Source organism: Phalacrocorax aristotelis, chromosome 6 (genome assembly GCF_949628215.1).
Source record: "Phalacrocorax aristotelis chromosome 6, bGulAri2.1, whole genome shotgun sequence".
Classification (NCBI taxonomy): domain Eukaryota; kingdom Metazoa; phylum Chordata; class Aves; order Suliformes; family Phalacrocoracidae; genus Phalacrocorax; species Phalacrocorax aristotelis.
The window spans coordinates 45,875,178-46,121,463 of NC_134281.1; the positions used below are offsets into that span (position 1 = coordinate 45,875,178).

Below are 246,286 nucleotides of genomic sequence, written 5' to 3' on the forward strand. Positions count from 1 at the left end.
GACATTATTTTCATGCAGTAAAATTGTGACTTTTCTTCATCCTTTCTTCCATAATTTAGAAACTGCAAAGGCCAAAGCTTTCAGGAATTATACTTAAATAAGGTGATTAATTATGAAAGTCATTAAGTACTTGGTTGATATTTGTGGGACCACTGATTTGGCATTTCCTCCTTGGACACAGAGTCAGATTAAAGATTACAAGCAAATAGCCAGTTATTAATATTGAAATATCTAGAGAACAATAGGGATGAGAAGGGTAGATCACTCTGGATTAAACTGCCACTTCTGCCAGTGTGACTCCAAAGAAAGACGCGGCCAGTCCCAGAACTACCAGTGGGACCCAGCCAGCCTGGTCCCAATGAAATCAAGTCGGGGCTGCTGCTCATGCTGCTCTGCTGGTATCCAGAAATGTACAGAGACAAAGCACGCTTTCTGTATCCCACAGCCCAAGAGGCCTATTGCACACTATTGCACAGCTCTTCTCCCATTTTTATTTTGCCCTTACGATTAGAAAAATTCCTCAACTTTGAAAAATGATATAAAATGCTCATAGCAACACCCATGAGTTTCATTAGCTTCTGTAAGGCTGATAGTAGCAGAACAGCCCTCAGTTTGCTTTATTATGGTCATTTAAACAACTTAAGCTTAAAATGTTCCCAGAGGAAAAATTGGGGCTATGCCTAACAAGTACATTAAGCCTTATTATGTCTATTAAGCACAGGGAGCCACCCTTGTTGTGACTGCACATTATGTCTGAAAGCTGTTATAGGCAGCATACTGAATCCCCTAATCAAACAAGCGTGGAAGGTACTTTTTGTGACATTTAGAAACGCTCAATTACAAAATAACTACCTAAAAGGGCAAAGAAATGGATTTTCCTAACACAGTACAGAAAACATAAACAGGCACTGGATGTAGGCAAAGAACTAGAAACATATTTTTGCATTCTGGTTTTACTTTTCTTCTGTTACTTTGGTATCATCAGATACTCAAAATTAAGAAAAAGCCCAATATCTAAGGGAAAAGTAACCTTATCATTTGAGGAATAATTTAGAAATTGCCAAAGAGACAAAAATCAAAGATATTTTACCTGCACTATTCAAAATAGAGTATCTTTTATTACTTTAAAATTTAAATATTACAAAAGTGCTTTTTCAAGTTTATATGAAGTTGAGATAACTTAAAAACCTCTTTTTTTCCATGTTCTCTAAGTCTTTTATTAGTGGTTTAAAAAGAAGCATACACTTCCAGAATGTGTATCTCAGGGCTGGTTTCCTCAAAGGAAACCAGATGGCAAAAATCATAAATCTCCTTCCCTTCTGCTCTTTGACAGTCCCAATCAAGAAAGTTATGAGGCTGGAAGACCAGGTTTATGTTCTATTGTTATAAAAATATTTTCTTCATGCATCCAATGTGGTTTTAATATTCTATAAGTCCACAGTAGTAAACGTCAGTTTAGTGAGACAGTATGTGCAGTTATAGAAAGAACATATACCACGTTCTCTCTTTTGGAAGCACTGGTATATTATTTCATACAAGTAATGTGACTTAAGAATAGCTTAGACTGGAAACACTTGGGGTTTTTTGATGCATAATACTGGATAGCTGTAAAGAAGTTTAAATTTCAAGCACTATCATGCACAAAGATGTCATTCCCAAACAGCAGACAAGGATCTGGTCTTAAAAAGTTGAAGTATAACCAGAGACCATACTGACATGGTAGTTAAATATTTTAGGCTTCATCTACAAATGGAAGATATAATCTGTCTACTGTCTTCACATGAACAGCATGATTAAATATTTTAGAAATTCTTCCGATCGTTGATCTTAAAGAACCCTCACGAGATAAAAAGAAATCATCGTCATTACTGTTCACAATTTGGAGCCTGAAAGCTTGAAAGACTTGAAAGCTCAAACATGACAGTTAAGACTACGTTGGTTGTTCCTAAGGCTTCTGGGGAAATAAAAATGTGCAATTAGAGCTCTAATTACCTGAAGAAAGTTCAACACTTCACAACTTAGTGCTCCAACCTGGAACACTACTGGAAAACTTTTAAAGTTTGCTTCAATAAATATTCCAACATATTTTGATGTGGAATCTGCAAAACATTTGTGGATTTTTATTTCAATTCATTTCAGCATTTACTGTTTCCTATGAAAACAGCTATTGAAATAAAAACTTCCATACAAAAATTCACTTTTTACTACCTTCACTTTTTTGTTGGAAAACTCTCCCATCAAGGTAATTTTAAGATCTGCAGGAATCTTCTGAGGAAACAAAGGTAGGGGAAAATGACGAATTAAGAAAAATACAACACAAACAAATGACAGATTTTATTGAGGTACTGCATTTACATATGTTTGTGCACTGAACAATCACATTTGGCTAAAGACAACCATATTCATGACGTGAAGACACCACATGAAGACGGCACACAGGGAAAGTTTAAAATAAAGCTTCATCAACATGGTGTGCCAAATTCTACTCTGCTTGACGACTGAGTTATCTCATTGGAACTGCACAGCATGAAGACTACAATTTGCATGAAAATGACTAGCTGGTATGCGTGAATCAAAATATACTACTTCTCAGTACAGTAATCATACACAAATACATAATCCTGGCACAGCTTCAGACTGGCCTCTGGTTATCAACAATGGTTGTAACAGCCAGCAAACACCTCTGGAGGGGTGAGTCGGATTCTTGTGGCTCTCAGTCACAGTTCCTCCTTGTGGCTTAGGAAATCTCTTGAAGCCACTTGGCTCTGTCAACGGCTTGTTTCGGTGGGGGCCTTGTGAAGGATGCAGCTCTATCTACAAAATACCAATCCCAGTGAAGAATTAGACTGAACAGGGAAGGATACATTTCCTCTGCTGCACAGCAGAGTTGATGAGGAGATGCTACAAACAAATCCAGAACAAATCACACAGCTCAATCTGTTTCACCAGGATTACTTCTTTCCAAGTATCTCATTAAATTCCTAACTTTTATCATGTGAAGAATTACACCTCTGAAGGGCATCACTGCAGATATGAAACACTAAATGTCTCCTCTGGGGATGTACGTGGATGGGTAGATCTGCTGTTGCTCCTCTGCTGTGTAAGTGAGGATTTCACTTTGCATGTCATAAATGCTCAAGGCACAATGGTGCTAAAACAAACAAAAAAAGGCTTAGCAGACAGAGTCAGAGTCACTCATCTAACATTTCTGTGCAGCGCTTCTTGGAAAATGCACCACTAATATCTACAATAAACTGCATGTTTCTTTTTTTTTTTGGTAGACATACTCACAATGTGTGCCTTAAATCCCAAAGGATACCAAAATATATTCCAAACTACACCTGAAGAATTTCTATATAAAGAAATCACTCTACTCCTTATTAAAACAGGATTGCTTCTGAGGTGAAGCACAACAGCTGTTGGTACAGCTGGGTTGAGAAGCAGATTTTTGTCTGGATATGCAAAAAACAATGGACATGCACTGAAATCTGGCCAGAAAATCTGAGCTAATTCAGCTACTGACAGAAGTTCTGAAGTGTGAAACCTTGGATTTCAAGGCAGATGGCAACTAGCAGCAAAGTGCATCGTAACCAGCAAAGAACTTCACTTCAAAACTGGTTCATCGAGAGGAATGATTCTTATCTGATTTATCAGTGATACTTTTTGTAGATTCTAGATTTTCTTCTGCTTAAGGCTCTGAGGATGGTTATACATTCCTGACCAACTTAAACCAAAACATATGAGGGATACATATAAACATAGATTTGTACCTTCCCCCAGTATTGCCATCTGGTTGACAGCAGGCTCAATGAGTCAGCAGTAAGCCCTGGCAGCCAAGAGGGCACACACACAGTATAACCAGCCAGTCAAAAGAGGCGATTATCCTGCTGTATTCAGTGATGGTGCAGCCTCATCTGGAGCACTGTGTGCAGTTCTGGGCCCCACAGTTTAAGAAGGCTGTTAAGGTACTCGAAGGCATCCAGAGGAGGGCAACAAAGCTGGTGAAAGGGCTGGAAGGAATGTCCTATGAGAAGCAACTACGGACTTTGGGCTCGTCTAGTTTGGAGAAAAGGAGGCTGAGGGGCAACCTCACTGCTCTCTATAGCCTCTTGAGGAGAGGAAGTCAAGAGGGAGGTGCTGATCTCCTCTCCCTGGTATCCAGTGATAGGACACATGGAAATGGTTCAAAGCTGCACCAGGGAAGATTTAAGTTGGATGTGAGGAAGCATTTCTTTACCAAGAGGGTGGAAACCAAACAGTGGAACAGGCTTCCTAGAGAGGTGGTCAATGCCCTGTTCCTGCCAGTGTTTAAGAGGCCTTTGGACAATGCCCTTAATAATTTGCTTTAACTTTTGGTCAGCCCTGAAGTGGCCAGGCAGTTGGACTAGATATTCGTTGTAGCTCCCTTCCAACTGAAATATTCTATCCTATCTCCACATACAGCATTTCTGATTAAATGCCAGATCAGAAGGGAGCTCAGATGTTCCTATTATGGCCATCACTTCTTCTACACACTAGGGTGCAGACCCACACAGCCTGACACAGCACCCAAGACTGTCTCTACTCAGAGCAGCTTGACAGACATTTCCTTCCCAGACCTGGACACAGTCTAGCAAAAGCCAGGGGCTACTGGTGTGGCGTAAGGGATGCCTGGGGCTAAGACACAGCCCCCACCACACTAAGGTTTAGAGACCCTTCATCTATCTCACTTTGACAAGTGTGAGTCTAGCCTGGTCAAGATGTCCTTGGAAGAAAGTCCCACCAGTTGCCTCCTTGGTTGGATCCAGTACTCCTTCTACCCTTATGGTTTGGAAGATACTCTATTACTAAATCTGGATCTACTTCAATGTGAAATTCAGCATATTACTTACCCTGCCTTGCCATAGACAGGGAAAATAATCGCTGTCCTCTCTTTTACATAACTGAACACTGCCACTCATCTTTTATAGACTTAAGCCAACATAATCCTGTCCTGCTGTTCCAAAATCTTTATAATTTTCTCCGTTTTCTCTTTTCTCCAGTATGTCAACACCTGAGAGCATTACCGTAACAGAGGCACTGCCAGTACTAACTGGAGCAAATTATTACCTTACGTCCTATATACAGTTCCCCTCTTCAGTATGTCAGACTAAAAGAGCACATCAATACTCTGTGTATGGCATACTGTAAATCCCCAGATATTTTTTCCCCAAATTACTTAGTTATTCTCCCTTAGGTATATTTCAGGGCTTGATTTCTCCTTTTGAAGTACAGTACTTTGCTTTTATCTTTATTGTAATATGTCTTTTTGATCTCAGACCATTTTTCCAGGGTACTGAGACAATTCTGAAAGGTAATTTTATCTCCCAGAGTCTTGCAACACTTCCCAGGGTGGTGTCATCCATAATTTTATATATATGCTCTTTACTCTTTCAGGCAAGCTCTTACTACTTAACTGGAATAGAGTACTGAGACATCCTTCCCTCCAAAAATGCATTTGAGAATGAGACACTAAAAACTTCTCTTTGACTACATTTTCATAAAGACCTCTAAGTCATAGCCACTTGTTCCTATTTATCTGACAGGCAAAAGTACCTTGACAAAGAGAGAAATTAGACTGATTTGTTATGATTTGTCTTCGTGGAACCTGTGTCAGACTTTTCTTGTGGATATCTCGATTGTTTAATAATTTGATATATTGTCATCCTAGTTAGAAGTAATGCCTCCAGCTGCCTAGCTCCTCTCCTTTCCCTTTTTAAAGCTAAGAGCTGTGTTTGTACTTGTGCTTGAAAAGAGCATGCAAACAAGCTTGAATTGTATGCTAAACAGTTGCAAGGGCATAGGGAGTCCTGTTCCTAAAGCCCAGTGAATTTGGCAGAAAAAATATGCATGCTAAATTAAACCTAATTGCTGCACGTAGGTTTCTCACAGTGGTGGAAATTTTGCAGCCCCTGATGGACTCTGGCTTATCACAGCACTGTGAAGGGGCTCCCTGTAACAGGAGAAGGCATGAAATCTGCAACAGGCAGGCAACATGAAAAGCAGAGGACAAAAAGCAGTTAGAGACCTGGAATTTCTACCAACACTTAACCAGATTATCTGTTGAAGTTCAGAAAAGAAAACTTAGAAAAGTTCTCCCTTTTCGTTTTCATGGAAAGTTCCCAGCTGCTCCCTTCTGGATCTGGAAGCAAAAAGACCCACAGGCTAAGGGCATAGTTTTTCTGGTTTTAGCCCAAAAAGACATCTCAAGTATTCTGAGTCTTCATGATAATGCCAGACTCATTTTGCCAACAGAAAAGGAGTGGATAACTAATCCACAAAAAAAAGCATCTACGTTTTTTGGTCTTTATATAATGTGTGCATTCAAACCCTACAGAAAAAGTCCTTTGCAGCTGGCCTTTCAATTCTCTCCCTCTGTTTGTCTCTTCCTGTAAGCAGTAGTGGTTAGCAGGCTACACTTCAGGGCACTCCATAAACATTAGTCTCTATAACACGGTGGAAGGCAGGCAAACTGAAGCATGAGGAAATGAGAGGCTCATGGCCTTCAGATAGCAATGCCACATTCACAGACCTGAACTGAGGTCTCATCTCAGTACTTAGTGCCTGCCTCAGATATTTTTGGATTTTCTCACTACAGACGGCTTTCTGACTGCAGGATCCTTTTTAGTCTTCCCATGCCATTTTTCTCCCACAAGCCACTTCACTTGCAACAGCAGAAAAAAAAAATCCAAACCAAAACCAAATGTGTGGAGGTGGTTAGGAGTTTCAAAATTAGTGTTGTTACACTCAACTATTTTCATGAGGACAAGCAGCCCAAACCAACCTGTTACGCTGATAATAAGGAATGACAAGAAAGATGCATTTGCAGTTATGATGCACAGGATGGCTTTTTTTAAGGGTACAAGAGAAAATATAAGAAGCAGGGAACTCTGACACATTTACTTTGCTGCTGATCTAAGAACGACTGCTGAGCAAACAGGTCTACTTTTTTTTCTGTAGCAGAAATTGCTGATCTACGGCTATTCTCACATTCTGTGGCTCTTTAGCCAAGAGATTTCACCCCCTGCACAAAGTGAAATGCACGTTTCATGCCATCTGAAGTTTTTTGCATTATTCATAAATTCTTCTTCAGTCTGAAGTACAATTCATCTGTATTGGCATACATTTTAAATACTATTTTTTGCATCGTGTGTGCCATAGGCACTTTGACATTTAAACATGATTTCTGCCTAAAAATCAAGTCAACATAAGAAACTTCTTTTTTTGCAAGATAATCCTCTTCAATTCTTTATCAGACTCGACTGAGCACTTGTAGGTAGCATCCCCAAGAAGAAGAATATGACTAAACTACCCACCAGATACCTCACAGCTCTTACCCTTTGTCACACAGGAGCCTTTCTAGCACTTCATCACTAAAGAATTTCTTTTGAATGGTAAGTTATGATGGCTGCCTCCTTAGTAAGCTCTGGTGCATCCTGGACAGGATCAGGGAAAGGACAAAGACAGTATAAGGGGAATGTAACCTTATCTGGCACGCCACCGTGAAGGAGTATTCATGTACAAGTAAATCAAGAAGAAATTTCTCTGTGAAAGGACTCTGTTCAAGTGTCTGCAAATATTTCCCTGTGCAAGGGCAGAAAATCAAACAGACAGTTTGCTAGTTCTTTTCAGAAAGCTAAAAAAACATATAAAGAAACATGGCATTTTGAAAAATGCTTATCATATCTGCATCACCAAATATAAAACAAAGCAGAGGGTACACAAATACAATAGAGTAAGGTGAAAAGAAATGTTCTCACTGTACCTGTTTTCATTACAGCATTGGTAGAATCCATACAGTGGCTCTGGTTTTCAACATAATGAATTCCCTCTAGACTCACTGTCTGTAAAACAAAAACATTTTTAGCAAAACTAACAGCATTGTTCTTCCTTTAGCTGCAAGTAGTAATACATAGACGTGCCCACTGCACTAGAAAAAACCACAGTTCCTGGAATCTTCTTCTACAATCTTTAGGGGATGGGATAGACAAGAGCCATTCCAATTTCTATTCCTGAGCCTATGGGAGGCTGCAATTATTAACTTACTTGTATTAAAAAAGAATGAACATAAAGATGAAGAACAGTTTAATGCAGCAGCACTGTGGTATAAGTAGGACTTATAGCAGGAAACTGGAGAGCGTCCTAAGAGAAATGGCAGAAAAAAAATCCCGTATTCAAGAAAACAGATCAGAAATCTCAAACTTTCACCCCCCTCCAAACATGATCAGTCACTACTGCCTTCATCCAGTTATCCCAAAGCACAGCATGGAGGGAGGCTTGCAATACTTCTTTGCATGAAAGAAGTTTCACCCTTGTTTTTCAGAAAGATTGAAGGGATGACAGGAACAAATAAAGCAACTTTTAGTTAGGCATTTCACCAGTTGCCTAGAAAATCCTAAGTTCTGGCATCTCCCATCTTTTGAGTCCTTGGTTTCGAAGCTTAGTAATATTTGAATATTGTTTTTCAGAGCACAGCTTCATAGGTTAAAATAAAAATTAATTAAAAAATCCACCAGGTAACTGATACAGACACCTGCTTGGAGCAGAAGAGCTGGAATCTTTAGATTCAGTGCAGACAGCTTGAGTTTGCCCAACTGGACAGAATAACCAAAGCAAAAGCAGTCTGCAGTGGGTCACTGTCAGGAAGGGAGAAGAGAGGTACTCTGCCAGCAGTATCACTGATACCTGCTGACAGCAGGGAAACAAAGCTCTAGAAGGAGAGACTTTTCTGACCATACTTTGGACTTAATTTCTTTTCTTTCTTACCTTACATTCATTCTTTCATTCCTTTCCTGCTTTCTGCACTCTGATTCCAGTCCTAATTTTCTGCTACTTCACTTCCTACGTTAGTCCCCATCTCCATAAACAAGCTGAGTTCGTACTTTGAGTCCCTCCTATTTCTCTTCTCTGCCCTAAATCTCTGTGCATGCTTCCCATCTTCCGCTTCATATCTCTCCCCAAGCACCCTGTCTCTGCTCTCCAGCTCACCCACAGCCATTGTTTCACTCCCTGGCCCTCTCAGGAGTTTCTCCATCCCCTCCAGCATCATTGCTGGAGTGCTAGTGGACAGAAAGTTGACCATGAGTGAGCAATGTGCCCTTGTGGCCAAGGGAGTCTGGTGGTTTGGGTTTTTTTTTACGATTGAGCCCATTTGGCTGTTTTTTCCTACATACAAATATCTGAGACAGATAGGTGGCAAAGAGAAAAGTAGCCTAACTGGGGAAAATTTAAGGCCAACTGCAGAAAGACCATCATAGTGGAAACTACCGATAAACCTAGAAATCAAAGCTATCAACATATACTCAAAAAACCAAGCACAGCGTCTCTGAATTCAGACAGCAGCTATCTGGTTTTGGAACCAGTAGAGTTAGATAATTCTGCTGAGCTATGGAGGAGAAAGTGTGACAGTTTGGTGCTTTTTCATCAAAAGATCTGAAGGTGTCATTTATTTTAATAGTGCCCCATGAGGAATCTTCAATTAAGGAAAGAAATAGGGCCAGGAAGGAAATCTGACTACTTTTTGATCTGACTTTTTCCTTATTATGAAATTAAACCATGAACTTTTGCATATCATGATGTCACTGCTTTGTAAGAAAAAGGACTTAATCTCTTCTATTAAAACACATTTTTCCCAGCACTTATGAGTAATTTACAAGGCCGCAGTTCTCTTCACACTCCAACCCAAAGGTCCCTGCTGTCTGACTCTGAATGCATTACAGAGGTCTTCCTGTGCTAAGTTTTAAAGGAAAATGTTAGTTACTGTCATAAAATGTAATTTCCTATTCTCACTTTGCAGTAGTATAGGACACCTCACCCCGAAGGTCTTCCCGGACTAACACTGGCAGAAATACAGAGGCAACTCAGAAAATGTGTTTTGCAAAATGTTTGGGTCACCAAGGTGGAGAGTCTCTATCCACCTTTTTTTCTCTGATGGCAAAACCCATTCTAAGGGGCCAGCACAGATGGCCACTCCTCTGCCTTCAGCTGCCTGTTTGAGAGAAGTGTATGTGCACCTTACCTTCTCCCAGTGCTGAGCAGCAGATACACCTCTACATTCCTCCTTTTCTGCCTGTTTACAATTCCTCTCCTGACAATTATGCAATCTTTACTCAGTCCTCACCTTCCCCAGATGATCCAGCATTGTTCACTCAGCCTTAACAAAACACTTGCAATCTTGCGACTCCCTAGGTCCCTACATTTTGAAGGGGATAAGACTTCTGCACGAAGAGAAGTATTTTTTGGTTAGAAGGAGAACAAAGCATATGACCAAATTCCCTTTCATCTTGGGAAAATCTGTAACATTTGCAGTCTCAGGGCTTGGATTTCTTTGGGGCCTTTGTTTACCGAGAAGAAACACTTTTATAGTTCTCCAGCCTTCAAATGGGAGAAACAGAACCACCTACAATAAATTCAATGAAAAATTCTTTCTCTCAGAAAGAGCTTACTGAGCAACCTCTACGATTAAAAAGCAAGTTCACTATGCTAAGAAAAAGGATGCTCCAATGATTTGAATATTCACCTTGGTCTCAAAAAACATGGCTCAATTCTCTGTACCACATAATTCCTGTGTCAAGCTAGTCTTAGAGCTGTGTTTTTAGAGGTATCATAAGCAAAAGGACAAAGGTCTTCTGGTTAGTGATGTCCTTTCAAAATTCCACTGGACACTAATGTCTAAACAGACACACAAAGCATTAAAAATACAACACTTCCCTGCAGTTCTGTCTCTTTGTGAGATGGGGCTAACATCTCCCTACTTCAGAAAGGTAGCCATGAGGATAAATAGAGGAAAAACTGTGAAGCATTTTGACACGTCAGTAAGACAGGCCATTAACCCATGAGCCAAATCCTAGGTGAACCTCGCATTCTGAGGCACAGTGCAAACAATAAGAAAGCAATGTATAAAGAACTGAGATTTTGCCGGTGAGAAGATTTCACTGAAAGAGGCAAATAAAGTACATTGCTGCTTTTTATTGAGAAATACTAGATCTCCTTGAGATATGGGATCTTGTTTGCCTGTGCACACTGTCTTGCATATAAGGGATCTACTCTGCATTCTACACTGTGATACCACAAATAGACATGAGTATAACTCCATTAGCATTTAAGTAGTTACTCCTGGTCTACACCAGTAACAGCTCATTTCTCCTTAAATTCTGTTCTCAGATTAAAATGCCAATTTTTGCTAGGGCTAACAACATGCTTAGGTAACTCAGGAAACTCATACTTAATATCTGTGTTGATGCTATTGAAGACCATTTGTTCAAGACTAAATAGAGGCACATTCCAGCTGATCTGCCTTTTGCAGAATCAAAAACTTTAACAAAGACCACACATCCAGTTTATTGTTAGATTTATGATAGATCTTGAAATTATTTCCATAAAAATTCAACAATTTCAATTCTATATTTAGGACATCTTGGATGAGCCCACAGAACAATGACCAACCTTGACTGTCACATGAGGGAGGAAAGGCATACAATAATCAATTGTATGTTTAATGAAATACAAAACTCCAACTGAGCTGATATACTATGGGTGAAATTGAATATAACAAAAAATACTGCTTTCATAAATAAGTACTCTCTGAATGCTCCAGGGGTACAGATGTTGCACAACACCTAATGTGTGACACAGCCTTCTTTTAAAGGCAAGATTATGCTAGTTCAGAAAAAGCAGGGCCGAAATGACTTCACAGTTTACAACTCATGGTCCTTAGGCCTAAAATTTTCTGAAGCTTCTAAAAACTGTTCTGATTTTTTAAATTCATTTTTATTGCTTATATATGATTATGCTCAAATCTCAGAACTGAAAGAGGAGAGACGTTGCTTTTATTGTTCCGCAGGTCTGAAAGCAGCTAATCAGTCATCTCATACAATACTCAGACCTTGCATGACTTCCAGAAAAAGAATCCCAAGTATGATGAAGATAAGCACCCAGGCTTGTCAACGAAATCCTTCGACATTTTCAAAATGTCTCTCAACCTTCGTAAAGCAACTGGCTTTCAATTTCTGGCAACCCACCTCATCAACAGCTAAAGCTATCAGAATTTAGATGTGAAATAATTGTCATTCAGAGCAGCCAAAGAAGCAGAATAATAAAAGTGAAAAACACAGGATGAGAGCAAAGTCAAAACAGTATTTAAATACAAAGAAATGCAGTCTGGATAAAGCTCAAAACAACATAGGATACAGTCAGAAAAAAGCAAAGATCTCTCCGCTTCCTGAAGTTGTAACACCTGGAATCATGAGAGACCGGATGCCTACATGAATGCTGGGTCATCGATGGGGGAGCCTGGGATGCTGTTTGCCTCATGATAGGAAGAGAGGAATGATCTCTGATGCCAAAGCAGGATGCAGTTTTGCCACAGGGTTCAAGTTGTAGAGAAAGATGGAATCACTTGGCAGCAGCGGTGCAACAACACCTGCCTCCTTCCCAGCTCCCCATATGCCAAACATGTCTGGCACAAAAATACAAAGCATGAGAAAAACAGCACTGCTGTCCTGGCAATGAATTAAGAGCTGATGCCATAGCAGGAAAACCTGAGGGAGGAAGTTAAACAGCAACACATTCAAAAGCATAATGCCAGTTATAATTAGAATACAACCATCTTGTAAAAGATCACCAGGCATTTTGTTCATCCCACCCAAGAGTTTATTTAGGCCATTCTAAGTAGCGGGTCTTATTTCTACCCTCTCTTTCCAGGTGTGAAGTTTTCAATTTGCGGATTAGTAGCAGTTTGCTGAATGTGTGACTTTCACTTCAGCAGCTTGTTCAGCTTATGTAGCTCCAAAGGGAGGCTTTGCATTTCCTGATGGCCCTATAAACCACTTCTAGACCAAAGCCTGCATTCTCTGGAGAACAAAAGAATACATAGTAAGTATGGTATGAAGTAGTCTGTTAACTAGACACTCAAGAGGAGGCATACTGCTGTATAATAGGCTATAATTACAGTAACTCATTGGTCATTTATTGCCATGCAGGTATGGAAGCATTTTAAAAGTTAGTAAAATAAGAAAAAAGAATTTGAGGTGAGGGGACTTTTTTTTCAAGAATTATTCCTCTTTTTCAACTTGTTCAATTTCCAAGGCCTAAATAAGTACAACATTCCCTTTACTTACTACAGCTTTACTGGTTGAACTACTGAAGACACATTTAAGCATGTAGGAAGTGCAAGACAAGGGGTGAAACTTATCACACCCCATCCCGCCAGCAAAACTTGCAGACAGATCTCACAAATGCAGTGAAATGTAGCAACAGCAACAGGTTTTCCCATGCAAGTAGGCTAGCGCTGGCTACATGAGCTGTTCCTGCTAGCATCCAGTGTCACAGTTTGGGCACAAAGGCATGGACTACTGGGACTGAAACAATGAGTCTTAGATTTCAAAGACTGGATCCCATGTCAGGAAGGGAAAAAAAAAAAAGATCTCTCCTTGCCACAAGAAAATACACTTAAAGTCTCTTTTGAGATTCTTATTCCTAGAATGAAATCACTACTATATGCTTATGTACTCTTGACAGGAATTCCAGAGCAACTAACTTACTAAGCCTCTTCTTGATAAATGGACTTACTTATTGCACCTTTACTCAGTATTGCAAAGTTTTACACTCTTCCTACTACTAAATAAATATACTGAGTTTGTGCGAAATGTTTTCATTTGAGTTTGGTACAGATTTCATTCAGAAGGTGAAACAGCAGGATAGCTTGACTACATCTTGAGATCCCCATCAGCAAGAAAACATGCGCTGTCGGATTCCTCCACATCCATTTAAAGACGGAATAAGGCTTTTCCTCTGCAGGAGACAATGTATGTCAATAACAACTGGTCTTACCTGCCATCTGTAAGCTTAAACCAGTATCCAGTTTGCTGTGTGGCTTCGTGCTGATAAACAAATAACAGAGAACACACACAGTGATGATAAAAGCAAAGAGGACCATTGCTGCTATCGACAGGCCCACGAGTGCTCCAACACTGCAAAGAGAGAAAAAACAAAGAAATTAAGTTTACAAACAGCATGGGATACCCTTTAAAACAATGGTCAGAATGGTGTCTGGAGGTTACTTGTACTCAGGCAGGGGAATGACTGTGTACTTTTACTGCACATATAAGTTTAGAGCTCAATACCCAGGTCACATAAGCTGTCATTATTTCATTGCCCTCACTCAGAAGGGTCAGTGTCATCACACAGCAGTTGAACATCTGGTCCTTAGTGACATTTCATGTTACCTATGCATACTACCCATGAGTCTGATTTAATCTGTGTTTATCAAAATCAGAAATAACTTCATGCAGTAATTGGTATCAGAGAGATCAAAAACTTCTCGAAGGTAGTGCATATTCGCAGATAAGCATAATATTGAATAAATATCACATGCTCACACAAAGAGAGATTCCAGAGCTTTAGGCAGCCCATGCAAACTCCTTTTCCTCAAACAACATGACTATTAAAGCTATATTTTCAGTCTGAAATGCTGTTTTTGTTGCAAGAAGAGCCTGTTGGAGCACTTCAGATATATATTTGTCACAGATTTCTCATATGTCCATAAAAACGGGACAAAAAACGTGCAAGCCGTGTTATTCAATTCTCTTAGCAGCTCTGTAGAGCAGGACAGAGCACTGTGACCACTGCTGTGCCTTTGTGTTAATGCAGTAAATCTCAAATCAAGATTGGAGAAGTTCTTCCATGAACTTTTTCAGGTTAAACAAAAACTACAGATGGATTAATTTACACACAATATCAAAGGCATCAAAGGAACAGGAACAGAATATTCAGGAGGCCAAATGTACAGTAGTATATGCAGATTTTATCAAGATATTACCTCTGCAAGATAGAAGTTACTTTATAATTCTATCATAGACATCCAGTGAGATATTATATGTATATACAGAAATCTCTTTAGTAGTTTCCTTATTTCCAACCCTTCTTTCGAAGTCTTTTCCTAATATAAAAGTCTCATGATGAAATAAAGGACCGATTACAATACAGTTGAGCTATCATTTACTATTCTCTTCTGGGCCATTGATACATTCAGTGTTCCATTCCTCTATTCTACAGTCCAAGCCAAAGACACTGACCTCTGATGAAATTAAACAGCAGCCTTTTGGTCACAGATGAAGAGAGCCCGAGGACTGAGAATCCTTATATTACTACTCTGGTATATTTGCAATTTTGGTGGATATATAAAGGACAGAAGAGAGGTGAATGTCTTAAATTCTATGAACTCTATCCTCTAGTGATAAAAATGCCTTTATATATCATTGCTATCAGTAAGAAGTCACTTCTACTGTGGCCTTGCAGGGAGATGAAAAGAATTGTGCCTCGGGATGTTTTTATGAATTTTACATTCAAGCTACTGTAAAGATTCTCTACAAGCTCCCATAACACCAGTAGACAGATATGTCCACAGGAGAAACTCTTACGAACAGCAGGATGAGAACAGCATATATTGGTATGGCTTTAAGATGCAGTTCTCATTAGTTATCTGTCAGATACATTAATGAGGTTTGTGCAACATTTAGCTCCTTGTGCAACTCAAATAATTTGTTACCAGCAAAATTATTAGTTCTGGAAAGAATAGCTTTACTCTTATGAAGATTTTTCATGGTGTCTATCACCTGCATGAACTAGAGTGTCCTTATATGTTTGTGTATATATATATATTAAGCAAAAATTCTCATTTTTTGGCTCAAACAGAACTTACATGCAAGCAATATTCCGCTTAATATGGAAGCTCAATATGTCCTTACAGTCAGAGATCTCACCGGGGTTCTGGCCTCAGTTTTGCATTTTCACTTGGAACACTTTGACTCAAATGGACATAACAGAAGAAATATACTACACTACAGGAGGCTGAGGTGAGCAGCCATCAAATCAAGAATGATCTCCACAGCTGAATCTATTTGAGGAAGTAATACAAACCCAAAGGCTCTTCAGAAACATGTGTTTGTGCTTTTTTTGCCACGTCAACACTAGCCTTATTTTAAGATTCCATTTAAATGACAGTCTGCAGTGCAGGACAAAGGAGGTTCCTCACCATTATCCAAACATTATGCAAAGTCAGCTATCTTAAAGCTTAATAGATCAAGTACATATTAACGAGTATATGTTTTTTCTATTTGGGCATCTATTCTCGGTTCTAGCTCTCCTCCATGCAGTTGTAGAAGATTATGTTAACAACACGGTTGTGTATTGTACAGCACAATGCGTCACTACCTAGGTTGTGTAAGATGCTTTTTGAGTTACAAATGACAAACGGTAGAAAAGCAGTTCCTGAGGAACTCTCCAGTATTTCCTATACAGGTCAAAGTCTTATCATAGGTTACATACTACTAAACGTTTTTGTCATGCTCCAGCAGCAATGTGAAAAAATCTCACCCAAAATATGGAGATCAGCACCACAAACCCAAATAGACACCCTGGATTCCACTTCCTAAATCAATCAGAAATTAAGATTCAGTTTGTACTTACTCTTTTTAAACATCATGTTTCAATACCATATTGTTCTCAACATGCTGAAGACATCAACCCTCTTAGAACATATGATTAATTTCTTTAAGGTTAATTTTGGGTTAAAGTTTGGGGGTGGGGAGTTGTTTCTTAATTTATTGAATTAATTCAGAGGAATTCAGTATGCCTTCTATAGCTCTGAACACTGAAGTTTCTTAACCAGAACACAATCTTTTATTATTTTTTTTATAGTTAAACTGTTGTCAGAAACAAAATACCAAAGTAACTATGATCACGGATCATTTTAGTGATCATGATCTTCTGAAAATAAAGACAGTCCTTCAGCATGTCCTCTAGATTCTACAGCAATTACTGTGGCACTGCATGTCCATCCAGAAAAGCCCTTGCTAAAAACATTTTGCCATCTACCCATCTTTAACTTAAACACCAGGTGTTTATGGTCCACATGATAACAGCCTACAGGCCTCAAGGTGTGTCTTCAAGATAAGTCTTCTGACAGCAGGGATGGTAGAAAAGCAAACTAGAAAGTCACTCTTGCCCAAAGCTGTGGACTCATTAGCAAGCAAACACCTCTGCATTAATAATCCACTCAGCCCCAGAACAATGATCTAGCATAAAAATGGCAATGAATGCCTAGGGGTAACCCTGGCAGCATTTACACAATTCCTCGGATATGAGCAATGCTAAGTTTGGTAGATCTGCAGACCAAACAGAACTCTCCCAAGTTACTTTCTACATATGATAAAGATACAGCCACACCACACATTTGACTGATGCTGCTACTGCTATTACACTGAGCACCACATACACACTTGCAGCACTGCCACACATCTCTACATAGCCAAAGGCTTTACTAAGCAGAGAGGCTCCACTCTGTCAGCAGATTCCCCAGGGCATGTCAGATTCCCGCTGTCAGAAATGCCAGTGGATGCTCAGCATCACACACCTACAGTAATTTTTCATCCATAAAATTAGTCCATCCACACCAACAACAGCTAGGAAAAATTTAAATATTGGCTAAGCAGATGCAGTATGTCCACTGATAGATTAAAAGGAAGCTCATGAGTCATCTGGATCACAGTGAATCAAATGTTCCTAATGCTGTTGCTGCAGTGATGTGTTGTACGTAGTAGTTGCAAAGCAAACAGATAAATATTCCCAGGAGACTGGAAGAATGGGCACATAGGGACAAAAGACTTGCTATTTTAGAAAGACAAAACAGACTTCTAGAGATCTGTACAGCTAAGCAAAGCTTGGCTAAAGCATTAGGTCATGATGGTCCTATGCATATTAACTAATAAAGCATTTTGCATAAAATCTATATCTGGCTTACCAGAGTTTTAATCAAATGTTATATTACATGAAACTTATAAAAGGTACAGATTTGGAATGCATACTGTAATTCTATCTGATACTGAAACAAGCCATTAAATTTGCAAAATACAACTTAATTGAATAGTGACAAAAATAATTCTAAATTTTTTTTAGAACCAATTCTAAAATATTTTTAAAACAAAAAAGGTGCTGACTAAGCCTAACTGCATCACAGTTCAGTACAAATACTACATGCTTAGCATTCCTCCCCTTCTGCTCAGCTTTGTAGGTAAAGTAGATGTCATGATGATTGCATGTACATACACAGCACATGGCTCTGAAGGGCGAGCTGGTCACTCTTTTGCTCACTAGTGTTTTACAGCATCCGTGTTTTGTGGTTTCAAAAGCTGCCTAACCTTCTGGTGAATTTTGTACACCCCTGCGTTTTCCTAATGTTCCCTTCCCTGTTCCATGGGCTCTTGACTGCTGTAAGACGTAGAAAAAACACATCCTCTACTCTTCTTTGCTGAGGTCAGCTTTTCAAGAAATGCAGAAAGGGAACCTAGGCTGTTCTAACAAAACAAAAACTCCAAAAAAACCCTATACTATTTGATTTTGAGTACCAGCAAAAAAAGAAAGGATAAGTGAGAAATTAATAATATTAATTCCAGATAATAAATTCAGGCAACAATATGAAATGTGTCAGAGTTGCTCAAAGATCAGTTATTTATGACTGTCCAGCAGCTCCTAGTATAGCAGGTGTTAGGATGCACTTAAAGAATGCAGTTTTTACAGGAGTGGTAGGTGAAAAGATGGTTCCATTTTGCCAAGGGATAGTGCAGTATATTGCTCTAAACATAGTACAGGAAATAGTGATTTTCAAAAAAAAGAACAGCATAGGACTGCGAGCGCCTATTGCTTCAGGTTGCCTAGGCTGCTGGTTTCTCCATGAAATGCTTCCATCAGAGCTGGCCGCCAAGTGGTCTGGCAACATGTCTCCCACAGCAGGAAAAACACAACAGAAACATGCAATAGCTTCCTGAAAGTCTACCTGGTGTGTCACCAGGCAGAAGTAATCACTGAGATACCACCACTGACTTGATGGTGCATTCAGTCACTGCTTTCAAATTAATGGGGGGAGTCAAGCAAATCAAGATTTAGGATGAGAAACTTAAAGCTCTGGAGTATATTAAAACCTGCAACAATTCCCATGTGTTCCAAAAAGCAGATTTGTTGCCCAGGGTGCAATGAGTCAATAATCACACACTCAGGAGAGACATTGCTAGTTTATTTCAGTGTTGCACAAGCCTGGCTGCTCAGTAGTATTCCACAAATCAAGCACACCAAAGCAGGCTACCTCATTATATTTATACAATAAGTCCATATATATTCTACCTATCTAATACATATACATTCTCTTCTACATAGGTTGCATCACTCCTCTTGGCTCCACTTCAGATTCCTTTGTGCATGCCTTCCTCTCTTCTGGGTTCTTGGTGGTCTTTACAGATGAAGTACCCTAACCCTTTTTACCCCAAAATGACCATGTGTTATGCAAGGACAATTTAAGGCTATTTTCCTTGCCAACTTTCCATAATTTTCTTCTAAAAGGAACGCTGGTCCTTGATTAAATGGATAATTGCTGATAGCCAAGATATCCTGTCCCTAACCTTAGGTTAAATATTAAAGGAGTGTATATTCATGCTAATTAAACATATACAATACCTGTTCTTTCCAAGGGGGCTTTGTTCTCTTACACCCCCATGAAAGCTTCCAGCTCCTTTCCCTTCCTCAGTATGTTCAATCTCCAGACTTACCTTGGCTGGTTTGGCTAACTCTTTGAATAGTTTAAGGGTTTCAAGTCTTAAAAGTGTGTCCTCAAAAGCTGTAAGAAGCATTTGAAGGATTATCTTAACATACGGTTGTTACATACTGATACAAGTAACAGTCTGAGACAAAGACAAGCAAGGCAGCGATCACCAAAACATTCTGAGACCAGAAAATGTTATTTTCACATTTTTCTTAAACATAGTAGAACTATCATGTGCAAATGTATACAGTTTTCAAAGTGCTGTAATACTGTAGGGTTCCCAGTGTGATAGGAGCTAAAAATTCTGATTTGGTTTATTATTGGAAAACACTTCTGAAGACAAAAATTTAAATTCTAACCACTCAGTAACTTTGCTTAGAGGATTATATTTATTCACCTCTTCTCTATGATGGATATAGACAGTCATGGCAGAAGTTAAGCACAACCAAAATCCCACCAATTGCAATTTCCTTGGATCCTTTCAGCAGCTTCAGGCCATAGGGTGGGGGGAACAAAAAAAACCCAACAAAACAAATCCTGAAGTTTCAAAGTTTTGATCCAAATTTCTGGTCTAGGTGGAGGCAAAGCAGTCACACTGCTCAGACTCTAGAAAATCTTTGTAAAGGAAGATCCCTCAGAGATGTGTGTCATTAAAGCCTCTCACGGGACCCGGTTCTTTGAGGTACTTTCTGAAAATACCAAGCTTTAAGTGTCTTCGCTACAACATCTCATCCAGCTGCAGAAGTTTTTTTATCTTAATCTTTCAGTAGTTCTGCCACCTTGAGAAGGCTTCCTGTGACTAAAATAGTCAAAAACTAAGTAAAATAAAATCATATGACATTAAACCAGTATGGGTATCTGCTGAGAAAAGTTTAAAAAAGGACACTTGGGGTTGTCTTCTCACATCAGAGAAGCTGAGTAATTCTGTGTCAGTCACAGTACGGATGGCTGGGAGATTCCCACATGCAACACACTATTTGTGCCAAACTAGATTTTAAATAATTATACACTAAATATTAAACAAGATATTAAATGAGAGTAAGCCCACACTACTGAATAGCATTCACCCAAAAGCCCTGAAGGAATTCATATGTGAACTTGCAAAACTGCTGGCCAAGGCATGCAACCCATCATTACATAAGGCCACTCTGCCAGAGGACTGAGAGCCTGGGACTGTAACTCCAACCTAAAACAGGGCTCTGGAAGGGAATCCAGGAACTACAGACTAGTAAGTCTGACTTCCACCCTGGGCAAGACAGAAAGGTCTGTTAAAAAAAAATTATATTGCTAAGCCAATGTCAGGGTGCTGAGTGCATCTGGGTTGCCAGCAATGCATCTGTCCCTGGCTATTATCCCCAAGCCGCTATGCCCAGTCCTGCCCTGCTCACCTTACTTGGATACAAGTGACAGGTCCTTTGGTGGTGAAGCCACTATCCCCATCTGCCTCCTTACGACACTCTGCCCTCAGGAAGCTGCTGGTATTGCTGCTTCCTGACACAAAATCTTTCACTAAAGAGTCAGCATTACAGTAAGGGGAAAATATTGCCTTGTTAACCTGCTGGAGTCTATGAAGTATCAATAAGCAGACGGATAAAGGAACCCAGCAGACATAGGTAGCTTCTCAAAAAGCCTTTGACAAAGCCCCACACTGAAGGCGGGACTAAAAAGACTGAACTGACACAGGATTAGGGAAAAGGTTCTGCTACAGACTCAAGGCTGCTTAAAAGAATAAGGAGCAAAGGAGAGGGCTAAGTGGTCACTTTTCAGTATAAAGAGAAGTCACCGAGATCAGTGCCAAGACTGATTTTATTCAGTGTCTTCATCTATGACCTGAAGAAGAATGGAAACTGAGTTTCTCATGATCAAATGCTATGAGGTCAAGGAATGCCAGAAGACTTGCAGAAAACTGCATGAGCTGGCAAAAGTGATGTAGATTAGCTTCAGTGTACATAATGTAATGTATAAATAAAGAAAACCAAGCCTACATGACAATGAACTCAGAACTTGTAGTTCTGAACTCAAGAAAAGTTTTCAAGAGTCATCAGTGACATCTCACTGAAATCACAGATTCAGTGTGCACAGGCAGCCAAAGACATCAACAAACTGTTGGCCACCAACAGGAAGTATTTCAAGAGCAAGACTGAAGGTAGCATTTTGCCACTGTGTAAGGCCTTGCCACACCCACATCTTGAGTACACAGCTCCAGATTATGCACAGCATTGTGGAGTGAAAAATGGTACGGATGAGGGGCAACTAAAATGATCAGTGGGACAGAGTACCTACCTCAATGATAATCCAAAAGGACTAAGACTGCTCAGTTTGGTGATGTGAAAGCTGAGAACTGATGCACCAAATGCTTCCAAAATTTTGAATGTTCTTTATAAACCGAGTGTACAACTGCTGTTCACCAAACACCGCGATATTAACATTAGAGGGCGCTCCAGAAAACTAATAGGAAACAGTACACCAGGTAAAAGGATATATCTTAAAACAGCAGGTTTGATACATCTTCAAAACTGCTGCCACCACGGCTACAGAAGCACACAGTAGAAGCAAGTCCAGAAAGGGATTAGACAAAATTAGGGATAGCAAGTCCATAAAACGATAGTGAAAGCACAATACAGAGGTGTACTAACACCCTGACACAGCCAGCATGGATGCTAAAGAGCCTGAGGAGAATCAGGCACAAAAAGCAGCCAGGCTGGCTGCGTGCAGCTGTCACTGCCACTGCTGGAGATCCAGTCTGGACTAGATGGACCCCCTCGCTGACTCAGGAGAGCACAAGTCTGATTATCTGCCATCTTCCAAGTGGAAAGTTATGTAGTGCTCGATCTTGCTACACACGCAGGAAGGTAGCTGAAGTCATTGGGAACTTCATGCACACAGCCTCTTAAGCGCTCAGGCCCCGAGACAGCCGTTCCCCTCACACCGAAAGGACGGAGGGACACTCAGGATGCTCTGTACACAGGCACTGAGCGTTTCCCAGCGCTTCCTTACAAATACCACGCGTTATTTCTTTCAGAAACCACTGTGGCACAAACAGAAGTCTCTCTGGGCAGCAGCTGCAGCTCTACCGCTACTCTCAGTGGGACAAAGATAGCCTGAAAGTACCTCAGAAGCACAAACCCGCAGGCAATCTCGGGCCATCACGGATCTCCCGCCCCCCGGGGCTGCGGAGCCTCGCCCGCCCGGAGCCCCGCACCGCCCCCGATGCGGGACCGGGCCGGGCGGGTGCCGCCGCTGCCCTACCTGAGCCACCACATGTAGCTGTGCTCGTAGGGGAAGAAGCTGTGAGGGTCATCGCAGCAGTACTTGACGTCCTGGAAGCCGCAGCAGTACACAGCGCGGGCGTCGCCGCCCGTCCGCGGGCAGCTGAACCCGCTCACCAGCACCTTGTCGGCGTTGAGGTAGCTGCTACACTCGGCGCTCATGGTGCGGCGGCTGCCCGCCGGGCTGACCGGCGCCTCGGCGGCACCCGGACGGGAGGTGGCGCGGCGAGCGGGCGGAGCTCGGGCGGGAGAGGGGCTGCGCTGGCCGCGGGTGAGGCTGGCCGCGGGTAGGAGCCGCCGCGCACCCCCCGGGGTCGCCGCAAGGCCCGCCCGCGCCCTGAGGCAAGGGAGAGCGCAGAGCTCCTCCCGCCCTTCGGCGGGGAGGGAGAGGGCCGTGCGGGGCCGGTCACCCCTGGGGGAGCGCACCTCAGGGGCGGCACTCCCGCGTCTCTCGCTGGGGCTTGGTTCTCGGTTCTCCCTCAGGTCCCGGGCTGAGGAGACACTTCGGGTGTCCACCCCCACCCATAAGCCTCGCTGGGGCCTCAGGACAGCCAAAGCAAGAACGTAATTAAGAAGGGTCACACCTTGGCAGTTGGGCTCAGGGCCCCTTGGTTTTATGGGGGATAAAAACTCCAGATGCTATTTAATGCCTCTGAGAGATCAGCCTCCTATTCTTTCCAGAGGACATTTCCTTTCAATATCTTAGACCACTTTTTTTAAAAAAAAAAAAAAAAGTGGGGTCCCAGGCAGTCATTGTGTTACCTGTATGAAAGAGCCTCTCCTGAGGGAAAGGTGGGTAGGTCTCAGCTCAAGATAGCATACACACATCATGTGCATCTCTGCATGTGATTTGGCTCCTGGAAACAAGGATAACAAAAAGTCTTTGAGAGAGCAATGGGCAGACGTTGCCCTCTCCAAGGAACTAGTCCTTGACCCTGCTGAGGTCCATCTCCTCTCTAGATTGCAAGAGAGCCTGGATCAAGTGCTTTACCACACAAGTGACCTCCTCAAGGAAAAGTTCAGGTTTTAGAGAGGAATGGAAGCTGTGCAGTATCAATAGAGCTTGACTTGAATTAATAAGACTACATTAATTCAGCTAACACTTTACACCTTAATTTCAGGTCTTGCCTTGAGATGAAATCCAGGCAAATGGTCATTTCATGTCTCCTAGCTGACTGCCAGGAAGCAGCCAGAGCCAGGAGCAATGGCAGCTTAGGGAGGGGCAGTGTCCTCACCAAATACGGTGAAGTCCTGCAGGATTTGAACAAGGCCAGGCTGGTGACAGTGGCAGGTGCCATCAGCAGTCCCCAACTGAATCAAGTCCAGGATCCATCCAGGAGACAGAAGACAAGTTACCTACAACATAGGTCTAAAGTTCATCCAGGAGGGCCAGCCAGCAGAGACAGGACTGAGCACAGGCGTATCTGCAGCATAGCCTAGGGAAGATCAGGCTGCCCTGGCATGAGCTTAAATGGGGTTCCTGGACCAAGGAGCAAAGGGTGTGGGTGTGGTAAGGACCCAGGTGATGACAATCAGGACCTGTTAGTGGTCACCTAGAGCCCTGACTCTAATATCTTCCAGTACTACGTGCAGTCCCCCTACATTAGGGTGTTTGACTTTACTTGGTAAAAAGTATTAATATTCTTCAGTTGCTTGGTTGATTTTGTTTTGTGGAATCAGCCCTGACTTAACACCAATTTAAATGAATGCAGAAATTCAATCACAGTCTGTCTGCTGAATTACAGATTTGCCTTCCTAATATTTAGATGTATATGTGAATAGCCAGGTAAGATTCAAATTATTCAACTGTTCGGTGCCTTAAGCTTGAGTGATTTGAGAATTTAGAGACCTCAAAAACAGGCTCGACACTTGATGTTGCACTACACAAAGTGAGAGAATGAATGACAGTGATGTGGCTGGAGCAAAGACTCCAGAAAGGGAGAGAAAGGGAGAAACCAGGAGGAATCAATGAGTATTGAACAATAAGAAAGGCCAGATTACCATTAGATTTTGTGAGAGTTGTAATTTCATCACCTGTTCTGCTCAGAGGAAATCAGATTTAATCAGATCAATTGTTTTATGATAAAATTGAGGATTAACTTGTTCAGAATATATACAGGAAGTTGGTTACTAAAGACAAGAAGGCAGCATTTTTACCTCATTTATGTCAATAGTGTCACTACGTGTTAGGATTTAATCATGACTCTTGTGATACTTGAGGTCTTTTTTAGAGACCAATCTCCTGGTCATTTGATTCAGAGTGAGTTTCTCTTTAATACAGTAACTTAGTCTTTCAAAGACATGGGGACTGTGTTTCCGTGTTTGAGGAAAGAGCCTCTAGTGAGTGAAAGATGGGTGAATCTCAGCTCAGAAGCCATCAGTTGGTTGGCCAGATAGTGTGTATGCATCAGTCAGCTATTCAACATGTGACATGGTTGAAACCAAGCAATGTATTCAGAATTTATTACTGAAGGACTGACAGAGCCACAGACAGCATAGCTGTATAGGCCTTGTTCTCTAAGTCAGTCATGTTTAAGCAGAAGACATGCAAGAAAAAAACACAAAACAAAACCAAACCAAATACAGTGGTAAATGTCATGGTTTGGAGACTGATTCAAGACTTTGTGAGGTTGTCAATACTGTGTTCAAAAGGGAGACCTCATGCAAGTCCTACAATTTCCCAGGATGAAGGAACATTTAATTCTAGTCTAATAGGTATTTGTCTTTTGAAATGTTTTTATGCACCTTGTTCAGTTGCTCATAGCTATTTTCTTCCAAAACCTGAATTCCCATCCTCACTTTTCTTTCTGACTCTCTTTCATAGAATCATAGAACGGTTTAGGTTGAAAGGGCCCTTCAAAGGTCATCTAGTCCAACCCCCCTCCAGTGAGCAGGGACATCTTCAGCTACATCAGGTTGCTCAGAGCCCCGTCCAACCTGACCTTGAATGTTTCTAAGGATGGGGCATCTACCACCTCTCTGGGCAACCTGTGCCAGTGTTTCACCACCATCATAGTAAAAAATTTTTTCCTTATATCCAGTCTAAAATTGTCCTCCTTTAGTTTAAAACCATTACCCCTTGTCCTGTCACAACAGGCCTTGAAAAAGGTTGTCCCCATCCTTCCTATAGTCCCCCTTTAAGTACTGGAAGGCTGCAATAAGGTTTCCCTGCAGCCTTCTCTTCTCCAGGCTGAACAACCCCAACACTCTCAGCCTGTCCTCGTAGGAGAGGTGCTCCATCCCTCTGATCATTTTTGTGGCCCTCCTCTGGACCCACTCCAATAGACCAATGTCTTTCCTGTACTGAGGACTCCAGAGCTGGACACAGTACTCCAGGTGGGGTCTCACCAGAGTGGAGTAGAGGGGCAGAATCACCTCCCTGGACCTGCTGGCCATGCTGCTTTTGATACGGTTGGTCTTCTGGGCTGCAAGCGCACATTCTTGGCTCATGTACAGCTTTTTGTTCACCAGTACCCCCAAGTCCTTCTCCGCAGGGCTGCTCTCAACCTCTTCACCCCCCAGCCTGTATTGATACCAGGGGTTGTCCTGACCCAGGTGCAGGACCTTGCACCTTTAACCCTCTGGGTTTTAGCTTTTTCTTTTTTTTCCCATCTTATCCTTTCTCTGTCTGTTTCCGTTGAAGTTCTGTTCATACCAGAATCTAACAACCACAGCCACAGCAAAAAGAGTTTTATCAGAGGATTGCATCCAGGAGTGGTTCAGTTCACCTTTTCAACGGAGTATTCCCAAATTAAGTGTTCAAGAGATGTTTAGGAATATAGGACAATCTCAGTTATTTTTGTATTTCATATTGTTACTTTACCTTTGGAGATTTTTCTCTTATTATTCAGAACTCAGATAACAATATTCTACTCAGAATTATTACTACACTGATTTGGAACAAATAAAATTACTTATTACAGTTTTATGCTCAGTCTTACACAATCTTCTTTCTTGAGTGGAAGGTTTGGAGAGTGGATTCTTTCTCCAAACCTAATGAAATTTGCCTTCAAAGAAGGCTGAAATATTATCAAGTGGTAAAATCTTTTTTTTTAATCAAACAGTAAACTCATTTGTATCGTGCAATTAATTTGTACTTGCCATGATTCCTGGGTAATAATAATTAGCATGCTCTTTTGTTCCAGTCTTTTGGAATTATTTATATGAAGGATTAGAAATGAACTTGGAGTTATCTAAGTGACTGAATTAACTATGTAATTGCTGGAGAATTGAAATTTAAAAAATAGTCTCTTTTGATAAGACATTCAGGAACAGGACTTGAAGTGGGAGGAGAGGTCCCTCACAGATCAGTAGATCATATGCATAGTCTTTTATGTCTGAAGAAAATCACATCAACTTGTTTTCCCACTACAAAACAATACATATTACAAAACACAGACCTCTTCTTCCAGTAACAGCTAGTGGTTTGGAACTCATAAAATATATTGCACCCCTATGTATCAGAGGGGTGCATGTATAATTTTATGTAACATAAAATATGTTACACAAGGACAGATAGACCTCTCTGTCTCTCCACTATTGCCAATATCAATTGAAATTACTACACAGATGCCTGCAACGGTTCTCTCCACTGCGTGAGGAGTATGTTTCAACCTAACAATGAGGCCATTCAGCTTTCAGATAAATGAATACAGATCAAAGACCTTTGCAGGACACATGTAAGTAACAGACAAATTATCCAGGTAACTCAGGAGCAGCTTTCAGAACAGTATCTTCTCTGAGTGCTGAACTACTATCTTTGTGAATATGAGCCTCTTCTGCAGTGAAGCTCTAGCTCTACTAAGTCTGATAAAACCTGCCAACTTTCTCAGATGCCTGCAACCCAGTCTGTTCTGCAAATCTTTAACTGACTTACTGGTACTCATATTGGCTTCCAAGAGATTGTTTTGGCTGTACTTAAAGCCTCTTTTAAAAATACTTGGTGCCATGGAACTGCGTCTTTGGCTTTCTATGTCTTATAACTGTTTTCAAGCCTTCCCAATGAAGTCATAAACATAAATATATGTATGCTGTACTATGCAATAATTAGAACAGTAGCAATTCTTGTGACCATTAAAAATAATTGTAATCTTCATCTAAACTACAATTAATATGAAAAGCATGCAGTCTGTTATATACTTATCCTGACTCCACAATATACTGGCCAGCAGAACCAGGCTGGTTTAATTTTGCAGCAAATTAGAAGAGTTCCTCTGACTGAATGCAGCTTAGAATAAATGGCACTTGAGGAAGAAGCTAAACCTTCTGATTCAGCCGTTCGGTTTGGAGACAACTCAAACTGAATTGTACCTCTGCACTGACTGCTACTTAAGAGCTGAGAACAAACATTCATATTAACAGTTGTGGGACACATTTCTACCAGCCAAGCATTTAAGAAACCATAAACTGATTATGAACTACCATTAGAGCTGTCTGGATCAGTATCAATTCTGAGACCTACATGGTATGTTTTTCCTTAAGAGCATAATCTAATTATTAATAGGCAAACAGCTGCATAAATTATGTTCAGAAGTAATCTGGTGGCAAATTATACAATTAAAGAAAATTGTCATGCCAAGATGGTGTAACTAGCCATGATTAGGAGTAACAGCTCAAACTGCCATCAGTGTTACCATAGACAACATGTTTTATCACACATGAGTACTAGGCACTTCAGGAAGGCAGATGACAGCATAAGGTTCAAAACTGAAAGAGGAACAGAAGTTTAAGGGGTGCATACTTGCAGTACAGTGCTGCTACTCAGAAGACAAAAAAGAAGGACTGGTGCCAGGAGCATTATAAAGAGGAGTAACTGCTTTGGCGCTCTGTTATTTGACTCTTACGCATTAGTGAGGGACTGAAATCTGTCAAGAGTACATGACACGTCTTGGATTCTGCTCTCAATTCAACTGATGTACAGCTGTAAGCAAATTGCATTCCCTCTGTGTGCTTCAGTTTAACTCTGCAAATTTATGATAGTGATGGAGTTGTCTGACACTTATTTGCAAAAGTGTTTGTGTTTTGAGATCCCCTCTGTGAAAGTGAACACATGGATAAAGTATCGCTATGATTTTTTCATTTCACTCTAGATCCTACCAATTTTTCTAGTTATTTTAACTTACTTTCATCACATTATTCTTTAATTGATTCCCCCAGTCAATACATAGTATAGATTTTGCCTTTATACTCTCTCTCCTTTGCTTTACAGTGCTGAATAATGAAGGAGAAAGTAATTTTGAGCATCAAGAATTAAGAAGAGGTTTCATTCAAAATTTAAAAGAAGAGGGAGAATCAGTGAAACAGTGAAATTGGAAGATTTATTTTAAGTGTTGACATTGGTGATTTTGAGGTGAGGTTGGAACTCTGATAAGTAGTTTGTGTTTGTATGTGTAATGGCCTCAGTATCTACAGTTTTTTATGTGATGTTATTGGTAAATATTTCAGAATCCTGCTTGTTACCCTTCCTTTTCTGTCAGCAAACATGTTTCAGTGTATGCTTCATTTTGTTCTCTTTCACAGATATAATGACAAACAATGACTGTTATTTATTTCATTAATCCATGTGCCAAAGTTCTGTATGATAATTTGAAATACTTCAGGTGACTCATGTGGTTGCCGATACAAAATTCTGCTCTTGTTTTCTCTATTTGTTTTCAAACATAAGAAATTACATGTACAAAATTACATTCAAAATATTAGGTTACTCAGAATTTAGAAATGGCAGACTTACAGCTAATAATATGATCGCACAATATTTTTAAGAGATTCCATTTCATTTGGCAATGGAGTTTTAAAGGATTTTATTTTCTTACTCTTTTCTAATGCATGGTCGAAAGTTTATCTACTGCATGTTAACCATACATATTGTGAATACAGAATTATTTCAGCCATGTTTTTGTGGTATTAGCTATGACGGCTTCACAGATAATAATTCATTTTTCCAGTGCCCTGTGAGATGAGGAGATGGGATATTTATCCATTTTGCAGATATAATATTTTGTTTCATACCTGTCCCTCACACCTGACTCCAGAGGCACAGATGTCTGTTGCACATCTGAATAGTTTTTCTTATGGTAGGAAAGCTGAGGAGATGTAATTATTATGCATTATTATTGTTATGTAAAACGCATTAGATCCTTCAGCAGAAAATTATGGAAATGTTCAAAGTATTGCTTCTAATTACTACAACAGCACTTTATTAGCATGCAAAAACATTATTACTAACCCTGGAAAGGTGTTTTTCTGTCTCTCAGTTGGCTGACGTCTGGAATGCATTTTTCCTCTGCATTTAAAAATGCATTGTAAAAGTGTTCTCATTTAAAAAAAAATAAGTCAAGATACTGTAAAATTCCATAAGAAATCAGGAACAAAATAAAAGAGTCAGTTCAACCTCATTATTGATGGCAGTGCTCTAAATCTGATGGGGAAGAAGTAACAGTGTATTACTTCTTGGTTCATGTATGACATGTATTTACAGGAAGATGGGAATTTGGACTTTTCACTCCTGATATTGTTGTGTTAGTCACAAGCAATGACATGCCTTTCTTAACAATTGTTTTCTTGACAGAGTTTCAGTTTTATTTTCTAGCTGCAAAAGCTCATTTTTATTCCTCTTTTCTGGTGCTGAAGGTGAGTTTGTTTTCTGCCTTTGGAACACTACTTGATTTGTGGATCCTGTAAAGAGCATCAGTTTGCATAGCCTTTCTGCATTTGGATGAAGTTAGAAGCCTTATTCCTTGTCCAACATAAACTGATAATCCAAAGGAAAGATAAAAAGTATATTCCTATTATGAACACCTAACATAACCTATGATTTGATAAGATGGTTCATGACATTAAACAAATATAGGCTACTAATAACTAGTGCTTAAATGGGTTTGTATGTCTTTGAGACACTACAAGTCTTTCAATTAAATTACATTTGCACAGTAGTTGTTAAAATGCAACTGAGGCATGTGATTGTTATCTCTTATTCTTATGTGTCACTCGTTATCAGAGCACCTGACTACCAGTCTGTAATGGATGGAATTACTTTAGAGATAGACTAGGCCTTTTGAAGCTGGGCCAAGTGAGCTACTGGACAGGTCTCTACCTCATCAGTCCTGGTTTGGCGAAATGGTCACCAGTTACATCTCAGATGAATGAGTCATTTGTTCTGTGCTGGTCTTAGTAGTCAGATGTTCTCTTAGAAATTGGATGAAGCAATAAGATCTATTATCTCTGTTCATTGTAGCTATCTTCTAGATATTGTTGTCCACTTAGAACAGTTGGCAGAACAGCCTGAACATGCTTCAGCGCTGTCTTGGTATACAACTTGCCCTCTTAAATCAAATAGCTGAAGGGGCTTTTTAAAATGTCTGGTGGCTTTGTGTTAGTTTGGATGAGGAATGCTCACGTGCCTTCATAGGGACTGCTTTTCTCTGGGGAAGAAGAGAAATAAGCTGCAACAACTTCTTAAGCTGCTCCAGTTTGACTCATATTTGCTGCCTGACCACACCAAATCACTAAAGAAAAAAATTGGTGACACAGAACAAGCAGTAAATAAATATTAGAGCTTCATAGATTATGTATTCAGCCACACCAGATGCTTCCAAAATGAATTGGTTTTAGTCTGTCACTCGTTGTCTGAGAACCACTTCCCATTTTGGTTCTCTTGGGAGTATTTGTACATAGAGATCAAAAATGTCATGTGCCAAAAGGTTAAAAGTCACCTTAGTTCATTTTCTCCAAGTCTTGGCCAAGGTCTGTTGGTAGGATCATTGGAAGAAACCATTCATACTATCCTGCTCTGAGGATACATTGAACTGCAGATTTCAAAGCTTTTAGGTTGGTGCTTCCTTGTCAAATTTTTCAAGGTACTGATTAAAATGAGCATCCACAGTCCAGATGCCACCACTTACTGAGAAGCATTGTGCGCATGGGAAGCCAGCCCTGATTTCTCTCTTGCCCACCTGGCCCTCTGGGGATCTAGCAACTCCCCGGAATATTTGGCTGTCTGGTGTCCTCTGCTTGTCATCTTCAAGTGGTGTCCTTGTTTTGAACATTTGACCATCAATCTTATTTGTGGTTGTGGTTTTTTTTTTTCTTTAAATGTTTTGCTTCTGAGCTCTATGTCCTGCCTCTAGAGTTGAAAGATGATCTTTTTGCCTCAGTAAGTGTAGTGTAGCCACACAGAATACAAACAGGCTGGCATCCCATTTATCAGCTTTTCTCCAGCACTGATTGAAGTGTCTTCCTCTCAGTCTAAGAAGAAAAGATTTGACAGAGAAGCTGCCTGAAACATGCGGGCGAATTTCCCTCATCCCTCCTGAGTAAAGTACTTCTGTCTACTTTTCTCCACTTCTTGTGGAGAAATAGGATCTCCAATGTCTTCATTCGCACAGTCCTTTTATTTTGTATCTTGTTGTCCCCTAATTCATTCCTGATTGTCTACTTCATGTATCTCAACTATGGCAGATGTGTGGCTCAAGAAGAGACAAGAAATTGGCTTTTCAACAGAATGCTTCTTTATCAAATTTTATCACCTATCTGTTTGGCATCAATTTTGGCCAGCACTTAGAAGTGGATGAGCAAGTGCCAAATTCCAACATAAGCCTCTGCCTTTAGTTGCCCATTTTCCTTCCTGGCCAGCCTAAGATATCAAAGAGATAGGGATCTTCCACGTGAGTTCTTGTCTGCTTTCCTGGAATTAAAAAAATTTAACAATACATACAGGCAGTGTTTTTGCAGGAAGTGATTTCTGCCTTGAGGAAAAAAGACACTTAAACACTTCTGTTTCAGAGGAAGTGGGAAGGTGAATCATTTGGGAAAGTGCCATACTGAAAGGTCCAAAGCCTGAGAAGGAATGTAGGGCATATCTTTATGACACCTTCATTGTAGTTAATTATCACAGAAGATGTGTTTTCCATTAGCAAGGAGTAAGATGCGGTTTAGTGTGTTCAGTAATATGATATCAGATGTAGTTTTTCTTCTGGCCAAGCTTAAGCCAATACACTCTAATGAAGCCTATGATACTCATCATTTTTTCATACCTGGAATTTGCACCAGGGATTTTGACAGAAGTTGTTTCTGTATTGCTACTGAAGTGGAATGTATCAGTGCAGCTCACTGTCACAGACATGATGAACATCTCAATGGAAGTAGTCAAAGCAGAATCAAGCTAAATTATCTTAATTTACAGTAACATTGCTGTTTGTCTTTTGGAAGGCAATATAATTGCTTCATTTGTCTGTTACCTTGTATTTGTTACTTTAACAGCTGCCAAATCAATCAGCTTTTACAAGACATAACTTGCTTTCTCTTCTTTGATTAACTAAAGGTTATAGGTACATCTTTACAAACTTGGAACCAGAAGATTAAGTTCTGTTCTTTGCTTTTCATTTACTTGTTACATGCTTTTGGGAAAATGGTGTCACCCACATGCTTATTTGCTTCATCTGTAAGATCAGTATCAAGCCCTTATTCTTGACACTGTGAGGTTTCTGTGAGTCTCAGTAACAGAATATGGTCACTATCATCCTTGACTAAAAATGTTGCACTTTACTATTCCTTATTATTATTATGGTTCCTCCATCAGTAACAAACATGCTTGTTGTTTTTATCTCCCTACAAATATTCGTGTTATAAACCTCATTATGATTCAGCACAGAATAAATTTATAATTAGGTATTGTCCTGGTTTCAGCTGGGATAGAGTTAAATTTCTTTGTAGTAGCTAGTATGGGGCTGCGTTTTGGATTTGTGCTGGAAACAGTGGTGATAATGTGGAGATGTTTTAGTTGTTGCTAAGTAGCGCTTACACTGGTCAAGGACTTTTTCAGCTCCCCGTGCTCTGCTGGGTGCACAAGAAGCTGGGAGGGGACGCAGCCAGGACAGCTGACCCCAACTGGCCAAAGGGATATTCCATACCATATGACGTCATGCTCAGTATATAAAGCTGGGGGAAGAAGAAGGAAGGGGGGATGTTTGGAGTAATGGCGGTTGTCTTCCCAAGTAACCGTTATGCGTGATGGAGCCCTGGTTTCCTGGAGACGGCTGAGCGCCTGCCTGCCCATGGGAAGTAGTGAATGAATTCCTTGTTTTGCTTTGCTTCTGCGCGCAGCTTTTGCTTTACCTGTTAAACTGTCTTTATCTCAAACCATGAGTTACCTCAATTTCACTCTTCCGATTCTCTCCCCTGTTCCACCGGGGGGAGTGAGCGAGCGGCTGCGTGGTGCTTGGTTGCTGACTGGGGCTAAACCACGACACGTATATATCATTTTTCAAAAAAATTTGAAAAAACTGCATTCTAAAATTAAAAAGAACAACTGTTTGGGTTGCATTTTTTTGTTATGCGCTTGTCATAACTGGGGATGGATTTGAAGTTTAACAAAAACATCTGCTGAGAAATTTATTTTCTACTGGCATAAGAATCCATCTTACTGGTCTAAGAACCAAGTCTTAATTGTTCACAGAATAACCGTCCAAATAGTGTAAATTTATGAAGGCAAGGCAGCCAAGGCCTGGTTGCTGTTAAACCACCAATTACATAATCAGAATTGTAAAGGGCAAGGGACCCTCAGGTGACAACAGGACCGCAAGAGTTGTCTTCAGCTGTCAATTCTGGACTGATTCATAGAAGTTAGAGCCTATGAAGAGAGTTGCATAGAGCCAATTAAGTCATATAGTCAGTGGAAAAATGTTACAAAAAAGACTGACATCACCATATCACTTTCGATCATAGATGTTTGCTAGAACTTCATATTAACAAGTTCTATAAGCAGCACGCAGATGTTTTTCCAAATTAGCTTCAGTCCATGTAGTGCTTCTGGAGTTGAGCTGACAATTCATATTTTCTGGAAAATAAAACAGTAGAGAATATGGTGCAGTGCAGTACTTATTTAGGAGCCAGTTTTGCTGCAGGAGAAGTAATAGCTGTATTATTTACATATGTAGATGTGGTGCTTAGGGACATGGCTTAATGGTGGACTTGGCAGTGCCAGGTTAACAGTTGGTCTCAATGATCTTACAGGTCTTTTTGAACTCAAATGATTCTATGATTTTATGTTTAGTTATCGGAAAATGCTTCCATTGTGCATATTTGCTTCGGAGTCAGTGCAGTAACTGTTAGCCATGAGTACAAGTGTATGAATATGATGAAACCATGCAGTTGGAGTGATTCTGCATGCTTCTTTTTACTGTTGACTTTAAATCAGCATTTGTACTAAGTAAAGAAAGATAAGAAAAAAAGAGGGTGGCATTTCAATTTTATTTTTATTTGCTTCACTGGTTGCTATTTTGTAATTGAATTGCATTTTAAATTTCATATTCAAAAGGTTCAGACTGAGACACAAGCACTGATCTCCCCATTCCAAAGGAAATTTGAATTTTTGTCTCATTAGAGGTCTAAAATACAGAATTCTGATCACACTAGACATTTTTACATCAGAAGCTCCCACTCTAAATTCTAATCTCATTTCTGCTTCAGAATAATGCCTGTAGGAAATTAGTACTGTTTTTATATTACAGCAATTTGTTCTCAAAAGGTCCAAGAACTTTTTGCTTAAAAAAAAAAAAAAGGTCATGCAAGAATTGTGGTTGTATAAACAATTAAAACTAGAATCCTATATAAGGCCAAACATAAATCATAATCCTCCTAACCTTTAAAGCTTTCCACATCATCTCTTGGGTGTGAAAATTTTGAAAGCCTAATTATACTATACTAGTAGCCCTTACCTCTGGAAATTCTCTGGGTTTTGGGGCAGAATGTGAATGAGATCCTATCAGCAGTATGGAAACACATGAAGTGTTAAAGAACTTTGTGGGCTTTCTGTCAAAATAATGCAGTGTCTTTTCATTGCTCGTATTTAAGTCTTGCACCAATTACTATAATGACTTTAGAAGTAGTCATCTTCCACATGAGAATGTAAAAGGAAGAGAAACAAGTGTACTAGTTCACTGCTGCAAGCCTCTGCCAAAAGTGAACCTGGCCTGACAGGCGTCATGAGTGCTGAGCATTCATTACTTTTCTGGAAATAATGGGTGTTTTACTGCTGCCAGTCTGTTCCTTTTAGAAAGTAAACTGCTCAGCTCATAAATCAAGAGCTGAAATTTATTTAGAATAATGGTAACAAAGTCAGTACACCACCAGGAAGACACTTTTTGATGAGTCACCATCTAGTCCCAGAGACATCGTCCTACTATTCACAACAGGTAATTAATGCAAACAGGAAAGGGGACCAGGAAATGGAATCCTACTTATAACTGTTTGTGTGTATATTAAAGTTATTTTAACTTATTTTAGAAGCTACTAAAGGGTACGAACTAAGATTGCTAACCAAACTGTATTGACAAGTGAGGTGCTAGAAGCACAACTGACTGTTTTTTCAAATGTATTTTATGTCATTATTCCCCAGTTTCTGTGGCTTGTGATGATTTTTGTTCCTGAGAGCAGCCGATTTCCTACATTTCTGCCATTCAAGCTGATAGAGAGCTGCATGAAAATGAGTTTATAACTGGCTGTTAGTGATGTAATATGCAAAAAGGGCCAAATCTTTATAAATGCTCGGCACTCAGCCCTTCCAACACATCTACATAGCTGTTGCTAGTATACAGCTTTGTTTGTTTTGTAGTCTATGACTTCTGTTCATATTATACTGTATTTTTTGAGCACCAGCCTCCATGTAGGATGTTATTTCAAGCACTCTTTAATTAACTCTCAAATATTTTACATAGTATTATCATCTTTACTAAATGAGAGGGAAATGAGATTATAGACTGATTAGTTCACATGCTTAGTATCAGAAAGGAGACATTTTACAATGCAAGAAGCAAAGTCCAACACTGATGGTACCTGGTCTGGTCATCACACGATGCAGAAATCTGCAGCAACTTCTTCACATGCAGTGCTTTAATGCATACATAATCCTTTCAGAATGAAGAACAAAATTATGTGCGTCTTTGAGAAAGCATCGAGTCTCCGACAAGGAGTTATTTGGAAGGACCAGGTGCTTTTCAGCCTAGTAGATACTATTTTAAACAAAGATTTTCAATAAATATTAAAGCGCTTAGAAATGATGTTTTAAAGGATATAAAATAAACAGACAAGTATTCACTGTAAGATTGGAATGCATAGTAAACTCGGGTCATTTTTGTTTGTTGATATTGTCATCAGTAGCAGTTACGGAGCTTGCATATCTGGTACAGAACTTGAGGAAGAGCATATCTTAGGTCAGCCTCATGAGAAATTGTTTTACCTTGATCCTGGCCAACTGAATTTCAGCCACATCAGTGGAATGATTTTTCCAGCAGAAGCAGAGGTGGAGGGTGAGTCTCATCTCCTGAGTTTTATGGCACAAAAGCATGGCCGAAGCATTCTGTGAGAGCCCAGTCAGAATGATTCCACCAAGTAAGAGCAGTCCATTGTGCTAAAATCTAATTACCACTTTCCTGGTTTCAGCTGGGATAGAGTTAAATTTCTTTGTAGTAGCTAGTATGGGGCTGCGTTTTGGATTTGTGCTGGAAACAGCGTTGATGATGTGTAGATGTTTTAGTTGTTGCTAAGTAGCGCTTACACTGGTCAAGGACTTTTTCAGCTCCCCGTGCTCTGCCGGGTGCACAAGAAGCTGGGAGGGGACGCAGCCAGGACAGCTGACCCCAACTGGCCAAAGCGATATTCCATACCATATGACGTCATGCTCAGTATATAAAGCTGGGGAAGAAGGAGGAAGGGGGGACATCTGGAGTGATGGCGTTTGTCTTCCCAAGTAACCGTTACGCATGATGGAGCCCTGGTTTCCTGGAGACGGCTGAGCGCCTGCCTGCCCATGGGAAGTAGTGAATGAATTCCTTGTTTTGCTTTGCTTCTGCGCGCAGCTTTTGCTTTACCTATTAAACTGTCTTTATCTCAAACCATGAGTTACCTCAATTTCACTCTTCCGATTCTCTCCCCTGTTCCACCAGGGGGGAGTGAGTGAGCGGCTGCGTGGTGCTTGGTTGCTGACTGGGGCTAAACCACGACAACCACTACTCCTGGAACCAAACTAGAATGATCTTCCATCCTGTATGAAGACAGGATCCCCCCTGCAAAATGTTGCCAACAGAAGCATCTTAAACATCTCTTTTATCCTCTGTTGTCCTACTACTGTCCTATTCTCTTAATACAGAAAGGGAGAAAATCAGCACTAAACCAGAAGAAAGAGAAAATAGAAATGGCTTCAAATTATTACACCTTCCATTGGACCCCTTTTCCTCTTTTCATCTATTGTGTTTTGACCTACTAACAGATGTTTTAAGAATACATTTTAATAGGTATTGTGATACTTTGTAGAGTGAGGCTTCCAACTTAAGTCAGTAAGAGAAATCAGGAAAAGAATCAAAAGAAATAGTCAGAGGTGAAATGCTAGAAAAAGCAATGAACTTTTTTAATTGACAGGTAGAATTGACAGAGAACTATATGAGACCAGATTAAGTAGTCACAGGGCAGAGGAATTTCCTGATAGATGACAAATGATTATATATCCATTTGCCATACTTGCAGTAATATAGCTTTTTATTAGTAATAGATAACAAAAGAATGCTTCTGCTCTGTAATCTTCCTCTGGCATTGCAATCATTTACCCTGAACTTCCCATCTGCACATGCAGTGATACCCTTTCATTGCGTACAACTTCACATCTGAAACTTGGGAAAGGTTTATCCTTAACCAGCTGTCTGTCCATTAGTGTTCTCTTAACTTCTTAGATCTTTAAAAAAATTCTGTATTATGTTCTTTTTTCTATTTAAGTTAATAAAATTATATTAATTACCTGTTTATTGCTTGGATTATTCATATTACATTAATTTTTAAGTCAGTTCTTTGAAATGTTTTGGTTTTCTGAAACTGTTTCAGTGAACTCTTGGTTCCCAGTTTCTTAATCTTGGTCTTGACAAACACATTTACCATGCATGCACTTAATAACCAGAAATGATGTCCTTCAGTTCCCAGTATTCAATGACTAAATGATTCATATAATTCAGAGACTTGATCTTGCAATTTTACTCAGTGATTTATTCTTGTTGACTTCAGTATGGCCATGTGCAGAACAGATTGGCAGCCTCTGAAGCTAGCAAGAATTTTTCAAAAGAACGCTTTGTTATTAGGAACTGTCATTTTTTTTTAACCAAACTGTTCCCTAAGCTGAAACTTGTGGAAAAATATCTGTTTTGACAAAATTCACAGTATTAATTTTTAAGTTTTAATATCTTCAAAGCTTTCTATATTGACATTTAGATTTTATTTCTTGGTTTGAAATTATTTTCACTTTTAATATTTTATTTATATTTTTAAAGTTTGAAAATATGAATATCAACTTTGAAACATTGCTCATCAATTGTATCCAAACAAAATGTTTCAGCTTAACCAAACTGATGGTTTGGGGGTTACTTTTGCTTGAAAACTTAAAATATTTATACTCTGCCTGGTTTTGAAGGAGGAGACTTCAAATGTAAAATGCTTATATGATAGGAAAGCATTTCCCTACATATTTCTAGTGGTTAGTGGTCTCTCCAGAGGACAGTAAAGTACCAGTAATAAAATAACCAGTATTCTGAATACAGAAGTAATGACAAATCGGAATGAGTGGTGTGACTCTCATTAAGGTAGAGAAGCTGATTTATAATTTAAACTGGGAATTCAGCAAGCTCTTTGATTACAAGAACAGTCTGAATATTGTGCCCTTCTTTAACAGATGAACAACCTGTGGGTGATGGATGTTTTCGTCAGCAACTGTTCTTCAGTTATCGTCAGATTTACTTGCTTGCTAAATAAAAATATAATGGTTTATCACATAATTCAGATGAAAGCACTAATTATGTAACAGCAATGCCTTTAGGGAAAGTGGGACAAAAAAAAGACAGAGGACTATTTTATATAATACAATAATAGCTTTCTTACTGTACCTTTCACTTAAGGAAGCAAATGACAGCTCCCTGAAGCTAGGATTTCTGTAATTTCTGTCCAGCGGGGAAGTGTTCCATGGAACTGCATTTATAGATCAGGTGTTAAAAAGTTTGTTCTTCAAGAAATTGTACTTCAGTCTTTTCTGTTGTTCTAGAATAATATTATTTCCTTTTACTATCATTGTTCCATTGATTAGTGCTTAGGAAAGAATCTGTCTCTGACTCAGTGGATGCTGCTATTTCTGTTTGAGTGGGGGAAAAGAACCTATGTCAGCAGAATTGCCTCAAAAACTTTCATGTCTGTGCTTACCTGCTAGAATACAGGTCTGCTTACTTAAAATGCAATGATTCTTCAACTGTTCTCATTTTCTGGAATTAGTTTAGAAGATCTTCTTGTTGAGCAGGTATCTTGCAATGCTTCGAGATAAACCAGCATGCCTTATCTCTTAGGCTTGTAAATTGACAGCTTGGATCAGGTTTTCTAGGCTAAGAATGGAAAGTTACCTGGGACCGACTTCAGCTCGGAAAACATCAGCCATCATCACCAGACAGGCCCCCACTGTTGCCTGTGCCTAGGTGCTGCAGAGTTGGCATGAAAGATGTAGCTGAGTTTTATTGTTCCTCATCCTGTATTGTGGACATCACTGTTTGTGAGCTGGCTAGGTAGATGAGTTAGGCATGTAGCATTAGGTCACAGAATCACCTCTGTGATGATGTTCATGTACAGCTCAGTCATATCCTTCTGCTCTGTCTATCTCTCTGCTATGGAGTTTCAATATGATTCAGAATTAGTTCACAAATCTCAAGGTGCTTTTAGTATCTCAACCACCAAAGGATTTGTAAACTCCATTGTGTTTTGTCAGTGATGTTTTTACTCCAGGATCTGTTAATCATGTAACAGAGAATACCTGATTTCTCTGTTTACTCGACTCTGTCTGTGAATGAGTCAGAAGTAAGCCTGTTAAATTTTGTCTGGCTCTATGAGTAGTGGAAGTATAAATTTACATGTTTATGGAACGTTATTTGCTTGATCCAATAGCTGAAGGTAGCATAAAATTTGTTTCGCTTAATCAAAGGGATGTCCAGTCTTCTGAAAGTACTTACTATGGTCAGATATTTACTGAATGAGGCGCTGATGTGTTTGAAATTATAAACTGAGCACCATCCAGTAGAGAAATTGTGTCTGGTTTGGTAGTGAGGTTTCTGACCAGAATCACAGTAGAAAATTAAGTGAAATGTCCCTAGAAAATGACTAAAATGCCAGATGTCGTTGTAAGGATAACTAGGATATTTGGTTTTGTTCTCCTTATAGTGCCAAAAAAGGGGGTTAAACCCCCTTTCAATTGCTGTATTTCAATGTAGCATATTCCATTCCAAAACAGAGCTTTGGACATATTTAGGTCTGATTTTACATTCTTTATGAGAAAAATTTTGAAAGATTAAAAGTGTCCTGTCTAATTTTAAAGTTATAATTAGGCTTTAAAATTATTTCTTTACCCTCTGGCATGCCACAGGGACCACATGACTCCATATAATCATGTGACTAGGTGCTTAGTTTAGCGTTTAAATCAACATGCCAAGGGTTTACAGCTTCAGAGTTGCAACCTGTATGAGATCAAGTCTTAGATGATCAAGATAATCACTCTCCATGCATAAATACACTCACCTGTTAATGCACATGAATATTTTCTCTGCAAAGTAGACAGGTGGTTTTCAGGACTTGCTGTAGGGAAGATCTCTGTCAGAGTAAAATAGTGTTGGAACTCATGAGCCAAAAAACTAATTTGTGGTCTCCTCATGCCCTCTATACAGTTTCAATAGGCAAAGCCAACCCAGTGCAATTTGCTTTGCAATTTTTCTGAGCAGAAAGTCATGAAGTACTTACAGTATGACTACATAATGAATTAATCTGCAACGGAGAATATTTACTTTTACTCTGTAACTTTGATTAAAAGACCAAAGCATTTATTCTACAAACTGATTCCAATGCAACAAACGATCGAATATGTGTTGCATGCTTAATTTAATAATGAAAATGTTTCTGTTAACTTCAGATAGAGTAGTTATGTGCTTAAAATCATTTGCCTGTTCAAATTTGTTGTTCTTCAAAGCTTGCTTATGTAATACTTACCTTAGTTTTCTTTAAATTGCCAAAGGGTTAAGAGCAACAACTCCAGCAGTCATCTGTATTAAGTTATTCATAGCAATCAGGCATCTGCTCAGACTTCAGACCACAGAACTTCTTAGCTCATACTAAAACAATACCACTAACAATTACAGCCTCATTGCTCTTTGATGGAAACCCTCTGAAAATCCTCTCAGCAAGCACTCTTTTTATCTCAACAAAAACACAATGTACAGGTCCCCTACTCTTAACCCTGGGATGTTTTAAGAAGAGTCTTGTCTTGTCTTGTCCAACTGCAGTATTATTGACAAGTGAAAGCTTTTTTCCTTGCTTTGTAATGCTTTTTAAAGTAGGACAAACAATATTTGTCCATATAATATGAACCTTTTCCAACTGATTGTTGCCGTTATATCTCTTTAGACTTCTAGAATTTTTCTAATAGAGAATGGAAGATCGTATCTATGTAAACCTAGAGTTCTGTTTGAAGTTGGACACGCGCAATTGAAATAGAGAGGGCGTAAAATGTCTTTCAAAGCATGGTCTGGGTTCATCCAGGCTTCCGGTATAAAATAGAAACATACTTTCTAAGGAGAAAATTTTAAGGCCTGCACCACTTGCTAACAGCATGCAGGGTCATTGCCTTAGTATGAACAGAGAAAAAAGAAACAGTCTACAAAATAATAAAAGACCTCCTTTTCTAGTAGTTGGATTATCTGTCCCAGCACAGTTATCAGCTGGGCCTGATTTTCCATCCTTTGTGATATCCTTAGTAACCATTGTCATAGAGTGATTCATTAAGAATAGCCTAAGTGACTGAATGGATCACAAAGCTCAACTTTCTCACCATCAGAAGAGGAAAATACAGACATACTTACTGCCATGAACACCGATTTCCTGCACTCTTAACTCACACTCCAACTGAGAAGGAGCTGATATAGCTTGGAACATACTCGTTAGTATAAATATGACCTGAACATTTCCATGCCCCGTTTGTCCCAAAGGTTCTTTGGCTTCAAACTCTTTTAATTTCCTTCTCATTTCTCCCTTCCTACTTTTTGCTTCTGTACTTCTACTACTTCTTCCCTTTATTCTCTCTTCCACGCCCCCCCCCCTTTTTTTTCACTAAAAACCAAAAAACCTTGGTCTCAGCTTCTTTCAGGCAAATTGAGTTTGCTTTCTGTAGTACAATGTCTGCCCTTCAGGGTCTTTCTGCAAATCCTAAGGTACTTCTAGCTCTTACTTCCTTAGACCATGCAATAGAATGAGTCCAAGAGCTCAGGAGACAGCAGCTGTTCAAGCATGGGAACTATAATGTATTCAGTACTATTCTCTCCCATCTTGTTCTGCAAGCCAGCGCATGCCATAATACTGGCCTTTGATTTCAACTAGAGCCTGTTTGGATACTGAAGAGCTATAATGGCAGTGATGAGTTGGAAAAAATTCTTACCATGGTCAGGTCAGTTAAGGTTTATTTGTACACTTGGGAGCTGACAACTATTCGGACAAATACTGTTTGTGCTACTTTAAAAAGCATTACAAAGCAAGAAAAAAAAAGCTTTCACTCATCAATAATATTGCAATTGGACAAGAAAAGACTCTTCTTAAAACATCCCAGGGTTAAAAGCAGGGGACCTGTACATTGTGTTTTTGTTGAGATGAAAAGAGTTCTTGCTGACAAGATTTTCAAAGGGTTTCCGTCAAAGAACAATGAGGCTGTAATTGTTAGTGTTATTATTTTAGTATGAGCTAAGAAGTTCTGCAGTCTTAAGCCTGAGCAGATGCCAGAGTACTACGTTTGAAAAAGGTGTCATTAAACTTTTGTAACATTAATGTGGTATTAAACAATGTAATATTATGCAAAAATTAAACATCTGAAAAATTATTTCCACGGAAAAATGTTGATTCTCCAATGTTTGTCTGTACATGCAGCAAAATCAGATTATGTTGTAAATTGAAAAATAAATTTAACATCAGTTGTATGAGGTGAGAGTAAATCTAAGGCAAAATGCTAATAGAAGAAAGAAATAGCCATTTTATATAGCCACTGGTCCTACAGATGTTCAAACGGCTATTTAAAGGTCATCTGGTAATCTTCACTGGGTGAAAAAATGCAGAAATTCTTCTCATAGCTTTTGGAGAATTTTTACAGAGCCTTTGTCTTCACATTTCTTTCACTTAAGTTTTATAGATGTCTTTTCCTCATGCCCTTCTTAACTGGCTTTCTAGGCAGATTAAATTAAATATATTTGGCCTTGGTAACTAGAAACGCATATACATATGTAAGTCTGCGTACTTTGAAGATACCTGTTTTGGCCCTCTTCCTAGCACATGGCTTAATTCAATCATGCACTTTTTACTCTTTATTTTTTCATTCAGTTTGCAATCAAAATATGACAACAGAATTTTAGGTGTCAGTGAGATCCCAATCAAGAAATTCTTGTTATTCTGAGCCTTCTTCCACAGGTACATGAACTGACTTCCTATAGTGTTACCAACAATTAATAATTTGAATTGGGAAAGAAACAATTGCTGATGAGTTCTTCCTTCCCAGAAAGGTCAAACTGAATTCAGTTGGAGAAAAATTTAAATTACTTTGACCACCATAACTTGCTGTTTTCTGCATTCTTAGGACAATGAATATAGATTCCACTGGTCATGATTTCTCTTCCCCATATACTCTCTTTTGGAATGTGAAAAGACAAACTCCAGCTCTAATTCTCAATAATGATGTAATTGTCATGCTGGGATTTTTAAAAGTCATAATTCATCTTTCTTCTTCAGGATGATTTTCCTCACAAGTTCTGTAACATAAGGTCTTATTTCTTCAACAGAGACAGTAGAGTCCCAGGCCTTTACTACTTTCCCATTGGGGTCCACCAGGTATTTCCAGAAGTTCCAGGTTGGTTCTTCTCCTGTAGAATCTATAGGAAAAAAAAAAAAGAAAAAAAAAGGCAGAAACTTAGAAAACAAAACCACGTTAGCCAATTCCTGACATTTGTTCATGTCAATTTGATGATTACCCTCTCAGATGAAGAAGGAATGTAAAATTAAGGAGTTCAGTCTGCATAATAAGATTAATTTTCTAACAGACAGGGAGTTTTAACTAGACAGTAGCCCCCTGGAGACTGCTGGAAACAGTCAAGCTCGAGACAGATACTCAGACAGGAGAAAGCACTACAATCGGTGTTAAAGTATATGTGTGCATGTGTGTGTGTGCCTATGCTATATAGATAAATCTGAAACAGTTGAACAGTGATAGGAAAATTGAATTTGGCATAACGATACAGCTGTACCAGGACTGATTATTTGCTTGCTTATCCAGAATTTTTCCTCCAAAAGCACCCAGTATCATGTGCTTCAGAAGAATGTTTCAAGAAATGCTACATGAAGAAATAATGAATTACATATTTGCAGGAGGTTTCCTCCTAATCCTCAGCTACCACAGTTTTTCCCTCCATGACCTCATATTCATTTTACATGAGTCACATTCTTATTCTTTACTATTCTGCTACACGACTAACAAAATTTTCAGGGTTTTCAGTCAGACCAGGAGACTCATCTCACTAATAGCACAAGTACAGACGCTACAGACAAATTAGCATCTTTTTCCATTGATTATATGTTGGGCAAAATCTCATAAGGAATCAGAAGATATTTCAAAGTATCATCAAGACACAGCCAGACCTCCACTGTTGACTATCTTGTCATTATGCTACATAAATATGCTGGCTCCAGCAGCCTCCCTTTGCATGTGGACCAACAGGGAAACGGAAGTTTTGCAAGTTCTATGTGACATGTCTGCACTAACAACCCCACCAGGCAAAACAGAAATAAAGGTTGTGAAGAGGATTAAAGGGAAGTCTGGCTAGCAGAAAGATCCATTACAGACACCTGGAAGGAGCTGTGCTTGCGGAGTCAAAAATAATACTACAAAGACTCCTTTAAATTCAGTGGTATGTGGGAGAACACGGTGGTGCTAGAGAGAAGCATCATCGATTTGGTCCTTGCAGAATGCAGTACAGGTGGTACCATGTCATATTGGGCTGGAAGACATTTCCTTCACATTGGATGAAGACTGACATTTTAGTTTAGTATTTAAATGGTATTTAGAGCATTCGTTCAGTGCAAGAAAAGTAGTGCCTTGATATAGAAAGTAGTGCCTTCACAGAAAATATCCTGCTCTACAGTGCATTTTGTCAGCTGTCTGCTAAGAACCAGCAAAACCTCTTCAGGTCTCAATGCTAGCTTTAATGCAGATGGAGGAACTGTACAGTACAGCTATTCCAATGCTTGGCAAGGAATGAGGAAGGGAGTATTCAAGGACATCTCTTAGTGCCTGGTTTCACTTTTTGATTGTTGAAGTAAATTGTGTAGGTGCTTTTCTTCCACTTATCCTACAGCTCTTGAGATGAACCTTATAAATCCAACCTGCAGCAGTCGTGTCACAGGAGAAGCACTTAGGAGACTGAAAAGTGGAAAAAGGAAGATCAGGTGTTGTATACATACAGGAGAATATGTATTCCATGTAGAGATTTATTAGACTAGCTTTTACAGGGCATCTGTTATCATAGTGTCTTCATCCCTGGAGATCTCTTTAGAAGGTTAGACAAAGCTATCAAGGGTGACACAGAGAGAAATTCTGCCTTGTGCAGGAGGATGGACTACATGACTTCTGACCTCTTTGAGCCTGACAAATCTGTGCTAGGATTCTGTGAAGGTGGTCATAGATATCTTTTTTCTGTTGGATGGTATTTTGTGTCAGAGGAATTCTACACTGGGGAAGCAACCCTCCAATGTTCCAGCTTACTCACCAATTAAGTACTTGAAGGCAGGAATTGCACCAGCTCCGCTGACTGCTATTTTGCTGAACATAGGAAAGGAGGCACCGTAAGTCTTTCGTGCAAAACTCTCAATTTCTTTGTTAGTGTCTGGTTCTTGCTGCCCAAACTGATTGCATGGGAATGCCAGCACATTGAAATGATATGGGCCGAGGTCTCGCTGTAACTGTTGTAAGGCCTTGTAGTGGCTATCTGTATACCCACACTCACTTGCAACGTTGACAACTAGTGACACCTGAAGAACAAGAAAGAACAAAAAATGTGCTGCACATGTCAGTTTTCCAACAGGTAGGCTGGGATGCAGATTATTTTCAAAAGAGGAGAATGTCTAGAGAACTGTGACTGAACGCTTACATTTGCAACTACATCAAGTTCTGTTCACAATAGGAAATTTAATATTTCTTTTATGTTTTCCCATTTGGCAACCATGAAGATAACCAATAAACTGCTAAGCAATCTTAATTCTCAGTTTACCGAGAATCTATGTTTCTATGTTCTGCCTTTTGGATAGTTTCTAAGCATATTTAAAAAAAGAATACCCAGCTAAGATACATCAAGTTGCATGAAGGAAACTTGCAAATTAATGTATTTTTGGTAGTTTATTTATCTGTCGTGAAGCATCTGTTCTGCAGCATATTTCTGTGTACAGAATTTAATACTCATACAGAACTGTATGATCCATTTATCACTGCTAGTGTAGATGTCTCAGTCTGGAAGTTAATAGCGGCAACTACAAGATTTTGGATTGGTCTATGCAGTATGGACTGTAACATTTCTCATGATTTCTAGAGTAAATCTACTCAGTTGTAACAAAATGACAACAGTTTTTGCATAAAGCTTTACTGCCTCAATCAGAGATTCCAATAAGTGAAGACTGTGCCCAATATCCTTTTAAGTCATTCCTGTAGCTGATCATCTTTGACATCGTGCACATCGTGTCATTCAGACACTACCACCAGGCATGGATCTGCCTGCGCAGATTCAGCAGAGAGAAAGATGCCAAACACAGATGAGCACTACAGGAAAATAGAGGCCTATGTAAGGACAATACATGGTGGAACAGATTCTGCCAAGAATTTATTGGGGAAATTAAGTGTCTTAACCCTAAGCTGATACATATTACACAGTTTCTCAAGGTCTTGAAGATCTTTCCATTGTTTTTTGAGATATTGTATCCTTAAATAACTTCTAGAATTTATTTTTTGACATATAGATTTTATTATTCTTGCAAATTTTGTGTGAGTTGCCACTTGTTCTACATAATTGAAGTGATTTAATTATTTAATTATCATTAGATTATTATTTATTTAATTATTGAGTGGATTAAAGCTGAATGTCATAGATGTTAGATACAATGTGATTTTATTAATAAAAATAGCATTATGCACTTTATAGTGATGTTTCTTTTACATACAGATACATCCTATTCCTTTTTTTCAGACCAATTGGTAAGAGTCATAAGGCAATATAAATATTATAATACTAAAAATGTTTCTACCCACCTAGATTAAAGTCAGGCATAGTGCAGAAAAAGCAATATGATTTGGGAACTGAAATTCTGCCTGAGTTACTCTGAATCCAGTGGGTTTCTACAGATTATACATCAGCCCAGAAGCTGGTCCTTCATTCCCAAATTGCAAAAGAAGTTTGAATTCAATCAAAGTAGCCAACATATTCCCCAGTGCTAGTACAACAGTAGCTATTCACATTGGATCTTTCTACACGAGTTTGGAAGCTTAATAGAAAATAGCATGTTGGTTTCATTCTTGTCATGTGAGACAGCAGTGCTAAAGGAGGCAATGCTGCAAGAGGAAAGCCTGAAGCTCGGACACATTAACTGACCTGACCAAGTTACACAGCAAGTAGCTGCAGGGGAGGAAAAGGAAGTAAAAAACTTTGACTCCAGGTCTCACACTTCTGTTTTTGTGACCACTGGCTTTACTCAATTTAAACTTTGGATTCTAATGTTCCGTATTCCTATGTGTATGTTTTTATACAAAATATAAAACTAAATAGGAAATATGAAGTCAGTGCACCCAAGAAATTATATGGAAAATAAATTACTACACATGTTTGAGTTTTTAAATCAGAAAAAACACTGGCATATAAAAGCCCACAGTCTGGGTAAGGTATGGGATAATAAGATTAAATCCCTAGAAGGGGTAGAAATGAGTAAAGAAAAAGCTAAGGGGATATGTTGGTGTTCATATTAAGCACATACTTTGTGTATTTTGTACCTTCTATAGGTATATGGCTATATTTAAAGTCGTTTCAGAGTGGCAATGTTTTCCCCAGAATACAGATAATCTTACAAAGCAGAAGTTGATGTAATCTTCTTTGTGGTGTAGTGTGGCAACAGAATACAATCTAAGCAATCCCAGTACACTTGCATATGAAATATGATCTGGAGCCATCTAGCTAACTTCCAAAGCATCACATTCATTCAGACTATATTTACAAGCTCTACCTGAAATTTTAAATTCAGTCTTGCATAGTGACAACTGTAGTTTAGTATGATTGAAGCAAATATAAATTGTAACACTAAGAGTCGAAGTCACATGTAGTTCTTTCGTATAAAATTCTAGAGGGTTTTTTACATATAGTTTAAGACTGAGCATTCTCATGATGCAGAAGTATTCATATACCTTACTGTGTTCATATCTATTGGTACTTCATGTCAAATACAATGGTAATGTAAGAATTTACCACTGGAGGTTTGGGAGAAATAAGGTTGTGTAGGTATCATGTTCGTATTATAACAGATATGAAAGGTGACTTGCCAATGAAAACAATCAAGCTTTTATAACTTTTACTTGATTTTGAAGTTAGTAGGGCTTGAAAGAATTCACTCAAAAATAAAAATTTTAATTTACAGCTGTTTAAAACTAGTGATTACTCAGCACGGTGGTGAAAGGCATGAGAGCTCGCACTACAAATTGTGCAAACTTCCAAACATTCTCCCACAAAATAGGAGGAAGCACACACAGCATTTCTTAGAATGGCAGGCACTTTCTGCTTCTCTTTTTCCTTAGAAAAATGCATTCTATCACTGAACTTTATACCTTAATAGTGCAGCCCTCCTAAAAGTATAATTAGCATATATAATAAAAAACTTTCAGGATTTATTAGTATTTCATAAGGAATGTTTTAAACGATTGTTTAAAAGTCTTTACCAAGTTATTTTTCAAGTGTCTGGTACCAGAAGTGATTAAATGAGTTTATTTTTCTTGGTCTATATTTTATTTTTAATAAATAACAGGCACTCCTGTTCTCATGAAGAGACTGTACTTTGACTTCTTCTGAACTTAATTTGAACTTAATTGAACTTAATAATTTAAGTTCATTATGCCTCTTCACTGACTTTAGGCTCTGAGAGTGCAAGTAAAGTACACCACCTAGTGTGCAGTGCAAACAATTCATTCTGGACCTTACAAAAATTATTTCATTTAAGCTGAATTCTCTGTTAGCTGTTCTCTGACCTCTTAATACTATCCTTTCCTTCCCTTTGCTTAAAAACCCCATGCATTCTGGTAGCGAACTCATTTATTTAACACTGCAAAAGTATTTCTTGGTTTACCTACTGTTTACACCAGTGTACCTCCTTGAGGAAAAGATCCCTAGAGAGATTTATGAATCTGCTATCAGCTATCCTTTGTGGATCAGTTAGCAGAGACAGTAGATACTTAGGTTTTTAGACCTGGAGATTCTTAACTGGCTCCATCTGACTGATGGAAGAACTAATGACAAGTGTCAGATTACACCAACTCACAGAGTTGTTACCCTCAAGAAAAAAAAACAGGGATACTTTACACAGTAATTAAGTAGCTTTACTCTGTATTTGTGCACATTCAGTAATGTTACATTCTTGGATGGTAGAGAGCTGTGATGCAAAGTCCCTAGCATTACTTTCAACAGTAAAATAACACTTCACATTGTTATAATGCCTAATGCTTTTACATTATTGTAGTACCTTTGGTTCAAGATTTCCAAAGCACTGCGCTGACACTGCTTAATTACACCACAGCACACCATACTTAGCTGTGTGGTAGGTAGGCAGGCAGGTATGTATGTACAATTATACCTAGGTAGGTATAAACACAGCAGGGAACAGTTGATGCTTGGGAGTTCTGACTCCCAAACAGCTACTATTTTTGGTAAGAATACTGCCTCTTACAGCGTATCTGATAGAGATCATAAAATATAATTTTTATTGAATTAGACAGGTAGGTGGATTAGATGATAGAAAACTAATCTTATTTGGATCCTGTTGATTCTTTTCCAACCACACATCACTGCCCTTCATTTTTAATGTAGATGGGTCAACATCAGTATGGTAGCCTGGAAAAAGCATAGGAAGATGGCTGCCTTGCACAAAACAGTAGAACAGGAAGCATTCTGACCTATTTCACTTCTGGTACTCTTTTTTTTTTTTCAGCTGTAATAGCCCCCCCTTTCTCTGCTTTCAGGTAGACATAATATCACACTTGATTTTGTAGCATGTATGCCAAATTTTTTGCATTCTGGCAATATAATTTTTTACACCCACATAGAAAGGGAGAACTACCTCACATGTTTTTGATATTTTTATTAAAGTGGAGGATAGGTTATGTCTGTGCACATTTATTTCAGAAAAAAAAAAGTTCCTTATTTTTTTTAATTTTTGTTATTTCAGAATTGTTAGTACATTTCTTATTTATTATGTAACAGGGGGTACTTGTGATTTGTATCAAGACGCACTTGAATGGAAAATGAAATAATATCAGTCTTACTTTTTTTTACTATGAAAAACTGTCTCAAGGATTTGAATACGCGATACTTTATATTAATAATAGTTATTGAAGAAAGATTCTGCAAGTCATGAGTTGCACTGATTGTTTCTACTTAGCATGGCTCTTGTGTTTTTAGAATTAGCAGGCTTTTTTTTGTAATACTCTGGAAGCTTTTGGATTCTTTCAGTTCCCAGTTAGTTTCTTGACTACAAATTAAGTACTTATTTAACTAAATTAGTTGAGCAACTGAATTGAAGAAAATGTTTTCCTTATATCTGCCAGAAAGCTTAAGGCTGTTAAAAGCAGGTTTAGCAATTAGCGGATTATTGTTCCAGGGGCTAACTAGTGACTCACTTTCTTTGAAACATCAGCAGCACATACATAGTACTTAGATATTGTTTGCTTTCTTTTAATAGCTTTAAAATATTATGATAAGCCTACATCTTAACATTACTTATCTAACTGCAGATTTAAGTGGGTTTATTTTAAGAAATAAATGGAAGTTTTAATTAACCTTTGTCTACCTTGATATTGAGCTCTGACAATGTAATGGCAGAAAGGATGTGGTTTATTGCTATAATTTTCTTTAAAATTGTGCACATGCATTCTCAAACAGGAGCTAGCCTGAACATTAGCAGACTCTCTGAATGCAAATCTTTTTGTTCTGTACAGACGCTGGTCATCAGTTTTTTGGAATAAACTATTCTGTATGGCCTCGCAGAGATCCGGGAGTCCCATTCACCGATGGCATTACCTTTTCCCAGGTATGGCTCTAGAGCTCTCCCTTACAAAACCAGCCATGCCTCGAGAATGGGCTGGTATCATAGCGCCATTGGAGATACAGACACACATCCCTAACCTGGCATGTTCATGAGGTACCAGGGCAGGCTCTGCAGCTTGTTCCAGAGGGGATGAACACCCTCAGCTCTCTGCAGGGTGGCTGCAAGGAATTCCTCTGAGTTCCCCCTTTACTCCTTTCCATGTGGATTCTGGCCCTGAGGTAGAGAAGCTACAGGTGGTATTTGCTTATTTAGACAGATTTGCAGGTGACCTGCAAACAAAACATGCCCCAGTAACAAGATTTATTGACAGAGCCTTTAGAAGGAACTCCTGAAAAAAAGTAAATGTTGCTTAATATTAAATAGGTTCCATGGTTTTTCCAGTATAGATATTTGAGTGTGCATTGGACCAGTTCTGCTCTACCTGAATTGTGAACGGAGGGGGAGGAGGACTTTAGCCACATAAGATTCAGACCTCTCATTTGGTACAAACTTACAGGTATCTCGTTCTACTGAGCTCACAAAAGTGTACACCTGCTTCCATGGGCCTTCTCCGCCTTCCTGCCAATGTTTTAGTGACCTGCTGCTGTGGACTGGTGAGCTCAGACACCTCAATGAAGTACCTGAGGAGGGGGAAAAGTGGAAACACAAAGCTGGAGAATAAGGGTGAAAGTGAGAAGTGGGGCCTGCCTTTCTGTGCAGCAGCTAAGCTGTTGGACTGCCTGGCTGTATCACAGATGATGTGTCACCGGAGTGCTAGAGTGCTAAGGGTGGCAGTTGTGGGTTTCATGTTGATTTTAGCTTCTGTGATTTGTGAATGTGGCTATGAGAGCTTATAGTATGCACCCAGTGTGCTAACTTCCTTTTTCACTCTTCCACAGTTACTGACCATCCTTCCTAGATGGTCAAACCATTAAAAAAATATCAGGTTACACCTCAGGACATTGTTCTTAAAATGGAAAGGGAAGCTCTGCCTAGAACTCCTGAATGTAATATGTAAATGAAATTTAAAAGACATCATAAAAGTATATGTATGTCTAATGCACTTCACGTTGCTCTGTCACACTAAAAAGCAACAACTGGAATAGCACGGTGTTGCCGCAATTTCACTATACATTGATGTTAAAATAGCTACTTTATCATGTCTCTTGCTTTTTTACTAATTATGATGAAATCTGTTAACTCCATTAGCCACTGATTAAATCCCATCTTTTTTTTTTTTTTGTTTATGCAGAACATTAAAAAGGGATGGGACTCAAGTAAAAATAATTTAATAAAAGTCATGCAGTTAAAAAGCAGAAAAAATCTCCAAAAGTAAGTTATACAAAGGTACAAACTTCATGAGCTTCTTCGAATTTAACAGCCACCGGTGCAATTCATCCTGCTGACTGGAAGGCAGGCAGGCAGGCAGGAGGCATTCCCTGCCTGCCACGTCTACAGGCAGCAGCTGCAGCTGCACGAGAAGACGCGGACACACACAGAGGTTAGGCTGCAAGCGTTTTATTTAAAGAGTGCAAAGACCTATGGAGGGGTATCAAAGGAAGCATGCAGGCAACACTCCAAATCAGTTAAAGAAAAGTCGTAAACCCGAATCTTGCATGCGTGCACCAAGTTAATGTACAACCTCTCCACCCCCACTTGCTTTTCGCAGACATGCGAGGACTGGCTGGTTAGTGAGTCAGGGCGGGAGCTGCCCATCTCCGCGCAGACTTACCGAGCCCCTGTATTTCTCCAGAGAGACTAGTTTGCCCCTGATGTTTACAACTTTGAAAGTGTAAAAATCAGGCTCTTTCTGCTGCGTAGCGGAAAATGCTAAGAGCAGGAGTGCTGCAATTGCAAGGAGCATGGCTAGAGGGATGAGAAAAACTTTGGGGAAGGAAGAGGAAGGCTTGTGCTCCACACTGCCCTCAGGATCTAGCATGCTGCACGGCCGCGCTGCACAGACCCTTGCCACGCTAGGAAAGCGCTGCCGCAAAGAAAGGACTGCTGCAAACGGACCTTTTGCAACAGTCCGGCATCTGCAAAGGGTTAGGAGCTGTGTCCGTACCGACCTCAGGGAGGGTATTTATGGAGGGTTCAAACACTCTAAAATGGAGTGTTTCGTGGCGGCAGTGGCGTATTAAGTCAGGCCGTTTATAGGTACCAGACAAATGAAAGTGCAAGTTGGCTCGAGAACACTAATGCTGTATGTGTCTGTGGGATACCAGTCAGATTTAGAGATCTGCTTTTACTATGTCCTAGGAAAATCGGGGGTAGAGTTATTGTGATTTCTAATAGTTTTGCAAGTGCCTTTTTAAAGTATACTAACTATAGCATCTAGTAACTATGGTGTAATGTCAAAGGATAGCAGTGGCTTGGTTGCTGGTTGTTACCGATGCAAGTGCTCTGAACAAGAGTCACCTGTACAGTCAGCAACAACAGAATTACAAACGTGCCATGCTTGTGAAATGGAGCACCATTAGCCAGGCCTTCGGGAAATTCATCTCAGCATGCACCTGGTTGGTGAGAAGCAAGTGGCCAGACCGCTGGTCTCACCAGTGTGATCTGGGAGAAACCACATTACCAAAGGATAATATGGTTTTACCACAGAGGCATTAAGCACCAGGAACGGAATTTGGTACCAAAGCTTTCAGATATACAGAGACAAACAACTGCTTCAGTGCACTGATGCCCTTCTTGGGTCTGCAAGAAAAATAGCCATTTGTACAATTTACTACAAAGCCTGCTGGAAGAAAAGGATTTGTATATATAAAGTAACAATACAAAGCATTTGATGGTCATTGATTTCTTCTTGGACCGAGAAACTGGTCCTCCATGCCTATGATTCTGATAATTCTTGGCAAAGAAAAGCAAAATGTAGTGATTTACAGAAAACAATTAAGTAGCACATCCAAGGCATATTGGAAATCTATCTTTTGAAGAGCAAATTACATTTTGTAATCTCACTTCGTGGGGTTTTTTGTTTTTTTTTTTTTACTGAGTTTTGGTAGATTTTTGACATCTGGATCAAATTTGAACGGGTAATTCAAGCATAAGTGGCATTACTATAAGTGAAAAGGCCATGTATAACTAGTTGAAAAAATTAATTAAGTCTTTAAACATTTCAGTTTTTTAATGTTTTTATGTATTTCAGCTGAAGTAGACATCCAGCATCAGGAAATAACGCAATATGCTGCAAAAATATATAGATGGAAAATCTTCTACCATGTTGTCTATGGGGAAGGTGATACATCGTGCTAAGGATCTGAAGTTCTCATCTTCACAGATAAGCGCTATCTTTCTGTATACTTTCCTGGCTGTAGTATCAACTAAGAACCTTTCGTTTAGATTACAGTCAAGTATGATTTCCTCATTTTAGAAATAATCTAAGAAGCTTTACAGTTTCTTCAGACACAGATGGAGACAGAGAATAGGGCTTTAATATAGTATATACATTTAAATAACTTTTGAAAACCTAGTAAATCCTAAAAATAATTTAAAGAAATAATTCAAACTATGAAAATAATTCAGCATCAGCATTTTTTTTGCCAGAAAATTAAAAATTAATCTACAATACACTTTTAAATTTCTTGAAGTATAATGTTTTGGGTATGGGACTGAAAACGGGGCCTCATACTGCAACATGAGAAAAGGTTTTGCTCTGGAAAGGGACTTTATAAAATCTGCTTCCTACAGCTGTGTCATTGTTGTCCCCGATTTCTAGATAAAATTTAGTGGCTTTCTGAATTATATTTTCTCCTACAAATAGATCCCAGAATCTGAAAGTTTTTTGATCACTGGCACTGAATTGGGAACTCTTTAAATAATGGCCAGCTGGCAGTACAATTCAGCTTCCTCTTTTACTGCCATGTTTGTGTATTGCTCCCTGCAATAAAACATTCTTTAACATTGGCGAAGAAGGAATTATTGTTTCTAAATACACACAGAGACTATGTCAAAGACTGTTGGCTTTATGATTCAAGTTTTCAGAGCCAAGCTGCACTAACGTATCATATTAAAGTCTATCCAACTATTTGAACTAAATTTGATATATTCTAATAAACTGCAGCTTGCAGGAAAAATGTCAGTCAGGTTTGCAAACTGGTGTGTGTTGGCGTCCTAGCATGTCTAAATGTTGATCTAGGAGGACTGTGTCTGGTAGCAAGTGTAATTTAGTTACTTTTGCAGTTTACTCTTTGGTCTACTACACCTAATAAAAACCTTTGTCAAACAGGACTAGACTGAAACCACCACCTAGCTAACCTCAACTGTCCCCCAAACAGCATTGCAGCGCTGCAATTCTTGTCATGCTGACCTGGACTGGATTGGCCCATGTCCCTAAAGGTGAAAGCCCTGCGCTACATCCCATTAGCAATACCCTGAGCCACCCAATCCTCATTTCGTGAAATGTGAACTTCAGGTGAACCACAAAAAGCCAGATTAGCTCTAAAGGTTGCACTGACTTCCCAATACATTCAGAAGTATGCCTTGCCAGTATTTAGAATCCCGTATTACAGACTTTGCAACTTTTGTTTACCTATGTAGACTCTCTGAGGTGGTGTTTCCAGCACTGCTATTTACATTAATACTTTGCCTTGAACCCCTTTAGTGGCTCAACATTAATCTTTTATGCTCCTTGTTTTTCTGGAAGGGCCTCCTTAGCTTGGGCTCGGAAATGCCAACATGGCATTTCACTGCCAAGACGGGGTAGTATTGTACTAGATCACTGAGAGATTTGCCTTATACAGGCACTTGCCAATTTCCTTAGGTCACTCTCCAGCACTGCCAAGAGTCAGGCGGGCTGGCTCTTCTCCCCCGAGACCTGCAGAACTGCCAGCAGACTCGCTGGCCAAGGTGCTGTCCCTAGCTGCAGCGCGGGCCAGCTCCACAGCCAAGGTCAGGGAGCCAGGAGCCATCTGCCCCACCGTCCCTGTTCACCACAGGCTGCTTTGTGTGGAGCACAAGCGCCCTTCTCCACCAAACGGCAGCGTTGGGAGCAGAGAAAGGGGGGGAAAGCCCTGAGGAAGGGGGGAACAAGGCCCAGGCTACGCGTGGGGCAGACCCTCCCGGCGGGCCTCACCCTGCTCCGCAGGGCCTGAGGCCTTGCTTGCGTGCGTGCGTGTGTGTGTGTGTGGGGGAGAACGGCCGGGGATGAAAACGGGAAAAAACCTGGGGTGGCTGTGGGGGGAAGAAGGAAAAAACGGCGCCGCTTCTTCCCACGTCCCCGTTTCCTGCTGCGGCGCTGAAGGAGGGAAGCCCTGAGCGCCGGGGACGATGGGAAGGCGGGCGACCCCCAGCGGAGGGGGAGTTCTGAGGCGCAGGGGGAGCTTCCCCGGCGGCCGGGGCTGATCCGGGCCGGGTCAGACACAGCCGCCCGTCCGCCGCCACTGCCCCGCGCCGCCCGCCCTCGAAGCTCTCCCTCCCGCCCTCGCCCCACAATGCATCGCGCGGCGCGGCTGACATGGCGGCCGGGCCGGATTAAGCGGCTGGCGTCGGGGCCTCCAGCAGCTGGAGCCGGGCATGGCAGGGGCGCAGCCCCGGCACCCCTAGCGCCGCAGCCAGGTACCGGGCCTTCGGGGCCAGGGGGGCGCCGCCCCGCTCCGCGGGCCTCCCCCGGGGGTGGGGGTGGCCGGGCACGCTCTGCTCTCTCTCCCTGAGCGGGGCGGGGGCAGGTGGGCGCGGGGGGCGCTGCCCGCGCCGGCGCCCCCCGCCTCAGCCCGCGGCGCCCCGGCCCCGCCCGACCCCGCTGCCTGCGCCCCGCCTCGGCGGGCCCAGTGCGGCCTCCCGACCCCGCGCCCGCGCGGGCTGGCGCGCCGGGGCTGCCCCGCACGCCCGGCCGGGGGCGTCGGCGGTGGCCCGGGGGGTGGTGGGTGGTGGGGCGGCCCCAAGGTCAGCGGGGAAGTGGGGCCGGCCCCGCGGCCGCATCCGGGCGGGCGGGGGAGCCGAGGGCAGTGCCCAGCTGCGCGCCCGCCGGGCTGGAGCGGGGTGCCGTGCGGCTTGTTCTCCCGCCCAGTGGAGTGAAACGTTGTGGGGGGAGAGACCATTGCAGTTGGTGAGGCCCCCCGTGGAAATGCCCCCCCCGTCCCGGGCCGTCCTCGTGAGCTGTACCCCCCTCCCCCGCCGTTTCTTGCCAAAGCGAGAGGTTCTCCTTTCCGTGGGTTACGATGTGCCTGAAATGACACACGGGCATCCCTCCGCCTGTGTCTTTGTGCTCTTCTGTTGGCTTATCTTGTATACAAATACAGCGGAACGACTTTTCTGCTTTTGCAATATGTTGCAATTTGCCAGTTGGCTGGATGTGTCATATTACCTGAGGCCTTCTTGCTTTCACGGTTGTTTCTGGTTATATCAAAGGAGGATGAGCTCGTAACATGCCGAGAAACAACATAATCAGGTTTAGGTAGGCTTAGGCTAAGGTAGGGATTAGTACATTAAAAAACATAGTTGTATTTAAGTATGGATCTAATATTTATTTTTTTTTTGCATTCATACCACCTTCATGTCACTTGGCTTCCTGAGCACTGTGCCCTGGATTCAAGAGTCATTGCATTTGCTTGAAAATAGAGGATATGGTTGTTTCTAGTTTTGTTTGACCAGTGCTCCCAGTTTCAGTAGGTGCTTTTTGGATAGTCTGACCCCAGATAGTTATAATTATTCCTGTGACAAGAAAAGTGAGCCAGCCATGGAAGTATGATTTAATTACAATATCTGGCAGAAGGCACTGTATTAGGAGTGAGAGGTCTCCTTTACAAACATCAGTTTTGCAGTGAGCTTTTTAAATAACTTTTCTACTTAAGTGAAAATACCTTCATAAAACTAATTTCGGGATGAAATTACCGTTTCCCAGAACATACGTATTGGGATATGTTCCCAGAAGATATATACAGAGGGATCAGAAAGTTCCTTCTGTCTTCTGTTCTTGCACAGAAGACAGCTGGGACTTTTCTCTCCTGCCTCAACTAGCAGAAGGGAAGAAACTGCCAGACCCCACGGTGCACCTGCACGGTGTGGAGGAATTACCTGGCTCTTGCTCTGAAGGGAATTGCTGCTACAGGGAGAAAGAGGAGCAGGAGTTCCCTGTGTCCTACTTGAAAGCAAGAGATCCCTGGGGAGCTCCTCCTAAATGTCTGGTTGGATCTGCTTGCCAGAGTAATGGTTTTGGATTGTGTATTGGTAGCGATTTTGCCTAGCTCTGAGTATATCCTGTTTTCTAGTCGTAATGCTTGCTTTTGAAATTTTACAAAGTGTTTCTACTAAATTAACTTTATTTTTGTCCCTATCTTAATGAAATAATGTAATATTGGCACTAACTTGTACTGAGAACTCATAGAAAGAGGATCCTGCAATTTGCTTAGTGGATTAATTTGCGGAATGGAAGCAATCCAAGGGAAGTCAACATTTCCAATGCTTTTGGCACATTAAGACTGTATTGTATACTGTTTGATAAGTTGTTTAATTGTACATAAATGATAGATCAGTAACTCGTAAGTACAAGAGACTTACCTAAATTTAGTAACAATGCATATGAATATTACTGTTACTTTTTTTAAAAAAACAGGTGCATGCCTACATGTGTATGTACCCATACTGTATCCTTGGTTCATAATGTTGGTTCTGATGTTTTAGCAAATCTTTGGAAAAATTTATGTTCTTAGATGTTATTTTTTATTTCTGTTTATGTAGCAAATATTTTGAGCAAGAAGTACTCATAATTTAGGTTTTTTTGTGTCAGCAAAGCTTGACTTGGGAGTTTGGAATCAGTTTTGTGTTACAAACTGTTGTGACTCAGTGAGTGTGCCAACTGTATGGATGTATTCTTGACAACTTTTTCTGAAGTGGTTTTCAGCGGGTTTCTTTCAGTAGTGAAAGTGTTGGATCCTGTTAAGCAGATGTAAGGATACTGATGGAAGATCCATTTGCTTTAGCTGTAGTTTGTGAACTAGTTTGTGACTGGTATGAAGTAGTTCAAAGGCTGTCTAATTCAAATCCTGTCAAAGGATTAGAGTTTGGGTGGAGGGATCACTCTTGCTTAAATACCAGATCCTGATATATTTCTATGTCACAAGTACTTACTGTTGTATTTTTATTTTGCAAAAGCGTGAAGTATAAATGGAGGTTTAAGAATAAGATGGGTAAATTGAATTTCAGTGCATATCTGCCATTTAAGTCAGTTTCATGATCAGTTCAGGCCTCTGGAAGCTAGTTCAGCCTCTGAAAGGCTTTAAACTAGTGCTGTACTGTTTTTTTTTTTTCTAGCCTCCTCATCTGCATTCGTACAAATGTTGTGCTTCTGTTTTTTTTTAAAGTTAGAGCTACCTTGGATCAGTTTCCTGATCTGGTTACAGCATGTATCTTACAGCGTACAGCGACATTTGAGGCAGGTGGTGCCCCTCTTCTTGCTTCAGTGCTTGCTTAAGTTGATTGTGAAATGTTTGAAGGACTGTTACAGTAAAACCTGGGATCAGAACCAAAATGTACTAAAGCATTAGGGATTTTTACATGAAATACAGAGGTAAGGGAAGCCATTGTAACTTATTACACAGCTGGCGAGACAGAGAGGATGGCTTTCCAGAGTTTGGAACAGGAGTTACCAGCAGTAGTAGGTTCAGAAAGTGGTAATTCTTGGCGTTCGGTGACATACCTCTCCCTTACCTTCCCAGTGAGTCAGAACGTGTTGTAGACAAGACAGCAGGTGTCAATGTGAAGACAGGATAATCTGTAACGAGTACATCTTAGATGGATGTCCCATCCAGCATATTCTGCTCATTTCATTAATTAATTGTAAGATATTTGCACCTACATACGTTACTGTTTTGTATCAAGCAAAGCCTTCCCTGTTAATTCAGTTACTCAGTGGTACTTTTGTAATTCTGATGTAATCCTGTTACGTTTTTTTATATATATACACACACTTGTTTATCTAATGAGTACTCCTTCAAAGTTTTCAGTCCACCGTGTTGTAAACACTACATCAGAGCTTCCTACTGAGTTACGTAGCTTCACTAAGTCCAGAGTGCTAGTGTTGTTGTATCCCTGTTATGTGTGTTAAGTTTTGTGTGCACTGTACTAGCTTCCTTCTATATAGATTTTGGTAGTATTGTACTTACTAGCCAACCCTATAGCGTGTAGAAACAGGAAGATCTGAAACACTGTATAGCGCTTATGTTCATTACTAAGAATACTAATCAGTTTATTGCTGGTGGAGCCTGAGGCGCTTTAGTGGCCAGTAGTCTATGATAGTTTTAAGTAGTTTGGAAAACCATGAAGGATTGATAATAGTTTGTACTAAGTTACATCTAGCTCATAAAACAAACATAAATGTGTGATAACTTTTTTAAACTATTGGCATAGAATGTGGGAGAAGCTTAAATGGCTTGTAGAAGTTCTCAGATACAAAAATGGGCCTAAGACTGTAAATCATCCAGAAAACAGGAAACACCACCACCCCCCCCCACCCCCCCCCATTACATTAGAGCTGTCTGTAGACATTACCTGTGCTGCAATCTGAGCAGAGTGCAGAAGACAACCTTTCCTTTTGTTCCTGTCTGTGGCTGTAACCTTTGTTTGCTGAACTTCATTATGTTATTGCTAAGGGAGTTCAGCTGGGCTATATTTGTAATCAGGTGGGGGGGACTGAGGTTAATTGCCCCACTTACTGTTGAAAGGCTGACTGGGGAGATTTGAGCTTAAGGGACAATCATAATGGGACAGATAAAAGCAGGTCTCAGATAAAATACAGGTCTCTCTATCTCGAAGGAGGGAGTGCTTTATGGAAAGAGGGTGATAATAATTATGCTTGTAGTACTTTTGGTGTTTATATTTAATCTAGTAGTCCCTGGGGAAATGAAATTTATGAGACTGTTCTCTTTCCCTTAGTTGCTCTGCTGCACTTCTGTAGTTACTTTTGGACATTTCAGCTAGTTGGGACCAAATTTTAGATTATATTTGAGGTTATGTCAAAAGATCATTGAGTTTCTATATATTTTCTGGAAAAATCATGCCTCAGTAGAGGATGGGTCTCTGCTGAGGGGGAAGCAGGAGGAAGTTATGTTTCTTCTTAGGAAAGTAGCGAAGAACCAGTCAGCATGTATGTTCCTTCAGCTACAGCACATCTCCACTTGCCCAGTGGGCTGTGATTGAGAGTGTGATGGGGGAGCACAAATGACGATAGGAAACCAGGTATATTCAGTTCTGCTGCTAATGAAATGATGAAAAAAATAAATGCTTTGCAAAAGGGCAACTCAGAATGCAAGAGCTCACAGTTTAACTTGGTCTTTGTCTTTGAAGAGGCCTGTTATGGCAAAGTCTGACCCAAAATGTATGCTTTTGAAGGAGTAAAATAGTGTTGAACAAATTGAGAGGAAGGAGTGGAAGGGCAAATGGATAGAAACGTCTTCATGAAAGTGTGGTGGTTGGTTTTGTGCCCCCCCCCCCCCCCCCCCCATTTGGAAGTAAGCATTACCCTGAGTTTTTGCAAATGCAGAATTTTCTAATGCTAGTGTGAGAGGAGGAGGAAACAAAAGAAACTGGCAGAAATGAAAGTGAAACAATCTGTTCCTTCATTTTGTGAGCCTAAAATGAATTCTACAGTAGTGAAATTGAAGCTGATTTTAAGCATTTTTAAAAATTTTGATTGTTGTAGATATGTATAGGCTTGATAATTTTCTGGAGTTTGAGGTCAGATGGTATCTTGTCTAACCTCAAGCTGTTGTATTTCAGCCAGGTTATTTTTCTACAAAGAGCCAAGAGTTGAACTAGATTTCAGAGGAGTAACTGGCACTGTACATTCAGAAAGCAGGGGAAACCAAGTCCCCTGTAACACCAGGATACTGAATAAATGAAATATGCTGAAACGATTTCAACAGGTTAATCATACCGCACTTTGCAGATGCAGGTGAAAAGCTTTGGTTTTGTTGCCAGCTTGCCTGGAAGAAAATTATTCTTTGATTCCAGGTCTGGCAATTTGGTATGAGCCTGAGCTTGTGAATAAGATGTGCTCTCCAGGTTTCTAGAAAGATGCCACCTCAGCACTGATTCACTCCACTCTAGTGTTTTGTTCCCAACCATGTTACTCTTTTCGGAGGCTTTCCCTCCTCCCTTTTCCTGCTCTGCCTTCTCTCACCTGTAGATGGTCAATATCTCCCAGAAGAAGGAGGATCTTTTTGAAACTCAGGTTTAGTATTGGTCTCTCTTTTTTTTTTTTCTTCCCCCCCCCCCCATGTTAAGTTTAATCAGTTCATTTACTTTATAGTTCTTTGTGAGACGGCTAACATGGTTACTATTGAGTGTGTTACAGCAGTTTAGATTGTTTTTTGTTTGATAAATCATTTCAGTATTAAGGAACAAAAGAAAAAAAGAAAAAAGCCAAAAAATCCCCAAGTACAACAGCATTATTATTCCACTTGCATTTCAGATTCTGAATTTCATTGTGGAGCTCTTTTTTTTTTTTTTGTACAAAATGTTATGTTCTTAGGAAATTTCATGACCTATCTTTATTAATATTTCTCAGGAAAAAAGAATATATCTGTGATTTTTAAGGTTAACTGCTTGCATTTGATTACACTCACTCTCCTAATATGTAACGTTATCACAGTACTCAATTTATTAGCTGAGTTATAAAGATAGTTTTTATTAGTTTCCTTTGTTTTCTCCAGTCACATTTGTACCTTTGATTAAAGGTAATATATTCTCCTTGAATATATAACTGTGTATTTTATTGAATGGGTGGGATCAAATAATTTGAGCCTACAACAGAATTTTTGTGGATTTTTCTTAAACTTTCTTGCAAAATGTGAATAAAAATTTGACACTTACAGAAACTGAGCAAAATGAAGCCCCACTTTTCTTCCAATGCTGGAGTTTCATGGTAGCTTTAAGCTGGAAGTGGTACAAAGAGAAGTTGTCCCCACCCTACTCGTTGTTTGTTACTACCAGCTCCTGCTCCTCCTCCTCCTCTTCCCTTGTGCCAGCTTTATGTTAAGCTGGATTGGTTTTCCGGTTTTGTTCCTGCAGAGTTGCACAAGGGAGGAAGCAGCCCGAGGAGTGGGAGTAAGTAGCTGGGGTTGGAGAAGAGGTGTTATGGCTTCTGTCAGAGTTGGTGCCTGTGCTCCTTTTCAGTGATTGTGGAAGCGTGGCCTAGGTGTTCTCCAGTCCAGAGTTAAAGGGTGGTGTGGATGTCAGAGACGAACCAGAAATGAAAGTGGAACTGATGAGTGTGTGGGTTTTTTGTTGTTTTGTGTCCCCCACCCCCCCACCCCACTTCAAGTTGAGCAACTAAAACATCAGGAGTAGTTAAAAATTTGAAAAATCCTACTCTCCTTTCTCTTTTAGTTACATTTAAAAAAATCACAGTAGAGTACAGTTTAAAGATAGCAACATCCTGTATGTAGGTATAACATTGCACCAGTCTATAGAGCAGTGCTTTAAACTACTAGTGGTCGGAGACTAGAATAATTTAGCCAACCTCTGGGGACCCTGGGCTCTTCTTGCCACACTGAGGCTTGAGCAGTGCTGGTACAGGTGGGCAGTAGTTCCTGCTGCTGAGCTAATAAGAATTGCGATGGGAAAGACTGACTGCAGTCCAAAGGCAAACACTATTCAGTATTTTTGACTTTTGGTCTAGAAGTAAGAGCCAGGTGTAATCAGTGTTTAATAGAAAATAGTTGAAATATTAACTAAACGTATTTGATCTCACAAATATGTTGCCATTGGAATGAATTTAGGAATACAGATTTTTTTTTTCTTTTTCAAGTTTAATATTTTACTAAAGACTGTGATGCTAACATTAGCTTCATGAAAATTCTTGTGGGTTTTGTTTCTTTGATTTTAATTTTTGAAAGCTAATATGTATTTTTAATTCTGTCGATAGAGGCTTAAGATAACCATTTTTAATATGTGCTTTATGTCCTGAAGTATTCTCTGATTTGTGTCTCTCTAAAGTGAGAGCGAGAGATAGTAACTACGTTATTTAGTTCCCCCCCCCCCCCCCCCAAAAAAAAAAAAAAAAGTGTTCTTTATACTGGTAATAGTCAGAAAGTGGATTGTTTTGTGTTTTGTTTTTTTTTTTTTAATGAGATGTTTTAATCTGATCCTTTCTTCTAGTTCATATTATTTAAGTACAAAAGTACATTGTGATGCTTCTAATAGTTGCAATTCATTGACTTTTCTATTATTCCTTTTCTTCACTAAATGGTAAGCTACTTATTTTGATGGGTTCTCTAAAACCCAGAATTTTCCATGTATCATGCTTTTACCTACCAAATATGTAACTGGATAGGAAAGAGAGAAACTCTGAACTCCATATCTTGCTGTAGTTTTATAAAATTTATTTTCTACTATGTCTAATACTTCATTCTTCTAATTTTTTTGCTATACCAAGGTTATTTAAAAAAAATCCAAATTCTTGTTACAGATTGCGCCTTCTTTTTCTATATTAGTAAGAGCAGTTCCTTACAAACAGACCTACTTATTCATGCTTAGCTTCCCATTGCAAAAACAATCTTCGAGTTGTCTCCAACATCAAGCTCAGATGATATACCACCTAAAGGACTGAGGTTTAGATAAGTAAAGTTAATCTGCAGCTTCACAAAGTATTTACTCTTTGTGGGTTTTCTTGGCTAAGCAAAATCTTTTTAATTGATGGCAGTTAACTTATACCAGAATTGTATGAGTCGGAAATATCCTTTAGTATCTTATCTGAGAATACAGGTGATAGGTCAGGTTTATTATTCATACTTTGAGCTAATTCTCAATACTTTTTTTTAAAAATCAGTTAATAAAATGGAGCTCGCTTGCTGGAAACTGAATTAGTTTTTTCTAGTGGCTAACTTGATCTGTATTTTTATTGAGTGGTATTTTTTAGATGTGTTTAATTTTTCTTTTTCTTTTTTCTTTTTTTTCCCCCAGTGTAGTTGCAGACATCTTAGTTATTGTTTTCTTCAGAAAGCCAAAAATAGGAAGCAAAGAAAAAAGCAAGCTGTTGGCAAGTTTATCACTGAGGTTTTTTTTGCAACGTTCTGCCATTTTTTGTCTCTTCATATCCCCTCCTCTTTTAAATAGGAGTCAAGATGATAAAAATTTTCATGAGTTTTACTTAATACGGATGTATTATGAAAATTTACTTATGCCTGTGGGGGGAATGTGCTTCCTATAATAATTTGTAGTTACAATATTCTTTAGGGAGGTTTATTTTAATGTGTTGTAGACACAGAGCTTTTTTCCTTCAGTCTAAAAATGTCTATCATCATTTCTTCAGTAGACAATCAGCTACGATCCTTGCCTGCACAGTGGATTTAAAATCAACTGCAAATTGCTGAAGAATTGCACTTCAAGTGGTCTCGAGAGAGGAGAAGCAGGTCTTCACTATAATGGAAGAGGCCAAGAGCTCAAAGAATGGAAATCATGACCCAAGGAAGTCTGTCCGTCTTGTTTGTGAGGAAGGCAAAGCAGTCAAAGTTACAAATAATCAAAATTATAAACATAATAGAAATGACAAATCTGTGAAGGATGTTGGGAGAAGTTCTCCAAGTGGGAATAGCAGCAAAAAAAGTAAACAGAATGAAGTTTGTTCTGAAAAACAAGGAGAAAATAAACCATGCAAAGCAAATAGTTGTATTCCTGGAACTAAAGATGTGGGGACAAACATTCAGGATCGAAGTCATGGAAAAGCAAAAAAACTTTCTAATTTATCACCAGCAGTGGAAAACCTGAAACAGACAAAAGCTCAACCAGTGGGAGAAAACTTTTCAGGCTCCCATGTTTCAGGGAATGGGATCAGTATGGAAAGCTTAACAGTGACACAGAAAGGGAAACTGGTGTTGGATAATCCACTGGGAGTTCATACTTTGAAGACTAGTGTTGATCAGACTGGTGATCCTGGTAAGACTGCTTCAGATCAAAGAAAAATGGAACGTAAGCCTGATGACTTCAGTGAGTATTATTCAACACTGCTTTATTCAATTTTCTTGTGGTAAAATTGTTAACAATCTGAAATAGGCTTTCAAACGTTTCTATTTGCATATTTTTTCCGCATATAGTAAGTTGCTGATTGCATTTAGAGAGAACGTACTATTAATACAAGCATATTACTTAGAGAATAAGAGATTATGATAATAGCTGTCCTTTTTTCTCCTAGGCCCAAGGACCTAAAGACCTAAAGATCTTTGCAAAATACTTAGTGCATGTGGGTTTCAGGCAATTTTCTGAGTATAGTGTCTTGGGAGGGGGGAACCTGACATAATATCATGGCCACTTAATGGAAACGCCAGCTATTACTGCTTTTCACAAAGATCAGGGAAAAATCTGCAAGAAAAGTGTTGGGTGTTTTTTTTTAATAAGGGGAAGTTATTAACTTTTTTTTCTTGTGATTGTTGTCCTCTTTTTGTTACTAAAAGTGATTAAACCATGTTTTGGCAGATGGCGTCTTGATTTAGGGAGGTTGGGAATATGTACCATCCATCAGTGGTTACGCTTAGGAGTGTCCAATTCTTACACATATTTTTAAACTTCAGAATTAAATATATGGATCAGGCTTTGTCTCACTACAGGTTAATTTCTTAGTTCAGGATTTGTCACACTTTTTCAGAATGAAGCTTTTTTCTAATAAAAATGCTGTTTTAAGACAGCGTGCCAGTGCAGACCTCCTCTTTTAAGTATTTCCCTCTATTGCTACAGCAGTTGCTTGTATGGAAATACTAGGCAAATATTAAAGTGCCTATTTTTTTAGCTATCTTAATAAAATTTTAACCAGAAAACCAAGTTGGAATGGCAGCATCCTGTGATCAGTCAGTTCTTTGTAGACCACCGTCATGTACTGTAGGGACCATCTGTCACTGAGAAACCAGGACTTGAAAACTTGCTCAGTTTTGATTCCTAGCTAGTCTAGGGGTACAGGCCTCATTTGAAAGGAAAGAAAAAAGAGAAAAACAAAGAACCCACAAATAACCCTCACTTTTGCTGATGTAAAAACTACTGGAATAATTTAAGGTGTAGATGTTTGTACAGATTAGTGGAATATGAACAAATCATAGGCATCTTTCAGAATTGACCTGTGTGTTTGTGAGTAGCAGTGTTCCAGAACCCCATGGTTGCTAGCAGCGAGCAGCAAGGTGTCACAGTGTGTTCAGATGTAACTCCAGCAGCCTCCTAAATTGAGAGGTTGAAATGCTTGGTGACTGGCTCTGTAAGATCATTTGGGTGAATGTCTTTAAGTCAGTTTTATGACTGTTTCCTTAACAAAATGTATTGTGTAAAAAGTTTTAAGCTTAATATTGCATATTTCTATTACAGTAGAGCATCAGGATCTCATGTACTCTGGTCTGCATAAAAAAAAAAAAAAAAGCCCTTTCTTACCTTGAAGAACTTACCAGGGACTGTGAAATTATGACTGAAACACAGAATTAATCTACCTTTCTCCTTTCCACCTCTTGTTGATAGCACTTTTAGTAGCAGACTAGTCTCTAAAGTCTCCAAAATACTGGCTAACATACTGGAAAATTCTAATGTCTAAGGTGATTTTTGGCTAGCCTTGGACAAAAAACTGGAATGTAGCTCTAATTTGCGTCCAGCTCCTTAGTGAGATGCTCTTAACTGCTCTGTACTCTAACTTTCACTTTTCTTCTCCTTGAGTTACTCTGAAGAAAATAACAATTTCTTTCTCTAGGTAAAACACAGAATTCTGAACCTGCTAAAGAACATACTTTGGAAGCGGATTATTTAGAAAACACCAGTGTTATTGACGAATCTAACCTGACAGCTGAACAGCAATTAGGATTGAAACAAGCTGAAGAACGCCTGGAAAGAGATTATATCTCCCGACTTGAAAAAGTAGGTTGAGTTATTGGATAAAAAAGAAAATAGGTGTCGTCTTTCATTACCATCACCATATTTCTGTTTGGGTGGTATTCCTGCTAGAGCCTGTTGCCTCTGTTTCTTCTTCATAATGAATGACTTCGGTGATCTAAGATATTATCCCTAGTAGTTGACCAGTCATTCATCATGGCAGATGGTATAGATTGGAAACTTACTGCTCCTTTTGTGGCACATGTAGCCTTTGTGGACCAGGATTTTTTAATTCTGCAGACCGTAAAGGTTTAAATTTCTGTTACTTACCTAAGATTTTCTAAAAAGTCTGGTTATCTGGAAACTCAAAATACAGGATTGAGAGGAACCTTGCGCTGTCGTCAGTATATTAGCCTTCCACCAGTCCGAGTCACCTATATTGAAGATGACTTCTTAAAAATGTTTGTCTCAACTATTCTTAATGTTATGTCCAGTGAAACAAATTTTGAAGTCAGTAGAGGTAACCCAGAAGATTTTCTTAATGTCTAATGTAAGGTCTCTTGTAGCATTTTAATCCCTCGTACGTTGCCCCAGGAAAATAAACATAAGTTTATTACCTTTAAAAGCAACTTTATACACATTTGAAGATCATTACCATTCCTGCGGTCTTATCATCTTTAGACTCACTCTTTGTTCTCTGTTCTTAGGGTTTGGTTTTTTTTAGTTACTTGTTCGTTCCTGTTGCTTTTCTGTAGGCATCCACCATGTAACTGGTGTCCAAAGTTGGACATGCAATTTCAGCTGAGGTCTTACATATAAAGAGGAAAGCTGACTTCATCTGTCTGAAATACAGCATTTGTGTTTAGGATCTCTGCTTTTTTTAGCAGCAATAGGATGTTGGCTTATAGTTTGACCAGTAATGATCCCCATATCCTTTTCTTAAGAAATGTCCAATCTCATGTTCACAGCTCTGTATCGTTTGCAGTTGATAATGTCTAAGGAGGAATGGTATTTTGCTTTGATACTATTTAATTGCAGCTTCAATTTCAATTCAGTTTCTCTAATCTGTTGTGATCGCTGAATTTTTGTCATCTTGTGTCTTCTGTAACCTCTCCCAACTTGTTATCTTTTGCATTTGTAGTCAGCACACCTTCGAATGTATTTCCTAAGTCTTCAACCAAAATACGAATGTTTCTGACCGCAGAAGGAGCCCTGTTGAAAAAGATTTGGCACATGCTTTTAGGCTGGTGTTGAACCAGTCTAGATACATGCGCTCTGAGGACAGTTTTCTGAGTAGTTTTGCTCCCACCTTACTGTTCTTTATTTAGATAGTATTTATGATCTCCTTTTGAGACTGATACTATGACAAGTGACAAAAACTTTGTAAAGTTCAAGATGCAACATCTGCTGCTGCTTCTTCAAGCTCTATGATTTTACCCTTTAAAAAAGCAACCCTAAAATTGGTTTAGTACAATTTATTTATAACGGATCAGTTATACTTATGACTTGTTTTTTTCCTATGTGCTTATTAATAATTTATTACAGTATTTTTCTGGATGCTAATTCTGACTAGTCTCTTCATTCCTTGGCTCATCCTCTCTAGCCTTTTTAAAAATATTCTTAAGTTTCTCTTTCCTAGTGATCTGGAACATTCCCATTCTCTGTGAGCTCTTTAAAACACAACTGGCTCTGAGATTGATTAGCTCCCTGAATATTGAAGCACAAATTTCATGAGGCCTGGCTTGTTTGGATGCTTCTGTCTTACTCAAGTAGTAGCCTGTAGCTTTTTTTTTTGTCTTGCTATTTTGAGTTGTTGCCCCTTTCATTGGTGGTAAGCATAACTAGATGACTAAAAAAGCCTTTACAATAAAGGCAAAATAAAAGGTGTTACTTGATTCAACTTTTCTGGCAATATCTGTTGACATAATACTGTAGATCAGTATTGTAAAGAAATACTCAGGTTTTTAAAATATGATTATTGCTGATATTCAGTTTTAGAAGAGTGGTGAAATATTTTTGATCTACTTCAATCATCAGGTATTGAATACTTGAATCATCCGAGCTAGCCAAGTGTAACTGTCATAAGTTGTTTTCTAATTGGATGTTTAATTTCATATCACTAGATATCTGTCTTATAGAAAATAAGGATGAAGAGCATTAGTAATAAAGGCATAATGACCATGTTATTTTAAATTGATATTTACTCTGCAGTTAGAGGGTATCAGACTTCCCCACCCCCCTCCACCTCCCCCCCAAAAAAAGGGGGGAGGGGGGAGATCAAACTCAGTAGGTGGAAATACTTATCCAAATTTAGCAGTAGTTTAGGTTTCTATATAGTAAGTCAAATTTGTTTAACTGATATATAGTCCGCCTGAGTGTGGTGTTCTCTGTTCATTCATTGTTATGTCACTGTTTAAACATCTGGTGTTTTCGGTATATTTTGTGGTTTCAGTAAATATAGATGTATTAGAATTAGGATGAAAATGTTAAGTAGGGTTTTTCACTCCCAGTTACAACTGCTAGCAGTTATTGGAAAAATGCTAACAAGTGTGGAGAAAAAAGGCTTTTTGTTGGGCCCTTTTGTCTTCACAGTGAGCGTATCAAAAGGTTTCCAATTGCTATAGCTGTGTTTTATTAGAGCAAGAAAATACGACTGCAGGATGTGACAGATTAAAGTGGAGTATCCATGAGCAACCCCCTCATCTGTGCGGAGGTTGTCCTTTCTGCCTTTTAGCCTAGTAGGTAGTTCTAGGTGGTTTCCCGGTTGAATAAACTTCACAGTATCCCCTCTTGGACCTTAGGAAAATAGGGATTCCCACCCCCATCATCTCCTGAGGCTTGGCTGCTGCTTGCATACTCTGCGGGGTCTCCCAGTTGGCAGCTCTCCATTTGTGTACCCCATCTCTCCCAGTCTATCTGTACAAAAAGATGCTTGTTCTGCATGTTTCTCCAATTCTGACCATCCCAAATTATTTATTAAAATGGAATAATCTGACCCCTTGTCAGAGGATCCTACCTTATCCAGCATATAGTCAGTAGTTAGTCACAAGCAGGCTATCTTCCTCCTTGTTGGCTAGCCACGCCCTTTTTAATAGAACAAAAAATGCAGTACTTGCAGAGTGCGCTGTGAATATGCTAGCCAAACAACAACACCATCTGTCATAACATGTATAGCAGATAATAGGATGAATACTTCCCATTTTCTCATCAAAGGAAGGAGGATAGATGCTGAAATTTAATAAATCCATAGTTATTAAAAGCTTGAGCTGAGAAGGGTATGGCTTACTGGCCTTTAGGTCAGCCTTAGGAGGCATCAACTCCTCAGTCTCAATCGTGCCTCACTAAAACTTACTGAGAAGTGTAATACTCAAGTCATCTCACTTCCTTTCCTTGCTTTCTCTGCTTGTCATATGGATAAAAATAAATTTCCAGTGTTTTTTTAAGATTACTTAATGTTTGCAAAGCACCTTGACATTACAAGTGTTACATAATTGTTAAGTACAATTTATTATTCAAAGAATTGAGTTTTTCAGGTGCTGTTGGCAGAAACATTTTCTTTTAATCTATGGCCGTTTTTCCTCAGCGCTCCCCAGAATACACCAACTGCCAGTATCTATGCAAGCTCTGCTTAGTTCACATTGAAAATATCCAGGGAGCTCACAAGCATATTAAAGAAAAACGTCATAAGAAAAATATAATGGTAAGTTAACAAATAAAATTTTGACCTTTTTTTTTTTACTTTTTTTTCCTCCTGGTTTGTTTGTTTGTTTTGGGGTTTTGGATTTTTTCCCTAGGGTTTGGGTTTTTTGGGTGGGTGGGGTGGGTTTTTTGTTGTTTTCTTTTTTGTTTGTTTTAAACAAAAAAATCTTTTTGTTATGTGGTATGTTTTCTTTGGTCATCAGACTTCTAGTAACAGAAAGCAAGGTAACTTAGGTGAGAAACATATTTAGGTTTTGTTTCTTCCAAAATTAATATTGCTGATAACAAGACCTCCAGAGGCTGGAGGTGAGGTTGGGATGTTGGGATTTTCTTTTTTTTTTTCTCTCTTTTGTCTGACTTGGGAGATTTTTATCTACAGCCTTTCTGTGATGCATAAGCAGAGGGCATAGTGTGTCTAGACTAAAAAAGAGGGTCAAAACAGGGAGGGATTCAGTTCCTGAGTCACTCATCATCTCCCTGGGTTTATGTATGTGTTTAACATGAAAAGCAGTTCTAAGGTTTTTAAAGAGCAAAACAGTTTTCTTATCAGATGCCATGATATTACTGTTTGCTTTGCTTTAAAGAACTGTTATATGTATGAAATCCAGTAAGTGGTGCCAAAAATGCCAACCCATTTTTGTAATTGTTGATGAAGAGCTACAAATTCCCAAGTATATAGGGTTTTGTGATTCAGATGGTTAAAATTACTCTTCCTACACTGTTCCCCAAAATTCAGTCAATTACTTATTCTTGTTTCTATGTATTTCTTACCATATTTCTGTTTGTAATTAATGCTCTAATTCTGTCATATATGCAAGCCATTGCCTGGAAAACTCTGAATGCTGTAAATCCATTACATCTCAGAAAATAACGTTTTTGTATTATGTTCAGTTATTATTTGTAAAGGATTCTAGTTCTCATACCGTTTGCTAAATTGCATCATGGAAAAAAATAAAACGGCAACAAACCAGCTCTGTATTTGATATGGAAGTACTTTCATGCCATGCTTTTCGTCTGGGCACAGAGATAAGAATTGAGCAATGAGGTTTCTTTACCACTGAATGGAAATGCTAGAGGGCAGGGAGCAGTTTCAGTTTTTAACACTTGTCTTCAAATAGCTTTATGTTGTGTATCACAATACAGTGATAAGAGGTATGTAACTGTCTAAATGTTACTTCATAAAATACACCTATTTACAGCTCTATCTATGAGATACATGACTATCAAATAAGCTTAGCAGCACCTGTGGCTTCCCCCTGACAAAAGACCCTAAAGCAGTGACACTAAAAAAAAATGCAGTCCTTTAAAAATGCACATATTCTTTCTTACGCTAAATTTGTGCAGATAAGAACAGATTTCATTTAGTTGATGAATTTGTAAAACAAGTGATTGTTTTACAAAAGACTTGATCTGTCTGACATATTTCTTGCTTTTGGATTAAATTGATTATAATTTGATGCACTAATAATAGCATTTTCTGGCACCAGCTGTTTAGGCAGCAATGGGACTCAACTTATCAAAATTCCTTGGAGCTAGGAATAATTTTTCTGCCTCTGGTATCTTTCCTTCAAGTACAGTCCACCCTGAAAAAAAATCTATGTGACTCTGAAAAAGTTCCTCAGCTCAGTTACATTTATTATGTACGAACAATTATACCTTTTCATTTCCTTGGATGAATTCTGTTTCAGAACTGTCAGAAAATGTGGTTCAGGAATGTAACACAGCAGATTTCCTCCCCAGTTGCCAGCTGTGAAACAACATGTTCCCTTTCAAACACTGAGCATCTACTGTTATTTCTGTTAGCCACACTAGTACATCTGCCAGTTAGGCCCGGCAGAGTTCCTAAATTTGGAAGTGTTTAGTCAGGACACCATGTAAATAGAAGAACACAAACAGCAAAAAGGACATTCTAATATCATGCAATAGTATGAAATAAGCCTTTTCTCTTAAAATATCAGTTTTCACTTTTATCATCCAACAATTATTCAGGAAAAACAAGAAGAAAATGAGCTGCGTGCCCTCCCACCCCCCTCTTCTGCACAGTTGGCTGCTCTGAGTTTTACACTCATCGAGGCAGCAAATGAGCAAGGCATATCAGATGATGACTTCAGAATTCGTCAAGAAATTGTAAATGAGATGGAGAAAATTATTCAACAGCCCTTACCAGGTATTCATAGTCTCCATTTCCTTTATATTAAGAACAAACAAAATATTTCTATTTCTTTATTTTTATACAGATTTTGATACCTTCATTAATGGTGAATTAATGCATTTGGGGATAAATTATCTTTGTATTATACAATACTAATATGTACTGGCATTTTAATACAAACTGGCAGGTGATTTAAAAGGAGCTAAAATACCTACAAAAACAGGAAAATATGGTTGTGCTTATTTTTGCTTTTATCTGGTACATGTTTATTGAAGATATTGGTCCTCTTTAAAGTGATGATTTCTGATAAAGATTCAGGGCATGAAATATTTTCTTCCTGGCTGTGTTTAAAGGCTCAGCCACTGATGATCTCCTTCAGGCTTTAGTCCTACAAACCTTTCCACCTATACCTTATCTAGCATTATTGAATATCTGTGGCTGTTATAGTAGAGGTTCCCCACCCCTGCCAAGTGCACTTAATTAGACTAAGTATAGCAGGGGGGGAAAATGAGGAGGAGTTTGAAATTTATATTTTTTCTTTTCCCTACTGATCCTTTTGTTGTTTATAACATCTCTCAGGGCAGATAAAAGTTGCCTGAGGCAAATTTTTAATTGTTTTAGGGGGAAAAAAAAATTAGACCCCAGCTATGAGTGATTTTACTAAGCATATGAGACATTTTCAATACTTAATTGTGATCTGAAATATCTGCAGGTACTAGTCAGTAACTGGTCATTAAAATCAACAAGGGTTGCTGTTTAACAGGTGTTTCTTCTCATGTGTATTTATGGTTAATGGGCTCTAAAATGAGGAGAGGGGTACTCTGAGATCAACTATAGCTTTCCAAAGTCTCTGGAATTGTCTTAAATAGGTCAAAATATTACATTTACTTAACTACGTATAAATATCATACCTTATTTGCCTTTTTCTTGAGTGCTTTGTATTGATGAAAAATAAGAATCATTTAGGAAAAAAGTCTGAGTAGGTTAAATGCTTAGTTTTTTGCTTCAGTGGGTCAATAAAGTTCATTAAAATTATCTGGATAAGTTGAATGGTGGTCTTTGCCCACCTCCCCCTTCAGAAGTACAGTATGTTGGTTCAATAGGACATGTAAAACATCCAAATCCAATTTATAGAACTGTTGGAAAATAAAATAAGTAATATAACAATAAAATAATCTTTGACATTTGCTTCTTTGCATTGATTTCCCATCGTCTTCTATAGTTAATATACTGGGAGTTTGAGAGCTGATTTTTGGAGCTACAGTAATGTTGACATTATGTTAACAATGTTTTTCAGTGAATCTGAACAGAAAAAAGTATTCATCTCTGACAGAAAATAAGTTTTCAAACTTTTTATTTAATCTATATTGAAACTGGGTTGATATTCTATACTGTCCTTTTATTTCAGAAATATCTTCCCTTTGCTCTATAAAAACACAATAGAAAGGTTTTGTTTGTTTGCTGCAGGGTGATCAGCGTTAGTTTTAGGAGCTGTATTAGAGTATATGCTTAAACTAAGGTGCTGAACAGAACAAGGGGCTTATAGGGTAGAGGTTTGCTAATCTGTTTGCTCTATAATATTGCCATATGTGGCTGCTAGTGCAAACTTCTGTTCCGACACACTGAGTTTTCCACTGGTAGTATATTAGCATAGGACAAAACAAAGGAAATTACTACTTTTACATAAATACTCATGAAAGTGACTGTTAGTGTTACTCGGCTGTCTGACTTGTTTGGATTGATGAGCTGAAGTGGAGGTGTAGTAGTAGTGGAGGGGGAGTCTGTAGTAGTAAATGATGATTTGTTATTCCCCTTTTCAAAGCCCACTCTGTTTTAGTGAATGTGTTTTCCTGAGTTGTAAGTTAGGAAAAAATTACTTGATGCACAGTGTAGAAAACATGGGGTGTTATGGCGTGATTTTCCTCCTGAGCTCGCATTAGAACTATGCAAAAATTCTCACTACTCTGAAAAGCCATTGGAAGTAATTACAACTTGTTTGTTTATTTACCATACAGAAATTCCTTTTGAGAGGGCTAGTTTGTAAGCACTTGAAAATAGAGGAAGGTTTGTTTGAAGCTGTGTATGTCCAAGATCTTTCTCTTTTAAGAATTATTTGGTTACCATTTGGTTGGAGAGCTTGGTCAGAACACAAAGGTACTAAGAAAAAATACAAGAAGAATGCTTTTCACTGTGAGGCTGATTGAACACTGGCACAGGCTGCCTAGAGAGGCTGTGGACTCTCCATCCTTGAAGTTTTTTTCAAAACCCAACTGGACACAGTTCTGGGCAACCTGCTCTAGGTGACCCTGCTTGAGCAGGGTGTTGGGCTTGGAAAGGATGAGAATAGTCTCAACTTTCAGCTGACATAAATACGTCAGGACCCTAATACATATTACAGCAAAGTTTTCATCTACAAAAATTAATGTCATGAAGTGGGATAAATTATTGTTTATGGAGTGGAATGACATTTCTCATATTATTAGTGAATATTACTTTCTAAACAGTTTAGATCTGTTGTACATCTTTGCAGTTAAGGAACTATATTAACTATAAAAACACTAAATAGATTCTGATCTTTGTGTCTTGGATTATAATGAATTTACGTTTTATATGCATTTTTTGTAATGTGTTGTGCACAGGAACTTGCTAATGTAATTAACAGGTGGTAGCACATATGAACTTTTTTTGTGACAAAAGTGTATGAGGCAACAAAGAATTTTATAATTGGCTAGCTTCTTAACTACATCTTGATTTCACTGCAGCAAAGCTGGTAAATAAAATCCTGCACTGAGATGGTGACAGTTATTACTATTTAATATTTAATTTTATATTAAGAACAAACAAAACCGAAGCTGCATTGCAAAAATACTTTAAAACAGCTGCAAAAATTTTGGACATTTGGTAATTACGCTATTTAAATTATCCCTTTTCCTGTGATATTGTGTTATGGAAATGACTAGCCTTCACAGCAGCGAGAAAGTGATTCAGTATTCATTAATCTGGGAGTATCCCTTGGGAGGTATGGTATCTAAAGCAAGTTATGCATCATCCATTAAATAATAATTTGTTTGCTAGCTGTTAAATAATTATGTTTCTCTTTCTTCTAGACTGTTCGCTGAGGATGTATGGCTCCTGTTTAACTAGATTTGCTTTTAAGACCAGCGATATTAACATTGATATCAAATTCCCACCTAAGGTGCGTAGATATTATTTTGCACTAAGACTGTTTTTTTCAATCAAGGCCATCAACATTTATTTCTACTCCGTTGCCTTCATCTTCTATTGGAGCATACGGTGTTAGAATAGCACAAAGCATATAATCTTTGATTTGGTGTCAGGTGTGCTATGAATCCAGTGGATTAAGTTTCCCTTGCTTATTAGATAACTTTAATTCTGTTGGTTTTGGTTTGGTTGGTAAGGTTGTTGTTTTTTTCTTTACAATCTTACGTTAACCTGTTTTTTTAATAATTTTTTTGAGTAAGCATTGAAGCAGTATTAAAATCTTTGACTCTGGGTAGGTGTGTGTTTGTGTGCTCGTGATTCAGACAGTAAAATCTTGTAGGTCTTCATTCCCCCTACCCTGCCTTTTAAAGGTGGGGCTAAAAGTGGCAATTATCCTTTTTATGTTTTAGTTACTTGCAAGTAGGTGTCACATCCCAGTTTACAGTTTCCTGTGGTATAAAATCCCTGCAAAGCAGTATAACTTGCCTTTTAACATTGAAGTTGTTGATTCATGTTTAGTGTGTGATATTAGCAGCATGTTCTTGTTAGAGGCACGATGGCTGAGCTTGGTCTTTTTTTGACTGTATGTGTTGCAGTGGAATTCAAGATACCTGTTTTGGTTACACACTTACACATCACATTTTGAAATGACACTGCAGTTAGGAAGCAAAACTGAGTAATTTCTCAAACAATTGCATGTGGAGTGTACCATGGCACTTTTTCACAAAGGCTCAAAGGTGGTACTAATTTTTAGCTTTTTTTTGAATTATTAACAGCTTATCTTTGCAACACCACTTAGAAAAGGAAACATGTTTTAAAATTATAAACTCTAGAAACCTGTAGGAAAGTACTGACATTAAATATTTTTTTGTGTGTTCCTAGTGGCATATGTTGACATTGAAATTGTTGAATATATGGCAAGTGTTTTGTTCTAATTTTATGGAGTCTGTTAATATGGAACTAGAACAGAAGTATTAACTAAAAAAGCTGTAGGCTAAAAGAAAGCTGGCTAACTTTTTTACTAGTACCCATTTTCATGGTGTGGACAGATACAGTTAACTTTTCTATTAATACTGACACACGGTTTCACTTTTGTGAAAGAACATACTGTTACCAGTTGTGCAAACTAAGTAGTTTTTAAAAGAGTGTAAAATAAAATAAGTTAGTCTGAATAATGTAACTTGCTCTATTTTTGTCGTTTTAGATGAGTCAACCAGATGTTCTGATACAGGTGCTTGAAATCTTGAAGAACAGTGGTGAGTTTTAGTTGCATCTCACGCCTATTAATTAACATTATAACTGCTGTTCAGTTGGTTTTGTGCTTAATTTTTCTGTAAACTTTTCAACCAAAGTATCTGAGCGATTTTTATGAATGTGATTTTTATGAATACCAGTGCTTGTGCGAGAGATGAGAACCTGCAGCAGGAGAATGGCAGCCCAGGTAGTCCAGTTCAGATTGCCAAAATTTGCGGTAATAGTGTTATATGCCAGGTTGAAAAGTATTTAACTTTGTAGGAGAAATCCTGAGTAGAAAACCCAAAAGCCACTCTCCATTTGCATATGAACATCAGTGAGAACTATTACAAGACTTCTGAAACTTGTAGCCTCCTTGTTGTGTCAGAAGGTCATCTAACCCTGTAATTGGCACATCTTGAGCCAAGTGACACAAGTAACGTTGCATTTCTGATCCTTCAGGAAGTTTTGATAGGTCAGCTCCATAAGTGGTTCTCAAACTATCCTGATGATTTGTCAGAGATTTAACCTTGTGTCTTTCAAATGTTATAAAGACAAAAGGTTCTAAAAGAGATATCGGTCCAGTTTCCTGACAGGGTGGGGTTCTTTTGTTTTGTGTGTGTTTGGTTTTTTTGTAGTTCCCCACCCTCCCCCCTTGCTGGCTGTGTGATACTGATGGTGAGCATCAAAAGTAACCAGAAAAATACTGCTTACTGGTAGCTACACAGCACTTAATTTGAGTTGTTTTGTAAAAGCATGATATAAATGTAATAGTTTTAAAGACACAGTTGGGAAAACTGTAGAAGACTTTCATACATAATGTTTTTTTTTCCCTTGCTTAGCTATCTACTCAGATGTGGAGTCAGATTTCCATGCCAAAGTTCCTGTTGTCTTTTGCAGAGATGTTAAAAGGTACCATTTCTACTATGCTAGTTCATAACAGCTGCTTGTCTGCACTCCTGACAGGAAGTGTTACTGCAGCATTTAGCTAACATTCATGTTAAAGGGGAATTGCTCATACATGAAAATACAATCTAAAAAAAAAAAAAGCTTAACTTTGTTTTTGTGGCTCATAGAGCTCATTAGTTGTAGGAGTCTGAGAATATCAGTTCTACTTTTAGTTAAATAGGGGAAAAATGGAATGGTTATCAGTTGATACTTAAAATTTCTGCTAGCGGTTTAATCCAAGGTTTTAAAAACGTTTTATAAGATACGCATTGCCAGTAAGGACACATAATCTGACAATTTCAGTAAATTCCTAAGAAGTAGCAACTTCCAATATGAAATGCAGTTGCTATATGATGTCCACATTGCTTTGACTGGCTAGAGGTATGTGATTGAAACGCCGGGGAAGTAAATGCATGAAGGGTGGCCATATCTTTCCCTGTGTTTGGAGATTATGCAAATGCCTTGTAAGTACTAAGAGAATAGAAATAATCATTCTGAGACACAAACGGAAAGTTTTTAGACCATATGTTTTGTGGATTTACCAAATCTTAATATGCAGCAGCCTTGGGAGGTTTGTTTATTTATTTATTTGGTATGTGGAAGATATGCATGGAGTTTGAGTTGCGCTAAGATTGCAGTGTTAAGTAATGGCAGAACTTAGAGCAAATTCTTAATGCTGTTTTTTATGTTTAGCTGTAATGAACTTCTGTAAGTTCTAGATCCAACTGGTGAGTTAATAGTAAAGAATATGTGATTATATTCTGTAGCTTTTGTTTAAAAGTTCAGGTTCTTACACAGGGAGACACTGATGCATGTTTTTATTCTGGTGGGTGTGATGCCCTACCTACCCCCTGCTCCAAGCATCCTCTGTATACACAAGGTGATAACTCTTCTTATCTGTTTTACGTTTGTAATTACAGTGGTTTGACATGTAAAGTAAGTGCTAGAAATGATGTGGCTTGCCTTACAACTGACCTGCTGGCTGCACTTGGTAAACTGGAGCCTGTCCTTATTCCCTTGGTTTTGGCGTTCCGCTACTGGGCTAGAGTAAGTTTATAAATATTGAGGATAATTATATGTTTATGTCCTGGTTTTGAGTACTGAATACAATGTAATAGCTTTAATATATTTGTAGAGAAGAACTTCATGCCACTACTTCACCTCTTATCTTAACAGGCCACAATGAGACTGAAGATTTTGGTGTGTAACTGTAAAATATTTATATGAAGCTTTCACTACTCTGTTACCAAGTTACTAAACCAGTTCCTTAAAACTAGTTAACTGATCCTTGAAAACCAGTTCAACAGAACAGTCAGGTCTTGCAAACTTTCTGCGATTGAGGTCACATTGAAAAAAGTTAGCTCGATCGAAAAAGGGTACTTCTTACAAATGTCAATGCTGATCCCAGGAACCAAGTTAAAATGTTCACAGCCAGCATTTAACTGTCTTGCAGCTGAGTCCTGAAACTGCTGCCAGGCTATACTTGACTTAAAATGTCTCGGCTTTACTGAAAAATCAGTTGCATGGTATTATTATTGTTGCTTGATTTAGCAAGGTGTCTTTACAAAAAATTCTGTTTTACAACGTATAAGGAGCCGCAGTAGAAACTACAAAGAACTGTTCAATGTCTTATATATTTATTACATCTCTGAGTTCCCATAGAAGTGATCAGTATCAGATTGCAGCCAGATGCATAGAATCCCCATCTCCATACGTGAGATATTGCACAATAACAAAACCCTGATAGCTGACTGAAATTCTAGATAGGAACATAAATGTGTCCCACAATCACAAAATGTGATGAAACTGAAGAGAATAACATATAATAAAAGGCACTGTATGAATTACTGTAATTTGCATTCTGTCTGTATGTGGCATGGCATGGTAACTGCAGTTTGAGATTAAGGATTTTCTGTTTCACTGTAGTGTGTATCTCACATTTCTTTAATATTTGTCCTTTTATAATAGATTTTAAATTAAAATGCTGATGTTACATCGTAAAAGAAATTATGTATTCTCTTACAGCTCTGTCACATTGACTGTCAGGCTGAAGGTGGGATTCCCTCATATTCCTTTGCCTTAATGGTGATATTTTTTCTTCAACAAAGAAAACCACGTATTTTACCATCTTATTTGGGCAATTGGGTAAGTGCTTTGGTAATATAGTAACCTTACTGTTAAACTATTTCTGTTAAACTATACTGTTAAACACTATTTCTGTGTTTTGCAAGGTCATAAAATGCTCAGAATTTGATCGCTTAAGAAATTTGTAAATAAAACGCATTAGTACTTAATCCTCCCACAGTTGATGCCTGATGATTCTGATGACTTTTTAAAAAAGGCATCTGCTATAGCCTGTGCAATCGTGTCATACTGTGTTTTGGAGAAAAGGCAAATATTTTCTTCTTTATTTCTCTGACATCAGTTATTCTTGAGGGGAATAAATATCACAATTGTTCGTGTTACCTTTAGTGAAAACTTCTGGTTGTATGTATTTTATACATACTATACATATACTTTAATTGTTGTTAGATTGAAGGCTTTGATTCAAAGAGGCCAGATGACTACCAGCTGAAAGGTATAGAAGAAGAGGAGTTTGTACGGTGGGAGTACAAACCACCACCAAATGGTGCAGCAAAAAACTCCGTTGGAGCGGAAAGTAAGACTAAAGTTGAACAACAAAAAGGTGGTGGTAAAAAGGTAACAAGCTCAGAAGTGGACAACCAAAGTAATGCAAAGGAGAAACACGGCAACGTAAGTCTTGGCTTTATTGCATTGAAAACCATATTCTATCTCTTAGCCCTGTTTTTTATCTTTAAACACAAATATTGGATGGAACCAGGAAAAAAATGGGAATTTTAATTTCTTATTGCAGTTGAGCATTCTTGTCCATGTGTTTCAGTCTCTCTTAGCATTCAAAACCCCTCACCAAGTTTCACTGGGGCAACTGTGGTTGGAACTGTTGAAGTTTTACACACTGGAATTTGCTTTGGAGGAATATGTCATCAGCATACGGGTACAAGAACTCTTAACCAGAGAGAATAAAAACTGGCCTAAAAGGCGAATAGCCATTGAAGGTAGGATAATACCCTTTTCTAGTTCTGTAGTCATCATGCATTATTATCTTTATTTAACTAATACTTAGAGGTCTGTCACAAGAAGTCTGGACAATAAACTAAATGACTAATTGGAGGAGAAAGTAGATTATTTTAGTATATTTTGTGAGCTATTTAGTCTATTTAAAAACGAACTTTCTGCTTACTACTACTTTTTGCAAATCTGGTCCTTGAAGTACAAGGTGTAAATTTGTTTTTCTTACCATTCTGTTCTTATCTCTGTTTCATTCTTTCTATAAGCTATTACTAAAAAGGAATAAATAATTCTGATATTATTAATCTTCATCACCTCTAACTGCATTTCCAAAAACCACAATGTGTTTTGAGTGTTACTAGCTATTGGTTTGCTTCCTCTGACTAATGCAGACTGAGCAGAGAGCTTAGCTCTGATCAGTCAACTGGAGAAAAGCCATTGTCATGGTTTCACCGCAGCTGGCAACTAAGCACCACACAGCTGCTCGCTCATTCCCTGTATTATCAACACTGTTTCCAGCACAAATCCAAAACAGAGCCCCATACCAGCTACTGTGGAGAAAATTAACTCTATCCCAGCCAAAACCAGCACATTCTCCACCCCTTATTCCATACCATTTATGTCGTCATGCTCAGGTTTCACGCTATCCAATACATTTTCATTAAGCACCACCACCCTTCCCATCCTTTGATATAGTACACAGATATCATTCCCTTAGTCTATGGACCACCCCATGGAGTGTCCGTAAATGTTCACTGAGTTCATTCAGTCCACGACTTTGGGCTCCATCTGTTGTGGTGGTTCCTCAGGGCAGCAGAGGCGGTGTGTTGTGTGGAGTTCCTGGGCACCAAAGCTGGCTCAGGTTGGGTCACTGCTGCACTTGCAGTGCTTCTTGTAAGGCTTGTCCTCCTGTGGTTGAGGTGGTTCCTGCTATAGTAATTCCTGTAACATGCAACTCAATTCACAGGTTACAACAGTTTAAAGGTATTTCCATTACAATCTCCCTTGCTCCAGTGTGGCCTTACACACAGCCACAGTCCCTTCAGAAGTAAACCTGCGCCAACATGGCCTTAGGCTTGGCTGCAGTCTCTCCAGGGGTGTACCTGCTCTGTCATGGGCTTATCCATGGCCATGGTGCTCCAGCATGACCTCAGGCACAGCTGCAGCATAGACTTAACCCACAGCCACAGATGCTCTGGGGTTTACCTCCTCCAGGGCCGACATATCCTTGGGCCACAGTCCTTTCAGAGGTACACAGCTGCTGCAGCACAGACGTAACCACAGCCACAGATCCTTTGAGATGTCCCTGATCCCACATGGACTCATCCACAGGTCACAGTCCATTTGACCTGAGTTCACGCTGGAGCTCCAGCCTGTCCAGTGCAGCAGCACAGAAGCAGCAGCGATGCCCTGGCCACCTGCCAGGCCAGGCACGTGGCCATTGATGTTATCAAAATGTTCTCAGACGCAGCAGAGTCAGATGAAAAGCAGCACAGCAATACAGCAAGCAGTGAAAGCAAGAAGCAGCCACTAACTAGCACTAGACTCTAATATACAGTAAGGCAAGCAAGCCCCATGGCAAGCACAGAAGCCTGCTGATTAGTAGCTGAACAGCAATAACAGTAATAAATTCGATCTAGCACACTGCAGTCAAATCTGTTCTTATCTCAAACCCTCCAAGCCCCACATTGGACACCAAACAGGACTGTCATGGTCTAACTCCTGGTGGGATGGGGGAGAATATTGGAAGAGTGAAAGTGAGAAAACTTGTGGGTTGAGATGAAGACAGTTTAATAGGTAAAGCAAAAACTGCACACACAAGCAAAGCAAAACAAGGAGTTCATTCACTCCTTCCCATGGGCAGGCAGGTGCTCAGCCGTCTCCAGGAAAGCAGGGCTCCATCATGCGTAATGGTTACTTGGGAAGACAAAATGCCATCACTCCAAACATCCCCCTGCCTTCTTCCCCCAGCTTTATATATTGAGCATGGCGTCATATGGTGTGGGATATCCCTTGGGTCAGTTGGGGTCAGTTGTCCTGGCTGTGTTCCCTCCCAGCTTCTTGTGCACCTCCAGCCCACTCGCTGGTGGTTGGGGGGTGAGAAGCAGAAAAGGCCTTGACTCTGTGTAAGTCCTGCTCAGCGATAACTAAAATGTTCCCATATTATCAACGCTGATTCTAGCATAAATCCAAAACACAGCCCCATACTAGCTACTGTGGAGAAAATTAACGCTATCCCAGCCAAAACCAGCATACCCATCAAAGTAACCACCCCTCCAGCCCCTCATTGTCCCTTTCCCTGTTGGTAGTATTTCCATACTGTGAAACTGAGTGGCATGTCATAGGCTATGCTTCAGGGCCTCAGTATCCTGCTAAGGGAAGTGCTTTTTTTTCATGGAGTGAGACCATATGAATTTGATGATAATGCATACCCTGACTTACTTATGTTGGGGAGAAAAAGAAAATTATTTTGTCTATTACTTCATAACTGGAAGACATCTTTACTCTGTTCCTCAACTCAGAAAGCCATGTAAACAGTACTTAAAAGGGAAAGTCATAAAGTAATTAATAGCATTCTAAATTGGCCTTAAAAATAGAAAAATTGGGTATTTAAGGAAGGTTAAGAAACCATTTTAAGGTGATATTTTTATAAAAGTATAAATAACAAATTTTGGATGCTTTCTAGAGATGTTAATGAAGTAGCTTTTCTGTAACACACATGAGGTGATGGAGAGGACAAGGAGAAATAGGTCAGAGAGTATCATAAAGGCAGAGAATGAGTTAATAAAGGTATGTTGAATGACATTAAGGTAGAAGAAGAGTAAGAATGCAAAGTAAAAAGGAGAAAAGCAAAGAATTGTTGAGGCACATGTTGAGTAGTGGGTCTTGAGATCACTCCTGTGGCTTTAATTTCCTCTCCTAATTCTTTTATTCAGTCACTTTTAGCTAGAGAGTTTTAAAACTGTGTTTATTCAGCATGCAGCAATAAAATCTGTGAGATGAAAGGGCAAATTATTGAGGAAGAAACAGGAAATAATTTCAACATACAGATTGTATTCTAGTTCTGATACCTGCTATTGTTGGTCTTTTTGTATTGTTTTTGTTTGTTTTGTGATTTTTTTTTAATGTTAAGTTTATAACTGAAATTATGAAGTAACAGAATCTCAGTTTGATACTATCTTCCCAGGCAAACTTATAGCAACTATGCAAGTGCTCTTTTTACTTGGAAAACATGTTTGATCTAGAAATCGCTAGGAAGGACTAAGAATGAAACCTGGTGAGATTGCTTCATATAATCCTTATAACCTAATGTTACTTGTAGAGAAATTAATTTCTTATGGGAAATGCAAATCCTTCTTCAGTTAAGGAAAACGGTTCAGGCAGGTTTACGTTTATTTTGCCTTCATATGTTTATTTTAATTTCTAGTTTAGAGATTGACCATAATATAATGGTACAATATATCCGTGGTTTTCTTTTTAATTAACACTATTTTGAATGGTTTATAGTAGCCAATCATTCATGGACAGACGCATGTTGTGTTTTGTATGGAAGAAGTCCAAAAAACCTGGTGGGCCCTTCGTTCTCTAAATATATCCAAATACAATTCTGGATTATATTGTAACTCTCTTTTTAACTGCCATGTGATAACTTAGGTATTTCAGCTGCATCAGTGAAATGTAGGAACTAAAGATTACTAATTAAATTGTCCTTTTTCTTCCTAGATCCTTTTGCACTAAAGAGGAATGTTGCACGAAGTCTAAATAGCCAGATGGTATTTGAGTACATCCTGGAGCGATTTAGGACAGCGTATAAATATTTTGCATGTCCACAAAGTAAAGATGGGATTAAATCCAAGCCAGATACCAAGAAAAAAGAAAAAGGCAAAATGAATAATAAGAAATCCACAAGATCTGAAGAGCCTGTAGCCAACTGTTGCCTTCTACAAGGGGAAAAAGTAGTAGATAAACAAAATAGAGGAAGTGGATGTAACATACCAGAGAATGAACTTGAATGTAATGAAGCGGTAGAAGCTGTAGCCAAAAGATGTACTTGCAAGAACACAGACTCTTTGCTACCTTCAACATTGGACTCTAGTTACGAAGACAAAGACGCTTTATCCCTTATTTCTAATGAATGCTGTGAATTAAAGCAAAAATCACTTAAAGAGGGGGATGATCTAGAAATTTCAGTTTGTATAACTGAAGGTGAGCTAAGCCACCATTGTAACTGCAGTGAACATCAGCCCTATGACACAAATTCTAGTAATGAATTTTCGGATGCCGAAAGTAGACAGAGTTTGATAACAGAGTCTTCTCAGAAGAATAAGTGCACTGGCACACCAGCTACCTCGCCCAACTGCAAAGCAATGGTGGAAGCTCATGATCTCAAAGATGAAGGCAGACTCTCTACAGAAGAAATGCATTATGTATTTGATAAGTTCATTTTGACTTCAGGAAAGGTAAGCTGTGTATTTGAGCAGTTCTGGTCATGTATCAGTGGGCTGTTGCTTTTAAATCTCTAAAACTAAGGGTGGATGGTGACGGGATTCTTCCAGTGATCGTTTCAGTCTCTGTTATGAATGGTAGCTCTAGCATTTTTAGAGTACCAGTTATTCAGGACCAGAAAACACCAAATATGTATGCCATTTGGACGGGATGGTCTGTTGCCCCCATCTTATGCAAAACTTCCTGATTTCCACAAAAAAAACCCACCAAACCTGGGTTTTGGTTTTTGGTTGCTTTGTGGTTTGTTTTTTTTGCCCCCTTCCTCTCCTACTTTCATGTAGAATTTCCAGGTACTCATATGCACTGTGGGAACTAAACGCAGCCTGTTGAGGGGTGGTGTTCTGTTCTTTGTAGAGACTCTGTTGCTGTTCAGATGCTAAATGTTCTTGGTTGCATGGACTTACATGGAAATGTTAGGTCTGTTGAACTATCTTAAAAATAAAATTGTGTTTGTGCACCTTGCTTCTTCCGCCCCCACCCAAGCCACCAACTATAGTATGCAGCATCTGCAAACGGGATGGACATTCCAAAAACGACTGCCCAGAGGATTTCAAGAAAATTGATCTAAAACCACTACCACCAATGACAGACAGATTTCGGGAAATACTTGATATAGTGTGTAAAAGGTGTTTTGGTAAGTTGGAAGCATGTTTGTACTCCACTGTAAACCAAACTGTAATCTGGAAAAAGTAAAAACTTTAGCGTTAAATTATTTATTCCAGTAAATTCAGTGGGAAGAATGTCTTCCAGGTACCCTAGGCTACAAATTCACCAATATTTTTATTTTCATATAACCCATGGTTGTGATACCAAATTTTTATAACAGGTTTGAGAAACTAATACTGTGCAGGATATTTCACTGGGTTTGTAAAAAGTTGCTAGTGTTCCCAGAAATTAGGCTCTGGGCAAAACTAGTTTTTGTGTTTGACAGATCCTATGGCTGCTTTTGGAAAAAGTCCCTTTTGGGTGCTGTGGTGGGTTAACCTTGGCTGGATGCCAGGTGCCCACCAAGCCACTCTGTGTTTGAATAACTGAAGAAAAATCAGACATCTGAAATAAAATCCTAACCACTCTAATGATATCACAAAAAAGAAAAACACATACTCAAGGAAGGTAGATCTAACAATAAAAAAAAAAAGGTAACTAATACTTTTAAATAGCTGAAAAAGATTTTTGAAGTAGTTGAATGTCATATCTGACTGTGTTTTAACCTGTTTTTACTTAGATGAATTATCCCCTCCTTTATCTGAGCAACAAAACAGAGAACAAATTCTGGCAAGTTTGGAAAGATTTATTCGAAAAGAGTATAATGGTATGTAACAGTAGGTAGTGATTCTTGATAATGCTTTCTTCATTCATGTTGTCTAGAGCATGAAGATGTAATTTGTCTTGTTATCACTCATTTTCCTTGCTTAAAGCAGTGGCATCTCTTTTCCCTCTCTATGTAAAGCTGTCTTGCAGACCTCTAAACTGAACATCCTTCAGTGTTCTTCCATGGAAATGTCCCTAGAGTGGAGGAAGAGCTGCAAGAGTAATAATGCAGATACAGGACCATGGCAGTCAGGAAAAAAAGAAAGTTTTACTGGGTCCTGGCCAACTATTTTGTTGCCTAGTCATCAGTGTTAAGTATCTTAGAAATCTTAATGAGTTTGTTATCTTCACATCCCTTTTATAAAATAAGCAAAAGTATCTTACTACAGTGATGGAAGTCAAGGCACAGAGATGCAAGGTGATTTTTTGCAGATGTTGTAAAACAGTGCTAGAGCCAGGTACCAAACCCAGGTCTCCTGAATTCCAGTCCATTGCTTTACACAGAAGGCCATCCGTTCTGCTGTAGCTGGCCTGTGATCAAGGAACTGTGAATTGCACTTCCATCCACCAGCTGTGCCCTCTACCTACTGGCAGCAGCTGAGGATTGAGACCTGTTACAGAACCTTGAAAGACTTAGGATTTCCAATTCTATAAAGGTTAGGAGAAAGCTGTGAATAGGTGTTTTTTATATATATATATCCTAGCTTTGATTTCAGTTTAACAGATAAATATATTCTTTTCAGTTAGGAAGAAACTGCTTCCTCTCAGTTACATAATTTTGCTTTCCTTTACAAGAATGAAAATACATTATAATATTGTGTTTAAAACAAAAATGTAAGCAAAACAATTGGGAAAGAATGTTCCATGAAGTATATTAATCTTATTGCTTGTATCTTCTTGAACAGTTTGCTATGGTTACAGAAACTTTACTGATTGACCAAATTTACCTAGTCACAGGAAAAATACGCAACCTAGATAAAGTATGAATGGAACCAGAAATATTGCTTGGACTACCTTAAAAGTAGCTCTGTCTTATTGGTGGGGTAAAGCTGTACTGGTGACTGGGTTTCCACATTATTTTGATTTATTTAAAACAGGAAGGTGCAGTGGCATACCACAAAACATTGCACCACATTGAGAGATGCCAATTAATGGTTATAGTAACTCTGTAACATACCTCACTCATAAAAATGATGTGGGCTTTATCCTGCCTTGCTTTCTAGAAATAATTTTTAAAGCATTGTGCTTCCTCCTTTATCAAAGGTGAAGTCTTAGAAGTGATGATAAGCTCTCTCCTAAAGCTTATTTTTCATGTGCACTTATACATCTCAGTTAAGCAATATTCCATAGTAAGCACTTCCCATTCAACCATAAAAGAATTTATCTTTTCTTGGTCTACTCTTTTAATCAGACAAAGCCAGGCTTTGCTTGTTTGGCTCTTCAAAGAATGGATTTGGATTTCGGGACAGTGATCTAGATATCTGCATGACTTTGGAAGGCCATGAAAATGCAGAGGTAAGAGTTCTGAAACTGATAAAATTTACTCTTCTTTAAGGTTTTTTTTTTTTAATTCTATTAAGATTCTGTCCACAGAAAAGGTAGAATTTTGCTATGAGCACATTGGCTTGTTGCACTCTGCACAGCTTAAGCAAGATATGGCCTATTTTCCTTTTAATTCCCTTTAGGCCCACATTTAGTGTACTGTAGATGTCCACATAGAGAATATGAGTCAACAGTTTACATAAATTCATGTGCTGGTGTATTGCTTACTACTTTTATATGTAGACTTTTCCTCTACAAAATATATGTTTGATAGTAAATATGCTTGTTGAGATAGGATCCATATTTCAACACTGAAGCTGTGATATTTGTTTTTCCTAGAAATTAAACTGTAAAGAAATAATAGAAGGTTTGGCAAAAGTTCTTAAGAAGCATCCAGGTAGGTGTTTTAAACTATTACTTGTTTTGTATCTACATTTACTATATATGTAGTTAATGGAAATGTTTTATGTACTAAAGTGTTGCTTCCCCAGGTTTGAGAAACATCTTGCCTATAACAACAGCCAAAGTGCCTATAGTAAAATTTGAACACAAACGAAGTTGCTTAGAAGGAGATATCAGTTTATACAATACACTGGTAAGCGTCTGTTTGTGTTTGGTGTTGTGTTTGAAGAAAACTTTTCATTCATTGTAACCCACTCAAATAATCATTTGAGGGAATAATTTTGAAACCAGAATTAAAATGATTTTGTGTGTTTGGGTTTTTTTCCTACATTATTTAAATTTAGTGGCCCACACCCTCAGCCCAATCCAAGTAGCTGTATAACTTGATGGCAGAGCAGCATCGCAGCACACAAAGCATTTTTGTGAATGCTCCTGAAGAGCTGTTAGTGCCACATTCACCATGGCGTTTCTGCCATCGTGGATAGTACATCTCACCCCAGCTTACATCTAGCACCATGAAATTGCATGATTTCTTATGTAATGGGCTCATACTCACCTGTGAATAAAGAGGCAATTTGAGGAATTTGTTCTAATGTGAGTCATCTTACGGACTTACTTCTTTGCTGGTGTTTTCCAGAGTTCTTATTGTTACTGCATTAAAACTGTCCTGATTACACCTTTCAGTTATGTTTTTTTGGGGAATGTTGCATGAATTTTATGGAATATTGTTGTGATTTTTTTTGCCCTCCAATAGCATTAAGCATCATCTGTGCTTGAACTGCAGACTGTACTATAATTAACCATAATTTACATTGAACTACCTGTTTGATTTTGCCTTCCACCACCCTTTTCCCAGGCGCAGCATAACACAAGAATGCTGGCTACATATGCAGCTATTGATCCTAGAGTGCAGTATCTGGGCTATACAATGAAAGTTTTTGCAAAGGTAATATAAAAAGAAGGTGCTTATTTGTATAATGCAGTGTTTTCTGGTACAGCCACTGAATTTACCTTTTGCTAATACCAAGTGGAAAGGGGACAGTAGAATGCTATTAATATGAAGTGCGCTTTCTTAAGCTGAATATGCTCCATCTGATTGTTTGGGTCAGAATCAACTTCTTTACTCCTGGTATCTTCTGCTGTCTGTTGAAAGATTTCTGTCTAAGAGGAAACTGATGAAAGGAAAACTTTTTTTTTTTAAATTTCAGACCAAAAACTGGAAGAAATGGTAACTGTAAGATGTAGGGGCATGTGGTTGTGCATGGGCTTCCCAGGTATAGGACCAGCCCAGAGATTACTACAACTTTCTTCTGCCCTACTTGCCTTGTTTTACTTACTATAAAAGTCAGGAGTCAGTATGGGTTGATGAATGCCTGAGTCTCTCTTTGATGTGCCTAGGGCATACACTTGACTTTGAGTTTGGAAATATCAAATACCAAATCTGCTGCATCTTTTTGTTACGATATTCTAACAACGTGTTATACTGTACAGCCTTTGATAATTAAATGTGTTTCTTTTTATTCAAGCTGTACTATTAAATATACTCCCCTGACACATCCAAAGAAAGCTTAGTGCAACAGGGGCAAATAAGGCACGGGTTATAGAGTGTGTGTCATGCTACCAGATGTTAATGTAAAAAATTACATCAAGATGAAAAAATAACTTTGTTCCAGAATGGAATGCAGATGTTAATTATCCTGTGACATAGGTTATGACATGATCATTGTACTTTGACATAGTCACCACGTCTAGTAATTTTTTTTTTGGTGTAGTCACAGTAGTATGGAATATTGCCCTGTCTCTTCTGTGTCCAGATGAAAAATGCCTTGTGTTGATAATTTTTTTTTTGTAGTATTGAATATTATTGTGCACTTTCTGAAAATCTTACTGTAAAGACCAAGTTTCCAAGTTGTGGGACATACAGTCTTGAATGTGTATGTATGGAGGTGACTCCATAGCTATACAAATACTTTGTGTTTAAGCAAAATGCTTCCTCCTCGGTTGGGTTGTCAGAAAAAGACATGAACAGCTGTCACTGCTGTTGCTAATGTGAAAGTAATTTGTGAATCCCTGTTTTTTTCCAGACCTAGGAGTTTAAAAGTGTGTTGTTTGTTATGTCACATGCTTGAAGCAAAGGGTAGCTTAGAAGCAGGTGCTGTAGAAAGGTTAAACTGTAATAAGGTACTTAGGCATAGTAAAGTAATTCACTGCTGTTTGTTTTAAGCTGTGTTGTGCAGGCTGGACCGTGGTTTAATTAGGTGCGTGTATGTATGTTAGCAAAATGCTGGGTATTGCCTGAGTTGCCAGTATGACATGGAAATACTTACCTATTAATTAATTATTTAAAAGGGGGTAACCAAAACAATAAGGAATTGTAGAAGCAGCTCTAGTAACATGAGTTCAGGAAAATTAAGTTTTACAGTATTTGAAACCTAGACATGAGATGTGGAGGTTTTTTTGGTATTTATGTTCTGGGGGCTTTGATTTTTTTTTTTCCCAGTTTGGCACTTTATAAACTAAAAAAGAATATTTTGACTATGAGAAGCTTTTCTGTTTGTAGTCAAATTTTGCTGTGGATTTGCCAGATAGAACTTGACTCTAAGGACATATATTTCTTCATGCTTCACAAAAAAATTTTTAGTTATAAGATTAATGTATTTTGTGTTACTGGTGGGGTTTCTGTTTGCTCTCTGACATAGCTGTTAGTCTTGAATGATAAAATGTTAATTCAGTGTTTGGTTTAAAATTTTTTTTTTTCAGCGCTGCGATATTGGTGATGCATCCCGTGGTAGTCTGTCTTCGTATGCCTATATTCTTATGGTTTTGTACTTTCTACAGCAGAGAAATCCACCAGTTATTCCAGTTCTTCAGGAGGTAGGTTTTCAGAAGAAAGGCTATGACAATAGATGCACTGTTTCTTCAAGCCAAATATGAGAAGTCTGGGTTTTTAGTATCAGGTGGATGAATGAAATATGGGGCCCTTCTGCATTAGCCTGTTCCTAACTCCTGCTTGGTTTTAGTGGGTAAAACTTATCAGGAAAATTACAACAAAATTGGGAATCTGTTCTGCTGTTACATTTACTTTGGGATTTTGGTCTTACGATGATATTTATATGCTGAACAGGATAGAAAAAAAAATTGGCAGGTGGTATGGAGAGAAGGGAATTGTAATTATGAGACTTCGCCAGATGCTCTTAAGATGTGAGTCCAGCTCTTCCATCAGTTATTGTCAGAAACATTATTTATTGCTCAACACCTTATCTGTAAGAGAAAAAGTTTATTTTATGATTTGATATGGGGGAAGGGGAAGATAACTAATGCTTTGGTACAACTTTAAAGATATTATTTTACATGTGCCAGGAAACTTTCTTAATAAAGTAACATTCTGTACCTCCATTGCATGGGTGGGACAATATAATTAGTCAGCTATCTTACCTCTTCCTGGATACATTCTGGAACTCCCAAGCACTTCTGAAAATTATCCCTTTCTGACTTTTTTGTTGTCTGCATGCAAGAGGAAAATTGGCTTAAGCGCCACAGTTGAGAATTACACTTCCTTGTTGATAGTTTAGTAGTGGTTGGGGGTTGTTACTTTATTGCTACCCTGAGAGTGCATTTAAGTAACAGTGGAATTTCCCCTTGGCTTTGCTAAAGTCAAAATGTAATAGGAGTCATATAAAGTCTCCATAGAGATTTTGTGGGCAAGAGGGATGTTGGAATCTTGATGAGGTAATTCAGTCGTGTTTTCTTAGTTGCAAAGAACAAGGAAAATAAAATACTCAAAGCATTTGAGAGAGGTTGTAACAATAATGCAAAACAACTTTCAGGCTTCTCACCAATGGGAAATTCTGCCTGTAAAAGATGTAATTGTTAAAATGGAAAGATTTATATTTTTGTATTATTTCTTACCATCAAAACTGCAAGTCTTTTATGGTGATTTTGAATTAGAGTGGTAACTGTGTCCCTTTCTATTTCGGCAGATATTTGATGGAAAACAGATTCCACAAAGAATGGTGGATGGATGGAATGCCTTTTTCTTTGATGACATGGAAGAATTGGTAATATTCTAATTCCAGAAGAGTCACTAAAACTTACAGCATGTTTTTCTGGGAAAGTAATACATTTCTAACAGTGTAATATATAAATGTAGTAGTTAAAAATCCATATCCATATTATTATAACTTCCCCAATGAGTCCCATTTTGCTGAAATGAGTGTATGTTTTTTCTTGATGCATTTAAAATAATTTCTAAATAATATAAATCAGGAAAAATACTTTTTACTCTTAATAAACAGTCCAGGATTGAGGAAGTGTTAACTGTAGTGATTTAACCTTACTTTAACCAAGTAAAACTGTTCATTTTAGACAAACTCATAATTAGGAGAGGTAGTTCAGGAAGAGAAGTACTTTAGTAACTGTAGCTGAGTAAATTTTGTCTTCCATTGCATGCAGAAGAAGCGTCTGCCTTCTCTTGGAAAGAACACCGAATCACTTGGAGAACTCTGGCTAGGGTTGCTGCGATTCTACACTGAAGAATTTGACTTCAAGGAATATGTGATCAGCATCCGGCAGAAGAAACTGTTAACTACATTTGAGAAGCAGTGGACATCCAAATGTATTGCCATCGAAGGTACTTAACTGCTGAATTTTTGTTCCGTTAATGAGGGAGTGATGAATGCTGTTGCTTGAGGATGTTCTCCTTGTAGCACAGGATCTCTATGTGAGGAAACTGCCATCAGTGTTTGAAAAAAGTGTTGTTTGCGAGTCCTACAGCTTACAAAATGAGGGGGGATTAGACTCCTAACTTCTACTATATGTCAATAACTTGCTCTTAGTTATGGTTAGTCACATTTTTAAAACACCCAGCATTGCTTTGCTATCATCTACCCTGTGAGTGCATTTAAAATTGAATTATCTGAGTTAAACTAAAAAATAATTGTTGCACTATATTTCTTCCATTTACTAATTTCTTTTTCTCCCTTCTTTACACAGATCCTTTTGACTTGAATCATAATCTCGGTGCTGGAGTCTCTAGGAAAAGTAAGCTATTCATGTCTACTAATGATTAATGGTAACTAATTTCTAAAGTGTTGTGCCTTTTCTGTTGTTTTCCAATAACTTTATCTTTCTTCAATAGTGACCAATTTCATAATGAAGGCATTTATCAATGGGAGAAAATTATTTGGTACCCCATTCTACCCAACTGTTGGAAGAGAAGCTGTAAGTTTTCATAGTTTTTAGTGTGTTTTTCACTTTTCTTCATCCACTGGATTGATGCATCCAAAGCAAATCTTTTGTATGTATTTATCAATTTGGTATGACAATGTATGTAATTATACATCATCTGCCTAAAATGTATACCTTAGTATTGGGCTCCTGCAATGTAAAATTCACAGGAGTAGTTGGGTGGGTGATGAATATTTTTGCCCGGTTTGGGGAAAGTAAGCTTGTTCTGGTTTTTGTTTTTTATAAAACTTTTCATTGTGTGACTTTAAGTATTGCAGAAAACTGCAAAATCACCTATAAAACCCAGAAACAGCTTTAGAAACTTTACTAGCTATTCATGTATCTAAAGAAAACAGACTCATGAGATGTTACATTCTGCTTATTTTTCCAGTTAGCAGGGAGGGTAAGGATTGACAACCAACTTTTTTGGTTTTTTTAATCAGTTGACCTTCAGAATTTGTATAGTGAGTCAGGGTCAGGAATGTGTTCCTGCAATGTCATATTAGAAAAGTACTCCTCTGTGCTACAGGGTCCAGTTGCTGATGCGTAAGAGAGCGCTATATTTTTTATATGAGCAAATAAATCAGCTGGAATTAATATTTTTAACATTTACTTAGAAAGGTGTTTTCTAAGACAGTTTAGAGGACTGTTCTCCCAATGGCTTTCAATAGGGTTTTTGTTTCTAAGGGATTTTGAAAATCTTTTGAAAGCTTTTGTTTCCCCTCATCCTTCCCTGTCTTCTCTTTTTCCATTTGCTTACTTCATCTGTGTTTTTTCTGAGTTTGTATTAAATGTTCTTTGATGCAATGACTGTGTTCTGTTTTGTGCTGTGCCTAATGAAATAGGACCTGTTTTTATTGGGGCTTTTGAGTACTACTGTGATACAAATAATAATGAATTACAGTGTGGATGTAGTTATCTGTAACTGACAAATATGCAAGTGTATGTAATAAATATTATTGCTAATTATTTTTTAAACTGCTTGCATACATGTTCAACACAAGGCTATAGTGCTTCTGGAAAGCATATACAGTGTGTTTGTTTACGTGGTCGTTTGTGTTGTTCTGCCTCATCTCAGATTTTTCACTGAACGTTTTACATGAGGATAAAAGGCGAGACAGAAAGTGGCCTTAGCATGCAAATGAGCTGTCTCTCATGTGAAGGAAATAATGCCAATAGTATTACATAGCATTTTATTTCTCAAAAATGCTCAACAAAGGAGTTGTTCTTGATCTCCTTCCTAAGCCAGTGCCCCATGTTGCAGCTTAGAGGTACAGAGGAGACTGTAGCAAAAAGGTTCAGTGAATTACCTGTCTACAGTAGGTCTCTGTTCCTGAGTTGGGGTTGGTACATTTCTACTGATACTTCTACTTCAGTCTTTCAGGCAACGTGTTTATGTTGCACAGAGGCTGTAAACTATGGCCTTTGTGCTGACACACATCAGAACTGTAGCTGTCCTTAGCAAATTCCAGGGGAGGGGAGTGATACAGGTCAGTGTGCAGATGCTCCATCTGTTTCCCACTTGAACTTTGTTCTGTCTAGGGGGATATAATCATGTCATTTGGGAAGGAATATAGGCTGTTTTGGAAAGCATATGAGCAGTGACTTAGATACCAAAATAGATCATATGCAAAAAATTGCCCTCTGAAGAACCTTTGGGGAAGTAGAAGGTAGGTAGCAGGCTGGAGCCTGGATAAGCTGTTCTGCAAATTCAGCCTCTGACCCTAAGACTAAACACTGCTTTTTAGCTCAAACTGCTCCACATCTTTGAAAAAGCTGCCATTATCTAGGGGAAGAAAAGGACTAGGTATAACCTAAGTAGTAGTAAAATGTAGGAAACAATAGGAGGTGAAAGCCATCCATTTTGCTTTCATTTCTCAGTCCTGTAAGTGAATCGTTTATATATTGTATCCATCTGATGTGTTTTGATAGGAATACTTTTTTGACTCAAAAGTGCTGACGGATGGGGAATTGGCACCCAACGACAGATGTTGTCGTGTCTGTGGAAAAATTGGTCACTACATGAAAGACTGTCCAAAGAGGAGGAGGTAAGTAATATATAAAGCTAACGTAAAATCCTTGAGATTATATCAGGAGAGATTTGGATATTTTAAATTTTAATGGCAATTAAATTATGAATTACAGAGACAATCAAAGCTTCTTATCCTCAACTTCCCATCGGTTTTTGCTTTACTTAAGACTATTTTTGGTCATCTCCTTAAATCTTAGAGTGTTTATGCAAGTACACACAGAGTGAAATCAACAGTCTATAATATGTTAATACCTTTGCTTCATGATCTATCTATGTAGTTACAGCTTACCTTAAAATTTAGATCACTAAATTATCTTTTTATAGTGTAAACATTCAGGTGGAGACCACATTACCTGACTGCACAATTTGTAATTTATTAAGATGGATTTCCTGTAGTGATCATGTTCAGAAGACAGTACTGAATTTTAATTGTTCTGTAGATCTGATAACTTACCTCTGCAAGGCAGGTAAAAGTTCATTTATTAAAATCTAGGAGTAGTTAAAATGTGCATAGTTAAGGTGCATTTCTGCGATGTCATAGTAGTGTCAGTAACTTAGTGATCATGCACTTGTACACTAATTGCTCTTAATGAGTTTTGGATCCCATACTCCTGCAAAAGAAGCCCGTAGTACATGCAGGCCAATGTCTCCTGAGAGTGTTTAGCAGGAAATGACAGAGAATGTGCACTCATTACAGTTTTACGTCTTTGTATTTTTAATGGCCCGTTCAGTGTAGGTTGTCAGATTCCTCCTAAAACCTGTTGCAGCCCTTAGAATGCAGATTAAAGTCTGGGGTTTTCATATACTCCCTATGTTCTGTTGTGTGCTCCATTATTCTTCAAAAGATTCTTGGTCTCTTCCTGCTACAAAGTCCTTGTTTTACAGCCTTTTATTTAGTCAGCAGAGTTAAAGATATGTGGAACTGGACTGGAACTCTGAGGTCACAGGTTGACTATTTCAGCTGCTCCCTTAACATACTCCTCACAAGCACTAGCACATTGAATTGCATCACCTCTTTCCCTACATCTGCCTCAGGAAAAGAAGTTGTGATCTGCTCTTCATACAAACTGCTACTACAGCACAGCCACACAGAATCTCTCTCAAGTTGTATATGTAAATCACGAAATAATATTAATGTTAAACAATTGTAGAGATATCATGTGGAAAAAGACCTTTATTTCTTGTCTTGGTTCCTGATCACTAGTTCTTCTGTTTGTTGTATTAACAGTGCTGTTAATACAGTATTAACAGTTTGAAAGAACCTCAGTGCTTTCTTTCACGTCCTGTCTGGGCTCAGGATGCTAATACACTCTTAAAGAGAAATATACCCTCTCCAGTCGGGGGAGGTTATATCTACAAGATACAGCTAACTTGTTTGTGTATATTCTGACTCAGTGGGATAGTTGCATAGAACTACTCCCACTCTAACTGGCAGACTAAGCATACTTAACTGCAGGTGTAGTTCTGCGCTAATACAGTCAGATAGCTTCCGGACAGCTTCGAAGTTCATTAAGTTTATACAAACAGGTTGTTAACCAGCCCAGATTCTGAAAGTGTTTTTCTGGGGTTCCCAGAAAAATTTGTATTCTGGTACAGCTGTTGGTTTTGTAACCATTTCTGTTGAACATATCAATATAACGACCCTACAGAGTTTGGGGTTTTTTGGTGGATCTGTGATATTGCTAATAAAAATTATTATTCAGGTTGAAGAAAAAGGAGAATGAGAAAGATGATGAAAAAGAAGTGAAAGAAGATGATAGGGAAACAAGAGAGAAAAGGTGTTTCATCTGTGGGGATGTGGGTCATGTTAGAAGAGATTGCCCTGAATTCAAACAAACCCGTCAGAGGAACAATAGCGTGGCAGGTAAGTTAGTTTATATATTGTACTATAATTTTAAAGTTCTGGGATCCCTTCTCTCTAGGTTTCCATACTGACCTGGTAATTATCTTAAAACATTTCTGCAACTAATGATTTCGGTCATTGCAAATACAGCTTTTAGTTGAAGTGTTGTTTTTCTTCAAGGAGAGTAATGCCTCCTGAAGTACAGTCTTTGCGTGTGTGGTAAAAATGTACTCAGCAGTAAGTATCCTGTATTTCAGGGTATTGCATTATTTGTCTTCCACTCACAGTGGGTGCATTTAGGAGTAGTAATAAGAGTAATAATTGAATGCATTTCCTCTTCCAAATGTTTCTCAAATGTTAGCTAACCCTCCATCATCTGTGAGAGGTAAGTAAATGTATTTTCACCAAAAATCAGTAGTCTTAACCTAACACTTCCAAAAGCATACAGATGCATCAGGAAGCTAGATCCAGCTTTCAAATTACTGTTAGTAATTAGAGACAAGTCTAATTGCAAACCCATTCAGTTTAGGCCCTTAGGTGCCTGCAGTACTTGAAAAAGTAGAGAAAGCAATCATAAATGAACTTCAGAGAGAACCTTGTTGCTTTTCTGTGTCTTGATATCCCTTGCTCTCTCTTTTTTTTTTTTTAATTTCTTTGCCCAAAAGTTTCTGCTGTTGCTATTTAAAACCCCACTGCTTATAGCAGTAGTGTGGAAACCTGTATAAAGTAGTGCTCCCACCTGATAGCAAAGTGAGCTTTGTTCATGCTAGAATTTGTATTACTCCAAAGTACGTATTGGGTTTAGCTGCTATATCTATTAATGTTGGCCGTTGCTAGTAGAAGGAAAGATTTCCACTTAAAGGAGAGGAGAGATTAAAGTAATTTACCTACTCTGTGTCACATGAGAGTTAAGGTATCGTTGACTCCCAGTTCTGTGTTCATTATTCTGTCGTCCATAACCTTGTGGTTTTTATTAACATCTTTTTCCTTGATTAGGCACCCAGTTGGTCCGAAGCATAGTAAATTCACAGCTAGTGGCTGTGAGCCAGCAGCAAATGGAACGACCCTTGCGCACTAGACAGTCATCAGAATGTGTAAGTTCCAATTAGCCTTAGTATTGAAGTAAGCAAGCTGTAGCAAATCAGCGATCCTGGGCCATGGCAGGAAGAAGTTTGCACAGTTCTCAACAGATTCTGGACTTAATAATAGCAACATTGAACTCTGCCAGTTAATGAAGCTTTGATTTATAATGTAGTGTCTCTTGGAGAGCATTTATGGTCTTTCAATATGGAAACTACGTAGTCCAATTTCATGAGATAACTCGCAGTTCTGAAAGGCCAGCTTCACTATCTTTGAGATTTAAGCTAGGATGCCTTTTCAAGTCTTGCGCTTGGTTATTGGGGCAATGTTCTGGAGTTACGAAGGGAGGTAAAGCATAGTTCATCGTTAACATGCTGGAGACAGGATTGTGACTATCGTGACTCTCTGTGGTTTAAGAGAACCGTCTTAAGGGACTGTCATGAAGAAGCAGGGAATACAGATGAATCATACTTCAATTCAGATGTGATACACCGGACAAAAGTCTGTCACAGCACACTAGAAGCACACAGAGAACACTGGGGAAATTTCTGGTAGTTTTCTTAGAATTTGCTCTCTAGAACTGGATAAAATATGTTTAACCTGCTTCAAAGTAGAGATGGATAGCAGAAGGTATCTAAGCAAATACAGCTGTTGGCATTTAATATTTTTGGAGTACAGAATACAGCAGAAATTCATTAATTTTAAGCTATATTCTAAGAAATGTGCCTGCTAATGAAGCTGGCAAGTAAGCAAACATAGTAATCAGGGCTGCTGATCACTAATGCTGTTTGTTCAGTTTACTACTTTAGGTATAAAGTATTTCCTAACTGATCAGCAAGCATTTATTGGAATGTGTGCTCCAGTAACAGAGACTGTGTGACATCATTTTTACTATAATAATATGATGTTAAGGAGGGGCTGATACAGCCTGCTTGGGAAGTTGAAGCTGGCCGTGTGGCTGCACACAGAGTCAGGCACATCATGCACACTGGACCTACTGCACGCACACATTCTTCATCTGTCATCTGGATGTTGTGGTCTCTGTGTGTGTGTTGCATGGTTGTCATTTGGCCAGGATTTCTTGGGAATATGTGCTGTCCAGGGATTGTTTGAGGAGAATGGGAAGGGGGAATGCTGAAGAAAAGTGACTGCCAATTTAAACAGACAGGCGAGCAGTCATGGATAGTGACAAGGTGCAGAGACCTTTAACTTCAGACGTTTGGCAGCAGCTGAGTTACTTGAAGTTTAGCTGTCTGCTATAGTCTATGGATGGAGACAAGCAACTCCACGGGGAGACTGAGATCTGGGTAATCATCTCTGGTTTAGGTAGCTGTCTGTCATTTGAACTTCTCTTTTGATGCACCTGTCTTACACCATCACTATCTTGTCTCAGTGCTTAAAACCAGGTTAGGTTAATCCAGACATTAGTAATAAATTTTGGCAGATAAACTGGGGAACTCTTTTCCCAGCCACTCCAGTTCTCGAAATGCTTAGTTGCACTACTAAAGAGATGAAATAGGCTCATGCCTATTTCTGTTGCTGGTGGAAGGGAAAGCTTTGTAAGAGCTCTGCAAAGGTAATAGGATTGCTACTTCTGTGCCTTTAGCCATGGCCTAACCTCAGGATACAGAGGTTGAAACTGGGTTTTTGTAGTTTCAATTTGTTAACAGATTAAATAAAGAAATATTAGGAGGTTAATTTGGAATTACTTAAGGTGTCTGTAGTGATAAGAACCGCTCTATTTAGAAGTACAGTAGTCAGTTAATGAGATTCTGGGCTGTAAATAAGTAGGGTGGGGAAGACAGTGATTAAAAATCAGAAACAGATGTGTGAGGAGTCTAAAAGAGCTTGGGGTTAATGTTTGCTCAGAATTATGTTTCTGGTGGTGGGATTTGCCACATTAACAGACCAAATTATCTGATGGTGAAAATCAGTGTCAGTCAAACTGCACTTACTGCACCCAAGTTCCTGCGGGTTTAAATATTTGGGGTGTTGCTGGGGAGTGCTTTGTCTTTTTTATGAATAGTCTAATACAGTGGGTGCTTATTAAAGAAAAACACCATTGAATAGCTAGTGAACTAATCAGAAATACATACTTTTTTTTCCCCTCCAGTCTGATTCGCATCAGTCATCTTACTCTCCACAACCTCAACAATTTACACAGAATTCCTCTCAGCCAGCCTCCATTAACCAGACTCAGCCACAGCCAATATCCCAGTCTAAGCACGTTCCGCAACCACAGCAGAGTGCACAGCCACCCCATCAGGTCCAGATGTCTTTGTTTAACTTTCCCCAATCTCCCCCAGGTCAGTATTCCACCTTGCATAACCTGGGACTACTTCAGATGCACCATCACCACCAAATTCAGCTTTCCAACACTTCTTGGCCTATTCACGGGCCCGTTATTCACTCTGCACCGGGTAACCCTCCTCATTCTACAAATGTTCCATTTTCTATAAGATCTGGCAGCAGCAGCACCACAAATAACCAGAGCAGTGTAAGCTTGAATGATCCCAGTATCATCTTTGCACAGCCTGCTGCCAGGCCCATGGGAATCCCCAGCGCTTCTCATGAGGGACACTGGCACAATCCCGTGACTCCAAACTCACTGGTGAACAATGGCACTGTGGGGAATTCAGGTAACTCTTCTCTGTTGTATCAAACCTCTCGCACTTTGTGTACAAGTGTTAAGTGCTACCGAAACAGCTAACTCTTTTGACTTCTTTTATACTGAGAATATGGTGCTTAAGAAACTAAGTCATTACCTTCACTGTCTTAACATTTTCACAGGAAAAAAATGAGGCAAGTTGGATCATTGTAACTTTTAGACATTAGACCTGTCTGCCATTAACAGCTGTGCAACATATGAGAAATCATGCATTCAACTGAGAAATGTTCTAATAATTGTTTGAGTTTAAAGCACGTTTCTGTGGATATGCTTACAAATACGTTTTCCATTTATGTTGTAAGGTAGTTTATTAGACGCATGCTGAGACTGTGACAACGAACTTGGAGACTGGCAGAATTATGGTTCTGCAAGTTGAATGTTGCATCCTTGCATTTAGTGCAATGTAACGTGATCTTATGCATTCTTTTTTCCTATAGCTTATCTTGCCACATTTAACTTCCACAATCAAAATGTTGTTTCCTGAAAATACTTCATACAGATTTTCCCTGCAACAAATGGGCAACAGCTTTTTGCCTCACACCAAAGCCAAGTATGTTTGTATGTTTGAGGCTGAGAAAAACACTATATAGTAATTAAAGCCCATATGGTTCTCTGTGCAACATAAACTGTGGCAGCCCCTATATTTTAACTGGTATTTTTAGATCATGATAATGGTCTTTTGATATATTGTGTGTGTAACTCCTACGTTTAAAAAATTATATCCATCTTATAATACACTGATGCAGTTGTTCATAACAAGATGGAAATGTTGAATCCTCCTGCACAGCCTTTCTCTGCACTAATAAGGTGATTGAAGCAACAGTAGATTTTCAGCTGAGTCAACAGTGTTGGAAGATGTGTAATTCACCAGTAACGTTCAGATATTTGTTGAGATGCTGGAGATGCATATTTTTCTATTCAGAGCTTTGTGGGGAATATATTTCAGGGAATACAGGAAGCGCTACCAGTGTGTCTTTCGGTGCCTTCAGTGTGCTTTGTCCCTACCTCTACATTTCTGATCTTAATTCTCTGTCCAGGCTTGTCTGTCCCCTCCTCCATGTCCACCCCAGCTCTGACTTTTTTCAAGCAGCTCCTTCGAATCCAAGTCTTCTTACCTAGGTAGCTGCCTTCTTTCAGACAAGCTTGCAAATCTTAGTTTCTGCTCCATTCTTCCTTTAACGAGTCTCATTTCTCATCATGTGTTCAGTCAGTCCCTGCCTTTGGTCTTTTTCCTTTTGCTCTGTTTATTTGCTTCCAGTCTCATTGTGCCTGCACAAGTTTCCCAGTTTTCTTGTGCTGTCAGTCACAGTATGGTGGTTTTTTTTGTTTGGTCTTTTTTCTCTCTCTACTTCCCTCGGCTTCCATCTGTTCCCAATCTCATCACGCTCCTTTTCCTAGTTCCCAGTCCTAGTATTTTTCCACTTTGTATTGTAATCAGTTTTGTTTCCTTTCGGCTTAGATGCCGTTAAGGTGGGCTCACTGGGTAGGCGCACAGTAGAGATGAGCTGCCTGCTCTCTGTTTGAAGCCTGCTTTACTTGCTCTGGACAGTTTGAGAACAGTAAGTTTGTGGAAACTTTGTCTTGGCTCATATAAACTTGACTTGGAAGGAGCAATTTTATTTTCTTTTCAGTAGACAATTGATCAGAAGTAGGATCACTGGAAGTTTCAGACAGACAACTTTTTTTCTTGCATACTCCAGAGCCATGCTTTCTGGTTTATTGTATGAAAGTTACCGTTCTTTTTAAATGTGTAGCGTACTTTCATTAAATAAAGTCTGTCTGGAAGGTTGGGGTTTCTTGTTTATTATTATTTATTTTTTGTTAATGATAAGTCTGAAGGAGAACTGATATACTGAGAACAGTAGTTAATTAAATTTAAATGTACATTGATGAAGTTTTTTAATTAGCAGGCATCACTGTGTCTTATAGAATTGGGAGCTATGAAAAAAAGAGGATTAGTAATACAGCATTTGGTATCAACTCTTGTGTGTCCTGCCTCCTTGGATGCTTGATTTCTCATCCTCAGTGCTGCAGTAATATGATTTTTAAAAGAAATAGCTTACCCTTTGTGTACATATTTTAAAAGCTGTTATTTTTCTCTCTAAAAAATAAATTTTTCATTGGTCCGACGATCTAGTTATCAAGTTTCTTAAGCATACAAGTATTAGTGAAATTCCATTGTACATCTAGAGAATTTCTTCTTGCAGTAAGATAATAGCATGTCACAGCTATGTCAGTGATAGTGAATATCTGTGTGGGATCAGGTATTAGTAACATTGTTCAGACCTTGTATTTTTCATCATGAGAGTAACGTAGGAATAGTGAAATTGTAGGTCTTGATTTTAACACTGATTCATCCTCTGTCTTCCTCCCAGTAAATTCTATTATAGTGACTAATGAAGTAATTTAGGCAGTAATTTTTATTGATGTATATTTAAAAAAAAAGAGTAGCACATCAGCATAATTGCATTAAGTCCCCTGCAGACTGTTAAGATGTAAATTGTATTTGTGACTTACTGTTTAATTATTTCAACTTGCAATGTGCTTTTCCCTTTCAATTGAAAAATAGATCAGGGTTTCCAAGGACAGTTTGGTAAAATGAACCCTCCTTCTGTCCCTTGGGACCATGGGACCCCTACCCATTTTCCTCTCCTCCGAGGAGCGTGGCCTTACAATATGCCTCAGAACTACATGCAGCAGGGAAATGCCAGCTATCCACCGAACAAACCTTTCTACCCTCAAGGTACTAGAATTAGTATATGAATCAACAGCTCATGCAACATGTATCTTTACTGTCTCAAAGGCTTTAAAAGCCAAGGGAATCATGTTTCACTTGCTAGGCTCCCTGGAACCATAATGAATCCAAGAGTCAAATCAACACTTCGGCTTCCTGTATGGATGGATGAAAAGTCTTTGTGGGAGGGAAGGGGTTAAATACCATTCTGAATCTGAGCCAATTTGCAGTCTGTTGTACTTCTAGCATCTTCCTCCTGTCTCACTCTAGAGCCACCTCTGCTTCAACAGTGGTTAAGATGATTTGCCCGTGAGCGTATTAAGAATATGAGGAAATTTTTGTCCTAATTCATTTTATTTGGCTTTTTGTACCTTGCCTTGTGGAATGACTGACTTAGATAAAAACCTCCAAGACCACAGAATAATTCAGCTTGGTAGGGGCCCCTGGAGGTTATCTAGTCTAACCCATCTGCAGTCAAGGCAGCACTAACTTCAAAGTTAGATCAGATTCTGTTATTCAGGGTACTTAGAAGGACTGACTTTATCTCAACTCTTTCTAATGCTAGTGAATGGTAAAGGTGTTCAGCATCTGGCAGGATTGGGAAAGGCTGTAGGAAAAAAAAGTGGAGCTTTGGCTCCACTAAGAGAGAAACTACGCCCACATTTTACTTGGAGGCTTTGCAATTACCATGTTGCTGGGTCATCCAGTATAAAATGAGAGATGCTGGCACCAAATCCTTTTTTCAAAATCTAATCTGTTGGCTGTAGCAAGGTTCCCAAGTGAGACCCGTGAACTGGTTTCAGCTAGGATCGAGTTAAGTTTCTTCATTGATTTTCTTTGTCACGTGGTCTAGCCACGACAGACCTGTTTTTAAAAATCCTGAAATTATTGTTGTTAAATAACTGAAGTAATGCAACAGATGATATATTGATGATTCTGAGGGAATTTTGGAAATGGGATTAAAGCAATGCTGCATTGTCCCATTAAATGGGTTAGTCGTACAGACAGCGTTTGTGTCAGTCTAGTCAATGGCTTTATTTGGCAGTAAGATTAATACATTGAATATAGCCAAGCACTGTTAAATATATTTAATTTGCTGAAGTAATTGTAATCCATTTTCTTTTAGCTGGTCCACTGATGCAGAGTAACCAGCGGTTCTCGCTTCTGTCTCAAGGACACCCACACTTGAATATGAATTACATTCAACAGAAAAAGTGAAATTGAATGGGATTGTGGGTGGGTGGGTGGGGGGAGGACAAAAATTCAGGTTCTGATTTAAAAACTTAATGCAACATGTTTAGATACAAGATTATTTAAGACTGTTTTTAAACTGTATCATTTGTACATAGATATGAACTATAGTTTTTACCAGTATCACAAAACTGAGTGATACAAATGTCATCTATTTTATTACCCTATTTTTAAGGGGAATCGTGTTTTGTTTTACCTTGATAAACTGTAAAGAGAGAGAATTTTTAAAATTAAGTTCTTTATTTTCTATTAGCTGTATTCATACTTTGGTTGCTTCAGACTTTATATATATTGTTCTAAAAAAATAAAATTAGAAGGGGATTTCATGTGTTTAAAAATTTGTCACTTCTATTCTTTACAGAACTATGTAGTGCCAAAAAACTTTTTAAAAGAAAAATAAAACTGCAAAAAAAGGACACCAGACTTTTTCCTCTTCCCTGTTTGTATGCATGCTTGCATTTACCTGTAATTAAGAAACCAGACTAACAAAACCAGCTTTAATTTAGGCATTTCAAAGGAAAAAGATTAGCAGCTTTAACGAGTCATGCAGTCAGTATGCCTCTTTCCCCATTCTGGTGTCATTGTATGTGCTGTTCACAGCCACTGTATCTTTGCTGTAAAATACTTGATTTGAGGGAAGAATATGCCTGCTTTTCTGTTCAGAAACTCTGCATAATAATATGAAAATAAGAGAGAGGACTTCCTATAAATTTGCTGGGCATACTACTTCCTGTGTTAACACTCATCGGGCAATATGGGAAAGCACATTAGCCATAAATGCAGTGTTCAGGAGATAAACCTAAAGCAAGATTATGAAGAAAGGGATGGTAGACAAGGGGTTTAACACAACTGATTTCCTGTGATGCATAATTAAATGTATGAAGATGAGAACTGTAAGGTGAGCAAGAGCTCAATCAGTCTTAATTTGAAAAACAGGGACTTGCTGAATGCTGACTTCATTCAGAGAAGGTAGAGCTGAGCATGATTGTGTCCTATTCTGTCCCCAGTCACAGGTAGGCCCCAAACTATGCTCAGAGAAGTTCTACACTGTCTTCTAAATATATTGAATAACTTCCTGCCTGAAAAGATTAAGCAGTGCCTTGTACTCCTTGCAGCTTCTAAACTGTCTGACAGTAGCATCAGAAGCAGCATATTATGACACTTAAGGATGATTCTTACAGAGGAACCACTAACAGTTGTGTGTTGGAGGTGTTTCAAGTCAGCTCTTGCGTTTAAGTAAACACATTGGATTGACAGTCTTTTCCTTTTCTGTACTGGAGATTTGAGATAGTTCAGGCTTGTGGCTCTTCAGCGTTTGTAACTCAAACATGCTCTCAGTTCTTTGGCAACTGAATGCAGTGGCTGTTCGTCAAAACAACGCCCTGATTTGAGAATGAAGCCAGCTTCAGTTAGGGGACATCTAAACAAAGCATTATGAAAGAAAGAGCAAGGAGCCTTTAAAGACAAAGCCCCCTTTTTTAATTATTGCTCTTCACTAGTTCTTACAGGCCTTGAGAAAAACAATTTAAAAACCATCCTCAAATTCTATCACAAGGATGAGTAACTAACTACATAAAAGGTATCCTTAGCTTTCTTTTATTTAAAAAAACAAACAGGACTTGTACGAGAGGAGAAGGGATTGAAGAAATGGGACTGCTGAAGCAGCCAGTACAGATCCAGCTGTCCCATAAAGCAAACAGGACAGCGTTAGACTGCAGCTCAAGGTCTTTAAACTATGTGCTGGATTTAGGTTGTTATTCATTCCCTCGGCGACTCTTCTTGTGACTTTTCTTAGATCTGAAACAGGGGAAAAAATATGCCATATGACACAATACTAGTAATAGTTCTCAAAGACCAAGGCGATTCATAGCAGTAAGTGGTATTTTCTATGGTCAAATATGGATAGTGTGACTTGACTACAACACTGAGGGAGGTACTATATGAAATACTTGATCTCCAACAGAGCAAGACGACCTTCAGTCCCCAGGATGAAGTGACAAGTAAGCTCCTACAACAGTACAGACACCCTTAAGAAATAGGCCAAACCTTTTACCTTTCAGGTGATTTGGAATGACTTCTGTGTCTGTGACTACGATGATGTCCTATGAGATAAAAAAAGGTAACAGTTACTTCCACAGACCCTGGAATTTTTTTGCTTTGCTAATGCAGTCTGCTTTTAGCGACCAAGTGTCCTAGATAATGCCAGAACAACCCTAGCCTTAATTAGGCACTCAAATTAACCTGGCAAATATTTGAAAAATATACCCAAGGCAATTTTGCATATATAAAAGGAGGAGTTCTCCAGCTGTGCTTTCATATAACTAGCAGCTTTGTGAGCCAGATTAAGCACTTATACTACCTTCTTGATACCGTGACACAGATTTTTCTTGCAGTGGATGTTCTGCTGGTAAAGCCATGCAGAGTTATCTGTAAGTGACAAAAATACCTGGAGATTTAGATCTTGATCTGTGGCGCCTCTCCCTGGACCTGCTCCGGTGTCGTCTTGGGCTTTTGCTGCGATGCCTCTCCCGGCGTGGTGATGGACTGAGAAGACAGAAGTTTTTAGGATAACCATACTAAAAAGGCACACATTCTAAGATTAAATAATAGACTAAAAGACTACCTTCTTCTCTTTGGAGAGCGGCTTCGCCTGTAATTGGGAGAGAAAAGAAAAGGTTGCTAAGAATCATTAGCAGACTCGGCTGTTTAATTTCCCATATTCTCCAGCAACAGCACCCAGGGCTTCCCTGGTGCTCCCCCCGTCCCCAGTTAGTGTGTGTGTGGCCTGCTACACACAAGGCACTACATGCTTCTGGACTGGCCCATACAGTGAGCAAATGAGGTTAGTGATGAGTTTTTCCTGGCTTATCAGTAAGAACAATTAACAGGATATTCTCTGCACCATCTGGCCTACGTGAAAACAAAGCACTTGGTTCTCCTTAATATCTTCACTGTACTGCCAAGTTCAGCTAGAGTTGGCCAGCAAGTTCAAGAGTTACTCAAAGACTAGAGAAACAGACGAGCCGACTGTGGCTGTGCACTGCAAATCATCACTTTAGAAAGTGGCTACAGAAATTGGGAGGTGTAAGAGATTCTGGCTGAATTGTCACCTTAATTTCTGTGCTTTGTTCCAGCCATCTGCACTACCATAGGTAAAAATATTGCTCAAGAAGAGCCACATCACCTTCTTGGAGACCTGCTTCGGCTCCGCCTATATCGCACAGCTGGAGATCTGCGAGGTTTATCAAGGTCTCTGTAGCCTCTTCTGCGGTGGTCAGGAGATGGTGCTCGTTCCAGCTGGAAACAATGGTGGGGGAGAAGGGGAAAGGTTCTATAAGTCTTGTTTCATCAAGATTTTTATCCATCAGTAAAGATTTCTGAACAATTAACAAATGACAGAAGTCATGCAATCAAGCTTCCCCATCCTCAAGTGTTTAATACTCAGAGGTGAGTAGTGCTGCCTAAGTTTGCCAACTGGAAGTTAAAATGGCCACCTCTCATACTGTTGATTCTTAAGTACAGCAGAATCAACTACGATGGTCACCATAACTTTCATAATCACTTTTAGTTCTCTCCATTATATATGTATATGTGTAAAACAAGTTATCTGAATGTGTTTAACACAGAACAGATCCAGATATCAGGAGGCAGAAGAGCTTGACAAACACAGAGCACTTTAGAACTGCTTCAGTGTCTGACAAGTTCTTGCAAGCAGCTTACATGAAAATATGTGAAGAGGGGAGATCAGTTGCAAACAGCCTCCTGGTGCCTCCCCTCAAACATTTCTCATAGGCCATAAAGTGTTCTGCAGTACGCAGCACCAGCTTCAATTATCCCCTTCCAAAACAGTTCACCAACCTTTTCATCTTCCTCTTCCTCCTCCTCACTAGATTCTACATCATCCATGTCTTCTTCCAAAGCACTAACACGAGGCTCGAGTTGCTCAGCTTCTTCCAGAACATACCGTTTCTAGGAGAAATTACAACTTTATCTTACATAACCCAAGTAAAAACAAAGAGCTAAGGAGGCGTCTCGTGCGCCAGAAGGGCCTGCATCATTCATAGCTTTATGCAACAAGCCAATAGCTGATACAGCTATTGAATCTGATGCAGTTAAGAATTCCTTAACCATCTACTTTTCCAAACCTGTAATCGAGGCAGAATGATATCACATACACGTTCCTCATGGAGTAGTTCATCAATAAATTCATCCACGTGCATAAGTTCAAATTCTGGGGGGCAAGAAAATGGCATTTAAAAGACAAAGAAGATTAACACTAGTGGATAGAGTAAAGATAAAACACCTCAGATAATTTATGTCAAGTGGGCTGTACAAACAGCAGTTCGAAAATCATTCTCAAAGATAAGGAAAATCATTAGACCTATCTTGCAAAAGGAAATTACTGCACAGCTAGGATTAGCTGATTCACAGTGCTCAAACCGGCACTCAAGACGGTGTTTCAGTGCCCAACAGAAAACACAAGCACTTGGGGAAAGCAAGTAAGTGAGGCAGTTCTCATTTGTACAAGTCAGCAAGACCAGCAACAACTATCCAAAGGATGAATAAGTAATAGGAAGGTTTCAAAAAGATGGTTACGCCACAGTTTTTTAAGCTTATATTACTAAATAGAATATTTACTTTTACTAAGCATGATACTTTAACAAAAGGTCATCTATGAAGTACTAAGAAAACACAACTCAGTAAGAGTACTCACCCCCGTTTCTGTTCTGACTTTTTATTTTTCGATAGTCATTGTACAGTGGTTCAAGATACTTGTAGCAGTCAATGGCAGTGCCTGTCAATCTCATGTACAATGCACCAAGCATTCGGACATACCTGAAAAGTAAACCATTTCATGTATCTGAGCTTTTTGCATAGTTAGCAGTTTAGATAAAAGAGTTTTTCCCCATGAATTTCTGAAGAAAATCAGTACACTAAAGTAAACAGAATACACGACTCTGTAGATTTTTCTCCTTCAAGTACTCAAGTAGAAATCTATGAAAAAAATTTATATACTCAAGTATACATCTATAGTCTCTGTATGGGTGTATTATCACTGACAAAGACAAAAGAAATACTAAAGAAAAAGTAGATTAATATTGCTCCCTTAATGCACCTCATTCTCAATACTCCAGGCAGACAGGTATTATCCCAGAGGGCACATGCCACAAAAGCAAGCCATTCCAACAGCTCAGGTGACAAGGAGAGCAGCCTTGAAAGCAAGAGGAAGGACGCACTTTTTAGAAAAGTTTATCAGGGCCCACTGAAAGCTAAACCCGGCACTGATGTTTGCCTGGCTGCTTTGGACAGTTTCATTCAATACTACAACCAAAAGTTAAAAACCAAGCTATCAACTTACTTGAAGTCCTCGTTTTTTATGAACTCCACGATGATGTCCTTTTCGGGCTGGATCTGCAGCATCTTCAGCGTCAAGCACAAGAAGGGCGTAGGCTTAATGTTCCCGCCATAGACGCCCCCCACGTACTTCAGCTCCATGGCCTTGTCCACCACCAGCTCGGCTGGGAGAGGGAGCAGCCGTCAGCGCAGGCCCCGTACCGCGCCCCCGCCCGCGCCGGCCCGCCCCGCCATACCCGTCAGGCCGAAGCACTCCTCCTTCCAGTACTTGGACTCATAGATGCGAGTGCGGATGATCTTCTCCACCAGGTACTGCGGGTTGGTGCCGTGGATGCTGTGCGCGTCCTTCACCGTCCGGTTGGCCATGGCGGTCGCTCAGCAGGTCCCCTCAGTGCCGCAGCGGGCCAGGCCGAGCCGGGCCGCCCCGCTCCCCTTCCCTGACGGGCCGCAACACCTTCCGCTTCCGGGGCGCTGCCGCCGGCTGCCATCTTACCTTCGGGCCGCAAGACCCCTTCCGCCCGCGGCTTCGGGGCGCTACGCGCAAACATATAGCTGTTGCTGACGCGGCCCCTTTCCGCCCCTTCCGCTCTGCGCGCGCGACCGAGGGGCGGGGGCTGCGGGCGGGCTTTGGCGCGAAATTCCATTCTCGCGCCACCGCCGCCACGCTCGGGGGTCGCTGAGGCGCCGCGGTGAGTGCGCTTTGGCACCGTGGACCATGAGGCGGGCGGGTGGCTCTGGGAGGGTGATGGAGCGCCTCGGTGTCTCTCTGAGCGTCCGACTGGGCGGCGGTCCGACGCCATGGCCCCGCAGGGCGCCTGGGCGGCAGCCCGGGGCGGGGAGCCGGCTCCCTCAGGCACAGCGCTGCCTTGTCTGAACCCGCGGGCTGGGGGGGGGGGGGGGGGGGAGGAGGGGGGCTGAGGGGGGAAGGAAAAACAGGTAAAAATTGAGCGGAAACGCCTGGCCGCCGTGTGTGAGGTTCGGACGGAAAACAGGAGGCTGTAGCCTTAAAAGGGCCGGCGATGCGTGTGTGTGCGCCGGCCGTGGCGGGGGTGGCCGGGCAGCCCCGAGCCGGGGGGAGCGGGAGGGCGTGGTGGTCAGTGAGGAAAGAGCCTCGGTGATAAGCAAAGCACAGAAGCCATCTACCCTGATAACTTGCTCTGTGAATAAGAGAAGTAGCCGGTAATGAGGGAATCGCGTGTTTGTCAGGTGTGTTAGTCAAGGGCTGGGTGTGGAAAAAGGACTTGAAGAGCAATCCACTCCTAAACACCTTCCCATTTTCCTCCTTTCTCAGAGGAGAGGCGATTGGAGGCCTTGGGGAAGGTAGGCTTCTTCGAATCAACCGATGCATGCCACGTTCTTCATACATGCTGAAAGATTTAATGGCATTTCTGGCCATTAATTCTGGCCAGAAGCTGACCATCTTGAGTCTTTCCCTGCTTTTATTTTTAAATAATAATTTAAAAATTGGTTGTGTATTTGTTTTAGATTTTCTTTGGGAATCATGAACACCCGGCAGCAAAGCAAAATTACCTACTCCTGGTATGGAAAACCCATGAGCTCAGACAGAAAACTGAGGACTTTCCAGTACAGGTAAATAACATTTATTTCTGGCTTGCTCAGGGAAACTTAATCGATGAAGATTTCTTTATCTTTCTGACATCATTTAGGTTAATGTGGCAGGCAGAATACGAGTAATGTTTTGAGCGTTGTGTCATGACACTGTATGTGTATAACAAAAAGCTCTTGAATTATAACTTGTATAATGTACAACAAAAACATATAATTAAATCTGTGAGTAAGTGTTAACTGTCTATTTGAAATACATATGAAAGCTTTTAATTGGGAAAGTGAACTGAAGGCTTTGCAAGAGGGAGCATAACTAGCTGTAAGATCAACAGGCTTTAATGATATGTGAATTATAAGAAATATGAAATCCTGCTAATCTGCACATGTGCATCACTTCCTAGGGGAATCGTTATTAAATCAGAAAGAAGCAGCACAGAAAACCATATACAGCTTGGCGATTTTATTTTAGTAGAAGGGGAGAATGCAGATCAACCTTTTGTGGCACAGCTCCTGGATTTATATGAAGATGGTAAGAGAAATAAAGATTTGCCCCCTCTCTGAGAAATTTTAAAATGTTTTAAAGATACCTATTTCATGGGAATGTATTTAGCTCATAACCCCATATAACTGGCCTAATGTAAGGAAATCAGGCGTTGGTAATTTGGAAATGGTCCTTACCGGAAGACAGTGTGAGCTCGTGGTTTTTTTTTAGAGACTGGAGAATCCAAATGGAGCAAGAGCACTGCAGCCCTGGAATTTGCATCTTATTAGACATCAGTGAATTTAGCAATAAGGTGCAAGGCTGAATAAACAGGTCTTATTACTTCTGCCCCTTGTAGAAATATCTTTTTTTTTTTTAAATAAAGGTAGATATTAAAAGGTAAATCATGGAATATGATACAAAGGCTATGTCTGAGTCTGAATTAGAAACTGCCCATTAGCTATGTCTGATTTCTCTGAACAGCTTTTGTTGTTTGTTTTGGGCCATCGTAAAAATGTTTTGAGTTTTTTTAATTCTTTACTTTTTCTAAAACGTACATATCACTCTAGCTTATTTATTCACTAATGCAGATTTATTGTAATATAACTGATATGCTTTTCATGCTGGAATGAAACCTGTTAAACGTCCCTGAAAACAAGATGTTTTTGTTTTATATCTTTTGTTATATATCCTTGACAAATTTGTTAAAGATATGTGGCTTTGTTTTTAATTCAGGGGTGCGCACCTTAAAATATAGAGAGGAACTTCATATTCAATTTTAACATGTTTCAAATGCTTCACACTGAATCTGTTCATAGTGTTTATTCAGACCTTCTTCTAGACATTTCAACAGCACGATTTTCTGGTTTGTTAGGCAGTTAATAAATGTGTTTCTATTTTACTTCTAAAATAACATTGAAATTGCAAATACTGTTCTGAAGTTTCTCACTTCTCCTTTCATGTCTCTTTTTTGAGTTAGTGGGGTCTGATTAAATCATATTTATGCAAATAAGTAATGTCTTCATTTGTCATACTGAACTGATGGATCAGCTGGTCTGCAGGTATTTTGTGATTGAGACCCTACGTAGGTGTTATCTTAGGCCTTAAAAGTCTCGCCTCAAATGTTTTAATTTAGCTTAGAGAATGGGAATTGTAATCTCTTGTCAGATGCTTTCTTACCAGTGTCCAGGGAGGCTTTCTATCCTTGATGGCATTTCAGCTGAAGTCATTGAAATCTGATGACAACTATTTGTAATACAATAAAATTCTTAATGTTCAGTGACTTTTTTTCATTGTTACAGGTGCTCAGGAGAAACATGCAGTTGTGCAGTGGTTCTCTCATATTACAGAGATACCTCAGAACAAATGGAAACTGCTTAAAAGAGAGGTGTCTCCCCAAGAGGTGTTTTTTGATCAAGTTTCTGGCTATGACACTGATATAGCTGTGGAGACCATTATTAAAAGTGTCATGGTATGTACTGCAGCTCATCTACACATACAGGGAAGAAACAAACAAACAATTTGAAAAGCAGAATAGAACAGTGCAGCTACTTTATTCTCTCCCAAACCAAATGTGTGATGCATATTTGTTAATGCAGTTAGCATAGGATAGGGTAGTTGAAAAATATTGCTATTTTGTCTTTTCTCCATCCCAAAATTACTTTGGGTGTTGGCAGCCAGCTCATTTAGAGGTTTGTGTGGAAGGACGTAATGCAACAGGAGTGCTCTCATGCAATAAACTTAATGTTAGAGTAAATGTAGGTTGAAGGTGTTCCCCTATGTAATGAAGGGTTGCGTGAATTCCAGTAATAAGATCTGTGAATAGAAAATAGTTGAATGTTAAATTAATAGTTAACGTATGTGTGTTTTGGTATTTTCTGTTTTTACAGGTAATACCACTGCATCTCAAGGAGAAACTACCTATTACATTGAACAAGGAACAAACTTTCTATGTAAAACAGTCCTGGGATGGAAAATGCTTTAAGGCCTTGTCTCCTGACATATTCTCTAAGCTGAGAGAAGCTAATAAGAAAGAAGGTGGCATCCCAAACTCTTCGAACGCATTTATTCCTTCGGACATCGTTTCCCCCCTGAAAAAAGAGACTGATAGAGTTGTTCAGAGTACCACAAAATCAAAAAACGTTGAGTTAGAAATAGAGTCAAAACATTCTGCTTCCAAGTCTTCCCTCGCTAAGGAGAGGCATTCACAAAGAATGGCTAATGGTATCAAAACTCCAACAGCAAGGAAGAAGTTACAGTTAAACAGTACGTATATGGCAATATTCTGTCCATTTGGTTGTTTTGAATGTGTTTTGTGCCTTTTCATACTGGGTAGTCCAAACAATGGTAATATTCAAGATTAGTGTTTTTAGCTACCTTATTCAGGCTTTGGGGTTAGCCCAAGCCTTTTGGGCACATCAGTTGTTGGTCTTTATGTCTGTTATTTCAAGCAACTGTATTGCTTATACGCAATTGCTGTTGCAAATGTTTTATTTGTAACTGGTAAGTTGAAGTTGAAGTGCTTGTTGGCTGAAATGCCACCAATCAGCCTAACTTATCCTCAGAACATCTCTTTACTATTCTGATGGTGCACTGGAGTGTTTTTGTTGGGCTTGTTGAATAAGCACATTTGATCCTATGTAATGCGCCATATTTTCAAACTGGAGCCTGAGTAAAGTTGTAAGTGATGGAGGCAGGTTAGACTACAAACGGATTTTTTTCAGTTTTCTATTTAGTCCTCTTTTTAGAGGAAGTTATGCCTTCTGTATGTATTCAGTTCCTTGCTCCTGGAGTGTAATGCCATCCCCTTTCATGTAAATGATAGCCACCTAGCCAGTCGTACCATGTCTTCTGAAAGTTAACCAAACCAGCAATATTAAAGCCTGAAAAAAGTTAATTTTGCTCTTGATTCCTAGGTCCCACAAGATCTCCTAAAAGCAGAATCCTGGGATGTGACATTTTGGAACTTTTGGATGACGACTGTGATGCTGTATCACCATTAGAACCATCTGCTACTAAAAGAAAAGTGAAATTCAGTGGCATTTTAGGCTCACCACCAAAAATACCTTGTGCCAATGATAAGTCAAAGTCACTGTTTGATAATGCAGAGTACTGGCAGAGGTTTAGTGATACGATACAATTATCCCCCTATAGTAAGGTCAAAGACTCTACTGAGAAAGCCAGGAGCCCTGATGTGAACGATGATGTTATATGGTAAGTGACAGCCTTTTTATAATTATTTTTGTATGGGATTTCTATTTGTATGAAGTTTTCTTAAAGCACATTTGTGAGAGACTTCCGGAGAGAAAAGCAGGTGAAGTCTCTGTGTATACCATGTTTTGCCTGTTGAGGTCACTGAGAGAAGGGGGATAGCCTAAACAGTTACAAGTGCGTTGTGGTGAAGCTCTAGAAAGCGTGTTACTTGGAGGTGAATGAATGACTGGGGAGATCATAAGAGGACTTGAATTTCAAGGTGGACGCAGCAGTTTGTGGTTACAAGAACAGAGAGAAGAGATTGGAAACAGGAATGGTAGGATGATCTGAAAGGGAATTGAAGCCATATTGATTCTTATGGTTTGTACACATCAGCATGGATTAAAATATGTTTTCCTGCAGTCTCTGTACAGATGTCGTACAGGCTCACGTGTGCCCTACTTGTGACAACTATTGAGATACACTGAATTATAGAAAGGGATGTGATAGGCTTCATGAGAGTTCTCATGATAATTGTATGTATACTTTCATGCTAATTTTTATGTAGAAAAGAAATCAAAACTCAAAGTTAATCGTTTAAGTGTATCTTCACATGGCCTCAAAATGGCATTAAGCTGGGGCAGGAGGAGAATGGATCAGATTTTATTGTAGGAAATGTTGCAAGAAGCCAAAAAACAGTCATGTTCCTCCTTTCAGAGAGTAAAGATGTGGGTGCGACACTTGGTGGGTCTGCACCCCATTCTTGTCACTTATGGTATAGCAAAAAAACACTCACTTTTCATTAATAAGGTAATAGCATTTCAATGGTATTTATAGATCTAAAAAAAGTTCATGGGAAAGTTGTATTAACATAAAGTGTTTCAGTGGTAGGGATGAAGAAGTGCCCGAGAAGATAACTGAGGAATCTCAAAACACAAACAGAAAAATCCACTCCAAAGGGCAGATCAATGAGATCACCAAGTAAAATCATATCTGTTTTTGAAAAAAACCCAAACAACAACAAAGCCCCACGATGAAACAGAAAACCACTACTGTTTTGAGCCCCTGTCCCTTCAGTTTGGCACTGTTATATCTGCAAAATAATGTGGCTGCTAATTCAACTATATCAGCATCTGTTCAGTGCCCTTCACCAATGTGTATGCGTCTAACTGGGGAATAGAGGGAAAGCTGTTAACATGCAGCGTCTGCCAGCTGATGTGAAATAAACTGCCATTTTTGGTTCAGGGTGCATCAGGAAACAGAGTGGTATAATGTTGATAGGGCCCCAATCAGAGACATCCGTTTTGAACTAATGCTAGTGCAGCCGCTATGGTCACAGCATCATAGGTCAGCTAACAATGACTTGTATGGGCTCAGGGTCTCTTTACACTTAAAGCTGCTATAGAAAAACCTATGCTTTACTGGAGAAACCTTTACAGTACAGACCACGAATGAACTATAGTAAATATTCTGTGGGGTTTTTATCTTGGCAAAGTTATATTGAAGGGAGAGTGCAAGAGAGGGGAAATCATGCTGCCAGTATCCATGCCATAGCCAATCTGTAAATAACCAAAAACAAGTATTCATACTGGATTAACAGCCATAACAATTGAGTCTGAAGTTTGAAAGGTCTTCTCTCCATCTCTAAAAGTGTGATGCACTGAGGAAATACAAATAGCTTTGTGTTCTTTCTTTACAGTTTAGTTGGATATCAGGAACCAGTTAGTCTGAGCCCTGTATTGACCCCTCGTTCTCGTAGAAAATGTGCACAGAAAACAAGGGCTCGCATTTCAGAGCAGATCAGGTAAGCTTTTGTGTCTGTGATATCTTACTCAGATTGCTGTTGACAGCTTGAAGCCTTGTTTGTTTAGCCAAATATTGAAATGCAAATGGCTCTAGAAGCACAGCTTAATTGCAGTGTGAGTGAAAACTGTCTTACATTGAGAAACGTAAAGCTGACTCATGATGTTCATCAGAAAACTGACTTCCTTTAAGCCACTCTATTAAACAGCCATGGAAAACTAACAGCTCAGGTGGAAAATGTGTTGGCTTGCTGATTACGATAACTACAGTAAGTAGAGTTGTATGTACTTTTTTAAAACTCATGTCACTTCTGTTTCTCACAGCATATTAAATGCACTACAGTTGGACAAGGAAGATGCTTTTCTGTCTAGTTTAGACAGCTCTTACTCTTCAAGTAGTGAGGAAGAGGAGGATAATACGCTCTGTAGTCCAGAAAAGAAAACTAAGTCAAGCAGAATACTCAGCACCCCAGAATCTTCAAGGAAGTCTTCAGTTCACACTCCTGCTAAGACCCTGAAGAAAACTGTAAGGTTCCATATAAAAGAGCTGTTCTTATTATTTCTGAGCCAATTATTTGAATGCTTGATGCCTGTGTACCAAAGCTAGGTATCTGAACCCCTTAGCTTTTAATCAAACATTAGCTTGAAAAATATGATCTTTGGTATGATTATGTTATGCAAGTGTATAAAACACTTGTGTATTGTGAATGTTCTGACCACGTTCATCAGAAAACTCTAGCCTAAACAGGGAAGATAGTGGATTGGGCTTGAGCCGAACAAACTGATGAATCCTCTTATGGCCACCATTTTTATTTTATTGTAAGCTGAGCACTGAGACATTTTCATTCTATTTCTGTATGGTCTTTGAGTGCAGTCTGTATACATAGCAGAAAGCCATAAGACTAGCTTTGTGCTTGGCAGTTAGAGCTGTCTTGATTCTTGAAAGCTTACCAATGTCCAGATGGTTGCCAATGCAAAAGGGATGATCTACTGTGTTCATGGCCACACCAAAGACTATGGCCAGCAGTTCCTCATGGTGTTGTGGCTGCTGATGGAGGTGGCATACCACGCTTCGTGAATCTTAGGCCTGACTCATTAAGACCATAGCCAGGTACATAGTGTCAATGGCTAATTTTTACTCTGTGTTTATGAAATGTCTAAAAGAGAAAACCTAGTGTAACTAGAACTTGTAAGCACAACAAAGAACAATGATTAAGACACCGTATGTTTTTTTTTGTTTGGACAATGAAATTCAGATAGATCCAGTTCTAGTTGCTTGTTCTTTCATAAGAACTGGATCACTTTGTGACTCAGCACTTCAGAAAAGCATTATCAATTTAAAAATTCTTTAGACAGTTAAAAGGTGTAACTGTCTTTGTCACCACCCCCTTTCCAGTTTCTTTTTCCCTCAGGAAGAAAAGACCATGAGGCTTGTTCGGCAATTCCCTTTGTAAAGACTGTTTCTCTTTTCGTCTTGGACTCTGGCATCCCTGGGTAGTCTTTGTGCATAAGTAATGTTTGGGAAACTTGTATGAATGATCAGTCTCTGATAGAAATTGCCGTATGTAGAAAGCCAGTTTGAGGTTGTGACTTGTCTTTGCAGCCTTTACCAGCAACACCCAAGACACCTCGGAATGCGACTCCTGAAATTCCCAGGCGCAACCATGAAGCACAGAAACCAGCCAGTGTACTAGAAGAAGCCAGATTGAGGTAATGAGCCAGATTAAGGCTCAAAGGAGGAAGTAATCTTTTTGTGTCAGGTATGCAGAGCAGTAGGCTATGCTGAAATAGGGAAATGTCAGCTTTATCATATTGAACAAATTTAGTAAAAATGCATGGTGTTTTGATACCAGAAAAGTGTTTATGAATTTACAGTACAATACTAGATATACAAATCCTAGCAGTATTTACAGTTCTACTTTTACAGTTTCAAATTATTGTAACCAGTCCACGCTAAGTTCCTCAGAACAAGGTGTATGTCTTTATTTTGTGCAACATTAGGAAAAAAAAGATCCTCTCCTATTAGCTTTAGATTGTAAAGGTACAATACCTTTCTCCTCTTGGTGTGTGAAAAAGCTTTACAGGTATTGTTGCAGATCAGTGGGGAAAAAATGCATTCAGGATTGACTGTATCTTGCAAACTGAGTTCTAGTTTTTTGACAGTTTCCCCTGTTTTATCCTACCTCTACACCGACTTAAAATTTTTTTGTGAATTGCAACAGCTAGATCTTTATTGCTGCATATTCCTGCTGTTTGTTTATAAAGCTGACCACTCAGCCCTCTTAAAACTCAGAAAAACACTAGGCCATTTCTTTCAGGATGCTTGACATTGGGGTTCAGGCTTTAAGAATGTAAGAGAGAGTTGAGAAACTACACACAGCTGTGGAAGGTGGAGTATCTGGCTATTTGTTTTCCTCAGTAGGCCCTTCAGGTAGAACTGTGAAAATGCAACTCTTAGACCTCCTCTATTTCAATTTTCTTTTTCTTTTTTTTTAATCAAAAGGCTGCATGTTTCTGCTATCCCAGAATCTCTGCCTTGTCGTGAGGAAGAATTCCAGGATATCTATAACTTTGTGGAAAGCAAACTTATTGATGGTACAGGAGGGTGAGTTTGCTGGTGAGACTGTAATCGAGATCACATCTACCTATGGCATACCAGCAGTCAGAGAATCAATGCTACTTCTATTTAAAAAGTTATCATAATTTAGCTGAGTTAAAGTTTCTAGTTGAATTCTCCTGGTATTTTCCTTCCTTAAGAAGGGTTGTGCATAGAAATAATGCAGGCTCCTTTACTGTACAGATTCAAATTAGACTGAAATAACTAGTCTATTTAGATGGGAAACCATTTTTTTTTTAAAGCAGTAAATTACATTTATAAAGTATTTTAGGTTTTTAATTGCCTGTTAATTATTAATAATCTTCATTAATTTCCAATGTGTTATGTGTCCCAGTTTGCAAATAAAGTAACTGAAATATAAGGAATTGCTTGAAGTGACAAAGAATTAGTATTCAAGGCTGGTCTTGGAGCCCAGGAATTCTAGTTCATTAATCCTAAGAGCGTTATCATTTTGCTCAGGCCACTGAAAAGGTTTTCTCTTTTTGTAGGTGCATGTACATTTCTGGAGTGCCTGGAACAGGTAAAACTGCAACTGTTCATGAAGTAATTCGCTGTCTTCAGCAAGCTGCAGAAAATGATGACCTACCATCATTCCAGTGTGTAGAGATTAATGGCATGAAGCTGACCGACCCTCACCAAGCTTATGTGCAGATACTAGAGGTGAATAAAGCCTCTTCAGTGGCTCTCTGGTTTGAAAGAAGAAATCTTATCCTTTGCCATCAGATTCTTGATGCATTACAGGATTCAAGTCACTTAACATATCAATACTTCCAAGTAGTCCCTCCAAGAGACAGTATGCTTTTATCTTAGAGCAGGCTAAAAAATAATTAACTTAAGGCCATGGTCAACTTCTTGATCTATTTTGCTTTCATGTACATAAGGGCAGTGGCTGGGAAATAGCCTGATTGTTACATCCACTCGGGTTTAAAAAAAAAAATCTAAACCAGATTCTTCTTATATTTTCCCCTTCTATAACTTTTGCTGCACATATATGTTTAAAAAGTCAGAGATGAGAACTCTGGAAGTCAGTGTAGCAGTGGAATGATTACTAAGAGTCTTAATGGTCTGTTGTTCTGTCATCATAGCAACCTAGCTAAAAGGAGACTACCTCTCATCAATCAGATTTCCACGGCAAACTAGCCTGCAGCAGCTCCTCTGGGACTACTGTCTGTGCTTGCATTTATATGGGTGTGAATTAACCTTCTGAGAACTAGATTAAGATTACCCAATAGGCATTAGACAGTAACTACTCAAGACCTTTGTCAGTCTAGGCTAACTTTAAGCCAGTGACCTGGAAATGAACTGACAGTTTCCTGAAGCATCTAGTCCCTTTTCATATAAATTTCTGCCCCATTTATTTAAGTTTGACATCTTCTATCTGAGCAGGAAGTGGCATACATTGTTCTAATATCCCTATCCTCATAGTTGGAAGTTACAGATACATATTTGCATCCTTTCCTTCAACCAGCATAGACAGTGTCTTGCTGAGGGATTTGTCGTAGCCAGGCCACTGTTTCTTTAGCATAGTGCAATGCTTCATGACAATTACCTTATCTCATGGTAATGTTAATGTATTTTAACACTCTCTGTTCCTATCCCATTCAGCATACATCTTTAAAAGTAGTAAAAAATAGGCCTTTGGAAGTAAAACTTGTTGCCTTCCGTGGGCCCTGAACTCTTTAAGCTAGCCCAGTTAAATATCTTTCAGGGGAGCACATAGTCAAATGAACCTCTCATTCCTCTGGTTCCTTCTGCCTCAGCTGTTACCCTAGCTAGGCTGCTGCTACGTTTCTGATTGCTGTATCTCTTGCTGTGGGTCAGTCTCAAGCTCCAGTTTGCTGATGTCTCACTGCATCACTGAAGCAAATTCTGAAGTGTTCGCTACTGCAGTTACTTCGCTGTCATAGGAGAGTTTATAGAGAAGGGACAGGGACGAGAGGGCCTTGACAGGTGAAGGAAATAAGGTTAAATACCTGTGTACAGTAAGTGTGCCAATTCCACCACAACAAACTGAACTCTGTGGTATATTGGATGCCCAGTTCCAGAGCTGTAGAATCAGGATCCTCTGGGATCCAACTGCTTTATGTGACTGATTCAGACTGTCCTGACTGAATTTGAAACATGAAACAAATACAGATTATACATTATTGTCATGCTCCAGCTTGTTGAATAATTATGAAATCTCAGATCAGTTTTTAAGCATCTGGATTCTGGAGAACAAATATAATTTTCAAATGCAATCTTCATTTTACTTTATAGATTTACTCTGAACTATGTTGCACAATTGATTCAGCACAAGTAACATAATTTTGAAATGTCATGCTTTAATTTTTGTATATCTTTGGACCTGCAAGGGAAGAGGTAACATACAGTCAGCTCGTCTGTTTTGCCAAGTATATTATTGCAGAAGCAGTTCTTGTTGAAAGTATCTTTTTAGCTTAGAGTTGAACAAACTATTTGGGTGTAGATCCTGCTGATGATTCATTAATATTTTAATGGGAGTCCAAGATTACTGAAATCAGGCTATTCTTATCAACTGATTTAAGTTTTCAGTAGGTGTTTTGCATTCAGAGACACCCTTGAGGCATACTAGGTTTAGCACCTCCTGAGACTGGGTTCAAGATTTCTAAATGAATGTATATTTAAGACAAATTGCAGGAAATTCTAATGGCCTTTCTTTTTAGCTATGAATTCTTGTGTTTCCACTTTCCTTTATGGACAGTTTCTGGTAGACCTGAGTGTCTCATGAGCTACTTTCCACTCCCCACCTCCCTGCCTTGGAAAAAAATCCAGATGCTTAGTGTTGAGTGTTGGAGAAAAGCTAAAACTGACTAGGAGTTAAACTTCCTATTTCCAGGGGTTTGGCGTGATTAACCTGCAACACTGTTTAATCCTTGTCCAGTTACTGACAGGTCAGAAGGTGACAGCAACCCATGCTGCAGCACTGTTGGCAAAACTGTTCAATACACCTGGACCAAAGAGGAAGACCACGGTGCTAATAGTGGATGAGGTGAGATGAAGAATCCTCATTCTCTTTCCTTGAAGTAGCATAAGGAATTAATTTTTGAAGGATGGAAAAAGACGTGCTTGGAGTATATCATATGTGATCTAAAAGAATAGGCTTAAGAGAGAAGACACACAAATATTTCCTTCTAGCCTTAGTAGAAAACTGAATTTAGACGGGCAAGTATCCTGTTGCTGTATTGTTCTCTTCCTTGGGTTTCATGTTGGTTTCATGTTTTGTTTTGGTCCAAGTTATGGAATGAGTTGTTCTATCAAGTCCTAAATACCATAGAATTCAACTGTATTTTGTCTGGAAGCTGCTGCTTTTCCAGTAAGAAAACTCACAGTGAAATACGTCACAGCCAGTTTTGAAACTTCTTGAATGTGCTATGTTCAGTAATAAACAAAAGCACACTTGTGTTTTGCTGTAAGTTAATTCAGGTTCTCACATGGAGGGTCTCTTAATCTTGTTAGATGTAGTATTAATAGCACAGCACTGTTTAAAAGCTCCAGCTGTTTAATCATTCGACTGTATTAATAATGTTCAAACATCTAGTAAGACTGCTTTACCAAAAGAGATTAGAGCCCTAATTCAGAAAATGCAGTTGTATTAGTAGACGGATAAAGGAAACACAACAGAAACAGCTTGTTCAGAATCACATAAAAAGTCTTCTGTGGCAGCACTAACTCTCTCAAAACCCTCATTGGGTATTGTAAATACAAGGCCATTCTTTCTCAATCTAATTCTTCTCTTTCTGTCTCTGCAGCTTGATCTTCTGTGGACCCGGAAACAGAATGTGATGTACAATTTATTTGACTGGCCAACTCAGAAGCACTCCAAGTTAATAATCTTGGCTATTGCTAACACCATGGACTTGCCAGAGAGAATAATGATGAACAGAGTAGCTAGCAGGCTGGTATGTCCTAGCAGTTTTGTTGCTATGCTAGAAAATGAGAACAGATTAAATACTGTATGCAGTCAAAAGTAATTGAGGAGAAAGGTAGGATCGGTTACATCAGAGGTTAATCAATGCTTTTATAATTCCCTTTCCTCTCCAGAGGGCAGATAATGAACACATAAATCTTAGCAAAGTAAGTTTAGGAGCCAGCTGGCTAATCAGATGTTATGCCGCATAAGTACACTGTGTTCTTGTAAAAGTGAATTAAGAATGCAGATGTCTTTTTAAACATATTAATATCTGGATAATCAAATGCTGTGCTTCATGGTTAAGCTGCTTACTCTAGAGTTCAGAGGAATTCTCTTCTGGCTTCCCTTCCTCTTTCCCGTTTCATTCCAGGGACGTAGTTACTTATCTCTGTTTGCCGTCATCCGCTGGTAGATTTTTCTGTTGAAAAGTTTCCAGCAAAGAAAGTTGGATGCACTCTACAGCTGTGTTGAATACATTTTCCTAGGTCATCACTTCATCACTGCTCTGAAAAGTGATTTGCAAAAACAGTGCTCTGTGCCTCCATCATTATGTGACTCAAAAATAGTTCCACAGTGTGAATTACTTTTCCCCACCCGCTAAAACTGTAGATCAGCTGAGTCCACATACTCAAAAGAGAGAATAATTTTGCATAAGAAATGCAAAACTCAGGCCTCCTGTATAATATCAAAGGCAGTGCACCATCTATAATATAGATTGTCCTCATCTGAAGCGGTTTTTATTAGCTTGAGCCAGAAAAGAATTCAAGTTTTGGTTGGTTGCTAAATGAATTCAATAGTACACATGTATACAGATTTGCTGAAGGAGAGGTGAGTATTTTTTTCATAGCTTCTGCTGTTACTGTATTAAAAAATAAAGTGTAAGCAGTTGTAACCAAAGATTTTTGTATTAGGTGGCATGATGTGTTTATAAGTTTCATATGAGAAATTTGAATTCTAGTATCAGCAGCGTTTGCTCCTCAGGCCTTTCAGTGGGAAGGTCTGACCAGTGGTCCTCACCTAGTCAGTTTTGTGGATTTGGATGTTTATTTTACAAATGTGAAGTGGAAGAAGTGATTTATCAAAGCATATCACTGTGAAAGAGAGATCACTCCTACCAGAGAAAATAAAGCTACTAACCAACTCCTAGAGCGGTTTAGAGTTTTCAAGCACTGCAAAGGCTTCTCACTGTATTGTATTATTTACTATAGGGCCTCACCAGAATGTCCTTTCAGCCATACACCTACAGGCAGTTACAGCAAATTATTTCATCCAGACTGAACAGCATGAAGGCATTTGAAGAGGATGCAATTCAGCTAGTTTCCAGAAAGGTAAGCACAGTAGAGATGTATGTTCTTTGTGTTGCACTAGGTAAAGAGTGTGGGGGCAGCGAGGGAGAGTTTTGTAATGGTAGTCAAACTAGGTTCTGTGGTGATGTGTTCTGTATTGGAGACAAAGTGGGGCGCAAGTAGCAGATCATACACCAGGCTCTCTGTAAGATATACAGGGTATTTTTGCGGGAAACATCGCTAAAGCAGCAGCCTTGCTTTTTCCACCTATTTTGAGAAGGCAGCAGTATATTTCAAGAGCTGGAGGCATGACAGCAAGAGTCATGATAATGCATAATGATGTCAGCTTTCTCTGGTGTTTGGCGTAATGTGAGTCATTGGATGATCTTGGGGGGGATGGGATGGGATGGGACACGACACACCAAAACAAACTAGTATGCTAGTAGCAGTGGAAATATCCATGTTCATTTTCTTTCTCAAGATGTTTAAAGCCTTAGTATAATAGATAGTATCTGTTCTGTTGCCAGCCTTAATACTCATCTGTACAGAAAATAAATAATGCGTTTGGGATCAGTAGCTTCTCAAAATAAGATGTATGCATTGTTTAATGACTTATGTTAGCAATAATATGTTAAAATAGTCTATTAAAATTATGTTAGAACATCTGTCAAACAGTATACACTTAGTTTTTCTGCTAAGCATCATTCTAGGATTAAAAAAAGTACTTGTAAATATGTCAGAAGTAAATATAAGCATTTATTTTGTTATGAAGGATCCACCTTTTTGTAAGAATACTAGTGATGATTTTGCAGACTGAATAATCTGCAGTGTTTTTCTAGTACGATTTTTCTTCAGAAAATTTAGAAAAATAACTTGCAGTTAGATTATTTTCTAAAGGGTTTCTCATTCTTGGCTCCAGCTGGATTCTAGGGCTTTCATATGTTATCAGCTGCATATCTACTGGGAAAACTAGGCCCGTACTCTGTCTAGCAAAGGTTCGTAGATTTATTAAAATTGTAAACCACAAGTGGGGTTTTCAGCAGTATTTGGTTTCAGAAATTTCAGACACCCAGAAATTTTCAGGCACTTGTAAATGTAAATTCACTATCCCAGATATTTTGTTGAGACCTACTAAATAATATGAGTGTACTCTTAAAATCAATATTCTGCTGAGTATGGAAAAGCTGAGGAGTGTTTCCCTGCCCCGCCTCCCCCCCATTTTTTTCCTTTGCATGAATATGGATTGTGGCAGGGTCTTTATTGGTAACATTTCTGAAAACTTTCAGTGTTGAACCGAACTGCTCACACTGAATTTCCTGGTTGTCCTTTTTTTTTTTAACCTCTGACTTCTGTGGTTATAGAAAAAAGTTCAGTCTTGAATTTGTGATGACCAGACCAGAATGGGGGTGTGGAAGGGTTGTTTCTGCTGGTTTTGGTCAAAAAGATTGTTATTTAGTATCTGGGATTCTAGTAACATGGTTCACAGTAGCCTTGCTCTCCTGTTTTGTGGTTGGGTTGGGTTTGGTGTTGGGTTTTTGGTTTTTTTTTTTTTTTTTGGTCTATTGATTCTTGCTGAACTCTTTTTCTCAACTAATAGGAAACATTGCTACAAACCTGTCATGTTTACTTTCAGGTTGCAGCACTGTCTGGTGATGCAAGGCGTTGCCTTGATATCTGCAGAAGGGCCACTGAGATCTGTGAGTTTGCTAGCCAAAAGAGAACCCCTGGAATAGTCAGGATGGCCCACATAACAGAAGCCATAGATGAAATGTTTTCATCACCATATATAAATGCAATCAGGTAAAAACATTTCTTAGAGGAATTTCTTTGCTTTCATGTCTTTTTCACTGGGCTATTTTTTCAAAAACATTCAGTCTGTCCTTGCCACCCTTTGGGAGTGTATGTGGTGCATCGTGCTTTGCTGAAGTATGATACAAGACAAACCTTGCAGCATAGCTAGGAGAGGGAAGTACAAAATAGCAGTTAAAGACAGGGGAAACAAAGTAATAGAAATCACTTGTACAAGTTTGTACAGGATGTTTCCATGTTAGTGTGTTACCTCAGATCAGGAGGGGGTTTTGAAATTTCCCAACTGTCCCTGCTTACTGTACACTGGTGTCACTGAACACAAGTTTACAAGTACATATATTTAAATTCCTTCCACTAGAACTAAATCTGGAAGGTACACTCAGGAGCCAAAAACTCCAAACACTACTGGTTATTCAGCATACTGGACCAGACTTTGAGCTAGACTGAAGGAAAAACCACTCAGACGTGCATAGTGTAGGCACTGGGTCCTCAAGAATCAGCTCTTCCCCTCCACATATCTGCTCGTATTATGCTGCTCTCTTTGCTCTCTTAAATGCAGCCACAGGTGCCTGAGCAGAATATAAGACGTTCCCATTTGCACTGATTTCTTTCTTAACATAAATACATTCTGTTAGGAGCTCCAAAAGATTTCCTGAGGGAATACATGTGAGGAATTCTGTTGCCCTTCAGTGCTCTGCACAAGCTGTAACTGGTGAAGTGCTTTAGCAGTTTCTGGTCAAAAGAAGAGAATCTGTTTCAGCAGAGAAGGGGGGACTAAGGGGTGCAAATATGATATTTTGCTGGATATGTAAGTAGTGCTTTTACTGTGCTACTTGGGCCCGAAAACCTCAATGTTAATAATTCATAAATCTAAGTTGATCATAACACACCTCAGAACATGTATGATATTTGGAATGAAATGATGTGTTCAGATACATTGAAAGAAAGGTGAGGTGAAGTGAAATGCAGTGCATTGTGGTGCCAGAGTTGCAGGCTGTAATATAATGGCTAGTTGACGTGAACTACCCCTCAGGTAGTACCCTGCATTTAAATATGTGCTTACCAAGCAGTTTCCTTTCCAGACTTCTTCCTGAGGTTTCATGGGTTCTAAACTTGGCAGATTGATTTTTGTCTGTTTTGTTTTGATATTCAGGAACGCCTCATTGCATGAACAAATGTTTCTGAAAGCAATTTTAGCAGAGTTTCGCAGGGCAGGAGTTGAGGAGGCAACAGTTCAACAGGTATGGTTGTGTTTCAGAGTACTTTTTTTTTTCTTTTACAGCGTCCCCCTTTTGTAAAAATTACCAGGAAAAACTGTAAATATTTAAATACTTGGGAGTTTTATTCTTAAAATTCAATGGAAGACAATATGATACCAAGGTAAATTGGGGCATGGCTGTCCAGGCCAGGTGTAAAGCCTGATTTTCAATGGGACTAAATACTTAAAATTGGAAACACCTGCTGTTGTATTAATGTTACCAGTGATCTGGATGACAAAACTATTTTTTGGCCTGTACCTGAAAATATTGCATGCCTCTACCTAACGTGCTTTGTAACAGGAAAAATAACAGAGAACCTGAAAATATCAGGCAGCATAGTTCAAGGAGGAAAACTGAAAGCTGGCATCAACTTCTGTATCCCTGTCTTTCTGAATAGAGGCAGGGATATCGCTAGTTGCTTCAGTGTTTTTAGTAGACCCATAAAATACTTGGCACCAGCAGAGCTGTGAAGACTGCACAGAGTCCATGTCACGATTCACAGTATGGAAGCTAAAAGTTAGTACTTACAAAAATGTTCAGAATTATATATTTATATATAAAATAACCTGGCAGGTTTATCTGGTTATACAGGTTTGTAAGTAAGCACTTGGATTGTATTTGCCGTTACTGCCCCCTGAACATCTGCATCAGTTGATTGCATAGATACACTGGGCGATTGGTTCTTGAACTTCAATGAATATTTTGTTAGACTGATTTGTTACGTTTTTCCCTTTGTTTTCCTCTAACACTTTTCTAATTAACTGCTTTTCGAAATCGAAAAGCAGAAGACCCCACCTGATTCTTATTACAAAGTTACTAGTCTGCATGATTGGTGACAACCGCATTCTCTTGTGCTTAAAGGTGTATCACCTTTGTAAGCTGTGGTCTTTCAAGTTTGTAGTCAGTGTGACCTATGCTTGCTTGTCACTGGGCCTGAATATCACTTCAGCGCAGATTGATATGTAATTAGTTATATGTCAACTCTTAATCTTCTGGATAAACTTTAGTCCACGTAGTCCAGGGAGGAGAGGTGTACTAACAGATAAAATGATCTGGTTAAAAAATGGCAGACAAAGTAGGTTGCTAACTGTTTTGTTTTTTCACTATATAAAAAAGGAAATGATAGCTTGGAATTGTTACTCCCTTGACAAAGTCCTAATAAAGTTTGTGCTAAAACAGCAGCATGTGTGCATTTCATCTGAACAGATTGGAGCTAGTTTTTCCTCCCCTCCCATAGATGTGAAGGAAGCTTCTTCATTTTCACCTTGGCCTAATAGGTTGCAGTAGGAGGTAAACATGACCTGTGTCATTTTTCTCTGTTTTAATAGATCTATCATCAGCACATAGCATTATGTAGAATTGAAGGCATGCAGAGTCCTACAATATCAGAGATTATGGCAGTTTGTTCAAGACTTGGCGCCTGCAGGCTCTTGCTGGTGGAGTCCAGTAACAAGTATCTTCACATGCGGGTGCGACTAAATATCAGCCAGGATGATGTCATGTATGCACTCAAGGATGAATAAGACAATAAAGATTTTATTTTTAATGTTATAAATATTTTAAATATCATCTATTTTTAAATGTTTAAAATTGTTGATAAAGATGGAAATAGTGAAATGTATTTTTTTATAAATGCTATTTTCTAAAATACTAAATTCTGTACATACTTTGCTTAAATGTTTGTATTAAAGCACTTTTTGTATAATAGATAATTTGTTTCAAGGCATTTTAAATATTTGAAATCAAACTGTTTTTTAAATATTTTAATGTGCTTCTTAACTGGTCCCCTTTCAGCTGAGGTGTATGAACTGGAATTGATCACTTGCATCACTACTAACGCTGAGGAGTGCATTTTGTTAAGACTAGTGCTGGTTTTGTGGCATTGCAGTTTGTGTAGCTTTTCATTAACTTGTGGAGTATAAAAGACACCATTAAAATGTGCTTAAACTTACATTACTGATACAGTGAAAAAGAACTTTCAGTTTGCAGTCAAGGTTGAATAATAAATGGAAGAGACTGTGTGCTACCAGGAAAGTAAATATCCCAGAAGAGATCTGTCATTCAAGTAACCAACTTTTCTTTTTTTTAAATATATATCATGGATTGCTTCAAAAAAATTGTCTCAGGTAGTGCAGGTCTGTTGAAGTCTGCTTTCATAATTGAACTGTTACCAAAATATATTAGTAATTTGGAGATGGATAATAGATGAGAAGCCGGTGGGCGGCTGCCCGACTGCCCCCCAGCACGGCGCCCTTGGCTGGCCCAAGGACCAGCGCCCGTTCTCACCGTTAGTGCCTCGTTAACGTGACGTAGTTGTGCACGAGCCGGCACCAGCGCTGCAGCTTTCCGAGGCGGGGGCTCCGCCCTTCTGGCCGGGCTCCGCCCCCCGCGCAGGCGCCGTGCTGCCCCTGAGCCGCGGCCGAGGCCTCCCCGTGGCGGGCGGGCGCTGCTTCCGCGGGCGCCTTCGGGCGGGCGGCGGGAGGCCGAGGTGAGCCGGGGACCGCCCGCGGCCCCTCAGCGGGAGGTGGCGGGTGTTTGCGGGGCGCTCAGCCTATCGCCTCCGTCGGCTCCTCCCTGCGCCGGGGCGGGCCGGGCCTGCCCCGCCCTCACGGGGCGCCGGGTCCGGCGGAGAGGGGGTCCCTCAGCCCCGCCCCTGCGTGACCGGACGGGGCGGTGCCGGGTGCGAGCCGCCTCGGGCGGAGGGAGGGGCGCGGTGCGGCCGGGCGCCCGGGGGAGGGCGGCTGTGGAGGAGGCGGTGCTGACGGGGACGGACCCCGGGGAGCGCGTAACCCCTCTCGCGCTCTGGCGCTGCGCGGTGTTTGGGGGTGCCGGTAAACGCGGCAGGTCTGGGTACAGCCTGCTCTGCGCTGCCTGCCTTCGCCCAGTGTGCAGCGCACCGAGGCAGGCGGAGACACTGACGTTCGGCTGCATGTGCTCTCAGTCCCTTAGAGACACGATCCTCCGAAATTCGTGAACCAGTATGCTTGGCAGGAGACCTAAAAAAAGCCCTCAGGCGAAGGGCCAGGGAGCTGCAGTTGCGAAGCAGGTAAGGAAGGCAAAGGGCCAGGGAGCTGCAGTTGCGAAGCAGGTAAGGAAGGCAAAGGGCCAGGGAGCTGCAGTTGCGAAGCAGGTAAGGAAGGCAAAGGGCCAGGGAGATGCGGTTGCCACGCAGGTAAGGAAACCTCCTACTGCTCTTCAGGGTAGTCTCGTTCGGGCCTCTTGCTGCTGTTTTCCTGCTGGAATCTCCCATGGGTTAGTAAGATATTTCAGTACTGTGAAAAATTTTACACTCGTGTGGTGCCTGTTTTCCTGCTTTCTCCTTTAACACATTCTTCTTCAAGTAAATATCTGATATGCAGCAGTGGGGGTCTTGCAGGGAAGCCACGTGTTGTAATGCTGTAATCTTTGCATGAGACCTCATGACTCATGCTCATAGTAGTTTCCTACCCCAGCTACACTGAGATTTAATAATAACTTCAATAACACATGGAGGTTTTTCTTGCATCTCTTCAGAAGATGCACCTTTCTTGCACCTCCTCAGAAGCCTCTTGGGGTTTCTGAAAGGCTTGAGGCTTGAGACTTGAGGCATTTGGAAGCCTTGAGACTTTTAAACATGATTTAGTCATGGTTGGCACGTGTAGGAAGTCAGGCAACAGCGTCAAAATAAGAAATAGAGCCAAGGCAAAATTCTGTGTAGAATAGTGGAAGAAAAAACAGAGTACAGTTAGATGTAAAGAGTGTGTTAGAACCAGGAATGGAACTTTAGAAACCTTTGAAGGTAAAATAGAGGCAAGTTAACATACAGAGGAGGAATAACTGATAAGAATGCAGGGAAATATGAAGAGAGATTGGAACAGGATATTAGAATCAAGAAAATAACTAAGATATTCTCTTTTGGCGATTTCTTAGGAACCAGTATTCTCATACTGGAGGCAGAACGATTTAGCTAGAGATCTGTAACGTTGCCGTTGCTCTAATATAAAAGTTTACATCTCTCAGTTGGAGAGGTAGTATGTAATTTAGCTCATTTGAACAAGGGAGAAGATTAAAGGTGAAAATATCTTTCCCCGTTCCAAAAAAAGAAACTGTGCTCAGAAAAGATAAAGAGTAAATAAAGGATCTCGTTAACATATTTGACTGATTTCTGCAATTCAGTAGAGTTAGTTATTCAGCCTGTCTTACAGCATGGAGGATTGTTTCTTGAAACAAATACACTAATGGCTTGTTCACTTGTGAATTAATTTAAACTGTTTTTGTGCTATGTAGTATATCAACTGCAAGTTTTTTGTAACCTTTTTTCTTGCTGTTAACCAGTTCTTTAATACTATTAATTTAATTGGAAATGTGCCTTACTGAACAGACTGACTTAGAGCTAGAACTGTTGAATTCTGTTCTTGACTTCATTCATTATGGCACTCGTTTCACTTTCTCCACTTGCAGTGTAATAATAAACAGATCATGTGTGCTCCTGATCCATTTTGCACATCGATAAAAGGTTATCTGTGTTGTGTAAAACTTGAATCTTTAGATCACCATTATAAATATTTCCTGATTAAGTCTTGTCCTGACCTTCCTTCATTCTATCCAAGACTGCAAATGTATTATTTTTGTCTTATGGAAGGGAGATGAATAAGGCAGAGGCTGGCTTACCAATCTGTCCAGTGCCTTGCAGGATGTCAAGGGCAGGATCAGGGGTAGTAAACAAATAGCTGCTGATTTTGAATACTGTTCCTGGTCCTTGGAATCGGTGTTTCTCAGCTATGTTTTGCATTTTCCTTTGGGATTATAAAAGGGTTCAAAGAGGAACACAAAATACTTCAAGGGAGTAGTCACCAGCACCTCGATTCCTACAGGGTTAAATAAAAAAGTTGTTATTACTTCTTATCACTAGTTTATAAACTGTCAGGCAGTTTCAGCCTCCAGCAGCACTTAGATCCTCGGAGGCAGGAGGAGAATGTTAACCCTTGTAATAATGACAACTGATTTTTATTCCTTTGCTTGAGAGAAGCTGAACTGCTGCCTACTTGGCCATGTGAAGACAAATAAGTCAACAGGAACTTATGCTTTGAAAAAGTCTGAGGAAAGCTACTTTAGCCCCCTCATAGGATGAGTCTATTTAAAGTATGCTATTAACTGAACTAAAAATGTTATTTCTGGGGCAGTTAGTATCTTAATCAGCAATATGAAAATTGTGATAAAATGGCATCTCAGAAGAATACCTTTTAGACTAAGACCTCAGAGATTTCTCTGATGCTTCTGTCCTTTGGCATCTTTTACAACAATTGAGTGATAACCCCTGCTGCTTTCTCAAATTCTGATTACTGTTATTAATATTAGCTGATGTTCTGTTCCGGACAGTTGATTGTTTTCCCCAGTGTAATGTAGGCATTCCTGGGTTTGTAATGGCGATGTTTCTCTGGGTGTGTGGTGCATGGGCTTTCCACGTGTTTGATTTACCAGCTGAGGTAACAAGAAGTACAGAGCAGTTCCATATACATAAACATAGGTTATTCCAAGAGATAAGGGTGAAATCTCTCCTGTATATGCGTGTCAGACCCGTATTGTATGAACGATGATTGAATATTTTTTAGCTTAGCTGTTACAGGAACTTCCCTGATGATATCTGCTTCATGAGACTCAGTGTAACAGACATAATTGTATTTTACCTTGTTATGTCAGACTATTAGATAGGCTTGATCTTAAGAAATTGTTGATTTTGTAAAGTTTTAGAGGAAGTAGTTGTGGCTTGTTAAGATTTATGTACATTACGTCAGTTATGGTTGCCTGGTATACATCGTTTTGGTAATAGTGGTATGATAGTGGGCTTTAAAAAAAATTAACAGAATCCAGAATGCATGAAAACGTTTAAATAAACCATGTAGGGTGATATTTTTGAGTGTCATCTCTGTTCTAACTGCAGTATTTTCTTAATTTTATTTTTCATTTTCCCTTGGCTCCAGCTGGGGCTGTTTGTAGATTTCGATCCTGAGGAGATGCTGCTGGGTGCAGAGGAAGGCGGGGATGATGGGGACCTGGAAGCAGAGCTTGCTGCTATCACAGGAGCAAAGCTGAAAGAAGGGAAATCAAAACCAAAAGGGAAAAGTAAGTTAAAGTATCTGGATTTTATTTATTGACAACTTGAATAATTTATTAAAAGTACCTATTTACAAGTCACTGATTTATCTAAAATGTTTTTTCATCACTGATAGAAGCTGAAATTGCAATGACTTTCCTTTACTTTGAAAGGTTTAAGTTGGTACTCCACCAAAAGGGTCAGAGAGGGTTTTGTTCCCTCTACGCTCTTGGAGACATATGAAAAAGGTATACGATGGCTAGCCAATTTAATGACTAAATTAACATGGGCTTATTTAGCATATGAAGTCATTAAAAGTGGTGGTAGGTGCTAGATTAATTCAAAATGGAAATTGTGGGTTGTTTGGTTGTTATTGTTTAAAGACTTTGTTTAAAGACTGAATTTAGTGAATGAGCATTACATTTTTAGTTACTTGGACTCTGTAACCACAACTGAATACCCTTTTAAGAGGGAGATCCTGGAACTGGTGGAATTATTGGGAGAATCCTGTAGTTTGTCTTATGCAGGAGGTTAGTGTCTCTTCGAATGGATCATTACCATTCTTAACATTTTAAGCGTCTGTTAATTTTATCTGATAGTGTTTGCATGCAGCTACGTAGTATTTTACAGGATTGCTGTAATCTACTATAAATTAAGGCTGCTGCTGAGAGGGGCAGTCCTTAGTGAGCATGCTCTCTGCCTCAAAGCTGGTATTCGTATTTATGGAGCTGCAAGGTGAGCTGGTTCAGGAAACTGATCTATAAAAATAAGCTTCCATTGTTATGCTAGGTTTTCAGCTGAATCAGTTCCTTGATCTGGTTTGCTGCCTGACTATTTGAACGCTGCTATGGCTGCAAGGGAGAGGTTGGCAGCAAGTGGTTGAGATGGGACAAGGAGAATGCGATCTACCCTTGCTTATGGGTATGCCAAAAGATGCTGGAAAGAAGAGCTAGTGCAACTACAGCTTTATTTGCAGCTCAGCATTACTTTATCTGTAATATTTGAGGGGATTTCACACAGATCAGCAGGGAAATTAAGAATTTTAAGATTTTTAGAAAAAATTACTGTCTAAACACTGTAATTGATGAGAGACAGAGGAAGTGTCTGATTCTAAAACTAAATTCTAAACCACTTCCACTCTCCAGATTTCAAGATTTTAGTACACCGTTAAAGCTAATAAGCACAGTAGGAGAACTTCTGCCAATGGACATAGGTTACTCATGGGTAAAACATGTGGAGTAGTGTTTTGAGGATGAATCTGGGTGTCAGGAGGAGGGTGTCGGCTGTCGTGAATTGTTGTCAGCTTTCCAAGCGCTGACTTCCTTCTAGCCCTGATCATGTCACTTATTGGTTTTTTTCAGTCTCTTTATTCATAAGAGGGAAATGAAATTTCAGACAGTGCGAAGTTAACATTTACTGTGCCTTCTAAAGATATGTGTTATGGCTCACAAAACTTTTTTCCAAAATCATTTACAGCAATTCTGTTTTCCTGGTACAATTGGGAGTATATAGATTAGAAGCATGTGGAAGATGAATGACCAGATAGCTGGCACTGGGGACTCATGAGACACCTGGTACAGTGTGGTTATGGGGACATGGCAGGGGCAGGATGCAGGTCAGTGCCTAGAAAGGAGGAGAGTACAATAAGGACAGGGGAGCAACAGATCCTGTCTGGAGAAGGACAGAAAAAAAGGGACGAAGTACAATACATACTAGTCCTTGGTTCTTGGCTAGGCACAAGGTGCAGTAATTCACTCCTGGATTTACGTTCTGGAGCTCTGATGGGGGCAAAAAATTGATCTCTCCCTCTAGCTTAAAGATGCAGGCAGCAAAAGCTATACTGTTGCAACATCGTAAGTACAGAAATCTCTGCTATCTGTGATAGATAAATGCCAGTTGGTCAGCCACTCAGGCGTTTGAAATTGTAGTCTCAACTTGCCATACTGGGTTAGAGCTGAACCAACCATCCGAGGAGGCTCGGTTGGTTGTTTTGCCTCTAGTGGGGCTCCATGTAAGGGAGACTGACCCTTGAAGTAAAATCAGTTGCCTTTGGATATGGCCTGCTGTCTTAGTTGCAGAGTTTTGCTAAGGGTCAAGTATACGAGCAACATGTCTGATATAGGTACTGAAGCACTGATATGGTAAATTAGATTATTTGAACAGAAACAGCTTTGTGTGTGGGTTAATTTTCAGCTGATCCAGCAAATGCGGGGGAATGATGGGATCCATTTTAGACCCATTTAAATTGACTGTAAAATAAGATCTGTATTTTATTCAATGTTTACTGACGCTGGTGAGTCACAGTCATATGTCTGCATAGGGAAGCATCAGAGGCATTTACGTGGACAGTTGGGATTTGTGTGCAAATATCTTCACCTTTGAGAGTGCATGGAGGTAGTTGATAATTAAGGAAGTTGTGGCTGGCACAGCATGAAGTAGAGATGAGAACTTGGCAAAGAGGAATTAAGTAGAGTTTCCAGGGTAAAGACCAGAAGCTTGAAGAGAAATTGCAAGACAAAGAAGCCAAGAAAGATTTGGAAAAGGGAAAATCTCATGGACGTGAGGCAGCAATGCAGAAAATGTGGAAGTGTACTTAGAGAGGCAGAAGAAACAGCACTTTCTCTGATTTGCTTAGCAGTTCTCTGTGCCAGTGTTCTGCTGCTGCGCTTGGGCTCAGGACAAGTATGATGCCTTGATTCGGAGCATTTTATTCTTTTATGCCAAGTGTGACTTTGCAGTAGTGTTTGATGTGTAAAACAAGCAGTTTCTCAAGGTAGGAAGATTTTCTTGTCTTCCTTTCTTGCTGTCTTCAAACATATGGATAGTTTGCTGTGCCTTCTTGCTTGTCATGTTAACAACCAGTAGTTTGACTTATGGCTTGTGTTGTTCGGTATGTCTCTAGAATGGATGTTAATGTGTGTCATCATTTTCGAAGTATGAATATGTACCCCATTTAACATGAGATGGAGAGAGAGAGACATTCTTGTGCTTAAGACTGTAGACTGAGAAAACAGATTGGCTGTGGGAGTCTCAAGTGTAATGTAGACCCTTTACAAAACTCCAGTGATTTAGTTAGTTATAATTTGATTGGGAACTCTCTGAGCTCAGCACTATTTATGGTAAATGCCTTGAATTCTGTTCTGATTTGTGGCTGTATGTGCTATTGTAATACACACAATAACATATTTTTGGCTTTGAAAGAAAATACAAACGGAAGTTTTATGGGCAGGGGTAATGGGATGTTTAATGCAAGTGTCTGCATCTTATGCATTTGACTGTTGGGCTAACTCGGTCATATCCATACATGCAGATCTCTGGGAATTAGACTCAAATTAGTTGAACGTGAGGGAGAGAAGAAAAGGGATAGAACTCGGAGAAAGAAATAGTTTTTTGGCACAGGGATGGATGGATGTGAACCGCTTCTGTTCCATATGGGGTCAGAATTTATTCTGTCAGTCAAAATTCACCAGGAGAAAATCACGTTTTGTTAGGGTAGACAGCATGAGACAAAGGACACAGAACAGAAAGGCCTTGTTAATGACATGATGCTAATGTTGTTAATAAAAACACAACGTTAACGTTGATGACAATCACATCATAAATGCCTTGCATAAATATCTCGCATCAGCTTAAAACTAGTTCAGGTGTTTATTCCCACTGCGGACAGTAATTCCCTTTCATGGATAGAAACTTGTAATCAGATTTATTCATCAATGGTTTATATTTATGTGCTCTTGTGCCACCATGGATTTTTATCTTAACTGAGGAGTACAGTTTTGATGTAACATCCAAGAATAGTAGTATTCTCCAATTTTTCATTGGAAAATTGAAGTCTTCCATAATTACAGAGTTTCTGTTACTACTTATTCCTGTAAACAACATCATAGAGGTGCTTATCTCTATCTTAAATCAGCCTAGGAGCTTGAGGTGGCTCCTAGTAATTTTTCCCTGAAGCAGCTGTTTCATCCAGTCCTTCTCTTTCTTACTCAGTCCTAAATGTCATTACTGTGCAAACCTACCACGGTATCTTTCTCTTTTGTGACTACGCTTTCTGACCACTGTTGTACCCACCACACCTGCTAGTCTATCATGGTGCTTATGGTTTTGCCGTTCAGGCTCCTTGTATTAGTAAACAGACATTTTCTCCCTGACATCTAATTTATGAGCTAGGTTATTGGATGCAGGCATTTTCCTTGTCTTATTGCCTGCCTTCACTGTCACTCTCAGAAAGACTAGCATTGCTTTTTTCCATGGATGTTCACTTTCCCAGTCTTTGTCCTTTATTCATGAATATACCCTCATTTACCTATGATGCTATCTGATAAAGGGGCAGCAAGAGAAGTCACTGCTCTCTTTCAGCTGGTAGCAACTCCTTTCAAATTTATATCCAGTGACTGCATAACTGGTACTTAGCGTTTATGGCTCCTTGTGATTTCTTTTTACAGCTCCTCTGCCTATGGATCATATTGAAAAGATGGCTGCAGAGTGTATGAAGGACCTGAATGAAGATGAGGAGGAAGAAGCAGATGATGAAGATTTGGAGAAAGATACAGACCTGTTGGTATGCATAACTTTGTTAGCAAAAATCTTTACTGTCTTAGGTTGCTTGGTTTTATTTTAAAACAGAACTGAATTTAGCAGAAATGTCTGTTAACTTTGTGGTGGGAAGATAAAATATTGCAAAAACATTCCATTAGATATAGGGTTTTTTAGGACCCAACACCTGCATACTGGAATAAATTAGTTTCCTAGCTAATATTCGTATGTGTGAGAGTTTTAGAGAAGTGGAGGGGACAGCGGGAATCCCATTCCATGTCAGCTGGTGAAGTACAGCCAAGGACATTCTCCATAAAGCGATATCTGTCACCATTTTGCTACTGCTTCAAGTAGTGCTTGGCCTGAGAGAATATCTCCCATGAAATCCTTTGTCATTTCAGTGAGTTGGTGGGGTTTAGGGAAGGAGTGTTAAACAGCGTTTTTGACTGCCGTTGTTAATAGACGCTTTTTGGAAATTTTAAATTTGGGTTTGAATGATCTTTGTAGAGGTACTTCTCTGAACTTCTCCAGCTTGAGATCTCTAGCCACAAACTTGTGTGGTGATCCCAGAGGTGCAGTGTGGCTTTTGAGTGGTATCTGGCTTCCTGTTATGGATAAAAGTGGAACCAGTTTCATTTAAAAATACAAAATAAAATAAAATTTAAAAAAAAGATCAGAATATCAGTTGTTTAGACTCCCTGTTTGGGCTCAAGGTCCATCCAAAGGTTTTGGAGCTTGAGACTTGGTTTTATTTTGTCTTTTGAGGAAATGGAAAATTTTGAGGAAGAGCCTTTTGTTGGCTTTTACTTTTACTTTAGGCAGAATTGCAAGAAGTTCTGGGGGTGGAAGGTGAGACAGGAACCTGTGAGGATGAAATGATAGCAATGGAGCCATCCACAGCTGAACCAGAAAACGACCAACCTGAACTGCAGCCACAGGTAGGAAAGAGCTTCATGTTACTGCCAGTTTTGCTGAATCTCTGTTGTCATGCAGCTTGTATGAAGGTTGCAAACAAGGATTTAGAGAGGTGGTCTGGTCCTCCAAGGAAGGAAAAACTACGCTATTGCTGTCTTCTCTGTGGAAACCAATGCTGTATTGACATAGGTGAATTTTTTGCTTTGTTCAGAGGATGATCATAGAATCATTACGGATGGAAAAGACCTCTAAGATCAGCCATTCCAACCATCAACCCAATACCACCATGCCTCCTAAACCGTGCCCTGAAGTGCCACGCCTATACATTTTGTTAACACCTCCAAGGATGGTGACTCCACCACCTCTCTGGGCAGCCTGTTCCAATGCCTGACCATTCTTCCAGTAAAGAAATTTTTCCTCATATCCAATCTAAACCTCCCCCAATGCAACTCAAGGCCATTTCCTCTCGTCCTATTGCTAGTAACTTGGGAGAAGAGACCATAACCAACCACACTACAACCTCCTTTCAGGTAGTTGTAGAGAGCAATAAGGTCTCTCCTCAGCCTTCTCTTCTCTGGAGTAAATAAACCCAGCTCCCTCAATATCTCCTGATAAGACTTGCTCTCCAGACCCTTCACCAGCTTCATTGGTTTTTTTCATGTTAGCATAGAATTGAGGAGGTAAACAGTTGGAATCAAGCATGTCTTGTCCCTCATTATACATATGAGCATGCAGACTGCAGTTCAGGCTTCCAGAGTTAATTTCTTCCCCTCAGAGCGTTAAGCAGTATACTGAAATTGTGAGACTTGTTATAACTCAGCATCTTTGAGACCTTTGTGGAATTTTTCTCAGTAGTACTAGCTTTCTCAGCTTAATTTGTCAATCCTCATGCAGTCAAATCCTTTATTCAGTTACTGCCATGTTTCTGTTGTGTGTTACAGATTCCAGTACCCTTGTGCATTGGGCCCATTAATAAGGGTCTGAGAGCGTTTCTACAGAGATAATGGTGATAAATCTGTAGCCATCTGAAAGGTCTCTGTAGCTGTGGAGTGTTTATAAGTAGCTACTTGTAACTTTGCTTAGGCTGCTTTTGTCACCGAACTAATTCCAGGCTGTAGGAGGAGGAAAAAGAGCTGTTGTAGTAAACCCAGGTTGAAGAACCCCAGAGGGGAGGAAAGTAGCATGTTTTAAAAATAGGAAAAAGTCAAGATCTGTGCCAAAATACCTCTTCACACCCTCTGTTGTTTGCATTTGAGAGACTTTACTGTTTGCTTCACCTACTCCCTAACCACATGGCTCCAATTACCCTGTGACTGTGAGTTTTCTAAATGTCTCCACCCATTCTTCTCTATTACGCCTTTGAGGGAAAGCCCAGAGGTGGATCCAGGGATGGTTAGCATAGTACAAATGCTGCTCTGTTTTAGAGACTGTTTCGTTCTTGTGCTTTTGTTTAACGGGAGTGTGTGTAGAAGAGGAGTATTTGTTTTGCAGTGCTGTGAGAAAACTCGTATAGTTGGATGAAATAAGTTGTCTTGATTTGTTTTATTATTTTTTCTGAGACCACCTCACTTCCTGCTGTTACCAGTGAGCTGCAACAGACAATAGAGAAGAGAATTGCTAACTATAGGACAGCAATTTCTAATGCAAAGGAGTCAGGTGAGAGTGCCAAAATACGCCGATACGAAAGAGGCCTTAAGGTAAGTTGGGTTCATCAGGTCTGTGAATGAGAGGGAGGCAAAGTCACTTCTCTATAAAGTATATTTCAGAGTCTCTCCAGATGTGTGAATTTGTTGAAAAGGGAGAGGAATTATAAATATGCTGCCTTGAGTTAGTTTAAAAACATTTCTTGTTACTTACTGCCAATCTGGTGTAGCAAATACACAGCTAAAGCATAAGTTCAAATGCCTTTTGTGTATCAGCTTTGTTCCTGTTGAATGTGGCTAGTGGTAGGTGGAGGGAGGGTGTGTGGTAAATGCTGATGTTAAACCCACCCATGTAGATCTGAATTTGACCTGTGATGACTGTTCAGTGTTACCTTAAAGCAAAGTTTAGGAGCTTTCCTAGCACATATACCTTCCAATTCACCACTGATGCTTTCCCTTAGATGCTAAACTTCCACTCAGTTCTGTGAGACAAAGGAAGGTGATACCTTGTCCTGAGTGTGTTGGCTGTGCTTGAAAATTAATAGAACAGGATTTTTCATAATGCAATTAAAAATTGCAGCAAGGAGCAGTTTCTTCAGCTTTGCATATTTTCAGCCAGGTGGCGTGCTTGTAGTTAGTTGGTAGTGCTTGGTGATTACTGCTGTGCAGAATGCCTTTATTTCCCTCTTTGCTTTCATCTGGTCTCCTGCATCACCTCAGCCAGCTCTGTCTTGTTGAGCAAAGCTTTATAGCTCAGTACTGTCCACTGAGGGAAGAATGTAATGTCTCTCTAGCTACCAGGTGTCTTAGGGTACAAAGGGAATAACTGAGGCCAAACCCAGGGGAAGAAATGCACAAGAAAGGAGATGTCTGTATGTGTCCACTGCCTGCTAGCTCTGAAAGAAATGTACATGAAACTACCTGAGCTTTCAGAGAGCAAGAGGGATAGGCAAACCAGCATATTTCATTCGATAACGAAGCTTAATGCACTGTTTGCCACTTCCGTTGTTTTTCAGGGTAGGGAGTTTCCCTGTGCCTAAGCAGTGTAGCTAAGGGTAATAGACTAGATCTCAATCCACAGCTCACAGTTCCTTAATTAACAAAATGACATGCCAACAAATCATGTACAGGTATCTCTTGTATGTAGTTCTTGGAACTGTGAACTTTAATCTCAGTGTTTAATTCCACTTCCAGTCAGTCTGTCATCCCACACATGTTGAAGGGAGAGCTGTGTGTGGGCTGCTGTACTGGTCTGAACCCCAATCTCACAAGCAGACCAAAGTATCTCTACCGCTGTTGCTTAGTAGGTCAAACAATGTCATGGCTAACCAAAAATAGCAGTGATTCTGGCACTGATGAGATTTTGTTGTTGTCATCGTCATCTTTCTGTGCTTCCATTTCAGTTTCTGTGAAAGATGAAAGAAGTAAAACTTCTGTTTTGGCTTAAAGTACATGGTGGTCTTTTGTCTGACCCTTAAACAAAAAAAAAAATACTGAGGAAGATAATATTTGTTTTGGAGGAACAATTTTAAACAAATGAGCAGCAGTTAACCCGTGTTACAGATGGTGAGAGCTGCTTGCCATAGGTCACCAGTTGAAGCTCCATTTTCTGTGTTAGTATTTAATGGATTTTCTCATTGCATTAAATAGGTATGCAGACTCCTCCTTTCCCTGAATCCACAAAGGCGGTGACAGAGTAGTGTGGTTTATTTTGTTTTAAAGACATAAAATGCATCTACAGTTGGTATAAATGGCTTCCTTGGTGAATTCCTTGGTGAATTTCTGTGACAAAGCTTAGTGGACCACTTCAGCTATCCAATAATTCTAGGTGTTGAGGTACTTGCAATAAAAATTTATTTGCATTGTGTTGCTCTGATAATTGGACACCTTTCACTAGCCCTGAAGTTGGCCTGGCAGAAAAACAGGAAGCTAAAGTGTAGCAATCTGTAGTGGTGTGTGTAATAGATCCCATCACAAATAAGCAAATGCGTTTGTGTTTTAATGACTTTATGCTAGTAATATGTTTGATGAAAATGCCTGTCAACTTTGCTGCTCCATCTCTGCCAGGCACTGGAAACCATGCTGGCTGCAGTGAAGAAAGGCAAAAAAATCAATGAGGAAGAAATGCCACCTCCTGTTGCAACAGGAAGGAGTTCTTCACGCTCTTCTCAAGCCACAGGAGTGGAGCTAGAGAGTTCAGGAGATTCAGTCAGTGTCCTACCAGAGAATAAAGCTGAGCCTGCTGCAGATGATGAGCAGAAGACCTCTCATGAGGCAGTGCAGCATCTGGAATCAGAGTCTCTACAGGGTCGTGCCGCTTCTAGTCCTATCACGGAAACAGGTACCATGATCTGAGAGGATAAGCAGTTGCAACACTATTTTAATGCTACATCTGTCTTGGTATTGGTATGGTGTAGGAAAGCACTGCTTAAGTTGGAACTTCCCTGCTGCATGATTCAGATAGAGTTGCCAGTGGGATGCTGAATTTCTGGCAGTGGAATCGGTTATTTTTATAGAGCTCTTGTATGTACTGTATCAGTATCTTCCACTTAATTTGTACTGTGCCTCAGTTTACCCTTCAGTATTTGTGACATGTGGGATTCCAAGCTTTAAAGAGTTTTGAGATATTGAATAAAAGACTTCTTTTAGCTGGGAAAAGTGGGATTGTTATTTCTGGTCAGACTTCTGGAGAATGGAGGAAAAAGGACTCTAGGATGGCTGTGTGATTGAAAGCAAAAGAAGACTAATGCAGGCTTGGATAGATGGGCATAGCAAGGGATACATATCTTGCATGTTCTGTGTAAGTCTCGGTGTTGTTGCATTCTCACAGATCTCCAGAACAGCAGCACACGAGCACTACTACTTAGAAGACAGAAGGAGTACAAATTAGCAGCTCTAAAAGCCAAGCAGCAAGGGGACCTGGAGAAAGCGAAGGAATACATGAAGGCAGGCAAAGTATGCACGCAAGAAATCATGAATGCTAAACATACCCTATGCTGTGCCCGTATGCACTGGGTGCCAAATATTCATTGTGGCAGCTAGCAAGTCTTGGACCTACTAGAATAAATCTACTGTTTTGTTTTTTCTGCATTAGAAATTTAATGTCATCCTGGAAGCTTTGGATAGTGGGCAGCTGATAGACCTTGAGAATATGCCTCCGTCTCCTCAGGGTAAGGTACATCTTACAAAAACCCTTTTAGAAGTCTCTATGCTGTAATGGAGAGATTCTGAATTTGATTGCAAAACTGTAAGAAGAATAGATGACCGCTTAGGTCTGAGGCTTACTGCATATTCAAATTCTAATCAAGACCAACGAAGAAAAAATAGGTATCGTTATTTATATTGAAGTTACTCTCTGTGAATTACAAGTTCAAGTAGGTATTGATGTCTAGTATTCCTATTTTTATAACTTAATAGCAGCCAGTACATGAAGTGGAAGGGAAAGAAGGGTAATGGCACATTCTTAAAGTTTACTCTAATATTTGATGGTGTTATGTGTTTCAACTGAAGTTCATAATGTTGAGGTTCAGAGATGAACAAACAGATTGCAGTGCGGTAAAATCTAAACCTTAAGGCTAGTTACCAATATTAAAGATACATCAATCCTTGTAAGAGAGGTTTGGTTAGTTTGTTTGTTGTTTGTTTGTTTGTTTTAAATAGATCTGCTATTATCACTAACAATTATTTGGTCTGTGCAACTCAGTGTTTTAAACAATTTAGTAGATTATTTTATTTGAAGAAACTAAATGATTATTTTTTTATTTCCATAAATCATGAGATTTATGACTCCTTAAGTTACAAAATGATCACCAAATGGCATTAGAGATAAACTTCACCCATGATATAATGTTGCCTTAAAAAGTGCAAGATTTTTGCAGTGGATTTTTTGTAGCTTTCTGAAATAACGACTGTTATACAATGCCAGAAACTTGGGTGTCTGGAAAGATGGTATTACTTGCTTCTCTTTTTCAGCACATCTTTTGTTACTAGGATATTTTAGTCAATTAGCAATCTTGTTCACTCTTTCCATCTGCCAAGATACCAAGTTATATTTTGGGGAGAGAATTCTTAGAATACTTGAACTGGTTTTACTTTTTTTTTCCCTCTTTCCACTCCATCAGCACTAACCTAAATTAAATCAGCGTTTGAGATTTTCTATTATAAAGCATTTTCTCTGAATAATGGGAACCTTAGACTTACCTAGCCACACAGATACTGTTTTGAAGTCAAAAAGCTTTCAGGAAGACGATGTGATCAAATTCATGGTTTGCTGAGTAACATGGGTGTTTATGGAACACTCTGTGAAGCTTTCTGCTTTCCTTGCTTTGCAGATCTTGAAAGCCTAGGAAATATACAAGGTCCATCCAAGCAAAAGGTACCAGCTCTGGTGGGAAGTTCCCAGGATCTTAAAACACCTGAACTTCATCCCCAAGTAGCTCCAGGTAAGACTTCTGGATTTCTGTAGTAAAACATAAAAATAGCAGGGCTGGAAGGCACTTTAAGGTCTGCCCTATTCCACTGAACTGCAAGCAGGATTGAGTAAACCTAGCTAATGTTCCTGAATATTGTTTGCTGCTGATCCCATCTGTACTTTTGTTCTGAATCAGTAATGGAAGTAGAAGTTAATAAACTTTCTTTAGAAGAATTATATTCATAGTAAGATTTTGCTGTGATGTTTTTGTCTCTGCAGAAGGTAAGGAAGGGGAGGAAAAAGGCAGCTCACATGTTTTGAAATCTGAATCGTGGCATTTAATTTTCTGTCTTATTTTAAGCTTCCCTGCAGCAGCCAGAAACAGTGCTGGAAGCATTGCAGCAAAGGCTTGAGAAGTACAAGTCAGCAGCAGCACAGGCTAAGGCGAGTGGGGATGATCGGAAAGGCAGGATGCACGAGAGAATAGCCAAGGTAAAACAAAAATGTAGCAAGCTGCTTGCATACAGCAAAGCCATTTTAATTAATTTTCTTGCTGAAGACTTTTTAAAGGCTGAAGTAATCTGTGTATTGTCCTTCTGTTTGAAAAGAGCTCCAGTAGGGAAGCTGTAAAGCATTCAAAGGAAGGAGAAATAGAGACGATGCACATACTATAGCAAAACACTGTGTATTCTGCAATATTTTTGCTGGTTAAATACAGATGATTGCTAATTTATAGTCAGCTTCATTTTATGTCTTACTGAGTGCCTTTGATTACAGCAATACCAGGATGCCATAAGAGCCCATAAAGCAGGGAGAAAAGTTAATTTTTCTGAGCTACCTGTTCCTCCTGGTAAGTGTGAATATAAAATGTCCTAATATCAACTTTTGTATATCTGTTGGGCTCTGAAGGAGGTGTGCAAATACTGCCTCCTCATCCTGTGGAACAAATCCTCCTTTTCCTCAGTGAGCAGGCTGGCCTTGCTATTTGGTGGTGTTGTGAAACTGCTCCCAAACTTTCACACTGGTGAATATTGCTGGTTACTGAGTGCCTATTTGACAGCACTGGAACTTAAAACTGGCCCTATTTGAAAAGTTAAACAACTTAACCATGGGCAGGTGCTGAAAATGTCACCTGTCTGTCCTGTGTGCCAGCCCTCCTAGAGGAAAGAGTAAACTGGAGTTTATTGAAACAAGATTTCTGAAACTGAAAAAATTTGCCTCATGTTTCCCGTTCTGTCGATTCCCAGCAGGACCTTCAGAATTCTGTAAGTAATTAATTATCTTCTTGCAACACCTCACAAGTCAGATCAGTATTGCAGCTCTCATGGCGAGTAGAAGGCGTCTACAGAGACATTTGTTTTAAGCAAATGGTGCCTGTGGTCACACTGAGCCAGCGACAAAGGCAGAAACTGAACCTGCTTCTTGAGATGCTCTGTGTCCTTTTTCTTCTTCAGAATGAATACTGCTGTGTTTGTAAAAGTTTGGGCAAGGTCAATGAATGCTCCATCCCTGATTTGCATGATACTGTTCCTCCCCTAGGAAGCATCATTCCTTTTATCTTGTGCCTGATGTATTCATCTGAAAAGATACTCTTAGCACTGCAAAGTGGTGCCTAGCTTTTTTTTTAAGTTAGAAAAGGGACATGGACTTTGTGGCTTTTTTTTTCCACTGTCAAATGTGGCATTGGCAAGCAGTGTAGTAGAGGTAAAATAGGCAGCGCCAGCTCTGTCAGGTCATGTACTGCTTTGAAGAGTCTCTGCTTTGAAGCTGTCCCTGCAAAGCAGTTTCTCATCTCTTGTTCTAGAATGTGGTCCATTTCTTCATAAATATCAGTTGCTGTAAGAGTGAGATATTCCACATTTACCTCTCTGAAAATATGCATAACTCAGTTTCCTTACATGTTACATGTTTTTCAGCCATCATTTAGAGGCCTTATGATTTACATTGAAGACAACCGTTAGGCAGTCATTGGAACTAGCAATGAGATTATAATGGACTGGCAGTGCATTTCATTTCAGCTGGATCACGATAAGGACCAGGTCTGACTTCCTTGGAGACAGAAAGGCTGCTGAGTAACGGATCAGATGTCACACAGGGCAGCAGCATAGGGTTCAGTGTTCTGCCTGCCTGTGTACCTCAAACTTGTTCTGTCCCTGTAGCAGCCATCTCTAGGTTTAGAAGCAGTTTAGCCATTATTTCTTGGCACTTCTAACGAGACTGGTAACAAGAATACTTGCTACATATTAATGAGATAAATCTTATTAACAGACATTTTATGGTAGCAGCTCTGGTCTCTGTTTGAAGTTGACCCTGAACTGGTAGGGTGGAAGTGAGGGTCTATCTTCCGTCATCAAGCCGTCCTCCCATCCTTAAAAGGATGATAAAACAGTGAAAAGGATAGTTCTTCATTTACTTCACATTTAGGTACTGTGATTCTGCCTTACTTTGCAACCTCTGCATTGCAGTACGTTTTCAGCAGAGGCTTGGTGTGTTATCCAGATGTCAGTGATGTCGTCTTTATTGTTCTATGGGGTAGCACTGGTTTTCTGCTGGACTGTGTACCAGCCAAGGTGAGGCAGCAGTGAGAGGGGAAAAAAAGAGCCAGCAACTTTTTGTATGATCCGCTGTCCTTTTGTGCAAAGGAGAGAGACTAAATCCTTTGCTGGTTCTGGGGGCATCTCTGTTGCCAAAGCCTTGAGGTTGTGAGGTTCCTTGGCTGGCTGCCAGTTGCTCAACTTAGAACACTGCTGTCTTATTGTGTTGTTTTAGCATCATCCCTTTAAGCCTGTGTATCTGTGAGATATCTCATCTTAAGCCCAGCACTCAGACTTTATCTATCGAGGCTTTGTGGCCTTGGCCTCAGCCTAGTTATGCTGAATTCTGAAATATATTAGATAATAGATACCTGGACAGAAATAGCTTTACAGAAAAGAAGAAATATGGAAGACAGAGTAGAGGTCTTATGCAACTCCTTACTTCTTTATTCCTTTCCTTCTCAGGATTCCCTCCTCTTCCTGGCATTACAGCAATGGATGGTGACAGCACAATAGCTGCTGTTCTGGAAAGTGCCAGCAAGCTGGCAAACATGAAGGAGAATGATGACGAGGAGGAGGTTAGTGTTTCATAGTAGGATGTGTAAAAGTTAAAATGTGGTCTCATGTGGTATGCAGAAATGAGGCCTTTGGATTTCCAGTCAAGCAAGGGTGCCGAGATGAAATACATTTCCCAGAAGTCTGGAGAGTACAGGATCTCGGCAATAATTTCAGTTTGCATTATAGTGTAGGGGAGAGAGAGATGAGGTGTTATTACAGTCAGTACCTACAGAGTCTGAGTCCTGAGTTTGGCTCTTTTGTAACTGTCTTGTATGTGGGTTTTATTTTCAAAGCAAACACTTTAGATCCTGGCCACCCCTTTATATTGTTTTAAAGGACTTAAATCTGTACTTTCATCCTGCATCCCTGTGTAGCTCCTATGTTTTTGCTTTCCCAGAACACTTACTGTGTTTTGTCAGGCAGCACCAGCCTTTAGACTTTGGTTTGATTTCTTTATCCCTCTGGATGTGGTTGTTGATTTATTGTGCTTTCATCTGGAGTAGCTTTTAACAGAGAGAATTCCTGGATGATTTCTTTTCTGCATGCATTTACTTTTTTTGAAATCGCTGCCTTGTTGAACGTTCCTTTAGTCCCTTCTGTAGTGGAGTTTTGATGCCTGCATAGGTCAACTACTTCCTGGTGTGGCATGGCTTGTAAAACCTCCAGAAGTTAAAATTGGCTTTCTGGAATGTTATGTCCCCCTCAAAAGTGATACCAGAAGCCTGATGTAGTGAAAACCATGGTTATTGATGCTTGGGATGCTGTCCTCAACTCTGGTGTAGATTTTATGCATTTAATATGAAATTCTTTTTGTTATGCTAGAATGAACCTCTGACACAGGCCCCAGTTGCCAAGAAGCCTGCTCAGCTGCCTGGAAAGCTGACTCAAGTTGTTAAGCCAATTACAGTGCCATCTGCTGTAGCCGAGGAGGAAAGCTCTCCTGAGCATGTGAAACAGGCTACATCAGCTTCCACCCTGGACAAGGCAGAGTCAATGGATAGTCTCCCTCCAGCTGGTAAGGCGAAGGGATCGTCATTCCCAGTGATCCATGTGCAAGTTGTTTGCACCAGTTTAGTTTAATACCTTGGTAAAGACTTCATTATATTTTAAATATGAGCCTGTGAATGTGTGGCATAGATTTCCTCTGACAGGAGCCTCAATATATGTCTGCTGGAGGGCAGATCCAGACCAGCCATGCAGCTTTATTTTACAGAGACAGTATGTGTAATTATAAGGGTGATTGGGTATTTAATTAATTTTGATGTAACAAGAGTATCGATTCATAATGTTTAACTCTGCTCACAGTTGCACTCTACATATACTCTCATTAAAGTGGATGGCTTGCCAGTGTGAATTATTTGTTGATCTAACGTGGCTTCCTACATCAAACTGTGTTTTCTGCCTAGTGCTTCATCCAAGGATCTCAAACTGGCGTATAGGCAGTAGTTCATCAGTCTCTAGTCTTCCTGTTGCTAAGGTCACTAAAGAGTTTTGTGTACAAGACTAACTGTACAGGTAAGGGACAACCACCTCACAGTGTGATTTGTGCACAGACCAGCAGTGTTCAGGCTCTCGCTGATTCTGTTGTCATGCCTTGACTGTAATCCCGTCCTCTGTCTTCCATTCTGGCGTGGGTAGCTCCCTCAGGAGAAAGCAGAACTGCCTAGCTGGCTGATGCAAGTTCTTTTGCAGATGCAAAGGCATTTCACAGTGCCACTGTGAATAGCTGGTAACTCTTGTGTCTAGAAAATTCCATTACTTGTTTTAGAAAGACCACTAAAACATAGTAGTTGTCCATTTTGGCTTTGAAAATCTATGAATCCTCAGGAGTTGTGTTGTTTGCAGTTTTAGCTGACATTAATCTCTTTAGTAGATTGCCCTAGACTTATGCGGTGAAGGAATTGACAATACCTGGTCTCTGGTGTTACAGCAACCTCTCACGGGCATTTCATGTATTTTAAAATAAGACCAATAGGCGCAACAAGAACCTGGACAGATTCATGCTGACATGATTTTCATGACAAAATGGCAATACCTCACTACTGTAAAGCTATATTTCACTAGCCAAATTGCAGTCTGTGGTCCAAATATTACCTCCTTCCTCCCAGAAATACAAAGTGCAGCTTACAGCTGCCTGTAGCTGATAAATCAACTGTAAAATGAAGTCTCTTTATTGTTGGAGAGCGCAAGGCATAGGGAGGTGAGGGAGTCGAATGGAGTGGTTGCACTTAAGGCCTATACTAGGGAAGTCAGGGAGCCAAGATCAGCTGGATTAATGGCTTTGCTCAGCAGATTTTCTTTGAAAATACCTGTGCTCTGTGTCTCAGCCTCACCAAGCACACCATGGGTTTTGTCCCAGTGGAATCTGGCCTAGCTACATTGTCTAATTAGTTTGGTTTTGGCTGATTGGGCAAATTGCTCACAGCAGCAGGACAGTGGGCTCTTTTGCAAGGACAGGAGTAAGCTGATCATCATCTGACAGCAGTGAACGTAGTGTGAGAGCCTGGTATATTTATTTGCTGAGACAGGCACCTCTTGCAAGTGTTGTTTAGCTGGTGTAATCACAAGTAGAATGCAGTGGTGAATGCAGTATGAGTATCTGGAAATGGCTGTAATCAGCTCATGCTGTACCATTTCCTAAGTGAGGTATAAGAAGAAGCAGGATGCACTGACCTGGTACAATGTAAAGCAATCTTTTCTGACTTGTGTGGTTGTCCTTACTGTTCTGGAAAGGAGGGAAGAGACCCAAGAATTAATAAGAAACTAACAGCAAGGAATTACAAATAAGCAGAGGTGATATGTCTGAATGTGCCTCCACATTGGTTCATCTGGGGTTTTTTTCTGACAGTCTGGGGAGGGGGAAGAAATGAGTACAGGAGATGCTTATAATATTGGCTGGTTTTTTAGAGGTTAACATGTCAAGCTGAAAGCTGGAATTCAGCTTCTGCTTTGGACCAATCAGCTGTACTGGAGTCTGTCTCCTGCCTGCAAGTAAGGGGCTGTAATTACTATTGTGACACTTATGAAGTGCTGTGAGGTTTTTTGATGAAGGATGCCATGATAGGAGGAAATTATCTTTTCTGATATTTGAAATTGAAGCTGGCCAAGAAGCAATTAAGTGCAATAAGGAAATGTCCTTATTTGATATCTGTACTTTTACTGACCTTTTTCTGGCTGTAAACTGAACATATAGACCTGTTTCAGGGGCATGGCAGTATCAGATGAGTGAGGGTTTTTATACAACTTTTTTTCAGCTAAGGAACGGCTGGAATTTCTGGAGAACAGAAAGAAGCAGTACATGAAGGCAGCCGTCAAAGCAAAGAAGGAGAATAACCTTGAACAGGCTAAGGTGTATCTCAGAACAGCGAAGAGCTTTGACCCAAAGATTGAGCAAGCAAAATGTGGCAAACCTGTTGATATTTCCAAGGTTAGTAGGACTGTTAGTACTCTGCTTTGTTTCATGTTCTTGGACATCTAAGTGCTTACTTCAAACAGTGAATGATTTAATAATTATTTCTTGACGCAAATTATGTTAGTGTGCTCAAGTGACAAATCTGAATACTGAGCCCTGAAATTCCCCTATGCTTTTGTTTTAGTTTTAGTTTCAGTTTCATTTTATTTCCACTGCTGGTCCTCAAATGTGCCAGATTTTGAGAAAATTTAGCCTCCATGAACTATTTGCTCCTTGATTTACAATGGTGCACTTAAAACATGCAGCTTGGAAGTGTTCCCTGGGCTTAGGGTGTGAGTACGTATCTTAGCTGTGTCCTAATTCTGTTTTGGGGTGAGGATCAGGTGCATGTGATACAGTGATGCCCTGGTTTCTCTTGGAACTTGGGTAGATGGGTAAACCAAACTGCACTGTAATAACTCTCCTGACTAGGCCTGTAAGACATTGTGCAACGTTTTATGACTTATGCAGTTGTCAGGCAGTGGTGTAAGTAGTGGTTGGGTTGGAATTGCCTTGAGAAGAAAAACAAACCATCTCCCTTCACTGACCTTTCCATACATTCTGACTGCTTTTTGACTGCTTCATTTTTCCCTATAAGGGCTCTGAAATGTGGTGTTCTTGTGTTGCAGCTGCCATCGCCCCCGACAGATGATGAGGGTGATTTTATCTTCATACACCATGAAGATGTCAGACTGTCTCAGAAAGCGGATGAAGTATATGCACAGCTCATAAAATTGCTGAAGGACCAACATGAGGTAACCAGATTTTTTTTTTTTAGCAATTTCTTGGGGTTTTTTGGTGTTGTTTTGCAGGCTTTTTTTTTGTTTGGGGTTTGGTTTTTTTTGTTACATTTCTCTGGGTTTTATTAATATTATAATTCCATCGTAGTTCCTGCAGGGTCTTTTGTTTTTCTTTTCAAATACTTCTCATTTTCTGTGACCTGAAGTGGAAAATCTTCAGAGCTGGATTCTGTACTAGTTGAAGTAAGAAGGTGTGGTTAGGGGCTTGGGACTATCAAATATGAGCACTCAAGTTTGAAAATAGTACCTGAATGATTAAGACTAGCCCTTGGATGAACCTCATATCTAGAAATTCAGTGATTAAAAAGTAATAGGGCAGAACAGCTCAAACAAATGCTGTGTTCAGCTTTCGGCTTAAAGGTCTGGGAGGTGGATGTTTTTGCATGACTTGGGAAGACTCTTGGCTTTTCTTAAATTAGGTTGTCATCAGCCTCAAAACTTTCTGCCAGTCATGATTCTGTGTGTAAGGATCACTAAGTCCATATGTATTTATTTGGTTTTGTTTCTGTTGACAGAGGTGTTTGCAGTATTCCAAGCAATTCATGCACCTGGGAAATGTAGCAGAAACGACTCGGTAAGACCCACTGCTGACTGTTAATCATCCCACAGTGTGGTCATTCCAGGCTTGAGACCGCCTGACCCTTCTAAAGATGATGGGGGTTCAGGTTGGTAAGCTTCTTGTTGTGGGAAAGCGTCAGTAACTGCGAGGCCTGCATCTCCACATTGCTCTCAGACCTCTGGTCTGAGGCTTACTCTGTGGCTTGCATCTGGCAGAATGCTCTGTTCAATGTTCCTCTGTGTGTGTGTCGCTTTTCTATTGTTTGTTTGCCTTTTCTATAGGTTTGAGAAGCTGGCACAAGGTTGTAAAAAGGACATGGACATCCTACAGCTTGCACGAGCACAAGGAATGGATCCTCCAAGCCATCACTTTGAGGAAAGAACCTTTAAAATGATAAGGTGTGGAAAAACAAAGGGATTTCTCAGGCAGGCTGGAAATGGTTTTCTAGTTTAGGGAATTGTGGGCTTCAGCAAACTCAGGTGGCACCTAGGATTAGGCTCAGTGTTCCTGAAAGGACACTCTCAACAACTTAAATACAAAGACTTTGTTCCCTAACTTCTCTTCTGGGTTCTTTTGTTTTCAGAATATCCCCAGGTTCACCTCTTGTATTCTGCTAATTCAGCCACTCTTCCTTCGTTTGTATTTCTCCTTCAATCCTGCTGCCTTTGGACTTTGTTTGTGACATTTTTCACTATACCTCAGAGATGTTTTTATGTCCGTTTGTGCTCTTTCCTTGCTCTTTTGTAATTTATGAAGATATTTATGTAGGAGTGCACTGTTGAAAAAGGTCTGACGGATAACAGTGGCATTCTGGTCTGGCAGTGGATCAGGTGGTGGTGGGCTACCGGGATGATTACACCTTTTTGTCTTTATTTTTTCACAGGATATTTTCTGAGCTCAACAGCACAGAAATGCACCTTCTTATTGTCAGGGGGATAAACCTACCAGCTCCACCAGGTATGTACTCAAAAGGGTATGTGGCCTTCTTCCTCTGAGTAGGTAAGGGAAGTAGTGGGGAATGAGATTTTTCTACCTTGAAAACCACTTCAGGAGTCAAGACCTTTGTAGCCAGCACTCATTAAAATAAAATAACCTGGTTTCAGGCTCAAGTCCCCCAGAAACCTTTAAACACTAGTTAAAAAACAAACAAACCCAGAAGAATAAAGAGAATCCGGGTTCCATCTGTACTGAGGGAAGAACTTTAAATTGTCCTGGGTTCCCTCAAAACTGGGTCACTGTTTAGGTTTCATGTTTATTTCTTATTTTGTTATGAGCGCCTGTCCTAACTCTGCACCACATTCATGTGTATTGACCCTTCAGTGGACAGGAGTTGCCCTTGTCAAGATGACTACTTTTAGTCCCTTGTTTCTGGGAGCTCGTAAACCATCTGTGCTAGACTGTCTTAGGACTAACAGCAGCATTAAGAAAAGTAGATGTTTTCCTTTGGATGCCAGCTTTCAGTGGATTTTGGTTTGATGGATGGGTTTTTCAGTGATCAAGAGACAGGTCGTGAGTCCTACTGAAAATCAGTTAGGTGCTCTTTAAAATCCTGCTCAATGTTACAGATGTAATGAAACTCCATATTGGCTGGTTGTTGTCTCATTCAGGTGTATCACCAAGAGATTTGGATGCATTTGTGAAGTTTGAATTTCAGTACCCGAGTGCGGTGAGTGTGTGTCCTGGCTCTTCTGTTCCTCAGTCTGTGACCCTTGCCACCATATTAGCTTGTGAGGGCCTCGAAGAGGAAGTGTAGGTTTTCTTCCAGAAAGGGAAAACACTTCCAGGCATACTGTCTGAATTTGTTTTTAAAACAAACTTTTTCGGAGAAACAGACCTACTGAATCTGTTCCCTGCAGATTTGAGCTTTGCTGCACCTTTCTCTTGATGTTCTCCACACCTTACACTTAGCGGTGTGGTATCTGCTTCAGGCTTGCATGTCCTCTGGCTGGCTGACCACCAGCTTACTGCTAAACGGCTTTCACAGTGCTAAGCCGTGCCCACCTCTCCCCGCTGAAGACACTAATCAGACTGTTTCCAGTGTTTGCAAAATTTGCAGAAGCTCATTTCGTTCAGGGGTGCAAACACACTGGTAACACAAAGGCAGGCAAAGTTCACTAGGGGAGAGGGGCCACCTTAGATGTGATCTCCCTCTAAGTCACATTCCTTTAAGGAAACAAGCTTTTAAAGGCATTGCTTTTGGACATCTCTTACGGAAAAGGATTGAAGAGGTTAATCTTTGTCATAAATGTGCATGAGTCCTGGTGGTTTAATTAGCAAACATATATGTGCATATCTCAAGTAAGGACTTAGGCCGTACAAGTTTCTTGACCTTACTAAAATACTTACGTGTATGTGCATGTATATGTGTATGTATATTAAAAATATATATACACATATATATTCCTTCTTTCCTTGAACTCCCTAGTGTCATCCTGTTGCCCTCATCTGTAAAAGCAGTCTCTGGTCTGAAAAATACTGAAACCATTGAGCTAGAAGGGCTTCTAAGGACGGCTGTGTAGTCTTACTATTAGTAGAAGTGCTGGGGCTTCTGCTGCTTTCTCTGTAGGGCGAAACCAATCTTTGCTCTTACAGGACTAATACTTAGCCCTGTGAGAGTGCAAAGCCTAGATTTTTACTTGCTAATAAATTTTGCAGCAATTCCACTAAAATAAATTCAGTTACCTGTGGGAAATAGGTGATGGTCCTATCAGGTTTGTGTTTGAGTTAATGTGAGGCCTTAATAGAGGAGTCCCCCCTCCATTAGTGTGGCTGAAAACAGAATTGGTCTGGATGAAGAGTTTTCTGGGGAGTAAGTAAGAATCAGCATAATTGCTTTTGATCTATTTTTCTTTGTTTAAAAAAAAAAAGCCAAATCTCTACTGCTTAACCAACAATCAAATACACCACCTTTCTCCTTCATGGTTGAAATCAGTTTTGCAAAGTAGCTGCAATAATTAGGTCACGTTGTCCTTGTTCAGTCCCCAGAGATTTAGTTTGTACTGTGCTTTAGGTTAAAAGTTAATTCATTTTGGTGGCAGATTGATTGTCAGGCAAAATAATAGTAGGGCAATTCCCTGAATGATTTGTGATGATTTCCTTGTGTAGCTTATTATTCTAACTAATACAGAAGGAACAGAACTACTGTGTCATGGAACATGTGCAGCTTATCATGTAGTTTAACAGCTGCAGTCAGTAACTTTATGATGATTGCATTGAACTGAGTGTGACCATGTAGCTTATCTGTGGCTCTTCTGTTTAATGTAATGTTTTGGCTTGTTTTTTATCTAGTATTATACTTGTTACCACACTGAAATCCAAATATTTTAGTCTTGAGCGTACTGTGACTCTTCTTATCATTCGGATAACCCCCTAAACCTCATGTTTCTTGTGTAGGTATAAAAAAGAGCTGGTAATAAAAATGGTTACTACTCTGTATTTTGAAACAATATCTGATGGTTTTATGTAATGTGTGTCTCTCTTAATAGGAGCAACCTCAAAAGAGTAAAACGCCTGTAATTAACAATAACAATTCTCCAGGTTAGTACTTTTTCTGGGACAGAGGGAAAAATATTGCACCTTAGGACTCACTGGAGAGTACAGGCTAGTCTCATGCTGTGAATCAGGCCAGAGGGCCTCCCACCACCTTTTTCTTTCTTATGAAAGGGCTTGTTGGAGGGTGAAGTCCAACTGTGTTGGCAATTTCTTCACCCTTATCCCAATATTGGTGGAAGTTATTGTGTTACGAATTAGTGAAATCATCGAGTTACCAGTCATGCTTCAGCTATTGCTGTCAACCTGGCTGGAAGATGGGCCAGATAAATAAATTTTCTTTACTAAATAAGTTAAATTATTAATGTTAATATCTCAATGGATCAGATCTTTGTCAGATTTTGTGTCCTGAGATTGCCAATTCTGTCATGATTTTTGCTGATCAGCTAACATTTCTAAACCTGACAAAGCATCATTGCAGAAATAGATTATTTTTTTAAGAAAATATAGTTTGAAACCAACTAAAATACTTTCTTTTTACCTTTTGAAAAATATCCCTTTGTACCTAGCTATTGAATACCAGTATTAGACTCCTCATGCGTTTTAGAATTAATCATCTTGCACTCTGAGTTTGTTTATTGCTGTATTATTTTTTCAATTCTTGCAGTAAGCAGCCATCTAGTATCAAAACTGCTTTGAATTCAGCATCCAAATTACTAGTTGTGAATTTATCTCAAAGTAGATATATATAGATGTATCTCTTTTGAGTTTATATATATTTTCTGTTACGAGAAGTCCTGAAGCTCTGATACTGAGAGCTACGTTCCAGGTCTTCCAATAACTTGATCTGCATTTGCTGAGCAGCCACTTAGCTTTAATGTTTTGGGTTCCTAGGCTGACAAGCAGAGATGGTCGTTCCTGGGTAGCACAGCAGACAAGTCTTTGAACGTTAGTTGTACAGTGTTGTGAGACTTTCTGATAAAAAGGTATCCTGTGGCATAGTTCTGTCACACTCGTTAATGAAACTGGTGTTAACACAGTATTAGTTACACTATCAAAATACCCCTTCCCAGTCATTGCAACCTTCCTATGCTTTTTCCTTATTATTTTGTACCTTCTTCTTAGCCGCAGACACTCTGTTTAATTGCCAAAAGACCTAGATTCTCCAGTTTTGGCTCTGCAGTAACTTGCTGTCACTTCCTTGTGATGACTTGGTTCTCATGAAGTTTGGTTTCTGTCCCTGTAAAGTGGTGATGACAGAGATGAACTGTTGCACAGGGCACTAACTTGTTAATGACAGAAATAACTTCCTGAAAAGGAGATTCATATGGATGTGCAGTGTCTTTCACAAATGGGCCAAACTGAGATAAACAGAGGTCTGAGTACATGCATGTAATAGAGCACTGCACATAGATTGACTTTCACAGCTTGCTTTCATTTTTCTATACCTGAACTGTAGAATACAACCAGTTGTTTAAGTTGAACATCAACCGAAATCACAGAGGTTTCCGACGAGCAATTCGGTCCAAAGGAATTAAATTTGAAGTATTTCATAAAGGGTAAGTCTACAGTTTGCTCCCTCTTCATTGCTTCTCTAGTAACAGTTGAAAAGAGTGTTGTCGCTGAAGTTTAAGAAGCGCAATCTTTAAGCTAGCAATAAAGTGTTGTCTAGTTCTCATGTCTGAGAACTCCTTTCAAAATGTGCCTGAGCTCTGTATCTTCTCCTTCGGGGGTGAAAAAAAGGCAGAAGATCAGTGAATTTTTTTCTTAACTGGTAGATCAGTTGAGGATTAGTGCGTTAAGAGGAACTGATGACACTGAGAAGGTAATGATTCAGCTTCAAATCGCTTTGGTTCTTACCCAGTCTGGTTTTAATCATCAGAACTAGCAGATTTAAATGTTGTATGGGATAACTATGTAGAATAATGAAGTACAAGTGGCAGCAAAACGTTAACAGCAGTAAAGCAGGTGACAGATGAGGGCAGAACTAGTGTTATGTTTTTGTGCTTCTTTTCATTCTGAGGATCTTAACAATATTTACTGAACACTGCTAGCAAAATTTTAGACTATTTTGAGAGAGACAGACTCCCCTCATCTCAGAGATCAAGATGATGAGATGGATGTTAACAACTGGTAAAGTTCAGGAAAATCGTCCTACGTCTCGGCTCATTACTGCTTTATTCAAGATCAGAGTGCCCTATATTCACTAATCCCCAAGCTGGTTGTGATCCATGATTTGGATGGGAAGTTAGATAACCTGTTTTTTGTCTCAGTGGCTCTTTGTGCTATTCTTTCTTTGTATTACTAGGATGTGCAGAAATCATCCATAGGTTCTCCGAGATGGTTTTTGAGTTGTAGATGTTTTAATTTGTGAGCTAAAGTCCCATTGTTTTTACTCCAGATCTTCCATTTGCATGTCTGTTGCAGCAAAGCTGATTTTCTTGCTCTTCCTCTGTCAATCATGACTGCTCCACTGCCCTGTTGTTCAAGATTTCATCATTGGAGACCCTGCCTCTTTTGCGTAGAGCTCTTCAGTGTTTACATTTGTTTAAAACGTTTCCCCCTATCTTTAGCGTACTATTGCGTATATGGGGCCTGTCCTGTTGTCTTACCAGCTGGAATTGTGCTTATTTTTAAGGTCTGAGCTCAGGCTTAAATTCACCCATTGGGAAACACCCTTCAGTGATTCATGAGTTATAACCCAGCTGCAGATTGTCCTTTGAAGCCTTTTGAAGATTAGCAAGAAAATCTGTGCAGGATGTCTCTTCTGGTTCAGAGATTTTTGGTTTTGGTTTTTTTTTGTTGTTCCTAAAACAGGAATGTAACAAGTTAAATGTATGCTTGTTACTGGATTGGGGTGGAGGGGTGGCAGTTCCCTATGGCAAATAGCAATAGGGAAGGAAAAAAATTGAAAATGCCCACTGATCACCTTCCCTGGCCATCTTCCCAGGAGAAGGGCAAGGATTACGTGATCCAGGCTCTTTTCTAAAGACTGTCTGCTCCCTGTCTTTTTTCAGGACTATAAAGGAATAATACTTCCAGAAATGCTTGTAGATGTTGTAGTTTTGGGGTCTCTGATAGCTCTTTAACCATCTCCCAAGAATTACGTTCTCTCAGTGAGCAAAGGAGACTTGTTTCAGGTCATACATAATAAACTTCAGTTTAAAAAACACTTTCAAGTAAAAACGCAGCACTGTATTTTACCAAAGGAAAATTCTCTCCTTAAACCTCTCCTAAAAGCTTCTGAAGATAAAAGATTTCCCCAGAGCTGTTTCTGAAGCCATTGCCTAGAGCAAGTTCACATTCCTCACAGCAAACCCCCCAGAACTGATCAGGGATGAACCCATCTTTGTTTCTTGAATTATAAAATGGAAAAATGCTTTTTCAAAAAATCAGGTAGAAGAATTGCTGATTCTGTTTTTAAGTTTAGGAACAGTGTGTCCAACAAACTGCAGTACAGTTATGTAATCCTTCTTCATTTTAAGGTGCTTGTGAAGTAAAGGAAGTATTCTGGCATGTAAGCTAATAAATACTGAACTTTTCTAAATGATTTTCTCAGTCTACTGTAGTCTCACTGATGGAGAATAGAGTCTCATTTTTGGAAGGCTTTCTGTCAACAAAATTCATAGGCATCATGATTGGAGGCAGCACTGTCAGCCCTTAAGTTACTGTGACATTGTTTTTCTTTACTACAGCAATTTGCATTGAGGTGGACAAATGGGCAGATAAGAAGCAATCTGAACAACTGAGCTGGGGTCTTTCAAGTCCTTCAGCAAGAGGCTTCTGGAAGAGATGTCCTTCCTAGCAGTTACGGTGCATTTGGAGTAGTAGTGGTCTTACACTCTGTATCCCATCTAGAAGTGTGTGAGCTCACTGCATCCTGGGTTAACGGTATCAGACCGTTGTCCCCCTCATCTATAGACTGAGGTGCTACATGAGCCATAGCATTCCTGGTGCAAGCCAGAAAGTGAGGTTCAAGTCTGAGTGACAGGTTTCTTATACTGTGGTTGACATTGAGGTATTTGGAGAATATACGAATGATGCAGTCATTGAGGTGGTAGATGTGAGGAACCTTACTGCTTTTCCAGTCAGAGATTTTAGACAATCGGGTTCACAGATGTTCACTTGGAAATTGTAGGCACTGATGGCAGCGTCAGGTCTGTGTATTAATATCCTGGTTACTGTTGCCGCAGATGACATGATCATGCAGCTCCATATAATAATCTTCAGTTTTCATTGCGTATGTCAAGTCTTGCTTGATAATATCCTAGTATCTCTTAATGATAATAGGAAGAAGGGTGGATGTTTTGGGGTTGTTATTTTGTTGGTTTGCTTGCTTGTTTCTTTCCTAAATAAAATGGCATAAAAAAGGAAGCTTCTGAATTCTTGGCAGATTTCCTCTTTAAAATATGACAGACATGGCAGGTTGGCTTTCTTACCTCCAGAATCTCTAGATTTCAGTTGTTTATCACACCTTTTGGAGACTGATTCAGGGAAATGCTTGGATGTAGGCAAAGAAATCCAGTGCTTCGAGCTGAACACTTCCATGGAATTGGTGTGTTTTAGTCTTAACTGTTTCCTTTTGGAGGAGTTTGTCTGGGTAGGATTGTACCACCTGTCTCTGTTAAGGTGAAGAAGCATGTCTTTTTGATAAAACTGTTAAACAGGAATAACTGTAGCAGAGAAAAGTTGATTGTTTTCCTTGCTCTGTGTTTAATTTCAGCCAACTAGAAAGTCTAAAATGAAAGTTCTTGACTGCTAAAACTACCAGTACAAAGGTGAATCAAAACAACAGCTGAAATTAAATGTTCTTATTTGTTGAAATTGAGTGGTTTGATTTGTCAAAAGGGAACTGAATTATTTATGTGACTTTTCCTAATAAGTAGTTTGCCAAAACCAGCATGTGCCTGTGAAATGTTTGTTTTGATGAGAGGTGCAACTTACTTGGCAAGTTCTTCAGCCTGTTCTGAAGAATGGGCTGTTTAACAGCCCATTGCAGAAGACTTGCTGTCTGTCCTGGCCGTTAGGCCATCTTTCCCTGTTGCCCTGCGCAGGGACAAAAGCTGCTGCCATTCCAAGTGCTGGTTTAGTTGATTGTTTTTCTTCAGTACTGTCCTCATCTCTAATTTGGTTGCAAGAGAATAATTAAATCATGAGTACTTCCATATCTTGTCCTTGTAGCCTAGTTCACTAAGGGTTTGCCCCTTGCAGCCTGGTTTGTAGGGTTCTCATAGCACGTCTTGACTAGCCCTCCTGGATGCAGTGGCAAGTGTGAACAGTGATGACCTCTTAGCTTGCTTTCTCTTCAGTGTTCTGAAAAACCTTAGCCATTCAATTAAGGAAGATTTCTTTGAAACAGGTCCTTTTTCAGAAGTGACAAGCAGGTGGGGACAGCACACTTGAAACTGGAAAAGCTGGAATCAGAATGTGAAGTTAGAGAGATCATCGAGGTATGTTTTCTGGGTGAGGTGTGTTCTTCTAGTAAGTAGTATTTGAACACAAAGTGAAAATTAATATTTGCATTGCCTAAATATATCTGTATATAGGTGACAGTTTTGTATTGGATGAGTTTGATAAACAATGGGCTGTTCTTTGTTTTGCAATCTCTTGAAGCTTATCTCAGCTGTGACTGTTCTGCTACTGGGAACTACTTGGTTCTTTTAGGACTCTCTCCTGCAAATTTTCTGTATCAAGATAGTTGTCTGTGTCAGGATCAGAAATTCAGATGGTTCCCAAAAATATTTGTGTTGGTACCTAACAGATCAAAGGGTTAAGTGAAGACTGATGGAGTGGATAGAGAGGTGACATAAGATCCAGTAGATCACTAAGTGGAACCTTAAAAAATAATCCCTTGAGCTGAATCACAAACATGCTTGGGATGTCACTGCCCATGGAGTCCCAGTGCACTTCGGGGGCTTGGTGCGTGGCCAGCAGAGGTGATGCAGCTACCTTGCATGGGTTGTGTGGGGAACCTGCTCTGCCAGATTATGAATCTGGGGAAGCACGGGGCTGCGGCACCTCCCAGCATTGCAGTCACCCTCAGGTGATCTCAGTCATCTTTTAGTCACGGGGGGGAAATAAAGTCAATGATTGCCTGAGGCACTATAGTTAGACATTATCATTCATATGTCTGCTGACTGCTCTTCTTTTTGTGGTTCTTTCAGATTTTTGATGGCAGAAAGCCCACTGGAGGGAAACTGGAGGTAAAAGTGAGACTCAGAGAGCCTCTCAGTGGTCAAGATCTTCAAACAATTACAGAAAATTGGCTGGTCCTTGAACACTAGTTCTGTCTGAGGTACGAATACTGCATCTAAAGATGGTCTGGCCAGAACTTGACAGGGCTACAGAAAAAGTCTGCTTGAATAATGTCTTTTGTTGACACTGACCTCATTCCATAGCTCTTTGATACCATTCGTCTTTGTATTTGTAGTGGTGAGTTGACATAATTTCAGAAATGAGGTTACAGGGTCTCTGATTAGTTTGTGTATCAATGGTACAATTTCACAATCACTTGAAATACAGGGGATGCTTCTGGCATCACCTTTATTTAGAATAATATTTAGAAAATAAGATTGACGAGCCCTTTCTAGGAGGGAGGTGCTTTCTGTCCATCCTTATTGTTAGCAAAAAACCTTTCAGAGTTAGCAAGGGCCCTTCGTCCCCTCCCAGAAGCTAGAGAAGGGCATTCGTTTGTCCAATGAAAGTCTGCTTGACTTCATCTGAAAGGGAAACTATTGGAGATGGGCTTTCTTCTGAATGCTTGAGACTTCTGGGCAGGGAGAAACAGCACAGCTGAACACAGGCTACCTGAAGAACTGTGACTGCTGCCCCTTGTGCTCTACCAAGTACAGAAGAGGAGCTGTATGCTGCCAAAGTGGCTGTATATTAGGAGGATGAAAAAGAGGTAGGCATCCTCTTCTTGCCAGCCTCAATGGAAACTGCCTGGTTTTGGAACTTGTCTTCCTTTCTCATACTCTGCTTTTTAGGTATCACAAATTCTCCCTTCTTAAAAAAAGCAAATAAATACCAAAAATTCTGGTGTCTTTTTTAGAAGTGATCTTTTTACATAAAGTTACTGAAAGGTAAGTACCAGAAGTCCATCTGCCTGTGGAATCTCTAATTCAGCCTACTTCTGTGCATCTGTCTGATGTTTGAAAGAAATTCAGATTAGGTGGCCACAATCATGGATACCTGAAACTCAGGTCTCTGCTTCTCCCACAGTTTATGTTCATAAAACCATGGAGAGGACACTGACTGGCTGGAGACAGTCAGTTCTCCCTTGGTTGTGCATGCAAATTGCCTGCAGTCATAGGGTGTTACTGGCAGGGGCAGGACTGTGTTGATCCCTTCTGAGCAGGTATTGTACTGCAGTAGCACAGAGAGTCTTCCTCTTGGACCATGACCTTGCTATGCAAGCATGGAGCAAACCTCACCTTTTCTCATGGAAAACAGATGATGTATAAATACACTGTCCAGTAAGTAATCCTTCTTCCTTTGCTTGAGCTCCTGAAGTCTCTGCGCTCCCTCTTCCTTAGCATATTGTTTTGCTTTACTTTTATAAGTGGCAGTTGATTCACAGTGACTTCACCCATTTGCCACCCCTTTGCTTCCAAATTGTGTTAGATTTTACAGATTGAGAGGTCTTGTTTCAATACATGGGTCTGAATTTGTAGCACCAAAGGGACTGTTTGTCTAGTGATTTCTTCCTCACAGCCAAGGAGTGAGCTGCCCAAGAGCTTCACAGCTTGGCTGTGAGGGACGTGTTTGACAGCCGTATCTGAAGTAACAACTTGGCTGTGTGCCGTGACTGGGCACCTAGGCATTTTCCGTCACTAGGGCTTAATAATTTTGCTCCACTGATTCTTCTAGTTGACCACCCAGAAAATTTGTGTCAGCATTTTACATATAATGTGACCTTGAATTGTGAACATCTGTTAAGTACTGCATCAAGTAATTTTGGGTTTTTTTTGTTTGTTTTCCCCAGACCCACTGGAATGTTGAATGATATGGGATGAACGTATGTAGAAAGATGCTGCTAGCTGCAAGCACCAAAGATGTTAAATGAATGCACTACTGAACCTAATGTCTATTTTGATAACAGCCATAGTGCTTATTAATAACTTTAAGGCAAATGTAAGGCTCTGGAAATTTGCTGCTGCAGGGGATTGTTAGTAGTCTATACAAAATAGACAGAATTGCCTTAATGGGGGACTACTAATGTAGCACCAGGATGAATGTTACACTAACTATGCATAGCGGCGTGTGAAAAGTTTAGCCCCTTAAAAATTCCCTGAGGCAGTACAAAAACTATTCAGTCAAGTCACAGGCAAGACCTTTATTAGACTTCATTTTTTCCAAGTGTACGAGCAGCCTGTGTGGTACAGTGAACAGTCTGCTACTGCTTTTCCTGTTCTTTCTTACCAAGGCCTGCTCAGGGTTCTGGGTTGGTTTTTTGTTGTTTTGGTTTTTTTTTTTTCTTCTTTTGTTTCCTGAAATAAAGGAGCAAGAACTCAGGCAGCAATCTAGCAGCAGCGTCTTCCCCCCCGCCCCTTGCACACCATTGCAACATGCAGTTCAATGGGACGTTGCCATTTCAGAAGAAAAGAATGCAAGATTTCTTAGCAGCAGGCGTTTACAGCACTACATTTTTGTTCTGGCTACCAGTTGTCTGCCATGCTTGGTCAGTGCAGCCCAGGTACTGTGCCTTCACCCTTTTTTAATTTATAAAAGGAGAAAAAAAGTACGCTAGACCCTGCTGCTTCCCAAATGTTCCTTGCATTTTTACAAAAATAGGCTTTTTCAGTTCTTTCAGGTGATGGGGAAATAGCCACTCTTTGTCATGTAGAAAACTGGATTATGACTATTTTGAGGAATGCTTTTGATCAGCAGCATACAAGAAGCAGTACCAAATACATTTGTGTTTTTTAAATCTCTGTGAGCTAACAGAAACAACTGATCTCAAAGGAGAGGACGTGCCTGCACTGGTGAGTCGGAGCGCTCCTGCACCAGCTGTTTAGGTAGGGCAAGTTTGTAGACAGAACAGAGTCCAGACAAGTAAGGCAGAGCTGCCTCTGTCTTCCTGAGCAGATGAAGACAATACAGTGTTCAGTTTTTAATTTCAATAAATTTAATATACAAAACTACATGTTGAAAATAAAAATATAATATGCAGTTTTTTGCAGTGTTAACTAACTGAATTTTAAAAGTACAATATTTTTTTTCTGAAACAAGTACTTATTTCTTAACAACATGGTAATTAAGGTCATTTAAAAGGCTATGGTTGAAGCAAACATATCAGTCACCAGTTGATAGTGTTTTGCACAAACATAATCCAAACCTAAAAGACTCTTGGGGCAAAGGAAGAGAAGATAAAATTTTTCACCTCTTTTACTGTATTATTAAGCATAACAATGCAACTAAAGTAACTGGAAAGCAGCTGATGTGGCAAAGCTGTAGTGCAGGCTCTAGAAGGAAGATTATTACTTCGTTTATGGAACATTCTTCCGGAGACTGAATCTTGCCTACACGGTGTAGTGCTGTGTCCCGAAGTGTGCAAAAACAGGGTGCAGAGGGGAGTCTGAAAGTACCCTTAGTCCTGCTCCACTGCACAAACACATAGGAAGGCTAGTGATGGTGTAACAGCTTATGGTTTGTCCATCGCGAAGCATTAAGCCAGCCACCTTGTCCCAAATGCCAGAGGTAAGGTTTCACTTTGATGTAACGCTTACCCTTCTAAGTGTAGTAGTGTGCCTGCCTCTTGCTGGCCAGCTTTTATTTCTGAGTTGGATCCCAGTTCTCTGGCCTGCCTTCTCCCAGTGTTGGGTGGTGACAGCTGTAATTTGCAATACTGGATTTGTCAGACTTTGCTTTTTTTTTTTTAAAAAGCAGTAGCCATTTATTCACAAATGCAGTCTGTACATATACTGTGCTGTCTTTACATCAAATACATTCCTACATCTACAGTTACCTTTTCCTTTGCCCAGCTAATGCTGTATATTTGTTTACAAAATATAGCATCAGTCTCACAGTAGCCTTGCACTTCCCTTTATATTTGAGAGGCTGCCTGTGTTAGTCACATACAGCAAAACCAAAATAATCCCCGCTGCATCCACCAGACCTGACTGCAAGCAGGGATGATGCAATGTCTGCGATACTGGGCCCACCATAAGTTAGCCCCTCTTCCCAAATTAATTTTCTGTATAGCCTGGAGGAGAAACCTTCGCCCCCTTCCTGCCAGGGACTCAAACCAGCTGCTTTGCATGGCTATGCCTAAACCAACCAAACCCCTTCTCCTGCTTTCAGCTCCTTCCACTGGTTAGCAGCTTTCCATGGAGACAGTAAGAGTGTGGAACCACATTTCCTCTGGCTGAGTCTCAATGTCGCAGCAGATGTGAGTAGCTGCTTTCCTTACTAAAGCCCTCTCAGATGCGACCAAGAGCACTGGGCCAAGTGCAAGTGTTCAGTGCTAACCAGAAAGCCTTTTTTCAGCAGAACATGCAAAAACAGCCACTCTATACTTTTATCACAGGTAAGCTTTTACATGGTGCTGCTAATATGAAGTGCAAGCTGTCTTGTATTACATGACACTAGCGTTACACTACAGCATACAGCAAGGAGGAGACAAAGCTGCCCTGGGTGTTACTTTTCTTTAAAACGCAGGACCTACTGGGGAAGAGGAATGAGCTATAACCGCACTTTACGGATAATAATTCCTCTGCTTCATACAGATTTGTAAACAAAGTACAGAATAGCAGAGGTGGTGTAGGAGATTACGGAAATCTGCCAAGGTGACAGGTTTTTATAGTAAATGTAGGGGAAAAAAGGAAACTAGCCTATTACACACACAAAACTGCAGTTTACATAATACCGCTTTCAGAGAGATGCCTGCCCTTCTGCTCATTTGGACGCATATACAAACGTAGTTATGGCTAGGTAATCTTTCCATATCTCTCGCGGGCTACTCCAAACGTATTTCAACCAATAATCTGGTCAAAATAATGTAAACGTTACTTTTTAATGTCTACAGAATAACCACAAACGGCATTATGATGAGGTCAGCATGAAGGTCTTGATTGTTGTTTCTTACATGTCCAGCTACAAACAGTACAAGATTGGAGTTTCACTTTTTATTTACGCCCCAGTGATCTTTGCACCCGTTTGAGCATTCAGAGTACATGACCGTAAGTCTTTAAACATCAGCATTTTTCTAAACAGTAACAGAAGTGTATTAGCTGCAAGGATAGCATAGCCATGTTGTAGTATAGAAGCTGCCCTGATCCTCTGTTTGTTGACAATGCATAGAAGATTTAGAATTATGGAACAACTGTCCCTCCCCCCCCCCCCCCCCCAATAGTGTTAACAAAAGCTTAATTTTCCAGTTTTAAAGTGCAAATGATTCAGATACAACTGCTGCTGGAACAGGTCCGAACAGAAAATGAAGTCCTCTTATGAGATGTTTTCCAGAATATAAAAGATGAGCTCCATTATGACTGGCCCCTCACTCAACTGACATGCCCCTCCATGAATCACTGGAACTAAGGCACTGTCCAGGTCATTCATGTATTGAGAGGGCAGTGGCTGTCCATTACTCCCAGCTTGATAACCAACCTAAAAAACACAAAGTAAGAGTGGGTATTAGAGAGAATAGGACGCAAGGCTGCGATTCAGTGGGCAGTAAAAGGGAAATGCTGTGCAGGAGGGTGAGGTGCTGTGGTCTCTGCCCAGGCAAGTTGGGCACTTGAACAGGATACAGCAGGTCCTAAAGCAGCTTTCCCACTTGTTTTTGTTCTCTGTGTTCCCTGTGGCTACCTAGACAAAGTCTTCCCCCCACCCGCTCTGTCAAAGCAGATCATTCAGGAACCACACCCTGTGTTAGCAAACTCATGCAGTATTTAAAAGCTGGTTGATCCTAAGACCACGTCCACTCCAAGGCAAGGCCAGCTGTCTTGCCAGGAGACCCTTATCTCTGCTTGTAGCTTTTGCTGTAGAGCACTCTCGTGGCCCAGACCTTCCGTCTGTTTCTCTGCCTCATATGCAGTGTGATCTTTTAAGAACAGCCATGCTTGTGAACAATGTTTAATGCTGACCCAAGAATACATTTAATACACTCCTGTCTTCAATTTCTGGTGAAAAGGCCAATTTAGTATCTTCTCTGAGCACATGGCAGGGCTGGTCACAGGTCTCTGACTACAGAGCAGGTGTTGCTAGTGGCATATGGGGGTCAAGCCTGGTGTTAATTCAGGCTAGGCACCAGCTTGCTGATTTTAACAGATGGCCAAAGCACCAAACAACAGTCAGCAGCACTCGATTAGCATCTGATATTGGTACTTCTTTAACCAAGAGAATGGATCAAGTGTTGTATTCCCTTTCTGGGGAATGAACAGGGGAATAACCCCCAAGTTAAACCGAAACTATTAAGACTTACTTGATCTGAGTCAAGTGTAACACGCAGACCTAGCTTAGTCATTCCATCTTCTTTCAACAATTTAAGATGAGGACATAGAGCTAAACAGAAAGCCTTTGCCACATTTTCAGTCAATCTGCTGTGATCAGCCGGGTCGCTCAGACTGTTGTGTTGCTCATCATTTTCCAGGAAAAACACCTAAAGGAAAGAGTTAACATGAGATGTAACACTTGGCTTTTCTAGAAAATAGGTTATTTTCTAGAAATGCCATTTAAACTTTTTACAAATGAACACTTAAACAAGAGCTGCTCAGGGAACACCAGCAAAAGACCCTGAAGACAAATGACCTTAGGGGGGAAAAAATTTTTAAAATAGTCACGTTCTCAAAAATCTTTCCGTTCTGGTCAAAAGCCTCATTATGGAAGTTCACTATGTATTGCACAGAGTTTTTAATAAAAACCCTGCTTTTAAACAGATGTTAACTTCAGAAAACTCGCATCTTAAGTAGAAACCATCCCAGCCTGAATACTTGTACTATTATTGTCACTGAACTTGTCTCAGATGAATCTGTCTGACCTGGGAAAAAAAGATACTAAGGTGGTAAGCTGCAGAGGGATTGACTTGGTTCCTCCTGGGCAGGTGAAGTGAAACACTTAAAAATCTTTTAACACTATCATTTGTGTGCTGGTAGAGTCACAGGTAACATCACCTATGTAAGCAGTTTCTGCAAGTGATTTATGTCACAGCACTTTCATTTTAACTTGCACCACTTTAGAGAAAGTGGCTCAAAATAACATTTTTCAAAAATAATTATTAAGACTTGCCTCCCTTTAAAAAGGTAGTTTTTAACACAAATGCAGATGAAGCCACCTGTTACCTCGGGTAACGCAGTTAGCAAGTATTTTTCTAGTTCCCCCCACCCCGTGTTCAACACCCATATGCAAGAAGAGGTGGCCAATGCAGAGTAGGCTGCAGAGGCTGGCTGTGATAGCAGCCTGAGCTGTGCATCAGTGGTAGGATATTTTATTCTGCACAATGCTGTACTGAATCTTTCCTTGCAGGTACAAAAGGTCATACAGGTTTGGGCTGAAAAATTTGCTGCTTTAATTTTGGTGAGTAGGGACAGCAGGTCGAAAGAAGAGTAGGCTGTAGCTCCAATCCCAAAATGCCAAGTGTTGGTTTACATGCAGTTGACTGACTAACCTCTGTCCACCGAATGACCTTTCCGTTTGCCTTGTACTCTGAGCCATGAAATATCTTCACACTTGTTATTGACTCCATCGATTTGCCATCAATAGGGCTTACAACACTGTAAAAGGGAGGGGAATGAGTAAGTTCCGACTTAGCAGAAGATGCGAGCTGAAGAGAGACTACTGCAAAAGAGAACTACGCTGGGATCAAAGGGCAGCTCCTCTGCTACACCTGAATCCTCCAGCTGCCTCACTCCAGGTTTTTTCATAACTCAGGGCTCTGCAATTTGAACTGCTCCTACACAGCAACTTCCCACTCGGCTTAATAAGGCATAGACCAAAATTAGCCTCAGAAGGGAACTCCCCAAAGGCTTCTCTCAGAGTGCCAAACCCAGTGATCTTGAATGCAACGGCTAACTGTGACGATGGTGCTGGGCCTGGAGCTTCATTGTGCGCAGCCTTTCTGCTATGGGCTCCTACAGGGCTGAGCAGGAGGGAAGCATGGTCCATGCTGTCCCCTGCAGCTCCTACCCCTGACACCCACCTTGGTCAATAAGCACAAACCAGGAAGGACCTTCCTAAAGATTTTCAACAACGCTTCGCACCGAAGCTAAGCTCTCGTAAAGTGTTAACGAGGCAATGAGGCGTTTCATACAGATTTCACTTTTATTTGTAACCTCAGTGTAGACCAGCAAAACCTGAAACACTACTTACACAGCCCAGAATTTAACTACAGACTCTAAGACTGACCTGGAGAGCCTGAAACTACAGAAATATCTTTCTTTCTAGATGCTGAGTCCTTAACCATTGTGCCCACCACAACAGTACTTCACTGTCATAAATACTTAAGCTGCCATTTACACCTTTCAGCGTAACTATCAAGAGTCCAAATATACTATTGATGTCCAGCACTACTTAATGCAAGCTAAGCACCAAGAGAGCAAAGTGACCACAATATGCAGGGTTCAGCACTGAACTGTTGGAGACAGGTTAGTGGTTTCCAATAACTGGATATTAGCAATGGCAAAAAATCCATAGCATTGACAACTTTCTAAACTGATGCCCCAAAGCTCTGGTATATCGATTCCCTTTTCATTGCATTTAATTGCATCTTATCGCTCAAAAAAGAGGCACAGACTTGTAATTCCTATTGATTTGAAGACTCATGCACCTTATAAGATCAATTAAAATTTTTAACAAATATAGTCAGTCACCCTTCAACGGCAAGCAATTGCTCCTCTACTTACCCCTTACTAAAGTTTTTATCATCTTCTACCCACTGAATATGAACATGTTCCTGAGGATCTTCAGCATCTACTTTGCCACAAGTGATGGTGAAGTCTTTCATCTCTCTCAAGGCCTGCCTCAAAGAGTCCATGCTCTCAGCAGTTATCTGGACCATTACTCCATCTAGGGAACCAAGAAATCCTCATAAGCCAAGTTAAGCCACACTGAACAGAGCCTATATAAAAAAAAAAGAAATAAACATCCTTCCTCTTTTTGCAACAGAAAGGTTAAACAGCTATTTCAAGAGTCCTAGGCAGCAACACTACATATGACCATTTCTGACCTCTCAGATGTGTATAACACAGCACTGATGAGCACTGACTAGGAAAAACACAAGGATACTGTGAAGCCCATCTACCAGGCAGTCAGGTGTAGCACTGGCTGCATTAGTTTGCCTCAAAATTTGACACCTCTAGGCAGCCCTCAGAAAAACCCTGTGTGACACCCCACCCCCAATTCAGCTGTCACCTCTGTTGGTGCTGAAGCAGCACTCCAGCAGCCACAGTCTTTGGGAAGTCAGTGCTTGCCTGACTGAAGAAAAGGATACAGAACTTTAATTGGATCAGTCTAAATTACTGCAGAAATAACTTAGAAATGAGACACTTCCCCAATGTACAGACTCCTTGCCTGAATCCACCTGTATCTCTGTCTTGCACTAAACCACCAATTTAGACATGGTATAATGACCTAAATATACTGACTTACAGTGAGCTGGCTGCTTTTCAGCCCTGGCTGATCAGTGACCCATGGGCTGCACACTCATGCAGCTGCAAGCTCTCAAGTTGGAGCAGCTTAAGGAGTTGCTGCTTGTCAGTGGAGCTGTGCTGACTGACTTCATCCATGGCTTCTTGCACACCTCACTCGCAAACTGTAAGGCACACACTTAAAGCGCTACTGTCTGCAGTGTCACATCTGTGGTGAGGTTAGACTACAAGGTTCTGTAGCTCTGCTAACGAGCAATAATGGCTTTCAATGCAGTGTACCCAGTCAGCACCTATTTCTGTGATGTGACAATAAGTAAAAGAACAAACCAAATCAGACAGGTACCAGCTCAACAATCTCAACATGTTATGTTCTCATCTGCCCATATACAAGGATATAAACAATGCACGTTCATAATCTTGCATAATGCACAGCTATTTGGGGACTGAGTAAGTTTAGCAGGGCTTCGTCTCCTGGTCGGTAGATTATACATTCCGTGTTTCTTAGGCTCACAATTTCCTCTTTTAACCCAAACCAGTAAATGGATCACAGGCTCACAAGCCAGGTATTTCATATCTCACCCTCATTTTCTTCTGTCCCTGTTCTACAGCATCTGGACAAATTCCTCCTCATTAAAGGAAACAGGGATTTTTGGCTAAAAAATAGGATAAAGCTGAAGCAGCAGCATGATTCAAATGCTCAAGGCTTAACAGCAGAGCTGAGCCGTGTTAAGAGGGACGCAGTGTGTTTTAAGCAAGCAGTTCAGTTCTTACCTTCTACTATACTGGATTTGGCAAGGTAGCCTGAAGAGGATTTTAAAGCTCCACTGAACACAAAGAAGCTGGCACCAGTCACTGCAACAACAACAATAGGAGTGATTTACTGAGGCTTTCATCAAAACAATGCCTTATACAGGAATCAGGTATCATAGCTCTCATCCAGAGAGGCGATTAATCTAAATCAGGACAAATGCTGCTTAGAATTATGGTGACTAATGCTTATCACAGTCTTGGACATAGAAGGGCGAATCACCCAGTTATTTTCTAAACTGGACAACAGTTTTTGTCAACCTTAATGAATGCTTGTAAGTCATCCCTCTCCCCAGACACACCTCTTAAGTTTCAGGACTACTAATTTAGGGTAACCAAGTATGAAATTAACTTCTGAATGTTCCCACATAGCTGGCAAAGACTGCGAGCAAGCTGTTTATGGGTCACACCGTAACACCAACGCACTGGCAAGGCCACAGCTCAAAGCCACCCGATTTAAAGTAAAATTCTCAGAAATTACCACTAAACTTCATTAAATTCCTGCTGGAAATCCCTCTTCTTGTCCCATCCATAAAATGAACAGGAGTCGATAAGACCATCAGTCCTGAGTGACATCCTGTGCCAGTATACTTGCTGAAGTGACTGGGGATACTTGCAAAACAAAAGTCAGCCTCTGTCTTACTTGTTCTCATTTGGATACAGTATAAATGTCTTTCCCAGAAATTTTCCCCCAAACCACAACATTTAAATTCTCAGCACACTGCTGCTGCAGCCTTTCAGCCTACTTTAACAAAAATAAAGCCTGGAAATTAGATGGTCTAACTGAGGTGAACAAGAGGAGTTTCCTGAAGATGCATTATTAAAATGCTGCTGTTGTTGGTTATTCCTATTTACCTTTGCCTCATACTAAATCTAAGCTTCCTCACAATCTTCCTTCACAATAGTATAGGTCAAGCACAGGCAACCACAACCTCACCTGTAGACTCCGATAATGCCTAAGACAGCTCTCATTATTAATGTGGAGAAGCTGCCTAAGCCAGTTACAGCACTGTGACCTCTGGAGCACTGCAAGTCCTGAGCTGTATTGTGCAAGCCGTATTACCATATTTACAAGGGAGCAAGCTGTTATGTGCTTTATTTTATGTCTGCTTGATCTACGAAGTTCCTAGAACACCTCTCAGACAAATTCAGAACAGCACCATTGACCTAGCGAAGTGTGATGCGGACTGTACGCAGGGTGCGAACGGCCCAGTGTGCCCCCAACATCTGAGATCAGGGATTCTGCAAGGGGGTAAAGGGCAGATAGAGCAACGTGTTACAGTTCCTTACGTTGCATGTCTAACTCACAAAGCTCCCCATTCAGTCACACCGGCAGTCAGAATTATTTTCTCTGAATGTCTAACAGAAACTCAGTGAAATGCAGACAAACCCAGTTCTGACCGATTCACAAAGCCACACACTGGAGCGTTAACACAAATGGCAAAGTCATGCAGAGCGCTGGGAGGGAGCGGCCTCCTCGTGAGCCCCGTTCTCACCCTTCCTCGGCTGATTATGGATGCTGATGGCCTGCGTCTGGTAATTCCCGTCATCATTCTGAACACACACCAGATGCGAGTCTGCTTTCTCATTGAAGCACGCTCCCCCTGCTAGAACATGCTCGTTGGATTTGTTCATGGCTTTCATCATCTGCAAGCAAAAAGATTTACCATTTCTACCCTGTTCATCAAGCACTACCATAAACAGGTGATTCTTGGAACAGTTTAATTGGACAGAGCAAGCTTCTCAACAGTGCTCTATTCTCACGTCAGATTTTAGCACTCAGAACCATAAATTGCTTTTGAAAAGAGGGTTCAGGTCTGATACTGTCTAGATGCTTTAAAGGGCCACCTTTTATGTAATTAAAATAAATGCTGTAAGGGACAGCCAAGCTATACAGGTTGCAAAAGCTATTATGTCTAGCTGTTTGAAAAATCAAATTCACAGGAAAAGAACATTAGGAAAAATATTGGGAGGAAATATCTGGCTTGTTTACACAACTACAGTTGCTTATGACATAAATCATAAGTGCTGCCTCCACTGTTCAGTGCTAGACTGGTACTCAGACTTGTGGCATTTAATGCTGGTTCTGCTATGACCAGTCACCAAAACTTGAGTGTCTCTGTGCTTCACCTGCATGAATTGAGATCAATGTTCCCAATCTGAAGACTTTTTAAAAAGATCTGATTCATATACATCCAGATACAATTTTAGTGCTCTGCCAAGGGGCCCTCCAAAAAGCATTCAAAACATTTGTGATATACTGCACTTCAGTTTTGCTGATTATCATCTAACATATTTGCCTTGACAAAACATTCTGGTAAACGATATAGCTTCTTTCCTTTTCTCCTCTCCTCCTCCTCCTCTTCATGGAGGCTCAGAATATGAGATTTTTCATCCAAAAGAAAACAGGGAGTCATCTATCTCTGGAATTTGTTTTAAAACCAAAAATTATATGTTTGCTTAAGAGAAAAAAAGGCAAATTAAATTACACACCCCCCCAGTGAAAACACTGAGGAGAAGGAAAATGCTGAATTATTTGACATCTCTTAACAGCACTCATACTCCCATCCTCTGCCTCCTGTAGCTGATAAACATGCACGCTACACACAACACATTTGTCTCTCTCAGTCTAACATAAAACCTTAATTACAGTGTCAGGAACATTAGCTGATGCTCACTATTGACAAATGTGCGCAGGTGTAATGTTTGGGGAGGAAACTTAATTAAGATTTTGCATCAGACAAGAGTGTATTTCATTATCTAGTTTATCATGTCATGCTCCTGAAACAAGATTTTAGCTCGACAGCAGCCACGTTTATGGAGCCCAGTAGTTGCCATTAGGTAAAAAGAAACAACTGGGCTTTGTAACAAGGCAGTTGATTAAAAAATGACAGCTTTGCTGAGGGACTAAACAGGCAACTAAGTATCACTACTAGTTGTAGAAAAAATAATTCTGAAGATAAAAATATGTATTTAATAAAAACCCCCTATATACTAACATTTAATTTGTTAATCACAGCCTGTATTCTCCACGTTTAATCTGTCCATAAGATTTAAATGAAGTTTTTCACTTTCTAGAGAGCTTGAGTGACACACTTTTCTAATTAAATACTGCTTTACATGAGAAAAAAGTAAAGGTCTTGGGGTTTAATTCATCTTAATTCAAACTATACTCAGATGAAAAATATCTAGTACTTCAATCTTTCAACTGGATTGCAAGCAATAATGTTAAATAAATAACCCTTTCTCCATTTAAAAAGCTGAATGCTTGCTTCACACTGGAGACTAAGCTGCATAACGCAGGGATTTCCTCACAGTCCAGCTTAGTGCAATGTCTAACAGAACTGAAGCGAACACACCTGCAAACGCCAGGCACAGCTAACACTTACAAAACTGCACCTTGTGTGCCAATCCGTATTTAATTCATGCAAACTTCACTGACCTTTTCCATTTTCTCACAACTGCATCAAGAATTAATACACCTTTTAACAGTCCCTTTATCTTCTTGCTTCACCAGTTTCAGCTTTTTCAAACTTCACATACGAACACTTTTTCCCCTTTCCAATTTATTTCTTTACCACCACTATTATTTTACTCAAATGCTTCTTGCAGGGAAATTTTCTCTTGAGATGAAGCTGTGTTCTGCTTTGATATTACAAGAATGTTTACAAATACCATTTTGCCCAGGTTTGCTCCCACCCCAGCTGCTGACTGGTTTCAAAATACCAAGCTACCCCTCCTCTTCAGAGAGAACACAAAAATCAATCACCTTATCCATTGCTCTCTTCCATTATTATTCAAATATCTTCTAAGCCAGCTTTTTCAACAGCAAAATACTAAAGATGCTGATTGATTTCCCACATCAGAAATGAAGTATAAAATTTAGACGTTGAAATTTTACATAAAATGACAACCCAGAAAATACTGATAAATGCTTTGAGTACGTACACACAATGTAGATGAGAAAAGCTAATGCACTCTTTCCTCCTGGATTACCTCAAGTGTAAAGTTTGTCAACTTATTTGTTCAAATCAAACCAGTATTTTCTATTATTTACACTTACGCTTTATATGTAAACAGTTTAAAAAACTGAAGAAAAAAGAGAGTTTAATTATTACTAAATTTAATTGCATTCTTTCTGTGGAGCCATCCTCACTCACTCTCAAAACATGTGCACATCATGCATTCATGATTTGCTTTTGAGGCCGTCTTCCCTAGTGGTAGTGAAGAAAATAAAATTCCTTTAGATCCCAGGTCCTGCAACCACAACGAAACTGTACACAAATGTATTTCTTACAAGCATTACCTCATTGTATCTGTTGCTGGGAATTTTGATGCTGGTTTTTCTGACTTCCATATCAACCACTAAACCTTGGACCACCGGCAGTGTGTACTGGTAATTTCTGAAGTCCTGGTAATTAAAACAAGTTTTTAAAAGTTAGGGATGATGATCATCATTAACACTGCAGGTTTCATAACTATCCTAGTGACCACTAGTTAGCCCATTAAAATAATTGTAATCAGTGACTGAAAGGCAGGGAGGGAGACAGGCATCACAGCTTGTAACCTCCATAATCGAAGAACATAAATGAAAAAAACACCATCATGACTGTTAGCTATTCCATTGATTTTATTACATCAAAATTAATATTCTCCAGCCATGAATATTATCACTGATTGTAAGAAAATTTGCTCTCTGTCTTCTGTTACATTACTGGATAGAGTTATTAGTTTTTCTAGCAGATTAAGTCATGCATCGACGAGAATTTTCTATATTGAAAATATTAGCAAAGTAGGAAGAGCTAATAACTTCGCTTTAATTGAAGCGCTGCATACTCAGAGAGCTGTCACTGCACACTGTGATGACCTAATACTTCTGAGGGAGGAATCTGAGCAACTAATGCACTTGTTTCAAGATCCAAACATTCTCAGGTGGTCAGGTTTTGGATGTTGATTTGGATACCTTTTTACAATTCACTACGTTGTTGAAAGCTAACATCTAGTATCAGTAACAGCAGCTAAATTCACCCAAATGCCTACTATTTGTCATCTTCTAAACATGCCAGCTTAGGAGTACCATTCTCCCCACATTTATCCATTCACACCGATGGAACGAGCAAGCTGGGCCTCAGCACTTACTGCAAGAAGGTTCATAATCGTGTGTCCAGTCTCTCCAAACAAAGGCTTACGAAATCTGACACTAAAAAGTGGGCATGGGTAAACTAGGATAAAATAAAACAGAAAAGGTCAGATTGAAATTTACATACTGAGATTCTGCAAAAACAGACTCAGATACAATCTCCTCAGTTGAATATGGTAAGCAGCAGCAAAAGAAGAGACTGGAAAGAAGACCAGAGTTTAAAAAGCAAACGGGAAGAAGGGTTTAATATTATAATGCACCTTACATATGCATCATGGCTCCTTACCCACCACACTAGAAACAATAAGAAGAATTATGTGGAATGCTTGCAAGTGCCACACTACAAGACCGAACCTAGCAATCTGGAAACTGACTGCAAAGATGACCTTTCTAAATGCTTTTCTCAGGCCACTTTTTGGAAATAGCTTCTTCCTTTTTTATGACCATCCTGATGCTCTCCACTATAGCATCATAGGCCTCTAGCTTCTGTGGCTGACATGTGTGACATTCAAATGATAACACAGATTATTCCATTTTCTGCAGCAAATTTCCTCCAGGAGTATGTCAAAGGCAATTAAAAGGACATTTATGGTATGTCAGCAATGCAAAATATCTGCATTCCTTGGCTGACTTAGCCATGCTTGTAAAACATCTATGATGCAATTCGAAGTGTAGTGTATGGATCTGGCTACATTACATTACGTGGCAGCAGAAGCCATAACAGTGCTTGAAACATGACTCATGCGGTAATATGTAATGCCAAGGTTTTCTAAACTCATATTTGAAGGAATGTTCCTAAACTACCCTCAGACACTCAGCCTGATTTCCCAAAATACCGGACATCTTCACAGTTCCCTGCGTAGTCAGAAGGGGCTGCAGAATGCTCAGCAGGTTTCAATAACATCATCAGGACTTCCTGGTAGAAATAAGCTCCAGCTTCTGCACACTGATGTGGTATCTGGAAAGCATCAAAGCTACACATGCACCATACAGCTGACCAACTAGTGAACAGTGTCCTGAGGCACCAAGTAGTGTTGAATTTCCTGTGTCTGCCATCCTGGCGGCACACAGCAGCTCAGCTACGTCCCAGAAGCACTGAATTCCCTGTGCTTGAGCTGTACGGTTGATCTGCAGATGCTCAGCAGATGTTTTCTGGACATCTAGCAACCCAGAGCGACTCCTGCATCTGACCTGCTGCCCATTCAGCGGCACTGGAAGAATGGCCAAAATCTGACAATTCCACCAGAAAAGAGGATGTATCCACGGAAACCCAGGACAGAAATGCAGCCCCTTATGAGAGGGGATTGAGGAAGTAATCTGCAGTCGCAGCTGTCAGAGCACAAGTGAATATGCCTAAACCCAAACCACAGCTCTAGCAGTGATTCAAACCCCAGATTCCCAACACACTCAGAGCAGGTACTTCTGTCTGTGAATATCAGAACATTTGTTTCTGTGCTCAAAAACAGATGTCCTATCCAAAATATGAGCATCTTTGTTTTTCTTAATGTTGATGGGAATAAATATGCTACTTAAAAACCTCATGGCTACACATAAAAACTTACACACCTTTAACACTAATGTTTCTTTGCACAAGTTTAACCTGCAGTCCTGATCCTCAGAAAGCAAATTTTGAAGATTTTCCTCTCCAGTAACATATGTATTTTATGAAAAATTCCCAATGTTCCCTAAACATCACAAGTTAAATTAACAAATCCCTATGAAGCATATTCTAAAACTTTTGTTTAAAAGTTTTGAAAAAAAATTATCAACAGACCGTTTTTGTAATAATTCAGATTTACCAATTTGCCTATTAAACCAGCAGATGAGCAAGACAGCAAATTTTTGGCCCATCATGGTGGACAGACTTACAATAATCTCTTTGTTCACGCAACAGCAAGTGTCTCTTGAAAAAGATTTTATCCTAACTTTATGCTGATTTCAAACAACTGCTAAGATTTTGTTCAGCTGAAATGCTCTCTCCATCTTATTTGTTAATAGTTGCAACAGAATGTTTTCAACAAGTTGCCATGCCAGTTGCCCCTGCACACATATTATTATTCTCTGGAAAATTAGTGTGGTTTTAAAAACCTAAAAGCAAATGCTTTTTCATTTCAGCATGGAAAGAGCTTAACATCTCAGAGTCTCTCTCTTGTCCTACCTACACCAGCTAAATCAGGCTTGTTCTGCACATAACTGAAATACAGATCACCAAGTGAACTACAAACAGCTGCTCAGAACTACAATTGTCTCCACAAAAATCTCCCTGATCAGCTAGCACAGTTGTAAAAAGGCTGTAGGTGATATCACAACTTCAGTACTGCTATGCTGTTAGTTGGATGCAATGTGGGTATAAAACATAATTTTTACTTGGCTATTTAAGCTTGTGTGGCTTTGACCAGTAACAATTTAGGGCTGGTTGTGTGTGCTCTAAACCAGAACATATTCTCCTGCAGAAATAATTGCAGTTAAATAACACACATTACTTACGTCTGTATTCAGCTCCAAGTCTCAACATCAGCCGAATGGGGAACACTTTAGCCCAGGGAGTCTCCCATTTCTGAATGAGGATGCCAAACAAATATGGTGGGGTTGGCAGCACCAGGTCTTGCAGGGACTGATACGTAGCTGCAACGTACAAGAACCCTCCATGTTCTTTGCTTCCAAGGAAGCTCTGGCTGAAAAAGGAGTGTCCCAGGTTGCCAACAATGTTACCTAAGAACAAAAATGCTTATTACTTCACTGGATTGAGACCTATACCAAGAATTTAAAGAGTTTTTCAGAAGGGAAAAAAAAAAATCTGTATTAAACTCACTAATGTCTATTAATCACAGAAGAAACTATGTTTTGCTGCACATGGAGGCTCAGGTTACCTCCTGTGCAAAAGTGAGTAATCTGTTACGGAATAACTGCTGTAGACTAGAGCCACCAAAGCCATCATATCTCTGGTGATACATGTACTCAGTGACTATCTCTGTTAGGAAGTCAGTTTTGTAGGAACACGCACATATACCTTCATTTCTGCACCTAACTGTAAGCCATGCCTGCACATGTTACCAGGACAGTACATACAACCACAGACCTACCACCTCTCCTGGGCGAGCAGGGAGACGAGCCTCAGCCATTTCTGTGATCTGCCTCTTTCATAGAGATCCGCCTGTTTCAAGAGGTAGAGGCAGTGTAACAGAGGGGATGATGCGTCCCAGGGATAGCCAGGGAAGAGGAAGGATAGCTCAGGCCAGTATTGCTGCTAAAGAAGTGGTACTTACAACTTCCCCCTAGCTCTACAAAAGCACCCAAAGAAAGCCTGTTTTCAGTGTCTTCCAGATATTCAAGGGGTTTCCACTGCAGAAGCTGCTGTTGACTGAAGTAAACTTTTATACCCAGCTGCAATTAAAGGAGACATGTGCACCTGATCAAACGATCAATGTCCACTGGTTGTCCTTTCATTTAGGCAAACCACTGGGGTGCCGACTCAGACACATATTGACGATCTGGGTCTTTTTAAGAATTACACAAAAGACTGTTTATTTAATTAGTATACTTAATGTAAAATGCAACTGAGAGAGACACAGGGGAGAAACATCACTAATTTTTACTCACATTTTTATTCTTTGATGCTCTTAATTTCCAAAAATGTTTACACTGGAATGGCTGAATGAATCTGAATGTTGATGAGATTATTATAGGATCCAATGCAGCATTTAACATTGAAGCAAAGAACCATGGTGTGATTCCTTTTATCAAACGACAACAACAGCATGCAAATAATGTACAGAATGGCTGATCACAATTCTCCATAGGAAGATGTGAATATTAATAGTGCTGGTTTCCTCTCAAAGAAAAACACAAGCAATTTCAGAGAGCACAGTGTGGTTGATCATACCACTCATGAGGAATCATATGGCTCTGAGGCACTCATGCAGGCCTCCTGGGCTTCTGCAGTAACCCCAGGCTTTCCCACCTGCAGACAGAGAGGCTGCTGAGTAGGAGCTTCTGCTCCTTCTCTGCCAGCTCATAATGGAGTGCTTGTATTTGAACTCAAGGCAGTGATGTGCATGTCCCCAACATGCACATCAACTGGAGAGTAACTGGACAGTTTCTCCCTTTTACATACAGGAGACACACAAACACTAGCTTTTAAGTAAGTAAAAACATGAGTCACACAAGTGCAACTCTGACATCCTCAGTAATACAAGTATGATCTTCAAGTTAAACCTTCTCTATTTTTATACTGCAAAACAGCCTAAAAATCATACACAGGCATTTATAAATGCAAGAAAAATAAATACAGTAGGTTCAGTTTTGGCCAGCAAAGGAAAGGTTAACCAATGAGTCCTTTCTGTCCTTTATACCGAACCCCTAAGAAAGTCCCAAGTCACAGCAACTCTCCATGAAGCCAGCACCAGTGTGAGAATAGTACAGCTATTCCTGCCCTCACTCTGGAAATGTGGCCATGCTGCTTTGCATCCCTCCAGACCACCCTGGCACAGTCACCACCAAGTACTGCTTCCTTCACATGACCTTGGGACCTCCAGCTTTAAATATAGCTACTGGCAGGTCTGTAAACTAAAGTGTCTGTCTATACTCCACCTAACAAGTTCAGGCATTTCTTTGTATTTCAAATTTGTGGGCACCTCAGCGGATTTTTTTTTTTTATTATTTTTCCTTTTTACCACAAGGTGCTGCACAAACTAAGCTCTCAAGTTCTCTGTTAAAAGGCGACAGACTTTGGCAGGGTGCAGCTCGTTCGTAGCTTGCCGCTATCCTGCAAAGCTGATTTGTAATTTTACAGATACACACAAGCCAGAGCTGACACCACCAATCCAGATCAAATTCCAGAACTCTTATAGTGGCTACAATTTCTGCAATGCTCAGCTGAGCATACTTGGTGAAAAGCAGCTACTGGTCGAACTGAAGGACTAACATGATTAATAGAGCCACATCAAATGCTGTCAGCTGCTGAAAATCATTGATCCTGCCCGTGTGCAAATGCATTTCTCCTGTAAAGCCTGTGCTGTGACACTATTGCCTGCTCAGTGAATACACTGCTAATACACCAACTCAGGCATCTTGCTAGAGAGTAGAAACCAATGTATCAATTGGTGTTCATGAAAAAGATTTTCACTTATCTAAAATAGCTGCTGGCACCTTTCCATCTCAACTCCACTCGTTTGCTTTTGCAGTTCCCACCTACCCTCAGTAATCTCCCCTTCTTCATTTATACTTCCTTTTTCCCTTCCCATCTGTTTTTACCCAAATAGAAGCTACACGCCTGATAGTAAAATTACTTGGTGAGGTTCTCGATTCCAACAACAAGATAATAATAATCCTTTATAACCTTAGAATGTATGAAGTGTATGAACTGCTACACTGAATTTAATTCTGCACCCTTTTCTGAAGTATTGTCTATGTGAAAGAGGCTAGGCAAAGTGAAGCTGTACAATACCGTATAGTTGAGACGTGTGGTACTGCCCACTGGGATGACAAAGCAATCAGACATTTCCACTTGTGACTGATGCCAAGTGCTGCAGCAGAAAGGGGCGACTACTTATTTTTTCCGTTTCAGGAGATGGAACTTCAAGGCTCACACGCTTGGGATGCCTTAACAATAATTTTTTCAGCCAACGTAAACATGAAAAAAACCCTCAGAGTGGAATCTGCAACTCAGCTGTTCAGCATTTTGTGTTTCAGCCACAGCGTTATAAATTACTGCTTTTGACAGAAGCAGCTTGCACAGTGCAAGCTCCAATAGGTTACCACTATTAAAAGGACAACTATTGGGATTAGGTAGTTGTGGTGCAATTCATTATTTGTAAAAGCATGCAAGAGCCTGCTATGTGGAGAGCCTGGGAAGAATCAAGTGTTTTTCCACACACCTCTCTAGTGCCCTTTTCAAGCAGCCAACCCAAGTCAAAAAGCCTCCTTGGGCTTTGGGCTTGTCCCACAAATATTTCTGCACTGACCAGGGCTTGCCAGCCTTTTCTTCCACATCTTTGAAGGTGGTTCCAAGCCAAGGCCCCCCGATAAGCTGCCATTACCAGCTTGACATGGTCAAACCCAACCCACTGTACTGTTACACATTTTAAGCTTAGAACTGTGTTTCAGAAGCTTCTAGAGGAAGTGTAGCTGTCAGAAAAACCTTCCCAAAAAAGCTGTCCTTCTCAAAAGCATGTAATTTAATTTACAAAATATCACAGCTTCCTTTCTAAAGAGGTAATCTTAGAGTGAACAGAAAGGTGCCTTTCCCTATATTAAGATCCAATACCTGACATCAGACAATTGACATTATTTAGGAAGTGCCTAAAGTGTGCATGATGCATCCAAAGCAGCTCTGCAGGAAGTCAGTACTTATTCTCTTCTCAATTATGCTGGGTTGCCCTTGACTTTAAATTCTAAGCAGCTCTATAAAGCCCTTTAAGGCAACATGCTTTTATCCAGTGATACGACTTTCTCTTCAGTCATGATCCATGCTGTTCTGAATTCTTCACTTAGGTATCTTCCTCTGATGAACAACGTACTTTGCGTATCAGTTCGGCAATCCCTTCTGGACTCAAATAAAATAGTTATACCCGGAAAGGTAAAGAAAAAATGATTCTTGCACTTGTTTATTGCCTTCAATATGTGGTGAAGCCAGTTAGGTGTTTTTGCCAAAAACAGTGAGGTTAAATTCCTAACGTACGCTTTATGCCTTTTGGTTAATCCCAGGTCAAGAAACTGGTATTAGTGTCCAGTCTCAGGGAAGGCATACATACATGGCTTGGGGGAGTTAGCTGCATCTGTCTGGCCTCATTCCACTACCATCATGAACAACTAAGAACTGCCAAATACCAAACGCTATGCATCCTGAAAACCCAAGCATCCCAGTTCTACAGCAAGAGATGCAAAGCAATATACACTTGGGAACAATCTTGCCAGATGGATTTTCTTCAAGAGCAAATGAGCACACACTCTTTGGAAAGGGAATACAAACCCAGTCACTACCACACCAAGCCACAAAGAAATACAGAAGGGCCAAGACTGTGAATGTAACTTGATGGCACAACATACCTGTAGCAGATGCCAACATTGAGAAAAAAACATATGACATTCAACATTCAGAGTTCTGACCATACTCAGCATCATTTTATTGAAACACATCAGCAAGTAATATTGGCAAGGGACATAATGCTTCACTATCACTGTGAGTAGTAGTTACCAGCATCCAAAACTTCCAGACTACTCTGTGCCAGTCTTCCAAACAATCACTCTCACACCTTACATGATGTTTTATTTTGTATCCATCTTTCCCCATTACACTTGCAGGGGTGTGTTATTCACTCAGTTAACCTGTTCTCTGTTCAGAACATCTACATGGGCTTCATTACAGATCTAATCTGTATTAGTTACCACCTTATTTAATTAAAACCAGGCCGGGCTAAAAATCCACAGAACTGTGACTGGGATAGACCCACCCTCACCTAGAATATCCCCCAAACCAGGGAAATCACAAAGCAGTTGCCAGATTTGCATTTTCACTACAAAAGTAACAGTAGCTTTTCTTGTATTCCACTAAAGAGTTGATGTACTAGGGCATATCTGGCAGCTCTATATTAACACATCCAACTGCTTCAAAGTACCCATTCAGACGGACAGAAGTTCTCATTTTTCCATTCACTAGACCTCCTGCCAGGCTTCGAGCCAACAGACATGGATAATCATGGGATTACTACTACAACAGTACCACTACTACAACCACAACAGAAATCACTAGCTTTCAATTTCAAAACAAGAAAAGCAACACAGCAGGGAGCTTGATGACAGAGGGGCCAGAGGAAAACTAAAGTGACAGAAGCTGAACAGCAATTAATACTTGCCTTAATTAAAAACTTTACAATTTATTATAGCTCACATGCATACAACCTGCAGTGAAAAATGCCATTTTTCTATCAAAATCTCTCTGTTGTTTTACAATTATGAAGTCCTAACACCATAGCTTGAGTTGAGGACTTCCCGTAAGAAAACTAATGAAGGTTCAGGGCAGTGCTGCACCAGACTGACATCTTATCCATGCTGAAATAGGAGATGAATCTGAAGGACAAACTGCAAAGCACTGAGTGTACAGACTGCGTGCTCCTGCTTGCAGGTCTGAGGCCTGGGCTCTGCTGGAGCTACTTGCACATGCTAGAACCAAACCCTGCAAACAGCTGAGAGCAATACCTAGCACAGAGAACAGGACTCGGCCTCAAGAACCAAGTTATCCTCTGAGGAAAGCACAAACATCTGAGAATAGGCATGAGTAGATATACGTTCATGCTTCTAGGCTTGAACGCAGAATTCAAACTTGAGCAAGAAGAGCTAGTAAACAAACGTGACCCATGAAAATAAAAATCACTGTAGATACGGGCTTTAATTAAATAACCAAAAGGGGAATGCTGTATTTTTCAGCTGAAAACAAAAACAAGAAACCCAAAATCACTCCAAAACAAAATCAACATCACTAAACAGAATTCTGGTTTCCATTTCAATAAAAAATACTATATGTCTTTTTATTTTATGACTGTTTTTAAGAAAACATTTACTAAAAGAGATCAATAAAAAACATCCACAGATTTTATTTCAGTTTCCTGATGGCAAAATAAATTTGAACCAATATATGATATAACAAAAAATGAAACAGTGAGGCAGGGTTTTAAATAGTCTCTAACTTCTAATGGGAATTCCTCTAATGGGATACTCTAAATATCTATCATCTAATTGCCAGGAGAGGTGCAGTACCTCTGAAATGAACAACTTTAGAAGCATGGCTCTATCTACAACAGTGTGCTAACTGCTAACCACTTCCAAGGGATTACAGCCACCAAACTGAAACCCCTACAGCATCATATCCTGTCTCTCTGGCTGAGTAACGTTTAAAACAGCCAGAGTTGCAAATATGCTAATATATACTTCTCCCTCTCGAACACTCATGACTTGGAAAGAAAAAAGGATGGATATTGCGAGAGTGCATGCTACAGGAATTTATCAAGGTGCTATGTTCCACAAAAACTTCAGTGCAGTTTGGTATTATATAGCCATTTAAGGTGTCTATCTACTTCTACTATATGTCTGAAATACAACACAGAGCAAATCCTACCAAAAAGGACATTACACAGCAGAATTCTTACACAGTGAAATTTGGTTTCTGATGAAGAATTGTACAATAGTAAGCAGCTCTTTGCACCACTGAGACTGCAGGATATCAAATTACTACCACTAGAGCACTAAAAAAAAGAATTCCAAATACATTATGTAGGAGTTATAAATTATGTATTTCTGTAATGCAATTATACAGAACTCCATTGCAATATATACACCAAGCTGGATTTATATCTCCAATATACATACACACACATACATGTAATTTTTTGTATCTATCTCCCTCTGAATAACATCATATTTAGAAAATAAAGCACTGCAAATGAAGCAAGGTTTGGAAAGGTATTTGTTTCCAGTGTACATGACATCTATTATGACATGTGGTTATAGTACATTCTGAACCTGGCAACCTCTCTGGACAAGCTGACCTTTGCTACACCAAGACATTTTAGGAAACAAAGATTTTTTTCATTATCTTATTAAAGTGTTGGATTCACTCACTTCAAACGCATTGCAAATGATATGCAGAACCCTTCGTAAAGGTATTTTCAATATATAACCCTAATGTGATCCAATTTCACCCCTGGAAAACTACCTTTATTTTCTAATCAGTGGAACCAAATACTTGCATGTTTCCTTATGCAATAATTTTTTAATTCTAAGGTCCCACAACAGCTAAAAGTGGAACCCCATTTATTTAGCAAATGTAAAATGTGTAATGGTTTACATAATACAATCTTGCAATTGACATACTAAAATTCAAAATTCAGGGATAATTTCTGCAATGCCCTACAATTCATTCCAAGCACACATATATATTTGTACTACTTTATAATATAAATAGTATCACCATAATGTGGCATTAGACATACACACTGTGGGAATCAAATTTCTGAACTACCTGGTTTGGGGATATTTAACATGCTATCCAAAGGATTGTCAATATTTTTTTTTTTCTGTATCTTTAAAAAAGCTACCCTGACTTCAAGCTGGAAAAAACCAAATTGTTAGAAGCAATGTCATTAGTGTACCCATGAGCCCTGCTGAGTATCCTACTACACTTACTGCTAAATGAAGTACAGTGCCAATTTCAGATATGTTAACCACATTCAAATCCTCACCCCGGCACCTAGCAAAAGCAGCCAGAGCAGACAGTCAGCAACGGCTGCTGAACACAAAGCTGTCACAGGCAGAGTCCTCCTGCTCCACTGCTGTAATAGCCTATGCATGTAATAGCCTATAGCCCAAACATCTGTGTTCCACAGGCACCCAGAGGAAGGCTGGAAGCTCTTTGGAGCAGCTCCCCAGGTTACCAGCACCTCATTAATACTTTTATTTGGTGAAATGAATATAACACTGGATACTAATAACCAGTGATGACTAAGCCCCCTATCAGCTTTGATCCTTATTCTCTTTTTATATTCTTTTTACGCAAAAATAGCCATTTGCTAAATGACAAAAATGTGAGCATCTGACCCAGTATGATCATCTATCTATCCATCTAGCATTTTTAACAGAAAGCATTCCTACCTGCTAAGGCATCCCGGTAAAGTTGCACAAAATGGTTAAAGATATCCTTAGGCAAACATTTCTCATCAGGCAAACACTGCAAGAGAATGACTATTTCTGACTGCCCCACTGCATGCATGCCTTTTGTAGTGAAACACCAGCACTTCCTGTTCACATCTGCAGAGAGGAAAACATGTATCAGAACAGAAGATCAGAATTTCATTAAATATGCCCAAATTTCACTACAGGAAGATAGCTCTTTCAAGAATCAGTTTTACAGCAGATTTGGTTGTGATATCTGTTACATAGACAAAATTAGGTTCTAAATCTGTTATCTCGCAAGCAAGCACATGCAAAACAAAAGCAGCTCAATAATTCCCAGTTTACAGCTAAGGAAGAGCCAGAGCATTACAGCTCCCAGTGAGATCTTGGGATTATCACCACAGAGCAGACTTTAAGCAGTTTCTGTATCCAAATTAAAGGACAGGATTTAAATGGGAATGAAGGAACCTAGGAAAAGGCCCTGCTGTTGGCTGTGCGTATCATGATCCTGACAGCTTAACCAGTTTCAGTGATATCTCTCTCGTAAGATGAATAGCTGGATGTCAGGTGTTTTCATGAGACACCACTGTGTTGTTCTGCTTCACATGAGTGTTACTGATGCTTAGACATGCTCTGAGTTTCACAATTCATTTGTTGAGAATACTAAGTTATTGAAATAAAATCTTTTGTCTAACGTGTATATATTAGTATGCATACTAATGACATTTTTATATATATGTAAAAAAATGTACTGCTATCTAATCAGACACTGAAAGGTTTATAAAAAATAACTTGATTTATTGCATGAACTTTTCACAGAACCAAAACATTTAACTGCAAAACTGTCCTCCTCTATTTCTCAAATAATGTCTTCTAAGCCAGCAGAGATCAACAGAGGTACTAACGTGAGAAGCCATCTGCATGCCTCCCCATTCATTCCTCCCTCCCTCAGCACATACACACACACACACGCAGACATGTGCAGCATAGAAATGGATAGAAGAGGTGCACAGTGGAATGGAATCTGCGTATTGCTATGGGATCCCATCTGCTTTTTCCAGAACGATATGATGGGGAAATGAGTTAAGCAAAGGAAAAACAAGTGATAAAATACTTTGCCCTACCAACTTGGACAGGAGACACTGCTCTCTAAACCTGAGACTGAACTCTAGTTTATATTTTCTACACAAAATGATCTGTATTGATGTCTAAATCACTGGAAAAGAGCCTTTTGTAATCTAACTTAATATGGCAAAGTACAAAGTTTTCAATCCATGCACTTTTTCAGAGACTATCCCTCCAAATAAAAATGCTGCTATTCCTACTAATATATATAACATTTCCCTTCTCAAACCCCAAGACTTATTTAATAATAAAAACTTACAATTTACTATTTTCACCATGGACAGCAAATTAGCATTTAAAACAAATACAAGAGGGTCAGGGCCACCATCCTCCAGCTGCTGCATGACAGAGATCTGAGAAGGTCTCTCTTCTACAGCATAGTCTATGAAGGAAACAAGGAGACATACAGGGAAGTCCTTAGCTTACTGGTACAGTACTCTACATTATAATCAGATAATACCAATTCTGATGCTTTTTGCTTTTTTGACCTTTAAAAAAAAACGTATTTAAGTATTGCTGGTTTGATTGATTGTTTCCTAGGCTGGTATTTTCAAAATTCAATAGCATTTATGTGCATAACCCCTGTACATCCTTTAGAGAAGCGCAGCTTGTTTCGTAAATCAACTTTTTTTCAGTCTCAGCTAGAAGAGAAAATGGAAATAAAATGAAGAAATACGTCATGTGTCAGCTGAAATCCCAAATGACAAAGTCGTTAACAATTGTTACTTATATCACAGTGAAGCACAAGAACATCAGTCCTGGACTGCAAACACCAACACATGGTCTATCCCTGTGTCACATAACTTACGCCCTCTGTGTGTTAGCTACTAGGAAGATAACAAAGAGGACAACACTATATAAAACATTTTTTTATAAATCATAGAAGGTCTAAATCCAGTATAAAATAAATCCCAACACAAACTTCAAAGATGTCTGTAGTGTCCCTCCAGGATTAGACCAAGATGACTAGCAAATTAAAATTTTTCATCCATGTGATTATAATCCACACTGCATTTAAGCTTTAACAAAAAATAGTTACACTGATGAAAACAGATGTTGAAAGAAATGTATTACCTTTCCAGCTAAAATTATCTAGGAAGATAGGTAATTTTGCTTTCTAATGTGAAAAAATGTTTTTGGAATATTTTTAAATAGAATTAGAATATCAGAAGTAAATGGTGCAAAGAAAATCCAGTATGTGACAGCCTATGAAACAACATCAACTTAGCAGACAAAATACGATTTATGTGAGGTTATCTATATAAAAACTGAGAAGTATACTGTAGTTTTCACTCCTTTTTTGTAGAGGAGACTGAATAATCAGGCACCCATATGAACAGCTGACAGAGGATGGAACAGACTTGTTTTGAAATTAAATGCTGCTCACATTTTGGTTTTGATACTATCCTGTAACAACAGGTTGCCTCCAGCTTAGCATTAGAAATGTACTCTATCAGCAATATATTTCGTAGGGGAAAAAAAATTAAAGATGAAAAAAGAAGCTAATCCCAGGAATGTATTAAAGGATGTCATGAATCAGACTGTGGAAAGCAACTGTCAGATAAACAAATATATACATTTTTTAATCTTTTAAAAATTAGTTTTTAATTTTCTGAATCCTCCTCCATTTGGATACTCTGGAAGGGGACATCACAATTACTAAAAGCTTCACTGTGGGCCAAGATGTGCAATAGCGCTGTTGAATGCAGTGCTCGGGGATGCCTCAGACATAGCGGATGTTCCAAGAGAATTTCAGAGAAGGGAACCATGAATATTCATAAGGCTAATTAAAATGTATCTCCGCGTAAAACATTCCCCACAGTCCGATTAGTGAAGAAATTAGCACATATTTCTGGACTGAAGTTAATTTTCTTTTTGCTTTGTGTTTTACTTCTTACAGTGATTTCATTGCAAGATGGGGTTCTTCCTGGATGCTAATAAGGACCAAGGGTGCAAATGAGTGCCACAACATTTAGCCACCAGTACTTACAGTGAATTTCTTCAAGTATTCAGCATATTGCCAGCATCTTATTTTTAAAACGAACACAGTAACTATTAGGTTAATTGCAACTTGTAAGCATAAAAGCTAGCTGCCAAATTATACCCTCACCTCCTTTGACTCCAGTGGAGATGAGAATTGGAGGAAGCCCATCTTCAGGAATTAGATTCATTGCACTGCCAACAGGACTGCCAACCTGAGTTATATTTCCCGAGAATACAGAAGCGTTATCAGTCTACAAGAAGCAAACAAGAAAGGACAACATTACAAAAGTAATAATGATAAAAATATAAGAGCTGGCTGACTAGATTACTAGATGTAGGTGAAGGAATCTGTCTGCTGGAGGACCAGAAGCGCCAAGTAATTTGGCTCTTTAACAACAGATGATCGCGTGACAACTCCTGTATGTGCACTATTACTAAAAAGCCTGCTTAGACAGAGACTGCATCTCCCTTCTCAAGCACCACACATACACATTTCCTTACAAAATCTAAATGTAACTATGCCCATCTGAACTTTTTGCAGAGTCTCAATTCCACTCATATGGGGTATGGTGGATTTAACATTGCTAAGATCGTATCTGCACTTCTCTGCATACATCATTTTATGAGAAGTGGCAAAAGAAAGTATTTTTCTGCTTTGTGCTATGACAACCTTATTGTTTCAAACTCCTTACTCACCATGACTCAGCTTTTCTAAAACATGCATTACACAAATATCCTTCATACACAGGCTGTACAGCCAAACACTTGGAAGCCACCTAGCACACGGACTTCAAACACTGCTTAGTGCTCTGCCTCATCATAGTTCATTTCAGCTCAAAACACATGGTTGTTTCAGCACTCTGAAAACATTAAAACAAGTGAGGACACTTGCTATACAACATACTGAGAGTGAGCAGTGAATAATGTAATGCTTCCTTACTTCTGCTGATAAAGTGTTACTGGTCACAGGCTTTGATGGATCATGCGACACTGCTAAGGTTCCTGTGGAAGTTGTCCCAGACACTGTCAGTTTTGCTGCATCGGCAACTTCGCCATTGGGTAATATCCCATCAGCAAACCAAACACGCCTTTGTTCTCTAGGTTGTGCCACTAGAGAGAACATAAAAAAACCCCAGGATTTAAGATCTCACAGCAACGTTAGCTGGAAAATTTGAGTACAGAAGAGCAAAACTGAAAAATTACTAAACAGAGAAATGGGGACTGGAAGGAACTTAAGACATCGTCTAGTGCATTTCCTATGGCAGCATCATGTAAAAACATATCTGCTGATAATAGTTTACTTGCCCTTAAAAACCCGATGTCCCTACGGAGGGCAGAAGTATCACAACTGGCATGGGCTAGAGTATTTGGAATGGATGAAATGCAGATGCTCTTTCCAAATTCTTTCTACAAGCAAAGTGAAAGGAAAAAGAAGTACTCTTACCTTCTGCTCCAGGATGCTTTAATACTCCCACAGGTACCATGACAGTGGGAGGCGGAGAGCTCAGGGCACCGGAGGCCTGAGCCTGCTGCAAAGGAGGGATAGTAGAACAGTATTCAGCGGGATTGTTAGGGTTAGGACTCTGGCTTGAGGCACTCATCATGTTCTCCCAGGCTTGAGCTAAAGCAAACAAAGAAAAATAAATGTGAGCAGAGAAGAAGGTATCTAACAGTCCAAAACACTGTGTTCTTAGCTACAGTAGGTATGGACCCTTCCAAAGACCATCTCTCTTCCTTTATTTAAAAGCCCAGGAGACTGTAATTAAGCAAGAAAATGCATAGCAGGAGGAGAAACAGCACAGGTCCTGTGCAATATAAATATAAGTTCATATAGAAATATTTTCTGAAACTTACAACAATACAATTGGACCTGAATGATGCTTAGTTCCTCACGTTTCATTTTGTTTCCTCTTCAAAGATTTAACTGAAAACACTCAATTCTTTTACATATATATTTTTGTATATTTATCAAACCGCATGGTCAGATGGACCTTCCTATTACAAATGTTTTATAACCTACAGGACTTTATCTTTTGTATATGAGAAAAAGCACCTTGCATTTCTTTATATCCAGGGCAGATCAGTACAGATCAACAAATTTTATTCTTAACTATAAAAAAGTCCCATATGCTATTAATTCTGAAGGCATGACTTGAGTATTAATTCAATTGCCCAAACAATAACACATAAAACTTCTTTGTCAACAACATCTATCACAGGGAGATCTCTCCTCTATCCAGTGAAACAGACTGTATCTCCACAGCATTACTTCTTTTTCATCTGTAAGGAAGGCTTGTAGCTATGCAAGGTAGCAGAAAATTCATACATGTGCTTGCACCTTCAACCGTATTAGTATTTACAAATAAATGCATTCCTCTAGTCAGGCATAAATATCATGCCACCTAAGCTCTCAGGGCAGCTATAAGACCTGAATAAATCATGTACATCTTTGGGTTGCTTTGGCCATAAATTGCCAGAAAACCAAGGTGAAAATAATAAGACCAAAAAAACCCAAACAGAACACAACCGAATATAAACCCCTCCTGCCTCCTCCCATCAACCTGCAAAACCAATAGAGTGAAATGCCTGCCAATGGAAAAGGTATTGACATTTCCATTTGAGAAGATTAATTAAATGGAAGTATTTTTTTAACAGCAATTCTGTATTCATTTAGACTATAGGTCCTGAAAGAAGACAGTGTTAAAAGTAAAATTACATCTCTAGGATCCCTTTATTTGAAAAGTCATAGCACGGTAAAAGAACATTTTAAAAGCCTTCTCTAAATCAAGCAAAGTGCCAACTCAGCATGATCTACCAATTGAAAATACAGTAAAAATAGCATTGGAAACTTATTAAACACACAGCCTAGCCATGGAAAAGTGCCAGAAAACATACAACCCTCCCCCCACACCCAGTAAAACACAAACCAGATACGGAGCAACTAAATGAAATAGCTACTTTTAAAGTGGGTTTCCTACACTCGGTTCCAAGACTGTGCAAAGATTAATGCTTAACCTGCTGCACTGAATGGAAAAAAAAACCCCAAACCTCTACTGACAAAGAAACTGCAGGGATCATGAGGGATCAGATATGATCAGGCAACAGGTTAACTAAGCAGTAACCAAAAGCATTATCACAAAGCACTGCAACAGGGATAGAAACAGAGGTAGCCCGGGACAAGTACACCTAAGTATGCACGCAGCACTCTCCCTATAATAAACCAAGCCGTGGTGTCACTGTTCACTGCCATTAATGTGTATCAGTTCTGGCAACAGGACAGGAGGAGTTTTAAAAGGAAATCATTATAATATAATCAATTTTATTATGCCTTCTTACAAGAACACTTCTGGTTTCAACTGAAATACTTTCAGATTCTTTCCTTCCCCCAGGTGAAAATAAATCCTACTCGCCACCAAAAGGAGACAGCTGTCTTTTGCCAGGTGCATGTGTAATTCCTTTGTCCTTGTACACCTTGAAATTTCTATGTGCTAATTTCTCCATCTCAAAATGTAACATTTTAGCACCCCTTCAATGTCATCATCAGGACTCAGTTTTAATTTCTAGATATTACAACCTACGATTTCCTGTCACCTTACACATTTGGCCTACAGTAAAGAATTATTAATAATTAAAACCTACCACTGCACACTGATTAATCTTTAATCTTTTTGGAACAGAAAAAATTATTCCTGTTTAGTAACAAACTGTCTATTAATTTTGGATGCTCATCTCAAGACTAAGCACTCAGTTACTTTCAACCAAACCTGCATAATACTGAACTTCTTTGGAGAAAAAATAAAGCAATGAGCTTCTAAGTTTAGTTAGATGCTAAACAAATTAACAGATCTTTCTGAAAACAGCAGCCCAAATAATCTACTGTAAAGATACCATTAAAATTACCTTGTCCAAAAACCGACATAAAACAGAATTTTCCTAACTATTTCTTGGTTAAAACTACAGCAGCAATCTTTTATGAAAGTTTCCAAAGTTTAACTTAAGCATTTGCAGCAATGGAGATTCCATAATAACTGTTCAATAATTATCATGACAGTTAGTTATTCTAACAGTTAAAAGTTTGCATTTAGAACCTGAATCTGCCTGACTTCTTACTCTCAGACCTTCCTCTACAATTAAGTAACTTCCGTCATCAAGTTTCAGTTATCCATATATGTATATGGATATATACCCCCAAGATCAAGTCACCTATTCACCTTTCCATTAATAAACCAAAGACAGAGCGCCTGGAATTTCTCATGATGAGACAGGTTTTCTCATGACTTAAGCACTCACATGGATCCTGTCTCAAGCTAATCCAATTTTTATACCTTCTCAATCCAAGACATAGAAACTGAACATCAAGTCTTTCAGCAAGAGCTGTCTCAGTGTCATGGAAATAAGTCAGCTGGACAGCATCATCACCAGCTCAGGAAGTAACTGCCAGCTCAGGAAGTTCCTGAAATTTTCAGAAGCCTCAAGATACAGTGGAAAGAATGCTCTGTGTCTGCCCATATCTATACTACGTAACTAAAGTGTTAATACTATCAAGGACAAAATACAAAATAGATTCCATGGCCCTTTGGTCAAAACCAAACACAGTCTCTCCTTACACCAAGCAGAGGTTCTTGTTTGTTCTACTTGTTACCTTTATAACTACTTGTTACCTCTCTCATATGTCCCATGTTCACATCAGGCTTTTAGCCACAGCACCATCCTGGGTTTGACAGAATCTCCAGCAATGTGCCCAGAGCAATAATCCAAACTCAGTTGTCCACACCTGTGGACAGGTCTTTAGATAAGACCTCCTACTCTAGCACCAAACAGTTAAGAAGCAAGACGAGTTGGATTAATTTGTGGATAAATACTACCCAATTTTTTATGGCGCATAATCTAGAAGAGGCACAACTGCACTACTCTCCTCTTGGGCATCTGGTACAAAAGCTTAACAGGTTATCCACTCAGGAATCAAAGGACAGAGAGTAGGGAATTAGAAAAAAAAAAACCACCACCAAAAAATCACCAAAAATCACAGTTTCTGCAATCCTAGTATAGCACTCACAAATGAAAGCTTCCAAACTCATTGCAACCTTACCAGTTTTTGCATTCTGTTTATCATATTTAGTTTAGGAATCCCCAGACTCCACAGGGATTCCATGTTGATCAGTCAAGGGCCTTTGCCCTTTTAGCATACTTACCCATACAAATAAAAGGTTTGTGTGTTGTTGTTTGTTGGGTTTTTTTAATATTATCACTGCAGCTCAGCACAAAGCCAGTGAAGCGCTGCATCTCAGATTCTCTTTCCACTTACCATTCATTAGTACTGAATGGCAGATTACACACACTCTAGCTTCCTTTCGATCCATGTACAGCAACTTGCACTTCAGGCTACAGCATGCCGCACAAAAAACCTGGAACCAAAGGGGAAAAAACTTAAGTGTTGTTCAAAAATATGTGACGAACTAGTGAATTCAGACAAGGGAATATCTGTAAAGCTCTAGATACGCAAAGAAAAGAGGTAAATTATCAGTATTTTCCCATCAAAGCCACAGTGACTAAGACCTGCCCAGGGTGCCTTTCCTACTAATCCCGATGAAGCAGTATTACGTGGAATACATAAATGCATGCTGTCCTGATACTGTACAGTGGTGTTTTTAAAATATGTTTGGCATAAATGACAATGGGTTAATAAATCCCTGCCACTTTATAGTCCCTCACAGAATTAACAATTTGGGAAGTAATTTCAGTCTTAGGAAAAGCATGAGTACTTCCTAGTATCAACTATGTTTAAATGCACAAGTTTTCTCTACATAAGAGATTTATGTAGCACAGATTAATTCAAACAAGTAATTTTTATTTGCAGCAGGGCAATTCATCTATATTAGCAACTCTAGTTTTTTCATCTCTTATATAACAAGTTATTCCTCAGCTGGGACTTAAGTGGATGTATCAAAATGTTATAAGTGTTTAACATATAAAATGACATTTTAAAAAGCTGACTGACATTGGTACTGCAAGAAAATCTTCCTCCATTTATATATTAAAAAAAAAGTTGTATTTACGTGATTACAAACACTGCAGCACCACAACACTAGAGAGAAACTAGGAACTGCATTTTAAGCACACTGTCTGCTAAGGGGGGACCTGGTGCAAAATCCCCAGGGGGACAACCTGCTGCAGAGATGCAGCTGCATTGCGAGCACTTCTCACCTGAACCAGCCCTAACAATTCCCCATTTCTGGGCAGGAAAGAGTGTTGAGGCTTTCTCCAGACAAGCAAAACCATAAAACATGAGCATGGCTTGTGCATCAAAGCAAACACTGGCATGCAGGTATGATCCTACAATAGCAATTGCAATCTCAAAATCCTGCAGAACAGACAAATCATGACGCCCTAATGATTTGTTATTTGTTTTAAAGAATAATATTTTCTTTCTTTAAAAAAAATAAAAAAATAAAAAAATAAAAAAATAAAAACCCACCCACAGTATTTCCTCAGGGTTATTATTCAGGTGACATGTAAAGATGCTGATGAATTACATTTCATGCAGAAAGGTAATGTCACACTCAGGAAATCTAGAAACAGCAGCAGCTATCTAACAAGTGAGTTCAGTTATTAAGAGAAAATTTCAGATTTTAAATATAGGTGTATATTATATCTATGATACACTGTGAGTTATTATGATCTATAATGCCTTCTTAATAAAAAAAATTATTCCATCATCACTTCAACAGCAGTATTTCTGTAATATAGACAAGAAACTACATAGGATTCCCATATATAAGTATTTGTAAGCCTAACTAAATTTCAACCAAGTTAAAGATCACACCAAATTACGACCACTTTGCAGCCTGCTACCTTTGCAGTCTTTTAGTGGCAAGCGTTTAAAATAAGCACATATAAAAGAAACCATAAGAGCTGAAAATCGAATGCAAAGAAAGAGCTCACCCTGCCTCATTTCAACCAGTTTTAATGTTTCCTAATTATGTCCACTTAAACATTTGAGAAACAAAATATAAGTGTATATACACTGGCATTTTCATGCAAAAATAAAAACTCTTCTGCATACGTGAAAACCTTAAAAAAAAAAAAAGCAAATGTACTTTAAAATTTGATTTCTGCATTTACACTTTAACCCAATTTACAAGCACCCTAAGGAATATGAATAACAACATCACAGCATATTTTAGATACATTTGACATAATTTCAGTTCTCTGGGAGAAACTTCCGGTTGCAAGTTCAGTATTGAACATGGAAAAAATCAATGTCTTCAACCATAAATGAAGGACCAACACAAATTAATATCTAATTTAGGACCCTTTATCAAACAACACATTGTACATTCAGCAAAGCTCCCAAATGCAACGATCTAAATATTAAAAGAGAAAATAGAAGCAATGACAGAACATCTACACCTCCTCTCTTAGGCTGCATCAGCCTTCTAACAGTAGTAATGCAGAGGAAGAAAACAATCCAGCACAACTGACAATTCAGTCTTGTTATTAACAAACACCAAGTCATTATCTCAGTATATCAGGCTATAAAAAATAACATAGCAGTGCCAAAGCAAGTTTTTATGTTACTAGGGTTTTCAGGTTCACTGGGAGTTGTTAAAGCATTAGTTGCTAGGGGGTTTGGAGATTTTTTTTATATTTTAGTGGAAAAATATAGTTTTGGTTGTCAGTAAAAAGATGACACACAAATTTTCTGGTTTTCCTATCAAGGATGATCGTTTCATCCAACAATAGAAAATACATGTATACATAAGGTAAAATTTATGAATGTGCTCGCACACATCTTCAGATTCCTAATTTTAATTCAAAATTTACTCTAAGTGTATTACTTTCTACCACTCCCCTGACGTTCATATCTTCCATTAATTTTGCAATTATTATCCTGAAACTAAAACTGAGACAGACTTGCCAGGTGCCACTCAACTATTTTTAAATGCAATTTTCATTCCCAAAATAAACAGATAAATTGACCCCTACTACAATGATTTGTCATTATGCTAATAAAGCTTAAAAAGAAACTGTTGTGCTTTTAATGCTTGTGTTCAAAAATATTTAGTCCCATGACCTTAGAAACAATTATTGCAAGAGCTGAAGACACCATCTCCCCAGTTTTTAAGTGAGATTCATAATTTTAGCGGAACAGTGGAAGCATCACTGTGATTCAGTCGTTACCTACACGACGGGCACATGGTCAACATGACTTGCTTTGAGGTTGGTTACCTTAACCAGTAAGCAAGAGCAGACAGCTGAGAATAGCTATGTCTCAAGCCACTACAGCTAGATTCATCAGACCTTGCCTGTCAAAGCCTTTGGTCTTTCCTCCCAGAATCATTACAGGAAATAATTGTTGTAAAGCAATTTGCAGTAAGTGCTAAGTATTATTTGACCTATTCTGAGTCTTAGCATTTATTAATAAGTGCTTCTTTTTAGAGGAAAAAAAAGAAGGCACAAAATACCAGAATTTTCTGCCGCATCTTTTGACTGCATGTGTGCCAATTTGGCCCAGTCAACAGTAGCTAACAGAAGCTTCTAGAAACAAGCCATTCTGAGGATTATTCTAACACTCTGAGAACATTAAATACTAATACGCGATATATTTTTAACATCTGAGAAACAAGTTTGTCTATAGAGCAGAGGGACCTTTTATTTTACCCATTCCCTACATATCATCCAAAACAATGCTGTTTGTTCTTCTCAAGGCTTGCCTTCAGTAATCAAAAAAAAAAAAAAGAAACACACTACATTTTTTTGACTTGCTCTATCTGTGCATGTTTTATTCACTTTGTTTACAGATATTTTCATTTTCTGCTTCTCATTTGTGCAATTCAGGGCTTCAGTCATTACAGGGAAGTAATTAAATCCAAGCAATGAACTTGTTTAAAACACAAAAATAAGTAGAAAACATTACTGTAAATTAAAATTGTAGTTATATTTGTTACACTCATTAAAAAAACACAAAAGAATGACGTTAGTAACTGACAGTATAAGTTAATATATCAAAGCTAAAATTATGGGCACCCCTTTAACTTGTATGCCTTACATCTTCTCCTTAACTGCAATGAGGAGAAGACTGAGCCCTTTGATATTAACTGAAAGGTACACAAAAGGTAGGCATGTACATCATATGATGCTTACTGATCTCCTGTGGTTACTAGCTCCACATAAGGACTTCCACTGCAACCAACCTCCAAGAGGATGGGTAGAAGCAAGCAACTGGAAGTCCTGGACCAGTGCACAATGAATGTCTGCTTAGCTTTTAAAAGTGTCCTGGGAAAGACTTTTCAGCATGCCTCAAAATCAAATTTGAATTAAATCTACTTATCTGATGCTACAGTGAAGAGACTGAGTCCTATGCATTTTGGTTACTAATGGGACAAGTAGCACACATACACAGTCCTTTACAGAGAAGCAAGCCTGGGTTTTCTGCTAGGCTGCTTCCAGAAACAGGTGGCATAAGGGTCTGAACTCTCCACATACATTTGCTTCTTTTATGTCCTTTATTCAAGTCATTCTGCTTCCCTGCATTCTTCTTGTGGCTAAAGATCTTGCCCATAGCAGTCAGGAGGTCTTTCAATCAACTTCAGAAACCTTTAGATAAGGCCTAAATGAACCAAAGTTACTTTTACTCTAGTTTTTCATGGGGTTTAATATTTCTTTTAATCTTAAAAATATTAATGAATATCTATTTGCCAAAAGTGTTAGTTTACCACTTTTGAATCATCATATTTTTTCCTAAGTTCCTACCTCCCATGTGTCGCTGACTTTTATTTCAGTAACAAGGTATTTGGAAATACTTTACAAGCTTGTCATTTACCATAAATTTGCCACATAAAATTTTGTATTGACCTAGATGGCATATATATAAAACTTTAAAAAAAAAGTCAACAACAATATTTCTTACACAACACAAAATGATAGAGAAATTATACTGTAGTTATCTTCATTACAAAACTTCTCACCATGTGTACATACATCAGGTTACAGATAATTTACTATATTTTTTTTCCAGGAGCAAATGTATATTCATTAAAATAATGTAGCACTATGAGAAAAGTTAGTAAAGACAACTTTAAAGAACAGAATTAATCAGCCATCTAAACCAGCAGGAACACCAGTAATTCAACAGCACACCTCCAGTTCCCATCAATATGTTTCAGTATCTGTAATGGGATTATTGCTGCAGTAATATCTGCAAACGAGTTTCCTGCACTTAGTCATTTTATAGCAGTTTGACATGAATCCAATGATGTTGAGTGTTGCAATCAACACATACACTGCTCATACCAGCTAGCAATTCTATCAGCTGTAAATAACAATTAGTTATTCTCTATTAGAACCCTAGATAGATTAGAGCTTAGAAACTCCTTTTTTTCCTTCACAAAATCACACACGATTTTTCAGGAAGAGATGTCACAGGTAACTATAACCAGTTGCTCTGACTCGATTTTATGTAGTATCAGGAAAAAAAGGGTGCTTTGAGCTTACTCACAAAATATGAACTTACCTTCCCACAAGCTCTGCAATGATGCCTTCTTTTGGTGAATGTAAATCTGGCCTCGCATTTCATACAGTTTGGTGCTTGAGAATCTGGAACCCAAACTGGAGCCACCTCACCCAAAGTCGTAAAAGGCTTTCTGGCTGGAGCTCCAAACTGACCAGCTCTGAGATCATTATCTGGACTATCTGGGGCTACTGCAAGGCACGGACTACTAGAGACTCCAGATTCATACACTTCCAAATGTTCTCCATTAGTATCAGTAACAGAGGCATTTAAAGATGTTTCACCAGGAAATGCGTCTGCTGTGTCCCCTAATTGTGTTTTACCAAAGATATTTTTGTTTTTACTATTACCTCCACAATTTGGGGGAACAAGATCATTTTGTAAGTGGTCCGATAATGGCTTCGGAATCTGCAGTTTAAGATTTGTAGGTTGTTTAGGTCTTGCACCACCAAAAGGAACACTGATAGATTGTAGATTAGTCACTGGTTTTGGTGAAGCTTGCCCTTGCATGGATGAAACCTGACTACAAAGATTATGTAAATAATTTTTCTTTAAGTGGTCACCAGTGCTGTTTAAAATAAGACTGCTCCCTTCTGTCGTCTCATTTCCTCTCTGTTCATAAACATTAGTGTAACATTCTGACTTGCTTTCCTCTATCTCCTTTTCCTCTGTTACTGAGTCTTCCTTGGAGGGTAAAGTCTTTGGAACATGAGCAACAACTGGGTTCTGCATTCCATAGGAATCACAACCATTAGACAGAGAGCTTGCTGCTGATGTAGCCATGACATCAGAGAGACTGGATGCTTCAAGCTCATCTATACCAGTTCCTTTTAAGTCTATGCCTGCCTCCATTATCCCATCTCCAACTTCTTTACTATTACTACATGCCTCATCAGGCTGTTCCGTCTGCAAAAGTCTTTCATTCTCTCCCAGAGTTTGCTTATTATTCATGTCATTCAACTTAGTCAGTTCCCAACTAGTCATCTCCTGAGATTCAGGGTAACACTCTGCCATGCTGAGCAATTCCGTTGTGCCAAGATTTTTATCACATTCAATGACTTTGCTTTCAGTGGCACTAACATCCTCGGGGGCAAAATGTTCTGCAACACGTTCCTTGTAATTGCCACTTCCAGCCACATTAGGTTGACAAGTTTCAGTGAGCCCAGATAGCCTTAACTGCAACTGTTGGGTTGTTTCCTGTTCTATTATTAAGCTTCCATTACTTGAACCAGAAGAAGAGTTTTTAGCTTCTAGATCCGTTCTCTGAGGAATGGCTTTACTAGTAAAATTTTCAACTGATACACAGTTTTCTTGCGTTTTAACGGTACCATCAACTGGTCTCTGTAAGAGAGTCACTGCATTAATCCCTGCAGTTGTAGCTTCTGAAAACAGTGAATCTTTACTCATATTAAAATCATCCTTTAATCGAGAGGAGGGGCACGCAACGGTCATGCTTTCAGAAGAAGCATTAATCAAATGACTTGTAGAGTCATCTTCAGTGCACAGCCGATTTACCTGCTTTTCTGTATCTGCATCTTTTTCCGTGGATCCATTTACAGTAACACTAAACTGATCACTCTGTCGGTTTTCATTATCCAGTGTAAAGCTAATAGTGTCCATTAGGGACTGACTGTTGTAATTTTTACAGTCCAGCAAATCACCACTTTGTAGTGTTCTTCTGTCACAGCTATGCATGACTGCCACCACTAGTACATTCTTCTCCTCTGGCAAGCAAGCTGTATTTCCACATTTCTTTTCTCCTGTTTCTGCAGTGTTACACTGATCATCCCGATTACTGTTTCTTTTAATCAGTTGATCGTCTGCTGCTGCCTGATCATCAATCCACATGGCTGGGGTCTCTGGGCTTATGCTAAAATCCTTTCCATTTGCACAGTGATCCCCTCCCCCTGTTGGTGTAGTCACTGAATGAGACACAGAGAAAGATTTTAATCTCTGTTGACATTCATTAGGAGTTGTAGCTTCAATCACATTGGCCACGGTGGGGTTAAATGACAGACGACGAGAAGGCGGATCTAGAATCTGATTCCACTTTGCACCCAATAGCGCAGGTGAAACAGCGGCATCTGAAAAAGTGTTTAAATAAGAGAACTTACTGTCTTATTAAAGCTACAGGTTCTATTAACTCTGTTGCATTAGAATGCCCCAAATATAAATGTGGAGATGTATAAATATGGGCACAAAAGTAAAACACATCTGCCATAACTAACATCCTTGATCAACCATTAGTATTGTAAGCGCATAATGTTTCTGGAACTCAAGAAGTTTAGAGCTACACTGATTAGTATCAGGTCGAATTTGCACAAGCAACTTTAAACTATTGATTAATATACTTTAGGCATCTAGAAATGCCTAGAAAGATTCCCAGTCCCACAAAATACTCAACATCTTTGGCAGCACAGACATAGCAATTAGACTAAGCAAAAATTTAATACTTCAAATATGATAACTTTAATTTTATGATTTATGTGACCTAATAAAACATTTCTACGCTTGAGTCTCCCAAAACTGCAAAAGAAGCTTAGAATAAGTTTTGCCTGATTTGTTTAAAATAAGTTATTAAACTACTGCCACTGAGATTAAGCTTCACAAAACCTTTCTTTAAAAAGTGTTTGGAAGATTTTCTATGAAAAAAGTAAGAAATTTTTAAAAAGTAATCAAGATGAATGGAAAAAAAAGAGAATACTACTGCCAAATACTGAAGATACACCACACAAAATTAATAAATGTTCTTTGCAAGTTCTGAGATTAATTTGCAACTCAAACCAAAAAGGGTATCACAGATGTCTCCCTCTTCAATGGTTTTCTCTGTAGAATACATCTAATGTGCACCTACAATCTTGTTCAGATGACTCACCTTCGTTTTGCTCAAATTCATCTAAAACCTTATCGAGGTTATATGCCTCTGCTTGGAAATAGTTCTCCATTTGTCAGGGAAAGACCACCAGACTCTTGTCTGAACCTGGCAGAGAACAAATTATAATAAAAAATTTAACCTTCAGTCAGCAGTGTTCCACTACATATTGCCCTGATTTAAGGGGAAAGAAGTCCTTTGTAAATCAAATTTTACATACATTACATGCATAAATCAAAAGTATTTTCCAGGAATAAAAATTATTTGTGTGCTTAAACTTGCTTAATTCAGATTAACAACCTCCCCAAACTTGCTTTGGATTTTATTCCCTCCAGTCTGCCACGTTAATGGGTCTACCCATCAGGATCACTGCAACAGTAAGAGCAAAACTGTTCCAACACCAGTCAGAAAACAACAGTCTAGAGAAACAGAAGGCCAGCAATCTGAACAATCTGAAGATCTGGCTTTCAGTTCCACGCTACCACCTATTAGCTCATGTGTTTGAATAAGTAGTTTAAACTCTCCGTGCTTCTGATTGTTTTTAATGTATGCTAGGCTAGGAGTATTCTGTGTTACTCATGTCCCAGAGATGCTTCAAAGATTCATACTTGTAAAAGTTGTTAAGGGACTTAATGGGTGTTACTTGAATTGTGCTAGCTCTTAAAATGCCTGCTTTAATACTCCTTGTTCCCCTGAAAGGCAGGCACTGGAAATCTAGCAAAAAGCACAGAAGTAAATTGTCTCATCAAAAATACTCTCAGGCTAGACAGGAAGATGACAAGGGGGAAACAAAAAAAATCCAACCCTAAGTCACTAAACAACTTTCTAAAACTTCACATAATAAATAACATTTTTGCCCCAATAGTAGGAATATGGTCTTCTTGCTACCAAAGGCTTGTAGCAACAAGACACCCTGATTAATTTTTTAAAAACATTCACTACCAGCGAAGACATTTTCACTGAGAAATGTGTGACATAACCTATATACCATGAAGAGAGACATCGATTTGATCTGTTCTCTGAACATCATCCAAAACAACCTTATTCTCTTCAGAGCTGGCTTTCAATGTTGTGAAATAAGGAAATGGAGGAGGAGAGGGTGAGAACCTTGTTTTGCAGTAAGAAACAGTGTTAGTCCTGACAGCTAGACTCAGCTCAATTAAAAACCTGCTCTGTTACACTAGAGATAGAACAGACACAAGAAACACATCAGAGGACGTTTCCAACTTAAAACTATACTTTAACATTATCCCCATAGTATCTAGATTTGAGGAAAACATCAGCCAGTTTTATTCAATTACAACATTAAATGCAGTTTTGTATTTATTGAGGGCAACTATGATTAGGTTATTGGTAAAAAAGATCATGCATTAAAATATCACAAAATGCAGAGCTCAAGTTTTTAAGGTTGACCTCAAATTTGACACATGGTGTTTTTAAAAGATTATCATGTTACAATGTAAATACATTGCTATCTAATACAATAAGATTAAATAATATTTTAAAGATACATACAAAAGCCAATTTTAAAGAAAATTAGTATAACAGCAATTTAGAAATTTTAATAACAATCACTCAAAAAAAGACCATTTTGCAAAGGAATTCAGACATCAACTAGATATGTCCTCTGTTCTGGGATTTTAGATTACCTCCTTCTGCAAGGAAAAGAGATGATTGGCCATATCATTTACTGTACACAGATGGACAGATTATAACATAAGCAATGGAAAAGCTGGCCACCTTAAGTAAAGGTTGCATTTCAGAAGTCTAAAAAAACTCAACACTTTACATTCTCTACCAAAGGCAAGTTCTGACCCCTAACTGTGACAGAGTGTACTCTGTGATCCCTTTAGATACCTACTGTAAGGTCCTCCTGAGTTATCCAATCTGCCCGCCAAGTCACTGTATTAAAAATCTTTCATACCATTTTAACTGAAACAATTACATTTACTACACACATTTCAATTAAACCAAAATAATTTTTAAAGGCAGATGCTCCTCCTTAGACATACAAATACTAAATTCATTCAAACTACATCCAAACTGTGAGGGTTTGGAGGTTCTGTTGCACCTTTCTCTCTGCCTCATTTCAACTCCTTAATAGGAAGCATCTTTACCAGCTCAGTAAATATCAAATATCAAAAGTTAATTAGAATCTGTCCCAATGGATGTTTTGCTAGAATTTTTTTCCATTCAGAGTTCTAAACATCAACCAAAATTAACTCACTATAAGATTGTTTTCTACAAAATACCAGAAAACTTCACATAAATTTATAATATATTTAATTTACATTATAATGATAATGTTCCAGTCTAGCAAACAACTGATGAAGAAGTGAACAATTATTCTTAGGCAAAGTCATAGAACCATAGAATCGTTAAGGTTGGAAAAGACCTCCAAGATCATCAAGTCCAACCATCAACCCAACACTACCATGTCTCCTAAACCATGCCCTGAAGTGCCACATCTACATGTCTTTTAAATACCTCCAGGGATGGTGACTCAACCACCTCTCTGTGCAGCCTGTTCCAATGCCTGACCACTCTTTCAGTAAAGACATTTTTCCTCATATCCAATCTAAACCTCCCCTGATGCAGCTTGAAGCCATTTCCTCTCATTCTACCGCTAGTGACCTGGGAGAAAAGACCAACACCCACCTCGCTACAGCTTCCTTTCAGGTAGTTGTAGAGAGCAATAAGGTCTCCCCTCAGCCTCCTCTTCTCCGGGCTAAACAACCCCCGTTCCCTCAACGTCTCCTCCTAAGACCTGCTCTCCAGACCCTTCACCAGCTTCATTGTCCTTCTTTGGACACACTCCAGCAACTTGATGTCCTTCTTGTAGTGAGGGACCCAAAACTGAACACAATATTCAATACTCGGCCTCACCAGTGCCGAGTACAGGGGCACCATCACTGCCCTGCTCCTGCTGGCCACACTATTCCTGATACAAGCCAGGTTGCTGTTGGCCTTCTTGGCCACCTGGGCACACTGCTGGCTCATGTTCAGGCAGCTGTCAACCAACACCCACAGGTCCTTCTCCACCAGGCAGCTTTCCAGCCTCTCTTCCCAAGGCCTGTGGCGTTGCATGGGGTTGTTGTGACCGAAGTGCAGGACCCGGCACCAGGCCTTGTTGAACCTCATAGGGTTGACCTCGGCCCATTGATCCAGCTTGGTCAGGTCCCTCTGCAGAGCCTTCCTACCCTCGAGCAGATCAACACTCCCGCCCAACTTGGTGTCTTCTGCGAACTTACGCCTGAGGGTGCACTCGAACCCCTCATCCAGATCATTGATAAAGATATTAAACAAGACTGGCCCCAACACTGAGCCCTGGGGAACCCCACTAAGGTCAATGATGCAAAGAGTATTTGTCAGTGAAGCACTGAAGACTGCAAAGCGTCATACAAAATTTTTGTGTTCAGTGCTTGTGCTTTTGTGTTAAATTGTGATGCTGTTTGAAGCCACTGCACTCAGGTTTCCATGCACCTTCGTAGTGAAAAAGGGCACTTGCTAGGACTTAAATACAAACTCTGCAATACGGGTGGCACCAAAGAAATAGGCTACAAACACTGTTTTTTTTCTTTTGCTTATTTTAGTGAAGATAATGATAACTGACAAGCAAGTTGATGGGGAAGGAATGCTACGCTGATTATATAGTTGCTGAAAACATGTTTTAAAGTAACTCTTTGAACGACTGCATTTTGATTCTGTGTAACTGATTTAGAAATGTTTAGAAAAATTCAGGCCTGACCATTCATACAACTGAAAAACCTGAAAGACTGATAAAATTACTTCAGAACTAACTCAAATTAATGGTTAATGGAGTAAGTCAAATAAAAGCCACATTTGCCTCTAACATTTCCTAAATTTAGTCCTATACTAGCTGTTTTTTCATTGTCATACAAATCAGGAACAAGATATGCCTAACCAAAGAAAGCAGTGTTAGAAGTTCATAATAAATATACAAATTTTTATTTACCATAGTCAGGGTTTGGCTTTTAAATTTTAGATTAAGTGTGTTTTTATAACATTAGAAAAATACAAATATTCAGACTTAGGAGACCACGTTTAACAATAATAAGGACATATAAAGAAGACTTATAATTTTGTTTCCCTTCCCTTACAATCCCAGTGTGGTCAACACTTCATAGCATCTTTGTGAAATTATTATTTTATTAACACCTGTATTATCTAATATTCAGTATCTAATATTTGTGAGTTTAAATTTGGTCCAATATGACAGAGGGATTGTTTCTATATTTTTTAAAATTCTAGGTAGAGAGAACTAAGTATAAACAAATATATGTAACCACATGAATTCTGAAGCTCAAATACTGGTGCACAAACATGCAGTGAGCCAAAATCCAGACGGATGGATGCTCCTGATCCAAACTGAAGACAGAAAAGACCTTTTATATCATTATTGTTATTTCAATTACTGATGTACCAGGATATATGGAGAATCTTTTATTTTTAAACTCACAATCACTAAGATGACAGCCACTCTAAATGAGATTTCATTGTCTATGCAAGTAGGTATTTCTCAGAGAAGGTCAGCTGCAATCTTCAGGTCTAACATCTAAAGTAATAATAATAATAATTATTATTATTATTACTACTACTACTACTACTACTACTACTACTACTACTATAGTAAAGAACACAACAACCCCTCCAAGCTTTTCCAGAAGTTTCTGTGTCCAAGGGCAAAACACACTGCCAAACCCACAAAGGTCCTTACTGCCCATTCTTCCTGACAGAAAAGAAGGATGAGCACTCATGTTCCTAAAAGATACCCACAATGCTTCTTGACTAATACATTGTCGGCAGCTCATACTTTTGCCACTTTAAGATCTAATCCTTCAGCTCTGCATAGCCAGCAACTCAAGAGCAAAACAGAAAACCTTAAACACTATAACACAGCATGCTATAATAATTGGGTACCTGTTTTCCCTGTGGTTTAGAATTTAATTTTATTTTGAATATTTTTATGACGTATCCAACATAAATAAAAAGATATTCCTTTACAGGTCTTTGGAAACTTTGACTGGCGCTCACAGGTAGCAGGTAAGAAATTTGGAAGAGTTTTAGAATTTTTCTAGTCCCAAACTTCCTCCTAGTATAAAGGATGAAATAACATTTTTAAAGGATCCTTGATAGTTGTGAATCTCTTTAGAATTGCTCAACTATTCCAAGCCATGGCATGGAGAGCCATGAGGAGCAAGCACACAACTTAAACCCTGGAAAAGTGACAATAAGAACATGAGCAAATCAGGAAGAATTTCAATGGCAATTTTAGCTGTATGCTGCCAAAAAGGAAACACTTCCTAAATTAGTATATATTGGGATGAACAATAGGAAGAAGAGGATATTGTGCCAGTGCAAGGAAAAGGACACATAAATCACCAATCCAGTGAAAAGGATAAGATGATTTTTCAAAAATACAGCCCTCTATGCAAAGATTTGGCAGAAAAGACTAATTACAGAGGAAAAAAATTAAATAGCAATTTTTTTAAATTCTGTATTTTTAAAAAAGCATACAATGGCTACCATCCACTGGTACAGTAAGTCCAGAACCTAAGATAACTTGTCACCTATTGCAGAGTCATCTCCTGTCTTTCATGGCTAAAAGCTGATGAAAACATGCAGCCTGTCAATCAGATTATTGGCAAGCTCCTGTTGGATCACAGATCATACGTAATTCAGGAACTCTGTGTTTTACTTATCAATTCCTTCATACAACAGCATGGACTTACCATGATCTTCATCTCTAAAACCTAAGAACTTATGTTTTATCAAGCCTACATGCCCTTCTCTCCCCTAATGTCTAAATATAGAAGTGCATGTACCAGAATGTCTGTATCAGATGTATCTAGAATTACTACCCTAGTCACCACAGCATTCAGACATAAGACAAACTTTAATCGATTAGTGGGGAAGGAAGGAGACAGACGTAAAGGACAGAAAACCTTCCTTAAAATTAGATGGTATTCTGAACAGGCTTAACCTTAAAGACTGCCTTTGAAGACAATTCAGATATCCCACTTGCCAGCTTCTTAGAATCTTAGAATATCTGAAGTTGGAAGGGACCCATAAGGATCATCAGGTCCAACTCCCTGCCCCTCACAGGACTACCTACTGTACAAAGAGATAGGCCTTTTGTTATACCTGCAAAGTCACAAGACTTGCATTTGTTTTGGTCTCTATGATAAGGAATTATGTAACCCATGATCTTCCGCACTGCACATCCTACATTACCCTTAAGACTTTTTCACCACTGGAACCAACAGCCTTAAGCCTTTCAAATTTTCTTGACTCTAACAGTGGATGATGAGCACATAATCACATTAAAACATTTTAATAAAATATACATCAAAAGGAAGTGCCACATACTACCATACAACTACTAGCCTCATAGCAAAGGCCTAAAAATCAGACAGCATGTAAAGAACCAGAATAAGATCTCAGCTGTCCTGTGTAGACTACTCTTTCAATATGAAACTGTAAACAAACACATTTCAGTAAACTCTTACTAAACAAAATACTTAAGTAGTTTATTATAGTCCTCACCAAAACTATATATGAAAGACTCCTAAGATGAAAGTTACAAGGGGCATAATCAAATGGAAACCAAACATTGCTCATTCATCAAGATAAAAATCAGACATCCAGAAAATGTCATTTTCCCATAGCATGACAACATGGAATTATTTATCAAATGGAAAAATTGATTTATTAGATCTAATGCTCCTGAGGACTTCCTTCAACTAAAAGAAACAATGGCCAAGTCCACATACTGTTCCAGCTCCCTTTAGTGGTCTTTGTATTATTTGCCTCTGGGAAGAAAAAAATCAAGCACCTTTGCTGTAATGAACAGCTTGTTCAGAGAGTTCAGCAATAGCTGTATTTTTAACTGATGAGATCTGCCTACAGCACAGACTGAGGAAGAAAGACTTTGCCCACTTCCGCCCTCCCACAAACAAAATAAGACACATCTTTGCTCTAAAACAAGGCAATTGCACTCAATAAAAACCAAAATAACAAAATTATGAAAATACTCCATCATCTTCTATAGACGATATGTATCCATAGAGGTGTACATATCTAAATATATATCCACAACCATCCATAAAAATGCATGCATTTCAAGTACATACCCCTGAATCATTATATTCTAATGCAGAACTCTTACCTTTTGCTCTTATACGTATGTTAAGAATCGAATGACCCTGTGCCTGCTCATGATGACTGCAGCACAACCAGCCAGTTCTGCTGAATCAGTGTGTTCTACCTGATCCTAGAAAGAAAATATAAACATGTATTTTATTATTGCAATTCTGCCACAAACCATGTTTTTTTAACACATGACTGCAGCTAGCACAGGCACATTTGGCAAATGCTGCAAGCCTTCAAACTATCTGGGTTACATTTGCAGCTTTAAATTCAGGAATCTATGCACTATGCCAGTATTGCACTCCAATATTCTAGGGAAAAAAGCTGCTAATAAAAAACACATTGCTACCTACCTACTATTATTCCTCATTTAACTGTAAACCCACAGAGTGAGGCAGCAACTCCAATTGTCCTTGTATTCCTGGTGACCTTGACTGTAATGCTTAATTTATAAAACTAGCCTCTGAAGTTAATTATATTACACTATAATAGGCTTTCCAAAAATAAAGAGCTAGTATCTTTGATACTCAACAAAAATTCACGGCCCTCCTAATTCTGTAAACTGTATTCATCAGCTTTCCACTGATACGTTACAGCTGAACAACTTGTTTTGTCTTCAAATTATCCCCCCTACAATCTTAACCTCCCTTCATTTCCTAAAGGCTTCTTCTCTCAAAAACCACAATGGCATCAACCTTCAATAGCAGGGAGGACCCAAGCAAAAAAAAGTCTTCAGAAGAAACTCTTGTTCTCCTAACTACAGCATTTCTACAGGTCAGGTGCTCATTTTCACAGGCTGCATCCTAACACTCAACATAGCTCAAAGATCCAACACAGCCATGAGCAAAGAAAAGAGACTAGTTTATGACAAACAGTGCTACAAGAACAAGGAGTGAGATACGTTAAATTCATGTTTTAAGCTTTGCGGGTGCTGGTATTTGACCTGTTAGGTAGTTGAAGTATTTATTAGTGCTCTGGTGAAGCAGCAGCATATGTTAGAAAAAAATCTTACAACTCCAGCAAAATGAACAGAGCTAAAAAACAAATCAGTTCTCCATGCATGAAAGCGATATTCGGTGTTATACTACAATTTTCCCAGGGTTGTTTATTATTCTTTTCAAAAATAAGCTACAGAAATAATTCCAGGAAACTAATGAACTGAACAGTAGCACTCTTAGTAGTACTGTTTCCAAACCTAGAGTAAAATCCCACAGCTTTGTATGCCAACAGAACTGTTACAGTATGCAAGTAAAATTTGTGATGTCATGTATATTTCTACCTCCATAAGCTAAGATTAATTTTGAGTATTTGGGAAATAATACAAATTATTCTGTTACAAAGTTCTTTGGATAGGCTTCATATGCATGCAATAATGGAGGCGAGGGAAATTTAATTCCACTGGAAGGCTTCAGAATTATAATCTTTTTCAAAGGGATGTAAAGTACATCTGGCAGCAGGGTAAGGTTATTGTACCACCACCACGTCCACCCCTTGTGGCTTGTAGGTGGAGGAAAATTATTCCATTTTCATGACCCCTTTGAAAAGATGGATCAATTAATGACAATTCTGTTTATGATTTATGACAAGGTCTGTCAATTGCATCATGAACATAAAACACATTTCACACGAACCAGTCAGTCATACATTAACCACAGAGTTCAATCTTCACCAATCAGAAATGGATCAGACCTAGCAACCTACAGCTGAAACACGCTATGCTGTTACCAGTGCTCTAAGTCACCAGGCCTTCTAGGCAAGGCATATTCAGGGCAACAGTACAGCTTTATTGTTCATTGTTTTATTTCTGATCCACTTGTTTCATTCTTCCCAGGTAATAACTTTTTTGTCCGTAACCATTCACCACAGAAGAACACAGATCCAATCAAACACTACCAGTCTCCAAAGAAAGCTTTGAAGAGATATTACCTTGAGGTCCTAGAGCTTTTTGTTTACAATTCAACATTCACTCTCGGCAGCCATTTCCCTTTACAAAGACCAATGCAAAAATCAAAGCATACTTACAGATATTAATGTAATATATTTAAACAAAAAACAATTTTAAAAAAAGTAAATTATAAGGTTTGGATTTCCTGAAAAAATTAACAAGTTGAAAACAGCGCCAAATTCTTTTTTCGATAAGAAGTGAATGTAAGAGAACTCTATTAAAATAAAAATCAAGGACAAAAAGAATAACTATAAAGGAGAGTCAAGAATATTCACAACAATGTATAACCCAGTGATTATTAGTTTTTTCAGAAATGATACTGCTAAAAAAAGGGTTCCATCACACTTGAAAAAATACCTACATTTCCACCCAAAAATTATGTGCCTACTGAGACCTAAGATCATTACAAATGAAAGAGGCCCACTGTCTCTGCACTTCCGGTTTGCTTACTTTGAGCATTTCACAGTTTCTTATCTCTTCTGCTGATGGTTGGCTGAACTCTTCTGTTTCCTGCCCTACAGTGGTATCACTCAGGTGCTGCTTTGGTTATACCCTACATGTATGATTTCCCTCAGGAGCTCCAAGAGGGTAACTGCCAATTACTGCAAAAGCAAAACAGAAATTGAAGAGAAATTTGACAAGCAGAGACGTGCCCAGAATAAAGAGAGGATGAAGAATAGAAGAGCTCTAAAAAATATAAAATAAGAAATACCTTCCACAAAAAAAGAATGTAAAAAATGTTTACATCATCAAATGGAAGTAATCTGAACTAGCACAAATTGGAATAGCTTATAATAAATGGAAAGAGACTGGAAAAGAAGCAATTTCGATACTATGTTAAAAAAATGCAGAAAAAGCTCAAAGCATGAAGAGATGCTAAAAAAATGCTTCCATCTACTGGCAAGGATCCAACTCTTCACTACACTACAGATCCTCTATAATGTGCTACCAGTAAGAAGATGTCTTTGAGTAGGCAGGAATACATTTGCAGCCATTTTAAGGCACTTTATGATTGCAAGATTAGTTGAAATAGGCATTATCTTAAAAGCAAACCCAGATTTCAATGCTAGTATCTTAACTTCCTAGCTTGTCTACACTCTGGAACTATCAGATGGCAGATTCAGAGACACTACAGACAGGAGACATATTCAGGTCCCAACTTTGCAAGAATAAAAACTACAACAAGAAATACTATAGCAGCGGGGTACATTAATAGGTAAACAGTGTACTTAATCAAGAGGGGAATCAGGTAGCAAGTTTCAGGACACAACAGTTATACAATATGAATTCTTTTATCCGATCATTTAATCTGGAAGCTAAATCTTCACAAGTGGAAAAGGTGGGGTTTCTTCACTCAAGCAATTAAATGCTTGGAATAATGGTAATTTACCACGTGCCCAATAATTTGTCACTTCATAATGGTTCCTTCTTAGCCTCTCTCAAATGAAGCAGCAACTTTCAGTCAAGTTTCACATGAACATGTGTTTGTATTATTTTTTAAGAATTAATTTAAGTAGAAAGACTAAATACTGTGCAGGAACACTCCTCCCACAAAGGAAGTCCTCCAGACCTGCCTCAGGATACAGTCATAACAGCACCCGGAGTCTATATGGACAGTGTATATCCACACTAACTCAATGAAAGCAAGCTCCTTTCTCCATTGCAGCTATCTTTCCTGAATACTACACTGACTCTCAAACAGCTATTCGTTCTGTACAAACACAAAGTACAGGGCTCTTTCTACCTAGTGTGTGCCAAATAAAAGGAAGGGCGGGCATTATAAAAAGTTTGTGACACAGATGTAGCATTATGTGTCACACATGAAAATGTCTGCAATGGCAAGGACTTCAGATTAGGCCCCAAATTAAGCATTTCAACACAAACTGTTCTACTAATATTAATTTATGCATTCTACTAATATTAATTAATTTCAGCCAATAACACTCAGCAAATAACAGAACGTTTCAAAAATAACTCGTCTAAGAAACAGTTCAGGATTAGAAAATCCCATTAAAACTCACCATCTCTTTAATAAGAAATACTAAAAACAGCACCAAGAGATTAAATGTAACAAATATAAACAAGATACAGTCACTGCTAATCCTTTTCCTGCACCAAAAGCTGAAGATGACCAAGTATCCTTTGGTTTCATTTCCCATAGTTTGCTGATGTTCCTACTACTCAATCTATATTAACCAGAGAGTAGACTGGGGCATGGAAGGCTATTTCTGGGTAGTACAACCCTTTGTACCAGCTCACTACCCATGCATGAATGCTGACAAAAGATAAACTATCTCAATGTCACATTGGTTTGTCTTTTTTCCCAATCAGCTGCACAGAGATGGACAATGCCTAAAGCAGAATACAGTCTCTCTAACTATTTCACTAATATTTGCATCTTTCCCTTGACTTTCCCCCATGCCATTTTAAAGCTATTATTTTCACTTCTGTCTCCAGCCAAGTTTCCATAAGGAGACATTCACGCATGCCAGAGCAGCAGTAAGGCAGTCAAAAGAGCAGCAACTTCAAAGCAGCATTATAGAAAGTATCAACACCAAAAGTAACAGAGACACAAGAAAAATTATAGCAGTGTTATCAACCTTTGTCTCCCCGTAAATATGACAAAGCAGCCCAAGGTGCAAAGGACACCTGTTTTATAACGGTTTACAGTAGAAAATAAATTCCATTTCATTCCATTTCCTATTCTTTTTACTACTTCAAGGAGAAAGAAATTGATTTATTTGCTTGACACACAAACAGCCTTGCCAAACAGCCTGTACTTCCTCAGTACACTGCAGAGTCAGGACCCTCAGCACCTGAAGACAGGAACCATGCGTCCTTCTCCTTTTGACTGCCCTGAAAAGTGTCCATCCCTGGCCCTTTGGAAGAACAAATAGATAGGTTTACACTGCAGTGCTGCCTTCAATGCAAGTTTTTCCAGAGGAATACAGTTGGAAAAAAAAGAGAAAAATCCTTCCCTGAGCTTACTCATATGCTCACAGAGCTCGCTTCCAAATCTAGCGTTTTATAAATCTAATGTTTTATAACAACTTGTTTCATACAACTCCCAAGTTTAAAATATTGGAAACCACAAAAAAAAAAAATGCACAGAATATTGAACAAAAATTTAATATAAAATCATGTTTCTTAGTCATTAGTGCCCAATGACAGGACAAGGGACAATGGGCACAAGTTGGAACACAGGAAGTTACACCTAAACATGAGAAAAACCTTCTTTCTTGTGAGGGTGCCAGAGCAGTGGCACAGGCTGCCCAGGGAGGCTGTGGAGTCTCTTTCCCTGGAGACATTCAGAACCTACCTGGATGCTTTCCTGTGCCCCCTGCTCTAGGTGCACCTACTCAAGCAGGGGGGCCGGCCAAGATGATCTCCAGAGGTCCGTTCCAACCCCCACCATTCTGTGATTCTGTGATTCTTAATCTGTGCATGGATCCTATGTAATGTCATCAATGTAACAATGTGCTTTTTAAAAAAAATTCAATACATTTAACATACTGAACTGAAGCTCTTATTTAACTTTATTTGAATACAAACTAAAGTAAAACATACAGAATAAATAGGTTTATGAGATTACTTTTTCTGTTTCTGTATTTGAGAAACAAGGGTTTGAGTATTAGAAGTTAATGTTTAACAGATTTGAAGAATAAAATTATTTAAAGTGACACACTATGTATCTCAGAGTTAATTAATCCTGTATTTTAATACTTTATGAGTTTTTCTTCTTTCTCATGTAGGGTAGAAACAAGAATGAATCCCAAATATGCTGCTCATTGTTTCAGATGTTTCTTAGATTTGGGCAATATGGGAAAAACTGACTAACTTCACCTAGAATCACTAAATGCCTACAACTGCCAAGGAACTGTCCTTATAAAACCCACAAGGGGCCGATACTTGCAGGTGCCATGAGCAAAATCTGTATCTAATAATAAAAGCCAGAAATGCCACGTAACCAGAATGGGACAGGTGAAAAGGACAACAGGCAAAGAGGGAAACTGCTCTGCTACCATTTACTAGCCCATCAATTCTGAGTTGTACCCACTGGGAAGAGAAGCTGCTAGAAGTCACACAATTTATGCACTCGGCTGCTCTTTAGAGAAAGGACAATCTGTACAGAAAAAAAAAGTCTGAAAGTCTACAGTCACTTTCAATTGAAGAGCAGTTATTCAGCTACTAAAGCCACCTTTATCAACACACTTGCATACATCCTCTTTCCAACGCTGCTGTGGTCATTTTTACTCATTTGGCAGCTATGTAACATAACAGTGTTACAAAATCTTCCACACACACATTTTTGGTAAGAAATATCATAGTTATAGACAGCAAACAGTTACTATTTCTCAAATCCTATGTTATGTAGAGCTGGATTACTGTGCGCCCCTGAAAATAAGTTCAGAGATCTATGAGTTTTTAATCTCATACTCCCTCCAACCTGAAATTACCTCAAAGGAAGTAACTTTTAATTCCCATTAGCAATTTTATTTCTGCTATTGCATTGACCTTTCAATTCATATCACACCAAGATTAAATTTACATATACACACACACACGATACTAACACTTTATAAAATATTGTTGTCTTGTCAAATGTAGCAGTGTTCACTCCCACATTTGTGATCATGATCTAACTACATTGCTGATGCTCATGGTGCATTACGTCTCAAGTTATCTGTAACCAGTAACTCAATACAACTCAATACATCCATGGCAACAGCGTGTATTGAAACTGCTATTTCTGAGTATGAGTCTCATTTATGCTGAGGTCCGTTAACAAGTTTTTAACAGTGCTGAAGGGACTAAGCGCTAACCAATAAAAAAGATGAGTAACTTGCATTCAGATTTGCTGTAAAGTTTTTTTTTCATTGCTCCAGTGATGCAATATACCAATCAGGACATTTACTTTAAATTTATGTGAGATTCAGAAAACTCTTAGTTATAAAAGTAAGTGCCCATAATTCTGTATCATTGCTGGCAGTCACAGGAACTAAAGGCATAACAGATAAAAAACAAAAAATTGGAAAGCATTCATTACTAATGCATCAAAATAGAGTTTTCAGAAATCTTATAGTGCTCTAGGAACACTAAATCCTCCTAAACTTAAGATGTAATGTTTCTCAGACAGTCCAAAACTCAGAAAGCTCAGACACTGCTTTTGTCCATTGACATGGTGGTTGATTCTGCTCAGCCATGAATCTCTACCTCTTTTCTTTACTTCTCCGTCTTAGACTGTAGTATGCCCTTCTGTTCCATTTTCTTTGTTAGTCGTCTTTTCCTGTCTCAAACACATTCCGTCCTCATTCACTTCTTCCTACATCCATTTTCTTTCTCCCTACCTATGTTTCCTTTCTCCTCTGACAAAAAATGAGAAACCCCATATGTTTCAACATCACTGTTCAGATCCACTGGTATAAACCAGTTGTAAATGACCTTATTAACCACACAATATTATTTCTCTCTTCTAAGGAATGGTGGGAACAAACCCAATAGCAATGGTGATGCATCCACGTTGCAAACATAAATGAAAGTCTTTAGACAAAACAGCCATCAAGAAAGAAAAAAACCACATGTGGCCAAAGAAACAGTCAAAACTAAGACATCACTCTAACTGTCAACTTGCCTTCTACCTATCCCCATCATTATTTATTGTTGCCATGGCTCCTTCATTAATTCATTTAAACCCTCAGCCTTTTAGACTGTGCAATACAATTTTTGCCACATACATGCACTGGGTGTTCAACATCCACGATCAGCACAGCTACCTGCTTCCCTCTAGCAGCTATGTATTTGAAACCTCTAGTTAAGACAAGTTTTATTAACTACACAGGAGCCACTATTTATACATTTCCTCAAAGTAGAAGGTGGTACATGCCATCTGTACAGAAACGAAGCTTAAGGGGGTGGGGGGGAAGAGAGAAAATACAACTGCAAAGGGCATTATAGGAAAAGAATGAGAGAAAAAAAACACTACATATACACCTATCTATTGCACTGAGTCTCAGTAAACAATTTCTAATTATCATCATTGTAAAACCCGCATTCGTTCTACACAAGTACATGAAAAAAATCTATGTGCAAATTCTAGTGATAGGTTAAAATGCATTTAACAGGTGACTTGTTAACTAAAACTAAGGTAAATAAAATATAGAGACTATTATGCCAGTACACTAATATAATTACTTGAAAGCGCAAAAGTACATTGGTAGACTGATGCTTAAAGTAAAGTAATGACCTTTTAAAGTTACATTTATAAAAGAATCAAGAAAGAACTGTGAAATATATGAAGTATACTGGGGTTTTATTCAGCCTTCATCATTTATACAAAAACACAGTATGAAATTCCTATAATCAATGCAATTTGATGTTTCAGTTAAGAGGCTATTTCAATATGTATTTACTATTTAAAGCAATCTGTTAATAATATAACCTAAGAAATGGGCTTTGCACATACTTTCAAGGTCACCAAGTAAGAGATCATTAAAATACTCATTTTTGAATTAACCAATATAGCACTCAATCGTGCTGGTTTTGGCTGGGATAAAGCTAATTTTCTTCACAGTAGCTAGTATGGGGCTGCGTTTTGGATTTGTGCTGAACAGGGATGTTTTAGTTACTGCTGAGGAGGGCTTATACAGAATCAAGGCCTTTTCTGCTTCTCACCCCCCAACCACCAGCGAGTGGGCTGGGGGTGCACAAGAAGCTGGGAGGGGACACAGCCGGGACAGCTGACCCCAACTGACCCAAGGGATATCCCACACCATATGACGTCATGCTCAGTATATAAAGCTGGGGGAAAAAGAAGGAAGGGGGGGACATTCAGAGTGATGGCGTTTATCTTCCCAAGTAACCATTACGCGTGATGGAGCCCTGCTTTACTAGAGATGGCTGAACACTGCCTGCCCATGGGAAGCAGCCAATGGACTCCTCATTTTGCTTTTCTTGTGTGTGCGGTTTTTGCTTTACCTGTTAAACTCTTTATCTAAACCCACGAGTTTTCTCACTTTTACTCTTCCGATTCTCTCCACTATCCCACCAGGGGGTAGTGAGTGAGCGGCTGCATGGCGTTTAGTTGCGAGCTGGTGCTAAACCACAACAGTCCTGTTTGGTGTCCAATGTGGGGCTTGGAGGGTTCAAGATAAGAACAGATTTGACGGGAGTGTGCTAGATCAAATTTATTACTGTTATTGCTGTTCAGCTACTAATCAGCAGGCTTCTGTGCTTGCCCTACTGTATATTAGAGTCTAGTGCTAGTTAGTGGCTGCTTTTTGCTTTCACTGCTTGCTGTATTGCTGTGCTGCTTTTCATCTGACTCTGCTGTGCCTGAGAACATTTTGATAACATCAATGGCCACGTGCCTGGGCTGGCAGGTGGCCGGGGCATCGCTGCTGCTTCTGTGCTGCTGCACTGGACAGGCTGGAGCTCCAGCGTGAACTCAGGTCAAATGGACTGTGACCTGTGGATGAGTCCATGTGGGAGCAGGGACATCTCAAAGCATCTGCCATGGTTATGTCTGTACTGCAGCAGGTATGTACCTCTGAAGGGATCGTGGCCCAAGGACATGTCCACCCTGGAGAAGGTAAACCCCAAAGTATCTGTGGCTGTGGGTTAAGTCTGTGCTGCAGCAGGTACACCCTGAAGCATCAGTGGCTGTGCCTGAGGTCATGCTGGAACACCTCAAAGCACGTGACCATGGGTAAACTCACGACAGAGCAGGTACTCCCCTGAAGAGACTGCAGCTATGAGTGAGGACATGTTGGCGCAGGTTTACTTCTGAAGGGACTGTGTGCTGCTCTGCTGAACTACCAAACTCCTGGCCACTGCTGACCAGCAAACAGAAACAGTAGCTATATACTGAAGGATAAACCTCAAAATGGGTATAGATCAGACACCTGTGCCTTTCTCTGCAAAACACAAGTCTCAGAAGCAAGCTATAGCATGCTTGTATTTTAGAAGAACATGAAATTCCAAAAAGATTGTTAGATGAATGGAAAATAAGAATTTACAGGCAAAAAGGGAATTTACCTCTCGCACAATCTCAACTCATATTAAATATTCATTTATCTGCATTATAGTACAGATAAGGAATAAAAAAAATTACATTGACATGACTGGTTTGGTGGGTGTATTTTAACTGTGTAACTTTTGTGTCTTCTCCACCCTACAAATAAAACTCAGTGTTCACAGTCTCAATAACACAAATAAGAAGAGCACTTACATACTGGTAAGTGTTCAGTTACAATCATTTTTCAAGTGTTGTACCTTTAATCTGATCTCCTACAGAAATTAATATTATGGGATCAAAATGTTCACTATTTTTTATGCTCAGCTTTTAAAGAAAAAAATAAATTCATGAAAATTAGTATTTGCACAGTAAAAACAAATCCAAATGACTGTCCTTTGAGGGAAATGCAAGCTGCTATATGTATTTCTGGCAGCAACCTGCTGGGCAATCAATACCCACACAGCTCTGGAGAAAAACAGAATTATGGTGTTGTGTGAGAAAGCTGGGGTTATTGCCGAGGGGGAAAGAAGGGAAGAGATGCTAAGGGGCAAAAAGGATTTAAATCTACAGAAAACCACGCTTCTTTCATTCCACTGATGGTTGAACAATATGCTTACTAATAAAGTATCCCAAAGGACTCAGGTAAGTATAACATCAGATGCAGTTTACACTATAAATCTCATTCAACACATCATCTAATTCAAAACAAAACATAGTTCTCTCCATCTCCAGATCTTGTAAGAATTTCCCTGCTACTTACAAAACCTTTCACAAATTCCAAAGAATTATGGCTGTAAAATAAGTCCTAGCCATCAGAAACAAATCTGGATTTAGAGTCCCACTGTTTCAGCTAGAGTGATGGGAGCTCCTTTGTCACTGGACCAGCACACTTCACTGACTCAACCCAAGAACCAATAAGCTCTTTGGAGCATCAGCTTAATCAAGCCCAGTTCTCTGTTCTCAGTCTTACATGACATCAGACAACATGCTCCCTGGATCTGTGATGTCCTAAAATGACAAGTAAGCAATATCTCTATTCAACAGTTAGTGGAACTGACACACATAGAGAACCGAGATATACGCTCTTCTCTTTCATATCATGCTTATTTAAGAAATCACCAGCACCAGATATCCACCCCTCTTCTATGAGAGATTACTGAGGCTCACTTGTCCTTCCTTCTCTACAACACAAGCAGACAAAACAAATGTGCTACTCCTTCAGTCACTGCACTTCCCAATCTCGTGTAGAAACAAAATTAATTTGATTTTGTTTAAATTTATATGCAAAGCTCAGAGCTGCAGAAGTTGAAGAGGGAATACAAATTTAATTCTGCCAGGCATCTCCAGCAGATAGCTGGGGCAAGGATTACTTAAGTCACCCCCACAAAGATCCCCAAAATCCACCTCAGAGATACTGGACGTGTGGCACACCCAAGATCAGAATGAGGTCTGAGCACAACACAGACCAGAGGAATGGAGATCAACAGAAACTGGGCCCCATATTTTACTGCAAATGACAGCAACCTTCCTCTTAAAATCCAACAATTAAAAAACAATGAGAGAAAAAAATCAAAGTTGTTGAAGAAGAAAAGGAAACAGATGAGAGAACAGTTTCATTGTCCAGGTTAAAAGAAATGTAAGAAAAGTACAGTAAATAATAACTAAAACAGAAAAAACTCACAGATCTGAAGATATCTGCAATTTTTGTCCTCTAGTATCTCCCAAACCTCCAACAGTCTGACTGGCCAACCTACCAAGCAATAAATTTTACGCATCTTCACATGACTTGCCAATTCTTCCTGAATTTATAACAACAATATACACTATAAATTCATAGTTTCAATGGCTTGGCCTTTGTTTTAGTGATCCTAAATCAATCTTCCAGATCACACGTGGAGTGCAAGCAGGTAAGTCAACATGTACACTGAGTTCAAAGTAGAGTTTTGACACTACAAAACTGAACCTGGAAACAGAAAAGCTCCTCTAATAGTGTCATTCACAGATAAAGAAGCTATTATGCAATTTAGAAAGCTCTTTGATCTGCTTCTTACACTGAACATTACAAACTCCTTTCAAGTTCATCATACTACTTTTTAGAAAAATGTACCAGTGTATGTTCCTTCACTGATAACCTTCTACAAATTTTCTAATGTATTTCACCCCCATTAAGTTTAAAATTTTATTTGGAGAAGTAGAGTGAAATATAAATGTTGTATTCAGAGCATGTGTATGAAGATTGAGTTCTATTATTTATAAAAAAAAAAAGACTTCAGTATACCATAGAAGTAAACAAAAATAGTAATTTTAAAAATTGCAAGAATCCAGAAGTAAGGCTGATAAGTATTACTAGGGCAGCTATGGTACTCCTGTAATTGACAGAGCATACATGAATCTCTGCCATAAGTATGGCCTAATTTCAAATTATCACCTGATAAGAAATGACCTCAGGATTCTTTGTACACTGGGAAGAGGGAAGGACAGGTTCCTCCCAGCTACCACTTCACTAACCAAAAAAAAAAGCCACCAAAAAAAGGCACTGAACCTAAGACATATACTAAACATTTTGCCTTTTTATGCAGGCCCACACAGATCTTTAGCAAAACTGAAGAAGTCAGTAAGACTGACAACGAAACATAAACAGTAAGTATAGTCACAATTTGGTAGATAGCATTTCTTTTCTAACTCTTAACTGGACAAGGGATTTTCTCAAAAAAAGCAAAGGCTCAAAACATTTCCAGCATTTCTGATCATGCCTAATTCCCCTGTCACTAGTGAAGAAGAGCTGGGGAACAGTCCTAAAATAGTTACCAAACTGAAATGCACAACACAGAAATATTTTCGTACATAGATAATAGCAGAAAAAAACAGCTCCAGGTTTGTCGACATTAGGCTTTAGTGTTTTTTTCTAACTACTGCAAATGTCAGTTCAGCTCAAGCCAGGCCAAAAAAGACTAGCAAAGGCACATTACTGCAATATATTATATACAAAGCCATACCCTAAAACAGGGCTCAGCATCACTATCTGAAGTATCAGCTGATGTCTCAAGCCTCCACTAGAAAGCCTTCCACCCAGTTACCATGTTGGAACAAAACCAATACCAGAAATTCAACAAAACAAACTGAAGAAAAATTATTAACTGGCAATACCATTTCCAATTGTAAAGTCTCACTTGACTTCACCATGCAATCAATCTCAAACAAATTCATCAAGCTTCCTGTTGATATTAAAAGGAAGGGGGAAAGTGTAGAAAACAGAAGCAAAATATATACTAATAAGCATGCAGTACAGTTCTGGATAGAAAAACCTAAACAATCCTAGCAGAGCATACCAGAATGCTTCTGGACCTTCAGCATATTCACTTAAACAACTGATAGTACAGTGACCCTGCTGAACTCATAAGGTAGATTTGTAGCTTCAGTTGCCGTCAAAATATCAGAGATACAAGTAATATGAACATATAGCAAACAAGACAAAGACATTTATATATTCCACAGAGACATAATATAGAGCATACAGCCATTAGCATTATCTGCAAATAATCCAATACGAAGGTTAGTAATTGTTACTCAAGAACACAGACACAAACAAAAAAACAATGCAAGTGGAAATCCAACACTGAAGTCCATGTTTTCATTTGCCCAATGTACAGTGGACACTGAGGGTAGAACATGTGAAAAGTTTAGTATACGGACACCAAAACTTCAAAACATAATATATAGTCTGACTGCCACATATCGATTTTTCCAAATTATCAAATTTTACATGGAAGCAAAACAACGTTAAAGTTTCTTTAAGCTCTGTCCTCACTGGCCTTCATAACTAAGACAGCTATTGCCTTAGTTTATATGTAGACTGAAGATATTGCACAAGCTATTCAGAGAGCATTCTAGCTCCACACTTTCTGAATCACAGAAAATCTACAGACTGTGACTCCACACCTGTTTTTCACATAGTTTATCACTTTTCTTCTTTTTTTTTCCACCCCCCTCCCTTTTCTTTCACTTTAACAGAACTATACCTGTGTGAAATTCAACTGACTGGAGTCACTTCTGTAAGTCAACTCCCCGTTAAGCAGATCTAGATGGAAGAATATGGAATGAACAATTTGCCCAGTGTTGTCACCCATAAGTTCCTGGCCACACACTGTTTGTCTTTAACTTATATTTTTAAATTAAAGGTCATTACTAGAGAAATCTAATTAAAATAGTTTAAGTGACCCTTTATGGATTTCCTCTACCATTCACCTTCAGCCTATTGTTACTGGTATAACTAGTTGGGGGGCTGTTATTTCTGAAAAATAAGTAGCAATATTACATATTTCTACCTATCTCTTCTAGAAATACAACAGTAATATAATTACTCTTGTAATATTCCAGTAATAAACAACAGTGGAAAGATTCAGTGAAAGAATACATATAAACTTGCCTTAAAAGTATTTTCCCTATTCCACCTGTCTGCTATGGCAGTCCCAATAGTAGCATTCCTAAATATCCCAAACTTTGCATGTGTATGATGCAAAAGGGAGAAAATATCGTAAAGCACATTCAGGAAACAAATACCTGTCAAAGACAAAAGCACGGAATGCAGCATTCCATTAATCCCAATGAAAAGGTCCTAGGATCTGCAATGTCTTGTAATTTTCTCTAGAACCTAACATTTAAAGGAATTACATAGTTTAATACCCTAGGTATGACACTCACACTCATTCCTTCCCACAAACACTAGCTAAGAATTACACTCATTAAGATTTAACTGGGCACCTTTAAATCTACAAATGTTCACTGCCTAAAAAGAATCTTAACAGCTAAATAAAAAAAAAAGTGTTACACTTTAGTTTCAATTAAGTGAAACCCAGCCAGCCATCAATAAGTTGGGAAGTACTTTATTTGCCTGAAAAATAGAATCATTAATATCTGTAAAATAAATAATAATTATTTATATTTAAAATATGTGTATTATAATGGTGATTTACTTTTACCACACCGTTTTTTTCAGTGTGCTATTCTTTTGATAACTATATACAGCATGTTTTGCTCTAGTTGCTAGTCAAATTTGTATACGTATCCTGAATTCTCATTTAAGTAGAAACTACTATGTCAGTGAAAGATACTTGATATATCTTTTAAAAATTCCCATCCATTTGCGTTAACAGATGTAATTTTCCCAGTGTTGCAAGATGTAGCCAACACTTAAAGCCAACACAGAAGTAAAAGCTGTTTCTATCACCTAAAATTCAGTACTTTAACTTACTTTCAACCATTTGCTCTTGACTATATATTTCTTATCAATATAAAAAGCTTTGTAAGCTTTTAGTATAGTCCTACAGACATATTTCTCAATGCTTCACAAAAACAACAGGAGGCAAAACTGAGCTTGTTAGTTCACATTTCTGTTCATTTCAAAGTTCAAGTCTCATAAAGAATCACAAATACAGCTCTAAAACAGGCCACCTTTCCATTTCTTTAGAGACTTTCATCTCAATCACATCAAAAAAATAAACAGTAGCCTTTATATGAAGCTTTCAAAGTACTCTTTGAATATACCGGCTCTTCCAACAATGTTCTGAAAAAGATCACCGATTCATCAGCACACAGACTAACTGTGCACTGAAACTATTACCCCTCTTCTGATCTCCTGTCAAGAAACTCACTTTTATTTGGAAGATTCTCACCTTAGTGCATCAAAAAGATTTTTCTGAACAACAAAACATGAATACACAACCTCTTTCCAAAATCTATTTCTTTTGGGCCAACTTTTATTCAAAAGCAAAACTTTACTCTAATCCTTTTGCAAAATAACTTCCAGGTAATTTTTTATAGACAGCCTGCAAACCAGAATGCTAGCAAGCTATTTTCTGCTGAAGCTGGCGCAGCTAGTAGACAGGCAACAACAGACGTTAAAAGCTTATCATTCTTTGGCCACAAGTTTTAATACTACATCTTTGTTCAGTCTCTACCTTTGTTACCTGAGACAATCGCAGTCAGACTTTATGCCAAACTAAAAAAAAATTGTATTTCATCTCAGCCTTCGCCCCAGGCCTCAGATCCTGAAATGTGCACTTGAAAGTATTTAATCCCCAGCCTAATAACTGACTCAAAGCTAACACACAAAAATAACACCCAATATCAGGACTCAGCACTGCAGTTCTTGGGTGTTTTCCTTCCTTTTCACACACTAAAGAAGGTGGCATAAAGCAATGGACAATTAGAGGATCAATCTCAATGTGTCAGAACATGATAACTTCTTAGGTGGAGTGGAGATCAGGGCTTGAATCAGAGGGAGGCTTGCTTGAGATTTTAGGCCTTTACTCAGCTTCCATTTCAGATTCCCCAAACCTCTGAAGAGATTTTTAATTTCAGCTCTCTCAGGTCAAGGAGACTGCTCTTCTCATTTTGTATCACATGCCATAACTTTATAAAAAAAGAAGTGCACTACTGGTCTCAGGCAGTAACAAAAGATTTTGATGTTGTTTCAACTACTGAAGGTGTACCTCAAATCTGGATTCGTTCCATGCAATCAAAAATGATTTGCTAATAAAAGTTAATTACAATGTTTTAAAACACTGCCTAGTCAGTAAAATGCTGCCTAAAGAAAATAAAAGCTTTTTATTCAAGTAGAGCATCTTTTTCTTAATTATTATTTTACTTGTTTATACAAGGCCCCTTCCAGTTTTGGATTCAGCCTGGACCAAAATAGTGAGGGTAGTGTAACTCAAAAATTCTAACCTAATACCACCATACTTAATCAAAAGATTGCCAGAATTTGAGATTCCATATTCAGCCAACTTCTAATATTTGAACTGAATGAAAATATGTGTAAACATTAAACCCTCTAAAAAAACCTCTGTCACAAAATAATCAAAAATATCTTGTCCATAAATAAACAAGATAGTTAACAGAAAACATAGTCTATCAATTCCCATCTGCTACTTGTTTCTCAGTCTGGTTTATAAGATAAAAACAGTTCTTCAGCCACCCTCCATCATACGTACCTATTTGACATTTATGAGCAAGTAACTAACCCACCTCTGCAAAAAGTCTGACATGCCAAGAGTGCCAGTTATTCTTAGAGTGAGACATGACCACAGTTTCACGTAATTAGAGATGTTATAAAACGCATCCCGCCCGCTCGCCCCATCCCCCTCTACCACTACCACCATTGCAGGAGCGACTTGTTACACATCGCGATGAGCAAGTAACAATTCCCTGCCCGAGGAGAGAGCGGGTTTCTGGCAATAAAAAGGGCACGACATGCAAACAGGGATCCTCCCTGTCCTCCCCGGGCCGGCAGCCGAGGCTGCCGCTGGCTCCCGTGCGCACGGCGCGGCCCGGGGAAAGCCTCGCCTTGCCCCGCGCCGACACCGGCAGCGGGCTGGGGGGTCCCGGGGGGGAGCCTCGGGGGAGCGCGGCGAGAGATCCTTCCCCTTCTCTGGGATCGCCGGCGCTAGGAGAAAGGTGCCCCGGCCGCGCCAGGGAGGGGGTCACCCAGTCAAGGCGCCCGGCAAGCGGCACCCGGGGACAGAGGGGAATGGTGGGGAGGGGGCTCGCAGGACCCGGCCGCCGCCGGTGAGGGGCGATCGCTGCCTGCCCCCTCGGCGGCGAGGCACCTCTCCCCTTGGCGGCGTGCGGGGGACAAGGGCGGACGGGCGTGGGGGCACCCAGAGCCCCCACGCCCTGGGCCGGGGCGGTGGCGGCGACACGGCGGCTACGCCGAGCCGTCGGAGCCCTCCCCGCCCGCCCGCGGGGCCTCGCTGCGGGCGGCAGGGGCCTGGGGAGCGGGATACCCCGGCCTCCCGGGCCTGGGGGCGGATGGCTGGGCGCCGCTCACTCACCTCGGGAGGCAGCAGGCGCCGCCGAGTCTGCATGGCGAGGGGGATCCCCCGGGGCCGCGCTCCGCCGCCGCTCGCTGCCGGGCGGGCCCCGCAGACCCCACGAGCACTGGAAAGGCCGGCGCCCGCCCTCGCCGCCTGCTAGCCGGGCTCGCTCGCTGGCTCCGCGGCCAAGGCCGCCGCAGCTACCGGCAGCCAGCGCCCCCTGGCCGGCCCCAGAGGCAGCGCACGGCACTGCGGCACCGCCGGGGAGGCAGTGCGGAGCCTGCCGCACCCCCGCCCCGCGGCGCGGGGGGCCGGGCAGGCCGCGCCGCCACCTCCGGCCCGGCCGCCTACCGCGAGGCCTCGCGGGCGGGGAGCGGGAGGAGTCACCGGGCGCGGGGGGAGGCACGGCAGCGCCACTGAGGGAGCCGGCCCGCTCACCTCGCGCGGGGTCCCGCAGAGCCCGCGGCCACCGCTGAGCCCGCGCGGCCCCGCGGCCAGGGCCTGGCGGCCACACACCCACGCACACCCCCACGGAGGGCGACACTGGGGGCGCGCCGCAAACCGGCGGCAGACAGGCCGGTAGAGGGGCTGCGTGGGGCGCGCAGCGCTGCCGCTGGCCACGCCGCGGGGAGGCACTCCGGGGAGGCTGACCGCGCACTCCTCTACCGCCGGCCGAGAGACGCGGCCGGCTGCAGCCTCACCTACGCGCTGTAGGCAAAAGGATGCGCGGCTGGGAGCCCGTCATACTTTATTTCGCCATTTCATATTGAACACCTCAATAATCAGAGGGACACCCTATCCCGTGGGACACCTACAGCCGCCCCTGCACGCCCACACGGCCACCCTGAGGGGTGCGCAGGCACGGAGCCATCCGCTCAAAGACGCGTTAACTCTCGAGAAAAGCAGGATTCCAGGAAAAAAAAAAAAAAAAAAAGAAGCCACGCTTGTTCCTCACAGAAACAGTCTCAGAACTGCGACGGCAAAGTGGCAGATTATGCCAAACTAAAACTATGCGCCCGGAGTCTCACCGCTTCTCTCTCTAAGAGGAGGCGGCCACGGCGGCGGCCACGCCGCGAGCGGGACACCTTTCCCCGCCTGGCCGCGGGCACTCGAGGAAATTTCACTTTCCCCCGTATGGCTTGCGGCGGTGCTGCGGGTCCGACGGGGCGCGCGGTAGGGAGGGGGCGGCCGGCCCCGGCCTGCCGAACGCGGCTGCAGCGCGCACAGCCGCCCTCTGCCGGGCGGAGGGCAGCGGCCCTTACCCGCGCCTCGCGCCCCTCCACGCCTCGCCTGCCCGCGCCAACGCTCAGCGCCTCGCCCCTCGCCTCGGGGGCGCCTCGCCTCGGCTTCCCCTCAGAAACGCCTGGCCCCGCGCGGGGGCAAGGGGAAAGAGCCGCCATACCCCAACCTTCGGACAGCGCTCTGGCCTCCTCCCAGCTGCAGCGGGGTGCCCTAGGAGGGAGGGAATGGCGAGTGTGGTAGGTGCTAGTGCGGTTGCACTGCTATTACCGCTTCTCAGGTCTTCACACTTACAGGCTATCCCTTTCCAGCAGGTTAGGCTTCTCCATTAACTTCCTACATATGGCAGTGAATATGGTGTAATGAGCCCTGGTGATAAAATCTAGGTCTTCTTGCTCCAACAGCATCAGCCCATCCTACTTGAAATGAAAGGGAAGCACTTAATGTTTATTCATTGATTCTGGCAGAACTATGTGCTTTTCAAGCAGAAAATACAAGATACTGCCAATCAACTGAATCATCAGTCCATGGGCAAAAAGCTGAGGAGATAAAAAATGCTAATCAGTCATAGCTGGTAGTAGCTTGTTAATGGAGGTGGAATTTATTTTCTCCCATAAAGCATTCCCCGTTAACCCCAACTTGCTACCTCTTTGGCAATTAGTGGTGTCATGCTTTTAAAGCACAGATGAGGAGTGCAGAGCAATCCAATACACAGCTACTATCCTCAAAGCAATTCTCATGAAAAACCTCAGACTGCTAAACACACAAAATGCCTGACAAAAAGGAAGTAAACTAAAGGGTGACCAGTATAGCACTTTGTACCCTCTGGCCAAATGCATGCAAGCGCATAGGTTTGCCGTCTACATATGTCTCACAGAGGCATATCCCTACCATAATTTTGTTCTACTTTAATCCCTCTGCATACAGCCATTCATTGGAATGTTTCCTCACCAAACACTGGGATTTTTTACCTGAGGGATATCACAACTGTCTGTTTTACAAGACGGCCTTCTCATGAAAGCATGCAAAAAAGGAGTTAGGAGCGATGGGAAACATCTCTAAGAGTTAAAGTGATGGGACATGGTCTCATGCCCTGTCCCTTCTCAGTATCCGTGTGTATCTTGGATGCCACATGACTTGTTCCCAATGAAGATGTATCTAGAGGAGCAGGAACTTAGCAAAACTCTGTTTTTCCCTCTGGGCAGTTGTGGTGCCAGACACCTGAGCTTAAAGCAGGGAGATTGCCCATCCTGCCTTCTCAAAGTCCTCCCTCTGCTAGTATCCAGACAGAAGCCATTTGGGTATGGATAGTGAGAAACACCATATACAAACCAAATCAATGATTTTGATCCCAAGCCCCAGCAAGGCTATAAGACATGGACCATGACCTTCTACTTGGCACATTCAGTGCAAGTGTCAGAGTTAAAAGTTCTCAAAAAAATATCTTCAGCTCTTCCATGTACATCAGCCTCACATCAGTGAGCCTCTACAGCATTGTCATAAGAAATCATGCCTAAGAGTACCCCACATGACAGCACAGACATTGAGTTTGCCACCTCTTTTCCCAAGTCTTTTACCTTCTTTGCCTGGCTTTTTATGAGACGCTACCAAGGAAGAAGCATGAAGGAGAGCGAATAGAAGAGGAGACTCCAATTTGCAAAAGGCAGGGAACTGGAAAGTGGATGAGAAGACCACAGTTAAAAAGATTAGGGGAACCTATGAGATGCCCTAGTTGAAGGGGGCAGCAGAGAGTTACAAGGTGAATAGAGAGATGTGTGTCTGTAGCAACATACGTGCACTGGGAGCAAGGAGTTATGGGCAACTGATACAGGATTCAAAATGATGCAAGAGTAATCCATGAACAAGAGAGTTAAGGACAAATATGAGGAGTTTTTAACTTCTTAGTGAAACTTGCAGAAATTTTGAGGAAAATGAAGCTTAGTAATGGCTTCAGTCTGTTACTAGATGGAAATAGTAGCACGGTTAACAATAATGTAGGAAAGGCAGAAGAGCTCAATAACTGTTTCTGTATTTGGGGAAGAGCCAGTTAATATATGAATATCAGATGATGATGATGATGAAATACATTCCATTACAACAGGCACTGAGGAGGGTGTTAAACAGAAGCTAATAAAGTTGGGCATCAGCAGGTCTAGGTAACTTGCATCCAGAAGTTTTAAAAGCACTGGCACAGGGTATCTTTAGGTCATTAATGTTGGTTTTCAATAAATCTTGGAACACTGTTAAAGTTCCAGAGGACTGGAGGAAATATGGTATCAATATTTTAAAAGGGTAAACAAGGTGACTGGGGTAATTACGACCTGCCAGCCTGACAAGAATTCTGGGTAATATAATGGGACATTATCTACATTACTTGATTAAAAAAGAATTAAAGGATGGAAACACAATAAATGCAAATCAATGTGGAAAATAAACCTTGCCAAAATAATTTGATTTTTTAATGGCATTACAAGTTTGGTTGCACAAGGTAAGTAGATCTGCAAAATACTTGTTTTGGTAAATTGCAGCATTTTAATTAAGAAGCCAGAATGATACAGACTCATCACAGCACGTATTAAACTGTTCAATCTCTAGCTAACTGACGGTTACAAAGTGGGGAAATCAGAAGTCATCATCAAATAATGTATTTCTGGGTCCAATAGCAATTAGTTCTACACTATATTGTATTGATATTAATGGCTTTAAGGAAAGGGTAAATTAATCACTTACAAACTTTGCAAGTGATGTAAGCAGTAGGGAGTCATAAAAACAAGTCACGATGTAAAGTATATGAGACAGCTTGATAACAAGTAATATGCACTTGTGTACAGCCAAATGTAAAAACATGCACCAAAGAATAAAGACAGTGATTACAGGGTGAGGGAATTTGTGCTCTAACAAGTTAATGCTCAAAAACCTCGAGAGTCATCACATATAATGGGAAGAAAATGAGCAGGTGGTGTGGTGCTGTGGCCAACAGGCTAATGTAATCCTTGGTTTTATAAACAGGAGAATACAGAAAGATGTCTTTATTTTTCTGGTACTAATCCAACTGCTCCTGAAATCTGATATCCAAATTCCACACTTCCTTAACAGAAGCTGAAAAAGGGATGGTTCAGGGAAGACCAGTAAGAATGATTTAGATTGAAAGTGAAAATATTCAATCTATTTCAGTGTCAAAAAAGAAGGTGAAGGGGTGACTTGGTCACAGGTTTTAAGTACTCCCAAAATTCAGTGAATGTATGCTAAAGGCAGATGTATTCAGCTTCCCAGTGAGGTCTTCCACCAGTGAAGGTAAACACTGAGAGACTCTAGGAGGAACAAGTTAGATTTCCCAGCACTGGAAATGTAAAAATCAAAATCAGGTGCTTTTAAAAACTAGATTTTAAGGCAAGCAGGAGTTTAGTCCTGTAAGTCTGTTACCCACGAGATGCAACAATGTGACTGTAGCTGTGGCTTCTGGTTGCTAGTCTATGCAGAAGTTGATTTCCTTGGGCACTAAGGAGTAACAACCTGTCATTTTCTTTCAGCATCATCTGACACAGATCATGTGTTCTTGAGCACATGATGGGAGCAGCCGTGTGGATGGTAATGTTTACATTGGTTGAAGGGATGGGTGGACTTGTTCACAGAAGGCAAATCCTTTGAAGCATATTGCATACAAAGATAACTTTTCTCACTCAAGAAGTCTGAGACATACATTGCTGGAAGCTGGGAGGCTACTCCTGACAAGTCTGACTATATGATTATCCTGCTACTCAGCTCTTCCTCTGGCATCTGCTTCTGGCCACTGTTACAGGCAGGATACTGATCATTCTCATGCCAAGCAGGCTTTCAGGTCCATACCAAAGTTGACCCACCCAATCTCTCAACAGTGGAATGGGATCTTTAGTGGGAGCAGAGAATAGGAGGTTGATAATAGGCATAGGTGCAGGCAAGGGCAGGAACCAGGGGAGAGAAGAACAGGAACACTTCATATTAGAAGGTCAAAGACTGACTTGGGTGGGGGATTGTACATGAGGCTCTGGACCTCTCCAGAATCTGGCACTGGTCAAAACATTCAGGAATCTCCCAGTCTCATCTAGTATCATCAATTAGGAAACCTTGCAGCACAATGTTCATTATTTTCCCAGCATAGTTCCTGATACAAATACTCAGCCTTCTACTGATATGCAGGATCTCAAGTAGAAAAGGCTTGTGCTGTCAACCTAAGTGTCCAAACCTCTTGGGTGACTGAAGGTTTTATTTATAGTTCCATGGAATAAAATGTTGGGGTTTTCCCCCTTAAGTTACTAGTTGCTAGTAACTTCTTGCATATCATTCTGACAGAAACAATACTCTAAATGTTCATTACTACCACCACTGCTAGCAGAGTGCTTATTGATCATTTAACCAGTTTCTGTTGTAAAAAAGCAAGTCTCTGACGACACCCTTCCGAAGACACCGAGAGACCTGCAATGAAGGTTACCATGTGATTTTGCCCTCTAGTGGCTGAGTGACTAGTTGAGCTCCTGTGGTGTATCTCTTACTACATCTTTAGCACCTCATCAGCCTTGAATCTTTGATTTTTCTAAATTTTGTGCAGGATTCATCTATTATACTCAAATATACCTGCACCAGAACAATCTGAATCAAGAAAAATGCTTGGCTAAACGTCCTTAGAATCTTATATTTACTCAGTATTTATTTAGTGAGTCATACAATAAAAACACTAATACATGGGCACTTAATGAATGTATGATGCAATATTCTCCAAATATGACTTAATCTCTAGAAAAGAGAAAGACTGCTAGGACACCATCTCAGTGCATGGGTCAATTTAGAGTTATTCCATGCTGAATACCTATTCTTATTTTGCCCAGTTTAAATTTGAAACATGCCATGTATTCTTAGAAGTAAAAAAAAAAAAAGGCATTTTAATCCCTTCCAACAGTAAAATCACATAGATTATGCATTTAAAAGGGAACCTAACTGCTTTACTCTCTATGCTGGCTACACATTGAAACATCCGTCACTTTTCTCTCCATATTCCAGCCACTGGCCCAGAGGCTGTAAAAGATCTGTATCTGTATCTGTATCTGTGCTAAACTTCTGTGTAAGATTGAGCAAGACCTTTGGACTTTAATTACATCTTGATTTTTTCCTTTTTCTCTCCCTCTGGCACCCATTTCAGCTTATTAGCCCAAGCTTCATAAGGAAACAACACCTGTTCGATTATCCTTTTTTGTCTTTCTCTTCCCCTCTCCCCTCCCCGTATCTTTAGTATCTCTTGGCCAATTTCTGCCACAGCTGAAAAAGTGGTAAGTCTCAAAGGAAATTAAGTTCTTACAAGTTTTGTGGCAATCCATGGCCAGACACAGAAGGGGCGAGCCAAAGCAAGTCCAACTCAGCTGGTACATATTCGGTGTGGCAGAAGCCAGTTTGTTAACTAGTGCGTGCTCTGGCAGCTCAGGCAGTATGCATGCATATGCTGTTTCAGCCTAGGAGCGTCATAGGGAATGTGGATGAAGCTGAGGTCATTGTGGTAGGAGAGTCATCATGGATGTGGCAGGGCTAGGGTTGTTGCAAGGAAGAGATCAGAGGGCAAAGACACAAAGCCATGTGCAAACAAGGGTTATTTTTCCAATACTCACAGGACAACCTTTCAAGGGCTGTTATTTGGACTCAGTATTTGAGACTGAGGTGTGATGCTTAGGTAATTTGAAAGCCTCTACTAAGCAAGAATTCACATTAGAGGATTTAGTAGTCCCTCTTAACAAGCAACCAAAAAATTATTTGGATCATTTAATTCTTATTGTTTATTTTTATATTCATCTGTATTTGGAAGACCTGGAAATGCTTTCTGATTACATTCCTGGTCTGGCCAGAAGATGGAAATGCCTTTAGTGAATACCCATGGGGCTTGAGTATTTGTGAGGGTGTTCCAGATGAACATGTCTCTGCTCAGTAACAAAAACCCGCCAGGATGTGGAATTGGGAGAAACAGGTTCTTGTTCTACTCTTTAGCTGACTTGCTGAGTGGCATTTAACCCGTCCAATCCTCTCTCCCATGTGTACAGTAGAAGTAGTTTTATTTACAGGATGAGTAGGTATGGCACGAGACCTTGTGAAGGTCTGTGAAGCCACTTGGAGAGTATCCTATGAAAAGTGCTATTATGACGATTGCATGAAAAACTATCATTTGGAAGATATGAAATCATCACCTAAATATGTGCTTTCTGGTTCACTGAAAAAAAAAGACCTTTGGTATTCAAAAATGAATAGGAGTTTGAAAAATTAATTCCATCTCAGAACTTCATCTTCCTGAACTACTGAGAAATACACCTTTTCTATTTCAAGATCTAAAAGTACTTTACAAAGAGTTGAAACCTGTTAGTCCCCCTGTGAGGATTAAGAAACCTTCTCCGTATCACTCAAAAAATGCATTTAAGAGTTTGGGCTAGAATTGTAGAACTCCTGATTTTATGTCCTACCCCATGTATATTGGGATATCACTTGGTTATGATATTATTTAATTTCCTCAATCATATAAAACCTTCCATCTTTCAAAGATTATAGTACTCCAGGAATTATGCTGGAGCTGTGCCAGCATATGGTGGAAGGAAAGAGAACTGAGATTCTCATTGTTTGGATAAAAGTCGCAATTCATGCCGGTTTGGTCTAAAAAAATCTGCCTTAATTATGATATATTGGCGAAGAGGGAGGGACCAGCATATCTCACAACTTCTAGAAGGAAGTTTCTGAGCTGTTGATAGCTCTTTCTAAAAAGCCATATGTACTTCTCTATACATGCCACCAACATATCTACACTTCATGGCCGATAGGAAGCACAATGGTGAAGAACTAGTGATTTTTAAACTGAGGTCCTCCAAAACTAGACCAGATATGGGCCTTCAAGAGAGCTTACAAGCTCATAAAGTCAGTCTACGTAAATAACAGTCTCAGGCATTTGTGTGGGCTACAGTGAACGTACTCAGCGCTTGATGCATTCACTCCTAGATGCAAGACTTATTCAATGTGCTGGCTGAGGACAAACCGCATCAGACACTTCAGAAAGGAATTCCACCAGCAAACAGTAGCACAGAGGATGTTTTGTGGAGGATTTTTGAATGACTGTTTTTGTGAACAGAAACCCACTCCTGCAAATGTCAACACTTCAGATGAAAGGAAAATTCTAAGAACAAAACAATTTTAGAGAAACCAAAACACTATAATTCAAAAATTACTCAATTTTAATTATACCTGGTACAAAATAAAACTATTTCAAACTGAAAAATCATATCAACATAGGTATTAAATAACCCATTATTGAGAATGTTGAAGTGATATCTTTTGATGTGAGAGTATTTTCGTTTCTTCAAACATAACTGTTCCATGACCAAAAAAGCTGTCAGATTTTTTTAGATTCAGTATGCAAATTAAATAAATCAGTTCATTGTTGTACTTATCTAATATAAATGGACATACATTTTATACAGGAAAAAATCTAATCCTTTTTAAATCCTGTTTTATTCTGTGATGTCTTGTAACGGTGAGTTCCACACACTAGTTGTGGTACTTCAAAAGCATTTTCTTTCATCAACTGCAAATGCTTTACTGCACAATTTAACTTAATACCCTTTTTTTTCTCATATAGGAACAATCAATTTTGCTTTCCCTATATAATCATCTATTCTGTTTATTTCCATTATATTCCTTCTGATTCACCTTTGTTCTGCAAAAGTTATGACATTTTCAATTTCTCTTTAAATCACAAGTTTCTCTGTGTCTCCATATGGTGTAATTTTCAGCTTTTAGATCCTCAGTTACATCCTTATTAACAGGCTGAGGACTATGGCCAAAGCTGAGAGGATTGTGTCACCTAGTTAGAGAAGCACCGTCGTAGCCCTGGTGTTACTGCCCTCGCTTTTGAGGGGATAACAGTTATACAACACAAGCAGAGCTTTCCACATGTACACTAGACCAGCTGAAAAATCAGTTTTTCTTCTTGGACAGTAAACCTAAAAGTTAACACAAAAGTTAACACATCCAGGACGTGGTCCTGGGCAACCTGCTCTAGCTGACCCTGCTCGAGCAGGTTAGAGACCTCCAGCATTCCCTTCCCACCTCAAACATTCTGTGATTATCTGAAAGGCACCTAAATATAAATCAAAGACCAAGGTGGGAACACAGACAAGGAAAACAGATTAAGGTCAGAAACTACTCCTTCTGACTTCTTGTATAGCATATACTGTAAGAGCAGCGCCAAATAGTGATGCATCCCATCTCCGTGTGCCTTACAGACATCAGTGTGGAGCACTGGGGCCCTGAAAGGGAGTGCTGCAATATAATTTTTCCTCAATACCTTCCTCCTTCACCAATTCCTCTGGTTCTGCAGATCTGTGAACCCACAGGAGGAGAGAGAAAGCTGCCGTTCTCGCTAGAAGAGTGGACACAGAGGGAAGAAGCCCGGGTAGTCCCTGGGCATAGGAAGGCAGAGAATGAGGGACAGCAGGAGCAGTGGGAGCACACATCTTGAATGAAGCTCATAGCTTCTGGTTGAGGGAGGAAATATCTTTCAGAAAAAGTCTTCAGTCCAACTGTAGAGTTGTCAACATATCTAGGAACATGCAGTTACATATTTCCAGTATGGTTGGTTTTGTTGTCTGTTTGGGTTTGGGTTTTGGGTTGTTTTTGGTTTTTTGTTGTTTTTTTTTTGGGGGGGGTGTTGGTTTTTTTTTGAGGATGTAAGTAAAAAGATGTATAACCCTTTAGAAGATTTTTTTTCTTTCAATGTTTATGTGAAGGGTTTCATCTAGTAGGTATATATGAATTTATCCTTTAGGTGTTTCTGGGGTCAAAGGAAGAGCTGGGTTTTTCTTTAGAAAGGAAAAGAACTGAAACTTACTTTAAAGGAAGTGGTAGATCTGTTTAGCTCATTGTTATCTTAAGCATTTCCCTTCTTTGTGCTGGAGATAAACGAATAGCTGCTATTCATGGACATACATGACTGTCAAGCTCTGATTCATGATTTTTTGTAATTAAATCATTCAATGCATAATAGAGTCAAACTCCAGCAAAAGGGATTTATTCTTGGAGGAATCTGGTAGGCACTGCTTTTGCCACACTGTCTTGGGTTATCTGCTGTTGTCACGCTGATCTTTTCCACCCTGCTTCTCCTTAATGACAGTTGGCGCAGTGGGCATCAAAACCACCACCCTTTGTACATACAGATTTTTTAAGCTAAATCTTTTAAAGAAGAAAGGCTCATACATCTGTGCTGCAGGTGCAGGTACATCTTCCTCTCCCTTTGAGCAATTTAGTAATATGTTGCTTAAGTTCAGCCACACTTGAAAGAGGCAACAAGTGACTGTTATAGGAGAAAGTCACAAATGATTGCCACTACTGAGGGCACAGCAGAGGGAAGGCAGCCACTGCAGTAGCTTTTAGCAGCAGGTGGCTTGTCAGTCAGCCACACGTAGGTCTGGAATTCTTTGTATGGTTGATTCTTCCCTGTCAGAACTGCCACAGGGAGTACAGTGCCCATATCTCAGGGGAAAGGTGCGATGGGGGGCAGCTAGGGAAGTAGATGGTTAAAAAACATGGGCTCCTCCTGCTTTCATTAGTTCTTTGAGCAGTGAAACTGTTCACACACATAGGTATTTGTTTAAGTACACCCTAAAGTATTCAAGGCATTATCGAAAATCCAAAGCATCTTGTTCATTTCAATTGCTTCTCCACCCACATTCTTCACTGAATTAAAGGATATCCTCCACGCGCTTTTGTTTCACTTATTCCCCAAAGATCGTTTTATCGCATACCAAGTAAGGATCTTCAGCATATTCATAGTAACGTCCCAGCCATGGCATTCAGTTTATGATGTTCCTGGCACAAGAGATGTTATTAAAGGATTGAAGAGATGAATAGACAGCAGATTTCCCCAGAGCAGCACATCAGAAAACGGACATCAAAAGAACCTGGCTCAAAATGCAGTGGGTATTACCAGCTTCCGGTAAATCCCACTCATTTCTGAACAGTAACACTGTCAGGCTGTGTTAGGGACATGTCCATCCTGGAATACCTCCATAAAACTATGTTTGCTTACACAGTAAAGCACTCCCATTTCAACACCCACCACTCTAGCTGAAGACAGCATAATGTTCATTAATCAAAAATATATTGGGCCGAATCCAAATCCAGCCTTACCTCAAATCATTAGCAATACCCCAGAGCAAACATGGCACAGGCTCTGTAGCCATCAAAATTACCTTTGTTTTCTCCAGTCATTTTTCACAAACTCAACTGGATTGTCCTAGAAACCCTGCAGATCTCTGAAAGTGTGGATCTCTTGTACAGGGTGTGTAGGCTGTCGCATGTTACACGTCATCTTCACAGACCTCAGCAGGATGACAGGCTAGTATGTGGTGGGAAATTTTTAAAATTTCGATTTCCTCTTTCACCAAAAACTGGTTGGAATTTATTTTCTTGAAGCTATTTTGAACCACAAGCAAAAATTCTCAAGCAGGCATTGAGGAAGGAGAAGCATATATACTGATGTGATGTCACCACCCGAATTATTATTCTGGGATATAAAAATACTTTGAAAAGCAGCATGGTCAAAATTACCATATCATTTAATTAGAACATACTTTCATGACAGGCCATCAGTTAATTAAGAGTGTCAAAATGCTGAATTGTCTCCAGCTTCTACATGCTTTGCAAATGACATGGAACTCGTCTTTTTAAATAGCAACAGCTTAACCAAAAATGTAAAACCCATAGTGAAACAAACACTTTGAAAAATGAGTCAGCCAGCTCAACTGACATGAAATTCCCCACACCGTAAGTTCACTAGGGAAGATGGTTATAATCACTTTAATTTGCTCTCTGAAGATCGTATTCACATGGGGTTTTTTGTTTTGAACACACACACACAAAATTTTTCTAAAATTGTAATTCTAAGAGAGTTATAAAAAAGGAGCCTTAAGTGACTGTGGTCTGTGCAGCTATGCACATGGCCTGGCTCCAGCACTGGCACCTTCCCTCCAGACTGCTACAATACAGGGAAATGTAAAGCAGGAAAAGGCTTAAAGTTTTTTTTTTTCTTCACTGATTCCCAGGTAACACATATGACACTAGAGAAAATCTCTGTAGATGGAATGATGTTTGA

The 246,286-nt window shown here is 39.6% G+C and overlaps 7 protein-coding genes across 12 annotated transcripts; 3 read left to right on the plus strand and 4 right to left on the minus strand.

The window, feature by feature from the left end:
- Positions 1-2,319: 2,319 nt before the first annotated feature.
- On the minus strand, positions 2,320-23,186 carry SHISAL2A (shisa like 2A). The gene is made up of 4 exons (XM_075095495.1): positions 22,859-23,186; positions 13,849-13,988; positions 7,784-7,862; positions 2,320-2,814 (listed from the first exon to the last, which is right to left on the minus strand). The coding sequence occupies exons 1-3, from the start codon at positions 23,038-23,040 to the stop codon at positions 7,831-7,833; spliced, it is 354 nt and encodes a 117-aa protein (XP_074951596.1). The 5' UTR covers positions 23,041-23,186; the 3' UTR covers positions 2,320-2,814; positions 7,784-7,830.
- Positions 23,187-43,931: 20,745 nt separating this feature from the next.
- GPX7 (glutathione peroxidase 7) lies at positions 43,932-54,268 on the minus strand. The gene is made up of 3 exons (XM_075097612.1): positions 54,020-54,268; positions 46,731-46,992; positions 43,932-44,840 (listed from the first exon to the last, which is right to left on the minus strand). The coding sequence occupies exons 1-3, from the start codon at positions 54,224-54,226 to the stop codon at positions 44,677-44,679; spliced, it is 633 nt and encodes a 210-aa protein (XP_074953713.1). The 5' UTR covers positions 54,227-54,268; the 3' UTR covers positions 43,932-44,676.
- Positions 54,269-57,544: 3,276 nt separating this feature from the next.
- On the plus strand, positions 57,545-108,423 carry TUT4 (terminal uridylyl transferase 4). 3 transcript variants are annotated; one of them, XM_075097613.1, is made up of 30 exons: positions 57,545-57,846; positions 66,539-67,212; positions 68,945-69,108; positions 72,647-72,763; positions 74,752-74,929; positions 78,022-78,110; positions 79,341-79,392; positions 80,212-80,281; positions 81,238-81,364; positions 82,343-82,462; positions 82,850-83,071; positions 83,220-83,394; positions 87,131-87,867; positions 88,397-88,547; positions 89,139-89,225; positions 90,636-90,739; positions 91,106-91,163; positions 91,258-91,361; positions 92,025-92,114; positions 93,929-94,042; positions 95,149-95,226; positions 95,621-95,798; positions 96,161-96,208; positions 96,306-96,388; positions 98,327-98,442; positions 100,130-100,290; positions 101,266-101,363; positions 103,463-103,988; positions 106,587-106,760; positions 107,878-108,423. In XM_075097613.1, exons 2-30 carry the CDS (start codon positions 66,651-66,653, stop codon positions 107,967-107,969), a joined length of 4,875 nt encoding a protein of 1,624 aa, XP_074953714.1. In that variant the 5' UTR covers positions 57,545-57,846; positions 66,539-66,650; the 3' UTR covers positions 107,970-108,423. The 3 variants fall into 3 exon arrangements, with proteins under 3 accessions (XP_074953714.1, XP_074953716.1, XP_074953715.1); XM_075097614.1 differs by having other exon boundaries at positions 57,727-57,846; positions 66,542-67,212; XM_075097615.1 differs by lacking the exon at positions 106,587-106,760.
- A 1,159-nt stretch (positions 108,424-109,582) lies between these two features.
- PRPF38A (pre-mRNA processing factor 38A) lies at positions 109,583-113,922 on the minus strand. The gene is made up of 10 exons (XM_075097622.1): positions 113,594-113,922; positions 113,362-113,521; positions 112,717-112,838; positions 112,148-112,233; positions 111,861-111,971; positions 111,187-111,299; positions 110,626-110,652; positions 110,449-110,546; positions 110,056-110,104; positions 109,583-109,799 (listed from the first exon to the last, which is right to left on the minus strand). Exons 1-10 carry the CDS (start codon positions 113,721-113,723, stop codon positions 109,757-109,759), a joined length of 939 nt encoding a protein of 312 aa, XP_074953723.1. The 5' UTR covers positions 113,724-113,922; the 3' UTR covers positions 109,583-109,756.
- On the plus strand, positions 113,916-133,251 carry ORC1 (origin recognition complex subunit 1). Of its 2 annotated transcripts, none has more exons than XM_075097620.1 (17): positions 113,916-114,046; positions 114,843-114,947; positions 115,325-115,452; positions 116,706-116,875; positions 117,294-117,669; positions 118,320-118,617; positions 120,296-120,400; positions 120,723-120,924; positions 122,002-122,108; positions 122,902-123,003; positions 123,504-123,675; positions 125,918-126,025; positions 126,786-126,935; positions 128,155-128,274; positions 129,866-130,032; positions 131,195-131,282; positions 132,629-133,251. In XM_075097620.1, the coding sequence occupies exons 2-17, from the start codon at positions 114,859-114,861 to the stop codon at positions 132,821-132,823; spliced, it is 2,577 nt and encodes an 858-aa protein (XP_074953721.1). In that variant the 5' UTR covers positions 113,916-114,046; positions 114,843-114,858; the 3' UTR covers positions 132,824-133,251. The 2 variants fall into 2 exon arrangements, with proteins under 2 accessions (XP_074953721.1, XP_074953722.1); XM_075097621.1 differs by lacking the exon at positions 113,916-114,046 and adding an exon at positions 114,565-114,677.
- Positions 133,252-133,699: 448 nt separating this feature from the next.
- CC2D1B (coiled-coil and C2 domain containing 1B) lies at positions 133,700-169,440 on the plus strand. Of its 2 annotated transcripts, XM_075097619.1 has the most exons (25): positions 133,700-133,788; positions 134,242-134,346; positions 137,261-137,402; positions 141,819-141,934; positions 142,728-142,847; positions 144,384-144,521; positions 146,535-146,808; positions 147,298-147,422; positions 147,562-147,637; positions 148,799-148,909; positions 149,240-149,370; positions 149,656-149,728; positions 151,878-151,990; positions 152,793-152,985; positions 155,225-155,397; positions 156,051-156,176; positions 156,737-156,795; positions 157,062-157,178; positions 157,664-157,737; positions 158,388-158,446; positions 160,266-160,317; positions 161,729-161,828; positions 165,629-165,719; positions 166,434-166,564; positions 168,254-169,440. In XM_075097619.1, exons 2-24 carry the CDS (start codon positions 134,281-134,283, stop codon positions 166,551-166,553), a joined length of 2,649 nt encoding a protein of 882 aa, XP_074953720.1. In that variant the 5' UTR covers positions 133,700-133,788; positions 134,242-134,280; the 3' UTR covers positions 166,554-166,564; positions 168,254-169,440. The 2 variants fall into 2 exon arrangements, with proteins under 2 accessions (XP_074953720.1, XP_074953719.1); XM_075097618.1 differs by lacking the exon at positions 133,700-133,788 and having other exon boundaries at positions 134,022-134,346.
- ZFYVE9 (zinc finger FYVE-type containing 9) lies at positions 169,369-234,085 on the minus strand. Of its 2 annotated transcripts, XM_075097616.1 has the most exons (19): positions 233,917-234,085; positions 216,145-216,249; positions 208,959-209,063; positions 206,087-208,167; positions 200,879-200,978; positions 197,018-197,194; positions 196,514-196,683; positions 195,701-195,824; positions 193,850-193,972; positions 192,445-192,600; positions 184,288-184,512; positions 181,800-181,882; positions 180,967-181,071; positions 178,157-178,307; positions 176,625-176,705; positions 175,110-175,272; positions 173,876-173,981; positions 172,694-172,870; positions 169,369-171,876 (listed from the first exon to the last, which is right to left on the minus strand). In XM_075097616.1, exons 3-19 carry the CDS (start codon positions 209,026-209,028, stop codon positions 171,715-171,717), a joined length of 4,254 nt encoding a protein of 1,417 aa, XP_074953717.1. In that variant the 5' UTR covers positions 209,029-209,063; positions 216,145-216,249; positions 233,917-234,085; the 3' UTR covers positions 169,369-171,714. The 2 variants fall into 2 exon arrangements, with proteins under 2 accessions (XP_074953717.1, XP_074953718.1); XM_075097617.1 differs by lacking the exon at positions 216,145-216,249 and having other exon boundaries at positions 233,917-233,990.
- Positions 234,086-246,286: the final 12,201 nt, after the last annotated feature.

Coding starts and splice junctions, on each gene's coding strand:
- SHISAL2A (XM_075095495.1), bottom strand. CDS start 23,040: ATGAGCGCCGAGTGTAGCAGCTACCTCAACGCCGACAAGGTGCTGGTG. Junction 13,989..22,858: donor AGCTACATGTGGTGGCTCAG/GTAGGGCAGCGG, acceptor CTCTCTTTGCAG/TGTTGGAGCACTCGTGGGCC. Junction 7,863..13,848: donor TTTAAGCTTACAGATGGCAG/GTAAGACCAGTT, acceptor TTTGTTTTACAG/ACAGTGAGTCTAGAGGGAAT.
- GPX7 (XM_075097612.1), bottom strand. CDS start 54,226: ATGCTAGATCCTGAGGGCAGTGTGGAGCACAAGCCTTCCTCTTCCTTC. Junction 46,993..54,019: donor TGGAGAAATACAGGGGCTCG/GTAAGTCTGCGC, acceptor CTTGTTCTTCAG/GTGTCACTAGTTGTCAACGT. Junction 44,841..46,730: donor TGCCTTCAAGTACTTAATTG/GTGAGTAAGCTG, acceptor TTTTTCCTATAG/ATTCTACAGGAGAAGAACCA.
- TUT4 (XM_075097613.1), top strand. CDS start 66,651: ATGGAAGAGGCCAAGAGCTCAAAGAATGGAAATCATGACCCAAGGAAG. Junction 67,213..68,944: donor ACGTAAGCCTGATGACTTCA/GTGAGTATTATT, acceptor TTCTTTCTCTAG/GTAAAACACAGAATTCTGAA. Junction 82,463..82,849: donor CATCTTATTTGGGCAATTGG/GTAAGTGCTTTG, acceptor AATTGTTGTTAG/ATTGAAGGCTTTGATTCAAA.
- PRPF38A (XM_075097622.1), bottom strand. CDS start 113,723: ATGGCCAACCGGACGGTGAAGGACGCGCACAGCATCCACGGCACCAAC. Junction 113,522..113,593: donor GGAGTGCTTCGGCCTGACGG/GTATGGCGGGGC, acceptor TCCCTCTCCCAG/CCGAGCTGGTGGTGGACAAG. Junction 111,300..111,860: donor AGGAAGAGGAAGATGAAAAG/GTTGGTGAACTG, acceptor CATTGTTTCCAG/CTGGAACGAGCACCATCTCC.
- ORC1 (XM_075097620.1), top strand. CDS start 114,859: ATGAACACCCGGCAGCAAAGCAAAATTACCTACTCCTGGTATGGAAAA. Junction 122,109..122,901: donor CTAGAAGAAGCCAGATTGAG/GTAATGAGCCAG, acceptor TTTAATCAAAAG/GCTGCATGTTTCTGCTATCC. Junction 126,936..128,154: donor ACAGAGTAGCTAGCAGGCTG/GTATGTCCTAGC, acceptor TATTTACTATAG/GGCCTCACCAGAATGTCCTT.
- CC2D1B (XM_075097619.1), top strand. CDS start 134,281: ATGCTTGGCAGGAGACCTAAAAAAAGCCCTCAGGCGAAGGGCCAGGGA. Junction 156,177..156,736: donor TGCTGAAGGACCAACATGAG/GTAACCAGATTT, acceptor TTCTGTTGACAG/AGGTGTTTGCAGTATTCCAA. Junction 160,318..161,728: donor TAACAATAACAATTCTCCAG/GTTAGTACTTTT, acceptor CCTGAACTGTAG/AATACAACCAGTTGTTTAAG.
- ZFYVE9 (XM_075097616.1), bottom strand. CDS start 209,028: ATGGAGAACTATTTCCAAGCAGAGGCATATAACCTCGATAAGGTTTTA. Junction 176,706..178,156: donor CCATAATCAGCCGAGGAAGG/GTGAGAACGGGG, acceptor TTGTTGTTGCAG/TGACTGGTGCCAGCTTCTTT. Junction 175,273..176,624: donor CAAATCCAGTATAGTAGAAG/GTAAGAACTGAA, acceptor TTGGTTCCCTAG/ATGGAGTAATGGTCCAGATA.